Source organism: Pelobates fuscus, chromosome 7, assembly GCF_036172605.1.
Source record: "Pelobates fuscus isolate aPelFus1 chromosome 7, aPelFus1.pri, whole genome shotgun sequence".
NCBI lineage: Eukaryota > Metazoa > Chordata > Amphibia > Anura > Pelobatidae > Pelobates > Pelobates fuscus.
In genome coordinates, this window is record NC_086323.1 from 141,129,322 (window position 1) to 141,417,679 (window position 288,358).

At 42.2% G+C, this 288,358-nt stretch overlaps 2 protein-coding genes across 2 annotated transcripts; one reads left to right on the forward strand and one right to left on the reverse strand.

The window, feature by feature from the left end:
• Positions 1-2,895: 2,895 nt before the first annotated feature.
• KLHDC8B (kelch domain containing 8B) lies at positions 2,896-176,702 on the forward strand. The gene is made up of 6 exons (XM_063426719.1): positions 2,896-3,118; positions 62,494-63,210; positions 108,329-108,493; positions 111,207-111,431; positions 149,166-149,267; positions 175,279-176,702. Exons 2-6 carry the CDS (start codon positions 62,820-62,822, stop codon positions 175,473-175,475), a joined length of 1,080 nt encoding a protein of 359 aa, XP_063282789.1. The 5' UTR covers positions 2,896-3,118; positions 62,494-62,819; the 3' UTR covers positions 175,476-176,702.
• Positions 176,703-206,465: 29,763 nt separating this feature from the next.
• Positions 206,466-255,703, reverse strand: C7H3orf84 (chromosome 7 C3orf84 homolog). Its single transcript, XM_063427527.1, has 4 exons — positions 255,613-255,703; positions 249,383-249,496; positions 219,445-219,522; positions 206,466-207,170 (listed from the first exon to the last, which is right to left on the reverse strand). Exons 1-4 carry the CDS (start codon positions 255,637-255,639, stop codon positions 206,715-206,717), a joined length of 675 nt encoding a protein of 224 aa, XP_063283597.1. The 5' UTR covers positions 255,640-255,703; the 3' UTR covers positions 206,466-206,714.
• Between the last annotated feature and the right edge of the window lie 32,655 nt (positions 255,704-288,358).

Below are 288,358 nucleotides of genomic sequence, written 5' to 3' on the forward strand. Positions count from 1 at the left end.
CAAGAAGTGTACCCATGTGCAAAATCAGGCCAGTATTCTAAAAAACACCAAATCTGCTTTCTTACATCATATTAACCATGTTGATGTCATGTTGCTTCTTCACTGTAGCAATTGGCCTTAAGATATTGGAGGTATTATTCCTAAATCTGCATTTTAATTACTAGACATTGGATTCGCTCAAATTCCTCTCAATAATCTGTCCGCTCAGTCAACAACTTTCTTGAGTTACTTCTGAGCTGCCACTTCCATCATCTTCACTCAAATGGACAAAATCCTCTTATGCCATAAATATCTGAGCCACATGTATGTAAGTGTATTCTTCCATTAAACCAAATGGGTATGGTATAGAGTAAAGGAGGTCTCATTTAAATCAATGTAGTGGGACTGTAATGAACTGTGGATGTGTATCTGGGTAGAACCAAGTTTAATAACTGAAGTGCATACCCAGACCAGTCAGAAAGTAAGCAGTCCAGGAGACAGATTGTTAAAGTGTCTATGCTACATCAAGTTCGCTAGTTCTTGAATTCAGGTATACAAGTCATTAAATAAATGTTCAGATATAGCAGCAATTATATATATATATATATATATATATATATATATATATATATATATATATATATATATATATATATATATATATATAGTATATATAACCTGAAACAAGGCAAGACACTCCATGGAATTCCAATCATGAGTCAATTGGTCATAAGAGTTACTGTTGAATAACAAAACAATTGTGCATTGGAGGACTCCATGGACAAGAGAATGAGGAGATTCAATTGGTACAAGTCCCTTTGTGGCAGGTGCACTGATCCCAATCCCAAGGAAATGTGATACAAAGGGTTTCAGGAAATAAAAGGTCAGATAGGCAAATTAGATATTGTGGTTCTGATGGCAGTGATGAGTCTTCTCAATGAATAGGTGAAAGAAAGGTAGCTCCAGGTAAATTTAGCTTCTCTCCTGAGAAGGTGGGTTGGATGCAACGTTAAAAGGCATTGGATGACTCAAGAGGATACCTAGTGAGATATGGATCCCTTCCTTGATGGAGTTTCAGAGCTAGATATAAAATCATACTCAGAATTCCAAGCATAGATCTTAGTGGCAACATTTTAGTGAAGTCACGGAATACAAGGGGGAGGTATTCATTTTGAGTAGAGAGCCACAAGTGGTGGATTTCTGAAAAAAAATAAATCTTTTCAAGTGTGATTTTCTTAAATCCATTAGCAGTCCATGAGAAACATCGCCATAATGGGAAAAAAGGTGAGCCGGGAAAAGCGATGCTCTAATGGCTTATGGAGCAAGGTCTGGTAAATTCAGATTCTCAGATGTAGGTTCAACTCCTGCTTGTGGGGTTAAATTTTAATATACATATTTTTTGCACTAATTTATGAATCTTTAGGAGCAATATCCTAACAAGGACTATGAAATTGTTGCTGATTCACACCACATATTATGTGATCACTTTTAATGCTTTCAGCCTCTTTAGAATAAATAAATGGATTTGAAGTGAACATGTCTTTTAGCTAGTGATCTCCAAAATATTAGGCTCTTCTCTGGGTCTCTGTGTACTGGACAGAGAGTAAAAAAAACAAAAACTTTGATAATAACATAGGAACCAATTAGCTTATAGCGGTTGGCAAAAAAAAACACCTATTTTTTGTCTTGTTCCAAGAAACACTATAAGCACAAAAACTATATTGGGCTGTGGTGGTTATGGTGCTACGAGTGTTCTAGTGCCGCCCCAATAAAAGTACTCAAATGGTTTTAGAATGTTTTCACTTCTTACTTGGGGTACGCTATTTGCCACCCTACCTCCGCTGCAGGCTACATTACAGCCAGGAGCTCTGTCTGTGCTGAGCTCATTGGCTGAGAGTGATCAGCTGATGCTCTTAAGCAATAGCACTTGAGAGCTCCTTCCTAGCTGAGAGGAGTGAGGGAGTAGCACCCGGCAGTCCATAGGTAAGAAGCCATACTGTTACTTACAAAGGGAGACGCCAGGGCACTCTCCAGGAACCATAAGCACTACAGCACACTGCAATGGTTATGGAGTTTGGAGTGTTTAATTTCTCAGTACTCACGCCTAGGGGTCCTCACTAACCTCCTTTTATCCACCACCCTTTCCACAAGTTATAATAGGGTGAGTATCAAAATAACACAATTTAATATTAAACTCTGAATTTGAAATGGTGTAAGGATTAAGGATTCGGAGTTACCAAGAGGATTTTTTTTTTTACAGAAGTCAGTCTTACAGGGTTATTTACTAAACCCACATTTTTTTGCTAATTAAATCCAAATGGAAAAACTGAGAGACAAATAGTTGATCTGGGAGAAATTCTCCAACTCAATAATAGTCACAACGTGGCTATTTTTGTCTCAGTTTTGCCGTATAGACTTAATTCATGAAAATTCCGAATTTAGTGGAAAAACCCTGTTTGTTTTAGATTTAGTCTGACTTCACTAAATGCCATCTCTTCTATTGATGTGGTGACACTTGAATTTTGCTGTTGTCATGAGCACCAAATAAATGAGACACAATAGTTAGAAAGTCATCATCATTAACTATTTTCAGCGTTCTATTGAAATCGTTTAAGTAAGGGATGAAGTTACTACGTAGCACTAGAGTCCACTGTCAATCACTGCTTAAAAAATAAGTATTGCAAATATGTCATAGCAAATTCCAAGGAAGTATACACTATTAACCTGGGTATATAAAAAAAAAATAATTGGGGAAAAAAATGTTTTTTTTATCATGGAGTTTTATACTTCTTCCCCCCCCCCCCCCCTCTTCATAATTCAGAGCTTTGGAGGAAACGAAGCAGGGACTGGAGAGAAAAATCAAGAGGAAAGGAAGGGAGGGGGAGGAGGAGGAGGGACAGAAAGCCAGATAAAACGGTAAGCAAAAACCTTACATGCACGAGTCTCCTAGCTTCTCCAACCTTCATTGGATTTGTTCATGGGATTGGAACAGCCCGTATTCCAAAAGAGCTTATTGTTTGAAAATTAAACTGCAATATTAGGACATTGCTTAGAGCTTACTCTTAATGGTACAAGTTCTCCATTTCTTCCAACTGAAGACCAAACGTCCAATGGATGCTGAATTTGGACACTCCTCAAGGTGATTATGTATTTTACTTTAAAGATGCTTATTTGATGATAACTGACATCTCGCGCTCCTGGTAGGATTGTGAAAGCCATATGTGGTTCTTTATAAAGTTAGCTAATAGAAGCCAGAGGAAATGTTGTTATGTAATTCAGAAGCAGATGTGCCAGGCGTAAAAATAAAAAGTGGGCAGTCTGAAATCCTCGGAATAGTTTATAATCAGGGCTTATTATTTACATCTAGACTTGGAATATATAAAAATAGAATAAAGTGTGATTTCACAGAATATGCAATGTATTAATTCCAAGGTCACGGTACAGTTGAGACAAGGTTTTCAGTTTACTTCTTCTATTTAACCCCTTAAGGGCCAAACTCCTGGAATAAAAGGGAATCATGACATGTCACACATGTCATGTGTCCTTAAGGGGTTAAAGAGACCCTGCCAGGCAAAAAAAATGACAGACCCCTATTTTAATGTCCTTAAAATTGAATCTGTACAATGTGTAAGCCAAGTGGTGAGCATTTTTTCTTTAAAAACACAATTGAGAATTGACTACTTAGGGGCTTATTCACTAAGCACTGAATTGTATCGAACCACATTTTTTCAGATTAGCACTTGTTTTGTCTGTTTTGCAGTTCACTACAATGCAATGTTTAGTAAATAAACCCCTTAGTGTTAAAACCCACTCTAGGATGCTGGACTACTTGGCATCTGTGTCAGCCACTTTTGCGATCCCAAGTGTTTTACGTTCGATTATTGAGACGTTTAAATCCACCACTGTGACGATCAGAGAAAGCAGCAACAATTAATCTTGACAAATCAGTTTCGGCTAGGACGAACGAATCAAATGCCTTTTGATCTGTGCCCAAACTAACTGATCTGTCTGACTCCGCAAATAAATCCTGGACTGGTCGATTTGTTGAGGCACAAATTAAAAGGGCATTTGATCCGTTCGTACATGATGACACTGAAGTCTACTCAGCACTATACCGATCACATATTTTGTGCCTTCCCAAAGCTGACTTCCATTCACACACATGGTTTGTGCATGACTGTGTCCCTTTAAGAGGTCAAAAAGACAATTCGCCCTATCTTGGAGGGCAAGGGGTCTAGGAAGCATTGCTGCAGCAAACTGTGTAAACGATTTATCATTTATATAATATGCCTATTACATTGTTTGTGTACAGGAGTTGTAAACACAAGTTAATAATTCGGACAGACGGGGGAGTGGTTAATAATAATAATTTGATGGGATGGGTTAATAAGGTTATGGGGTACTATTATGGGGTACTATTATTAATGCATTGCTTTCTCTATTTACATTAAAAAGTTATTGGAGTAAAAGTCTTAGCTTCCTCTTTGACATATACGATTACACCAAAACTCCAAGTTGTATAATAAAATCTGTGTGTCTCATTTTTGCTCAAACTTGCTTATTTACTAATATATAACATAAAGGCAAAATGTCACATTGCAGGATTTTTAATATTATGTTACTTTTCACTATATTTAATAAATACGTATAAATAAAAAAAAAATACGTAAATTTGCTACAACTGGCCACCTCAATTTTAGCTGCCTGTCAATCATTGTTATAAACTCTGTCCTTTGCACCTGGCAGTCAGATTATGTAAAGCATACAGAAAAAAGGAAAAATATATATATATTTTTAAATGTATTCTCTTTATTTGCAATGTTTGCCCTGGCTTCACCTTGTCTTAATGAGATTATGGAATTAACAAATCGTATTATTATAAAAACACAAACATGAAAAAAAATTAAACAGGACTAAAACAAGTTATAGGGGTATTCAATGTTTACCGTATTGCTTCCAGGGAAGTGACCATGTCTCTTTAATACTGTCAAGCAGTGGTTTACTTTTCGACCATTTGTTAGTTGGTGAATATCACATTCTTTTCTCTATCGCGTTCTTCGTTTTGTTTATATTCACTTTTTATTTCAGAAATGATCATCTAATTTTATATAGTACTTTACTCCCCAAGGAGACTCAAAACCCTTAGTGCCCAGTTACGGATTTTCTTAAATGAGCCTGTGACTAATTCATGTTACTATTTCCCAACTTAATCATAGCCACTCTATAATTCCCAGTGAAGAACCTCTTCATGATCTCTACATGTTGCCAAATATATCTCTTTGATAGAGTGCGTTTGCTGGCAAACGTTTAGAACTGAAATGGTTACTAACGCCGGAACTGGGACATTAATACAATAAATTGATACACAGTATCAATTCTTTTTAATTCAAAAATCTTTGAACTGTGTCCTCAAAGGCCAGATTTAATAGCACAATGCAACTCAGCTTCAGGACAGAATGCACTTGAGACTACAAAGTTCACAGTATATTAGCTAATGCATTATAAATACAGCGTTCAGATACAAATGTGTGCATGGTGTTTTAAAAGGATTAATCTCCATTAATCAGCATCAGATGAATTGTTCAAAGATGTCATAAGCTTATTTTAACCAGTGTTTACAATTGTGAAGTTCTGTGTTCTATGTGGTAGTGCTATAAAATGTATCATAACATCAACTAGCAAATAAGCATATGTATATCTTATGAAATGTACACAAAAGCACATCACAGCTGAGATTCCTTTTGAAGCCATGCTACCAATTTCTAGGACAGCTTTATGTGTTCCCTAAGTAAATATGTATATGTATACCTTTAAAGGAACACTATAGTGTCAGGAATACAAACGTGTATTCCTGACACTATAGTTCTAAAACCGCTGTTTAGAGCTACGCCCCCTTCCACTGTTAAAAAGGTCAGTATTGTTGTGGCTGGCTCCGCCCCGCTCTGCCTCCTTTGCAGAGATCATCAAATTTGACAATCTCAGCCAATCCAATGCTTTTCTATAGGAAAGCATTGCAAGGCTTTTGCGCATGCGCAACTGCGCCATTGAGCATCTCCTCAAATAGATGCATTGAATCTCTGAAAAGGCGGTGTTTACATTAAAAAGCCTAAAGGAACAGGCTGTACACATCAGAACAACTACATTAAGCTGTAGTTGTTCTGGTGACTATAGTGTCCCTTTTAAGAAACAAGAAGCTGGTGGGTGCATTGTTGCAGTTAATGCACGATAAATGGCTTTCACCTCTACAGAATGGAATTTTATGAAACTGTCATATACATACCAATTTGTTAAAGTTGAGAAAGTGTGAAAATCTGGGGTCTTTGCTGCTCTCTCATCAATTTTAGAGATATAATAATGATGACAAATTTAAGAATTGTGAATTAGAAACCAAATGTAAGAGCTTATATATGTTGCAAACTGACCATTTAACCCATTAAGGACACATGACAGAAATATTCCATCATGATTCCCTTTTATTTCATAAATTGTGTCATTAAAGGACCACTATGTACCCAGACCCAGGGCCGTCACACACAGGCAGTCTCACACACACACACACACAGTCAAACACACACATAGTCAAACACACACACAGTCACACACAGGCAGACAGTCACACACACACACACACACAGACAGTCACACACACACAGTCACACACACACACACACACACACAGGCAGACAGTCACACACACACACACACAGTCACACACACACACAGTCACACACAGGCAGACAGTCACACACACAGGCAGACAGTCACACACACAGGCAGACAGTCACACACACACACACACACACACACAGGCAGACAGTCAAACACACAGGCAGACAGTCAAACACACAGACACACACAAGCAGACAATAACATAGACAGCTAATGGAAATTTCAGATGAAATTCAGTGTCAATTTGGAAAAGGACAGCAGTTCTATAATTGAGATCAGTCTAACTGAAAGGATAGGGAAGTTTTGAAATTTCTTGTGACCCCATAATTCTTTCTTAATCCACAATGCAAAATGTTGTATGTTTTGTCTGGATGATTTAATATACATGGGTGTGTTAAAAAGAGTTGGGCCCAGAAATGCATGGTAGAAGTTGCTGTGTAAAAGATATTTTTTCTTCAAAGGATGCACTTGTACATGCTAACTATTACATGTATGATGACCAACATTTAAGCTAAGAAAAGCATGTGGTTGTCAAAATTTACCCCAAAAAACCTACTCAATCGAAAAAAGGTTGCTGGAGTGCCTGATGTCAATTTTTTACTAAACGGGAACAGGCATTCCAACCTTTTCTAAACAGACAAACAAACTGTAGTCGCAAGGAAATCAATTAACCAAAGAGTATACTCTTGTACACTGTTGTATATTAACCCGCTTTCAAAATATTGGATTTGATGAGGTAAGGTCCTCTGGATCTTTAGCATCTCTTGAGCCTTTATTTCTATTATTCTTCACACTATAGCCAATTTGATGGTGGATGAAGAGTAGAGGTCCCTTGTTGGGCCTCTTGAATTTTTTTTGGGGGTGTGTCAGGGAACCCTAATTTTCTTTTTAATCGTTTATTTATATTTGTTTTAATATGAAGGGACACAATTTTTAAGTCTGAGGTATCTAATCATGTTTTCGTTATGATATGCTAGGGTTTCACAAACATTAGATAAGCAGTCTTTTTTTAAAATTTTCTCCTATCTAATGTCCTTGTGTAGCTAAACAGAAGTGTAGAAGGATTGGTAAAAGTATCATACTAGGGATTGTGTATGAGGATAATCTGTAATGTACATAATTATTCCACTCTTCCCATCTGGCAGTGTCTGTACTCCCTGAGAGAACCATTTTCAAAGACATTTTGTCATAGATCTGGTTATCTGGAGTGCTGTTAAAGGCATCCATCATAGTGACTTGACAGTTTTGTATTTCCTCACTCTACACATTTGTACGGCAATCAATATATTAATTAGAGCTCACAATTTGGCAATGGAGCAGTATTCTTTTGTTTTTTAAAACTTTTTTTAGGCTATGGGTCACAGGAATTTGTAGTGTTTACACCTGATTAAGTAATTAAAAACAACTCAGCTACATGAAAAACTGAACTCTGAATGTTTGGTGTTAATCTAGACAAGAACCATTACAGTTTTGCTCTAATAGATCTCTTTCACCATTCACTGGGATTTATATTATACTCTGTGTTCTTACCTTCTCACTTTCATTGTCCAATGCAGAAGTGGCTTCATCTAGAAGTAGAACTTTGGGTGAACGAATAAGTGCCCTGACTATTGCTATCACACACACACACACACACACACAGACACACAGACAGTCACACACACACAGGCAGACAGTCACACACACAGGCAGACAGTCAAACACACAGACACACACAAGCAGACAATCACATAGTTACCTCTGTTCCTTGTGGAGGCAGACAGGCAGTGCAGCTCCTGGATTCTGGTCGTGGGGGGAAGCAGGGACTCCTTCCTGCTTCCCCTGCAGCAATAAGACGGCATTTTAGCTCCGCCCCCGCCTCACGCTAAGCCCCGCCCCCGCCGCACGCTAAGCTCCGCCCCCGCCGCAAATTATTATTTTTTTAATTTTTTCTGCCATGTGTGAGCTGTGCGGCCACAGGGCGCCCCCTGCTCCATGGCGCCCTGTGCGGCCGCACAGCTCGCACACCCCTAAGGCCGGCCCTGCCCAGACCACTTCAGTTTAATGAAGTGGTCTGGGTGCCAGGTCCAGCTAGGTTTAACCCTTTTTTTTCTATAAACATAGCAGTTTCATAACAGAGAAACTGCTATGTTTACTTTAGGGTTAATCCAGCCTCTAGTGGCTGTCTCATTGACAGCCGCTAGAGGCGCTTCCGCGCTTCTCACTGTGATTTTCACAGTGAGAAGAAGCCAGCGTCCATAGGAAAGCATTGAGAATGCTTTCCTATGGACTGGCTGAATGCGCGCACGGCTCATGCCGCACATGCACATTCAGCCGAGGAGGATGAGAGGAGGAGGAGAGTCCCCCGCCCGGCGCTGGAGAAAGAGGTAAATTTAACCACTTCCACCCCCTAGAGCCCGGTGGGAGGGGGATCCTGAGGGTGGGGGCACCCTCAGGAAACTATAGTGCCAGGAAAACAACTATGTTTTCCTGGCACTATAGTGGTCCTTTAAGGGGTTAAAATAGTGTAGTGTATTCAAGATATATTATTTTATGACGTAGTAACACATTAAGCTGGAGACCTATAATAGATATATTATAAAAGCTAGATTAGATTTTTATTTTTGGTCCTGGTTAATGTTATGTACACTGACTCAGAGTTAAAGTTCTGGGGGAAAAAGTGAGGGAACTCACTAAAGAGTTCCACCATCCCAAGATAGGTGAAATCCCCTGTGTTTGTTTTGCACAGTGCAAGTGAATTTATTGACCGGCTCGCACTACGTTTGCTGGTGTCTTGTCTCTGGTGTCCCCATAAGTGGAATACCGAAGAACAAAACTGGTCAGGGCTGGTGTGTGCAAAAGTAGATGTTTGTGGTTAAGTGTGTGTGTCAAGGGGCCTGTTTATGGTGTACTATGTATAGTATGGGGATGTAGTATGAATGCGCGTGTACCTTTATAGGACCTGTTGAGTGTGTGCGTGTATGTTTAGTGGTGTTGCATTATGTGTGTGTATCAAGGAGCTGTGGTATGTATGTATATAGCGGTTGTAGTGTCAATGTATAGGGCTTAGGTGTATGTAATGGGGTGAGGTGTTGGTAAAGTGTATATGTGTGGGAGTTTACTGCATTTCTGTAGGGAGGTGTACTTTGTGGGGAGTAGGATTGTACTGTGTGCATACACCCATACACACACAGACCGACCCATACAAATGTCCCATACAGACAGACTGATCCATCCCTACACACACACACACACACACACATACATTAACCCATGCAAACACATTGACCTATACAACACACATTGACCTATACTCACACAGACTGACCCATACAAACACACACAGACTGAACAATCCACACATAGACTGACCCATACAAACACAAACTGTACTATACACAGACTGATCAATCCATACACACACACACAAAATGACCCATGTACACACATTGACCTATACAACACATACTGACCCATATACACAAACTGACCCATCCATACACAAACACACAATGTCCCATACACACAGATCGATCCATCCATGCACACACATTGACCTATACAATACACACTGACCCATACACACACACACTGACCCATACAAACACACACAGACTGTTACACACAATGACCCATCCATACACACGCAAACTGGCCCAAACACACACACTGACCCATACAAACGCACAGTGACACATACAAACACATTCTGGCCTATAAATCACAGACTGATCCATACATGTACACACACAGAGTGACCCATAAAAGCACACACTGATCTATCCATACACAGACTGACTCATTCATACACACAAACAGACCAATATAAACATACACAAACTTGTCCATACAAACACACACACTGACCCATACACAAACGTACTCCTACAGACACACACAGACCCATACAAACACAGAATGACCCATACAAACGCACACTGAACCAAATACACAGACTGACCCCTACACACACTTACTAACCAATACACACACAGATTTACCCATATACACAAAGACAGACCCATATACACACACCTATACAGACTCATACACACACCAATTGACCCATACAAACCGACAGATCTATACAAACACACAATGACCTATACACACACAAACTGACCCATACATACACACAGACTGACGCATACTCACACAGACTTAACCACACATGCTGACTCAAACAAACACAAACTGACCCAAACAGAATGTACACACTAACCCATACACACACATGGGAGGAAAGCCAGGGAGCCCAGCAGTAACATTATGGCCACCCCCTGCCTGACATAAAAGTTTGCTGGGCTAGTGAGATAGATGTTCGATCTCCACATCAGCCCATTACGTTACCCTCTGGCCCAGCATCCCTCATGTATATCAGAGAGTTAACCATTTACCTGATTCCAGTGCTGAAGTCCCTCGGCCTCCGACGTCAGCACGAGGGGTAACCTAAAGACTGAGGAATTCTATTGGAGGCAGTGACAATGGGCTGTCACCACACTCTAAGATTAGATTTCTAGATTTTCAATAGACTTGGCAAAGGATTTTATTAACAAATATATAGATAAAAAATATACACAGATCCACATTAGTGTTATTAGATCTCCTTTCATTAGGCATAGCGGTGTAGCTTTGTACCATGCAGGCAAGTACAATGTACCATTCACGTTTCCACAATGCATATGCCCACACATAGACGGGGAATTAACTTTAGATCAAAAAATATCTTTTGATGTGTACACCTTCTAGCAATTTAGATGGTATAATGAATAGATCTTTTTTTAACTCTCTCACCTCAGAGAAAACCTGATGTCTGGGTGACAGGTCCTCTTTAATGATTTCATCAAAAACATTTCCTTGCTCAAAGAGACAAAGATGTGGTAAAAGCATCAATCCAAGTCCAATTCCCTTTGGAATAGAGGTGTTCCTTTACTGTCCTGATCTTCAAGTTTACTTGGATAATAATAGATGGGTAGATAGTGGGAGTGGGCTTTAAAGACGAGCTGGTGGGGCAGTCACATTAAATAAACACTAAGGGGACAAGAATTTATCAAATATTTCTCCAGGACAGAATCAGGCAGTACAGGACGATTGGTGTTAGAGGCCAATAATGATCTGGTCAAATACAGGAGACATATATTGTTTCTTTGTTGGACAAGATAAGTAAAAACGTCTGCCAAGTACTTAAATACATTTGTATAACTGCTAAGATATAATATAAAACTTGCTGTTCTTTAAAATGTAAGATATACTTTATATTATAAATAGCAAATGAGCCGAGAGAGATAATTAAACTGGTAATTCTCACTTTTCTCCTATATTATTGATATGTTGCATTTCTGTATAATCGATTGCTTTTATAACTGATCTCATATGTTCATCATAGGATGGAGGGGAGAGACATCTACTAGTGAAAGATCCCTATTGGTTTTAGGCATATGATTGGCCCAGGGCCAGAAAATGAGCCTAGTGACATACTGACCTAGCCTTGCACCACGGGTCCTTACTACTCTCGTATTGGTTGCATTGTGTGGAACTCTAGAGACTTGAGATGCTTCCTGCAGAGGGCTCTGATAATTTAGTTCTGGTGTGAACCACATTATCAAAGACCATTCCAGGAAGCAGCATGGCTTTTTATAACCTAATCACATTTCAGCCAACAAGGGTCAGTAGGAGGGAGAGAAGGAAACTGCATCTTGACCAAATATAAGTCTCATAGAAACTGCCTTAACTGCGCAATTTGCATTAGTGTCCATTACCTTCTATTACCACCTTTGAACTTTTTGTACCATGCTTTTTATACAATGGAATAAGGTGCTTTTGAAAGTGCTGATTGAGACCCTTGTCTTTTTAAGTTTGGGAATCCATAAACATCAGATTTAAATTGTTGCTGCAGGAGAAGACGTTGCTAAGGACCAGGACATTCCGTTTGTTCCAGTAATGGACTATTTGTTTCAAACATTTCCGGTTATTACAAAAGATTAGCATGGAGGGCACACCATTAAACCTGCAAATAAGACTGCATGAATGAATCCAAACGGGAAATAGATGCTCACTAAAAAAATCTGATGCCTACAGAGTCTATTAATAGCATAATACAAAAAATAGGGAGGGGTGATATACATAAGTAATATAAGTAATCTTTATTCAATTTATACCATGACTTACAATACCAATATCCAGAAACACATATTATATCTAACAACATGCCAATATCCAAAAATATCACAAAAGTCAAAAAGAGAAATCGCAAAAAACTAAATGGCACAATGAGACACAACCATTCAAAATATATGGCAACAAAAAATGACAAAACACATGGATGGATAAAAAGAATTAGATTACATACCAGGAACTGATAAGCGTAACAATGGAAGTAGAGTAAGAGCATTCCAAAATAATGTCCTTCAATGATTTGACTGGAAGCCTTTGTCCTGTGATATTTATTTGTACTCCCAATCCATATAGAACCTGGTGGCCATTATGTTTTCTATTTCTCTGATTCACTAGGGCAGCTGGGGAGATCTCCTGACTTCCTCATTCAACTGTCGACATATGGCCATTGCCACACAATGGGCATATCATATGCCCAGTTTTTCCAAATGGCCAGTCAGGTCCTGGATACATTTCAGGTGACATATATCTCAGCTGGCTTGGACAGTGGTGTGTTGCTCTGTACACTCTCATCTTGCTCTTTTCCCCTCAAAAAATGTAACCCTTAGAACAAGTCTTTTTACTTAATAAAAGATAAAAGAGGTTTCTAGCACTTACAATGTCCAAATGTGAAAGGCAGCTATTACCCCCAAACCAGAGTCTCTCTTTTGGGGGTAATAGCAAAATTGGGAGAAGCGCCTTGGAGGGGTCTTCAAATTCCAAGTGACGTAGTGGAAAAAGAGAGGAGAAATATATAGTGCAGTATGTAAAATTTTCAAATTAAAAACAGAAGGAAATATACTTAGCTAAGAGATAACTCCCTACACTATAAGTGCATGTCCTTCTGTTTTAATTTAGAAATTTGACATACTGCACCATATTTAGCTAAGAGATAGCTCCCTACAATGTAAGTATATTCCCTTTTGTTTTTAATTTGGAAATTTGACATACTGCACCATATATTTCTCCTCTCTTTTTCGACTTCATGTCACTTGGAATTTGAAGACCCCTCCAAGGCACTTCTCCCAATTTTTCATCTCCTCTACTCCCAAGTCTTTTACTTCCCCTTATCCTTGGCCAGTTGATGGTGTGCATGCTCTAGGAATGAGCAACCCAAAAGGTAGATCCCCAGGTGTTGTAGAAACATAACTACCACAATGCTTTGCATGCCTTTAGAATGACAAAGCATCATGGAACAGTGGCGGATCCAGAAGCTAATCTCGGGAGGGGCACTGGCAGATTATTTTAATAAACAATCCAGGCACAATAACCACTACAGCTCTCTGTAGTGGTTTTGGTGCCAGGAGTTGCTGTGGCGCCCTCCCAGAGTAAGTAGTCAAACTGTTTAAAAAAATGTTGATAACTTACCCATGTCTGCCGGGATAGGGGTTGTAGTGTGTATGTGTGTGAGGGGTGCAGTGTGTGTGAGGGTCGCAGTATGTGTATGAAGGGGTAGTGCGTGTGTGAGAGGGGTGCAGTGTATGTATGGGGTAGCAATATGTATATTGGGAGCAGTGTGTTTGTGTGTAAATGGTGCAGTGTGTGTATTGGGAGCAGTGTGTTTGTGCGTGAGTGGCGCAGTGTGTTTTTGTGTGAGGGGTGCTGTGTGTGTATGGGGGGCAGTGAGTGTATTGGGGGCTATGTGTAAGGGGGGGCTGTGTGTGTGTGTAAGGGGGGCTGTGTGTGTAAGGGGGGGGGGGCTGTGTGTGTAAGGGGGAGCTGTGTGTGTAAGGGGGGGCTGTGTGTGTAAGGGGGGGCTGTGTGTGTAAGGGGGGGCTGTGTGTGTAAAGGGGGGCTGTGTGTGTAAGGGGGGCTGTGTGTGTAAGGGGGGGCTGTGTGTGTAAGGGGGGGCTGTGTGTGTAAGGGGGGGCTGTGTATGTAATAGGGGGGCTGTGTATGTAAGGGGGTGTGTGTAAGGGGGGGCTGTGTATGTAAGGGGGGGCTGTGTAGGTAAGGGGGGACTGTGTATGTAAGGGGGGGCTGTGTATGTAAGGGGGGGCTGTGTATGTAAGGGGGGGCTGTGTAGGTAAGGGACTGTGTATGTAAGGGGGGGCTGTGTATGTAAAGGGGGGGCTGTGTAGGTAAGGGGGGCTGTGTATGTAAGAGGGGGGCTGTGTATGTAAGAGGGGGGCTGTGTAGGTAAGGGGGACTATGTAGGTAAGGGGGGGCTGTGTAGGTAAGGGGGGACTGTGTATGTAAGGGGGGGGCTGTGTATGTAAGGGGGGGCTGTGTAGGTAAGGGGGACTGTGTATGTAAGGGGGGGGGCTGTGTAGGTAAGGGGGGCTGTGTAGGTTAGGGGGGCTGTGTGGTGCAGTGTGTGAGGGGATAGGGGGGCAGATAAAAGATAATTTTTTTTGTTTTCATTATTAAATAATAATTAAATAAATAAAGCTAATGTACCCCCTCCCTTCTTACCTTTGCTGAGGGAGGGGGAGACATTTCTTTCTCTTCCATTCCCTGGTGGTTCTAGTGGGGGAGTGAACTCTAACCTGCAGCTCAGGCTAGAGTTCACTCTCGCGAGAACGGAGCGTTGCCATGGTAACGCTCCGTGCTCGCGAGAGGAGAACCCGGCGGAGCTGCAGGTAAGAGCTCCCCCGGGTTCTCTCTCTCACTCCCTCCCCTGCCGGCCGCCCAGCAATCTGCCTGTGTGGGCCGGGGAGGGAGATCACTGATCTCCGGTCCGTGATGGCAATCAGCAGGGCTGGTGCTTGGATAGCACCAGCCCTGCATGGACCGGCAGGGGAGAGCCTCGGGCAGCAATATTTTCTCGGGGGGGGGGGCAATTGCCCCGTTGCCCCCCCCCTGGATCCGCCAATGTCATGGAAGCTGTAGTTTAAAAACATCTGGGGATCTACCTTTAGGGCACCCTTGCTCTAGCATATATAAGCCTTGAAAGTACGTAACTAACATTACCAACATGTATGTTATACCTCGCCACTTTTCACTGGACATAGAGGGGCAAAATGAGTTAACTCAATCTGTGCGTTTAGTACTTTCATTCAAAAAGATAATGACATGTTAAGTATTTGGCGAGATTTGTTCAGAAAGACTCTGAATGATATTATTAAACTATACTGATTTCAGCCCTAGGGAATTGCATTCTGCCATTAAATGCTCATTTATATAGAATGAATTTATATATAGTTTATTTTTAGCACACAGTGAACAGATATCTTTTTTATGGGGGTTGGGCATGTATGAAAATACATAAACCAAGCATATATTAATATTAATGGTAGGTAGGTGTGTGTGTCCTGGTGTCACATGAATAATATATTCAATCCTTAGAAAATATCAACAAGGTTTTAGGCAAGCAATAAATATGACGAAGCACTATTTATTTATATATGTGCCATTTCAGTGGAATAAGTGACTTTTATGCAATTGCAAATTATACAGTTCCTATTAGTGTCAAATGGAAGCTTTTTTCCGATTTGACATTTCAGACAGGAAGAGGAAGAGATATCCTTCAGAGTCCCTAATGCCAGTGACAGCAGGTACTTGCAGGTTTGGCAGCAGCCAATTACTTATATTGATTGTGTATGTTTACCAGCGAGCTTCTGTGTCTCTGTGTGTTAGTGTGTTTATCTGTAGTGAGCTTGTGAGAGTGTGTGTCAGAGAGCTTGTCTGTATGTTCCTGTGAGTTTGTCTGTAAAAAGTTTGTGTGTGTGTGTGTGTGTGTGTGTCATTGAACTTATCTGTAGTGAGCTTGTGAGTGTGTGTGTGTGTCAGTAAACTTGTATGTGTGTCAGTGAATTTGTCTCTAGTAAGCGTCTGTGCACATCACTAGCCTTGTCTGTAGTGAGCTTGTATATGTTTTCCAGAGTGTGTGTTTGTGTCAGATAGCTTGTGTTTGTCAGTGAGCTGGACTGTAGTGAGTTTGTGTGTATGTGTGTCATTGAACTTGTCTGTCGTCAGCTTGTGTGTGCTTGTGTCAGTGAGCTTTTCTGTAGTGATCTTGCATGTGTGTCAGAGAGCTTGTCTGTAGTGTGCTTGTGTATTTGTGTCAGTGAGCCTGGGTGTGTCTTTGGGCTTGTCTGTAGTGAGCATGGGTGTGTTTCAGTGTACTTGTGTGTGTCAGTGAGCTTGTCTCTAGTGAGCTTGCATATGTGTCACTGACCTTGTCTGTAGTAAGCTTCTGTGTGGTTTCCAGTGAGTTTGTCTGTATCAAGCTTGTTTGTGTATGTGTGTCAGAGAGCTTGTGTGTGTCAGTGAGTTTGTCTATAGTCAACTTGTGTGTCCGAGGGCTTGTCTGCAGTAAGTTTGTGTGTGAGTACCAGTGAGCTTGTCTGTTGTATGTGTCAGTGAGCTTGTGTGATTTATTTCTGAAGAATATGATTTTTAATTATATATAGGTAGATATTTAAAAGCATATCATTCAGAATGAAATCACACAAGCTCACTGACACACACAACAGACATATGTATGTAAGATAGATAGATTTGCCACAATGATGCCATTGATGCACGGATGCTGATATGTTGATGTTGGCATGAGCATGGAGGATTATCCTGCTTGGTGAAGTGTCCCTAAGCAGGGCTAATCATAACAGATGGGTGCAACGCAGAGGGTGGGTGTAACAGCACTGTTAACCACAGCACGCACACTGCATACACACACTAAAACCACAGCATACACACACTAAAACCACAGCATACACACACTAAAACCACAACACACACACACACTAAAACCACAGCACACACACACTGCATACACACACTAAAACCACAGCATACACACACTAAAACCACAACACTATCTATCTATCGCTATCTATATGTGCACAAATAGAATGTGGGGCCCGGGCCCCCAGGACCGCCGGGCCCATGACAACCGTTATGGTTGTCATACCCTGATGGCGGCCCTGCACACAGTATGTGACACGATGACTGGAATATTTTTTTCTTTAGGTCTACTTTGTGTTCCCAGTTGGGTCCTGGTGAGCACATACATAGACCAGGGCAAGAAATATGATACAGCAAATGATGCACAATATACATTCACCAAACGTGCTTCCCAGTAAAACGGTTTTATGCAAGCCCACTGAGCTGAGAAGTTTTATTTATTAACTGAAGAAAACCATAAACAAAGGAAAATGAAGACACAGAAGAGAAAGGACAGTAAGAAGAATACAAAACAGGGAAGCAAAACCAGGAAACAGAGCAGGGAAACATAGGAAGGGAAGGGTGGCAGTAGATATCTTTCTTGGTCATCTGGAAGATCTCATGGATGGTTTTAATAATAATCTTTCTAGATGTATTTGGTTTTGAGGTAGAAAGGTGGGGTGTTATGGACCATTGTTTGGACAGTTTGTTGGACAGTTTGTTCATCATCTAATGTTTGGTGGATTTGTACCGAAAAATGTCGGAATGTTTCTGTCACTATAAATATGTTGGCTTTCTGAACTCGAAATTTATGTAGCAAACCATCTTTTTTTTTAAACATCACTTTAATAAATATAATAAAAATAATGATTGAATTAAACTGTCACTTTAAATATCCCCAATTGTCCTGTAATTTACCAATGCCTAGAGGTTTAGAGGGGGTGACTTGTTTCTCCAATAAGAGGCCAAGGCTTGTCTAGCTATTCTTGATATTTTAGTCAGTAGCCTCTTTTTCCAGGCTAGGTAATGTGTCTATTGAACAGGGCAAGAGGCATGTACAGGAGCATAAATTGATTGGTATCTCAAGGACGTGGCCAGGCAGTTTCTTCGTAGTGGTGCAAAATGGAATTAATCAACAGCATTGATTTATGAAGAGCCCTTATGCAGTTTGTCAAACAAAGATAATCTATAGGAGAGTTTTATTCAGTTTATTGACAAGGAAATTACAGATTTTAGGTGAATATTATCCAAAGTGCGTAAATTCTCCAGCTCATCCAATGTTCCAGCTTATCTATCTTGGCCTAAAATTGGCAACAACTCAGTCATTTTTACAAAATACCTAGTTTGGTGACTTAACCCCATTGTCATTATAACTAACTATACAATGCTTTTTTTTTTACCCTTTAAGCAATGAGAATTCAGGATTCTCAATTGCAACACAGGTACGTGTTTGCTGGTTTGGCATAAAATCTCAGTGCAATTACAGCTTGGATACAAAAATGACCTTGTCCAAACCAATACTGGCATGATTTCAGCTTCTGTAAGCAGAAAGGGAATAGAATCCTAAATAGATTATCATAATTAACATTCAACCAGGTAAGCAACAATGCTGGGATTTATTGACTACAACCAAGTCTACTGGATTGCAATTGTCAATAACCACCATGAGCCCAGTAAAAACATAATGGGAGGGGAAGAGTAGAATTGAAAGAAATCTGTATTAGAGGGACTTAGAATAAAGGGTGTATTATATATAAGAAGAGGGAAAGGAGAGACATTAAAGTGGAATAGCATACTATTTATGTCCCTATTTAGAAATGACAGTACCTATTTTGAGCACAAATATCTCAGTCCCTCTTTTCTTTCTTAAAGCGGCACTGTCACCCCTCCTAAAACTAGTATTTCATTAAGATAGAATCTGAGATTCCAACCTAGTCAAGAGACATACAGTGACAAAGTAGGGAGTACTTTGACTTTGTATTACTCCTTCACCTGACTTTTGTAGACTCAGGGCAGAGTGGATCCAATCGCGACAGCCATCACTAGTGAGGGACAGGTTCAGGTAAGTAATCTCACCTTTAAATGCCTCCCCAGACCACCGGACCCCACCCCACGGCGATGTTACCATTGGGGATCTTTGTGAATTTGGCAAAGTCACCAGATGGTGACAGAGCTGCTGTAATGACCCTCTTTTCAAGGAGTTACATATTGTTGGTGTGTCTGAGAGTATAACAGAGCTCCTCTGCAATAACACTCACAGTGATGTGTTTTAAACTGCAATAAATGTGTTTAGAAATCTGTAAATAAGATATATTGTTCTTTTAATGAATGAAATTTTAGTTGAATAAATTATTAGTAAGTCACCTAGAAATATCCAGAACAACCCCCACCCCCTGCCCACAACCCCAATCAAACCCTTAAAGTTAAAGTGTCCCTCTTTGTCCATTTGAAATGGTGGGAGGTATGGAACAGGGAGAGAGATTGAGGAAGAGGGTTGGCATGGGCAAGCTGTAATACTGGGGAAACTAGGAGACATGGAATAAAGAAATAATTGAAATAAGTGGAGAAATAGGAGAGTTGTAGCTTATAGGGAAATAGGAGATACAATGAAAGAAAGAGGGAAAGACTATACACATGGGGGAGATATCAGATATTAAAGGAGGTGAGGATGAAAATAGGGAAAGAGAAAAGCACTGGGCATAAGGAGACACTGGGAGGAAATCTGTCAATAGAGCGTTATGGGAGATAGCATAAGCAGAAAGTGTTGGGAGAGAGCTGGGAGTAAGAGGGATCTGGGATTATGGGGGGTGGGATACGAGAACAGCTGGAATTGGGAGTGAGAGAGAGAAATCTGGAATTAAGACGAGCTGGCAGTTAGAAGGGAGTGCTATGATAAATGTTTCCCCTAAACCCTTTGCAGACCAATACATTTTCACTAAGTGAGCCAGCAGGCCTAATTTTTAATTTTAATTGAACAATTCACACGCAAATTGGAGATCGCATTGTGCATGCGCTTCGCGATATCCTGGTGAAACGCAACGCAACCTGTGCGTGCGTTTCACTGCCAGGACCTTCCAGCCTGTTCGCTCATGGCACGGAGGATCGGCCGTACTCTCCATTTCTATTTTCCAACATAGGACTGCAAAGAATTAAAATGGAGGAGATAGATAGGAACATGTCATTGACTGTTAACAGCTGAGGAAGTAGTGTGGTACAGCACAGATATACTGAATATCACAGGTGATTTATTTTAGGTTAAATGTGACATAACGTTATTCAATCAGAATATACACGGTGGACCAAAAGACTTTATGGGTACACATACACACTGACACAGAAGCAGTTACATTACAGGCTTTTAAATATCAGTGTGGCCATTGGAAAGAATAGTGGAGGGGAGATAAAAGAATTTAGAACTCATAAAGCAGTTACATATACTTTTGGGCCACCCTGTATCTCAATATATGGGATTCAGGTGGTGTAACAAGGTTAATTTATATAAAAGTTCCAAATTCTACTGAAATCTGCACTTTTTGTAAATGGAAAAAAGAAGAGGATACACTGTTCATAAATAAAACGCTTCAGCGAGCTGATGTGTTTTAGGGGTCTGGAGTGTCGCTTTAATGAGCTGTGTTGTTGAAGGCATTTTTCTATGACACAAGTGATGGCAATGTGTATGTATTAGTACGACTGTACACAAGAGGTTAAAGTAATAAATGTACCATCTCTCTACTGCTTTAGAAGTAAATGTCCCAGCAGATTATGGAATGGATCAATCATTTAACTTCAAACTATTTAAATTAGGGATAAAGAGATGTTTAGCGGTTTGTTTGTTTGTTTGTTTTTTGGATTTAGCTATTTGTAGTTTATTACTATATATTTTATAGTGTCAGCAAGGTCTAAACTAGTAGATACTGTGGGTATACCAGCAGCTGAAGAGAAATAGTTTTAATGTACACAAAAACATTTTTAAAGTACCCCAAATCAAACCTGTACATTAGTTTGCTGGTATTGAAATGCCAAGACTTGTTTCGAATCTCACTGTTGCCCTGGTTGTCCGAGAGTTATGAATACATCTTTCCCATGCACTATGAGCTGTAAAATTGTTAGCTACTAAGATACGTGAAAACAGATTATCAACACAGGAGGAAAGACGATAAATAATGAACCTTGCTATGTAGTAAAATGTTGTAGTATAAGACAGCCTCAGATCAGGCAGAACACATGCTCAGCGGGGAGTCTTAAAAGAAGTCGGACCTATCTGAGAGCATTTTTTTTTTTGTCTTGCAAAAATGCTGAAGGGGAGCAGTCATCCAATTCAGCTTTTTTTTCTCTTTCAGTAAATTTGACCTAAAATATGCCATACACATCATTTGCAGACAAGGGAATAAACTTAGTGTTCATGTGTTTAGAATCCTCCTTCTCTAGAGATGTATACATTCTAGAATCTACTCTTTGAGTAATGTTCTGAATAATTCCTACCACATTTTTGCTAGGATGACTATTTTAATCAGGGGAACAATAAAAAAAAAATCCTGATCCCAGGCGGTCAACAGGAGATGCTACTTGTCTGTACCCCCAGTGGGTGCAAAAAGCTTCCTCTGACTGGTAGTAGAAGTAGGGAGACCAGGTCCTTCCCCCTCTGCAAGGTGGATGGCCAGTGAGGAAGATCTTTGATCTCCCTAATAGCTATGTAGCCACTTCTTTGGGCAGGTGCTTGAGCACCTTGGAACCCTCCCAGATCAAGTAGTCAAACAGTTTAAGAATGGCTTTGCAACTTACCTGGGTCCCCCTGGGCACTGGCAGCTTAAGCCCTGCTTTAGGATTTTCCTGAGCTACAGCTGTGCTCAAACCTTTGCATACCCTTGGCGAATTAGTAATATATGTACCATTTTTAAAGGAAACATGAGTGAGCAGGCAAAACACAACTGTAGGTTATAACAGAAGGGAACAATCATAAAACAAAACATGGCAATAAAGAAAAAAATGAAATGACCCCGGTTCAAAAGTCCCCTCTAGCATTAATAACAGCTTGCAGTCTTTTCTAATAGTTGTCTATTGGGCCCCTAATTCTTGCAGATGGTATAGCTGCCCATTCGTCTTATCAAAATGCCAAGTCTTTGGTCGTCTTGCATGAACCGCACGTTTGAGATCTCCCCAAAGTGGCTCAATAATATTACAGTCAGGAGACTGTGATGGCCACTCCAGAACCTTCACCCTTTTCTGATGTAACCACTAAAGGGTCAACTTGGTCTTGTGCTTAGAGTCATTGTCATGCTGGAAAGTCCAAGAGTGTCCCATGCGCAGCCTTCGTGTAGAAGAATGCAAATTGTCTGCCAGTATTTTCTAATAACATGTTGCATTCATCTTGCCATCAATTTTCACAAGATTCCCTGTGACATTAGAGCTCACACCCCCAAACCATCAGTGAGCCACCACCATGCTTCACAATGAGGATGGTATTCTTTTCACTATAGGCCTTTCTTTTTGTGGCATTGGAGCAGTAAAGGCTTCTTTCTGGCAACTCAACCATGCAGCTCATTTTTGTTCAAGTATTGTCATATTGTGCTCCTTAAAATAACCACCCTGTCTTTTTCCAGAGCACCCTGTATTTCTCCTGAGGTTACCTGTGTTTTTTTTTTTGTATTTCGAACAATTCTTCTGGTAGTGGTGGCTTAACCCCTTAAGGACACATGACATGTGGGACATGTCATGATTCCCTTTTATTCCAGAAGTTTGGTCCTTAAGGGGTTAAATATGTCTTGATCTACATGACCTTGACTTGGTATCAAGAGATCCCTGAATTTTTCATTTCCTAATAAGTGATTGAACAGTACTGAAAGGCATTTATGAGGCGTTGGATATCTTTTATATCCTTTTCCATCATTATAAAGTTTCATTACCTTGTTACGTCAGTCTTTTGACAGTTCTTTTCTGCTCCCCATAGCTCAGTATCTAGCCTACCCAGTGCTTCCACATGAGAGCTAACAAACTCAATGACTATTTATACTCAGACACTAATTGCAATTTAAAAAGCCACAGGTGTGGGAAATTAACCTTTAATTACCATTTTAACCTATGTGTGTCTGTAACAATGCCAAACATTCAAGGGTATGTAAACTTTTGATCAGCGCCATCTTGGTTATTTCTGTTATCATTATAGAAACATAGAATGAGACGGCAAATAAGAACCATTTGGCCCATCTAGTCTGCCCAATATTTGAAATACTTTTAATTAGTCCCTTATCTTAAGTCCAGGATAGCCTTATGCCTATCCTACGCATGCTTAAACTCCCTCACTGTGTTAACCTCTACCACTTCAGCTGGAAGACTATTCCATGCGTCCACTACCCTCTCTGTAAAGTAATACTTCCTGATTTTTTTTTTAAACCTTTGCCCCTGTAATTTAAGACTATGTCCTCTTGTTGTGGTAGTTTTTCTTCTTTTAAATATAGTCTCCTCCTTTACTGTGTTGATTCCCTTTATGTATTTAAATGTTTCTATCATATCCCCCCTGTCTCGTCTTTCCTCCAAGCTATACGTGTTAAGATCCTTTAACCTTTCCTGGTGAGTTTTATCCTGCAATCCATGAACCAGTTTAGTAGCCCTTCTCTGAACTCTTTCCAAAGTATCAATATCCTTCTGGAGATACAGTCTCCAGTACTGCGTACAATAGTCCAAGTGAGGTCTCACCAGTGTACTGTACAATGGCATGAGCACTTCCCTCTTTCTACTGCTAATGCCTCTCCCTATACAACCAAGCATTGTGCTATCATTTTCTGCTGCTCTATTACATTGTCTGCCTACCTTAATTACCTTAAGTAATCTGAACCTTGATTACCTTAAGTAATCTGAAATAATTACTCCTAAACCCCTTTTAGCGGAATTGAAGCTTGTCAAACACTTTTTATTCCCTTTGTTCGGGTGTCCGTACCCCCCATTCGTTTACCGAACCCCCATCTGTGTGGTCAATGGGTTTGCATCTTTTAATAACCAACCACCTCTGGCTGTTAACTGCAAATTACTTATTAAGGAAAGTGTTTTCCCTGTGTGGCTGCCATTCGTATCGCAGAACGCACGTGTGCAAAAAAATGGCGGCCATTTTGTCTCTCGAACATGGGCTGAGGTAACTGGTCGTCGACGCCCTGGAACTAATTTTGGCTACACAACCCCGCGAACACCCGGTACACTGATACCGCTGCCCATCCAACTTCACGAACCATTAGGAGAATGGCTTTCCAGAGACCTAAACTACCGAACAGGGAAACATTCGTATGCTAGCAGCCAGGGGGAGCCTTTGTCATTTTTCATGTGAGAACTCCCAAAGAAGACCGGCCAAGCCTAACTTTCTCTGGAACTGCTTTGGGGCTTCACCTTGTGGCCAACCAGTGAAAACTTCAGTCAAATTGCGTTCCCAAACCACTGAATGGATCTGTGTGATATTTTGACAGTGTGTGCTCAGATCCCAGCTTTCCAGTGATGTGACAATCATGGAGTTCTGAAATATTAAAATATTTATGGTGTTTGCAAATATTGTATATGTTCTGTACCTGGGAGATAATTGAATTAGAGCTGTTCTTACTCAATTATCTCTCAGGCACAGAGGAGGAGTCTTTGAAATGTTTACTTGTCCCTAGTCCCCTCTCAGGTCCAGCGGGTAATGCCCCTGGAATATGATTTATGAAACCCCTTGCATGGGGAGTTGCATAAAAGCCAGCTGTGGCTGAATAAAAATCAGTTGACTCCCAGAACTGTATGTCGTCCAGTTACTGGATGGATTTGGTCTTGGATATTTTGCTACTTCCTCAGCTTCAAGGATTATACAGCAGAGACACTTATGCTGAGGTTAGTAGGGTATCAAGTATTCTGTACTCTGCCTTTAGGGTTTTACGTCCAAGATGCATTATCTTGCACTTATCCACATTAAATGTCAGTTGCCACAGCTCTGACCATTTTTATAATTTACCTAAATCATTTGCCATTTGGCTTATCCCTCCTGGAACATCAACCATGTTGCAAATTTTAGTATCATCAGCAAAAAGACACACCTTACCATCAAGACCTTCTGCAATATCACTAATAAAAATATTAAAGAGAATGGGTCCAAGTACAGATCCCTGAAGTAACTAGACCTTGCTTTGCATATACTCCGTTGACTACAACCCTCTGTTGCCTGTCATTCAGCCACTGCATAACCCATTCAACAATATTGGAATCCAAACTTAAAGATTGCAGTTTATTGATAAGCCTTCTATGTGCAACAGTGTCAAAAGCCTTACTGAAATCTAGGTAAGCAATGTCTACTGCACCACCCTGAGCTATTATTTTAGTTACCCAATAAAAAAAAAATCAATAAGATTAGTTTGGCATGATCTCCCTGAAGTAAGCCCATGTTGTCTCTGATCTTGAAATCCATGTGATTTTAGATGTTCAACAATTCTGTTCTTTAACATGGTTTCCCTACTACTGAAGTAAGGCTTACAATGCCAAAATCTCACAATTTCTGTAGTTGCCAGACTACTCCCCACTACCTTTCTTGTGAATGGGTACAACATTCGCTAATCTCCAATCTTCTGGAACTACTCCTGTTATCAATGATTGGTTAAATAAATCTGTTAATGGTTTTGCTAGTACACCTCTAAGTTATTTTAATAACTTTGGGTGTATCCCATCAGCTCCCATCATCTTATTTGTCTTTACTCTTGACAGATGAAATAGAACCTCTTCCTCTGTAAACTCACATGTAACAAATGACCCATTTGTCATTTTTCTTAACTGAAGTCCCTCTCCTTCATTTTCATCTGTAAATACTGAACAAAAATATTCATTAAGGCAGTCAGCTAGACCTTTATTCTCTTTTACATACCTTCCTTCTTTTGGACAAGTACATCCAATTCCCCTTCCTGCTTTGCTTGCTTCACAATATTAAAAGTACTTCTTCTGTCTCTTTAAGCAGTAGCTCAAAGAAGACATCTCACAAAGCCACTATTGTCCAACGCCACACCTTTTAAGATAGAATCCCCCAACAACAACTGCTTTCTATCAGGCCTCACCTTGTCCTTTTTGTCATTGGCTGCACTCTTGCTCACCTTACGAATTGAGGATGGTGGTTCCACAAACTCAGTGCCTTAGCCTGTCTCCGTAACACCACTAATATCTGAAAGTGCAGAGAATGAATTATGTTAAGACACAGACTGTGCAGTATGCATTTTGTCCACATCTCAAAGTCTACCAGTTCCTACAGTAATCCATTTGCCATTCCTTGGACGTCTCTGCGGCAGTGGATTTGCAACAGTCCCAGCCTGAGTTTGTTTAACAGATATTTTGCAAATCTCAGAATTCAAAAATACAATCTCCTGCTGCAATATAGAGAACTGTCTACAGATTAGACAGCATCCAAACCTCCAAAAAGTGGAACGTGAAACAAATGCACAACAACTATTACACTGAACGAAGTCTGCCATTTTAATGAGATGAAGAGTTTAAATCAAACACATCTGTCTTTTAAATTATTTTTTCCCCACCTTCTTTGTACCTCGAGCTAATATCTACAACCCTTATATACACTCCTAAAGGCACCACCCCCTAACAATGTAACACCTGAGTGGGTCTGTGCTTATGTGCAACAATAGCAAACACCTGACTAATTAAATCAAATGCCTTACCAATTATCAATAGAAATCAAACCTTTTTAAATCTAAAACCTTTTCCTAGATGACACTTACCTGTAAAAGTAAAAAGAGAGTTGAAGAATCAATAAAACTCTCCATAATATCTCCAAATACACTTTGTAGCAGCACTTAGAAGCCGCTGCCAAGAATTTGCTTTAAAAAAGGAGCCAAACAACTACGTGATAATAAATGGCCTCATATGATCACTATGCTTCAATAAAATACTTTTTTTGCATGATCAGTCATATTTTCAAAATCAATACCAAAATCTCACAATTTCTGCCAGGGTATTGAGCACAACTGTAAGCAGGGCCGTGCATGGTAGCACTTGTCTGAGATCATCATTTGAGAGCTCCCAGCCAATGAGCATGGCTCTGTATCGGTTTAGCTCAGGGGAAACTGGCGCTTGGGTGGTTACAGCTAAGTCATCAAATTATTCTTGAAAGGTTTGAAAACTTATACTGGGAATGACCACTACAGTGCACTATGGTTAAGGTACTTGGAGTATTTCTTTAAGTGTTTCCCATCGTGCTAATGGACCTGTCAACCAGAGTCTGATACTTCATGTTATTCTCCATAAATCAGGTTGCAGTTGTATTTAGTCCACTTTTTTAAATTTTATTATTTAAACATAAAAAAAAAAAAAACTCTTAAGGTTTTTAGTCTGGCTAAGCATCATTGATACAGTAGTTCACAACAGCTGGAGTACCACATGTCAGGCTGCAATACTCACAGCAAAACATCTGTGGATGAAAATCTTGAACAGGCTTCACGATGAGCCAAGGTTAGAACTGCCAGCAGCATCCTTGCAGTTGAAAGGTTTCCTTTATATTTTCATATTTATTCTCATAAGAAAAAAAGCAACCGCCTTTTCATTTTTTCGTTTTGTTTATAAATTAGCAGAGCCAAGAGCTTCTTCAAGCTCATGCAGACATTTGTAATTGGCAACGCTTCTTGTACATTCATTGTCCCCAGTGTAGCATTTGATGGATAATCTTGATGCTGTGCACTGTTACAGATTAACGTACTATACTCCAAATGATTGAGAAGCAAGGATTTTGTAGTTGTGGGTTATTTTAGGCACAGATTCTCAAGATTTCAATGGAACTAGCATCTCATTTATAAAGTTTTATATTTTTCAGAACTGTGTAGATGTTTTACATGTTTTGTCACTTATGGAAAATATACAGAATATCTAAAAAAAAAAAATATTGTGACCCTTTCTGATATGTTTCATATATCCACATTTAAAGAGGCTGTATGGTAACTGGTATGGGGACTGTTATCAACAAACCCTGTTAAACATGTTAAACTAAAAATGTAAACTAAAAAGTTAAGACTTCAGAATCTGATGTTCACGTCAGTTTCAGAATACTGAGAAAGGTTAATGAAAAAGGATTTCATCACTAAGCTTTACATTAGGTGGCACTAAGGTCCGGCAACATGATCCTGTGGTGCTAAGGCCCGGTGACCGGACACTTTAAGTTCACTACACTTTATATTTTTATTGTAAATATTTTAAGAAGTGACAGATCCCATGCCTTTTGAATATTTTTTGAAGCTTCTGATCAACTCAATAGCAACCCTCTTGGGATACAATACTTTTATAAGAAAATCTGACGTCTCCATGGGACATTCCTCTAAGGATTTAACTTCATCTAAAGATATGAAACCTTGTGATCTGGTGCTCTTTCCCGCAGTTGATATGTGCTTCATTATCAACAAAAATAGCCCTTACAGAGTCCTTGGCATTAAAACAGCAGATAAGATAAAATATATGAAAAGACAAAAAAGAACAAAATGATAGAGTAGATTGTTTGAGCCCTGCCTGCACATTTATAAGCAGGAGTAGTGATGACTAACCTTGAAAACCCAGTTATTTCAGACTTTTATCTTCCATGATAGCAAGGGACACAACAGAATATCATATATAAAGCAATACATATACACACGTTATTAGGTACAATTTTCTACCAGTACAGCCTCCCTTTGGACACAGACTAGTCTTCATTTTTTCATGTATTCAACAAAGTGGTAGAAACAATATTTGGCATGATAGCATTGCTGGGTTCTTGCAGATTTGACAGTTGCGAACTCATGCTGCAAATCCTCTGTTCCACTATATTCCAAACGTGCTCTAGTGGTTTGATGTCTGGTTACTAAAGCTGTCATTGAGGTAATATAACGTTATTCTGAGAAACCAGCTTCAGATGATATGTGCTTTTGTCACGCCACATAATCCTTTTGGAATTGTCCATTAGAAGAGCGGTACGCTGTGTCCGTAAAGGGATACACATGCTCAACAACAGTTTTAGTATGGTAGACTGTGGCACTGAAATGATGTTCAGTTGGACCAAATTTGTGTCAAGAAAATACTTCACACACCATTACATCTCTAGCCTGAATCTTTGTCACAAGACATTGTGGAAACATAGATTTATGTTGTTTACACCAAATAATGACCTTACCATCTGCATATCACAGAGAAGTTGGGATTCATCAGACAAGGCAACATTTATCCACTAATATGAGCAATCTGAGAACAGACAAAGCTTAGAGAAACTCAGTAGCTTGCCCTTCGGTTAGTCCCCACTCAGGTCTCAAAAATGTTTTTGCTCACTTGAGCCAATTCAAGGAGACTCTATATCATTTGCATATCAGACTGATGCCACCCTCCTACAAAGGAAGGCAATCCAGAACCGAAATGCCGGCAAATTATCTCTGCACGAGCAATTTCCCGGACAATCGTTTCGGCCCTCATTTTTCCAATCTTTATCTGTCAAGTTTAGTACGGCTATCAGTGGTGTATTTAGGATTTGGGTGTCACGTTTAAACATTTCATATGAAGGAACACAACTGCAGATTTCTTATAGTTCGAATATTTATTAGGAGTAATTGGTATTGACTTTAATTCCAATATACAGGTACTGTAGCATTAAGTATTAAACGATAAATGAAGTCCACAGTTATATGCACTGTAGCTTTAAGGAGTAAACGGAACTGAAGCAGCAAGAGTCCTTTAGTAGTATTAATTAATTAGATGATAAGAAGTTACAATAGCTGTTCCATAGACTTTAACTGAAGAAAGATAGATGCAGCTAACTGAGACAAGTATGTGTTGAAGTTAGCTGTAACGGTTGGCTTTAACGAAGGACTTTGGAGACAGGAAATAACAGCTTTAGATGCAACGTTTATCAGAGAAGTTTTACTTAGCTTCCGGCTTATAGAACACTGGTTCCCGAGATTCCTCAGAGGCAGATTATCCTGCATGGATAGAGTTCAGCTTTAGCCGTGGATGAGGAGAGGCGAAGGGAACTTGAAGTCTTCTATTCCGGTCCGGTAACAGCAGGTTTTCACAACTAAGTTGCAGCCGGTTCGTGAGTACAGAACGTAGTTCATTAATCCAGCCTCGATCAGCTGGTGCGGTCAGATTAAATAGGGAGACCGGGTCATGAAGGGGTGTGGCTAAGCTCCGTGGAACCAGGAAGTAAGGGGATATTATAGTTAAGGCATGACAGTATCCCCTCCTTAATGAGCAACCTCTGGGTGCTATTGACTTGGTTTAGAAGGGTAGCGTTTGTGAAACTGGGAAACTAATTTGTCAGCATGAACGTCAGAGGAGTTTTCCCATGTATCTTCATCAACTCCATATCCTTTCCATCTGATGAGATATTGTAAGGAGCCACGATGGAACCTTGAATCCAGTATACTTTGAATCTCGTATTCTTCTTCACCCTGGACCAGTATAGGGTCAGGAGAAGTAGTGACATTCCTTTGGAAAGGGTCAGGATGATGAGGCTTCAGCAATGACACATGAAAAACAGGATGTAGCTTTAAAGTAGGTGGAAGTTTCAATTTAACAACATTACGGTTGATAATCGATAGTATTGGAAAAGGACCAAGGAAAAGAGAACTTAACTTCTTTGATGGACGGTTTGTAGAAATGTTCTTTGAGGAAAGCCAGACAAGATCACCGATTTGATAAGAAGGTGAAGGTTGTCGTTTTGTATCAAAAAACTTCTTTTGAGTGGAGGAGGCCAATTCAAGATTGTCATGCAATTTTTTGAATAAAGAGGACATATGAGAGATTTGATTCGAATCGGAGAGATTAGATGAAGAACTTGTCTGAGCAGGAAATGAGGAAGGATGAAATCCATAATTGGATAGAAATGGAGTCATTTTACTGCTGGTATGAAAAGAGTTATTGTATGCGAATTCTGCCATAGGTAACCAAGTTATCCAATCGTCTTGTAAGTGAGAGCAATAACATCGTAGATATTGTTCTAAGCATTGGTTGACTCTTTCAGTTTGTCCATCTGTTTGAGGATGATATGCAGATGATAGTTTACGTTGGATATGAAGAGTGGCACATAAGGCAGTCCAGAATTTGGAGGTAAATTGAGTTCCTCGGTCTGAATAACTGTTATTTTATTTAAGGCTCTGTAGTCAATGATAGGACGTATAGTCTGGTCTTTGTTTCTTACAAAAAACATACTTGAGGCAGCAGGTGAACTAGACGAGTGCAGAGTAGTATGGGGAGTATGAGTTTGTAAATCTCTGACATAGGTGAAAAGTCTTTCGTGAGTAACTTGCAGTTCTTGCATACCTTGGACTAGTGTATCAACTCTTTGATGCAGCGTAGCTATAGTAGAATCGAAATCTGCTGGATCCATTACAATGGCTGGATTAATCTGTCACGTTTAAACATTTCATATGAAGGAACACAACTGCAGATTTCTTATAGTTCGAATATTTATTAGGAGTAATTGGTATTGACTTTAATTCCAATATACAGGTACTGTAGCATTAAGTATTAAACGATAAATGAAGTCCACAGTTATATGCACTGTAGCTTTAAGGAGTAAACGGAACTGAAGCAGCAAGAGTCCTTTAGTAGTATTAATTAATTAGATGATAAGAAGTTACAATAGCTGTTCCATAGACTTTAACTGAAGAAAGATAGATGCAGCTAACTGAGACAAGTATGTGTTGAAGTTAGCTGTAACGGTTGGCTTTAACGAAGGACTTTGGAGACAGGAAATAACAGCTTTAGATGCAACGTTTATCAGAGAAGTTTTACTTAGCTTCCGGCTTATAGAACACTGGTTCCCGAGATTCCTCAGAGGCAGATTATCCTGCATGGATAGAGTTCAGCTTTAGCCGTGGATGAGGAGAGGCGAAGGGAACTTGAAGTCTTCTATTCCGGTCCGGTAACAGCAGGTTTTCACAACTAAGTTGCAGCCGGTTCGTGAGTACAGAACGTAGTTCATTAATCCAGCCTCGATCAGCTGGTGCGGTCAGATTAAATAGGGAGACCGGGTCATGAAGGGGTGTGGCTAAGCTCCGTGGAACCAGGAAGTAAGGGGATATTATAGTTAAGGCATGACATTGGGCTGCCCCAGGCAGGACGGTGCTCGGACACCCCCCCCAACTTTAATTTTTCCCACCCCTTCCTGTCAAGGCCGCACTTTGACAGATGCTCACTCACTGACAGATGCACACTCACTGACAGACACATACTCATTGACAGACACACTCTCATATACACTGACAAACAATGACATACACACACACTATTACTTTAACACACACTGACAGATGCAAGCACTCACTGACCGACACATACACACTCACATTCACTCACAGACACATTCACTCACAGACATACACACACATACACACTGACAGCCAGACACACACAATCACTCACATACACACTGACATACATACATACATACACAATCACTCACATACACACTGACAGCCAGACATACACAATCACTCACATACACACTGACAGCCAGACATACACAATCACTCACATACACACTGACAGCCAGACACACACAATCACTCACATACACACTGACAGACATACAAACACAATCACTCACAAACACACTGACAGACATACAAACACAATCGCTCACATACACACTGACAGCCAGACACACAATCACTCACATACACACTGACAGACATACAAACACAATCACTCACATACACACTGACAGACATACATACACAATCACTCAGATACACACTGACAGATATACATACACACACTGACAGCCAGACACACACAATCACTCAGACATACACACACTGACAGCCCCCCTCCCCTCCCCAAACATTAACCGATTACTTTTATTATTTTTTTTCAGTTTAAATCCACCCAGCCTCCCTACCTTTGGGAGTGCTGGGTGGATTTTTTTTACCTGGGGTCCAGGAAAGGAGGCATGCAGGCAGTTGTTCGGCTAAAAATCCGGTCGGGCGGCGCTGGCGAGGGAGCACTGATTAGTGAGCTCTCTGCTCAGCTCCCTCGCGCACCGCAGAGTGATGTCGGGAGCTGGAATATAACGTCATAGGGAGGGAGGGAGCTGAGCAGAGAGCTCAGGGGAAAGTGCTCTCTTGCCAGCGCCGCCCGACCGGATTTAGCTGGACAACCGCCAGGCTAACAAGGCATTTGCCCAGGCATTTGGGGGCGGCGTTTTTTGCCGCCCCCTGGAAATTGCCGTCCAAGGCAAATGTCTTGTTTGCCTCGCGGCTAATACGTCCCTGACAGCTATGGGCACTGTAGTCTCAGTTTTCTGTTCTTAGCTGATGGGAGTAGAACCGTCTGGTATAAGTAAGGATTTCACAATCAAAGTCACATTTCTTATCGTAGCACATGTTTAATTTTGAACAACATTTGGACAATGGCTGCATGAAACATGCTGAGACATGATTGGCTGGCTAGATAATTGCATTAATGATCAGGTTATAGGTGTAACTAAAAAAGAGATGCCTATTGAATGTAGGCAGTAATATTAGAACACATACTATTATCTGAAAAGAAAAAGTGACAGAACTTTTATAACTTATATATCTCAGAGGAGACAAGAGAAAGGATGTTTGAAACCTTGAAACACATGAATGAATTAACGGAATACTCTAAAAGTCGTAAACACAACATCTTATTGTAGTGATTACAGTGCAAGGCGTCTTTGGGTACTCTACCCCTCTTTCATCAAACTATTTTTGAATGGTTTGACAAAAACAGGTGATCTTAAATGTTCTGCCTTTCAGTCTCCAACATAGAATGCAGAAGTGAACTGTGGCGAACAGAACCTCGCCACGGGCTCCTGGAGGAGCCTGCTTGCTAGCCTCCTGCCTCAGGACTATGGGCCCTGCAATATACCTTGCCCAATGCACTTTAAAAGGCTCCATTCATGGGATTTATGTACTTTTGTACTCCAGAAAGAGAGACCGACCGTTAGCCTTAATTCCCTGGAACTGTTTTGGGCATAGGACCGGTCAAAATTATGACTTCCATGGAAACCCCGAACACCTGAACCGATCTGGGTGATTTTTGGACATGTTGGTCCCCCAGATCGGGGCTATCAGGGGATGGGACTTTTGTGTGGTTTCCATATGTTTTGGTGGTATGTTCGGGATGTTGTTAAAATGCATGTTTTCTGTGCCTGGAGATAATTGAGTTTAGAACAGTTCCTGACTCAATTATCTCTCAGGCACAGGGGAGGGATTACCCTGTTTTGTGTGGAAGTGTCCTGGACCTGAGAGCCAATGTAATTATGTGTATGTTTTACTGTAGTCTCATCTCAGGTCCAGTGGGGAATGCAACTGGAATATGTATTAAGAATCCCTTTGCATGGGGAGCATATAAGGCTTCATGTGGCTCCTATTCAACCAGTTCTACTTCACCCTCAACACAGAGCCTCATCTTGTGCTTGTAGGGAACAGATATAACCACTATATCACAAGCTCTTGTAAGAGCTATCCTGCTATACTCTCTGGAGTAGGAGAGATCTACTCACTGGAAGCTGGATCCCTGACTTGGGTCCAGGGTGGGTGAAGGACAGCGAGACCCCAGCCAAGCTACGGCGGCTAAGGGTCTACAGTGCTGATGGTGTCTGGTGGAGTGCTTGGAAGTACTCAGTTACTAGGAATCAGTGATTGTCAGAGGTACCTAGTTGGAGTGCCAGGCGGTCCACCACATGAACTTCTATAGTACCTCTCCAAATATATCCATCCTTGCTTGGCAAAGACAGGTTGTAAAAGCGCTATGTGAGCTCAGCAATTAAGTTGGCTTTGGGGTACAGAGCCGGATGGACCCAAATACCATAACCATTACAATACACTGTATGGTTATTGGGCTTTGACAGCCTTTTAAAGGGACATTATAGGCGCCTAGATGACTATCTCGTTGAAGTGGTCTGGGTGCAGTATCTCTGTCCCCTTGGCCCTGCAATGCAAAACATTGCAGTTTTAGAGAAGCTGCAATGTTTGCATTGCGGGGTCAAGGCTGCCTCTATTGGTTATCTAGCAGATAGCCACTAGAGGCACTTCCTGCAGTTTTATTGAGTTTAACTTTAAATGACAATGTCCAGCGTTTTCATATCCCCCATAGGGGGACAGAGGGACACTATAGTGTTAGGAATGTAGTTTTGTATTCCTAACTCTATAGTGTTCCTTTAAATTCTTTCAGTATAAAGAGGAGTAATGAAAAAAGGACCATGGCTTAAACTTAAATGACGACCGGAGGTAATGTGTGAGGATAACAGTTCAGAAAGGGTAGTACAAACTGAGAATAAACTTTTGATGGAGGATGTAAATGAAAACACAGAGAAACAACTGAAGAATATTTTGGATGGCATGAGGCTATCCTGAATAATAAATACAAAAAATGAATTTGAGATTTTGTAATAATCTAAAGGGGCCCAGCTGGTTGTCTTCTGCAATAATAGATGTATTTCTTTGTTAAGAGTCCTCCGGTGCCATGCTAAGCCGAGATACCTTCATTCTTACCTCTCTGCAAGTGAGAAGACAAGACTGTAGGAGATAATACGGTAATGAAATAAAATAAAATCCACTTGATAAAATGTTCAGCCAGCTGGAAACAACCCAGGAGAGAACTGTCAGACTGTACTATAGGGCTCATTGAATCACTTCATGCAAACATTGGCTGGAGGTACATTGTATCATTCTGACAGCCCTGCTTATCTCTGCACCTTGTTCCAGGGACTTACCAGCCCTCCCATTCCTATTGTAGTCGTCAGTTTATATAACCAGCAGAGAGCTATTGGCAGAGCACAACTCATTGAAAACCAATAATCCTTCACTGCCGCCAGGCACGCGAGATGTTCCTATTAAAGAGTGTGGTTGCTGTATATTTAATATGCTGTGATTACTGATCTGAATGATTCCCATCAGAGATGGAATGCATCAGATTAACAGAGAAAGCTTTGGATAATCAATTCATGGCCGGTGATGACGAAGTATGGACATGACTGCTGTTACAGACACTATTGCAATAAAAGGGGTCATGGAGGTCCTGTTGTGACCAGTGATCCCTGCTACCCTGCTTTTACCTAGTGCTTTTTTTTTTTTTTTTTAATTCTTTATTTTTGAGTGCAGTGTTAAATGTACATTTCAACATTATCACATGGTTTTATAGAAAGAGTAACAATATGGCGGTTCGCATCATCATGGTATGCTGCACTTTTTTTTTTGTTTTTTTGAACACAAGTAATAGCAAATTATAAACCGGCATATTAACAAACAAAACAATCAAAATAATCACGTCCAGTCTGAACTGGGGTTGCGTGTCTAACTGTATAGACTTGCTAGGCATGTGAGTGAAATTGAAGGTGTAGCTTAGACTTTATATGCACAAGCTTTGCGTTTGTAATTCAATTTGAGTGAGTAGCGAGATGTTGGTGAGTAGCGTGCTGGTTTTCTGTTGACTTAGATATCCATATATTGTGTGATGGATAGAGCTATGCTGGGGTTTGGATATGTTGAGTGCAGAAGGGTTGTGTGTCTTCTAGTAGGCGGTTAAGTGTGTCTGTTTAGTGTCAGTCATGTGGTTAACCCCTGAGCTGCCTAAGTGTGTGGAGTGTAGTCACCTGAACGCATGCGTTCAGAAAAATGGACGTTAATTGCTTATGTGCATAATCTACCTCTGCTTTGTTTAAGATGGGGACATCAGGTTTGATATATGTTGTGGGTTATGTATACTATTGCGTAGGGTGGTGTATCGCCTCAGTCCCGGGAGATGACTCGAGCGAGTCTGTGTTTAGAGTGTCCGTCTGGGGATGCTCAGCCAATGCCTGTTAGCGGATGGTCAGTAGGTTTAAATGGCATAAGTCCACATTGGGATATGGGTTGGTTGGATAGGCCGGCCTCTGCTGCCCTCTGTGACATACTGGCGCTGGTGCTGGAGCCGCCGTTAGGCGTTGTGAAGGCTGTAGGTGGTCTTGATCTTTGGGCGATGAACCGGTCTTTTCCAGTCGCTGGTGCTTTTTGGCGGTGGGTGTAGGAAAGTCCCTTGTGGTTCTCTGGGGCTGGGGGGTTGCGGGGCCTCCCGGTGCAGCGCTGTCTCTCCGATGGGGCAGGATGCTTGAGGGGGGAGTATTGCAGGGGTAGCCTCTGGATGAGTCCCTTTGGAGGGTTTCTGCGACTTACCCGTGGTCGAGCGTGGAAGTGTCGTAGCTTGTTTCGGGCTTCCCGCCTCCTACTCCCTGCTGCCCAGGTCCCTCTCGGGTTTCGTTTTGGCGTTGTGTGCATCTGTTTGGGGTCTCTTGGGGCTGATGCCGCTGGCACTTCCTCCGGAGTGACCCCGCGGCTCGTGATCTTGGCCCAGAAGCTTGCGAATAGTCGGTTTAGCCTTTCCGACAGTGGGAGCAAGCAGGTCTCGGATGTTGAGGCCTGCATGGCTGCCACCATGTTGATTGTTGCTGGCTCTGCGGCGTTGGTAAGCCGAGGTTGGTGCCTTCGTCTAGAGTTACATGCTTTGGTTGCCGGGATATCCCTCACCGGCGGGGGGGGGGGGGGGGAGCGGTGTCCCAGGGAAACCTCCGGCAATGTGGGCTGCAGTTGGCTGGGAGATCGGCTGTTTCCCCTGTGCCTTCTGAGTAGGCCGCCATTAGGCCTCAGGTCTCTCTCCTGGTCACGGTTGCCTGTTTTGCCAGCGTCTTTTTTATCTTCGTCTCCATGTTGTACCCGTGTTGCTTGGGCTGAGTAGCAGTCTGTGTGGAGCTTTGTAGGGTTTTTTTTTGTTTTATTAACAGGTTTTGGGCCATTTTGCCCGGAGCTCATCCACAGTGCGGCCGCTCTGATCGGCTTTCAGGCTCCGCCCCCTACCTAGTGCTTTTAAGGGGAGCTTTTCCATACATTTTTACCAACCGAATATTCTCGGACCATCTCTGCTCCCAAAACCAGACATGGCTAATTTAAAAAGGGATCATGGTACAATTTTTTATTATAAAATTTAGCTCTTTGTATTGGAATTCCTACATTGAAAATAAGTCAACCCTGACTTGGAAACGGACAGGCTAGATTTGATAGCCATTTATTGAGAGCATCAATGTGTCGAGAGAAAACTAGAATTATGCCCCATGATTTTTTTTTTATAGACGTTTTCACACTTTTTATTACACATCAGAACCAGAGTTATGCTAGCACAGCCGCCGTAAGTGGTAGAATACACCAGCACTCCCCAGGAGGGAGCTTAGAGGATAGAGCAATGTTGCCGGAAGGTGATTATTTAGCAATGGTTGTGGCATGGGCCTTTGCCTCCTGGCTACTTGCATACAGGGGTTATGGGCTACAGTCTTGAACCATTCTTCTGCAAATTAAAAGAGCAGGAGGAGCTTTGTAAAATATGTTGACGTATTTCTGCAGGAGAAAAGCATAAGCCAGGTTTGTACAGGGCCTTTGCTAGCTCAGCACTGTATGACTGTATGCATGGGCCATTCTCATGCAATCTCAGTGTTATTCTGACCTAAACTGTCCCACAAAGACATTTCCCACAGAACTGCATTACTAGCGTTGACAAGGCTGCTAGACCATAAAGTGTGTGTATGATGTGTTTACATGTGTCTACGAGTGACCGCAGGGTGAGAAGTCAGTGCTCATGACATTCATAATACAAGACAGGTGTCATTGATGGCAATGAAGTGTGGGAATCATTCTGTCTAAACAGATCTCTGTGAATGCTGCTTATAACACGTCATACTAATGGCAGCTGCAGGATATATGATGCCACACCTGTGCCACACATCAGCAGCCTCTGTCTGTCAAATCCATATATTGTATGTTCTGCGTGAGCAGGATTATCCACATGTAGATTGGTGAGTTTTGTACTTCCCTCCCAGGCCAAAATGTTCCAGCCCTCCCCTGAGAGGTGAATTTCTAAAAAAATGTTGAGCATGGTTGCTCTCCCCACCTCAATTGATATTGTGTAGTATCTGCAATTTCTGTCAGGTAGCATTGCATGCTGCGAGGCCTGTGACTGCTGTTACAAAGATTCACAAATTGTTAGAGAGTTATGATTGTTGTTAAGTAAGTTAATTTGCTGCAATATCTGTAGTGCCATGGATCTATTAGATCATGATTTTTTTCATCTGCACCTCCCAATATCACGATATGAGTTTTTTTGCAGATTGAAGGAACACTGGTAGGAGAAACTCTTGGGAAATGAGGATACAGACTCACAAGATGTCATTGGTAGACCAAGGCCTAGAAGAACACAAGGTCAAAACTTACATGAGGGGCTGGGAGAGCTCGAACTGAGGTCAGAGAGTTGGAGAGTCAGATCCAGTTGTCACGGTTATTATAACCCAACGTGCAGTATATGAACCCACCAGAGAGGGACAGAGAAAAGAAGACAAGTTTATAACTCTAGAGTAGCTGGGTTGAACGAGCGTAATCTAATATCGGATAGGAAAGTCAAAAACAAGCCAAGGTCTAGGGGAGCCAGAAATCGTATATACAAGAAGATACGAAAGACAAAGCCAGGTCAAGGAAGCCAGATATACAGAATAGTCAGGTTAAAGCCGAGTCTGATACCAAAATAGACAATAGTAATATAAACCCACTCTTGGGACACAAAGAACCACAATCGGTCACTATGCACTTGACACACTACACTTATATAGGCTGGGGAATATAACTATGCCCCCAAAACATGAGAGAGCGTTGAATATGAAAGGAAACGGCTTCAGTAACGTCATGATACCGGCACACGTGTGCACAGCTGCCGGCGTTATAGAGACCAAAGAAGTGAGCAGAGAAGAAACAGCGGTCTGCCGGATTGGGGCATCACATGATTGGCAAGGTAAGTAACCTGCTGACACCAATGAGGGGTAATATTAATGTACTAGTCATCTCGATTTTGGCAGTCAGGGCACACGACAGAGAATTATACTCAAAAACAAGTGGAAAGACACCAGCAGGAGGAAGGACCAAACAGGGGTTTAGGAACTGAGCAAGACTATAAAGGACGATGGAGCAAAAAGTGGATTATTGCATGATAAATAGCAGAACCAAGTGCTGTCTGGAACTGATTAAAGTTGAATTTAACCTGAACTGCCAAAATTATGTTAAAATTATGGAATTTGAACTGAATTTACAACTCTCATACATTACCATTCTGTGTCTGCTGTAAAATCAGTAATTCTCACGTGCACATCCTATATAAAATACAGTATGTACATATTTATCAAACACTGAATTTCAACCGGATTCACTGTAAGCAAATCTAGTGGAAGATAAAAATCACCAAAATTAATTCACCTGCTTTTTGCAGGTTAACTTACAGAAACGTGTAGTATTTGCCCGGTGGCACAGCCAGCAAGCACAGAGTTAAGAATACATTAATAAAGTATTTTTAATGTAATAAAAAATATGAATAAATAATAGAAATGAAATAACCTAGATAAAAAATACATTCTATTCTATTCTATTATATTGGATCCCTCTGTGCCATTACAGTGCTCTACCATTGAGCTAGCTGTCAAAATAGTGGTAATGAGAGCTTTTTTATGTCCATTAGAATTTAAAGTATTTACCTACAAATTTGGTCCAGCTGAATTGTACAATACATTTTCACTGTATTTGAGCGTTCAGTTGGTATTTCCCTCATTTCATATCGGAGTTCAGCCATTCAGTTGCTGAAATTCTGTCTACATTCCATCTAATTCTGAGGCATTGATACATCTTGAGAACAATGTGTGTTTTGCAGTCCATACACCCCTAGTGGGCACCAGGTTAATTTTATCATCTTAACAGTATATTCGTAGTTTAGTGAATCAACCTGGAAGAGATAAGTCTTGAGTTATGGCGTGCAATGTGAACTAAGGTTTGCTAGCGTAATTTATACACACACAGGTGTATAATGAAGCCTGTTGCTAGATTGTGAAGTCTATTCTCATCATCAAAATGACAGCTAAAAATCTGCAAGTGCATATACATATCTTGCATGTCATATCCAAGAGATGCAAGTATACTTTAAGTTACTGTATACTACTTTGTTATCTATGCCATTTGGCACAGCATGCCTACTAGACATGTCCCTGCCGCTACTTCCTGTTTTGACCTAAATCATCCTCCCAACACTTTTTATTTGAAACAAATTGTCCAATGGAAAGGCATATGAAACCTGTTTAATAGAGCATGGGCTCTCGATGTTAAACTCAAACTGACCTGCTATATTATATTTTAATTGGCTCCATAAATCTATTCCTGGCACTCTGTCTACTGGGAATAGACTGGATTCCTCTCCGAAAACTCCAAATCTAGATGGATTTATGAACATGAAACAAGGAGTCCTAAAGGGCATAATAAAGTGAGATGTTGTGGATAATGTAGGAAATGCTTTTTTATATTGCTTTGTGATAACTGATTTATAGTCAGCCACTGTTATTACTATTATTAATCATGGTTTGGTGCTTTTATGTATTCGCTTAGTTTGACAAATGAGTGTACTGAAATATAATACTGTTTATGGTTCCAATATATAGTGTCACCATTTAGCTGTATTGCCTTTCTTGTCTGAATGTTTATGTTTTACAATGTATTATATCAGATAGACAGTTGGCATAAAGTGTACATCATTTTCTAATGCATTATGTTATCATTATAGTCAAGATTCTTCTTTTCCACACTTTAAACCCCTGGTATATAAACAGAAGGTGAGCATAGGTCAGCACCCCTTCAGTAATTAGTGCATATCATTCTGCTTCCCGTGTACTTTGCAGTTAGATAGACCAACTGCTGCCTGTGGAATACTCAGGGAACACAGCAGCTCTCACTGCAGAGAGGACAATCCGCAAGGTACATAAACCCTCAATATAATATAATCTAAAGTTCTATGTAATATAGCATAAATTGGTACATCTAACAACATATCAAAGTTAATGTTTATTAATAACCCACCTATATACCTTTTGAGACTCCTGCTCTTTCACACCATTTTTCAGAACATGACAGGATGATATATCTCCAACACTGTTTTCATACATAAACACTAATAATGAGGAATTACTGGGTGCAAAATGGCACTAAGCGTCGATTAAACCTGAGTTCTAAGTCCCCGCTATCCCCCTCTAATGTGTCAAAGGAAATCTCTTATAATCTCTATATAAGAGTTATTTTTCATTTCGCAATAAATAGTAATTTTTTCTAGCGTTCCTTTTATGTACGTTTTTAGTGTTTAGTCATCAACATAAAGATTTGCTGACCCTGTTACAGGAATTGGTTGAATTGGATCTCACAGACAGATTGAGATTGGTGATTTATATTAACAGATAAAAACCAAAAATATATTACTGATAACATGTGATCCCGACAGCCAATCTGCTCCTCGGATCTACAAAATGTTGAACAGATTAGCACTCGTCACTACCCTGCAAAGATCTAGAGCAGGGGTAGGCAACCTTCGTCACTCTAGATGTTGTGGACTACATCCCCCATAATGCTCTCACACCCATAATGCTGGCAAAGAATCATGGGTGGTGTAGCCCAAAACATCTGTCGTGCCGAAGGTTGCCTATGCCTGATCTATAGATTCAAACTGGATGCTTGACATCCGAACATGTGTATAGTGAGTGGTTCCGGGTGCTGAGCATTAGTTATTTTGCAGTAACCTGAGGAGACCCGCTCAGAGGGAACATGTACTCCAGGAAGTACGTTGCCATTTGAGAAGGACACAAGCCAGTGCTCCTATTACACACTGGCACGTGCCGTCCTTATGACACATTCCTGCAAGTCTGCATATCCAGCGTCAATCGTCAATTGAGCACCACAATAAGGCATCACTCTGCTGGCTTACTGGAGAATTCACAGGGCAGAAAGCCTATTCTACTGACAGCAAAAACATCAGCAGGAGAAAACCTTAAATCCGCCCGGAGGCTCTATCTAATCCTCTTTACAACTGAAAGCATCCTGTGCATTTTATCCTTCCTTAATTGATTACCTAAGCTTCTCTCCATTGATATACTGCCAGGAACATTTGGCAGACTAGTGACTCTTTTAAAAGATTCCTATGATATAAATGAAGTGGGTTCAGTTCACCGACAAAAGATCGTTTTTATTTTATATTTCATTTTTATGCCTAAATTTGCAATTTCTCCAAATTTACTTTTTTTTTTTACATTTTTATTTATATTGGGAATGTCAGAAGCATTTGTTTGACACTGAAATGGTTAAATTTAACTGCGATATTAAAAATAAAATAAAATAACCTGGGACAGAATAGCTCTGCTCATCGTCTAGCGAAAACATGAAACCACAGAGATAATTGGCAGCAATTCTTCTTCAAGACTAATATCATTGTGTTCTCTGTGCTTTAGAGCAGCCTCCGCAGGAGAATGATCTCCTTTCAATTTTCTGTGCAGAACATATCTTTGGATCTAGATGATAGAGTCTTGTACCTCGCGGGCAGTTTGCCTTGAGGTCAACTTTCCCACCAATGCACTATTGAAATGTTGTAATTAAGCCATGATAGAATCATAGTTGCTTCTCTGCATATTTTATGCATCATTTTGGCTGCAATGCTTCAGGGTAACACATATCTTCATCAAGTTTTCAGTCCTTTACTATGATGAAAAAATTAATGTCAAAATAACAGTTCGGTATTATCTTCTTTTTCGTATAATACTTGCCCGTTTTTTGTTTTTTTTTATTGCGTAGCAATGTGCGCACAATGTTTTGCTGTGAGCTGATAAAAATCTAATTTTAGAAAAAAATATATAATCTAACACCCCATCTGCAAAATTTAGAAAAAAAAAGTTGGAACAAGTTGGAAAAAAATATTATTCTGCTGAGTTTATTTTTTTCTGTGCTGTTATTTTGAGTTTATTCACGAACACAGAGTTGAAGTGAATTGAATATCGAATAGCACAACGGAGCTAAATATAGCTGTGACTGTAACTGAGTTGGACAATTGTTCCAAAAATAGCACTTTCTGTTTACATTTTGGCATTTGGTTTTTAATTTACAACAATTCACCGTTTAGTGAATAAACTCTGTATCTAAATTTTTGCATTCACTAAACTCCAATTTAAAATAATTGGCTTAATAGCAGAATTTGGAATCCCACGACCAAATGTTTAGCTGAGACCGGACATGTCATTTCTTGATTTTATTTTTACCCAGCTGAGCTATAGTAAGATTAAAGGTAATTGTCAACTGAGATCGATAGATAGTACAACAGCGGTGGAGGACCCACAGGTGATCACTCCACTGGAGTTGTAGGTGGTTGAAGGGAGTCAAGGGCATAACCCAGAAAAATACGAAAAGAAGAAGCTGAGTGGAGTACACTAGAGCAGTGCATCCATAATCGGCTTCTAAACCCTGAATGAAAAGTGCTCCGTCAGTGTATGGCAATACAATGCTGTGAGAGGGAGCTAAAGAACGAGCTTATTTACATTAATTACAAAGAATGGTAGAAAAATAATAAATCTTTATTAACCCTCTTAAGGGAAATACAAATGGAGTAAAAAGTAGATAAACTACTATATGAGCAATGCCGAGATAGATAGATGAGAGGGAGTAGGGCAATTAAACCCTACTGAGACATACTCGCAATATAGACACTGTGTTACAATGTAGCTGTACAGACTCTGTTAGGCAGCTACAAGGTGGATACAGTATGTATGAGTCATGCCCAGTGTAAATTACGATAACTCCCTGAGTACCACATAGAGGATAGTTAACAGCGTTTAGTGATAGTTGATTGGAGGACTCGTAAAAGAGTCTAGGGGGAACACTGTCATTTAGACTAGCACTATATTTTAAGTACTGACAGTGTTCCTAATGTAGGTACAGCCAGTGATTTAATAGAGTCCGAGGCAGGTATTTAGGTAGAAGGGAAAGATCGAGAGTGGATAGCAAATGATTGGTGCCTATCCACCTCTTGTCACCCTTAGAGATACCAAACAGGGAGTGGTATAGCGCTCCGTGGTTCACACTGGACCTATTTAGACCTGGTTAGCAGTCATTCTCCGCAATCCACTAAATACACCGCAAGTAACAGTGCAAAACCACAGCGGGAGTATGCTTAAGTTGAAATGCCCATGTGGTAACAAGTCATATCAGTGGGTTTGAACGATAGGTGCGAGGCCTGTCTACAGCCCGAGGTAGTGGTGATAGGAGTGAGGTGACCCCTTCAGTCCCAGTACCCAGAAGCTAGGCGTACTATCGGTGTGTTTAACGAGAGTAGGAGGCCTGTCTGTAGCCTGAGGTAATCGGGATCCGAGCGGGATAACCCCTTCAGTCCCAGTACCCAGAAACTGGACGTGCAGGCCTTAGAGGATTCCCCACAAAACACAATCCCCAGCTATACTAATCACAGCTAATCACAGCATCGCTCAAATAAGTAAAAATAACGTAGAGGTCCTATGTAGGACAGTCTGATTTAACTTTAACTCGATAGCATTGCGAGACCTAAGGATAGTCCTCAGTAGGACATTGTCATTACACTTAGACTTGCTATTGCTCGATATTTTAAATAAAAGTAGCGTGTGGGTCCTTAGTAGGACAGTTAAATCAAATTCAAACGAAATCGCTATACCCACTATACCTGTGAGCGATTTCGTTTGAATTTGATTTAACTGTCCTACTAAGGACCCACACGCTACTTTTATTTAAAATATCGAGCAATAGCAAGTCTAAGTGTAATGACAATGTCCTACTGAGGACTATCCTTAGGTCTCGCAATGCTATCGAGTTAAAGTTAAATCAGACTGTCCTACATAGGACCTCTACGTTATTTTTACTTATTTGAGCGATGCTGTGATTAGCTGTGATTAGTATAGCTGGGGATTGTGTTTTGTGGGGAATCCTCTAAGGCCTGCACGTCCAGTTTCTGGGTACTGGGACTGAAGGGGTTATCCCGCTCGGATCCCGATTACCTCAGGCTACAGACAGGCCTCCTACTCTCGTTAAACACACCGATAGTACGCCTAGCTTCTGGGTACTGGGACTGAAGGGGTCACCTCACTCCTATCACCACTACCTCGGGCTGTAGACAGGCCTCGCACCTATCGTTCAAACCCACTGATATGACTTGTTACCACATGGGCATTTCAACTTAAGCATACTCCCGCTGTGGTTTTGCACTGTTACTTGCGGGTGCATTTAGTGGATTGCGGAGAATGACTGCTAACCAGGTCTAAATAGGTCCAGTGTGAACCACGGAGCGCTATACCACTCCCTGTTTGGTATCTCTAAGGGTGACAAGAGGTGGATAGGCACCAATCATTTGCTATCCACTCTCGATCTTTCCCTTCTACCTAAATACCTGCCTCGGACTCTATTAAATCACTGGCTGTACCTACATTAGGAACACTGTCAGTACTTAAAATATAGTGCTAGTCTAAATGACAGTGTTCCCCCTAGACTCTTTTACGAGTCCTCCAATCTACTATCACTAAACGCTGTTAACTATCCTCTATGTGGTACTCAGGGAGTTATCGTAATTTACACTGGGCATGACTCATACATACTGTATCCACCTTGTAGCTGCCTAACAGAGTCTGTACAGCTACATTGTAACACAGTGTCTATATTGCGAGTATGTCTCAGTAGGGTTTAATTGCCCTACTCCCTCTCATCTATCTATCTCGGCATTGCTCATATAGTAGTTTATCTACTTTTTACTCCATTTGTATTTCCCTTAAGAGGGTTAATAAAGATTTATTATTTTTCTACCATTCTTTGTAATTAATGTAAATAAGCTCGTTCTTTAGCTCCCTCTCACAGCATTGTATTGCCATACACTGACGGAGCACTTTTCATTCAGGGTTTAGAAGCCGATTATGGATGCACTGCTCTAGTGTACTCCACTCAGCTTCTTCTTTTCGTCAACTGAGATCTGTCGGTTTTTCTTTCATCATATAAATTGTCAGGAATTAAAAGTGAATTTAAAATGTTAGTCCAAATGAGAATTTTGTTTGGAGTTTGGATATTTTAACTTGAAATTTTAAAATCTTACTTTGTAATAACCCTTCAAGTGACAGTTATTCAAAACACAACTAGGGTTATCTATAACAAATATTGTCTTCACGGTCCCTTTTTTCCATGTATTAAATGTTGTTTTTTTTCATCCTTTATACATTGGTACCTTTTTTACATCTTTTCTGTAGTGTGTGACAATAATTTTTTTTTATTTCTTATTTATGGTTTCCATTGATTCTGGGTAGTCTTGACTTTTCTGCCATTCTGTTTTACATAAAGCCTGACCACCTATAAGGACTGTTTACATGTCTAATTACTTAGGTTATAATCTGCGTCATTGGGTTATATATACTTATCCATGACATTATGTCATAAAAGAGCAATGTGCTGGTGAAAAGAGCTAAGGGGAAGTTGGAGTTTCGCAGGTGGGTTAAGCAGCAAATTGAAGACATTCGGAGCAGCCCAATCACGTTTAATAATACACTTACACCGTTCCTGGCTCTGGTGCCGTCAGAAATAGGATTCTAAAGAACCAACCTAGGACCACTAGACAGAGAACCAAAATAAGGTGTGTTTCCAAAATTCAGGATTGTTGACAGGTATGCAGTCTGCCAAGGTCAAACTGAGCCTCACTGCGGACTGATAAGTGAATATTCACAATCCCCCACTTTGAGAAGAATTGGATTGGATGTACAAGAAACTATCCCAAACAAGTCACAGTCAATTATTGGAACACTCCAAGCACTATAACCACTACGACTCTCTGTTATGGTTATAGTGCTAGGAGCTCCTTGATATTCGTTGCATGATAGTGAAGGTAGAAGAAGCAGCATCCAACAGATCCATTTAAGAAGTCGAACCATTTGAAAATAGTTTGACTTCTTAAAATGGGGGGAGGGGGGTTGGCAGGCCACTCCTGGTACCATAGCACTATAACCTGCTGTAGTGGTTATAGTACTTGGAGAATGCCTTGAAATTGAATAACTGAGTAAGTAGATGCTTTGTAAAATGTTTGGGAATGCATGTGGCAAACCTAACAAAATGACAAACAGATGTGATGCAGTTCTGAGTGCGTAAAAGCAAACTGGCATAAAAAAGAAAGAAAAGACTCCATAAGGCAATATAACGGAAAGTTTCATTAACAACAGGTTTTCAGAATAATGCATAGTAGGAAGCACTTTAGAAATGTTCATAATGGACTTAAAATTATCTTTTCCCAATATGTGTAGTTATATAGACTCATTTACCGTCGGCAGCATGTTTTCAAATGGCTGTTGAATACAATAGAACAGTGGGCTTCATCCTTGTCCTCACTGCTTCTCGAGACGAGCGTCTATCCAGCTGTTTACTGACGGCAAGCACTTGGTGGGGGCTCCATGATCTCTAATTCTTCATTTATATTTTATAGACTTCTCTTGTAAATAATATATCTCAGGGCTTTTAAGCTGTTAGAGCTTCTAATTTGGAGTTACTCAAAACAAATGAGATGGAAGATTCTTACAATGGCCAATTATCTATGATTTATATAGGTGCCCTATCACAGCAAAGTGCTGGGCCCAATCCTTCATGCAGGACTCCTATCAAAACCGACTCTTGACTACAGACGGTTGAGAGTGATGGGTGTTTTTGGCTAATTGTAACTCTATCACTGCACAAGTCAGCCAACACTGGTTCTTTATACTTTTGAAGTGAGACATTGCACGTATATGATCTAACTAAAACATTTTACTTTAAGGGACACTCAGGGCCGGAGCAAGGATTTCTGCCGCCCTAGGCAAAGATCCATTTTGCCGCCCCTCATGTCACTCACTCACTGACAGACACACACGCTGACACACATACACTCACTCACTGACACACACACAGAAACTCACTGACAGACACACACATACACTCACTCACTGACAGACAGACATGCACACACACACTCACTGACAGACACACACCCACACACACTCACTGACAGACACACACCCACACACTCCCTGACAGACATACACTCACTCAATGACACACACACACTCACTGACAGACATATACTCACTCACTGACACACACACACACACTCACTGACAGACATACACTCACTGACAGACACACACACAGACACTGACAGAAACTCACTCACTGACAGATATACACTCACTGACATACATACACTCACTGACATACATACACTCACTGACAGACACACAGACAGACACACACTCACAGACACTCACTCACTGTTTTGAATGCCTAGTTCGCCTAACGGTGACGCTGGCCCTGGGGACACTAATGTCACCAAAACAACTTGAGCTTAATGGAACAGTTTTGGTGTATAGATCATGTCTACTGCAGTCTCACTGCTCAATTCTCTGCCATTTAGGAGTTAATTTACTTTGTTTAAGCAGCCCTAGCCACACCTCTCTGCATGTGACTTACTTAACTTCCTAAACACTTTATGGAAAGAGTCATCTAATGTTTACATTACCCTTGTTGCAAATTCTGTTTCATTTAGAATTTCCCATCTCCTGCTCTGTTAATAGCTTGCTAGACCCTGCAAGAGCCGCCTGTATGCAATTAAAGTTCAATTTACAGAGTAGGAAACTTTTAAGGTACGTTTCATCTGACTGAAAGTGAAACCATTTTTTTTTTTTCATACAGGATGTGTTAGTCAAAGCTAGGGGATCTATGGCTAGTGCTGCGTACACAGAAATAAAGTGATTAAACTCCCAAATGACTGTGAATTTAGCAGTGAAACTTTAAAGGCATGATCTATACACAAAAACTGCTTCATTAAGATAAAGCTGTTTAGTTGCTAAGTGTCCCTTTAAAAGCAAACTATTGGTAAATTGGATCAATCATTCAAAAAGCAAAGAAAAAATAACTTTTCAATCAACATATTATATAAAATGAGAGGCAGCCCACAAGGCTAGGTAGACATTCCTGTATACCCAATGTTGTGAAAGACCTTCTAAATGAATGACTGTTGGTAAGTATGCATTTATTGTCCCATATATATTACCCAGCACATTTTTAAGTTGTCCCCACATATTGCCATACTAAATCTACCAGGTCTTGTCATGTTGCCCCTTAAAATGTTGTGATTGACACATAGTAACATACACACACAGATAAGGTACACTTAACAACTTTCCATTACTACTGAAAGTGCCCTGAGCCCACTCTTTTGTGATACTGACTTATAATAGCAGCAATTTGTACAAATCCCAAAACGGCTGTCAATCAGGCAGCCTAGCACAATAGATTCTAAGTTATACTTAATTTTTGTCCAAATTGTGAATACACTGCACACACAATAATACGATTCTCTCTCTTTCTTCCCTGAGTTGAGTCTCGGACTTTTCATACATTGTTCACACCCCTACCCACTCTCTCTTGAGCCGAGCTGTGAATAATCTGTTAGCAGCCACTGTTGATTGGAAGTGTGTATGGGGTTAAATAACCTATCCCATAAACATCTCTCAAAGACCAGAATAAGATGTTCTTTCACGCTGAGTATTTGTTTTATTTTTCATTTCTTTTTTTTTTTTGCATGTTTGAATGTCCTGTTATAATGAATATACATTAAAATACTAGGCCATTTTTGTGACACAAACTAAATACACCATTTGAATCAACCAAATCTATGTGAACCATATCATTATTTAGCATTTTGCTTAAAAGTGAACTGTTAAAATAATTATGTTTATGAGCTGAAAAATATTAGACAGAAGAGCATTAGAGGTTTCAGAGCATGTAAGAGCTAGTAATTGCCAAACTACATTTCAAGCGACAAGCTCTTGCAATAAGCTCCACACCGGGTTTTAAAGGACAAAATCATTTTAGCCTGACCTGAAAGTAGAACTGTCACCTCTAATATTTTTTCACAACATGGTAGCTAACTAAAAGTTATTACATTTTTTTACCAATGCTTTAATTTATTTTGTATGCCAGGCTGCAATGGCACAGGCTAAGGCATACAATGCAAATTAATTTAACCCCCATAATACCATACGGAAAAGTGAATGCTCTATAGAAGGGGTGTCTGAGTGTGCATATGTTCGTACAGCATTTCTCTGCAAATACCTGTGCTTGTATGACAACAACCTGATTATAGAAGCTCTGCTGAAGTTACTGTATATTTATTGTTATTTACTTACCTCCACTACAATACTCTCTCAGTAAAAATAACACTCTAACAGTGTTTTAGGCCTGAGTAAATGAGGAAGTGACATTTGCAGAGAAATCGTAACAAATAATTCGGAAGTGTTGACCCTCACAGATATTTGTGAAATCTGGGTCTCCTAGAAAAACCAAAACTAAATACTGGAGATGAAGACCACATACCACCATCAGCCCCGAGTGTCTCTCTGCATACTCCGAGTCTCAAAGAATAGATCGAAACTAAATACTGGGGGTGGAGACCACATACCACCACAAGCCCCGAGTGTCTCTCTGCATAATCCGAGTCTCAAAGAATAGCTCAAAACCAAATACTGGGGGTGGAAACCACTTACCAACACCAGCCCACTGCATACTTTGATTTGCTGCAGAAATTAAACTCTTTAAACGGAGAATTACAATTACAGGTCAATCAATTTCCTCAGATCCATTGGATCTTGCTATAGAAGATGACAAAAAAATAACAAAATAAAATCTCAAATTTGGCACCCTAAGGTTCATGAAATTCCTACTAACACTCCTCCCCCCCCCCCCCCACCCCCTTCCTAAAAACAATATTAAACAGAGATATAATAATGGCAAACAATGTACATGTAAGTAAAAAGAAAGGGGAAGGGAGAAGAAAAATAATAATAATGGGGTATGGGTTCATTCCTTAAATATATTAAATGACATTATCAAATTGTATATAACATAAAATGCAGAGTATAATAGAATCAAAATTAAACATAGTAGTCATCAGTATGTTGCAGGGCATGTGGGATTGTCTACAGGAGAAACTTTTTTGTAATACCTACATATGCTTTGCATCTGTTATATACACTTCTTTTATTTTGAATGATTCAGACAAACATATTCAATTTGATTTGAATATGAGTCATGTATTTTGGGTATTCCTGTAATAGCTTTGCAGTTCTGGTATTTTCACATGGCATACTATTTTAACGCCTTTCAGACCAAGAAGTAGGCAAAGACTTGACTTCACCGTGCCGACATATTATGGATCCAGAAATGGTTAATGCATACCAAAATCAATCATCCCTATTATCAGTTCTGTAGAACTTGGCAACAGATTTATGTTGTTTAAAGTACTTCATAGATAGATTCATTTAATCTTTCATTCTACATAAGGATTCCGTATTGTATAATAAGGAGAAGGCAAGCACATAAAAATATTGCCAATTTGAGTGTCTTTGTGGTATATGACACACGGTTCATGTTGAAATACCAGGAATGGAGGGGCGGGGCCTGACAGCCAAGATGGCCGGACGCACATTTTGAGAGCTCCTGCTACGAGGGGCAAAAGCGTGACAATATCGAGGAAACTAACGATGCAAGTGGCAAGCGGTACCAGGGAATGGACGCAGAACAACACTGCGAACACGACGGTACCAGCCCGGCGACGGAGCGCCGCAGACACACACAAGCTGCACTCGCGGCCTACTCCCGAGCGGGACCAGAGGCCAGAGAGAAACGGCCTCCACACTCACAGGCATAAGCAGAAGCCCGCTTCAGCCCTGCTGCCCCCCCCCCTGGACCGGCGGGGGTCATCCCGGTCCTCGCTGGGGACGACTACCCCCGCCTACTTTCCTGACCAAGCGGCGAAATCCCCAGGCACACGGGACCTACAAGGCCCAACTAAAATGGCGGCACGGACGAAGTCGATTACCAAGCATACACTTATAAAACCGCCCGAGCTCACGCTGGACTTTATCAACAAGATGAGTATGTACCTATGGGCGAAGCTCAAGCGACGGAGACAACCCTACAAGCAGGCAATGAGGGAGATGGTGGCATGGGTCCGCCCGACTACCCGGCGCGAAACGCACTGGAATCCTCCTAACACCTTCAGAGCACCCTCCAGATTAAAACGGAGTCTCAGCTCACAAAGGCGGGAAACAGCGCCGGGGTGCCCACACAACGACACTCAAGACTTCAAACGGTTAAGCGGGACCCGACCCACCTCACACTCACAGGTCCCAGAGACCAACAACCAGCGAAGCACAACCTGGCATGCAAATAAGCACCAAGCCAGCTGTGAAGCGGATCGAGCTGCACAGAAACTGAAAGCGGACAGAAGACACCGGCGAAGAGAGCCCTCAAGGCCCGCCAGGGAGAGATCCGGGATGGGGTACCCACTCAACCATAGAGGCAGAACCACCAGAACGGGCATTGGGTGAAGCAACCCGGACACGGACTCACTAAGGCCTGCGGCAAACTGCCCTGTTTGGACCGCAGAGACTGTCACGCCCCACAAGTTGGAGGCCCGAAGAACCACGGACTATAATGCAAGCCACACACCATGTTTTATAATACCAACCGTGAGCAATGTTTAATGTTTAGTCCATAGTAGACCCCTACTCGGGGAGCTCACTCACCTTACATAGCTCGCTACAAATAGGCACCACACACATACTTTCAATACTAACTCTGCCAACCGTTTAATGAATACAAACATACACCATTACATCCACACACTGACACACATACTTAGCCCGTAAAACAACCACTACACCAAATATGGATGGTACAATGTTTTCCTCAAATATTATTATTGTGACATAACATGTTCCTGTGCCACACCATGTATTTGTGATGCTTCCATTTACCAAGCATTGTATTGCTTTGCTCTCGCCTGCAATTGTGAACGTAACTTCTCTTCTAAAGAGGTTAACTCAGCCTATACCACACGTATAGTACATACTTATATATAACGACCTATATAAGCCAACACCACACAGATTGCATATTTCTTTTTCGGACGCCAAAATGTTTGAATTGTTATTATCCTATTAACCTCTTAATCCAGTAATTTTCAAGCCTGTTTAGTAAAACTCCTGCTTATAAACAACACATACATAGATCGCTTAGACAGGACCGCTAAATCTGTTTATGTTACAAAAAAAAATAATTGGTGCTGACCTTTCCTCATGCTGACCAACTGTTACTGAATGTCTGATTATATACTTGTCACTGCTGTTGGGGCATGACAAGCCCTCTTGTTATACCTTCATGCACTTCAAAAATAAAGAATTACAAAATGGGAAAAAAAAAAGAAATACCAGGAATGGTTGGGAAGAGATAAAGGAATTGCATGTAATAGGCCAAAATAGCTGAAATAGAAAAATTCACAGACTATATCAATTTCCAGCCCAGCTATATGAGCTTAAAACATGGAACAAAACCGGTTGCTTAGGGCCCTAAATTCAAGTGAGCTAATTTCTACACATTAATGTTGGATGGATAGAGATAGATAGAGAGAAAGAGAGAGAGATATAAACGCACATATTGTATATACTACATATTGTCCACTTTTGTATCACTTAACAAATTTAGGCCAAATGTATTTCTGTTCTGAAGGAAATGACCATGTGTAGTTTTATACAATTGGCTTCCAGACTCTTATAAACAGCAGCTATAAAATCTTAATCACAGGTATATGTTGAACACTCCGTATAAAAAGTATTTTAAACCTTTCAGGCCTCACAGTGTGTCAGACTAGTTATACTGACAAGAGATTTGCCTAACTTTGGTCCTGAATTAGTTAAATCAAACGGGATTTGTACAGAGGTAAAAAAAAATACAAAGAAAAAAGCCCAATATGAATTGTTTGAGCCTTAATCCATAACTATATCAAATAGGTTTCCCATGAAAATGTAATAAATTAGAGCTTATTGATAGTTTGTTCTCAAACTCCACTTACCGTCCCTTGCGTCGTGCAGACCGTAGCCAGACGATTTGCTTCAGTTCACGCACCTTGGATCCAATAATACCTTTTTCCGAGTCCCAAGGCAGACTGATAGCAGGTAGATCATAGGACGACAGTCGCTCAGAAGCAAGGCAGGTACTGAATTATTCATCAAGAAAACAGGACCAGAGACGCTCAGACATTTGTGTCATTTAAATTATGTACCATGAAAACAATTTAGACTAAACGTCTCAGCAACAAATATGAGAATCGTTAGCTCCCTTGTGCAAGTTACACGTGAAATTGAATTAGGCAATTATAGAGCATGGCATTTAATTTAATACAACTCCACCAAAAGGATTGAAGGAGATGGGCGGACAGTGACTGATGGTTTGGGGAGAAGAGGGTAATGCTGAGAGTTCGATAGCTTTCTAGTGGCAAGTGTCACATTGAGTGTAAATGGGGTATTCTATTTGTTTGAGAACCTTGAAGCGTCAGGATTGATTTACTCAATGGCCTGGAAATAATATACACAAAAAGGTTCAGCAGCTGTGTGGTGACATTAATTGAGATCATATTATACTTGACAGGGTAATTGTTTTAGTTATTTTTTTTAAAAAGGAAAAAGCATCTTCAATAAACAGATAACGCAGTAAGAGAAAGAAAAAACATTTTTAATAAAGAAATCACACTTTAATCTTTTATACATTGTGTAAACAAATGCACAGACAGTCATTGTTCAATACAGAAATAAAGTTTGAATTATTTTATTAAGGAGGGTCCAAGGACATGACACTGGTTGGTATTGATAGGAGGGGGCTGGGATACAGTAGGGGGGAGCCTCAGTGACCCATGATAGAATATGCATCTGAAAAGGCGCTGTAAAAGCCTACCTGACAGAAGCCCAACCAATCAGGACTGCCGACTGTGCAGAGACCTTGTTCAGCATAAGCACATTTAATAAGTACTTGCAAAGTTTTCATTTCTAGGACCTGAGACAAGGGTCCAATATCTGGACTTCACATTGGGTCCAGGCTATTTGGAAGTATGGAATTACTGTATTTCAATTTATCTTGCGCTACTGATAAACTTATTTCAATAGTACTAATTTTACCTATGTTGGAAGAATGGTAGACACGGTTGACTTTGACAAGTGTAGAATTAATGACCCATGTTCTAACTTTTAAATATAGCAGCATCAATATTTTTTTTTCTGTCAAACGTATATCCTTGGTGCACTCATTAAACTTTTTTAAAAGTCTTTGCTACATTCGTTTTAAATGTTTTATTAATTAAAATTATAGAAATAAAAAATAGATAAATAATAAGATACTCAATGAAAAGGGATCTTGAGCAGCCTGGAACTTTCTAGCATCAGTTTTGTTACCTTTCTTCATCTCTTTCATGGAAACACAGACCTTCTGTAACTTTTCACTGATGATAGGTTTGGCAGCAAGAAGATGTTGTACAACACAACAGGTCAACTAAGGTTACATTGACACCAAGTAGCATGGAATGTTCCTACTGACATGCTCCTTTAACCCCTTCAGGACCGCCGACGGTTCAGGACCGTCATCGGTAAAACGTGCGTTTGGACCGCTGACGGTCCTGAACCGTCATAGCAAAAAACGGGCTGCGGGAAGCGCTCAAAGATCGCTCCTGCCGGTATAACCCTGTAACTATCTGCCAGACATCCCAGGAAGATAGTAACAGTCAATTGCGGCGTGTGAGCGATCCACGATCGCTCACAATTGGCTGCTGTCAAAGTGGGTGTTGATTGCAACCTTTATGTGGATAATTTTTATAGTAGTGTCCGTCTGTTTAAAACACTTTATGGTTTACAGACACTGGCCTGCGGCACTGCCAGAAAAAATTCCAAAGACGTTCCACGATCTCTCATAGAGGCAAAATAAAAAAAAAAAGGTGAATGTAAAGCACTTCGCAAAGCTGAAGTGCTGCACTAAAATTTAGGGACAGGAAGGATGTCAACATGCTAACCACCATCCATGACGAACGCATGTCAGACGTCTCTGTCCGGGGCAGAGTAGAGTCCAAACCGGTTTGCATCAGGGCGTATAATAAGTACATGGGGGGTGTTGATTTGACTGATCAGCTGTTTTATGAAAAACCAAAGCATGGTATAAAAAGGTGGCTATCTATCTGATGCAAATAGCAACCCACAACTCATTTTTGCTTTTTTTTAAAAAAATAATCCAGGGAAAACCACCTTTCTCCAATTTCAGTTGAAACTAATTTCTTTAACAATTTCTGGAGATGGACAAGTTCCAACAACGGTGCAAGCTGAGTCCAGACATTTTATTTTTAAGTTACCGCCAACTGCTAGAAACCCCCCCCCCCCCCAGAATCTTTGCCGGGTTTGTTTTAAAAACGGGAAAAGGACAGACACCCCTTTTCACTGTCCTGATTGCCCTTCAAAACCAGGACTGTGTGTAGGAACATGTTGCAAGCTGTACCACACAGAACAGTTGTAAGAAGTGTTCCTGAATTTTTATTTTATTTTTTTGTTTCTTTGGAAAGCAGCCATTTTTTGTTAGTCACTTTCCTTCCCCCAAATCTCCATTCTATTTGCAGGAGTCAGTTTAAAGATTGCTGCTAAATGTACATTTGCTACCTGCACATTTGGAATAACAAGTTTTCTGGCAGTAACACATAACCAGCTGGCCAAAACCAGATGACGTGTGCATAAAAACCAGAATAAAAAAATTACCACTACACTTTCTCTGTTTTTTGGGGGGGCAAAATGGTTGGGGGAAAGAAGTCAAAACACCCCATCCTCTATAACCTTTGATGTCTACTTTATAAAAATATATACTATATATACTTTCATGATGGTAACATTAACTGGGGGGGTGCAAAAATATGTCAAACTGAAGATAGACCAAGCATACCTATACTCAATAAATGATGTTAAGTAATAATTAAACCTATGCTCAAATTCATAGTATTTATTGAAAAGCTTATAAGAATAATTCATAAAGTTAATGGTATTTCATCAAAGTAACACATAATTCATCTTATATACACCAACTATGTACAAATATCTATCTAGACACAGTATCCTCCTATGTGCAATGAATAGTTCAATAAGCGTAAAAAAATGGAAATAATGAAACGAATGAAAAAAAGAAAAAATGAAAAAATATATTTGAAAAAATGTAGAAAATATATATTGAAAAAAATGAGAAAAAGAGAAAAAAAGGAAAAATGAAAAAATGAAAAAATATGAAACAAAATACAAAAAATGAGAGAAATGGAAAAAATGAAAAAAATACAGAATGCTAAAGTCCTGATAAATAAAAGTCCAGTATATAGTGCACTATATGTTTGCCCACTATCTGTGGGTTGGTCTCACCAATGTCGTCTACTTCTTTATGTTGTATCCTGTAGGAAGATGCTGTAGTCTGTGAGAGATGGTCTGAATGGAAGGGATGGAACGAATTCCTGATAGTAGGAAAAGTGATCGCCACCCTGTGTCCGCTGGTGGCTGATCTAACCTGTTGTGATGAATGTAGTCAATCAGCAGTATAAGGCTCTGTTAGAAACTAATTGAAGTCACTCGTAGGGCTTTCCTTGTGAATGGGCACTGGGGCCATCGAAGGGACGCATATGTCCCGAGCGCGCAGCCCATGCCCATTCACAAGGAAAGCCCTACGAGTGACTTCAATTCGTTTCTAACAGAGCCTTATACTGCTGATTGACTACATTCATCACAACAGGTTAGATCAGCCACCAGCGGACACAGGGTGGCGATCACTTTTCCTACTATCAGGAATTCGTTCCATCCCTTCCATTCAGACCATCTCTCACAGACTACAGCATCTTCCTACAGGATACAACATAAAGAAGTAGACGACATTGGTGAGACCAACCCACAGATAGTGGGCAAACATATAGTGCACTATATACTGGACTTTTATTTATCAGGACTTTAGCATTCTGTATTTTTTTCATTTTTTCCATTTCTCTCATTTTTTGTATTTTGTTTCATATTTTTTCATTTTTTCATTTTTCCTTTTTTTCTTTTTTTCTCTTTTTCTCATTTTTTTCAATATATATTTTCTACATTTTTTCAAATATATTTTTTCATTTTTTCTTTTTTTCATTCGTTTCATTATTTCCATTTTTTTACGCTTATTGAACTATTCATTGCACATAGGAGGATACTGTGTCTAGATAGATATTTGTACATAGTTGGTGTATATAAGATGAATTATGTGTTACTTTGATGAAATACCATTAACTTTATGAATTATTCTTATAAGCTTTTCAATAAATACTATGAATTTGAGCATAGGTTTAATTATTACTTAACATCATTTATTGAGTGCGGTATTCATATTTTTGTATGATATTGATTGGAGGTTGTTTGTGGGGTTATACCTCGAATACCGGCACCTAACACTTAATTGAGTGCCAGCACACATTGTGTTTTTTCAAGCATACCTGTATATCAAGTTGAAAAACTGACATGTACAAGTTCTGATTGTTGCCTTTTGGCCCCCAAACAACCCAGCAACCCTATACATGGGGGAGGGGGGGTGTATCACTGTACTCGGGAGATGTTGCTGAACATATTGGGGTGTTGTTTGGCAGTGACACATAACTGGATCTGTTAATTCATGCCTAAAGTACAATGTGTGTGACAAAGAAACAAAAAAAGATTACTACCCAAAAGTTTGACAAAGGCTGGTGATAGAATTCAGTGCATGAAAAGTGTTAAAATACCACCATTTAAAATACCCTGGGTTGTCTACTTTTCAAAAATATATGGTTTGATGGGGGTAAAATACATTGGCTCAAATGGGACATGGGCGCAGGTTGATTACATGTCAAAATTCCAAGTTGGGAAACTGATAAGCGCACCTGCCAAATGTGGCCTTTTAGCCCCCAAACAACCTGACACACCTATACATGGGGGGTATCCCTGTACTCGAGAGATGTTGCTGAACACATAATGGGGTTTTGTTTGGCAGTGACACATAACATGATCTGTTAATTCATGCCTGAAGTACAATGTGTGTGAAAAAAACAGAAAATAATTTACTACCTCAATGTTTAACAAAGCCTGGTGGTAGAATTAGTGCAGGGAAAGTGTTAAAATACCACCATGTGAAATACCCTAGGGTGTCTACTTTTCAAAAATATATGGTTTGATGGGGGTAAAATACATTGGCCGGCTTAAAAAATGTCCCAAATAGGACATGCATGCAGGTTGACTACATGTCAAAATTCCAAGCAGGGAAACTGATATGCGCACCTGCCAAATGTGGCCTTTTAGCCCCCCAACAACCCGACACACCTATACATGGGGGTTATCCCTGTACTCGGGAGATGTTGCTGAACACATATCGGGGTGTTTGGCAGTGACACCTAACAGAATCTGTGAATTTATATCTGAATTGCAATGTATGTGAAAAAAAATAAAAAACACCTATGCAAAGTTTGGCAAAGGCTTGTGGTAAAATGGCTGCATAGAAAGTATCAAAATATTCTTAGATGAATACCCTGGGTTATCTAGTTTAAGAAAAATATATACATGTGGGGTGTTTTTTGGAGATGTGTGACATAACAGTGTTACAATGTCACTATTGATACATTTGAAAAATTTACATTTTGAAACAGCAATTTCCTACTTGTACTTATAGCCCTATAACTTGCAAATAAAAGCAAAAAAAAAATGTAAACATTGGGTGTTTTTAAACTCAGGACAACATTTTGAATCTATTTAGCAGTTTGTTTCATTCGATTTTGTAGATCAGTAAAAGATTTTTTTAAGTAGAAGTCAAAAAACATGTTTTTCTTTTTAATTTTTCACCATATTTTATTATTTTTTAAAAAAATTAAATTATATGACATGATAAAAATAATGGTATGTAAAGAAAGCCCTTTTTGTCCTGAAAAAAACAATATATAATTTGTATCGGAACAGTAAATGAGAGAGCGGAAAATTACAGCTAAACACAAACACCACAAAAGTGTTAAAATAGCTCTGGTCCTTAACGTACAAACATCGCAAAAACAGTCCGGTCCTGAAGGGGTTAAAAAAAAATCACAAAATTACTCTTCATACCTAGCTCCTTTATATCTGACACATAGATATCATAATAACTAAGAAAACAGAGTGGAACCAACAAAAGAACTTGCAAAAAATATATATTACGCAGCAAAACGCACCTGTATCTCAGTAAAGGCATGAAGGTTGTGTCTGAAATTAGCTGGATTGTTGGACTCCTCCTACATTCATCCCTGGTGAAGTGTCAGTAGGCATGAAACGTGTCAACGATGGTGCTTCTGCTGCCCCCTCCCCCCCTATGTCCTGGCCAAATGTCTACTCTATTTGAATAAAGGTAATTTAATCTTATGTTCGGAGCAAGGTATTTTATTCCTTCCAAATTGAGGAAATCCGGCAATCCAGCTAATTTCACGTAAAAACTCTGCAGTTTTATTTAATTTTTAACAACACTGAAGCCATTTTAAAAATGAATAGATGCTTAAGGAAGGCTGGCAAAATGCATTCTACTCATAAAGTTTTATTTTTTTTGTGTGTGTGTGTTTTTTTTTGTTTTGGTTTTTAATGTAGCTTGGTGCTCACCTTATTTCCTCTTGGTGACATCATCAGAATTGCTGATTTTTGTAAGAAGATGCCTGGCTGGTAGGACATACACCCAAGCAGTTTTAGAAAAAGTGCTGCACTTCTCAACGTATGAAATGGTTAAATAGTATTTTATGTTCTGACCTAATATAGAATTGTCACAAGCAAAAATGTGACATTTAATATCTTATTACTACTATTATGAATGATTTAATTCAAGACTAACAACAGATTTCTATCAAATTATATGAATGATGCCCCATGTGTTTGGCAATTTCTAAAGTAAATTCTTAAATTTATAGGTTTTCCTGCAAGCAGACAACTTGCCTTTTAGTAGACTGCAGTCTAGTGATGAGTCAGTTAGTGTTACTGGGAAATTGCATATATATCATTGTGTTCTCATAATAAAGACATCTCCTACAGTTTTGAAAGTTTATGCAGAAGCACTGTAAAATACAGCTGCCTTTTACAGTCTGCTAAAAAAGCAGAACTCATGCAAGTCGTCGTATTTACTATAATAAACAAGAAGGAATATTGTCCCTAGAATCAATGACTATTTGTAATAAGCCAGCAATTATTCCATAGTCTGTGCTAAAGACTGTACACTTGAGCTACGTTAATTGATGCCATCTGTGTCCTTTTTGTCTTCCTACGATGATAATTATGGCTCTGAATAAGTCTGATGGTCTTTACTTGTTGCACTATTCTCTATCTTGTGTCTCCAGAGAGAAGGTCAGCTGACTAGAGCAGATGTTTAGCCACCTGCGTGACATCTCGGCCAAGCTTGAATACCAATGAAGGCACGTGAAGCACAGGATGTATCCGTCACTGCACATTTGCAATTCTTTGAGATTGATGCTTCCTAAGGATTGAGAAGGACGCAGAAAATGGAGTATCATAATGTACCCGAGGTAACAGGGCATCCACATGCTCCATTGGGTTCTGGTTAAGTAAACCAGATGTTGAGGACCAGTCTTTTCTCATTTGGAACCACAACTGGTCATAAAAGGGTATTTTATCCTTTGGTGGAACTTCTTTTTTCCAATATACAATGCCGGTTTCTATCATGGCCTCCAGTGGCGTCACATCACTTTATTGGGAGATATTCCCTCCGATGCCCACCTGTCGTGTATATTGCACGCCAGCCTACCAGGATGATCACCTATTTGTGATTGGAGGGTGTAGCAAAATGGGTGTGCCGTTGGACACAGTGGAAATGTTGGATGTGGTTTCGCAGACATGGGCAGTTCTGCCATCCCTTCCCACGGCACGGGCGGGTACTGCTGCAGTCACTTTGGGGAAGCAGGTCCTGGTGTTCGGTGGCATGAATTCTGAGCAATGTCCATTGGCATCTGTGGAAATATACCATACAGATGAGGGAAAATGGGAGAAGAAGGCTCCACTGTGCCAGCCATCAATGGGCATTAGTGCCATTGAGAAAGGTAGGTTTCTTGCTATATTTGTGATTGTTACCGACCATTCTCCTTTACTCATAGCTAAATTAATTTACCATTTGTACTTTGCCTTGAATCCTGTGTAATGAATGCAGAACATTTTTAATCCCTTTATCAAAAGCTTGCTCTTTCATAACACATTTTATGCCAACACTCTTGAAAAAAAGGCACTGAGGACTGTACGAATTTACATATTTTGAATGCCATTCTGGGAGAGTTTTAGTGACGTCGTATTTCAGAATTGAAAAAATATTCAAATATATTAAAATATCTAGACTGAAATCTAGTTTGACCAGGGTCCTCATCAACCTATTGTACATGTAAAATTTTGTAATTGTCTTATATATTGTTAAATTTCCTCCCTTTTATAATATTGTAAAGCGCTACAGAATAAGTTGGTGATATATAAATGCCAAAACAAATTATAAATATATATGCCAGTCACTCCAGCATGTGTATGATAGCCGCCATAACACATATAGCAGCCACATTTAAAGCACCAACATATTCTGCTGTTCAGTAAATGGGGCATACACAATATGAGTAGATAGTAGAATTACAAGTTGAGACACATCAAAACTTAGGTAAGGATGGCTCACTGTCTTACAGAGCATATTTTCACACAGAGAAAAAATAATGAGAAGGGCAAGACTGCAGCAGTACGTTCAGAACTTTTTGTTCCTTCTTAGACATAGTGTAAAAATCCATATCGATACGTTATCATACAAGACACTCTTTTTTAGGTATGGTAAGATCTGGCACGCTATTGGCCAACATCTTCTTTGGGTAATTAATGTGTCATTTTACTCTGTCTATTCCGGATGACCTCAACATTTTTATTTCAGTGATGCCTTTAAGACACACTATGATAATAACCATAAGATAACAAAACATAATATCTTATAAATTGAAAGCTATGGCCCTAACAACTTTGTAAAGTATTATATATTATAGGGACACTGTAACCACTACAAGGTAAAGCAGGGGTTATGTTGTTAAAGGACCACTCCATATACATAAAGCACTTTTGCTTGCTTAAAGGGACACTATAGTCACCAGAACAACTACCGCTTAATGTAGTTGTTCTGGTGAGTATAATCATTGCCTTCAGGCATTTCTATGCAAATACTGCCTTTTCAGAGAAAAAGCAGTGTTTACATTGCCCCTAGGAACACCTCCTTAGATGGCCACTGGAGGTGCTTCCTGGCTCAGTGCTGCACAGTAGGCAGCAGTGCCATTCAGCGTCTCCACTCTCTGCATGGGGATGCTGACGTTTCCTCATAGAGATGCATTGATTCAATGCATCTCTATGAGGAGATGCTGATTGGCCAAAACTGTGTTTGGCCCCGCCCCCTTGCCGATTTCAGCCAATCCAATGCTTTCCCCAGGGGAAAGCATTGGATTGGCTAAAAATCTGCAATTCTATTGATGTTACCAAGGGGGCAGAGCTTGCACCCGCTGGAAATAACATTAGTTTTAACTCCTTAAGACCGGAGGGCGTACAATTACGTCCTTTTTTAAGCGGCTCTAAACGCCGCCGGGCGTAATTGTACGCCCTCCGTTTTTTTTTTTTACTTACCTGGTCGCCGGCGATCCCACGCCGGCGATCGCGGTTGGGGGGACTCCCAGCGGTTGGGGGGACTTCCGCCCTCTTCAGCCCCCCCCCCCCCCGGCCATGTGAGAGTGAGGTCCTTGCGAGGACCTCACAATCACATGGCCGGGATAGCTGGCTGCAGCAATGCCAGCAGGGGGACTAACTGTAATGTATGAAGAAGAAAAAATGCACACAAAAAAAATATATATATATACACAAGTACACCTAACCAACTCAATGGTAGGAATATGCAGAGGTACTTAACTGCGTATAAGATGAATACAGCTTCCCAAGAGGTTTGATCCATTTTTGTTCATACACACGGACTAACTGTAATGACAGTTAGTCCCCCTGCTGGCTGGAAATCAAATTAAAATAAATTAAATAAGTGTAAAAAAAAAATATATATATATATACTTAGATCATATATATATATATATATATTTATATATATATATATATGATCTAAGTATATATATACACATATACATACACACACATACACTGTCTAGATGTATTTTACTATTAATATATATATAATTATATATATATATATATATTAATATCAAATTACATGTAGACTGATACTGATTAAATATATATATAATTATTGTTATATATATATTTATATATAATATAAAAAAATATGTAAATACGTAAAAAAATTAAATAAAAAAAATAATAAAAAATAAATAATTAAAAAATATATAGATGTGTGTTATTTCGTTCTAACTGTATTGTGATATTAATATATATATATTTATATCAAAATACACGTAGAACGAAATAATATATATATCTATATACATAAATATATACGTATATATCACTATATATATACCTATATATAAATAAAAATATTAAAAAAAATTATATATATATATACACATATATTAATTCTACACATATATTTATGTAATATTTTTACATAATTAGGTATCCTAATTAATTACAATTAGCGGGACCTGCCTGACAACCCATGCCGAAAGTATAGGGAATTTAATTTGTTAGCACTATATTTAACCCTATAACTTTCCAAGACACCATAAAACCTGTACATAGGGGGTACTGTTTTACTCGGGAGACTTCGCTGAACACAAATATTAGTGTTTCAAAACAGTAAAATGTATTACAACGATGATATCGCCAGTAAAAGTGAAGTTTTTTGCATTTTTCACGCACAAACAGCACTTACACGGACGATATTATTGCTGCAATACTGTTTTACTGTTTTGAAACACAAATATTTGTGTTCAGCAAAGTCTCCCAAGTACAACAGTACCCCTCATGTACAGGTTTTATGACTTTTTCAAAAGTTACAGCGTCAAATATAAGGCTTGTGTTTCGTTTTTTTCACATTAAAATTCGCCAGATTGCTTACGTTGCCTTTGTGACCCTATGGTAGCCCAAGAATGAAAATTACCCCTATGATGGCATACCATTTGCAATAGTAGACAACCCAAGGTATTGCAAATGGGGTATGTCCAGTCTTTTTTAGTAGCCACTTAGTCACAAACACTGGGCAAAATTGGCGTTTTTTGCATTTTCACACACAAACAAATACCAACGCTAACTTTGGCCAGTGTTTGTGACCAAATGGCTACTAAAAAAGACTGGACATACCCCATTTGCAATACCTTGGGTTGTCTACTATTGCAAATAGTATGCCATTATGGGTGTAAATTTATTTCCTGGGCTACTATTCAGTCCCAAAGGCAACGTAACCAATCTGGCGGGGTAAGCCACATAGATGGTGGGTTAAACACTATAGGGTCAGGAATATATGTTTGTGTTCCTAACCCTATAGTGATCCTTTAATATGTTTGGAGTCTGACATATTTGTCACAATTTATAAAAGTTCTGATTTCAGTAGAAATCAACAATTTCTTTTTTTATAAATAAAGGTAAGAACACCTCACTAGCTGTCAATGCGACAGCTAGGCAGATTTTCTTCTGCATCGTTAGCTCCACACAGCTACCAGCAGCGGTAGGCACTCTGGGCTATCATGCACATTCTTTCCATCCTTCTCAATCAGCTGTACTACAGGTCATCGAAAAGCCCAGGAAGAGCACAGATGTCCTCACGTTCTCGATGAGACGCCTATGGTTGCAATATTCCCTGGCGCGCAAAGGCTGCAGACAGATATACCCCCAAAGGGCAAAAAGGCAAAAGTAAACGCATGCATGTTTTCATTGGGGATAGATTTACTAAATAGTGAAATTTATTTATCTATTTTATCCAATGGAGTTTTCCTTTAATAGTCTCTGGGTGTCCTCCCCTGGATTTTTGTCAAACCATTTAGGAGCAGCTTGACAAACACCAGGACACTTCCCTGTGCGCTCCTTCTCCTCAGCTGCATTGACAAAGCACAATGTACACATCATCATTAGAAATGTTATGTTTGATCAACCTGAATGGTACTGACATTGCATAAATAGTCTACATTATCACAATTCTAATTATGAATGAGACTAAGTTGGGGGTCAGTCTGTAGGTGATGGGGAGATCCCTGGCTTTTATCTGACTACTCCTAAAAAGTTTAGTAGAAATCTAAAATCCGGGGGACAGCGCACAGATATTTTTAGCAACACAATCACTTAATTGAGCTGTAGTAGTTATATGTCAGTTAAAGTGTCAATTTAACATAGACTACAACTTACCAAAAGTTAATAGAACACTCAAAGCACCATAACCACTACAGCATGCAGTTGGTTTTATGGTTCCAGGAGTGCCAGGGTGCCCCTTAAAGTATGTAGTCAAATCACTAGCTAATGGTTTGACAATTTACCTGTGGTCCACGGGGAGCTGTAGTGGTAATGGTGCTTGTAGTGTTCCATTAATGTAATATATTTAGTAATAAAGTTTATTATATTGATACTTTACATTTCAACACATATGAGATTAAAACCTATTTACACATGCACACATATACCCCCCAAATGTGTTCCACTTTTTCTGATGTTCTGTAATTTCTGTTTCTTTGATTAAACACCTTATTTAAAAAGTTTGTAGCTGCAGATTGCTAATTATAACATTCCAAAACTGTCATTCACTAGTGAATCAATCTGAAACAAAGTACACCAAAAGATTTGAAACTAATTTAAAAATAAAATCAAATAAACAAGCCTGGGTTGTCTCCTTGGTAACAGATTTGATGGTTACCATGGAGCCCTGAGCACATACATTATACTGACCCTGGTATAATTATTCTGGGTATACACATCTTATTAACCTCTCAACAAAACAGAATGGGACCGTATTTAAAGCTTTGATTGCTTAAAGTGACAGCAGACTCCATTTATTTTTCTTTACAAGTGAAGCAAGTGATAATTAACCACTCAAGATCTTGATCACCCTATATAGATAAATCTACATAATTGCTTATTCAATAATTGTTGCCCCCTTGCCACTGGTAACCGATCCTTTAAACATTTTAAGGAAGCCATCTTTAGTGCATTTCTACAGATCCAACACTTCCTAAAAGTGCATGTTTTCCAAATAGTATAAAAGAGACAGTGAAGCAATGAACATAGAGTAAATTAAACTCAAGGGGGTTATTTTCTGACTCAGTGGTGCGTTTTTACTTGGCATTGTTTAGTGGTCTTTCCATTTGATTGCAGTAAAAATATTCAAAGTCCGTTTTTGTTTTAAATGTATTCTATTTAGGAAAGGGATATTCAACTTGATATACAAACAATGATAATGAGAGTGTATTAGGCAATACAGTAGTTTGGAATACTTGTACGGAGACTACCAGACTACAAATATGCAAGCAGTAATTGCAGACATTTGGACCTCAGCCTAATGGACAGAAATCAAACTGATTGATCACTTCCATTAAGTTTCTGGTCCGGGGACGGAGTGTTAAATTAGTGAATAGAATGTTGGACTGGGCTTAGGGAATCGGCGCTGAGGTCATGGGATTAGCTAATGATAGGGTAAATAGTTAGGGTAAGTAGGAGTTGGAGGAGTTAATTTTAGGATGAATTGTTATGGTGAAAGTGTGAAGAGCAATGTTACTGTGAATTTTTAGGTTTGGGAGTGAGGATGAGAAGTTAAGGTCAGTTGTCAGGATGTGAGACTTATTTGAGCAGTTAATGTTGGGGTATGCTGTGAAGGTGGATGAGTATTGTAAGAAGCTCATTAGGATGACAGGTCAAAGTTACCGTCATTTGTTAGGGTTGGGAAATAGGATAGTGACTTACAGTTAGGGTAAGCTGCTAGTGTGGCCGAATAGGATAAAGAGTTACATTTATGGTGAGTTGTTACAAGTGGGTAATGGGGTGATGGTAAAAGTTACAGTGAATAGTTTTGGTAGGGGAATGGGATTATGGGTTAGATTTACAGTGAGTTGTTAGGGTATGGGGATGAGATAATGGTTAAAGTTACAGTTAATTTTTAGGGTAGGAGAATGTGATGATGGTTAAAGTTACAGTGAATTTTTAGGGTAGGAGAATGGGATGATGGTTAAAGTTACAGTGAATTGTTAGGGTAGGAGAATGGGATTATCCGTTAGATTTACAGTGAATTGTTAGGGTAGGAGAATGGGATTATGGGTTAGACTTACAGTGAATTGTTAGGGTATGGGGATGGGATAATGGTTAAAGTTACAGTTAATTGTTAGGATAGGAGAATGTGATGATGGTTAAAGTTATAGTGAATTGTTAGGGTACAGGACTAGGATGATGGGTTAAGGTTACAGTGAATTGTATGATAGGGGAATGGGATGATGTGTTATAGTGATGTTGGAAACGATTGATGAATGGTGTGGATAGAGTACTAGTATAAGGAGTTAATGGTAGGATAATAAGTTATTGCAGGGGGATACGATATTAGATATAAGATATAAGTGGCTAGGGTTGGGAATGAGGTTTAGAAGCTAAAGGTAGAGTGAATGGTTAGGGAATAATGTGAGCAGTCATCAAAAGGGAACCGATTAAGTGGTAAGAGAATAAGAGGAGGATTTAGAGTTAAGAAGGTGAGAAGTTTGGATTTGGTGAAAACGGTAAACCAATCCCTAACCCTAAATTGTATACTTCCCGGTACTCATTGGAGTAAGATTAGAATGAATCCAGCTTCCAAAGCAAAACAGCAATGGCCTATTGTGGGGAGAGGGGAACTATCTAATTACAGACACTGTATAATGATACGAAAGCAAAAAACCTATCAAACAAGAAGTTATTTTAAATATAACTAATTGATAACCCTGATAACATGTATTGTTCATTTTCACAAATGTAAACTTTATTAAGAAAGTGTGTCGCTACTAGAAGGGGTGTTGCCAAAAAACTCTGAATGTTTAGAACACTGTAAAAAGCATGCCTGTATTTATGTTCCTTAACATTTGCACATCAGCCACATGTTCATTTTTTTTTTGCTGGTTTGCCATTGTCCCAGAAAAGCAGGATTGTACAGTAGCTATTTCTGGATTACAAAACTTGAGCCCTTAATTGGGACAGTCCCACTGGATCCAAATCATTTTGTAGTTAGTCATGCAAAAATGCAACGTTTCACACAGCTTCTGCAAGGACACTTTCCCAGAATGCCTTACACGGTACACTCTGTTCATCAGCAAGGGTTAAGTGTATCCTCATCGTATGCAGTCCATTGAACCCTCAGATTAATATATCCTTACATTTTTATGTACTTACATGTATAACTTTCCAGCCACTGAGGCGTTTGGCCTTTTCCATGTCAGCAAAGATATAGGACACAAATGTTGAATTTTATCTCTCCAAGCAAAATGTCAAATTAAATTAGAACACGCTGGGTGAGCGGGCCAGCGGGTATGAGTAATCTGGCGCGCGCACTGAGGCAGTCGTACCTCTGCCTCTATATCTAGTGCTGTCTCATTTAATATCTGTCTGCAATTTACACGAAGATGGGACTTGGAAATGTACATTCTCATTGAAATGCCAATGCTGGCGAGATAATCAACATACTGTATGTTAAAAATGTTATCAAAACAAATGATTTGAGAAGGATCAAATAACCCGCAAGATATGGAGACAGACAGATGGTGCGAGCAAACGTTTGTGCTAATTATAATTTCTGCATTATTATCGTTGGTAACAGGCCATACACATCCCTGTTTAAGTGTGACAGTAGCAGAAAGAGTAACGGAGATTATATATATCAGATGCATTATTTCTCAACTGCTTGTTCTTGGCTGAAATGTATTGCTTCCCAAACATAAAAATGCAAAGTAAAATATTAGCATACTAAAACAAAAACAAAAAATATTACTAATCATTGTTTGTTAAGAATTTTAAATGTTTTCATTCTAAAAAGTAAAATCCTTACTTTAATTTTTTTTTTTTTTTTTTAATTCTTTATTTTTGTAGTGCAAGCGTAAAATACAAGTTGCTCAGGTATGCCACAACAGCATAAACAGGCTAAATTTGTTACAGGGTAATACATGGAAGTGGCATTGGTAAATCTGCACAATTTTTTGGTTGGTAGATGCTTTGTCAAACGCTGAAGAATAGGCTTAGTGAGGTTACTACAGGCTAGGTACAGAACGATGGGTTGGGTGCGTCTTTTGAGTAGTGCATATTTTGGCTATATTGATGCATAATGGAATCCGAAATGTCTGGTAACAACATGTCGCATATTATCTAGCAATAACAAACTATTTACAGATTAGATAAGGGTAGTACACTCATAGCGGTTGGTATTATTTTAACATGCTGCTACGGTTTGTGAAACTAGCATGGACGTAAAGTTACACCTCAATACATCCTGAGGGAACTGCACATTTCTCCTTAAGTGTAACAACTAGATATAGGCAAGAGAAACCCTTCAGTTTGTGTCTACGTGTTTAACCGATATGTTATGCTGGGGCTCATGTTGCATTGTCATGCTGTGGGTATGCTTTTAAACTGCACGGTAAGCTGGTTCGCTGCGTATCAAGGGCCAGCAATGGCCGCCTAAAGAGAAAGGAGAAACCTAAAACTGTGGGTACATATAACATTCTCAACTGAGTTTCGTGGGAGTTCGTGAGTGGTATGTGATGCAGAGTTATAGTGCCTGGTACTGTGCCTGGTGTTAAGTCCAAGTCTCTGCTGGATCAACCGATACCACGTTGGGGTTGCGAGTGTGCTCCCAGCGGTGGTCGATGTATTTGGTGCCAGCTCCCCGGAGTGCGAAGGCTTGCCGTCTCTGGGTCTCGTAGGAAGTCGCTGGGCGGTGAGTCATCTCTCCGTTTTGCGGCTATGCTGTGGAGGGGTGGATGTGACCCTTGCTGGGCGCCTGCTTTTGGAGCTGGTGAGTAGCTTGTGTGGGAGGCGATCTTAGCCGTCGTGGTCTCGAGTGTGGGGGCCATGGAATTTGCCTACGCGGTATGGCGTTGTTTCCCGCCCTTGAGCTTGTCGTCGTTCGCGGGGTCTAGTCGCTTGTTTAGGTGCTTGCGTAAAATGACTGTAATGGCGCCGCCTGGTCACTGGACGGACCCATTTGGACACCATTTTCACGGCCAGATGGTAGGCTATTCCGCGGTCGCACAGCAACACCCAGAAGTTCGCACACAGTCGGTCGAAATCCCCGAGGGGGTTCATGGTCGGTTGGGCTAGTGTGCTTCGCTGGGCAGCCATTATAGTTGCCTTTCCAACGTTTTGGCGAATACTTTTGCCGTATTGGCTCAGAAGGTCTGTCACCCTTGTGCTTCAATCGTCACTTTAGGTGCCGGGATATCCCTCTCCGGCGGGGGGGGGGAACGGATTCCGGGGAGACTTCCAGGTGAGAGGCTGCAGTTCCTCGCTTTATCTGGGTGGGCCTCTGGTAGGCCTCAGGTCTTTCCCCGGGTAGGAGCCTCCGATTACGGTCGGGATGCTTGCCTCTTAGCGCTGTAACGCTTGGTTTCCCTTCTCCGGGTCTCCCCACTTTTGCTGTGGTCAAATTTGCGCTGTATTTGGTGGTTTAAGAGCGAATTTGCACGGAGCTCATGTCCAGTGCGACCGCTCGGCATGGCCGCTTCTTAATTTTTTTTTAAATTGTTTCTGGTGACAAATATTTATCTTGAAATATAGAGAGGCACTGCTTTTAACCCCTTAAGGACCAAACTTGTGGAATAAAAGGGAATCATGACATGTCACACATGTCATGTGTCCTTAAGGGGTTAAAATAAAGGAACACTAAGCGTTAGGAATACATAGCTGTATTCGTAATGCTATATTGTCCCTCTGCAGTAAACTATAGATAAGTCCCTCCCAACCAGTGATGAATGGGTTAAAAACCCTCTCTTTTTTTCTTCTTACCTGATTCCAGAGCTGAGGTCCCTCTGCGCTGGCTCAGTCTCCACCTACTCCAACGTCATAGCGAGGGTGCAACCTAATGTGCATACGCGGCAGGTTCCATGCGGATATGAGGCCTTCCATATAGGAATGCATTGAATCAATGCTTACCTATAGGGATTTGGAAGACATTGGACATCGTCATGCAAAGCCAGGAAGCACCTCTAGTGACTACAGACAGTCTTAACCCTCTAATGTAAACATCACAGCATCTCTGAAAGGGGACAGGAAAACTTCCCCCAGACCACTTCAATGAGATAAAGTGGTATGGGTGCCTATAGTGTCCCTTTAATAATTCTAATCTAGATGGGCAAAAACTGCTGATGCATTTTATGACTAGTTGTCACATTGAATATTTAAAAATTCAGTTTTAATTTGAAACATGATTTCTTAAATTTCAATAGTACTGGATATCTTTGAAATTGCACATTATGTTTAATTAAGAATTTCTTATCTCCTGCTCTGTTAATAGCCTTCTAGACCTTTTAGGAGTCTCTTGTGTTTTATCAAAGTTCAATTTACAGAGCAGGACGTCCGTTTCTAAGGCGAGTTAACACCTGATTGAGAATGAAACAAACTACTTTTTCATTCAGTCTGTCACAGCAAGGAGAGGTGTGGCTAGGGCGGCATAAACTGGAACAGAAGTGATTTAACTCCTCAGAGTGAACACTTCCTGTCAGTCCGCTGGTGGCCGGGTACAGTAAACAGAAGGTCCTGTCTCGCGGTCCGTGCCGCTACATTGAGTCACTCAAATCTGGCGGCGGTCGCGTCCATCTCCGGCCGCCCTCCATACAGCAGTACTGTGCCGCCTGAGGCTTGCTATAGCGCTCAGGCAGCGCAGCATGAGGATCCGCTCCGGTGATTCCGGGTTCCAGGGCTCCGGTGCCCCCTGCCTAGGTCGCCTTACCGGTAGCGCCAGCCCTGCCACCACCTCCCTGCAAGGTAAGATGAGGGAAAGGGGAATATTCTTTTTTTTCTTTGTAAACAATTATTAAAGTAAAAAAAAAAAACCCACATACAGTACACTCTCAGTAACACAGAGTACACCTTTGCATACACACACACAGTGCACCCCTCACATACACACTTCTTCCCCACATACCTTCACCCCCCACACACACACATACATACATACATGCTCCACCCCATTACACACAAAATCTAATATATAAATATATATGTATAATACCTACAGCTCCTTGATAAGCACACAATGCAACCCCAGCACACATACACTCACAATGCAGCCCCTAGATGCACACGCACACACTTTACAGGCCCTTTCAGCACCCCCCCCCCCCCCCACACACACACATATTTTCTCACACACTCACAAATTGCCATTTTTATTTTAATTTAAATCCACAGAGCCTTTGGGAGAGCTGATCTTTCCCTGGCGTCCAGTGTGTCTCTTCCTGCAGTTTCTCTCTGCTCCTCTGCGCGCTCTCTGTAGTGATGCCGGGGCTGGAGTGATGTCATGGGAGCAAAGAGGAACTGCTACTCCCCACGGCGGCCGGCTTTAATGTTTCCTGCGAGGCTTAGCAAAGGGCTGACAAATGCCAGGCTCCTGGGCGAAATCTCTAGTCGCCATGGTGACCTGGCGCCTGGAATTTGTCGAGCCCTGTGTATGTATGTGTGTGTTTACTCCATATACGGCTATGTGCCCCTAACACAAATATATATATAATATATACACACGTTTTATAACTGCCCCCCTACTTTTGTCCCTGGCCCCTTATGTGCCTCCCCTAAGTAGGAATCCTGGAGACGCCACTGTCTGTAGTGTCCCTTTAATGCATTTCCAGTGATTGATTTGCTGATTTACCCAAGAAAACAAGGCTTGACAAATTTGTTTGGAATCTAGGAACCAGCTAAAGTTAGGAGACAGCGTCATTTTCGACGAGAAAAATGCAATTTTTAAAGAGACACTAACTAAAGGGCAGACAAATCCCAGGCACCAGGGCGAAATTTCTAGGCTCCATGGCGACCTGGCGCCTGGGATTTGTCGAGCCCTGCAAAAAGAGATGGGGTCGAGAACACCTAAGTGTGCATAATTCCTTAAAGATTTCACACAAAATTAATGCGGCTTCTAAATGGGGGGGGGAAGGGGCGGTGCCCCCTGGGTGCCACAAGGTAGGGGGGTGCCACCAGGGATGGCCAGGCTTGGGGTTGGGCGAGCTGTGTGGCTGCACAGGGCGCCATAGCAGCAGGGGCGCTGGGCAGCCACACAGCTCACACATGCAGGGGCCGGGAATACTGCAGGAGTACTGCACGGAGAGTTGGGGACGGAGCCAAATCGGCAGTGGGGACGGAGCCAATCAAGATGCGGGGCGGAGCAAAAGGCAGCCTCCACTCGCTGCTCTTACTGCAGCACACTGAGGGGAAGCAGGAAGGAGTCCCTGCTTCCCCAACTACAACACACCAGGGACTTCAGTGACTCCACTCCTCCACCAGTAAGTGAGAGAGAGAATGTGAATGAGTGTGTCTGTGTGTGTGTGTGTGTGTTTGTGTGTGTGTGTAAAACTGTGATTGTGACTGTATGTGTGACTCTCTGCTGTGACTGTGTGTGTGTGACTGTCTGCCTGTGATTGTCTGCCTGTGCCAGTTTGTGAATGTCTTTCTGTCACTGTTTACCCATGGCTGTGTCTGTGACTGTCTGCTTGTGACTGTTTGCCTGTACCTGTGTGTGTGAATGTGAATGTCTGCCTGTGACTGTCTGCCTGTGACTGTGTGTGTGAATGTCTGCCTGTGACTGTCTACCTAGGACTGTGGGTAACTGTCTGCCTGTTACTGTGTGTGTGACTGACTTTCTATGACTGTGTGTGTGACTGTCTGCTTGTGCTTGTGAATGTCTGCCTGTCACTGTCTACCTGGGACTGTGTGTGACTGTCTGTCTTTAACTGTATGTGTGACTGACTTTTTGTGACTGTGTGTCACTGTCTACCTGTGACTGTGTATGACTGTCTACCTGTAACTGTGTGTGTAACTGCCTGTGACTGTCTGCCTGTGGCTGTATGTGACTGTCTGCATTTCACTGAGTTTGTGTGACTGTGATACTGCCTGTAACTGTCTTACAGTCTGCCTGTAATTGTGTATGTGACTGCCAGTAGTTGTGTGCGTGTGACTGTCTGCCTGTAGTTGTGTGCGTGTGACTGTCTGTCTGTAACTGTTTGTGTGTGACTGTCTGCCTGTAACTGTATGTTTTTGTGCAAGTGACTGTGTGTCTGGGACTGTGTGCATGTCGCTCTATTTGACAGTATATGTGTATAACTGTGTGCATCTGACTGTGTCTGACTGTCTTTGCCCTTCAGTGAGCCTGAGGCATATAACATCATCCCGGCATCGGCATCATTACAGGGTGCGCAAGGGACCTGTGCGGGAAGAGCACAGAGATTCCAGCAGCAACCACTGACCACCAGGGACTGAGGATCCACTCCACACTACATAAAAATGCATGCCTGCATTCAAACGCCAACACCACATACAAACACACACCCTACATTCACTTACACATACTCCATACAAAAACATGCTTACATTCAAAAACATACACTGCTTAGTGCAAAATACATTAAAAAAATTGTGGTTGGTTTTTACATTTTAAAGTTGAGGGCGGGGAGGGAGTATAGGGGGGGCGGGTGCCAAAAATTGGACCCGTCCCGGATGCCAAATTCTCTAAGTACGCCCCTGGACATGTCATGACATAGTCAACATATCAGCAACATGGTAAATTGACCAAGAGGTGCAAAGTAAAAAAATAGACATTAAAGATCTAATAAAACCCATCAAAACCCCAAGAAAATTGAGCTGTCATTGGCTTCATGTTCTTGGCTTCTTATTTTTCTTGGATTACCAGATGGAGCGCTACACCCTTTAGTCTAGAGACTTTTCTACATGTCGGCTTTTAGTGCTATTAAATTATGCATTTTTTTTCAAAGCTTCTGAAGACATTTTTCCTTTAAAATGTATTCAAGGTCATGCGTAACTTTCCATATCTTACCTATTCTAGGGCATATGCTACGGATGGGTTTAAATAGGGAGTATAATTAAACCTTTGGACTCAGATGGACTTTTTAAATTCAGAATATTATGACATTGCCATTATCCAAAGCTAGGGGAGAAAATTATCTATGGCTTGACTAATTTCCATATAAAAGAGTACTGTTCGGGTCAGAGCTTACATAATTTTCACATATCTCTATAATTTTTAACTATTATGTCACCTGTCTGTAACTGACAATGAAACTAAACTAAGTTCAGGCATTTGCAGCCAGTGAGATAGCTTAGTGGGCTAATACATCATCAGTTGAAATCCGTTGGAGGCAGATAAAATGAGTACCATTAACCCCTTAAGGACACATGATGTGTGACATATCATGATTCCCTTTTATTCCAGAAGTTTGGTCCTTAAGGGGTTAAAGGGACACTGTAGTCACCAGAACAAGTACAGCGTATTGTTCTGGTGAGTAGAAACCTTCAGACTTTTTGCTGTAAACACTGTCTTTTCAGAGTAAATGCAGTGTTTACATTACAGCCTAGTGATAACTTCACTGGCCACTCCCTAGATGGCTGTTAGAGATCCTTCCTGGGTCTTGATTCAATTCATCTCTATGAGGAGATGCTGATTGGCCAGGGCTGTGTTTGAATTGTGCTGGCTCTGCCACTGCTCTACCTCCTTGTCAGTCTCAGCCAATCCTATGGAGAAGCACTGTGATTGGATCAGGCTACCACTTCTGATGATGGCAGCAGACAGCTTACTATTCTGAGGCAAACAGCATGCAGAGCTACAGGCTTGAATACAAGTAAGATTTTGCCACATTTAGGGAGACATGAGAGGCCCAGGGGGGCTAGATGGTGGTTTTAACACTATATAGTCAAGAATACATGTTTGTGTTCCTGACCCTATAGTGTTCCTTTAAATTGGGTAATAGTAACAGCCCCTGGACATACTTGAAAAACAGAGTAATCTGAATGTACCTTTCCTAATTAAATACTTTGTTATTATTAGGTCTTTCAGTCATCAATTTCCCCAATGTGGTCACTGACAGTACAACCATTCGGTCAGTGTCTCACATGCTGATAATTCTGACTAATGTCCTATTGTCACGCACCATTTAGGTGGTCTTTTGCTGGTTCTGTTAGAGGGGCCCTACCAAGGCATTTTCTATGGTTATTCACTAAAGTGTGAATCAATAGAATTAGAATTTTGTAACAAAATAGTAGAACTAGAAACATTTTGCTGTTTTCAGTCCAGTTATTTTGACTTAGAATTTGAAATTAACTTTGAATCCATGACAGTTCACACGGGTGTCTAAACCTACTAGTGTTGGTAAGTATGGTTTATGGAGGAGTCAGAAACCTATGACACGCGTGCCGTTCCAGGCACTCAAGATGCCAGACCCAAAGAGGCTGAGGAGATCGGAAGATCACCAAACGTTCCTCACTATCAATGATGGCAGCAGGTGGAGAGGGGCCTGCCCTCATTTTTACTCATTGCAGCACTCAGATCACTTCCTTCCTGTGCTTATGCAGGGGAATCTGCATTCGGGGAAACCAGCCTGAAGCAGGCACTGCAACCGCTGCTCTTGTACCTGGTCCCCACTGGATCAGGGAAGCCACCCACACAGCTAAGCATACACGCACGGCTGCAGATAAGGCCTTCCCTTCATGCAAATAATACACACAACTCCTGCAAACTCAACACCAGTAACAATCTAATCACACGGACACAACGGGAGTAGAGAGAGAGCAAACAATTATTTTGAAGAAATAACAAAAAGATTTAAACACAAGTAATCTAAAGGAAAGCTTTCAATACATTTGTTATAGAAGTACCTGGAGCGTCCCGGTGATGTCATTACTGAAATACAAATAACTTTGGATCCAGAACAAAATACTATTTCTATGTATTTTTTATTAACATATATAACATATTGCAGACCATGTACATCCCTTCATGACAATGGTTTTTCCTAATGGCAATGGCCTCTTTCAGCACGATAATGCACCCTGACACACTGCAAAAAATTGTTCAGGAATGGTTTGAGGCCATATTAGCTTGGCCTCTAAATTTCCAAGATCTCAATCCAACTAAGCATTTGTGGACTGTGCTGGAACAACTAACCAAATCCATGGAGGCCGGACTTCACAACTTGCAGGACTAATGTCTTGGTGCCAGATACCACAGGACATATCTAAAGGCCTTGTGGAATCCATGCCTATATGCATCAGAGCTGTTTTGGTTGCACGGGGGCAGATGGTTCTAATGTTGTATCTGGATGTTGTAGACTGCTCTACAGCACTTAGCTCATTGGCTGAGAGCGATCTTAGCTTAGCTCAAGAGACCCAACAGAAACTCCAGGCAGGAGCTTCTAACTCTCCTGGATTATGCAGAGTCATTGGAGAGTGGCGCATTGAATACCCCAGTTAAGAAGTCCATTCAATCTATAGTGATTTGACTACTTGACCCATAACCGCTACAGAGCGCAGCAGTTGTTATTGTGCTTGTATTGTTCCTTTATAAATCTCTGGAGAAAAATATACATATCTACGGCTAAGCTTTACTTTTTAGCTCAGCATTTATAATAAATGCATATTAGAACCAAAGTATAATATGGTACATTTATCAGTATCACAGAAAAATGTATAGCTTATAGAAAAGTATTTCTGTAATTAATTATTATTTCTGCCTTTTTCCCATTCTTCGCATCTGCATCTTTTTCCATTGTCGTTTTCTTTTTGTTACTTTTTGTTTAACATGCCTCTTTTTATTATTTGCACCTCCTTTTGCAAATGAACCCTATTCTATTATTTAGTATTCTTTTACACAACTTGTAACTTGCCATAGAATGTTAGGTACACTATTCTTAGAATATTGTCACTTTATTCTTAGCGGAACGTAATTGTAATCACTGAAAACACTGATGGAATACAAATAAAAATGCCAACATTTTTCAGATAATTTTTTTGAATTCTTTTATAAAATGGGACTTATTTTTTGAACCTCCAAGACGTCACTTTTCTGACTATTTTTAAAATGCTTCCACAAAATGGATTGCAATTTTGAACCCCCTAAAAAGTCACTTTTCATTCTACTTCTAAAACATTTTCATTCATTGATCCCCCTCCAATCCCCATACACAAAGACACTTTAAATGTAATTTAAGATTAATATATTTGGTCCACCCTTTGCATCAGAAACCAATAGGTGACTTTATAAAACATAGCTGGTACTGTGTATCTGCTGTAAGCTTACGAGAACGAGTGCTGTTTTAATCCATGGTCACGTTGCTATGGAGTCTCCAGGGAGACATGTGATTAAAATTAGACCCAGTCTTCTACTGTTTGTAGTATTTACATGGGGGTTGTGAGAGGGAATGAAGGCAAGGAAGAAGCACCATACGCCTGCACGGATTAGTTATATGAAGCGGTTTGACTCTGCATTCAATTTTCAAGTGCAGATTAGGTTTTAAAAAGTGTTATGACATGAAGGCGAAAGACTTGTTCTTATATGAATTGCCGAGACATTGTCTTGTAAGGCATTCAGTCTGCTTGGCTTTTACTTTCCATTAGATAAAAAATCATATGAACTCTGTACAGGCTGCAGATGTGTCCGAGTGGACTTTGACATTGCTTAAAAAGTATATAATGTAGGGATATTTAAAGGATCACCATAGGGTCAGGAAAACAAAGCGGTTTTCCTGACACTATAGTGCCCTGAAGGTGCCCCCACCCTCAGGGTCCCCTCCCGTGGCGATGAAGGGGTTAAAACCCCTTTAGCAGCTTACCTTAATCCCTCCCTCGGCGCTGGTGATCTCTGCTCCCACTCCGACGTCAGCTCCCTCGGCCGACGTCACAGGAGCCGAATGCGCATTACGTGGCAAATGCCGCGAGCGCAGTCAAAGTGTCCATAGGAAAGCATTTTTCAATGCTTTCCTATGGACGCTCTGCGCGATGGAGGCATAATATGCCTACAGTGTCATATATGCGCCTCTGGTGGCTGTCCTGAAGACAGCCACTAGAGGCTGGCTTAACCCCAAATGTAAACATAGCAGTTTCTCTAGGGTTAAAACCTAAGGGACCTGGCACCCAGACCACTTCATTGAGCTGAAGGGGTCTGGGTGACTATAGTGTCCCTTTAATATATATTCTAGAAAAACAAATGCTAAATACCGTAATTTATATTATGAACTGGTCTTTTTATACCAAAATTGGTAACTGTAATAATTTAGCTTCATTAAGATGACTCAGGCCCACTCTCAGCATTGCAAGCTAGTTCATAAATAATAATGTGACAGAATACTTGGCAAGAATTGTAACACACTTACTGATCTACAGTCTCCATTTTCACAATGTCGAAAAAGTGTTTATTCCATCAAATAAACAACACTGAGATTTTCATTCAGGCAAAAAAGGCCAGCTCGGATTTGACTGACCTACAAATGTATCTCCTCAGAAGTGCTGTCAGTAGTATGCCCAATAAATCCATAACAATTCTAGCTTTTTACTGCTCACTATATGCTGGGGGAGCTTTTCCCTCCTGCTGGTGTCGGTCGGTAAAGGCTGCAGGTACTGGGATATGATGTCACATTCCTTCACCCTCTTCCACTGAAATGTGTGATTATATAAGGGCTCAAATTTCCACTATCCATTGGTGAGTGAAACGATAGCCCTGGCAATTAGAGATTCACCCCTGAGTATGGACCCACAAGGCTTGCAGTGACAAGTTACTTTTATTATATACATTTTTGTGTATTAAGCATTCTCGCATCCTCTACCAGTCTGAGGGTTCTGCGCAGTATCTTAGCTGTTCCTAGAACTGCAATCTCCTAGACAGTAATCTCAGATGTCCCACATAGAATATATTTGCTAAAGCTACTCCCCCAACTTGGGGGTCACAGCACTCATATCACAAGTGGGATTACTACTGCCTTCACTTTCCACAACCTTGCTAGCTCCTCTTTAACATGCAAACCAATTTATAACTTTTTTACATGTGTTTTTCTGGGTTCTTTTTTTTTTATTATTCTTTCTCTCACTGGTAAAATACACCTACCATTAAAATTATAGACTGATCATTTCTTTGTCAGTGGGCAAACATTCAGCAGTGGATCAAATACTTCCCCCCCCCCCCCACTGTGTATATATATATATATATGTGTGTGTGTGTGTGTGTGTATATCTATACACACAAACACAAACATACACACACACATAAACACACATAAACACATGTATATACATACAACAAATCTGTCATGCATCTGTCCTGATTTAGGGTCTTTATGTTGTTCCACACACTGCAGGTGGGCTTTGGGTACAATGGTTTCACAAAACCAGAGTGGCTGCACCAATTGCTTATCTTCCCCCCTAAAACCACAATAATAATCCTAACCGCTAAGGCGCTTGGACTGTATGCTTTACATTTTGGAAAGATGGAAGGTTTCAATGGATAAACCAACTAGGTATGTCTCTGGTCCACTTTCTTTCCCAAGTGTTACACTTCATTCTATTCCTCTATCTCTGTATTTTCACTGCTATTATTGAGCAGTGTGTCCTATACATCCCATAGTAAGGGATAACATTTGTACATAACCAAGAGAAGAAACCTTGGGGCATTAATGAAGGAAACAGATCAGCAAGTAATAAGTATCTATCATTATAACAGTCATTTTATAAATGGCTTGCAGTTGTAAATGTATTTAAAAGGACTGCGCATTATTACAGTCATGCATTCAGTTTATCTCCTGGGCTGACACAGAAAAATCTATTTTAATTAAGAACTTCCCCTGTCTATTTCTTTCAATAAGAACTTCAAAAAGGTTTCCATAAAATCTGAATGGTGCATAAAGCTTCATTTGCTGTATATTTCCCTCAGGTAGAAATATCAACATAACTGACATCGAAATGATCGCTTTTTGCTTAATTTCTTTGAAGATGTGAGACACCTGTCAGAGCACCCAAAAATCAAGGTTACTGTTGGAATTCATGACAGACTATCAGAATTATTGCTAGGAATTATCCACTGTAATGTTACATACAATGTCAGTTGGGATTCCTTATTATAATGACAAAGGACAACATATGTGAACAATTAAAAAAAAATATTCTCTAGTCTAATGCAAGACTGTCTGTCTGTCTGTCTAGCATCTACCTTTTACAAATTTACTGGTATGGTTTATGAATGTTCAGAACCCCAAAGATTGCATTTTCTTTGTTCAATGCATCCTACGGCTTCATGTGTCTTTATAATTTGCATATATTTTTTTCTTTTTAAATGTTCCTTTACTCTTATTTAGACACTCTAAACACAACATTGTTTAGCTTAATGCAGTGGTTTGGTGTATAGACCATGTCCCTGCAGTCTCACCTCTCAGTTATCTGCTATGTAGGAATTTAATCACTTTGTTTATGTTGCCCTAGCCACACCTTCCTGTCTAAGCCTCAGACAGCCTCCCTCTGTTTAGGTAACCCCTCACAGTGCAATAAAAATGTATTTAAACTTTTCTTTTCTCCCTTACCACTTTGATATTACCACAGCTGTCCCCACCTCCATGGTGAATATCATCCTCCCTTGCACCCCCTCCAGCCCGCTGCACCCACTAAAGCCCCTATTCCTCACCTGCCCCCACTACAGCCCCATATCCCTCCTACAGCCTCTAACCCTTTCCTTGCTCCCCCCTTGCACACACTAAAGTCTCTATCACTCTGCATCCACTACAGCATGTATCCCCCTTCACCCTCTACAACCCATATGCCCCCTGCACCCAGTTCAGTCTCTATCCCCCTGCACCTACTACAGCCCATCAGAGGCGGCTCTCTAATTAGGCGATTTAGGCGGCCGCCTAAGGCCTCGCGCTTGCTGGGGCCTCGCGGCCGCCTAAATCACCTTAGGGCAGACGGAACTGCCGGGTCCTCGGTCCATGACCGAGACCGAGGATCCGACAGTGAGAGGGGGCCCGGCGGCTTGCCCAGTATGCCGCCGGGTGGCCCCTCCACATGGTCTGCCCACAGGGAGAGCCAGCCTCTGATCTGCAGCTCCGCCGAGTGCAGAGCTGCAGATCACATAATGTGGTTCTCGCGAGCACACAGAGCGTTGCCGCGGGTTACCACGGCAACGCTCTGACAGGCTCTCGCGAGAACGAGGTCTGCAGCTCTCGCGGAGCTGCAGACAGAACAGTCATCCCACCGGACCACCAGGGACTGCTGCCACCGGACCACCAGGGAATTTAATTATAAAACAAGGTATTTTAGTGTGTGGAGGCTTGTCACAGCCTCCACACACACTCTTCCCAACACTGCCCACCCAGCCTCACTGCCCCAACACTGCCCACCCAGCCTCACTGCCCCAACACTGCCCACCCAGCCTCACTGCCCCAGCACTGCCCACCCAGCCTCACTGCCCCAACACTGCCCACCCAGCCTCACTGCCCCAACACTGCCCACCCAGCCTCACTGCCCCAGCACTGCCCACCCAGCCTCACTGCCCCAACACTGCCCACCCAGCCTCACTGCCCCAACACTGCCCACCCAGCCTCACTGCCCCAACACTGCCCACCCAGCCTCACTGCCCCAGCACTGCCCACCCAGCCTCACTGCCCACCCAGCCTCACTGCCCCAGCACTGCCCACCCAGCCTCACTGCCCCAGCACTGCCCACCCACCCTCACTGCCCACCCAGCCTCACTGCCCCAGCACTGCCCACCCAGCCTCACTGCCCACCCAGCCTCACTGCCCCAGCACTGCCCACCCAGCCTCACTGCCCACCCAGCCTCACTGCCCCAGCACTGCCCACCCAGCCTCACTGCCCCAGCACTGCCCACCCAGCCTCACTGCCCACCCAGCCTCACTGCCCCAGCACTGCCCACCCACCCAGCCTCACTGCCCCAGCACTGCCCACCCACCCTCACTGCCCACCCAGCCTCACTGCCCCAGCACTGCCCACCCAGCCTCACTGCCCACCCAGCCTCACTGCCCCAGCACTGCCCACCCAGCCTCACTGTCCCAACACTGCCCATCCACCCTCACTGCCCCAAAACTGCCCACCCACCCTCACTGCCCACCCAGCCTCACTGTCTCAACACTGCCCCAAAACTGTCCACCTACATACACTGCCCTCCCACCCTCACTGCCCTCCCACCCACACTACCCCAACACTGCCCTCCCACCCCCACTGCCCACCCACATACACTGCCCTGCCCCAACACTGCCCTCCCACGCACACTGCCCTCTCACCCACTCTGCCCTGCCCCCCACATACCCTGTCTCAAACGTGCCCTGCCCCAACATACACTGCCCCGCCATCCACATACCCTGCCCACCACAGACACTGTCCCCCACACTAACCACCACAGACACTGTCCCCCACACTGACCACCACATACCCTGTCCCCCACAGTGACCACCACATACCCTGTCCCCCACAGTGACCACCACATACCCTGTCCCCCACAGTGACCACCACATACCCTGTCCCCCACAGTGACCACCACATACCCTGTCCCCCACAGTGACCACCACATACCCTGTCCCCCACAGTGACCACCACATACCCTGCCCCCCACAGTGACCACCACATACCCTGCCCCCCACAGTGACCACCACATACCCTGCCCCCCACACTGTCCGCCACACACTCTGCCCCCACACAATTTCTCACACAAAATGCCCTCCACTGTCACACACCCTGCTCTCCCACACTGTTTCCCACACACTCTGCCACCCACATGGTCACACACCCTGCCCCCCTACACTGTCATACACACTGCCCCCTCATGCTGTCACACACCCTGCCCTCACTAAACTGTGTCCCACACACCTTGCCCTCCCAAACTGTAACACACCCTGTGTCCCACACACTATCACACACTGCTCCCCACACTTTCACCATCCTCCACACTGCTACCCCACACTGTCATCTTCTTCCTCACTGTCACCCACTCACACCCTGCCCCCAAAACTGTCACATTCCTCCACACTGCTCTCTCACCCTGTTACCCTTTCACACACTTGCACCCCATATTGTCAGCCCCCAACACTGTCACCAATACATACAGTCACCCCTCCCACACACTGCCCCTGCACACACTGTCACCCTTTCCAACACTGCATCCCACACTCTCACCTACCCACCGTCACAATTCCACACACATACAGCCACCCCACACACTGTCACCCCCCACATGCTGTCATGCCCCCTTCACCCAGCTTCGCTCACATTAACCTCTCCTAATCTTGTTGCTTTCACCCCCTCCATCCATTCTACAATTACCGGCCCTCGCTCTTCTACACTCACCCTATCACATTAATCCCCCTAATCCTATCACACTCATCTTCTCTCATACTGTCACACTCACCCCCAACCCTGTCACACTCATCCTTTTTCACATTAACCCTTTTCTCGTGGGCCCAACCATGCCACACTCACCCTGTCACGTAATCCTGTCCGGCTCACTTTCCCTTTGCCTTGTCACACTCCCTCCTCCAGCCGTGCAACACGTAACCCATAACCCTGTCAAACTCATCCCCTCTTCACCCTATCACATTAACTTCTCCTATCCTGTCACTCATCCTGCCTAGACATGCCACACTCACCCTGTCACATAACCCTCCCTCATCCTGTCACTCTCACCTCCCCTCGCCCTGTCACCCTTTCTCCTTCAACCGTGCCACACTCACCCCAACAGTGAATACAGAGACTAGCTCTCTGTATCCAGCACTGCAAACCTGTCATACATTATAACTACAGCTCATTATACACACAATTCAACCCCTATATGTTTTTTTTACTATGAGTGTTAGTGGGGGGCCTCATGTTTGAGTTTCGCCTAAGGCCTCATAAAGTCTAGAGCCGCCACTGCAGCCCATGTAACCCCTTACACATATTACAGCCCTTAATCCCCCTGCACCCACTTCACCCCCTATTCCCCCTGCAGCCATTATATTTCCCCTGCACCCACTACAGCATCTAACACTCCCTACACCCGATAAAGTTCCTATTACCCCTTGCACCCACCACAGCCCTATAGCCTCTTTCCTTTCTTCACCCACTACAGCCCCTATCTGTCCCCTGCATCCACTACAGCCACATATCTTGCCTACACTCAATAAAGTCCCCAATACCCCCTCCACCCACTACAGCTGCTATCACCTCTGTGACCACTAGTAATATGATTTAGTAGTGGAAATTATTAGTGCTCCCCCAGTTTTGGCTGTGGTATCTTATGTGCGCCCCACCCCCCAATGTACTGTATCTAGAGTCACCACTGAAGACAAGTGAGGCTTACTAGAGCGAGAGAGACACGTGGGGGGATGGTAAAATAAAGAGACAACTGAGGGTTAATAAGGAGAGAGACAATATGGGGCTATTAATCAGAAAGAGAGAGAAAAGTGTGTATGTGAATTGTTGCAATAGGGAAACCTGAAGAGAAAAATCATGCAGTGATCTCCAGTAAAGACAGATTCAAACATTTTGTAGAGGTTGCGGAGTTTAGAGTAGCTCTCTAAAATAGCTTCCTGAATTCACACCTACTGTTTTACCTTACAAACACACCTCAGCATAAAGACACACACATCATGCTATTATATTCAAACACTCCACACTTACACACCCCTGTTTTCAGAAACTCAAACTCCCTAGTATGTTATAGACAACAAACTGTGCCACAATGTGCACTGTCAATCAGCATTTGCTGAGGCCAGTAAGGTTTTGTCATTTATAAAAACCGACATTAATTCTCTGGATGAAAATATCATTCTGCCTCTTTATAAATCACTGGTAAGCCCACACCTTGATTATACTTTCCAATTTTGGGCAACTGTTCTAAAGAAGGATATTACGCACTAGAAAAAGTGCAGAGGCGGGCTACAAAATTAATAAAATGATTTCAGTTATGAAAAAAGGTTAACAAATTTAAATCTGTTTAGTTTAGAAAAATAGCATCTCAGTGGGGATGTAATAGCATTATACAAATATATTCAGGGCCATATAAACAGATACACATAGGACACGAGGTCACACATTTAGACTGCAAGAAAGGAGATTTAGTCTAAGGCAAAGTAAAAGGCTGTGTATATTAAGAATAATGCAGATTTTTCTGCCTGAAAAGGTTGTTTTATCAGGGTCTGTACAGATGTTAACCCCTTAAGGACTGAAGCAATTGTACAAGTTCAGATAAAAACATAAACAAAACCTTGAATTTGCATTATACATCTGTTCAACTCTAATGCACCTCTTATCAAATGCACCTACACTTATTATATATAATTTTGTTCAGGAGAAACAGGGCTTTCATGTCACATTAAATATTTATATAAGAAACATAATTTAATATGAATAAAATATAAAAAAAACTTGAGAAATTAAGAAATGTTATTTTTTTAGTTCATTTTTCAATTTGTGTTTTTATTTCAATTTTAGATTTTGTGCATTACTTATCCATTGTATGGAGGTTAAATAGTTAGTGACATTGGCTGAGCATGGGTACACGTAAGAAAAAAATACAGTCAAACTCTCAATAAACAGAAGGTCAGAAAACAATACAACATAAGGAGAAGGCAGGTTCAGTCTATCAGGCTACTGTGGCTGGCGTTAATTGCCTTTGGGCAGTGCGTCCAGAGGGAGTATATGATGCTGGGGCTCCAGCTGATATGGAGGTAGTTGTCCTCCCAGTCGAGGATGACGCTTCCCCTTGTGGAATGGCCGGTAGACCTAGTTTCTGTAAGAAGGGTTCTGGATCCTGAGCCGAGGTGAGAGCGAGGTACCCGTCTCCGAGCACCGCTTGAAGGGATCCCTCCACTTCCCAGCGGTATTTCAGCGAGTGGTCCCGCAGTCTTCTTGCCACTGGGGCTTTTTTCCTTTTCTCCGCTAGGGCCATAAATGGGATGTCCCCATAGATCGCCAGTGTGGCGCCCTTGAACCGCATGGTCCCAAGTTCACTGCACCGACTCATTATCGCGGCTCTTACTGTGAAATCTCTGGTTGTTGCGATCGCGTCTCTGGGGGCTTCAGTGGGTGCCGCAGCGGATTTTCGCACCCAGAATGGGAAGGTTATCTATGTGGGGTCTGCACACCCCCTGACTCCCATAGAGGTAATCAGTCTCTGGGTATATTGCAGCAGTGTGTCTTTCCCCACTGATTCTGGGATGCCCCTTATACGGATATTGCGGCGTCTGTGCCGTGTCTCCAGTGAGATCACTATGCGGCTCAGTTGCTGTACCTGAGAGGTGAGTCCCTCGATTAGGCTCTTGGCTTCCTGTATTTGGCTGTCTCTGGCCACCTCTCTCTCTTCCACTGCTGTCACCCTCTGGTGAATCATGCCAATTTCATTTTGCATTTCTAGTAGGTTTGCCTTCCAGACCTTCCACAAGTCTATTAGGAGCTGCTTTATGTACCCATTTGTCGATGGGGACGAATCTTTGTCGGATTCGGAGGATTAGTACTCTGCTCCAGGTATTGGTGAGGTATGAGGTTCCTCTCCCTCCTGGGAGTTCTCTGAGGCTTCTGAGTCGTGGTAGGCCTCAGGCACAGGTGTCGGCCTCAAAAAGGATTTTTTGTCTTGTTGGCTCGTATTTTTTTGTGGCTTTTGACGTTTTGTGGGGCCTAAACGGAGCGCCACAGAAAGATGTCTGGTGTGGGGCGGGGCCTGGGCAGCATGGCGACTGGCAGCACTTGCGGGAAGCTCCGGCAACTAACCGTATTGTAAGTGCCCTGCAGGAGTTCCAGAGTGCCCTGTCGCCCTTAATGTGTGACATACCTGCGTCAGCGACCTACTGAAACAAGCGACAAGTTTCTGGAAGCGGCTCCCTCTGCACACACTGGAGAGGCGAGTGAGGCCTGGTGAGCCCGTCGGACAGGCAAGACGGCCGCTTGCCTGTACTGTGCGGCACTGGGCGTCCGCAGGGCAAGCTACAGCTCCGTTCCCCCCCTTTGGACCGGTGGGGGATATCCCGTCCACACTGGCTGGCCGACCGCACCAACGACCCGGTCCACTTCTTCTGAGAAGCAATCTAAACCAGCCAGGCCAGCGGGCTTAAGCCACGAGCACAAGCCAAGAGGGCCGAGGCCTATCTAAAATGGCGGAGGCCGCGAGGCTCCCAAGCCCCGACGACAGTGACATACTCACTCGGCTGAATAAGCACTTCCAAGACTTCTGGCTAAAACTCGAGCACAGGTTACACCAACCAGCCCCACCACTGACATGTACGTACCAAAAGTACTCAACTTCAGGGGCTCCCACACGGCGGCGGATCGGAAGGCGCACCCCCCTAAAGCACGGGAAAGCGCGACCACAACCCACGGAGGCACCTAACCTGTCAACCCCGCCGGGAAACTGTGCGGCACCCAACAACGGGAACTCACCCAACGCCTCCACGGAGCCAAAACTTGCCCGGGAGCCAGAACACCACAACAGCGGAAGGTTCTCATGCAAAGCCCAGGCCCTCAAGACGAACCGGCACGCACCAGCAAGCACCGACCACACTGCACCTGTCGCCCGACGGGCCACTGGCAGCCCTGCATGAACTGTCCTCACATGGAAACTTACAGCCCAGCCAGGGTATAGTTTAACTGACTGCTTGAATGTGCTGGCATGCCAGGCTTGCTGCCATGAAAGATCACTCCACCATTGCTAGTGATGAATGGCAGTGTTACCCATTTCTATTAGCCACCAGTTGATGTTTCAATGTTCTAGCTAGCTCAAGCTTTTTCCCTCTTTCCACGACTTATTCTCACATTTCTCTCACGCTAACTTAGCTGTGCTTTAGGTCTCCAATGCCATACATCGCTATAACTCATAAATGCAAATCCAGCAACGAGACTATACACATATGATGAGCCTCACAGCTATACACAATGTTTTTTTTTTTTTTTTTTTTTTTAAATCGAACCTGCTTTTAGTAAATACAATGCAGACCTCTCACCCACACACAACTAAGACTAACAGTGCTGTTGTGGTTAGCGTAGTTTCAAAGTTCATCTTAATGTCTTTAGGTTAAGCGTAAATAACGACTTCATCCTGTGTACCAGCGAAAATACACAGCTTAATCCTGCCAAGCTAATCAACAAATGTCAGAGCCAGATTTATGGGTACTCGGGACTGGCTATACAAAGGGGGGGAGGATTTACTTAGACCATCTCTCCACAATTAACTCCTTGGCAACGCATACCCCTCACTAATTATGCCATGTTTTGTTATGTTTTGTTTACTCATTAATCTATGCTTAATGCGCAAGATAGGCATATACTTTAATACATTAGATTGAAATGCGTCGCACAAAGCTACCCAAGATAGCCTATCAACTGATTACTTTCACCGCCATGCCTAAGTGGCGAGTATGGCACATTAAGCGCAAAATACATATGTTAAAACAGGAGCAGCACTGATACAATAAGCGACCCTATTCCAGCAGGTCTTAAAATTTAAGCGAACCGCTTCACATTCCATAGGGACCTGGGTATAAGCTAAAGGATACCCCCAGTGTCGCACTATAATACCATGCACTACACATACTGTTTCCACCACAGTAAACGCATGAACCAAACCCGTTTATATATTATAAATATTTTCATGTGGAATGAAGCTTTAATGCTATGTTGTCTAAGCTTGATATAATATAAAAATTGTGCTAGTTAAATGTATACCCCGCATGTTAAGCGTGGGACAAGCCGGAGGACTGCTTTCGGGGCACCTCAGGCCTACCTGTAATATACACGTGCACTACAAAAATAAAGATTTAAAATAAAAATAAAAAATGTCAGAGCCAGAGTCAGTGTGGTATGCAGTCGGCTACGCCCCCTTCTGCATTGCATTTTAACTGTGAACGTCATAATACTGGTAGCTGTTACTGCAGTAAAGTACACATATTTGTATTCAGTGATGTTTCACAAGTAAAACAGTACCCCCATGTACAGGTTTTATGGTGTTTTGGATAGTTACGGGGTTAAATATAGCATGTTTATACTCCTTGAAATTTACCAGACTGATTATGTTGCCTTTGAGACCAAATGGTCAGGGCCGGTGCAAGGAATTCTGCCGCCCTAGGCAAAGATCCATTTTGCCGCCCCCTGAGATAGTTCCACAAGATCATTCACTAAACTCCAAAAGGAAACATTTCACTGATTTCGTTTAACAATGTAGTAGATATACCCCCAAAGAAAATATGCTTTCTTTTCTGCAAGCGGTCCAATCAGAGGCTTCTCACTGAGAAGTCTTTGTTTTGGGGCTGCAGTTGTGCGCATGCACACTCAATCACAGCTTTCCTATGTTTCCCTAGTTCAGCTTATTGAGAAGGGAGAAGACAGGTGCATGGTAGTACAGCATGTCTGTCTCCTCTGTTAGCTCTGTGGAGAAGAAAATCTTCCTAGCTGTGTGACAGACAGGAAGCTGTTTTGACCCCAATTATAAAAGGTCCAATTTCTATTGAAATCAGACATTTTATAAACTGTCAGGAAAATGGCAAACTCCAGACATATAAAGCACTTCAGCAAGTTAAAAATACTTTGTGTGTGAGTATTCCTCTCTCTTAGCAAACTGCCTTATACATACACACACTCACAAATAATATACATATACACACACACAATGCCTAATACACACACACACACAAAGTGCCTTATACATACATGCAAACAAAATGCATAATACATACATACATACATACACCAACACTGACCCATACATAAACACACACACTGCCATTCACTAATACTGACCCACACACACTGCACACTGACACTAACACTGACCCATACAGTAACACAGTGCACTGCACACTGCCACTCACTAACACTGACCCATACATACACACACGGACACACGCTGCTCCCTCCCACTGCTCTGCTCTTCAAAGGACTTTTTTCTGGAGGTAGGACTTGGGAGGGGAGGGTGTTACAGGCAGGGGTGGGGCTAGAGTGTTTGAGGCGGGGAAAGGTGGTAGTTTGTAACGATATAGACGGAGTTAAGGGTTTGTGGGCGGGCAGAGGCGGGGTTACGATCGTAACCCTATGCTTTAATGAAATCATTTTATTTGGCTGTTTTACAAGGAAGAGGGCTGAAGCAGTGAGGGAAGGACGCCAGCGGCTCTATCACAGGCAGAGGTTGTTTCTCTGTGTTCTCGGTGATTGAACACTGCCAGCATACTGTCAAGGGGGATTCTGACAGTATTACAGCCCCTGTGGGTGCCCCCTCTCACAGAGCAACCTAGGCCACTGCCTAATCTCGCTATTGGAAGCGCCGGCCCTGCGTATGGTAGCACAGGAATTAGAATTACCCCCATGATGGCATACCATTTGCAAATGGAGACAACCCAAGGTATTACAAATGGGGTATGTCCAGTAATGTATGAGCTGTGTGTAGCCTGTATGTAATGTCTGTGTGGTGGGTGCTCCCTGTATGTAATCTGTGTGTGTGTGTAGTGTGTGCTGCCTGTATGTATTGTGTGTGTGTGTGTGTGCTGCTTGTATGTATTGTGTGTGTGGTGTGTGTACTCAGTGCTTGTATTGGCTGTATTTTTTAAGTAATGTGATTCAGATTTATTCTCTACAATTTGAGTGTTTTGTGCATATATAAGCAATTCTTATAATATAGAGGCCAACATTCCATCTGGACTTAAACCTCCCTCTATGTTCTACCCCCAGGTTGATAAAGGCCCATACATCCAAATGTTCTATGAATTGGTTCTGAAGGATCTGAGAGTTCTTTGTGATGTTTTTAAAAAGAAAAAAGATTGAGTTTGTAATAATTTGGATAAACCAGAATTAGCAGCTATCACCAGCTTGAAAGCCAATCTTAACCTTGTTATCAAAGGGGCGGACAAGGGAGGAGGTATTGTCCTGTTGAATAAAGTTGATTTTCTTAAGGAAGCTGAGCGGATTTTGGGGAATAGAGACTACTATGAGGTTTTAAGATTTGATCCTACCTCACGTTTCAGGAGTGAACTGAGAGACCTCATAGAATTGGCCTTTTTGAACGGTGCTATAGATAAAAAAGAAAGAAGTTTCTTTCTCTCAACACAGGGATAGATCCCCATTTTCTATTACCTTCCAAAGGTGCACAAATCCCTCACCAACCCTCCAGGCCGCCCTATAATATCGGGTTTAAGCTCATTGATTTCACCAATTTCTAAGTGGGTTGATTTTCACCTACAAAGATATGTCCCACATCTGCCTTCTTTTCTAAAAGATACAGGCCATATGCTGTCCATCATTAAGGAGATTGAATGGTCAGAACAATATTGTTGGCTAACGATTGATGTGGCAGCTCTTTATTCCAATATCGACCATACTTTAGGTCTAAAAGCCCTTTCCCTATACCTACGATCAGATCCCCTTCTTCCAGAACAACAGTCCGAGTTTATTATTATATTCACAGAATTTATGTTGAAACATAACTATTTTGAGTTTAATGGGAAGTTTTCTGTACAGACGAGGGGTAGTGCGATGGGGGCGAGTTTTGCTCCATCCTATGCTAACTTATTTATGGGACACTGGGAACAGACTATGATTTTTGCAGACCCTGATTGGATGGAGCGGCTCGCCCTCTATCGGAGATTTATTGACGACATCATAATCATTTGGAGAGGCGATTGGCACGAAATAGACAATTTTATGACCTATATTAACAACAACCAATGGGGCCTTTCTTTTACCTATAAGAAACATAGGTCGTCTATTGATTTTTTAGACCTTACTTTGACTGGTACTGAAGGAAGAATCATTACTAAGACCTTTCAAAAGAGTGTGGATGTGAATGGCTATTTACATGCTAAAAGTGGTCACCATCCCACATGGATACAGAATATTCCTTTAGGACAATTCACCAGAATCAGACGAAATTGTTAGTTTATGTCTGATTATGAGAAAGAGTCCCTCGTGTTATGCCAACGCTTTGTTGATATGTCTTATCCTCCAAATAAGGTATTGAATGCGTATCTGAAAGGGCACAACTATAATGTTATCGTTTCGCTTGAGAACCATACTATGGGCCCTTCCATTCCAATTAATTCCTCTAAAACTATGTATTCTGAATATGAGCCCAACACTAATGAGCATCATATGATTCTGGATCTACTAGATAAAACTCATGTCTTTAAGATGAAAAAAGCGAAATATAATATCCGCACGAGAGAGGTGGGTAGAGGTACAGCACCCATTTTTTCTACTACATTTAATATAGCGTTTGATTACATCATTGAGATTTTCTATAAGTATTGGCCTATTTTGACTAAAGACCCCTGGTTATCTTTTTGTGTTTCAAAATTCCCTAGAGTCACATTTAGGAAGGCTCCTAACCTGAAAAATATTTTAGCTCGATCCAAGTTACAGCACTCTAATGAGAGAATAATGATAGCGGTTAAAGAGGGTTCCATTAATAAGCGCTGCGGCCATACTAAATGCCTTACTTGTGGCTATATTTGCCATCTTACTTCGAGTTTCAGCCCTTACAATAGTCCAGAGATATTTTCAGTGCAATCTGAAATAACCTGTAACACTCCCTTTGTAGTGTATCTTCTAATTTGCCCGTGTGATCGGGAATATGTGGGCCAAACTACCAGGCCCTTAAAATGCAGGTTTCGGGAACACAGAACAGCTAAAATTCGCAATAATACCAAGTCTTCAGTAGCTCGACATTTTGCCATCTTCCATGATAAGAATCCATCAGGTATCAAGTTAATGGGGTTAACACATATTCCCCCGCATCCGGATGGGGCATTAAGGAAAAGGGAATTAATTAAGTCTGAGTCCATGTGGATCTTTAAGCTAAACACCATGACACCTAACGGCTTGAATGAAGAGCTAGACCTGTTTTAAGTAATCTAATATTTGCTTGCCCTGTGTTATAGTACACCCTGTAGTATGGTTTATATCTTCTTTATGCCATCCTTTAGGTCAATCTTGTACACGTTTTTGTGTTTGTATATATGCATTTATCTTGGTTACTTTAAATGGACTCCTTGATAGAATATACATTTCCACTCCAAGATTTGGTCTTTTCAAATATTCTCTGATAACCCCCTCCCCCCCCCCCCCCCTTTCATCTGCCCATTCAGACACACACCTTGTGTTTCTTTTTTATATTCAATTTTACTGGTGGCCTAATTGTAATATATGAAGTTTTGCTTTCCAAAAATATAATATACATTTATATACAATAAATAAATGGTTGAAGTGTTTATGTTTTAGTTTTCCTTCTATTTTCAACCAGACACTTAAAAGATTTTTTATAGATCCAGTCCAGGGTTTACCTTTTACATATATAACCCGGGTCATTCCTGGGCTATTTAAACCATGATCTGTGGCAATTACTTTGCCTTGAGAAAGTCCCGTGGGCGGGACGAAACGCGTCGATGAGCCACAGCTGATACGTGACGTCCGGTTCTGTTGCTGTGTGGAGTTTTAGTTTTCTACCTTATGAGATAGCCGGTTTCCAGTGATACCTGTCGGGAGTTGGTTTCCTGACACCGCGGTCTTTTTTGAAGACACCGACCGCGGTGCAACACGTCACATCCTACCTACGGGTGATTATTTGCTTTTTTGGGAGAGTGTATTCCATCACACCGCGGTCTTTTTAGAAGATCCCGACCACGGTGTAATATTCTATCCCCCCTGACGGATCCTATCTGGCCACTACTATATATCTCTCTCCATTATACCATTATGCCTTTTATTACGCATATATGTTTTTTATTTTATTTTCATTACACTGTAAGCATTTGTTGTACCTCTAGATACTTTGTTTCATACTTTGTATCTATAGTGTCTGTTAAGTGTCTATTCTGGCATTTATATTTGTCAGGATTTACTTATTTATTGATTTATTATTTATTTGTTTTTTATTATTGTGTACCTTTCAGCAACAGATCAACTTAGTCATGTTTTTATTTGTGATCCGATTGATTTATAGATTTATATGAGTTTTTTACTAATAAATATACATCTATATTTTAAGTGTCATTTTAATAATTTCAGGAGCGCACATACTTTTCTGTTTTTGAGCTTATACTCAATTTAGGACGCTTGTGGATGTATGTTGCTGCCCACTTAAAGGGAAACTCCAGTGCCAGGAAAACAATCCGTTTTCCTGGCACTGGAGTGTCCCTCTCCCTCCCACCCCCCAATCCTCGGTTACTGAAGGGGTAAAAACCCCTTCAGTCACTTACCTCAGGCAGCGACATGTCCCACGTCGCTGCCTGCTCCTCCCCCGCCGCTCCACCTTCTTCCTCCGTCGGCCGGTGGGCGAGACTGATCCCGCCCACCGGCTGAGGAGTTCCAATGCGCATGCGCGGCAATGCGCATTGGCGCACCCCATAGGAAAGCATTGAAAATGAATTTCAATGCTTCCCTATGGGGAATAGAGCGACGCTGGAGGTCCTCACACAGCGTGTGCTAGGGACCAGGAAGTTCCCTCTAGTGGCTGTCTAGTAGACAGCCACCAGGGGAGGACTTAACCCTGCAAGGTAATTATTGCAGTTTATAAAAAACTGCAATAATTACACTTGCAGGGTTAAGGGTAGTGGGAGTTGGCACCCAGACCACTCCAATGAGCAGAAGTGGTCTGGGTGCCTGGAGTGTCCCTTTAATTGTTCGTACTACACCTTTTCTATTAGTCTATTATTCTTATAATATATACCTATAAATATTAATATAATACACATCTATTAATATACATGTGTATAATGTGTCTATTTATAAATGCATAACTCTCGAAAATGAAATTATAAATTGATTAATTTAATCAAACCTGCTCACTAACCTACACACACACACACACACTCCAACACACAATGCCACACACACACATTGATACACACTGACATACACACATTGATACACATACCCACAAACACACACTTTTTGACCCATGCACACACTCCATTCTCACACACAGACAAACTAACACACACTGAGCCAATTAACACAAAAGCTACATCTGACCCACATACAATACATCCTCATTACATAATTCACATCACCAGCAGCCTTAATCCTGCAGTCGGTCTGCAGCTTGCCACCTTTCCTTCTATTTCCTCAATGCCCACCATGGCAGCCACTGGGATATGACTTCATGCTGTATCCCGGCGGCCAGTATCTCTGTGCAACGCGAGGAGCAACTGCTGCTCCTCGCACCTTCTCATACCTGGCGAACCTCTGTTAGCCCCATGACTGATCTATGCAAAGGAGGACAGTCCTTCCACCGCACTAAATTACCCGTCCCGGGCTTTGGGCAATGTAAATTCCACATCCCTGGACTATATACATACATTCTTAATTGCATGAATGTATTCATTGGGCGTTATATCTACTCAACATTGATTTTTTTTTTTTTACTTTTGTTTTGGAGTTTCCCTTTAATACATTATTTAGTAGTGCTGATGTTTTTTTTTTTTTTTTTTAGATGAAGGTTTTAATTAATACACACACACACAATGTTTTAACTTAGCACATTTAAAATGTGTCTGTCCTCTCATTATCACAATCATGACTTTAGGTATGAAACATATCATGTATGTTTCAGGGTTTTTTCCTTGTTATGATCTGCATCATTAACATATTATATAATTTTACCAGATCTACTTTTAGTGTTATAATTAATTGTTATTATCACTCAGTCCAACTTCGAAGTCCCCTGTTACATCTCCGCCATGAAGTCTGCACTGCTGCAAGATTGAGCATTGCTAAGCGCTAAAATTCCAAACTCAGCCATTTAGGGCATTTTCAAATAAAATTTGCTTTATTTGTGAAATGGAGGAAATGGTTGCTAGGCTTCACATTAACACATGAAAATATGGAGCTACTGCAAGTCTTTCCAGATTCTCAAACCTTACCCAAATTGCTTACTGAACTTTGACCCGGTTGTCAACCTTTTATATCTCATTTCTCATCCATATCTTTTCGCTTGTCCATCCCCCAATTAAAAAAAAAAAAAATGTCCTTAACCAAAATGGCAAGGTCCGTTCTAGTTTAAATTATTAATAGTTTAGTCTGGATTTTTGTTCTCTTTTATTTAAAGGGACATTATAGTCACCAGAACAGCTACAGATTTTTGTATTTGTTTTGGTGAGTAATCATTCCCTTCGGGCTTTTTTGATTAAACACTGTCTATTCAGAAAAAAGGCAGTGTTTGCATTACAGCCTAGGAATACCTCCATTGGCCACTTCTCAGATGTCTACTAGATGTGCTTCCCGGGGCAGTGCTGCACAGTGTTCAGCACTGCCATTCATTGCCTCCACCCTCTGCAGGGAGACACTGAACTTTCCTTGTAGAGATCCATTGATTCAGTGCATCTCTATAAGGAGATGCTGATTGGCAGGGGCTGTGTTTGGTTTGTGCTGGCTCTGCCCCCTGATCTGCCTCTTTGACAGTCTCAGCTAATACAATAATAATTTCCCAAATGAAAGCATTGTGATTGGCTGAGATCATCACTTCTGACGATGTCAGCCAAGCAGGCAGATCAGGGGCAGAGCCAAAAGCAGCAAACTGGAATAAAGGTAAGATTTTACTATATTTAGGTGGGGGGAGGCTAGATTGTGTTTTTAACACTATAGGGTCAGGAATACATGTTTGTGTTCCTGACCCTATGGTGTTCCTATAATGTATAATATATTTTACATGTTATTACTATTCGTTATCAGTTTAAGTGTGATTTCCATCTGTATTTATATTTCTGATGCATTGTATCTCTTTTTAATAGCAGTAGATTTCCTTGACTGAGGAGTGCTAGCTAATGTTTGAGATTTGCATATTTTGTCCTGAATTCTCGACCCCACACATTTTAACCTATTTTCTTAAATCAAATAGAAGTTTGAGATTGTGTGTCCACTAAAACAAAATGCCGCTTTTTTTCAGTAACAACTGTCTTTCTTTACAGCTACTATTCTCCTTAAAAATAATAATAAAAAAAAAAATCAAATGGTAAAAGCAAACAAATGAAATATTAAAGTAAGTGGAGTGTGAGAAAGTAAATGGCATTGGGTATTTTTGGCGATGTTGGATATAGACGTCTATCAGAGATCTCCTTATCTAGTCACGCGTTCTGGCAGATGATGTACGGATTGGCAGTGCAGAAAACATTAATTATATCTGCTTGCTTAGTTTTTCTAATTAAAGTTAAGGCTATAGTTCCAGCCACTCTGATTTAAGTATTGTTTTACATGCAGTTCGTCTTTGTATTAGCCCTCTCTACATCATTTTAAAGTAAAAATTCTGTTCTGTTATATTTTTTTTACAGTTTTCTATGGAGTTTGCGCATTTATGTACAATTCCTTAAACTTGTTCACAAACTGATTTAATTTTGGCAGGAAAAGTAGTTACAATTTTCTGAATAAATTAATAAGGCGAGGCAATCTCTTTTTGGGATCTTCTTTGTTTAGTGGTACATTGTTTAGTAATATCCAAAATTGCTTCTATATACTCTCTAAGAAGAGCTGCCACTATTTACTGATAATTAAAGGGACTGGTAACTGAGAGTAAATATACACACATTACCTTTATGAAATAGATATTCTTCAATATCCTGCCCATGATTCCTGAGCATGGATGCCAACCATGATGTTTTCAGAATTCCTTGTCCATATTCACTTGGCTTGTCATGGGATATTTAGTTTTTGTGGATGCTTTTTGCCTTTGCAAAAGGCACTTAAAATGCAGCTCAAGACATCTAAAGCATGTCGGCATGCTGATGTGCTTTATGTGTGATTTTGTGACCTCTTTTTTCATTTTTAAAAAAAGTGCAGATTTCCATAGAAATGTACACTTTTATGAATTAACCTTGTTTCACCCCCAGGCTGCCAATCTGATAACTGATCATTTGAGTTCCTGGTTTCTAAACTCAAGAGTCAGCAATTGCTCAGAGCACCTGCCTTGCAAAGACGTCTAATACAGCTGCATTGAGAGGTCTGTGATTGGACAGCCACAGAAAGTCTGGGCTGGGAAAGAAGGGGAGGGCTTGCAAAGTCTGTTTTTCGATCTAACCCAATGAAAAATACATAAATAAATGCATGCATGATTTTATTGGGGTATAAATAATAAACAGTGATTTAAATCTATATATTTAAATTATTATTAATATTATTTTGGATTTGGACAGTGGAATTTCCATTTAATGCAAATGTAAATAAAATAAAAAATTAGGGTCGAAACAAAACAGAATTAAATTAAGATATTTCCTAATCTGCTGTTTGGCAATACCTACTTAAATAGCACTTGCCACTTAAAGGACCACTATAGGCAACCAGACCACTTCAGCTCAATGACGTGGTCTGGGTGCCAGGTCCAGCTAGGTTTAACCCTTTTTTCTATAAACATAGCATGTTTATAATAGGGTTAATCCAGTCTCTAGTGGCTGTTTCACTGACAGCCGCTAGAGGCACTTCCGCGCTTCTCAATGTGATTTTCACAGTGAGAAGACGCCAGTGCCCATAGGAAAGCATTGAGAAATGCTTTCCTATGGAATGGCTGAATGCGCGCGCGGCTCCTGCCGCGCATGCACATTCAGTCAGACACGTGTTGTATCAAGTTGCAGATCACTTCAAAGTGATTACTAACTGTGAGATTTTGATCGCTTTACTGTTTTGAAGATATATTTACTCAAAGTGCATGCAGTTGAATGTCTTAGATGTCACCTTCTCCTTCACCTTATCCATTGCACGGTATATTTAAAATTGGTAATGACTGGTAAAACAGTATATATATATATATATTTTTTTTTCTTTATTGTTTTTCAAATTTTGATCAATCAGAAATAGGGATTACAAAATAAAGAGAGGGAAGTGGGTAGAAAACAGTAAAAGCATAGTTGCCAACTGTCCCGTTTTTGCTGGGACAGTCCCGGCAAGCTGGAGTCTGTCCCAGGCAGTTCACTCTCCCAGGACAGTCCTGGCAACTTGCTGGGCCATGTTCTTTTATTATTTTCCCTCGGACTGTAACAGGCAGGGGTCAAGTCCTGGGGAATAAAGTGTGGGAACTCTCCCAAGATTCCTCACCCCCCCCCCCCAAAAAATAATAATAATAATATTCACTCGTTTGTGTGTGTATATATATATATATATATATATATATATATATATATAAAAACACACATGCGTGCACATACAGGCACACATATACTCAGACACACACACACATACACTCACAGACACACACACATACAGACACTCACACACTCTCACACACACAAAAACACTCACAGACACACACATACTCAGATACACACACATACTCACATACATTCAGACACACACTCCCAGACACACACACACTCCCAGACACACACATACACTCAGACACACACATACACTCACACACACATACACTTACAGACACACACTCACATACACACACATACTCAGACACACACACATACAGTCACAGACACACACATACTCAGAAACACACATACATTCACAGACACACTCACAGACACACACATACATTCACAGACACACACACACACACACACATACATACACTAACAGACAGACAGACACACACACACACATACATACACTCACAGACAGACACACATACATTCATTCACAGACACACACACTCAGACACTCACACACAATTTTTTTTTTAACAAAAAAATATGCCCCCAGCCTCCCTACCTGGAGAGCTGGCGTGGACCTGTCCCAGGGGTTCAGTGGGTTGGGCGCCTGACTCCATATCACAAGCGGTGAGGGAGCTGTGTTCTCTCTGCTCCCTGTCGCCGCGCAGGCTGTCTGCTGTAGCCGGGAGCCGGAATATGACGTCATATTACGGCTCCCAGCATCAGCAAACGGCGCGCAGCGAGAGGGAGCAGAGAGAACACAGCAGGTGCCCGCCGGGGGTGGGGGGGGTGGTGGTCCATCAGGTGGCCATTAGGCCACCTCATGGGCCCCACCATGACAGGGGTAACATTGGGGCATTTGGGGGCGGCATAAAATGTCCTGCAGTCCTGCAGCAACAGCGGGAACGGCGTTCCTGCTCAAAAAAAAGTGCAGGAACACCGTTCCCATGCGTTCCTGCAGGACTCGAACCCTGAGTCCAAGGGAATTCAAGAGAGAGATGCTGGGGGCTGGAGAGAGATGCTGGGAGCTGCTGGGGGAAGGAGGGAGCACTGACAGACTCCCTTCCGATTTCCCAGCAGCTTCCCCGGCACACAAGCTCCTGCACTGCCTCGTGCGAGCAGGCTCTGCCCATACCATTAAGCAGCAGACCTTGCTGCAGGAGGAAGAGGCTATCTGACCTCCCAGCAACAGCCTCCAGTCAGTGCAAGGTAAGCTTGATATTCTGAGGTGTGTGTGTGTGTCTGTTACTGAGAAAGCTTGTCTGTAGTGAGCTTGTGTGTGTGTGTCAGTGAGCTTGTTTGTAGTGAACTTGCGTGTGTCAGTGCTCAGGCTGACAGAGGAGACCTGCTTTCTTGCTGTGGACCCTCTTGGGCCGGTGAGGAGTTCAAAGATCTCCTTTACTGTCCCAAAGGCCCTTCGTTAGTGACAGGGAGGGCTGGAAGACTTGGGAGGCAGAGCGCTCCTCCTGCGAGCATGCTGTTCAGAGCGTTGCTGCATGTTACCATGGCAATGCCCCAACACAGCAGTCTGCACGCGGGAGGAGTGAAGACAGCCTGCAGCCAGAGTAGCTGCAGGCTATAGACAACTCCCCACCACTGGACCACCATGGCACAGCATCCCTCACACACAGCACCCTGACACAAAGCACCGCTCACACACACAGCACCTCTGACTCACATACACAGCACCCCTCACACACACAGCACCTCTGACACACACTCAGCACCCCTCACACACTGCACCCCTTACACACACACACTGCACCCCTAACACACACACAGCACTTGACACATACAGCACCCCTCACACACACACAGCACCCCTAAAACACACATCACTCCTGACACAAAGCAGCTCTCATACACACAGCACCCCTCACACACACTCAGCACCCCTTATACACACTCAGCACCCCTCACACACACACAGCACCCCTCACACAAAGCACCCTTCACACACAAACACAGCACCCCTCACACACACAGACAGCACCCCTAACACACACTAACACACACAGCACTCCTGACTCAAAGTACCTCTCACACACACAGAACCCCTCACACAAACACACACACACACACAGCACCCTCCACACACTGCACCCCTCACACGTTTTTAAAGGCACAGCGCACGTTATTTCTTTTTGGTTTGAGATCTTATATTAGTGTTGTATAGAGCTGAATACACTGATAAGGTGCTGCTATTTTATTGAAAAGAGTAATATAATTTTTAGCGCCACGTACGCTTGTAATTTTTCTGTTTTTGTGTGTGTATAAAGCAGCCTGTGTGTATTCAGCAGTTTCTCTGTGTGTGTTCAGCAGTGTGTGTATATTCAGCAGGCTGTGTGTATTCAGCATTCTGTATGTATTCAGCAGTCTGTGTGTGTGTGTGTATTCAGCGGCCTGTGTGCATTCTGCAGTATGTGTATGTGTTCAGCATTCTGTGTGTATTCATTAGTCTGTGTGCGTTTTTTGTGTGTGTATTCAGTGTACTGTGTGTATGTACTCAGCAGTCTGTATGTGTGTAGTCAGCAGTCTGTATGTGTGTAGTCAGCAGTCTGTATGTGTGTAGTCAGCAGTCTGTATGTGTGTGTACTCAGCAGTCTGTGTGTGTGTGTGTGTACTCAGCAGTCTGTGTGTGTACTCAGCAGTCTGTGTGTGTACTCAGCAGTCTGTGTGTGTACTCAGCAGTCGGTGTGTGCGTGTATTCGGCAGCCGGTGTGCGTATATTCAGCAGTCTGTGTGTGAATCTGTTCAGCAGTCTGACTGTACTCAGCAGTCTGTGCATATGTATTGTATGTATGTATTGCATTTGTTGGAGGTACCAATAAATATAAGTTTAATTTTTATCGATAATTAAATTTTTTATCCCTGTGAGTTGTTGTGTAGGAACGGCCCCAGTGCATTGCTTTGCCCGGGGGCCCATGACGCTGTTAAGATAGCCCTGCTTGTGTGTGTCAGTGAGCTTGTCTGTATTGAGCTTGTGTGTGTCAGTAAGCTTGTCTGTAGTGAGCATGTGTATGTCAGTGAGCTTCTATTTAGTCAGCGTGTGTCAATGAGCTTGTCTATAGTGAGCCTTGTGTGTCTATACAAATGAGTTTGTCTGTAGTAAGCTTGTGTGTGTCAGGATTACAAGTCCAGTTGATCCAGCACGCAGAACTGTGTCACACCTAGGACTAAGACTAGTCAAAATACTTGCCGAGGTCAGGAACACAGAATCAGACACAACGATGAAGGAAAGCCAAAAGTCAAGGATACCAGAATTCAGGGAAGTCAAAACAAAGCCAAAGTCAAATACCAGAAAATCAAGATCAGTAATGCACTCTCGGATAATCTTAGGCATTATCCGAGAGTGAGAGTCAGACCCCAAAAGTAGTTACCAGGTTTCCATGTGCATGATTGCTGCTCAGCACAACTTTTCCTGTGAGGACGGTAATGTTGCTCAGCACATCTTTTCCTGTCAGGACAGTAAATGCCATGAACCACATTTTATGTGCGGATGAATACGTGACAGTGTGTGAGTCAGAGTTTTCTCTGTCAGTGAGCCTGTTTGTGTGCATTAGTGAGTTTGTGTTTTGTGTCAGTGAACTTGTCTGTCTTTAAGCCTGTGTATCAGTGAGCTTGTGTGCTTACTGTATACCTGTACACTGTATCAGTAAAGAGAGAATTGCAGGAAATTGAGATAGAAATTTCAAACTTTAGGTCGAAATAGTGCAGCTGAATGGAAAAAGTTTTCCAACTCGGCTACTTTGGCCTTAAGTTTGAAATTACCATCTCAATTCCCTGTAATTCTCTCTTTATTGAGTAGACCCTGTAATCTGCACTGATGATAAGTAGGCGGAGATTAATTATGTGGGTTGGACATAGTGGGCGGAGCTTTGCAGCAGTGGCTGTGGTTAGTGATGCCCCGAACAGTTCGCCGGGAACCGTTCACCGGCGAACATGACTGCGAACACACGCGATGTTCGGTCCGCCCCCTATTCGTCATGGAGGTGGGAGGGTCTGCTGCTGATTGGCTGGAATGTGTCTGCTGACTGTGAGGTACAGGGTCAAAGTTTACTCAATGATGACGAATAGGGGCGGACCGAACTTCGCGCAAGTTCGCGAACAAGAACGCGCAATGTTCAGTTCCCGGCGAACTGTTCGGGACATCACTAGCTGTGGTACATTTTCAAGGTACGGTAGTAATTGATAGCTGTGCTGCAAAGTGTCCCTGAATTTTTTTTTAACATGTTAACATGTTGGCAACTATGTTAAATTAAACTGCTTTGTATCAGAAAAGCCGTATCTCTTGATTGTACATCAAAGAACATAGGTGCAGGTCATATAAACATCATGATATAACTATATTACATATGGAATTGGGTAAGTACTTTGTGAGAAACCAGGGCTGTAGTAAGGTTATGATTCAAAGAAACAAAATAAACAAACAAACAAACAAAAAAAAATATATATATATATATATATATATATAGATAAGGGAAAGGAAGAGGAGTTATATTTTCTTGGGGAATACAAAAAGAAAAAAAAACAAGCACAGAGAGGTAGGGGTTACATCTGGAGTTAAACCCATTACGAAGTTGTGTTGAAGGGTTTTTGGTCCCCATGGTGGTGCCTCTTAAAAGGGTGTTTGAGCCAAAGGGGCCCTTTCCAATCTGGTGTGGTAAAACAGTTTTTTTTATGTACAGTAAGATCAGAAATTAATGGATATGCGTATTTAAAAAATATCTGGACTTTTTGTGTATATATGTTAGTTATCTTACTCTCCTCTTCTTGGTCTCTGGGCTGTGTTGAACACCATCCACTCCACCTCTTTTATTTCCCCTTCCCAATGGCGTTTCTTAGTTAAACAAATACCCAAGTGTTCGTAACAGTGAATAATTCAATGTCTGCCCTGTGTGTTCTATCCCCATCTCCAATACCATGTCACTCTCACCCCACATTATTTTCCTACATTTTTTAATCTCTAGTAATGTGTCATGGATGGGTTTTTCCCTTCTCTTACGTGTGTTCCCCCCTGTTTTACATAGCTCACTAAGCATCTCTCTATGTTCTCCTTTTCTGTATTGTTTTATGAACTCTTTCTTATTGCATATACTTTTTTTCAACCACCCTATCTCTTCCATGTTTATCTCTATCTTATTTTGCAATGTTTTCTATCATTCTCTTTAATTCCTCTCACATTTTTTTTCTATTCATTCCATATTTCCCTTATACTTCTCCTCATGTGCTCTCGCCACCTCTCTTGTTCCTATTCCCAACTGCTCTACACTCATCATTTTAATTCCACTGCCTTTTCCTCATCCTTCAGCTCTTTCTTCGTTTTTCACACTGTCAGGGTTTCCCGCCAAAAATCTCATTGCTCCCCTACCTTCTTACATGCTCTCTCCTCCCGCTATTTAATTTCCCTCTCACTTCTTTGCTGTCATCAAACCGCTTTATGTTTTTTTTTTATGTGTTTATGCACATAAAAGCTTTTTCTCACTTTGTCTCTTACACAAGTACACACACACACACTCTCTCTCCCTGCTCTTTAAAAATTAATATACTGTACATACATTAATTCTAACTCATGAATGCATGCAGCCCAAAAAGCAGTATTTGACTGTGTACTTGCATGCATAGTCAAAATGTGATGTTACCAGACTTTTATATATTTTCTATTACTTTGATGTACGCACATAGGCTTATAGTCGGGTCTCTACCAACACCCAGGCAGTCCCAACAGCATGGACTAAAGACCCGTATATATTGTAGTTTACCAAAACACTGTACTTCTATAATATGTCTTCCCCCTTTTGCTGTTTGTGCCTTGTCTACAGAATTGTTACAGCTTTGTGATGTTTAACTCACCAGTGCCTGTAGAATTGTAAGCTCTGACTCGAGCCTGTGAAATATGGTTCCAGTTTATCTAAAACTTTGCTGGAACCAAACTCTGGAGAAGTTGGCAACTTGGTCCTTCAACTGGTAGCTGGTTTGTCAAACTATGTTAACAGCTGGCTATAGTATAGAATACTTTCTAATAAAGGGATGGCCAAGTCCAAGCCTTCTCATTTTGTTGTCTGTAGTTATCTTATTCAAGGCTATGATGTTCTCTCTGGTATATTTGTTAGTTTGGGCAGTTGTGAAAACTAGTGGGAATAAAAGTTTATTTATATGTATATTTGTTCTCTTGCAGAAGGGACGATATATGCTCTCGGAGGGATGGGTGCAGACACATCACCCCAAGCTTTGGTTAGAATATATGAACCAGCGAAAGATAACTGGCAGCAGCTACCTTCCATGCCCACACCTCGTTATGGAGCATCCACTTTCCTACATGGAAATAAACTTTATGTCTTAGGTAAGGTTTCATACAGTCATTGATGTATAATGTAATTCTCTCGGATACACTGTGTTACCTTTGTTAGACATCTGGTTTGCTCTATAGAGGTTCTTGAGGGTTCAGTCATTTGGGATCCAAAGCTCTAGCGCAAGGAGGAACAGTGCAAAAACTTTTTTGTAAGTCTTTTTTTAAGTCAAAATTCGAAAATGTTCCTTACTAACACCCTGTATTTGAACATGTTTATGTATTTTTTCAGTTGTGCAATGTATGTAAAAAAAAAAAAAAAATTGTATTTCTGAATGAGAACTCTCTCTCAAATATTGAATGATAGGGGATACTATTAGACTTGGGTACCGCCAAAATTTTGCTCAACCACGCCACTCCTCCTCAACAGTCATATTGAGCTTAATAAGAACACTCCAAGCACTATAACCACTGCAGAGTGCTGTAGTAGCTATGGTGCCAGAAGTGAAGGTCCTGAGGATTGCCGGGCACCATTCATCATCTTCTTTATGAGAGCCAGAACTGTTTTGACAACTTACATTAGGGGGGTACCATGGTGCATTTGTGGCACTACAGCACACATTAGTGGTTATGTGTTGCTTGGAGTGTTCTAATGAACACTTTCAACTTTAAGGGAAAAAAGCTCCTACAGTAACCTAGTAACAGAAAAAAAAAAAAAAAACACCTTAGAAATCAGTAAAATAACATATACTCTGAATTCGAATATATTTATGCAAAAACAATTCAGCGGGGAGAAGCGGCACCTGCGGCTTTTGTGCCTGTTCGCATATCAAATGCTAATCTGGTGCCAGAGATGTGTGAAATTAAATCATATATTAGGGAGGCTACAGTCCTGTGTCGTGTGCTCTAAAGGATGAGAAAATACTGTCTGCATGCATTGGTTAAATATACAAATATATTTTACTGGACTATTATTATCTTATTTTTCAAGTCTTAAAAATATTTGCCTTTCTGGTTTGCTCACTGTAAGGCAAGGAATAATGTACAAAGGTACCTGTGGGATTAATTAATTCTCAACACCTATGTACTATGGTACTAGACGGTCTGTTACATGCATATATTTTTAAAAATAAATACATGTGTGTAGTTGATTTGATAGATGGATGGATGGATAGATATATAAATTCTTCTTCTGTCATTATGAAGAGCGCTGTGTTTCATTTTTCCATACATTCTTTATTTTCCTACCACATACTTCCGATTTCTCAACATGTTGCTGTAGACAATTCTCACCATGAGCCGCACAGCGAATTGAAGGCCACAAGGCAATAGCTCGATGCAATTAAAGTGTAAGGTTCAAGTCAAAATTAAAAAGTCTCCTGGGTGGCCATGTTAAGCCGTGAAAAGAGGAGGCGGTAAGATTGTCCTCAGAGAGAAAGGCCTGCATAAAAATCTGGAATTGGCACGTCCACTATGTTTAAAGTAGAGTAAATGATAAATGAACGATTTGTTTTCTGAAGCGTAAATACAGAGAGCAGGGAGTTTATAGGGGAAGAAAATATTTTAATATAGAAATGTGCAGCTGTTGATAAGTACATCACCTAAAATTAGTTCAAGATTATATGGTGCTTTTTGTTTACAACAGCTGGATGTTTTGCAAGGCTTATTTATAACGTAAAACTATCTCTAAATAATCTTTATACTTGTATTTGCATTTTATTTAAGGAGATTACTTTGTGAGTTAGGGAATATTCTGATTATTATGATGACATTGAAAGGTGCTTGTATGGCAACTTTGACCTTGAAACAATATGACTTTAAAATGTATTCTTTCCCAGCACCATAGACATCAATTTTACACCGATATATGGGGCTCAAACAATTGAAAGGGACACTGTAAAACATTGCAGTTTAATTGTAATTGTTTTGGATATGAGAGTCTACGTGTCGTCCTCACGTTTTTCTGTCTGGACCAATGTGACAAAAACAGGACTTTCCTCAGCAACCCAACTTCCTCTGCAGCTACACTGATACGATGAGATTACACTTCCACAATATTAAGCACAAATGCATTCACCCGTGGATGACAATAATAGACTGAGAGAGGTTAATCCAGTTCACATTTATATTAACCAAGTCATAGCAGTGGAGACACACAAACCTGTGTTTATTTATTTTACATTTTTTTTAATACTCAAAAATTATACTGTAAGTAAGTATTAAATTGGGGAACGGTATCAATTGTCCTTTGCACCATAACCACTGTAATGAGCTGTAGTGGAATTCAGAATGTTCCTTCAAAGGAACAATATAGGGTCAGGAACACAAACATATATTCCCAACCCTATAGTGTTAAAACCACCATTTAGCCCCCCTTGCCTCCCTAAATATAGTAAACTCTTACTTGAATTCAAGCTTCTGCCTCTGACCTGCCTGCTGACATCATCAGAAGTGGTGGTCTGAGCCAATCACAATGCTTCCCCATAGGATTGTCTGAGACTTTCAAGGATGCAGATCAGGGGCAGAGCCATCACAATTCAAACACAGCCCTGGCCAATCAGCATCTCATCATAGAGATGCACTGAATCAATGCATCTCTATGAGGAAAGTTAAGTGTCTGCATGCAGAGGGTGGAGACACTGAATGGCAGTTCTTCCTGGTTGACAATTCAAAGGTGGCTTCATTGGCAACTGTTATTTGTAGCATGATCATTTGAGTATAAAAAAACATTATACAAAATCTGATTTTTTTTCATTTTTTTTTGCAGGGGGACGACAGGGTAAACTTCCAGTAACAGCCTTTGAAGCCTTGGACTTAGAGGTAAATAGCTGGACTAGATATCCCAGCATCCCAAGCCGGCGTGCCTTTGCCAGTTGCACCATGACTGAGAATCTGTTCTTCAGTCTCGGAGGCCTACAGCAGCCAGGACCCCACAATTTTTATTCCCGGCCGCACTTTGTCAACACGGTGGAATTGTTTGATTCTGAACAGGGTAAGCTCCTTTAACTTTTGGCCAAAGCCATATTTGAACCGTGAAAACCAGGTCAGCCTTATTTCCTCAGTGACATTTATTTAAGATCAGAAGATACATTTTGATTACGCTGGGGAACAGACATTTCTCTATTCCTTTTTATGATTTTAAGAGCAGTGATTCACTTAATGTATGCAGTGATATTTCACATTTCTTTGGGTAAGTGGCCAATACATAAACAGGAAACATGTTAACCCCCTCTATAGATATAAACCTTGTCGGGTCCTCTACCATCTACCAGGGCCTCTGAGTCCGAAGATTCTGTGCAGCATTTTACCTCTTCTGCACTCTTATGGACAGAGATCTCTATTGTCCTACATGGAAAATGTTGTCTGACAAGTACAATTTCACCCCTGGTTAGTGTGCCATCGAGTCCCCAGGCTTGCAGTAATGGGTAACTTTCTAGGACTTTAAATATTGATTTTGTTACACTGTAACAGTGTGTTGTAACATTTGACACAATGTAACATTTATAGTCTAGGAAACCTGAATCTATGTAGCTACATTTTGGTTTTACCATTTTTATAGTTCCATTTTTAAAATACATGTTAAAGGGACATGACAATCACTGTATTGACCTATGGGTATTATCCAAGATACTCCACTGTTCCTGCCTCTGTCCCCCTGCACACTGTTGCCTATAAATGCATACAAAAGAAAATGGATACACCACTTCATAACAGATATGTCTGTGGTGGCTCAGATATCTCTACTCAGATTTGCTCTACTGAGTTAAGAGGAATAACTCAAACAAGGAGTGGTATGGTTGGAAGAAGTTCCCTAATCAGTTTTACCAGTTTAGACCTCTTGTCCATCTTTTTTTCAGTTCTTTCCAACCCCAGATAAATTAATTTTAATCTTTACTCTCCTTTGCACACTCTCTTTTTTTTTTACCATAACAGTCTAACCCGGCATTCTTTCTTTCATGGCTATATACATTTATTCTATTTCTCCACAGTTCTATTTACTCTCCTGGATCTTCCTCGGTTTTGCTTTTCCCACTACTCCAGAAAATAAAAGATTTGAGGACTCAACTGGCATTGCTAGTGATGCTATATGGGCTTAATTTCTGGATGTGACCATCAACAGGACCTTAAGGGCCTCCCCAAATACAAGGAACATCTAGGCATGTTGCTGTAATTTATGGTATAGTTTGCTCTTTTATAAACATTAAGTAATGGGAATAAGGTCTTTGAGCTGCACAGGACCATTTTTGTTGAAGTCTATGGAGCAGTGGGGGAGGCTGGATTGGGGCTATGCACCAGCTGGTAATGAGTAACAATGGAGAGGCGTTAGTAATGATATGGTAAGGAGGAACATAAATGGAGTGGAGTGCTGACTGCGTGGAGTGCTGGAATGGATGTCTTGGGGAGAGCAGGTGGAAGGGCTAGAATGATGCATAGAGTGTCAGCATGGATGCTGTGATTGGAGTGCTAATGACTGAAGGGGGCCAGAGGAACAAAAAATAGATGGAAGAAAAATAGACATAGAAAGAGAAAAACTGGCAGGAGAATGGATAGAGGGGGAACATAGCTGGCATTCAGAGGATGATAGTGATAGAAACTGACATAGAAAGAAGAAGGAACACAAGCTGCATAGAAAATGGATAATATTGATCTGAAGTTCAAAGAGGGTGGATGGCGTGATGGATTGGAAAAAGGTAAAGGAAGCGGATAAACTGGTATCTAAATGGATAGGAGAGATGCTGGTATAAAAACAGAGGGAAGATGGCATTGGAAGTGGCATGAAGAAGGCCTGGCATGAAAATGAGCTTGTATGAAGAGAATGAGTGAGAGACGTCTAAACGGGATGGGCAGAGGAAGAGATGTTTGAGACTTGTGCATGTACTGGCATCCACTTGTTTGCCCTGATCATCAGCCATGTCTGTGCACATACATGACTGAGGTCAATGCCCGGTCTACTGCGTTTTCACCATTCCAACAGTGGGTATATGTGAGCTCAAACTTAGATGTTCTCTTTCTGGGTTATTTACTAAAGTGAGAATTCAAAGTGAATTTTAAATGTAAGGCCAAAATAGCCAAAATGAACACAAAATTGATGTGGAGAATCTTTCTAAATCATCTATTTTAGGCAATTTTTTTTTTATTCACTTTGAATTCCCTGTGTTATTCACATTTGAATAATACTCTATATCTCATCAGAAGAAAATAAATCTATGCCTGAGTTAATATTTATTAAACAAAACATTATTCTCTGGACCTATTGGAGATTATATATTGTTCTAGATTGTGTGTTAGGCCAACATTTATTTTTCCTTTCAGCACTACAGTCATTTATTATAGTCACCTCATTGTCTGCTGACCTTTCCAAACGGATGGGAACGGTGGCTGTTCTTTGTGCTTGTTCAATAACTACCACTTTACTGTGCAAAGCCAAGTCATGTATAATAACACAGTCATAGACTTTACATTCAGACATAAAACTCCTGATGGGGACTTGGTTGTCCATTTTACTTTTTTAAAAGTCAGGACCATTATTTATTCATATTAAGGAGCCACGCTGGCTGTAGCACTGTACTAGGAAAAGATGATGTGAATAGTTCCGCTCAGCTAAATATTATGTAGCCCAGCTACAATATTCACCATGTAGAAAAAACAGGAACAGGGGGGTCACTTAAAGATCAGTCTTCCAGGTGTTGTCCACACCTGGATTGAGATGGACAGAAGCGTTACAGAACATTGAAGGGGAACTGGTTGTTAGACATACCACCCAAGTGCCCTTATTTAAGGAAAAATAATACAGTGAAAGCATTTGGGTGGCATGGATAGGTGTGGGGACTAAAAGGATGGGGGGGGGATTTTGCCTAAAGAAGACTGCATAGTTTAATGTATGCTACCTAAGTGGGGCTTGGATTTTTAGGAAAGGCTGCCCTCCCCCTGATATTAATGGTTTCCTACAATGATGGCGCTATGGACATGAGAATCACATGAAGTAGAATAAGTAGTATGGCTATACAGTAATATTAAGAATTAGATCATAAGTGTAAGCTAGGCTTGTGGAATTCATGTCATCAAATGGTAGGAGATAGGCAAGTTAGGAGATGTGGATGAAATGTGTTTTTCTCTTTTTTTTTAAAAATGTACGTTAATCAAAAACATTTGAGAGAAAAAAAGTATTGAAGCCTAGTCGAAGAATTACAAGGGTAGCCCACAAGAGGCTTTCTTAAAGGGAAACTATGGGGAATTATATAGAAAATGCATTACAAAATAACACAAAAAATAAATGTAAAATAATAATATAATAATAATATAGCTTTAAAGTTATATTGTTTAGCACTAATTAGGGGGTTTGTGTGCACAAAAAGTAAAACCTTTCCCTAACCAAGTAATGCCTTTATCCCATAAATTTCTGTCCAGCAGGGTTTATATGATAGATAGTTTATCCCAAAAGATCAGTTCCAGTTATCACTTGGGTTGAGTGGAATTACTATGTAATAATAGGAGATGTGGATATGGGATGATGAGAGATGCGTCTCTGTCCATGGTCTTTATCCGGAGGTTAATGATGATCTAATGATGCTCGAGTGCTTGTGCTATTTGGGAATACTTCCCTCCCTGGTGTCTCCAGATTTAGGACACCCAGGAACAAACCTAGGATGGTAAGATAAAACCCAAATCCAAACCCTACTAAATCCAGGACATTAGGGAGGCATATATCAGCCATACAGTTTAATGTACCTAGATATGAGAACTGACAGAGGAGAGAAAGAACAGTTCAATATTTGGGCATAGGAAAAGTTGGGCAAAATTGATATTGGGCAGCCTAGAAGTGAGCATTCCTAGCTAAGTCTGATATATAGTGCCCCCAACTACTCAGGTACGTGTTTGTCAAATGTTGTATTATCTCTTGATCTATTGTCTTTAGATCTATTGTAACTTTGTCTTTTACTTGTACCAATTTTTTCCTATGGACAGCGCAGTGGGATGTATTAGCACTTTATAAATATGCAGCATGTAATTCCATTTTATTATTATTATTGGTATTTATATAGCACCAACTAATTCCGCAGCGCTTTACAATTTTATAAAATGGGGCGGGGGGATTTACAATACATGAGACAATTACACAGTGACACAGGAACATTAGGTAGATGAGGACCCTACTCAAACGAGCTTACAGTCTAGATGAGGTGGGTTACAAATACACAACAGGGCAGCAAGGGTGACAGTCACCAAACAAGGTGGAAAAGTAGAATAACTGGAGGAGAGAGGGGAGTATGGCTCTTTAGGAGAGCAAGAGACAGACTTGGCTAAGTATAGATAAGTTACTCTGGGAGTCCATAAGCATTTCTGAACAGGGACTTCTTAAACAATTGAATACTAGGGGAGAGTCTGATGGGGGTAGGCAGGCTGTTCCAAAAGAAGGGAGCCGTCCGCGAGAAGTCCTGCAAGCGCAAGTTAGCAGTAAGGGTACGAGCAGCGGACAGGAGAAGGTCACCGGCAGAGCGGAGAGACCGAGAAGGGGCATATCTATAAATCAGGGAAGAATGGTAGTGGGGCTAGAGTTGGTTAGAGCTTTAAAGGTAAGGGTTAGTATTTTGAATTGAGACCTATACGATACAGGAAGCCAGTGTAAGGATCAACAGAGGGGCGAGGTATGGGAGGAACAACGGGTGAGAAAGAACAGTCTGGCGGCAGCATTAATAACCGATTGTAGCTGGGCAATTTGGCTTTTGGGGAGACCAACAAGGAGAAAATTACAGTAATCCACCCGAGAGATTACCAAAGCATGAACAAGTTCCTTGGCAGCATCTTGCGTGAGAAAGGGGCGGATGTGGGCGATATTTTTAAGGTTGAATCAACTGAGTTTCAGAAAGCTGGATGACATTGTCACGATTACTATATGACCCAACACGCAGAACTATGTAATACACAATGAACAAGGATAACGTATACAAGGCCTTAGAATGGCCATACTTAGCGTAAATAAAGAATGGTCAAAATACTAGCCAAGGTCAGGGACACAGAAAGAGACACAACGAGGAAACAAGTCAACAGTCAAGGATACCAGAAATTCGGGGAAGTCAAAATACAAGCCAAAGTCACATACCAATAAGAACTAGAATAGGAACGCACTCTCTGTTAACCAACTAGTGGAAACCACAACAGGGCACTGACCAAATACTATTTTGAGTTGGAATAACCCAGTTAAGGCTATGATTGGTTGTACATAGCCTTTGACCCCAAAACGTGCTGCGCGTCGTTTGCGTGACGTCACACGCACGTCGGTGCCATCTTTGTTGAGGACGGAGGTGAGGCTACATAGTTGCTTGGGACCGCAGCGCCCAGCGTTCATTAGAATGCCGCACCGTTCGGGGATCGCTCCACGAGGGTGCTGAATGGCAATCTGGTACGTTTTTAGGTAAGTTTTTATTATTTTTAACAGTGTGACTGCATCAATTCGATGCAGCCACGCTGTATGGAGGTGCAGGGGACGTGACAGACATCCGAAACAGATCAGAAACAGAAGAAAGGCAAGCAGTGACACATTGCAGGACCGCGGGGGAGAGATCAGGGAAGGAGAGATATATCTGGGCGTAGTCAACATACAGATGGTAGCGAAATGCAAAGGAATTAATGAGTTTGCCAAGCGAGGCAGTATAAAGAGAGAACAAAAGGGGACCAAGAACAGATCTTTGGGGGACCCCAACTGAGACAGGGCGAGAGGAGGAGGTGTCATTGCAAAAGGAGACACTGAACGAACGTTGGGAGAGATAGGAGGAGAACCTTGAGAGGACATTGTCAGGAAGTGAGTCATATGAGTAAAGACAAGTCTTTCTAGAAATTTTGAGGAAAAAAGAAGCAGGGATATGGGACACTAGTTGGAAGGGGAAGAGGTGTCCATTGTGTGAAAAATCTTCTCTATATCCGTCAAAACAAACCTTTAGTCATAGGACTCTAGCAGCCTGCCACTTGTGGAGTTATTAATAGCATCACTCTTTCGGAATCGTGTTCAGTCAACATAATAAATTGCTAGATCCAGCAATGGTTTAGACACTTGATTATGACAAATGCCTTCCATTCACTCGGCACTGGACAATCCATTTTCAAAACAGTTTGAAGTTGTAGTTGAAAAAGTAGCACACTACCCTAAGTCATAGTCCTTATCTTGGCCTAGAAGTGAATGTCGAGATTGATTGACAGTTCTGAGTGCTTAATAAGCAGTACACTTGGAGATTTGTTTTGTTACAAACTGCCGATGATGATCGTTCAAATTCCAGAACGCTGAGCAGAAATGTGGCCAGACAACACAACCAAACTAAATGTGCAACTAATTAGCATGTTTGTTTTGGCAACAAAAAAAGGAGATGATTTGTAATGTGTTATTACATATCATTACAAATTGGGCCAAAATTGAAAAAGTATTCAACTAAGCATTTTTTCCAGTTTGGTTATTATCGATTAAAATTTGCAAATCTCTCATCACCTCCCCAACATTATTCAGTAAAGAAACCGCAAAGTTTATTCCCTATACACAAAAAAAAATATTTAGTTAATTTAAAAAAATTGTATTCAAAACTGCTAACAAGTTTTAAATGCATCACTGAAATTTTTCAGCTTTCTCAAGAATGTGGTGTGGATAATAATAAGATTTGTGCATTCAGTATCAAACTAAGTGTAATTTGCCTGAATTTTGTGCGCAAAGTATAAAACACCATTAGGACAAATCACAAAACAAACAAAATGGACAATGGATGAGCTGTTTTATTTGATTCGTGATTCAAAGTTCCGTCCAAGGAACAGAAAAAAAAGATTGGTGGAAAAAAGATAACTGATGGCTATGGCACAGCCACAATATGTTGATTTTATTTACATATCAAGTGATCAAGAGACGTGAACAACAGAGGGAGAAAAGGGATGAACACTAAAAAAAAACATATAATATATAAATATAGATTTTTTTTTACTTTTACATTTTTTTCTCTTTATTGATGCTCTGTGACCCAAATGGCACAAAAATGCCCCTATCAATGTACTGCAAAATGTATTCATATGTGTATATATATATATTTTGCAGTACATTTATAGTATGACTAGGGCTGAATAAATGAAACAAAAGTGATTTAACTCCTAAATGGTAGAGAATTGAGCAGTGAAACTAACTTCGGGGCATGATCTATACACAATAACTGCTTCATTAAGCTAAACTTGTTTTGGTGACTAGTGTCCCTTTAACCCTATAGCCCCCTAAACCTATTGTAAGGATATTGACGTCTACATTTTCTATAGATGTCATTAAGTGGAAATAGAATTTACAAATTCAGACTAAAACAGCTGTTACTTAAGTTGAGTTAGATCATTTTTAGTAAATAAACAACAAGTGTAAATTAGGTATTGGCAAATCTGAGCCCACACAAAGATATATTTATATCTAAGGAATAAACATGTATATCCAGACTTTAATATCAAACTAGAAGTGTGGAGTTAAAGCTTTGTGTCTTCTTAGATTTGTTAAGACGTAGTATAGATAGTGAAATATAGTGTGGTAAAATTAAAACACCATAAATGCGCTGAATAAGATTGCACTCACAGGATTCAAATGAAATGTGGGCGTATAAATAATCTCTCAGGCTTGGCGGATAACTGCAAACTTCTTTTGGACCTTATTAGAAAAGGAGAGACACACAAACCATAGTGCACCAATCAAATATAAAGTTATGTAGTTTTATTAGATTGCACTCACACAAAATCGGTTGAAATCCAGCATATCAGTCACTCAGGGAATCACAGTGTCGACATCCTTCTTCCCAAAGTTTGATGTAAAAGAAAGCCGGATAAAAAAACCATAAAAAACTTTAAAATAACACAAAATAAAAAATATTAAATATACAATAAAGTTCAATAAAGTGCTGTTGTGGTCCCTCCGCCCTACGCGTTTCGTCCGAAACCGAACTTCCTCAGGGGAAAAAATAAAGGTCTATAGTTGCAGTGTTCAAATATAGTTGCAGTGTTCAAATCAAATATTGTAGTTCACGCTTTCTGGGTAGCCAATCGCCTCCGATCACATTACGTCATATCCTTTGTGTTCCATTAGTGAGTTTCAAGCCTCTTTTTCGTGTCCGTTATGTGTACAAACACTTCCGGTATTGTGTGGAACGCAAAAGTGCGTTCCACGATCGAAAACCCGGAAGTGTCCAGAGTTATAAACGGAACAAAAAAATAAAATAAAATAAGAAAAGAGGCAGTCAGTTCTTAGTAAAAGATGGATTTTTTAAATATAGAGTTCATTAAAAGTGGTCAATCACACAGATAGAATACAGATTCTCCTTATTAACATTAAAAAAAAATACATATATATTATTAAAAATCCGTTATAAATAATTAACAGTGAAGTACATATATATAATTCATAGATGGTACAAAATTTATTTATAGAAAAGAACAACAACCCCTTTGGCGCGAATTTGGTACTATGGCGGAGGTATATAGATGACATTTTAATTATATGGAAAGGGTCACCTAATTTATTACAAGAGTTTTTTAATCATATTAATGTCAATATCCTATCATTAGTTTTTACTCCTCACGTAGACTCCCTGAGCATCAACTTTTTAGATCTTACCTTATACATAGAAGATTCGACTATTAAAACAAAAACTTTTTTTTAAACCCACTGACTCAAATTCTTTTATAAACACTAAAAGTGCACATCACCCAAATTGGCTCAGAGGAGTCCCAAGAAGCCAATTCACTAGAATTAAAAGAAACTGTACAGAAGAAAGGTGTTTTTTAAATCAATCCAAATTATTGAAAAAGAAATTTATGGAAAAGGGATATTCCTCTAAATTTTTGGATGAAGAAATATTGAGATGTAAAAATACAGTCAGAAATGATCTTTTAATAGATAAAGTTAAAAACAAGAATCCTAATAATGATTTTACTTTGTCGTTTGTCACTCAATATAATGCCCAAGCTTTTAAAATTAAAAAGATTCTACAGAGACACTGGCCCCTTCTTCTAGAAGATGACCTCCTGAAGAAACAAATTCCACCAATACCTAAGATAATTTTTAAAAAAGGAAAAAATTTCAAAAACACACTAGCACCTAGCACTTTTAGGGCTAAAGAAATTGATAAAACAATTTCCAAAGGCTTTTATAAATGTGGGAGATGTAAAGGGTGTAAATTTCTCCCCCTAAAAACATTATCTTTTAGTAGTCATACAACAGGAGAATCTTTTCAAATAAAAGGACATATTGATTGTAATACCACCAATGTAATTTATCTCTTAACGTGTGGATGTGGTATGCAATATGTAGGAAGAACAAGTAGGGCCCTGAAGGTTAGATTCATGGAACATTGTAACAACATTAAGAAAAAATTGATCACCCACTCAGTACCGGTCCACTGTAACAACTGTCCTGATTTTAAATTAGAAACTTTTTTATGCACGGGTTTGGAAAAGGTGATTTTGGATGACAGGGGGAGGAGATTTGATCAAGAAATTAAGGCAAAGGGAAGGCTATTGGATTTTTAATTTAAAGACCCTCAGCCCAAAAGGATTGAATGTCGATTTTGACATGATATGCTTTTATGAATATAAAATTCACTTATTTATCCATCTAAATGCTTTTTATAATTATAATTATTTTAATGTATATTAATAGATATAAGTGGAAACACCCTCTTATGTCATCCAATTTGTCCCCTTTTCTATAAATAAATTTTGTACCATCTATGAATTATATATATGTACTTCACTGTTAATTATTTATAACGGATTTTTAATAATATATATGTATTTTTTTTTAATGTTAATAAGGAGAATCTGTATTCTATCTGTGTGATTGACCACTTTTTTTTTTTTTTTCAATTCTTTATTTTTGTTGTGCAGGTAGGTACATGGTTAGGTCAAGCGCCACAACAGCGCACACGTTGTATACATAGAAAACAGTGGCAGCGGTACATGCACATTTTTATGTTTAGGATTTTAACTATTCTATCTGAACCAATATAGTGTGCTTAATAATAAGTAGTATACATGGTAGGTAATGGTGAAAGGTTAAGGAGTTATGCCTGTGAAGGCTTGCTAGGTGTAACAAAGAACAAGTAACTTATACGGTTAACTTCGAGTATGAGCAGGTGCGTTGCCAGAGTGAGGTTACATATAGTATTACAAAATTTAACGTCGTATGACGTAGTAATGATGTTGGTTGCAGGGAACAGTAGTTTGGTCGGGGCCCTAGGGTGAAGGTGAATGGCTATGACGATAAAGTACTGTCCTGCAACCAACACAGTGAAAAAATAAAAAATTAAGTCTATATACATACATGCGGCTCTTATTAAATAACAGTCTTTCTACGAGAGACTAGATTCATATGTCTGAGTGCAACGTAAGGCTAGAAACAAATGCCTGTTTGGTTCTACTCTCTTAATGGAGAGGATAAAGAAGGTTTCCTAAAACGTAAAGCAGGTTCGCTTAACGTAAACTGCACATAAGGCAAACATAATTGTGACGTACAAGGTGGAAACAGTACAGGGTCATTCTAGGCTAGTTTGTCTAGTTTCTTGATGCTTTAGCTGTAGCTGGCTCTGACATTGACATTTAAATGGTTAGTACTATGTTTTAGGGAATAAATGTTAAAACCACCATGGAAGTGGAGCACAATACACGTTTGTGGGGCACGAGTATATAATAAGATACACAATATTGGGGGAAAAAAAAATAAATAAATAAAATACAATAAAATAAGAATGCTGGTGACGTGCGTGGTCTGCTTTTGTGATGATTAAGTGGCTGTGTGTATGTTAAGCTGTGTAGACTTACAACGTGTATATCTACTGTAGGCGTGCCTCCGTGGGCATTACTTCAACGTGATTATTCTGTTGGTGAGACTAGCTGATGTGCCTGCTGTGCCGGCACCTTAATGCAAACACGTGACACGTTTGTCCTAGGCTTCCCTTTCAAAGACCCTATGAGCTCATTGTTTCTTGAACTAGTATGCATGCATCTGAGACGAAACTGCCATGGTTTTAGTTAAGACTACACTCTTATGCATTATATATAAAATTAAAAGGACTCGGCTAATCATAAATGAAACAAAACATAACATTTAAAACTTCTTAAACTTGCTGTCATTTTTATGCTTGTGCCGCCGGGTTGATCGTAGCTTTGGTTAAGGACCCTGTCCAGAGACAGTTCGCGGTTAGCATCCAGCTCCCGTGGGTTAGCAGTCACCCGAATCCCTGGCTGGGATTCCACCCTCCTTGTGTGCCATTTCCAAGAAACAGCAGGAACTATTCACATCAGACAGTGTCCCGGTGTTGGGGCCGACAGGGTTGTAGACCACTTCGGGATCGAACAAGAGTCTATAGTAGCTTGTTGGCTGAGGTATGGGTGGCAGATTGGGTTATCACGATCACCCACAGAATTCCATCCCCTGTGTGAGAGTCCGTGGCTGGTTAACTGGAATGGATTATAGTCTTTTGAGAGCCGCATTGGGGCCCAGCTAAGAGTGGAGTAATAGTAATCCGGTAGATGCTCCATAAAGTCCCAGAGGTTCTAGGTTGCTCGGCAGAGGTGAGTGGCGGGGTCCGTTAGAGTCAGGTGGTGACGGCGTCGGAGTGTAGGTGAAGGCGCCTCAGTGCAGTTTAGGTGGTGACCGCGGCGTATGTGACTGGCGTGAGGTTTCGAGGTACGAATGGGGCACTGCCCGCCGGGTCCCAGCTGTGAGTCGGTGTGGTGGAGGCCTTGGGGTTCGCCTGGTGGAGTGAGTCCCATGTCAGGCCCAAGGCCTGCAGTAGTTCTGCTGCGCCTTGCGGGTCGTGGATTTTGTGGGTTGTATCACCGCGCTGCACATGGAGTGCGTTGGGGGTCCGCCAACTATACGGAATGTTGCGTTGCTGGAGTGTGGCGGTAAGGGGTCGGAGTGACCTACGCCACGCCAAGGTGCCCCCCGACAGATCGTCGTAAAAGGTCAGCTTTGTACCCTCAAATTGTAAGGGGGTTTTTCCCCTGAGGGCGTTAAGGACCACCGCTCTGTCCGCTCCGCTGCGGAAGGTAAGGATAGTGTCCCTTGTGGCCGAGTTAGGGGCTTTGGCAGGTTTTGGAATCCTGAAGATATCGGTGGGCACGATGGGTACAGTATTACCTGGAGGCAGTATGCCGGTCAGAAGGCGTTTGACCGTGTGCGGGACTTCTGTCTCCGGCAGATCTTCTGGAAGCCCCCTGACCTTGATATTGTGCCGTCTTCTCGCGTCCTCCTGGGCATCTAAGCGCCGTTCCAGCAGCGTATTTTTGCGGTGCAGTTCCTGCAGTTCATCCTGTAATGTGGCTATAGTGCTCTTGTGTTCGTGAGAGGAGGCCTCCAGCACAGTGATGCGGCCTGTCAGGCCCTGCAGTTCACCCCTTAAGGCCGTGACGTCCGTGAGAATATTGTGTTGCAGATCGGCCAGGAGGGCTTTCAGCACCCCAGTGGTCACTAGGTCGGCGTCAGGGTCTTTCCTCGTGTTGCTTGAGGTTTTTTTCGGTTTCGGGTCTGGAGTTGGGGGGTATTCCTCCTCTGCTTCCTCTGAATATTCGTCCGAGAAGTCCGTGCAGCCACCATGGAGCGCCGCCATATTGGCTTCACTCGGGCCGCATGCTCGCCTCCACATTTCCCCGATTGTAAGCCCCGGGGTGGCTACATCTGCCGCCTTCTTTTTATGCTTGCGTCCCATTTGGTTTGTGGGGTGTCCGCGTGCAGGCAGCGGTTAACGGTGGCGATATTGGAGGTAATTAGACGTTATTTCTCCGATTTTGGCACAGAGCTCCTGAGTAGTGCGTCTGTCTACCTCGATCCGTCGACCGGAAGCCTCAAGCATGCATATTTTTAAGAGCCTGTTACTCATTCACACTTTTGCTAGAAGGATATGAAGATAAGTAGCGATTTCCAGGAACACCTGATTTCTATAAACCGAATAGCTGAAACCAGACGTTTCAGCTCATCAGTGTCTGTAGAGCTGCAAGGACCTACTTCAGCACCCCACAGGCTGGTGGCAGTACTACATCCTCTGGGTACAGTTTATGGACAGTTCATCGTGATTGACCACTTTTAATGAACTCTATATTTAAAAAATCCATCTTTTACTAAGAACTGACTGCCTCTTTTCTTATTTTATTTTATTTCTTTGTTCCGTTTATAACTCTGGACACTTCCGGGTTTTCGATCGTGGAACGCACTTTTGCGTTCCACACAATACCGGAAGTGTTTGTACACATAACGGACACGAAAAAGAGGCTTGAAACTCACTAATGGAACACAAAGGATATGACGTAATGTGATCGGAGGCGATTGGCTACCCAGAAAGCGTGAACTACAATATTTGATTTAAAAGACGGACGGAGAACACTGCAACTATAGACCTTTATTTTTGCCCCTGAGGAAGTTCGGTTTCGGACGAAACGCGTAGGGCGGAGGGACCACAACAGCACTTTATTGAACTTTATTGTATATTTAATATTTTTTATTTTGTGTTATTTTAAAGTTTTTTATGGTTTTTTTATCCGGCTTTCTTTTACATCAAACTTTGGGAAGAAGGATGTCGACACTGTGATTCCCTGAGTGACTGATATGCTGGATTTCAACCGATTTTGTGTGAGTGCAATCTAATAAAACTACATAACTTTATATTTGATTGGTGCACTATGGTTTGTGTGTCTCTCCTTTTCTAATAAGGTCCAAAAGAAGTTTGCAGTTATCCGCCAAGCCTGAGAGATTATTTATACGCCCACATTTCATTTGAATCCTGTGAGTGCAATCTTATTCAGCGCATTTATGGTGTTTTAATTTTACCACACTATATTTCTCTATGTTCATTCCTTCCTGTAGATTGTATTTTGTATATTTGTATTAAGAAGATTGAAGGTTCTTCTTACAATCTAACATTTGGTAAATTTATTTTATATATTTTTTACCTACTGGGGAGCACGTGTGTTGTGTGTATACATATATTCTGTAGTATAGATAGTATTTCATTTTATATCCTAAATAGACTTAATCTGCGTATGACATTTCCAATTAAAATATCTCAGCAAAGGCTTTGTTAACAGTATGCCAGTAACCAGCATTTATACAGTGAAATGAAAAAAACAAATACTATTTAGGCATGTAATGATTACTTTGTGTTCCTTAAAGGGCCACTCCACTTTCTTCTATTGCTATGGGTAACTCCCCTTTCCCCACTTTTCTAACTGAATGAAAGTGACTTGACAAAAAGTGGAAATAACGTGGAGGGTGTATCTTGAGTGCAAATTCATCCTATTTCTCACATTCCACTCAACAAATAAGATGAAGGCTGGGTGGGAGGCACTGTGAGGAATACGATGGTGATTGGGTACCCACTGAGTTTCTCATTTCACTCATTGAATCCTATCCATCCTGCATCCTATTCCCCAGAGTGCCAATCCATCTCACCATCATCCTGTTATTTTGATTGTGGATGTTTTTTTTCTCTTTTTTTCTGGTGTTCTTTGATAGAGGAATGATGTGTGTTGATTTTTTATTTTTTTTTATCTGCCCTACTGTGTTTAAATAATCTTCCATTGACCATGATGGGTTTGGGTTGTGGATCCATCCCAGATTCCATCCATCCTGCTTGGCATTTATAGCCTGAGATTTCCACTTTTTAAAGTCTATCTTAAAGTGATACCAAAAAGGTCCAGGCACTCAAGATAAAGTGATACGCAGATTTGTTGAAGAGACCCAGCAGCGTTTTGACCCCAATTGAGGTCTTTTTTTAAGCTGCCACCATAATGCATAGATACAATTTAAATAGGGCGTACAATTAACTAAATTGATAACACTTAATAAAGTGCAGGTTTATTAATTAACTTCATTGGTAATAATAAACAAATTGTATTGATGCATTCCATCCTTTTTTGGTTACTATAAGTCTGAGGATTTGCCTACCTGAAGTCCAGTTTGGAGCACCTTGAATTAAAGGTGTATATGCAGTTTTCATTCACTTTTCTCAACTAATCTTAAAGTGATAGTTATAGTTCCCCTTTTTAGTCAGTACTGCATAAATAATGCATTGTCTTTTTCTCAAGATTTACCAATGTTGGAATGTTGCCATGCAGCCTCTGAATTAGAGAGAATGTCGATCAGATTCCAATCTTTCCTGATGCAACTGAACAGCGGAAATCCAGAACTCAATGATAGAAATATGCAGACAAATTCTTAAATACAGCGAGAATCTGGCATCTGTCTGCCTACAGATTTTATTTAACTGGGTTTACACAATTTAGTTAGACCAAATTTTCAGGCCAGAGATTTGCCTTTTTAATGCAAACTATCATTAAACAACGCATTAGCACCATGTTAATAGCTAACTCCATGGGAAAAAGGGTTAACTCATAGAGGGGATAAATATAACTCACTAATTAAAAAATATTTATTTTGGTTATCAAATGTTTATTATTTATTCAGATTAATGATATATGAATGCATTTATAACATTTGATTATTATTTTAACCATTTACCAACTGACTGCATTCAGTGGCAGTGACAATATATTGAACATTTCTATAGGTTAACCTGCAAAAAGCAAGAGAATCTATTTGCCAAATTCAACTGCTTTAGGATTTGTTCAGAGTGAATCCAGCAGAAATGTGTTTAATAAATATGCAAATCCTATACTTTATATAAGATTCTTGTGTGAGAACTACTGTTTTTAAAGCAGGCAGAGGATAGTAATGATTAAAATGTGGCCATATGGGTGAAATAACTATATTTCTACCAAATTTGCCAATAGTAAATATGAGGATTTTAAATTTGTTTTCAAATAGGTTATATTGGCTATAGATTGGCTATATCTGGGCTTTGGTTTTAAACCCCAGAATTATTTCTGAAAATAACCCCAGGACTGCTTTTAGTCGATATCCACTTTGCTATTATGGGGTGAATTTTCGCCAAATGTTACAATCTACGGAAACCGTTTTGATCTTCGATAAGATAATGGTACTCAGCTTCAGATTTTCTTTTCTCAAAAGCAGTAATGAGTTTATGATGTGATTTCGGTAAATTAGTCTTTTAAACTCAACAAGTTATGTAACTACAGAACAGATCATTTTGAGAGTCTTGACCTAAAAAACATATAGTTCGATATTTTTTCTTAAATTAGGTTAATCTAGTACAGCCCTATAATCAAACTCAAGTATGTCCTCTAACTAACCAAATTTAACACGGTTTTCTTAGGTGGAAGATGGCTGAAAAATACATCTCTTGATAAGACTAGGCATCTTGTATTTAAACTTTTTTTTATTCATATTTCAAAATTAAGAGACCCTACCTCATCTCAAGCCGTACCATAGAGGGCATTTAGGAAGAGTTTCAAAATGTATGAAAAGTGGAGCAATTCAGAATACAGTAGTCATTTGATACACTGTCAAAATTAGTTAAAGTGATACTCTAAGCATCACAGTCACTACAGTCTTCTGTAGTGGTTATGATGTTAGAAGTACCTTGTCCACGGTTATGGGGAAAACAGGTTTGCATTGCCTCTTACATGGGTCATGCCGTGTGCCAAGCCTCCCACGATAGCAGCCAAACTACATATGGCTAAATTAGGCAGATGCCGATCCTACTATTAATTCATTGGCTGAGTGCATCAGCTATGCAATGTCACCCAATGGATGAAACTCTTTTGATATTAGCCAGTCTGGAACTCTTATAGCCAACTTGGTTTGTTTTTAATATACTATTTTTTATTAGTAATACTTGTTTATTATTTTGTTATTGGAATAAAGTATATCTTTGTAAATGTAATTTACTTTGAATTTATTTGGAATTTACTTTGTACCTTTTGGCTTCCTGGTTCTCTCCCACACCTTGTTTCTACATATCCCAGGTGGGAATTATACTACCAATGCTCCATCATACCAGAGCAGGTTCGTGCTCTACCGCATGTGAGTAGAATACCTACCATTACTCTATTTTGAGCTTTACTGTACATATTACCCTATTGGATATTTCCATTTATGTCTCCACATACTGCACTTTATTGAAGAAGTACCATCACTACTGTTGAACATACATCCTGAGACGGGGATTATACCGTCCATGCTAATAACAGCAGAGCTCTTAGTAGCTCTCAAAAGTGTGAGTGTGCCTTTGTTAAAAACGTATTTCACTATTATCTGTTCTCTCCTTTTCTCTTTGAGATATCTACAAAAACTAAAACTAAACAAAAAGACCTTGTTGATATATGTATCTTTATACATTTGTGATTACACTTAAAGGTTTTAAGGCGTAGATTATCTATTGCTTGCCTTAGTCTGGCACTCTTGTTAAGCTACCGACAGGAACATGAAACATCTCTGCATTTGCACCTTGTCATATGGATGCAAGGAGACTGCACATACAGGCTCCTTGCATCATAACCACTTCAAACCCCTTTAACTAATATAGTTTGGCATTCCTCCTTGATTATTGACATGATTTCTCTTACTACAGCATTTTAATATTACTTGTTTATGGACTTCCCTACCGAAGGACCAATATTTGTTCAGGATAACATAGTAGATCTTTACCTGCCGCACCTGCTGCCTTCTTGTTGCAAGAACATCTCATAAGCATAACAGACATGTTAGAAGTTGGCACATTGCAGGGTTCATTCACTTAACTGACCACTATAGAGCATTTATAGAGGAATTACAATTTGTAGCCCAAAATAGTCCAGCTGGACAATTTGTTTTGTAATTGTGGCCTAAATTTTGCAATTCCTTTTCAATTTCTCATAATTTCCATTGTAGTGAATGACTTTTCTAATATTTCATGCAGGTGTGGTCATTTCATCTTTCCCATGTTGACTAAGTGAATATCAACACACTGGGAAATATTGATATCTTCTCATCATATGCCGGTTGCTGCTTATTTCTATTCATAGAGATTTTTTTCAGTGGGAGTAGAACATATAATGATCATTTTTTTTAACTTGGCCTTTCTTGTTCCTGGAGATGCTTAATTAAAGCACAATTTTTAATTGGTTCTTAGTCATTTTATGATTTTGTAGAATAGAAAAATAGTGCAATTCATTGACTGTGAATTATTCTTAGTAATTAAACTATTTTTTGAATGTGCTTTGTCACAAAACAGTGTGGAAGAGGACATTAATTAAACCTTCCTTATTTTTCAATGCATTCACTCAGCAGTGCACTGTATGATGTCATGGCTGTCGCGCCAGACTAAAACACAGGTCTCAGAATGTATTCTTTGATCCATATTGTCTTTTTTAATTGGCAAACCGAATAACCCATTTTTAAATATTATTCTCACTCACTTTTTTTTTCTTGTTAAAAAACAAAAACAAAATACCAGCTACCTTTGAATTTGGAATCTGGTAGTTGTCTATCTCACCTTTCTTGTCCCTCTGACTCTCCTGTTTCAGAGGGTCCGGCAGCCTGTTCATTTATTTATTAATTTATTTTTACTAATTATTATTTTTTAACGTCAATATGATAATTTATTTCAGGGATACTTTCAAAGTAAACCCAGGACATACTTGAAAACGAGAGAAATCTCAATGTATCTTTCCTGGTAAAATATTTGATAAATAAATAAATAAAGAATGGAGATCCCCATCCCCCAATGTGCTATTTTGTGTTTGCTTAAAGGACCACTCTAGGCACCCAGACCACTTCAGCTTAATGAAGTGGTCTGGGTGCCAGGTCCAGCTAGGGTTAACTAATTGTTTTATAAACATAGCAGTTTCAGAGAAACTGCTATGTTTATCAATTAGTTAAGCCTTCCCCTATTTCCTCTAGTGGCTGTCTCACTGACAGCCGCTAGAGGCGCTTGCGTGATTCTCACTGTGAAAATCACAGTGAGAGCACGCAAGTGTCCATAGGAAAGCATTATGAATGCTTTCCTATGTGACCGGCTGAATGCGCGCGCAGCTCTTGCCGCGCGTGCGCATTCAGCCGACGGGGAGGAGAAGAGGCGGATCGGAGGAGGAGAGCAGGAGGAGAGCTCTCCGCCCAGCGCTGGAAAAAGGTAAGATTTAACCCCTTTCCCCTTTCCAGAGCCGGGCGGGAGTGGGTCCCTGAGGGTGGGGGCACCCTCAGGGCACTCTAGTGCCAGGAAAACGAGTATGCTTTCCTGGCACTAGAGTGGTCCTTTAATGTCCGTTTTTCTATACTTTGCATAGAATTTGGAGATCTGACTGCATTTAAGTGAATTTAAACTGTCAGAGAAATTCTCCATAATTGCATACAAATTGGAATGCTGGATCCAATTTAGATATTACATGCCAGTCAATGTTGGGGGGTATGAAATTAGGACAGGTGGGCAGTTAGAGGGGACTGGATCAAGGATGGGTGCGTGTCACTAACGCAATGTGCACCACTGGCAATGTGCAGGGTCATGGCTTGATGGGCATTTCTGCCCATTCACGAAGCAGTGCTACAGCACAGATGCAATGCCAAAGATATCCTGCATTAGCTTTCTGTATAGCTAATAATAGTGTATTCCTATAAGACAAGTGTATTCCATGTTTTATGGAGATTATTCTTTGTAGCTTCAAAGAGATATAAAACAATAAACTGGGGCAGCGGGACAGTTGAGAGAGATGTATGGCGTCATTTCCTGCCTTTACGCTTCGGAATTAGTGTTTCGATAACCCCTTGTGTTAACTGGTATGCAATTATACTGTGATCTCAAACTAACGGATGATAATTACATTTTTTTTTTTTTTAAATCTGTTTCTTCACAATTTTCATCTCTTGCAACTACGCAGCAATTATAAACTTATTTTGGTCAGGTTAAGGCATTTGGCCTCAAGGATTTTAACTGCTACTGATTCAGTTTTCATGTTTGTTTTTCTTTATTTCGTCTTTTTCATTTATTTTTTCTCTATACAGCGCATTATCGGTTGTCTAACAAGATTCTTAGTTTCCAAGCCTTCTCTGTAATTCTGATGTTGTGTGACCCAGGGCTTGGTGAAAAGCAGTAATTATCTTGGATATGCCATTCCAGCCGCTGTGCGCAAATAAATTCTTGCCTGTTACCGAACACTATAACTACTCTGTGTTGATGAAGCTAGTTAAAAGAGAAAAAAAAACAACATAATGAGTGTATTAATTGCTTGTGTAGAATTTCTCACGACAGACATCAGCTGCAGTGTACTTGGTAGAGCTCATTTTTATCAGATTAATGCATTGAGGAATAGTCTGTCATATCTACCAAGTATCCCGAGTTCAGCAGAACAGTCCAAACTTTAGGGTCCTGTCCTGCCATCTCGGGAATTTCCCCAATAAGCTGGAATTGAGTGTATTATTAGATCTTCACTAACCTCAGGACACAAAGACTGTGGTCAGAGACACCCTATATCTAAGTATCCTGTTGTTGGAATATATGATATCAGGTTATATAGCACTCATTACCTATCCATAGACCCTACATGGAGATTAGACCGATACAGGGCAGTTTTTTTTATGGACTAGGACATTTTTTTTATGGATAGGAAAGGGTTTTCCTATTGGTCCGGTCCTGCGGCTCATTAAGAGCCTTGACCGGACCCCTGCAGTATCTGATGGCTGTGAGGAAGTGATAGACAGCATGTCACTTCCTCCCAGCGTTACACACAGAGATCACGCTGGAGGGAGAGAGGAGGAGACAGCCCAGTCAGCATGGGGTGAGAGGAGCGACCAAAGAGCTGCTCCACACCCAAGTCCCATTAACCTCAGCTGGACCACATACCACCCTCCTGGACATAAAAGGTAAGCTAACAGGAAGCTGGCTGCAAATATTACAATTACAACATGAATGTGTGTGTCAGATTGTGTGCGTGTGTGTGTATCTGTGTCAAGGTGTGTGTGCATATTTGTGTTAAAGTGTGTTTATGTCAGTGTTTGCATGTGTCAGTATGTGTGTGTGTGTATCTGTTTCAACGTGTGTGTGCATCTGTATTTCAAGGTGTATTTATGTCTGTGTTTGCATGTGTCACTATGTGTCTGTCTGTGTGTGTTTGTATCTGTTTGTCAGGCGGTGTGTATGTGTTTATGTGTGTGCATCTGTGTGTCAGGGTTAGCATCTATGTGTGTGTTTATGTCAGTGTGTGTATCTCTGTGTCAGTATGTCTGCATGTGTCAGTGTTTGCATGTGTCAATATGTGTTTGTGTCAAGGTGTGCATCTGTGTGTGTGCGTTTATATCAATGTGTGTCAGGATATGTGTCTGTGTATGTGCATTTGTCAGTATGCGTGTATGTGTGGGTGTGTCTCTGTGTGGCAAGGTGTGTGCATATGCCAGTGTGTGTATCTCTGTGTCAGTGTGTGTGAAATGTGTCAGTGTGTGTATCTTTGTGTTTATTTGTCAAGGTGTATATGAATTTTTGTGAATGTGTGTATCTGTGTGTTAATGTGTATGTATATATGTGGCGGTGTATGTGCATACATCCAAGCAATCAAGCACCAACACAACATGTATACACACCCCTGCAATCTAAGACAAATATTACATACAAACATACCCTTTCATTTGAACACTAATACTACACACAAATGTACATTCACATATAAAAGCCAACATCGCATCCAAACACACCCCTTCAATCAGATGCAAATATTACATACAAACATACCCCTGTATTAAAACACTAGAATTATATACAAACACCCCCCTTTAATCAAACAAAAACACTACACATAAAAGGACACCTGCATTTAAGAGCCAACACATCATACAAATACACCTCTGCATTCAAACGCAAACTCTACACACAAGTACACCACTACATTACAATGGCAACAGTACACCCCTACATGCAAACATATACTCTATACAAAAACATGCTTACATTCAAGCGCACAAACACTACTCACAAATACAACCCTGCAATGACAGGCAAATGGCAGATCCCCACTTGGCATAGCATAGTTGGAGTTGTATGCAGAAGCGAAACTAGAAACCTCAGGGTCCCGGTGCAAGAATCTGTTAAGGGCCCCCCCTATAACTATAAAGCAGAGGTAGACAATAGGTAAATCCTCAGCTGTTGTACAAAACCCATGATGCCTTGACAGCTGTGTATCTACTATTTTCCAATCCTTGCAGGATACTATCTGTATGCAGTACCTGTGAATGTAGGCGTATGGAGTATATGTGTGTGAATGTTTGTTTATTTGTATATAATGCTGATGTTTGAATGTAGGGGATCTGTTCATGTGTAGTGTTGATATTTAAATCAGGGGTGTGTAGTGTTTGTGTTTCAGTGCAAGGTAGTGTTAGTATATGACTGCAGTGGTGCGCTTGTCTGTAATTGTGATAGAACGCTGTCACAGAGTACCATGCCCACAGGTACCCAGAGAGACTCGAGCCCTAGCCGAACCTCTGGAGCTAGGGGGCAGCTTTACAGCCACATTGTCCCGCGGGCCACCTGGAAGTTCGTGCCGACCAATAGGAGAAGTTCAAACTGGGTTTGCACCCTTTCTCCTTATAGGCCTGCGCGAGTTAAAGGGCTCAGCTCGGAACGCCTCCCCCCCAAGCGCTGATTGGTCGCTGCTTGGTTTAGGCGCGAAGTTTGAATTTACCAGCCTAAACCAAGCAATTTCGTGGAACTAATTGCGGGGATGTACAGAGCCTCAAACCCAGACTTTATACAATGATGTCTCTGGCTCTGTACATCCGATAGCCCTGCTATTTGCAGGGATCCTAGCTGGGACCTGGGGCTATCCAGGGATGTATGTTTTATGTGTATGCCCAATTTGCTTCTCGGGGCGCGGAGCCAATGTATGTGATGTGTCCCAATGTATTTTCCCAATTTCCCATACATTTTCCCAATGTATGTGATGTGTCTTACTGTATGTAATTGTTGTACTGTTGGTACCTCCCAGAGCGGGAGATGACTATCTGTAAACCATTCCCCTCCAGCCTGAGACTGAGGGACTTGTGCTGAATAGAATGGAGACCCCCTGTGGGGGTCTGTGTATAAATTGGCTTTACCACTAAAGCATAGGCTAGAGTTCACTTACCACGAGGACCACCAGAGAATGAGATGGATGTCAGAAGCACGTGTATTATAAAAATAAATACATTCAAATTTGCAATAACCTGCCTTCGCCCCAACACAAAATCCTTACAAACACACACATCACCCTCACACAGCATCCTAACACACACACACACACATCACCCTCACACAGCACCCAAACACACACACATCACCCTCACACAGCATCCAAACACACACATCACCCTTACACAGCACCCTAACACACACACACACACACACATCACCCTCACACATCACCCTAACACACATCAACCTCACACAGCACCCTAACACATCACCCTCACACAGCACCCTAACACACACACACATCACCCTAACACACATAACCCTCACACAGCACACTAACACACACACACACAGCACCCTAACACATCACCCTCACACAGCACCCTAACACACACACACACACATCACCCTAACACACACAACCCTCACACAGCACACTAACACACACACACACATCACCCTCACACAGCACCGTAACATACATCACCCTCACACAGCACCCAAACACACACACACACAGCACCCTAACACACATCACTCTCACACAGCACCCTAACACACACACACCGCCCTTACACAGCACCCTAACACACACACATCACCCTTGCACAACACCCTAACACACACACACACCCTTGCACAGCACCCTAACACACACATACACAGCATCCTAACACTGCACCCTAACACACACAAACACACACATCACCATCACACAGTACCCTAACACACACACAGCACCCTCTCTCACACAGCACCCTCACTCACAGCACCCTAACACATCGCACCCTCACTTACATACTGCACCCCGCCCACACACAGCACCCTCACACAGCACACTATACTCCTCACAAATGCACACTACACCCTTCACACACACAGCAGCCCCCAAACACGCTGCGCCACACACACACACACACACACAATACTTCCAAACAAATATGTATATATACTACAGAACCCCTCATACACATACTGCACCCCTAAACTCATTAAATTCCAGACAAACACTAGATTCCTTACCCAACTCTGGATCATATACAGATATACACACACTAGATCTCTATATACACACTCCTGAGTCCTTCAAACACACACTATATCCTCTACACACAGACACTGCACCACCTACACACACACTACATTTCTGAAATACACACTCTGGATCCCCTACGCACACACTAGATTCCATTTAATCAAACACATAGTGTCTCCATAAATGGGATACAGTGAGTATCCCAATTATGGAAACCACTGAGACAAGTTTCAAGCAAACACAACGCAAGCATGTTATCTCACATAATTATTATCATTATTATAGCCAAATTTGCCACCCTACCTCCTCCCACAGAGGACAGTAATATACCGAAATGTTCAAAACTAGAGTGGGAGCTGGCAAAAGCTGAAAAATCAGGACATGATTTCTAAACTGCCACTACTCCCACCTACACAAATCTTATATCAAAACGTTCAGCTATCCCTGCTGCCACTAAACATGTCCACGGCTAAGCCATAGTCCTGATAGTTTTCACAATATGACCATTTGTTTGCAACTCACACCGTCCATTGACATTCATTGAAACTTCACTCTAGCCAGCTCAAATTTGAAGGGCAATTTCTAAACTGCGACTGTGCCTTCATTGTTATTATCTCAGAGACATACTATGCATCAAAATGTAGGTCTGGGTCTTGTGATTCTCACAATATAAAGCTCTTCGCTGTAGGATGTACAGTTTTTAAGATATGGCCGTTTGAAAATGGCAACCGCCAAAATACTCTGACCTGTGCCAGGCTGCAGCAGCAAGTGATGTCATAGACAGGGCCTTTTGTACACCTGCTAATGTTTTTATAAATGTATGTTTTAACCCCTTAAGGACTGGACTTTTTTTGCGATGTTGTACATTTGCGACCAGGCATCTTTTTACACTTTTGTGGTGTTTGTGTTTAGCTGTAATTTTCCGCTCTCTCATTTACTGTTCCTATACAAATTATATATTGGTTTTTTCAGGACAAAAGGGGCTTTCTTTACATACCATTATTTATATAATCTCATGTAATTTAATTTTTAAAAAATGAAAAAATATGATGAAAAATTGAAAAAAATACATGTTTTTTGACTTTTATGGGAAAAATCTTTTATTCATCTACAAAAGCGAATGAAAAAAACTGCTAAATAGATTCAAAATTTTGTCCTGAGTTTAAAAATACCAAGTGTTTACATGCTTTTTGCTATTTTTTTGCATGTTATAGGGCTATAAGTACAAGTAGGATATTGCGGTTTCAAAACATACATTTTTAAAATGTATCAATAGTGACATTGTAACACTATTATCTGTCATAAATCGCTGAATAACACCCCACATGTACATATTTTTTTTAAAGTAGACAACCCAGGGTATTCAATATGGGGTATGTCCAGACTTTTTTAGTAGCCACTTAGTCGCAAACACTGGCCAAAGTTAGCGTTCATATTTGTTTGTGTGTGAAAAAAGTAAAAAACTAAATTGAACGCTAATTTTGGCCAGTGTTTGTGACCAAGTGGTTACTAAAAAAGACTGGACATACCCCATTTGCAATACTTTGGGTTGTCTTCTTTCGCAAATGGTATGCCATCATGGGGGTAATTCTCATTCCTGGGCTACCATACGCTCTCAAAGGCAACGTAACCAACCTGGCCATTTTCAATGTAAAAATATTTGACCCATATATTTGACCCTGTAACTTTCAAAAACGCTATAAAACCTGTACATGGGGGGTACTGTTATACTCAGGAGACTTTGCTGAACACAAATATTAGTGTTTCAAAACTGGAAAATGTATCACAACAATTATATCATCAGTAAACGTGCTGTTTATGTGTGAAAAATGCAAAAAAAGTCACTTTGACTGACAATATCATCGCTGTGATATGTTTTACTGTTTTGAATCACTAATATTTGTGTTCAGCAAAGTCTCCTGAGTAAAACAGTACCCCCCATGTACAGGTTTTAGGGTGTCGTAGAACGTTACAGGGTAAAATACAGTGCTAGCAAATTAAATTCTCTGGACTTTCGGCCTGGGTTGGCAGGCAGGTCCCTTAAATTGCAATCAATAAAATAACTTAATTATGTAAAAATATTACATAAATACGCACGTAGAATTTAAATATATGTGCATATTTATATATTTGAAGTCTACGTGTATATTTATATAATTATTTATGTAATTTTGTATATGGACATATGAATAGTTCGTATACTTTTTATTTATTTATATATACATAGATATATATACAATTTCATTCTAAGTGTATTTTGATATAAATATATATATATTAATATCAAAATACAGTTAGAATAACATTTCGTATAGATATAATTTTTTTTAATTTTTATTATTATTTTTAATTTTTGTTAATTTAATTTAAATTATTTATTATTCGTATTTTATAATAATATATATACAATATATATATAGTTATTATATATATTATATATATACGTGTGTAAATTAATTATAAGTGCATTTTTATATTAATATATGTACATGACATTATATATATGATATATAGACATATATTATATGGATATAATATATGTCTATATATCATATATATATACACATATATAATAATACTTTTTTTTTATTAACTCTAACTTTAATTTTTTTTCTGATTTTACACATGCAGGGAGAGCACATGTCAGCACAGACAGTCCCCCTGCAGGCAGATACTTGGACACCTATTGTGACCATGTGGTCGCCCTGTTGGGCGATCACATGGCCCCAGGGGTCCTAATCCGCCATGGGGAGACTGTCTGGGCTGCAGGCAGTCTCCCCACAACGGGAGCACCGCCGATCGCCGCCGGGGGAACGACGGCGATCGGGTAAGTACATTTTAAATTTAGGACGGTTCAGGACCGTCGTCGGTCGGCAAGGGAAAAATGCCGATGACAGTCCTGAACCGTCTTGCGTCCTCAAGGGGTTAATGTAACTGTGAAGCACTTTGGGCAACAACGTTGCAATTAAATGTGCTATATAAATAAATAATAAGTTACTCTGCCCACTCCAGTTGTAAACTACTGGTGGAGGCTAGAACACTTCACACAATTTCCCCAGAAATTGTAGCTTTTTTAGTTAAATTTGCTTGCACTGTGCAGAACAAAATACAGGGCCCTTTTCTCATGCCCCGGAAGAGCATTGAACCAACATGCTCACTTTGAGATGGGGCGTGCATGTCATTGAGTATGACAAAACACACCCTATCTGGCCCCACCCCCTTTTCAGGCCGAATTTTTCCCCTAGTCTGGCCCTGCCTGCACACTATTACACTCAAACAACTCCACACACAATCACATTCATCCAACTCTAAACTCAATCACACTTTGCCAACTATACAATCACATTCAGCCAACTCCGCACTCCGCCAACTCCACACTCAGTCGCACTCAACAAAAACCCATGCACAATCACTCTTAGCCAACTCCATACACAATCACACTCAGCGAGCTCCACACTCATAATCACAATCAGACAAGTCAACACATACATATCACCAACAACCACAATCGCTCCACCATACACGTAATACATAGGTGAACTCCGTAGAAAGGAGTGATGAGGGTGGTTTCCAGTAGTTCCTATTTATGCCATTGTGCTGCCCCTTCTTGGTCATCAATTTTTTTTGAGGAATTGTCAGTGAACCCACCATATTACTAACACATCTCTCTATAGACCCACCTGTCCTGACCCGTCTTCATACCTTCCCAGTGGACTAGAGACCATTCGAAGGTGGGTCCAGCTGAGTCGCAGAGACCCAACAGTCATTCCTTAGACTTTCACTATATTGTCTCCATTCACATTGGCATCATTTGCTGTATGTTTACATCTACCTTCACACAATGCAGAGTATTTAAAAATAGTTTCATATAATACTATGGGCTTTAACACCTATCATTGCACAGTGCAGAGTACTCTCACCTAGCTTCACGTAGTCCTGAGCATTCTCACCTAGCTTCATGCAGTGTCTAGCTTCACACAGTGCTGAGAATTCTCACATAGCTTCAGGCAGTGCTAAACTTTTTTACCAAGCTTTACTCAGTGCTGAGCTCTTATCTACCTTCACACAATGCTGAGCCTTCTCACCTAGCTTCAGGCAGTGCTGAGCTTTCTCACCTAGCTTTACACAGTGCTGAATGCTCTCACCTAACTTTATGCAGTGCTGAGCCTTCTCACCTAGCGTCAGGCAGTGCTGAGCCTTCTCATCTAGCTGCAGGCAGTACTGAGCCTTCTCATCTAGCTTCACACAGTGCTGAGTAATCTCACCTAGCTTCATGCAGTGCTGAGCCTTATCACCTAGCTTCACGCAGTGCTGAGCCTTATCACCTAGCTTCATGCATTGCTGAACTTTTTCACCCAGCTTCACACTGTGCTGATCCCTCTCACCTAGCTTCATGCAGTGCTGAGCTTTCTCACCTACCTTCACGCAGTGCTGAGCTTTCTCACTTAGCTTAATGCAGTGCTGAGCTTTCTCACCTAGCTTCACGACGCGCTGGCTGCTCTCATCTAGCTTCACGCAGTGCTGAGCGCTGTCACCTAGCTTCACGCAGTGCTGAGCGCTGTCACCTAGCTTCACGCAGTGCTGAGCGCTGTCACCTAGCTGCACGCAGTGCTGAGCGCTGTCACCTAGCTTCACGCAGTGCTGAGCGCTGTCACCTAGCTTCACGCAGTGCTGAGCGCTGTCACTTAGCTTCACGCAGTGCTGAGCGCTGTCACCTAGCTTCACGCAGTGCTGAGCGCTGTCACCTGGCTTCACGCAGTGCTGAATGCTCTCACCTAGCTTCACGCAGTGCTGAACATTGTCACATGGTATTACGGAGTGCTGAGCCTTCTCACCTAGCTTCACACCGTGCTGAGCGCTCTCACCTATCTTCAGGCAGTGCTGAGCGCTCTCAACCATCTTCAGGCAGTGCTGAGCGCTCTTGCCTAGCTTCACGCAGTGCTGAACGCTCTCATCTAGCTTCACGCAGCACTGAACATTGTCACCTGGTATTACGGAGTGCTGAGCCTTCTCATGTAGCATCACACAGTGCTGAGCCTTCTCACCTAGTTTCGTGCAGATCTAAGCTTTCTCACTTTGTATTATGCAGCGCTGAGCTTTGTCACCTAATTTAAAGTAGTGCTAAGCATCCTTACCCAGTTTCACACAGTACTTAGAATCTTTACCTACAGTCATGCAGTGCTGATTGTTCACTTAGTTCTATCGTATTGTATTTAATTTTTGATTGAGTTTATAAGAATACTATAGAATGGTAATACGTACATAACACTTCTCCTAGCAGTATCTCTGACATGTACCAAGAACAAAGCATTCTGGGACAGATCCAAGATTATGCTGGGTGATTCGCAACCATGCTTGTAAGTTCAGTGCATTTACCTGTAGTAGTTAACATTATTAGAGTTCCTTTAACCCTGGAGTCTGATCCTGATTTATAACATCTAGAAACACATGAAATGGGGCATTTGAACAAGCATATTTTAATAGTTCTAGTTGGTGTGACACTCAGAAAATGACCTGACACATTATACAGAAAACAAAACGGAATCAGTGCAGTAGAAATCATCCTCTTTAAGATGCTTAGGTTTCATCTGCTTTCCTAGAAGAGTAATTACCTCCGCTTATCATCGAAATATCATATGGTAATGACACAAGATCATATCTCTGCATTCTAAGCCTGAGGGTACACATTCTCTGCATCTTCAGAACCATGGCATTTTTTTTTTATATATAAATCCGTGTGAAAGAGAATGTCATTCTTTTTATAAAATCTGAGCAATCTTTTTTTTTTTTGCAGAAGCTGAAGAAAAAAACACTTTTCTATAAAATTATTGCTTGTATAGTGCTGGAGGACATGTTGGTGCTTCATAAATAAATTATTATAAGTTATAGCAATAAATGCTTAGCACTCGGAAAAATAATACAAAAACAATATTAAAAAATTATTCCCAGACATAAAAATAGGATCTTATAGATGCAGCATGGCTCAAAGGGTAATGTCTCAAGCCACTAGCCAGACTTTAAGAGTTAACTGCACTGTAAGCCTAGATGACCCGTGGCACGCTCCCAATGGGGGAATTTATACTTGCCAGGGCTAACTTTTTACTCGCCAAAGACTAGTAGTGAGTGGGATTTTGAGCCTTGCTACAGAGGTAGTTGTGGGATGTAGGAAGGCATTGCTACTCGAGATTTGTCTCTACTAATGTGGGACACGATGGGATATAGTTGTAAGGGGGAACAAGTGGTGTATTAGTGACATTCACATACTCCCCAACATTCCAAATGAACAAAGAGGGACACTTTATACTTTAGGTGACTTAATAACAATTTATACAACTAAAATATAATCTAGAACACAAACAATGTGTCTTATTTACACAGACTGATTTCTAAACACATTTATTGTAGTTTAAAGGCCCATTACTGGGAGTATTATTGCTGTGTCGCTTTGCTATACACTCAGATACACCAACAATATGGAACTCCTAGAAAAGAGGGACAATAGGATAGAAATAGGGCCGAGGGATTTGGGCCTAAAATAGGGACTCTCCCTCCTAAATAATGACACTTGGGTGGTATGCATTCTGGTATTCCTACCATGAAATTGTGTTAATCAGTGTTCTTGAGCAGCAGACTGATACAAGCAAGTATCCAGCCAGCTATTCAGGTATCGAGACATATGTGACATATGTAAATATAAATTTGTGTTACAAAGTGCCCATGCATGTTGCAGGTGTACTCATGCAGCCACCATTATGCTCTTGTGTAGTGTTTTTGGGAGATTTACTTTAATGTCCCTGGTACGGCAGGACATTGGGACTGTCGTGCTAGTTGAGCATCTCTGGAAATATATTGACAAACATCTTTAGTGGAAAGGTTAGCTACACGTGCTGTTCTCGAACAGTCCATGTAATGAACACATATCAATGGGACAAATCTTACCCGACTTACTTAGCCAGTATTTTCATCCATTTCCAGCTTGGTATCTCTCCTGTAGCAAAATATGAAGATCTTTCTGTCTTAGATGTTTTATCCAATAGTGAATATGCTTTTGTAAACTGGTTTGTAATCCTGAACATAATTATAGCTTGAGTAAACTTTCGAATCATAGTATCTGTCCTACTTTGATAAACAAAAAGTGTCAGTGAAATCTGAAGCTAAAGTAACACATTGTGTTAATTAGTATCTTGGCAGTCATGTTCTGGCAAATGATCTTAGCTTCCTATCATTGTACAAAGAGCAACTTACAACTATCGAACTCTGTAGACATCCAATACAAACAGATATACAGCTTGAGTCAAAAACCAGAACCCACACATATTCCTTTTAAGATGCTTGGATAAATCTAATTTCATCATAATCATTATGTAATAGATCAATGGGTGTACCTATGACACATGCTAGCCTACCCATCTTGAAAACCGAGGTTTTGAATGTGTTAGCATCTTATGCGTCTTACCGGTATTTTGGCTGGTTTCTGAATTTGTTTTTGATTTTTAATCACGATCACCCACAACAATCAAACTACCTGCCTAATATTGTGTAGGTCTCCCTCGTGCTGCCAAAACAGCTTTGATGCGTCAAGGCATGGACTCCACAGGACCTCTAAATGTGTCCTGTGGTATCTGACACCAAGACATTTGCAGTAGATCCTTTAAGTCTTGCAGGTTGCGAGGTGGGGCCTCCATGGATCAGATTGTTGTTCCAGCACATCCCACAGATGCTCAATCAGATTGAGATCTGGGGAATTTGGAGGTCAAGGCAGCACCTTGAACTATTTTTCATGTTCAGAACAATTTCTACAGTGTGGCAGGGTGCATTATTCTGCTGAAAGAGGTCACTGCCATCAGGGGACAACATTGCCATGAAAGGGTGTATGCAGTAGGTGGTACGTGTCAAAGTAACATCCACTTCAATACTAGGACCATGGTTTCCCAGCAGGACATTGTGCAGAGCATAACACTGTCTCCTTCAGATAACCACCCTCCCATAGTGCTTTCTGCTGCCTTTTATTCCCCAGGTAAACAACTCACACAGACCTTGCCATTCACCTGTTCTAAAAGAACACATGACTCATCAGGCCAAGCAGCCTTCTTCCATTGCTCCATGGTCCAGTTCTGACGCTCACGACCCCATTAAAGGTACTTTTGGCAGTGGACATGGGCCATTGTGGGCACTCTAACCATTCCGGGCAACACATCCCCATATGCAGCAAACTGCGATGCACTATGTCTGCTGACACCTTTCTTTTTTTGTAAATATCTGTTTATTTTGACATGAGGTTTTCCCATCATACTTTTTTTTTTTTTTTTATCAAGCATAACATAGAACAGTAAAGTACAAGACATGCAGGTCTGTGGTGCTGACACTTTTCTATGCTGGCCAGCATTGTTATTTTTAGCTAGTTGAGCTACATTAGCTCTTCTGTGTGACAACCGGCCAGACGGACTAGCTTTTGCTCTCAATGTGCATCAATGAGCCTTGGGTGCACACAACCCTGATGCCAGCTCACTTGTTGCCCTTCCTTGGACCACTTTTGACCACTGCATACTGGGTACACCCGACAAGACTTGCCGTTTCGGAGATGCTCTTTCATAGTCATCTAGTCATCTCTATTTGGCCCTTGTCAAAGTCACTCAGATCTTTTTGCTTGCCTCTTTTTTCCTGCTTATGTGAAATGACATGAACTGACTGTTCGCTTGCTGCCTAATTTATCCCACCCCGTAACGTGCCATTGTAAAGATATAGTCAATGTTATTCACTTCACTTATCAGTGGTTTTAATGTTGTGGCTAATCAGTGTTTATCATCTACAAAAGCATTCCTGATGGGTGGCTTGATATAGTCAGTTGTATAAACCCATTAATTTTACTGGATCTAATTTCACTGGATCACAAAATTGTAAGACTATTACTGGTGGAAAATAGTATCTACGGCTGGCAAGATATGAATTCTAACACTGACAGCTTAGGCTGACAGGTAATTAATGATTTTCATACACTACGTGGCTCCAAGTTATTAGAATAAACTAAATGTGTGACAGCGTTTTGGACATCAAGAGGGAGGTTGGCCAAATGGCTACTGCTGCATTTCATTCTCTGCGTTCGCTGGCAACGACTGACAGGGGTTAGATCTCCAAACGCAAGGGCTGAAAAGAGGGAGGGAAATTAGCACAGCATTCACAGCTGGTATGAAGCGATTTCTTCAATTGCCATGACAACTGACGGTGAGATATCATGGTCCGAGCAACAAGACACATGAATGAATTGGACTCACTCTAGACAGAATCACAGCTGCCTTTGCACGGGTCGTCCCCAGGGGCCCAAAAGATAAGCACACGCTGTTCCCCGTGTTGATTCAATAGCTGTACTGTTGAATAGTTAGTCCTTTGTCAATCTCGAGCAGACTGATTCTTTAACTCTAAATGATTACAGAAAGAACTATCCTTCTATAAACGGCAGGGCATTCAACAGGGCGTAGAGTGCATGTCCCTCAGGACTGAGAGATGGATATAAAGCCCAACTGCAGGTAGAAGAGATGGATTAAAGTACCATAGTACATATGTTGTTTGAGTCAAAGGAAATATAGAGAGGCAAACAGCAAGAAAATAACATCAACTAAGAAAATACAAAACACATTTAAAAAATAATATATGAGAGATATAAAGGGACGCAATAGTAATGAAATTTTCTACAGATGTCATAAAATCCAAATATTTTTTTTAAATTTTTTTTAAATTAACGTTCTTATTATCTTTTCAGGGACAGATTTGCCTGAATTTGTCCTGTGAAAATGATCTTCTTGAATGATTAGCTGAAAATGTTAAGCGCCATTACTGTACTATTTATAATGCTTGCGTTAATACGGAGTGTAACAATACAATGTGCCGGACTTATTAAATACTTTGCACTGTACCTCCCATCAATCTCAACCTGGATGAAATGTGGTGAAATTAAAACCACATTTACAAAAAAACATCATGGTATAGCAGAGTTGGGATTTTCTGTCTCTGTTCTATCTTCAGTTTGGCTTTCTGGAAAAAAAATTGTTCACTGTTTAGTGAATTCATCCCCTGTTGTTAAAGCTTGTTTATTCGTTCCTTGGTGGAATTGCAGAATTGAGACTCCTCTGGTAGATAATACAATCTTTCACAAGTGACAATGACAGTTCCCTGACAAACACATAATTTCCTTGGTATCTGGCGGAGTGATAAAGAAATAACCATAACTATTATGTGTAGTCTGCTTTTTTAATACTTTATAACGTTCTACGTGCTTTACAAACGTTTCTGGAAAATAAATTGAAAGCAGAAAAAGTTACAGTATCAGTAAATGTTTGAATATCCCTACCATGGTACAGCGTGCTTCATCAATAAAGTGGAGCTGTCATATTTGTGATACAGAAAATAACACCAGCACCAGTTTTATATTATATTATTATTATTTTTATGGCGCCAACAAGTTCCGCAAGTATTTGTAACCAGACGAGTTGGACACACAGGAACAGAGGGATTGAGGGCCCTGCTCAATGAGCTTACATGCTAGAGGGAGTGGGGTAATGTGACACAAAAGGTAAGGGTAGAAAAGTAGGTTGTTAGGATAGTATTCACTGAGGGCTTAGTATTTTGTTTTGATGACAGTTGCAGGAGAAAAATCATGGTGCAGGCAGGGAAATCTGTTGACAGTTTTATAAATATGAATATATTTTTTTGAAGGAGTTTTTTTTTTTATATTTTTTTGAAGGAGTGGAGACTAGGTGAAAGTCTAACAGAGAGGGGAAGGGCTTTCCATAGGAACAGTGTAGCCCAAGAGAAGTCTTTAATGCGAGCATCAGAGGTTGGCGTACAAACAAAGAATAGACGTAGGTCTCCGGCAGAGATAGGGGCCTAGACTATATTTGTGTATCAGCAAAAATAGATAGGTTGGAGGGGCATTGTGTAGAGATTTGTAAGCAAGTACCAAAAATGTAGGGACTGACAGAAGGGGGAGGCGTGGGAGGTGTGAGCGGTCAGGAAAATGAGTCTTGCTGCTGATTTCATTATAGACTATAGTTGGGAACACTGAAGACCACTGAGAAGCAGATTGCATGACTCAAGACGGGAGAGGACAGCGGCATAGACAATCACCTTAGCCGCATCAGGCATTATATAGGGGCTGATCCGTGTTATGTCTTTAAATTGGAAGCGGCAGGATTTGGCGATTGACTGGACATGAGGGGTGAAGAAGAGGTTGGAGTCAAAGAGAACACCTAGGCAGCGAGTCTGTGATTTAAAGTTGATGGTAGCGCCATTGACTTGAAGGAAAACGGACAAGAGAGTAGCAACACTTGAGGGAGGGAAGACCAGAAGTTCTGTTTTGGACTGGTTAAGTTTAAGGAAATGAGCAGCCATCCAGTTGGAAATAGCAGAGAATCAGTCAGAAACATGAGTCAAGGGGGTGATAAGAGGAGAGGACAGGTAGATTTGCTTGTCATCCGCATAGAAATTATATTGGAAGCTGAAGGAGCTAATGAGTTTACCAAGGAAGGCAGTTTAGATTGAGAACAATAGGGGACCAAGGACGGACCCTTGGGGAACACCGACAGAGAGGGATTGGGGAGAAGAGGCAGAGCCAGAGAAAGAAAGAAACACAAGAGCGCTGGGAGAGGAATGAGAAGCACCAGGAGAGAGCGGTATCTGGTAGACCGAGATTATGGAGGATAAGAAGAAACTGTTGATGATCAACAGTGCCAAAAACAGCAGAAAGGTCAAGGAGAATTAGGATAGAGTAATGACCACAGGATTTTGCAGTGATAAGATCGTTGGATACTTTGGTCAAAGCTGTTTCAACAGAGTGACAAGCGTAGAATCCAGATTAAAGCGGGTCAAGCAGAGAGTTGGATTCGAGGAAGTCTGTCAATCTCGCATACACAACTCTCTCAAGGATCTTGGAGGCAAACGGCAGTAGCGAGATAGAGCAGCTCTTGGACGGGGAATTAGTGTCAAGGTTGGACTTTTTCAGAATTCGAAGTTATGGTTGCATGTTTGAAGGGTAGAGGAAATATGCCAGAGGAGAGGGAGAGATTGAACATTTTAGTGAGAGGCAGAGCAAGAGAGGGAGACAAAGTGCGGAAAAGACATGAGGTAATATATTTAGATGAATAATATTTTATCCTGATGTCACAAAGATTTTCAGAACAGGCATAGTCAGATTAATTACAGGGTTATCACTAAAGTAAAAATTCTAAATAAATGTCAAATATATGGCCAAAATATCCATACTATAATAATTCTCCAAGGCATCTATTCTTCCAGTTGGGTTAATTAGGCCTTAAAAGGGACACTATAACTAATTGTAGTGGTCTGGGTGCACTGTCCTAGCACCCATTAACCTGCAAAGCTAAATATTGCAGTTTTTTTTTTTTATAAACTGCAATAATTAGCTTTGTGGGGTAACTCCAACTCTAGTGGCTAACAGCCACTAGAGGGACAACCACTAGAAGGACTTCCGGGTCGTTAGGCAAATTTTGGTCACCTAACTGATGCTGGACATCCTTTAGCTATGTAGAAGGACATCCAGAGTCACTGGAATCCCCTGTCGAAAGCATTGTGTAATGCTTTCCAATAGGGAAATCCTAATGCAATGGGGAAATCCTAATGGCATTTGATCTCCCCGAGCAAGCGCCAAGGGACATCAGCGCAGGACTCGGGTAAGTGACAGAGGGAGTTTTTAAGAGGTGGGCACTATAGGGAGCTATAGTGCCAGGAGAACAACTATGTTTTTCTGGCACTATAGTTTCTCTTTAAATTTGAAATTCACTTTGAATACTCACTTAACTTGACTTTACTCTATAGTCACCAGAACAACTATGGCTTATTGTTTTTGATCTGGTGAGTATAATCATTCCCTTCAGGCTTTATGCAGTAAATACCGTTTATTTTTTAGAGAAAAGGCAGTGTTTACATTACAGCCTAGGGATACCTCCAGGTGGCTACTAGAAGTGCTTCCTGGGGCAGTGCAACACTGACATTCAGTGTCTCCACCCTCTGCATGGAGACACTGAACTTTTCTCATAGAGATGTATTGGTTCAATGCATGTCTATGAGGAGATGCTGATTGGCCCCTGACCTGCCTCCTTGACATGCTCTGCCAATCCAATACTTTCCTCTAGCAAAGCATTGTGATTGGATCAGATCATAACTACTTATGATGTCAGCCATGCAGGCAGACCAGCGGCAGAACAAGCAGCAGCAGTCCAGAATAATTTTACTATATTTACAGAGACCAATAGGGGCTAGGGGGTGTTTTTAACACTATAGGGTCCGGAATACATGTGTTCCTGACCCTATAGTGTTCCAATAAGTGAAAAACACTATGTATGTATGTATCTTAATTTATGTTTCCTAATATTCCTCTTTTAATTTATCTTCTCTAAGATTCCTTGAATAAGGTCCTAGACATTATGCAAGAAAACTTTCAAAAGTGAGATGGGAATTGCAAGTTTTAGGCTAAAATTGTTGAACTGGAAACAATTTACATCTCCAACAGTTATTTCTTTTGCAGCTATTTTCCCTAAAAAAAATACAGTTTCCTGGTCACTTTCTGGATTACTGAATAACTGTGAGACAAAGTATTATAGATCATGATTTAATATAATAATTCTTTTTTCAGGTGTTTGGAGTAAGCCAGGTCGCTCTACTCGAATGAGGGAGAAAAGAGCAGACTTTGTGACGGGGTACCTTGGAGGAAGAGTGATAGCCGCAGGAGGACTAGGTATCATCATTATTATCGTTTTTATTTTCTTACGTCTCAGATACCAACATATTTCATGGTTCTGTACATCTAAACAACTACTCTTGGAAATTGCCATTTAAAAAGTGTGTAACATTAAGTAAATCATGTTACTTTGCATACATTGATTATGTAGTAATATTTAAGGTGTTGCTTATCTACATTAGCAGGTGGGGTAATACCTTCTTGGAATCTAATTAACAAAAATAAGTTAACAGATAAATTTGCTGGCAGGAGTCGATTTGGCGTAAAGGGACACTCTAGTCACGAGAACCTCTATAGCTTAACATAATGGTTCTGAGGCATGTTGCCTGTCCTCGCAGGCTCATCAGTAAATGCTGCCTTTTCTGAGTGTTCGATTGACATTGGGTGGAGGATCAAGGCCAGGGATGAAGAGGTGTGGAACATGCAGATGCATCAAGAAGATAAGCTGCAGATCTGTTCCAGTAAAGAGTCTGAGTGGCTTTTAGGAAGGAATTGAAGATCTTATATTGGAATGCTTAGTGTGTGTATGTGTAGGTTTTAGTGGTGTTATGCATATGTGAGTTTGCTACTGAGTATGTGTATTTGTCAGTAAGTGTGTTTGCGTCAAGTGAGTATGTCAACATGTGTCATTGAGAGTGTGTGTACAGATAATGTGTATGTGTACCTGAGTATGTCTGTGTCAGTGTGTGTGTGTGTCATTGATTGAGTGTATTTATGTGTGAGTGAGCATGTTTTAATACTTGTATATATGTCAGTAAGCGTGTGTGTATGTATGTCATTGAGTGTGTCTGTCAATGAGTGTCTGTAAGTCTATGTGTGTGTCAGTGAATGTGTTTTAATATTTGTGTGTCAGTGAGGGTGTGTATGCATGTGTCATTGAGTGTGTTTGTCAATGAGTGTACGTATGTGTCTGTACGTCTATGCATCTGTCAGTGTGAGTGTTGTAGCGGATGGCATTGGGCTGTCCTCAAAGGTTATGTTAAAAATGCAATTCAGTGTTTATTCTCATGTATAACTAAAATTGTATGTAGCATCCGTATGATTGTTCAGTAGTTTCCAGCTGTATTACATACGAATGAAAACTACCGAACCATTAGACCACCCCAGAGAGAAGTGTGTACCTTATTAGGCTTTCACACTTCTCTAAATGCAAGTTAATTGGTGCAATCGGTACTTTGTATCTGTATCTGGGTGGCCGCCGTTCGGCATACGAACACGTGGCGGCGGCCATCTTACGCACGAAAACCTCAGCGGTGTTTGGTCGTCGAGTGTCTGGAACTCAAATCGGACACTCAATTACCCGAACACCGCTGAGACCTCCAGAGCTCCGTAACTCCCGAACGGAGGGGCTAACCAGCCCCTTGTTCGGTGAATTAAAAGTACCGAACATGGGTATTCATACGAATACCGAGTTAATAGTGGATGGCAAGGATTTGTGTGTATCCAGAAACTGGGTAAAACTGTATCATGTATAAGTGAAATATGTGTCACACTGAGGGGAGGAGATGTATGGGAGGTAACTATTGTACAATTGGCTACTGTACCAATTACTGTAAATCCCTCCCTTGCATGGGAGAAACCTTTATAAGGAATCTGTGTGATTAAAAGTTCAGTTCTGCTCCTGATGCTGTGTGTCGTCCAGTCATTGGGATTGATGTTGGGATGTTATTGGATTGTCTTGCCTGCTGGAATTATTGCCTTATGGATTTATAATACATGTTCCTGAGCCTTACTGGGATCTTAAGTGGAGATAACCTGTGTAATAGCAGCTCTCCGCTACAAGTGTGAATACATTTATCAATTAATTTGTGTGAGTTTGTAAATGTTGATTCTTTAAGATTCATAAATTGGTTTCCTGTAGAAACTCGGGCACTCAGTGGTCATGAAATTATGACAAATGGAAACTTTTCTGTGCTCTTAAGGTTGCCTAAAATGAAAAAGTGTAGTCCACATAATTCAGATTTGTGCTTGCCTCATTTTTATAAGAACAACTTGCGAGTAGCAGCGAACCTAACAGCAACAGGCAAGTTCCAATTGCAGATTGCTGAAGTGGTTTTTGATATAAATGTCCTGTGGGTGGCCAGCTTATGTACGGCACTACTATTTCCAATATGGAACCAGTGTAATATTTATCAAAAATAGGAACATTAAGTCCTGCACTGTAACAATCTATCTGGATCAAGAAAACTATTCTCTGTCAACCCATCCTCAGGCAGAATATCCTCTATAACTCCAAATGAAAGCCACGATATGAAAGCAACAAATATAGTTTACCATTTATTTAATGTCGACTGAAATGAATGTCATAGTTTCTTATAGCTCTTTTGATAATGTCCTAAAATTTCAGATTCTCTCTGGATTGCTGGTATTTTTGAATACCATATATATCATGGGTAGTCAACCTGGTCCCTACCGCCCACTAATGGGCGGTTTGGGATTTTAGGTTGCGGTGGTGGGTTCTGCAGAAAACTCCCGGTGGGCCTCAAAGGCCGTGGACCAAGGCCGGCAGGGGAGATCCTTTCATCTCCCCTGCCGGCCCATGCAAAGCCATCCTAGCTGTAAACGTTCTCATAAACCTTGTTGTAATCCCTGGCACTTAGAGTCAGCCTGCAGTCAGAGGAGCTCCAGGCTAAAGTGAACATGCCACCACTGGACCACCAACGCTTGCAACATTTTGCCCCCCCTCCCTGGTAAAAGCTAAGAAGAAGGGAGGGGAAGACATTAAGATAGATTTCTTACATCTCACCTACCTACACACAGCATAGACCCTATGCACCCTTCACACACTACACCCCTCACACACAGACTGCCTCCTCACACACACAGACTGCCTCCTCACACAAACACACAGACCTCCCCCTCCCACACATAGTCCTCCCCCTTACACACACAGACTGGCCCCTTACACACACTGCACCCCTCACACGCACTGCACCCTCACACAAACACACACACACAACAGCACCTCACAAACACACCTAAAAAAAAGTGGAATAGAATACAGAAAAAAAAGAAACTTTAATATTAGTTACTGTGGCACTGGTGGGCAGTGAGGAAATTTTAACATCAACAAAGATACAAAAGTGGGTGGTAGGTATTAAAACGTTGGCTACCCCTGATATATATGGAAATAAAGTGATCATTTTCTTAATATTAATGCAGCCACATTTCACACAATAGTGCATGTAAATTCCTATCCTATTTTTATTCACGTACTCTAAATGCGTGCTGAAACTCCGCATTTCATTTAGCAATGATGCATCGACTAGGAGACAGAAAGTTCTGTGCCTACTAAAAGGCATAATGAATCTTTGTCTTGCATATAAAAATAAAAGCCTATGAAATTTAATTTACAAGATTATCTTCTAATTTATCATGGGATCCGCGATTCCATTTTTAACTAGCTTGCTGCATCTAATGACGTTTATTAACTACATCCGTTTGTCTAGGTTTTTCATCTTAATCAAAACTGCGCCTTTATTTCATCTATCTTGAGAGAGTCACACTTGCAAACATATTGCTACTGAGCCTACAGATATAATTTCTGCATTTATTATGGAGGAAAAATGCACACAAAAACACAATTGTGCTCCAAGGCTTAATTGGGGTTTCATGATGTAATAAAAGTATTGGCCCATAAGGTCATGTGCTTAAAGGAATAGTAATAATCAGAAAATCTTTTCCAAAGATAGGTCTTTTTTAACGTTTGCATTATTATTGTGATTGCTTCACTCAGGGATATAGTTGGTTAGCTTTATAAACCAAGCACCACTGAAATGAATTAAAAACTTTCACTAAATACCGAATGGGGCAAAACCATCTGGCTGCGTACACCGTTCGGACTACAAAAATACGGACATTGTTAAAGGACCACTATAGGCACCCAGACCACTTCAGCTCAATGAAGTGGGCTGGGTGCCAGGTCCCTCTAGTTTTAAGCCTGCAACTGAAAACTTAGCAGTTTCAGAGAAACTGCTATGTTTACACTGAGGGTTAATCCAGCCTCTAGTGTCTGTCTCACTGACAGCCGCTAGAGGCGCTTCCGCGATTCTCACTGTGAAAATAACAGTGAGAAGACACTGGACGTCCATAGGAAAGGGTTGAGTAATGGTTTCCTATGCCGCGCAAGCGCATTCGGATCTGACGTCGGCAGGGGGTGAAAAGCTCCCCAGCATAGAGGGTGCCCTGCGCTGGAGAAAGGTAAGTGGCTGAAGGGATTTTAACCCCTTCAGCCCAGCGGGAGGGGGGCCTTAAGGTTGGGGGGGACCTAATGACACCATAGTGCCAGGAAAACGAGTTTGTTTTCTTGGCACTATAGTGCTCCTTTAATGCAATTTAACAATGTCCAGGCATTGCAATTGAAGCACAAAATGTGTCTGAATTCGGTCTGGATTTCAGCCGTATCAAGCTCAGCCAGACGAAATCCAAACCAAATAAAATAAATCCGGGCCTGGAGGCTTCAAATCTGAGCACGGATTTAAATAACTTTCAAAAAATGTGCCTGCTGGTACCGTTAACAGACAGTAGGCTAATAGTTAAAAACCTATGGTGGTGCAAGTGTTCATTATGTGACTGCTGGCCGGCACTTGCTAGCCAGTGGCCACATTAAAAAAGTTAAAAAAACTATTCAAAATAAAAACCCAATGGAGGTCAAAAAGACCTCAATGTTTAAGATTGAAATCCTCCCTGTGCCCCCACCAGTCATGCGACAGGTGAGTGCACGTCTACTAAAATGTTAAAACTATAACTGAGCACTAAAATAAAGGGGGGTCAGCGGGTGGAGGATAATTTAATATTCAGGGTGGAAGATTTAGTGTCCCTCCTGCACCCACACTTTGACAGCCGGTGGAGTCCCTACTTGTAATTATATGGGGGAATACCAAATGTCCCCCTTCCACCCGCTCCCATGTGTGGCAGGGGGCACTAATTATAATATTCAGGGGACCTAATGTCCCTTCCGGCTCCCTTAGTTCCCATTTTCCAACATGTTTTATGTTAACTTTTGTTTTGCATTGTGAAATAATACAAAATGCAATTTAGCATATAAAGCCACACTTACCATCCCCTATGCTCTAGCACCAGTTGTTACCTTGCACACATATGAATTTCTCAACCAAGTCTCTTGTGGGCCAGGCTTCTAGCTTTCTTGCTGCAAGGTAGTTGTTTCTAGCAACCCGGAAAAAGAAGTGGATAGGAAGTGTTTTGATCTCACGGCGTACATTGCAGGGATTTTTTGAAGACACCGAAAAACAAACAGCTAAGGTGTTGCCACCTTCCCAACACTTAGTATGAGTGTAGCACTATAAAAAAAAACAAAAAAACCCTTACATTTTCATAGAAACGTAGGTTCATTTTGAAAAGTACAGTGTAAAAAAAAAAAAACAGTATTCCCCTCTACCGAACTCCAGCCCCCACCCCTACTAAACCCCGGCCCTTGTTAAAAAAAAAAAAAAAAAAAAACAATATTAGCCAACAAGCAGACTCCACTCACATTGCCGCTGCCAGTATGCGACTCTAGAGTCCAGCCTCTGGTATACCCCCAATGGCTCTGTCTGCACCCTCTGCCAAAGCGGTTCCTAACGCTACTCCTTGAAAACCTGTGAAGGTGGAGAATGCTGATGTCACGTCACCTCCGTGCACCTCCGGGTCCTCCGCTGTCCAGCCGCAGCCATTGCAAAACTGACCAACAGACACACTGACAGAAACACACACACCCACTCTCTGACAGACACACACACACATTCTCTGACATACAGACACACACACACATTCTCTGACAGACAGACACACATTCTCTGACAGACAGACACACATTCTCTGACAGACAGACACACACACACACACTCTCTGACAGACTCACACACACATTGACAGATACACACACACACACACATTTCCACATTCTTGCACACACCAACATCATTTGATTTATTGCTCCCTACCTTTGGGAGCTGGTGTGGGGCCTCTTCTCTCGGGAGCTCAGTCTACCTGCTCCCTCACACGCGCAGTTTAGTGATGCCGGGTGCCGGAATAACGTCATATTCCAGCACCTGGCATCACTACAGACGGCTCGAGGGAGGAGCAGGTAAACGGAGTTCCCTCGCTGCCGCCAGGAACCTCTCCTCCGGCCGGTACAGGGTAAATTTGAGCAGAGTAGGCACCTGCAATGTGGGGCGAGCAGGTGCCTACTCTGCCTTAGTAAAACTCGCAGCTCACCGGGCCACAAAGATATCCATTGTGGGCCGCAAGTTTAACATGCTTGCTGTAAGATAAAGGTTAACACATAGTCTGTAAACCTTTCTTATCCTCCCAATATTTCCATAAAAAATTTATGAAAACTCACATTTGTGCTACGTCCACACAACATTTTTTTATCCTATGTTCATCCCTAACTTTCAAATAAATATTTAACCTTTTTTAAACAAACTAAACCTTAAAATGAAAGAGTTAAACACAGGTTTCAGAGTGACCTTCTTACATAGCTTTTAGCTTGTCAATGCTGAGCTTTCTGCCTTTCTGTTGCTTAAAGATATTATCATCAAAGTATTGCTTATCCTAGCAAGACAGCTGTTTGGGTCCTGGGTTTGTCAATTACTGTGTTTTTCTGCAGTCGATTTGTTCAAGATAGATCTTGGAGTTCAGAGTTTTTTTGGTCTGTGCAGTAAAAAAAAAATCTATAGCACATTGTCGTTTAAATGATAGATGTTTTAAAACTGATTGCTCTGTAAGACTCGGTGAATAGATTTTGTCAAGTAAATAAACCAAATGTTTTAATTGATTTTAATACTGTTATACTTTTTCCATAACTGTTCCCGAGAGAAAAAATGGCAGACTAACATTTATATTGTGACTGTACCCTCGTGTTAGCACACACGCTGATTATTTACATGTTATATGGTAACTGGGAACAGTGTAGAATTGACAAGGGAATCTGAGATTTTAGAAAATGGGAAAATTTGCCACTTGTTTATTTTTACATAAAATATGCAAATCTCTTGGCAATTCACAAAAATCCCACCATAAAGAATTAACTTTAAGAGATACTCACTAAATAAGACATTTTTGGGCATTGGCCATTATTGTACAAAACCTGGCTATATGGAAGATCCTGAAAGGCAGCAGGTTGCTCCATAGATCTTCTCGTTAGAGATGTGCATGGAGAAAATCATTTGTACCAATTTAGGGAATTACCTGCTAAACTTCTAAATGACTTTTTTCTTAATTTTTAGATGTGTGTTTCCATCAACTGTTGCAAGTGACAGGTCATGAAAAATGTCAATATGTGGCACGAAAGCTGCTTCAACTTCAGCTATTTTCCACATTTTAGTGATAACGGCACCTTCATAAAGCAGAATGGTCTCATTTTATGGGAGCATCTGATTGTAGTTTAAGCTGTGTAAAGGGTTCTATCTATCATAAAAATATTCAAAATATTTTTGCTGCTTTATAGGACCACTCTAGGCACCCAGACCACTTCAGCTTAATGAAGTGGTCTGGGTGCCAGGTCCAGCTAGGGTTAAACCATTTTTTTTATAAACATAGCAGTTTCAGAGAAACTGCTATGTTTATTAATGGGTTAAGCCTTCCCCCTAATCCTCTAGTGGCTGTCTCACTGAAAATCACAGTGAGAGCACGCAAGCGTCCATAGGAAAGCATTGTAAATGCTTTCCTATGCGACCGGCTGAATGCGCGCAGCTCTTGCCGCTCATGCGCATTCAGCCGACGGGGCGGAGAGGAGGCGGAGAGCTCCCCGCCCAGCGCTGTAAAAAGGTACGTTTACCCCTTTTCCCCTTTCCAGAGCCGGGCGGGAGGGGGACCCTGAGGGTGGGGGCACCCTCAGGGCACTCTAGTGCCAGGAAAACGAGTATGTTTTCCTGGCACTAGAGTGGTCCTTTAAAGGGACACTATAGCATTAGGAATACAGATTTAGGTGAATGGGCCAAACTGCCAAGGTTAAAAGTTTAATTCTTGAGAGTTAACTAACCTTGCATCCCACGCCACGCTGCTCTGGTCCCACCTCCTTGGCTGAGATCATTGAGATCGATGATCTCAGCCAATCCAATGCTTTCCCATAGAAAGGAATTGGGAGGCTAGTGCACATGCACGGCAAAATGCTGCACTCTCTGAGATTTCGCAATCTCGCAAAAGCGCCTCTAGTAGCTGTAAGTATGACAGCAACTAGGGGTAGGTTAGCACTGAAAATAAAGCATTGCCTTTCAGGTAGAACAGCAATGATTTCTGTTGCAGCATTAAAACTAAGGGGGGGAGGGACAGGGTGGAGGTGACATGGCACCATGGTCACTTTATTGAGATGAATTGGTCTGGGTGCCTATAGAGTCCCTTTATGTGACAAAATTATTTATTTTATCATTGCCTGTTTTTTATTCCTCTCCTGTACGCAAGGGTGTATTATAACAAACTTTCCTGTGTTGAGCCAACACTGATCTCTGTTCTTAATTGCACGCTTCAAGTTTTGCTTTAACAGCTTCTTTCTGCTGTTGAAAGAGCGTCTCAACGAAATTAGAAACTCACATCATTTATCAAACCCCACTGCAAACATCATGTACAAAGCCGGTCAAATCTCTACTGGAGTAATATTTCCTGTTCCAATTGATTGAATCCCATCCTCTTGCATTATAGTTTAATTCCTAATTGGAGCCGATAGATTTATCGAGGCAGTTTTTCCCAATTTGTTGCAAAAAGCCATGCTCTGATACGCAGACATCCAATTTCTGTAAAATGGGGAATAGAAGAAGAATAATTTTAAAAATTTTTTTTTTTTTAAATCTGTTTTTATTTTATTTTGTTAAGATATTATGTAAGGGAATAGCAAAGGCGTTTTAATGGATCCAAGAATAAAATAAACTGAATGTCTACTATGTTTCTGGGACTACATGAACTGGTGGATTAATTTTGTTGGGTGTTTGGCAGAGATAGCCACAAAACAGCAGACACTTCAGAGGGGCAGCTGGTCATGCTGGATTATGTAAGAGTAGAATTATCTGGCTAAAGGATGCAGATTCTTTGGAGTATTACTCGGGTCTCTTTCAACCTCCTTCAAGACATCACTTCACTCTCTCTCTGCTGGGGCAGAAATGAAGCCTCTGAATTCTTAGGAAGGAAAGTCTATGTTAGTTGAGTCACTGCTTCAGTAATTCTTTCTTCAAAGAGCAACAATGATCCAGAAATTATTGATAATCCCTGAATCTATTGGTGGACTAGTTAGTGCATTGATGTTCTAGCCTGGTTTGACTGTCACGCACATATAAGGAATGCAAATACCAGTTTTTTGTTTCTGGTTTTTTTTTGTTGTCATATTTTAGTTTTAATTGAGAGTCAAATGCGATATTACAACGATATGACGACAGTGGTGTACAGTACATTTAGTGAAAACATTGGAAGGTTAAGATAAACGTACAAACATTGCAGCATAAACCACAAGTAAAAACCAGACAGCATGAAATTCACTTTGGATTCACTTCTCTTTTTGAATTCTCACTTTAGTAAATAAACCTGTGTGTGTAACTGAATGACATTCAGCTATTACTCTTAACTCAAGGTCAAATAAACAGAATAGCACCAGATCTTAAATGGATGTCAGCATAAATTAGTCTGGATTCAAGTTTCTGACACAAGTCGTCACTGCCATTCATCAGTGTAAGGGTTAAACCAGAAAAAGAATGTAGAAACAAAATATTAATGTATTGCAGGATCTTTTAATACTTTTTTTAATTATTATTTTTAACCAAAAATTGTAGTGAGAGATTTAGGGAGTTCCACTCTTTCTCAAGTATAATACTATATGCCATCGCTACAGGCGGCAATTGTACCCCCCTAGATAATTTATTGCCCCCGCCTAAAGTGCCAATGCTGGGTGGTGGGGGATGCTGTACTTGGCAAAGTAAGAGCCTGCCTACCCACATGGCTGGTGCCTATTCTGCTCAGTTTTATCCTTGTCCAGTCTGGTCGTAGTTGTGGTGTCAACTACGACCTTACTGTGCTCACTTACTTTGCTCTTTCTGCAGAACTTGCAGCACAGTGTTCCCATCCCAGCGGCAGCAATTAACCCCCCAATTATCAGTGTGTATCTGCCAATTGTTGTCTGTCAAAAAATAAAACCATGTGTGTGTATTAATGTGTCTGTGATTATATGTGTATGCCTGTGATTGTATTGCTGTGTGTCTGTGGTTATGTGTGTAAGTGTGTGTGTCTTTGTGTGTGTATGTATATGATTATGTGTGTGATTGTGTATGTGTGTGTGTATGTCTGTGATTATATCTGTGGTTGTTTGTGTATGTCTGTAATTATGTGTGTGTATGTTATTACATTAAATGGCTTTTCTTAATGTTGATCTTTCAGCTGTTTAGTAGACAAGTCCCTAAATTGTTTATTTAGCTCCCTCAAAGATAAAGAGTTGTCGATATCTTGCCCAGAATAAGAATTCCGGGGGCGGAGCCTGACCGGGGAGCCGACTAGATCAAAATCTGTGAGCTCCCGAGCCCGGTCCTGATTTACAGCGGAAAACGGGGGGAAAATCCCAGACCCTGAACCCCAACTTACCTTACTCGACGACACCAAAGCTGGGGAGCAGAATGATATCCCACACACCCGGAAAGACCGCTGGATCGGTAGATCAGAGGCTTGGGGCCTACACGACGCAGTGCAGGGGAGAGGCGGCCGCTCTCCCAGCTCATCAAAGCGTGCGGCACCTGAAGTATCGGGCCTCTCCTCCCCCCTCAGGACCGGTGGGGGTTAACCCGGTCCAATCACCCGCAACCTGTGAACCCACACAGCTAACTGGCGACCTAGAAACCCGCTTGCAGGAGGCACTGGACGGGGACGAAGCCAAGATGGCCGCCCATCGTAGGCCCACGAGGCGGAGCACACGTGCCCGACATGCAACAGACCCTTTACTGACACTCGATCGGCTCTGCGCGAGCCTCTGGGCAATGCTGCACGATCGCGGAATGGCTCACAGATTGGCTGCCAAGCTGGTGGCCACATGGCTCCGTCCGAAAACCCGTCGCCTCCACTACAGGTACCCACCGCAGGCACCCAGAAAGGCCGCCACGATCCGCAACGGCAAGCGACCCCACAGACCTGAAAAGACGTCTGGCTATCCGGGCAAACGCACGGACCCACATATGCACGAGAGATACCACGCCAAACACGGCCCCCACACAAGTCACTCACCTGATCCGGGAACCGGGAACCCATACTATCCCCTTAACGCCACTACCACTAAGCGAGGAGCCGCAGAGGTGCACACCCTATGGAATGCTGAGGGAGGCAGCCCCAGGCCCAGAGGCCCCAGGCCCCTGAAATAAGGATGAGCCACCGAATCCGTGGAGCGGAGATGCGAACGCTCGTCGGGGCCTGGGGCTGGAGGGACACTGATCATTGCACCTACTTCCCACCGCACCACAACAGTTGCAACAGGCCCCCGAGCGCCGGCATCGGTTGACGCTAGACTCGCGCTGCAGGACTGGTCCCCAGCCACCCTAGGCTGTTTTCCATGTGGCCACCATCAACCACCTGCATCACTGTGCCACTAACCCGTGGGTATAAATGGTGCAAGACCTACTTCAAGCGGCAACCTCAGTTACACATGGATACGAGGGGACTCAGTGACTTATATGCCCTCTGACTTTATGGGTTTGTCCCTCTAAGTGAGGCATTTATTTTTACAGCGCTCACCATACATATTGGACAGTAACTAACATCGGCACCTTGGATAGTAAGATAAACTTGTCCCTTATAATATATGTCTTATCTCCTCACTGTCTGTTTCTCCTGTTACGATAAACTAAAAGGTGCAGTGTCCGTTTATATGCGATATCACGCTTATTATGTCTGCTAGTGTAGTTCAGCATGTTTACCCTACTATATGTTCTCCGTGCAAAGCTCAGATTGAGGATACACTACCTACTCTCACACAAAAGTTAAACCTAGCATGTTTTACTCAGCGCTAAAGCTATTTCACAATACTTGCATGTACCTAACCGAGTTGCTGAGTCTGAGGGACACTGTTGTCATCGAGGATGCGACCTAAGCCCACATGGGCCTGTTCAATGTATATTTTATTTTATTTACTTTTAAATGTATAAGTAAACATTCTTAGCGCGAGACTGTGCACCACCTAACTTACCTACTTGCCCGCGCATGTATAGCTACTAGCGATATGGGGCAGGGGAGCCTCAGTGGAATATGCATAGCAGAAGCTAGCTATTAGAATTCAGCCTGTTTACATTCATCCTAATGTACCACAGTTTACCTTGCATTTAAATAATAGTTACTCTATAATACTCGACTGAACGAGATGTTATCGTTAACCAACACATAAAAACAAAAATTAGGCATTGTTTAGCAGGAAATGTAATTAACGCTGTACAAACCCTAACCTGTATACCTCTATTGCATTTCCCCTCTCTTTGTTCTGTACCCCATTGCACATGCCTTAATAAAAGAAAGATTGATAAAAAAAAAAAAAAAAAAAGAATAAGAATTCCAGTTGGCTCATGTGAATTCTGTTCAAATTTGGTGTTTGATGCAAGCATACACAGCATTCTGGCACCAGATAGCCCATGGAGATATTACACAGCAAATGGAAATTATTAGTATCCCCCAGTTTTGTGTCCCCCTTGTATATTGTTCCAAGAGTCACCACTGCTATTACTTTAGCCTTGATAAAGGTTTGTCACTACACATTTCACAGTAATCTACTGTGTGCAGTGCTATTTAGACAGACGTCCCCGTCATGGGGGGGCCCAAGAACTGGCCTGCTGGCCACCTTATGGATCCCACGGCGGGCGGCTGTGTACGCATCAGAGGCAGGGAGGGAGCAGAGCAGGGAGATTACAGCTCCTTCGCCGCCTCTGATGTGAACACAGCCGCCAACCTCCCAGCAGCCCCACTGGACCTCCCAACAACAGACCAACGCCAGCTCTCCAGGTAGGAAGGCTGAGTGGAAAATTATAATATTATTAATAATTTGTGAGTGTGTGTGTATGTCTGTCTGAGTGTATGTGTGAGTGTGTGTGTATGTCTGTCTGTGAGTGTATGTGTGAGTATGTCTGTCTGTGAGTGTATGTGAGTGTCTGTGAGTGCATGTTTGTGTGTGTGTGTGTGTGTGTCTGTGAGTGGATGTCTTTGAGTGTGTGTGTTTGTGTCTGTGAGTGCATGCTTGTGTGTGTGTCTGTGAGTGCATGTGTGGATGTCTGAGTGTGTGTGTCTTTGAGTGTGTTTGTGTGTCTGTGAGTGTGTGTATGTAGCTGTGTGTGTAGCTGTTAGTATGTGTGTGTGTGTGTGTGTGTGTGTCTATCAGTGTGTATCTGCCAATTGGTGTCTGTCAGTATGTGTCTGTTAGTGTGCATGTGTGTGTCTGTCAATTATTGAGTGTGTGTCAGTGAATGTGTGTGTGTCAAATCAGTGAATCTGTGTCTGTCAGTGACGTCTGCGTGTTTGTCATTGAGTGTGTGTGTGTGACAGTGTGTATTTGCCATTGTGTGTCTGTCGGTGAATGTGTGTGGGTGAAATCAGTGAGTCTGTGTCTGTCAGTGACGTCTGTGTGTTTGTCATTGAGTGTGTGTGACTGTCAGTGTGTTTCTGCCAGTGTGTGTCTGTTAGTAAATGTGTGTGTGTCTTTCAGAATGTGTGCTTAGGGACACTATATGCACACATACCACTTCAGCTCATTGAAGTGGTCTGGGTGCAGTGTCCCAGTCCCCTTAACCCTGCAAGTTTAATTATTGCAGTTTCTCAAAAATTGCAATAATTACCTTGAGGGGTTAACTCCACCTCTAGACAGCCACTACTAGAGGGACTTCCGGGTGGTTAGGCGAACTGATGCTCGACGTCCTCACAGTGTGCATGAGGACATCCAGCGTCTGCTAAATCCCCATAGGAAAGAATGGATACAATGCTTTCGTATGGGGACGCCTAATTCAAGCACGGAGGAGGAGCCTGACCCATAGCTGAGGGACATCGGCGCTGGATTCAGGTAAGTGACTGAAACCCTTCAGTGCCAAGTGAAGGAGGAGGACACAAGGGAGGGGGGCACTGTAGGGAACTATAGTGCCAGGAAAAGAGCATTGTTTTCCTTGCGCTATATTATCCCTTTAAAAGGAGTAGGAAAAGGTGTATTCTAAAGAGGAAGGGGTGGTTTCTTAATCAAGAAGAGGCGTGGTCTTGACAGGAAGGGGTGGGGAAATGTAGATTAGGGGGGTGCCCAGGTTTAGTCATGCCTAGGGCAGCACAAAACCAAAATACACCACTAGCTGTGTGTATGAATGCATCACAAAGTTCCACAACAATAAAACTCACAGTGATATGGAGAGTGTATGAGTGTATCACAGAGCTCCACAGCAATAAGACAGACTCACAGTAATCTGCAGAGTGTATGAAAGCTAACAGCACTAAATGCAATGTTATGGGTAAAATATTGTATCACAAAGTTAGAGGAATAAAACCCACAGTGTGCTGTATGAGTTTGTATATATCACTGAGCTTCAAAGCAATACACTAATGGGCATTGGGAGAAGAGACCAAACTACTACATGCCTGACTATTCTGTTAACAATGTGGAATTAACAGAAGCAGAAAAAAACCCTCCGTGGCTGTCTGAATGACAGCAAGGGAGATGTTTCTGGCCCCAATTATAAAAGTATTGGTTTCTATTGAAATCTGCACTTTTATAAAATTTATAACATTTCACAAATATGAGACTCCAGATAAATGTACTTCACTGTGTTTATTTAAAATGCCATATATATATATATATATATATATATATATATATATAAACCAGTGTATCTTGGCACTCACCCGTTTGATTTCAAATGCATAAAGCTTGCCTAGGTGCTCCCTTAGCGTAATGATACAATCCAGTAGAGAGAAGGTGCACTCAAAGGTCTTTTTTCTTTCAAACGAAAATTTATTTAACACATCAAATTTGTCCCAATGACGTTTCGACCCACACAATGGTCTTTTTCAAGATCAAAATATGAGTGTAACAAGTGTGAATATATACAAAATATGGAATATCAACTTACCAATGTGAAGTGAGGAGCAATCCCACACTTGACCGAACCTGGAAGTGCACAGGAGGGACTCGTGACCGGACTTAATGACGTCAGACGTGCGTAGGCGTTTCTAAGCAAAGAGTATATACAAAGAGTATCGTGTTTCCCCATGCTCTATCCACAACTATGAAGTGCTGTGAACAAGTGCCGAATCACTAATATTAAAATATAAATCAAGGAGGATGAATATAGAACTACTTAATTATTAATAGCACCCAGATTGACATGTTATATGTAAATTATTCCAAGGTAGAATATAGAGGCTTTGAAGTGCAAAACAAAGTGAAAAAATGTGACGTGATGAATAAGTGTAAAAGTGCAAAATATGTGACACTTAAAATAAGTGTCACATATTTTGCACTTTTACACTATTCATCACTTCACAGTTTTTCACTTTGTTTTGCACTTCAGAGCCTCTATATTCTACCTTGGAATAATTTACATATAACATGTCAATCTGGGTGCTATTAATAATAGTACAGAGCTAGATAATTGCCTGAGAATGTCATCTGATTGCTCTCAGCCAATGAACTCAGCCCTGCACCTCGGTGCTTAGGTCATTCAGATAGCTCCCAGCTTTCTGGGGGAGTGTTTATTGCAAAAGGTGGCACCATAACCACTATGGCACACTGTAGTGTATATGGTGTTTGGAGCCTTGGTTTAATGTATAATGTGTAACTTCACAACCAAAAATAAATAAAAACCATTACTATCTCTGTATACAGCTAGCTAACAGTAGAGCGAAAAGAATTGTATTAGTATTTTTTTAAGTTTAGATTATTATGCTGCACATGCTAATGCTATTCAGTCAGCAGATTTCTATCAATTTAAACACATTTCTAGGCTGCCACTGACAGGGAAGGGAATCAAGGCTATAATTTTATTTGACCCAAACCATCATATTTTGTAGCTGAATGATTGCCTGAACTTAGCTGTTGAAGTTAGCATCTTGCATTTTACACAGAAATAACACCACCTGATCAGCTTTAAATAAGATGGTTAGTTATTCAAAACTATGAGAAATCTCTTTGGCTGCAGTTTATTCTGCATATTTGTAAAAACAAAAAAAAATAATAATAATAATAACCCACCTGGCTACATAATCAAGCTCTGGGATAAAAAATGTCCAAGAAAATGAGATGTATATATTCAGTATCTCTTACAACCTCCAGATGTTACTTTCTTGATTTCCAGAAAGCTTGCTGTAGCTGTGTGCAGGTGCTCCAAACAGGTCGGGTATTACTCATTATCAGAGAAAAGAGAAAAGAGAAAATTTCAGGGTCAAGAGATAACAATGGAAAATAGAAACAGTTTCATTTCTAGAAAAATAAATTACCCTTTAAATTTGGTGTACAGATGAAAAGGTTTAGAAAAAGGTCCACATAAATGTTATGAGCTATGATTGATGATATAATCCAAAATTAACCTTAAAAACTACCACTTATTTCACATTTTTTTAAGAAATAATTTTTTTTTTTACATTTCAGTTTAATTAAAGTAAAATTGCATTTAACTTATTACTCCCATGATCCTCTATTAGAATGTGGCAGGAAGGTTCCGATTATAGAACTCCAGCAGCATCAGCATCTCCTTTTGTAATCGTACTCCCGTGACAGCTAGTGACATCGCTGAGACCCATCTGACATCCTGGAGCAGCTGAATGATAGATGAATTCTAGCTAAAATCTGTACTATAAAAAAGTATCCACATACTCTCCGTCACCGTGTTATGGCTTCTGATAGCCCCAGTTTAGATGACATTTGCTTGTATAAGTGATTGATTTTTTTTTTCGAGGTTTTGACCTTACTCTCTGACTTGCTAAATATTTTTTCCATCATCAAAGATGATGATCTCAGCCAATCCACAGAGAAGCATTGCAGGGTCCTACTGCGCACGCGTACCAATCTCTGTACTGCAACAATCGGCATCTCCTCACTGTATTATCCCAATGCTTCTCTATTGATAGATAATGCAGCTATTTTTTATTTCTCTCTTTCTCTCTGTCTTTCTCTTTCTTCCCTTTCCTCTCCTTCTTTCTCTTTCTCTCTCTATATTTATTTATCTCTGTCTACCACTCTTTTTCTTTTGTTTCCCCTCTATTTCTTTCTTTCATAAAAAAAATAAATTAAATAAAGAATATAAATAAAACATTTCTCAATATGTATAATATCTTAAAAGGGAGCCCGCGGAGCTCCACACATCTCTCCAAAGCTGAGTCTGATGATCCCTGTGGCCAATAACCCCCTCATGGGAGGTGGATTGCCACCGAGTGGGACTTCCTTGGATATGAGGATGTTACCCCACTACAAAAGGTCCTAAGGAACACAGGCTTGAGGCCTCTCGCAGAACTCATAGAGGGCACCCCACCAACTCAACCACAAACATTCCGATACTGGCAGTTACGAAACTTCTGCCACACGCTACCAGACAAAATAGCTGTACATTCTGAACTCACCTGGTTCAAAAGCTTATGTAACGACAAAACTAAACTTGATGGAGCGATCTCCTCGCTCTACTAACATCTACTCGTTGGGCATTTTAAGAGTAAACACACCTGCAAAATCTCATGGGAAACCATCCTGTGTAAAACTATCACAGACGCACAGTGGGAGAAGATCCTAATATTATACCATAAAAGCTTGGTAAGCACCAGATACTGGGAAATCAACTACAAACTGCTCTCCTCTTGGTACAGGACACCTGTATACCTGCACAGGGTGTTCCCTGCAGTACCAAACACATGCTGGAGATGCAGAGAGGCAGAAGGGACAGTCAGACACTTATGGTGGGATTGTCCCTGAATAAAACCATTCTGGGAATTAGTCAACTCCAAGGACTTGGAAATAGAAATAGAATATGTTCTCCTGCATGCTACCCCATCCCCATTAGGGGCATACAAAAATCTATCTACCGTCACCTCCTAAATGCAGCCAAATCTCTGATACCTGCCCTCTGGAAACAAGACAAGATCCCCACAATGGAGCAGTGGTTGGATAGGGTATGGGAAATCCAGTCAGCAGAAGCAAAGCAGGCGTACCTTGTAGGGAATGACATAAAACACAAGGACCTGTGGTGGCCCTGGTTTGGGTATGTGGCGCGGGTAGGTGCTGACTCACAGGGTCTTGAATAAAGGGTCTATCCCGCAACTCGCCACTATGTTCCCCCCTTACCGCACTGCTCACCTGTCTTATACTATCCTACTACCTACTGCTTCATTATCTATTTCCATCTTTCTAACTAATGCCTACCCTGAAGGCGATGACTTGAACGGGCCCAGACAACGTAGCGGGAATCATGGGAGCAAACCACTAATATTGGTACTGACATAGTCATAGACCAACTCCGAGAGTCCTTTCCTATGGCAACATAGGACTTATGAGAGATATGGGGACGCATATGTACGCAACCATCCTGATCCTGGCCACAACCTGGATCTCCTGCCTCAAATTGTTTGCCCGACTCCCCAAATTTCCGGCACGCAGTCTTCCCAAAAGCACATGCATAAGACCAATAGCCCAGACACAACAATTACAATTCAGATGCCCCCAGTGTAACTGAACCCGCGCTAGCAAAAACGGAAACAAGTATGATAATAATGACGCGGACCCCGCACATAGCCCATCACTGAAGGGTATGTCTGCTAGTGCATTATATTATGTGATGTCCTTTAGGCCTTGATACCTACACAATGGTATATGTTTATCCTCTTCATTCCTATTTAATACTGAAAACTGTATACCTATTTCTCAACAGCATCTTTGTTTATATGCATTGAGACCTGCGTGTCTCACACACATACCAGTTGCCCTATTGTACTTGTATAACTATGTTTGCTTCAATAAAGCCTTGTTAACAGAATAAAAAACAAATTCTTAAAAGGGCAATCTAAGCACCATACCAATATAGCCCACTGTAGTGTTTCCCGAGCCAGTCTGCTCAGCTAGCATCCCCCGGTTCCTTGTCAAACTCTGTTGAATTGGATTGTTATACTTCAGCTTTATCAATACTAATTTTGTATGTGTTTTGATGGCATTGAATGGCGAAGAGCGTAAACCAATCAAATGTAACTGCTGCCTCAGCAATGCGATGAGTGAGGGACTGATCCAGGGCCACATGGGGGAACTTTTCAGTATGTGTCAAAAATGGTTTGACACATAACCCAATAATTGTGGTAGTAGCTTAGACTGCCCTGAAATTAGAGGGATACGTACTTATGGAAGGTACTGTGCAACTAGAACCTCACCATTGTATTCTATAAATAAATTCTATTATAAAATAGTCCCTCCTGCCCTGTAAAGGCTATTGACGAAGTAGTATGCAACCTTTCAGGATCTCTATTCTTCATGCATTTTTGTTTTACTGTTGGTGAGTAATGAATGTGTCAGCAAATAGCTGTGTGTGAGTGTTTAATGAGGTATATGTGCCTGCCAGAATGGTCTCTAATTAGGAATATGGGAAAAGGGCTCTTAGTGTTTCCATCCACTCCGCAGTTGCTCCCCAAGGTCAGTCATTTGAAATTATGTTTCATGTAGGTGAAAGTTTCCTTTTAACCTGCAGGGTACATTGTGTTCACCTTGAGTATATTGTTTCATCATTGCTTCATGTAATATCTCAGTTCTAATGTAAACTGTGCCTGGCAAGGTTTTGTTTGGAAGTAAAATCTTTCATTTTCTTTATTACTTTCCTGTCCGTGTCTGAACTCTTTCCAGTTTCAGTGATTTTGTGAAGACTCTTGTGTGCCAACTAGAAGTATTACCACTGAGACAGAAAATGATTTCCACTGCAGGAAGGAATTTCATTTAATGTGCACCTGACATTCAAAGCTGACATGATACCTCTTTATAGATATTAAAATTATATATATATATATTATTTAATTTTTAAATAAATAATCAAACTCTCATTCAGTGTTTCTTTTTCTGTCTCTTGTTCTTCTCCCTAACCCCTCTCTGTCGGTGTTCCTCGAGGCTCTGTCCTTGGTCTCCTACTGTTCTCACTGTTTACTGCTTCCCTTGGTAAACCCATTAGCTCCTTTGGCTTCCAATGTCATTTCTATGTGGATGACATGCAGATCTATCTGTCTTCTCCTGATCTCTCACCATCCCTCCTAACTCATGTCTCAAACTGCCTCTCTGCTATTTACAACTGGATCGATGATCATTTTCTTAACCTGGCCAAAACAGAACGTCTGGTCTTCCCTCTCTCAAGTTTTGTTACTCCCGTGTGTGTCTGTCTGTCTCCAAGTTAATGGCACTACAATTAGCTATACCTCGCAGGCTTTCTACCTAGGTGTCCTCTTTGACTCTGACCTTTGTCTCTTTGGCGCCTGAAGTCCAGTCACTTGCCAAATCCTGCTATTTCCATCTCAGAAACATAGCTCACATCTGCCCATATCTAACTCCGGATGTGGCCATGGTGCTGGTCCATGCCGATATCATCTCTTGCCTTGACTACTGCAACTAGCTTCTCAGTGGTCTTATGCGTTCCCAGCTGTCCCCATTACAGTCTATAATAAGCTTTGAGGGTCATCTTTCTATCTACGCACACATCTTATGCCTGCCCCCTCAGTCAGTTCTTACACTGGTTTCCCGTAAGATATGAGGCTCAATTTAAAATTCTGACACTTGCTTGCAAATCATGACATAACTCTGCTCCTACCTATCTATACTCACTGATACACTGATACACAAGTATATCCTGTCCAGGGCCTTACGCTTTTCTGCCCATCTGCAACTATTACCTGTTCGTACTAATACCTCTGACCCCATCCTTCAAGACTTTTCTTGGGCTGCTTTATTCCTATTCAACGCCCTTCTCTGCTCGGCTAGACTCTCACCCAGTCTCAGTTCCGTCATTAAAACTCACTTCTTTAGGAAACCATATCAAATGTTAATGGCTTTCACTTCCCGCACCTTGGTTGCCTGCCCTGCTTCCTCTTCTGCAACTGGGTCATCCAAAAAACGAACCCTTCACTGTTCTAGCAACCTACTTTTCCCCGTACATGAAATACATCCTACCCTTACCTCTTGTGCCACTTTACCACTTTCCCTCTAGAATGTAAGCTTGTTTGAGCAGGGCCCCCCAACACCCTCTGTAGCTGTGTGTCCAGCTTGTCTTGTTGCAAATACATGTCTGTTAGTCCACCTTTTGTACAGCGCTACAGAATTTGTTGGCACTTTATAAATAAAAATAAATAGATTATTGATAAACAATTCTTGGGATCCTAACATTACATGGTTGTAGGGTGCAATGTTGTAGCACCATTCTTCTTCTATATAAAAGCGGTGGGATGTGTGTTGAGATGGATTATGACAGATCACTGCACCACTGTACCATTTTATTACATATAAAACTGTCTCCACCTTCATACTTTCCTGACATCTTTCCTCTTTTTCTACAATGTGCCAAAATAATACATTGTTCTGACACTTTTTATTCTTTTTATTCCTCTTTTGGATTTTTTTGCTTTTTTTTCCCTGAAGATTTTATCAATGATTAAATTCATAAAATAGGATAAATGAGTAATATTGTGAAGGGGGAAAAAAGACACATTCGGAATTTGAAGGATTTTTATTCCTTAAATATAAAGGAAGAACTGTTTAAGAAAATCTGCCACTTTGACAGTGATTACAGTGACACACTCTTACACCTCTTTCTTCATACATTGAAAGCAGCTCGAAGAACCAAATAGAACAGGAAAAAAAGGTGCAGAAGGGAATATTTTGGTGCAAATAAGGGAATAAATAGGTGCAAATAGGAAAACCTCAAGAAAAACAGCCTCAAATTATTCTTTTTGTACGTAACCCCAGTCTCTCATTATTCTCTCTCTCTCACCAATGTCTTCAAACAGGAATATCCAGAAAGATTTATATCAGTGATTCTGAGATTTACTCAATTGTCTGATTGTGCCCCTTTTTTTTAGCCTTCCTCACTGCGTGCACTGATCCCATTTCCTCTAAATCTCATGTTTTATCATTTCCCATCCTGTCTACTTTTTCTACCCATTTTGTTTAATTGCCAGGTCTAGGTGACACTTGGGTACTGACTTGCTAATCTCCCCTCCAATTTGCTAATTAAATTTACACTCCAGTGCCAATAGCAGTGATGTGGACCTCCTATGTATGTATGATTTTAGCTAGTTCTAGGAGCTGGCTATCTTTTAACTGTTGTCACGTTGCATTGCTCATATTCAGTAGCAATGGGGGAGTCTATTCTATTTGTAGGATACAGCAAAACATAGTGAAAGAATTTACTTAGACCATCTGGATACCAGATCCGGAGGTCTATAGTAAGTACTGGAATAGGAAAGATGGGATTACCAAATCAATTAGTTTTTCAATAATTCTACAGCAAAACATAGTAAATAATATGTAATGTTCTCTAGCAAACATTAAACCATGTTATTTGAATATACTGTATAATCCCCTGTTCTGCGCACATCACTGATCCATATGGTTCTACCAGCGCGAGGGGGCTGTACTGACTCATTTGTCTCCCTCCTTAGACTGATTCTATGGACTGATAGAAAGAAAAGGTTACTTCTGTCAGTCAAGCGGGTATGACGACCAAGACCGCAGGAGAAAACTAGTAGGATATAATTTAGTGATGTGTGCACCTGGAGATAGATATGTACTGAGAAAGAATCATGTATCGTTTGTCAGGTTATCCAATGATAAAGATGTGAACATTTAAAAAGCAGGATTTTTGTGATACAAATATGACATAAATAACTCGTACAGAAAGAAAAATTACAGCTAAACCTTGTTGATTGAACAATCAACCTTGTTGATTGAACAATGCAGAAAAATATGTGAAACAGGATTTTTGAATTATGACATCCCATTGAATGCATATCCATGGCAACGATGCTTGTCTCGAAAACTGCAGGGAGGTAGCACCAGCGGATAGCCAGAGGAAGGAAAAGGAAACATTTTTACACATCAGTCTTAAGAAACAAAGTGAAGGCTGGATGAGATGATGAGAGTCATTGTCTTACTTGTCTTTGCTTTTACAGATACTTAGGCTACAGGAATCCCTGTTGCTCCAGACACCCACTGTGCTCCGCATGCAGGCTTGCATGTGACATCTCCCACACAGTGGTGGAGTCTTTTTTTCAAAGAGCATGTACTGTGCGTACGGCACTGCAAGAGTTAATTCATTTACATCCTTTGCTATGATTTGCCTGAAAATAAAACACCCTATAAAAATGTATAGCGAAGTAACAGCTAACTTTTAGTTGGGTTTTATCTTGTGTTAAAAGTGAAAAGGCGGGGGCGGAGCTTAACCAGCAACCAGAGAAGACGTGCACTCCACGAGCTCCGGCAGAACAGGCACAAAAACGACCATTAAAACGGACAAAAATGCCACTAACCTCCTGCAAGGGGGCCCATCGGTCGGGGAAGACCATACCGAACCGACTGATACCAGACCCGATGCCCGGAACCACCGGTCACAGCAAAAGAAGCGTGGGGCCTACCGCGGGAGGCAGCAGGGAAAGGCGGCCGTCCTCCAGTAAGCTGCACATAGCCACCTGCGAGCATGGAACACTCCCTCCCCCCCCTATGGACCGGTGGGGGACATCCCGGTCCCCGCCAACAGTGGAGCCCTACGCCCGACACCACCCGACTATACCTGCGACCAACCCAAGCAAGGCGGGCGGTGGGGCCTCCAAAATGGCGGAAGCATATGGCGCAGCACCACAAGACTCCTACAAGCCTGCTAGGCAAACGACCCCAGTTGCACAATCAGCAGAGGCACGAGCCTGCAGGGGCTCATCCACAACGACCGCCCAGCAAGAACCACAGAGAGGGAAAAATAGCACCCATCTCCAATCACACTCCCTGGAAGCCCTAGACCTACTCTGCTCGAGTTTCCACACGGCACTGTGTGACAGGTTAATGTCCTACCTCCAAGCAGCCCAAACGGTGGCATCATGGCTACGACCGGTGACTCGCCGACGGCTTTACGGATCCCCACTGCAGACCTTCAGGGCGGTAATTCGTAAACACATGAATAGACAACCGCAAAGGCGGGAAACTTTGGGAGCCGGCACCCACGCTTCTGCACACCAGTGCGGGGCCCGCCAACGTGTACAACCTGCTCCACACACAGCGGCCTCGACAGCATCCGACCAGCAAAGTGTAACTCGGCAGTGGAGAAATGGAGGTGCCACAACACGGAGATCTACCCCTTTGCCCAGTGCTGGAGCTAGACCCCAGCCACGATACGCCATGGCAGAGGCGCGACTAAAAGCTTGGACGGAGAGCTGGAGGGGGAGCCTTGAGAAGCCTGGGCCAAATGACCGAGAGAAAGCCCCCATCGGAGTAAGCAGGGGTAACAGGAACTATCCCTCTATGGGCATCGGCTGAAGGACTGATGAACTATACTTGCTGTACCGCAGAGCCCACAGAGCAAGTAGCTTAATGTGTCATCCATTTTATGTTCATGGTTCCTAAATTGTTGTTCCCACATTGTTGCCTCACTGTTCTTTAGCACACACTGTAGCTCTACCTAGCTTGCCTACCCACAGTAACCATTGACTAACTTCTCTTTCATACTAATGTTGAAGCCGTCAAAGACAGCCTATTACCCATACACTTGTATGTTTACCTACTGTAACCGAGACGCATCCCTCTAATTTTACTTAAGAGGCTGACGACAAGCCTGTACTAACTCACCTAAAAGCGTCACCCTCACCTATATGCCCGCTAGTTTGCTAAATAACATACTCAAGTAGGTCTACCAATCTGTCTAACTAACGCTGAAAATGCTCTACACACACTATAGTCACGTTGGAAAACATGCAGCCATCCTACTTACCCTTTAAAATTACGTGCAACTGCGACACATAGTCTATAGGCAAGTACCTGAATATGTTGTACAATATCACTTCTACGCTTAACTTATAAGCACCTACTTGTTCCTGACAAGCATAGTAACGTCATAACTAGATAATAAAACGCTATAGCATCTTGTAGCAAGATTACCTAAGCACCCAAAGCGACGAACGCATATAATGTTCAACATCTACCATTTTCTTATATAAAAATGTGCTGGACTTAACATGTATCCTTATGTTCAACTGTTGATTATCAGCTGGAGGATTGCCTTTGGGGTACCTCTCATGCATCTGTTCAAAGCTTATGCACTACAAAAATAAAGAATTAAAAAAAAAAAAAAAAAGTGAAAAGGCGACAGTTTATTAATTATTATCATTATGATTTTTGGTATTTATATAGCACCAACATATTCTGTAGCGCTGTACCATATGACTGAGCGAGCTAGCGATATAGAAACATGAGAGGGGGACGTGATAATATATGCAAGGTTGGGATGCTGGAAATGTAGCTCGGGGGAGATGTGTGCACTCAAACTATGGCTGCTACATGCTGCATACACTGCTGGGGACTTTGTATGACTTAGTGGAGGTGACTATGGAGGGGGGATTATTGTAATGAGTAGACCAAAGGTATTAAAGGACAGAGTAGCTCTGCAGTGGGGGAGTATGACATGGAACTGTTTCCTGTACTAACCTATATTGATAAATTAAATACTAGCGCATTGATGTACTGTGAAGATAAAGCTAGTTTTAAATGTGTTTTATACTGTCCATGTGGAGTGATGATTGCCCTTAAAGCAACTATGTCTTTTGTCAGAGTTTATACGCTTTGTTGCTCTCCGTCTCAAAAATTAACCCTTGTTTTCTGAGAAAAGATTCCTGTTACACACTTTCTGGACTTGATTCATTAATAAAGATGCCAATGTCAGTTAATTAGAGAACAGGTGGAATAAAATATAATTTCATACTCTTATACAACAATGTGCGACGAGCTTAAAGTAATTTTAACATTTAACACCATTTACAAAAAATGTTCTTTTTCTTTCATTTCTCCGTATATATATAAAGCCATTCTATTCCTTTTTTACAGGCAATCAGTCTTCACCCTTGGCTTCCGTGGAAGGTTTTAACTTGACCAAGAAGAAGTGGGAGATTCTCCCATCCATGCCCACCGGTCGATGTTCCTGCTCAAGTCTACAGTCCAGCAACATGCTGTTTGTAATTGGCGGTATCGCCCAGGGACCTAGCAGTGCAGTTGAAGCCTTGTGTGTTCTAGAAGATGTTTGAGTAACATTTCTTTTTAAACAATCTGAATGAGAGATAGTATGTTGGAGTGGAACAAGTGCCTGTATCTTTTACTAAGCAGAAGACAAGCCCAACATTGATGGAGAGGATTTGCTCCCAAGTAGCAGTCTCACTACACCACGGCATATGTTTATTCCTTATGGGTAAGGAAACGTGGAGCAATACTACAGATGGAATTGGAATCCCAGGAATGTAGAACTCACAGCGATGGCCATGTCATTCTGGATATGTGACATTTGCAAGCCTTGATCTGTTGGTTAATACCAATATTAGATGTTATTGTGTAGAATCTAAGATGTACAGTATATTAAATACATAAATGGAAACATTTAATATATGAAAACAGACTTGCAGATGTTCAATGTGCAACTTATTGATTAGGGTTAATTAACGTTTTGACTTACCTGCTTTTGATTTCCATAATGGTAGTTACAAGTTTAACGAAGCACGTTTACACCCTTATTTCTCAACTGCTTTAAGGGTATCCTTGTAGCTGGAATAATTTACTCAGAAGAAATCTAGCTCACACTTCATGGGGTCTTATCAATAAAAAGTGAGTTACAGTACATTAACTCCTTTTAAGAGATTTGCCCAAAAATGTTTAGCAGAACCTTGTGGGTTTTACCATATATAGCATGGTACAACAGGAAAATATACATGTCACATATATGAGCAAGGAGAAGTGATGCCCTGTTCAAATGAGCTTAGAATATAAAGGTCAATGATAGTTACAATGATGCTTTAGTAATGTATCCAGGAGAACGAATATATGTAATCTGGTGCAGGACACTCAACGTCTCCTGTCCCTAAATTGGCTGGGGCTACTGCGGCTGAAGATAAATATTATAATAAAGAGAACACTTTTTTTTTTTATATCAGCAAAACTGGTTTTATTGCAGTATCAAAGCCATACACACACAGCAGCAAACAAGTGATCAACTTTCAGACCTCTTCCAGAGCTTTTTCAGAGATAAAGTGCAGACAATAATGTTCCGGATAGAGCTACTTAAAAATTGGAAAAAAAAACATCAGTAATGACGGCTCAAGGACCATTTAACAGCTTAGCTATCACCAGGGATTAAAGAAATGAAACCTCAGCCAAATGCCTAATAAAAAGTATAGCTACTGCTCAAAACCCAGAATTAACAATTACCGTATATACTCGAGTATAAGTCGACCCGAATATAAGTCAAGACCCCTAATTTTACCCCCCAAAAATGGGAAAACTTATTGACTTGAGTATAAGACTAGGGTGGGAAATGCAGCAGCTACTGGTAAATTTCTAAATAAAATTAGATCCTAAAAAAATTATATTAATTGAATATTTATTTACAGTGTGTGTATATAATGAATGCAGTGTGTGTGTGTGTGTGTGTGTATATAATGCAGTGTGTTTGTATGAATGCTGTGTGTGTATGAATGCAATGTGTGTGTATGAGTGCAATGTGTGTGTATGAGTGCAGTGTGTGTGTGTATGAATGCAGTGTGTGTGTGTGTATGAATGCAGTGTGTGTGTGTATGAATGCAGTGTGTGTGTGTATGAGTGCAGTGTGTTTATGAGTGCAGTGTGTGTGTGTATGAATGCAGTGTGTGTGTGTATGAATGCAATGTGTGTGTATGAATGCAGTGTGTGTGTGTATGAATGCAATGTGTGTGTATGAGTGCAGTGTGTGTGTGTATGAGTGCAGTGTGTTTGTGTATGTGATGCAGAGCCTTGGTGGGGGGTGAGCATTTGTATTATTATTATTTTTAATTATTATTTTAATATTATTTTAATTTTTTTATATTATTAATATTTGTATTTTGTATTGTTTAATTTTGTATTTTTTTTTCATCCCCCCTCCCTGCTTGATACATGGCCAGGGGGGCTCTCATTCCCTGGTGGACCAGTGGATGGGATGTGTAGGAGGGGGGCTGGCAGAGAACTGTTACTTCCCTTTCCTGCAGCTCCTGCAGCAGGGAGCTGACAGGAGCTGCAGGAAAGGTAAGTTACAGCTTGCTGCCAGCCCCCAACAGGACAGCCGGGCTTGTAATGAGCCCGGCGGTCTTGGTCTGTATTATGGCAATGTAAGTTGCCATAATACAGACATTGACTTGAGTATAAGACGAGTGGGGGGTTTTCAGCACAAAAATGTGCCGAAAAACTAATCTTATACTCGAGTATATACGGTAATAGGTGTATCAATAGAGACTATATAAAGTGCCTGTAGTCACAAAGTACATACAATGAAAAGTGCTAGATGAGTCAACATTCACGTGGGGTTTTTAATAAATTAAATAAAGTGATGTGCAGATAGATATTCCTAAGAAATGTTGCATGAAAAGTTTTCACCAAGGTAAAACAACAGTCTTTTTGACACAATATGCACCCAAGTTTGTCCTAACCAACAAAAAATCATAGGTCAAGAAAGTCTACATCCGAATTCTTCAAGACTCTACAAAGATATCATCCAGCCACATTAAAAAGGATTATTTTTTTTTTGGAAGAACACTCAAGGTGCCCAGTTTTTGTTACCACCAAGTAGATGAACATGTTGGCTAAAGGAAGTTTATTGTGAGTAAAATGGTTACACTATCGGGGTTATAAAAAAAAATTGAATTCTCACTGTAATAACCACATATATATTCGAAAGTGCCATACTACATTTGTAGATGTACCTGAAAGATCATTTGGATTTTATTTCACGTCTGCCATGGAAGAAACGAGCATATTATCACACAACATCATTTCGGACTTGAGGTTTACTGATGATTTTATTTGGGTTGGCCTATGGAGGAACTTTATGCTTTAAATATCTCAATTAAGTTTACATGCCGCTTTGATTGTGAGAGCATGACATTTCTTGACCTATGAATTTTTGTACATGGGAAAAATAATTAGGGAATACTTTCTGTCAAAATGACACAGATAGCAAAACACAGGACACAGTGTTATGCAAGTCAGACACTCTCCTGTGTTCATACTCTACCATAATCCCGGTATCTCCATGTCATCAGGGATCATTTGAACGAGGCCAATTGTAATCAGCAGCAGCTTTTAATGAGGGGATATAAAAAGACAATTCAAAATTAAGTCACAGGCTGCAGTTCAAGTTAAAAAAAAAATCTAGACAATCAAACGAAAGATTGGAGTTAAGTAAAGTAATTTATAACGTATTGAATCTCCTTTCTAAGACAGACCCACAACATTATTCTTCTAAACCATATATTAGTATTAAAGGGTTAAAGTTTCCCTTGCTAATATATTTCCCTCTCGAGTTAAAAGAAAGAAAGAAAGAAAGAAAAGCTTGCCTGCAATCCAACACCCATGTCAAGTTCTCCTGGCAGCCTGATCTTTCTGCGGTGACGGCACTTCCCCTCACTGTCGGGGGAAGGAGGTCCCGGAGGACAGACTAAAGAGAAGACTTGGGTGGAACGGAGGCACAGTGCAGAGCACATGCTATGCATGTTGATGATAGATGCCAAATATGCACAGAATTGATATTAACCAGACTAAAACTCTCGTTCCAGGCTGGCTAATAACACTGCTAGAGGTAGAGTTATACAACCATCAGCCAAGAGCTTCAACTTTTTATGTGCAGTGTTTCATTGAGAAGTGCTGCACTTTTAGACTCCAGAAATCACTGAAAGGAACACTGTAGACACCCAGATCACTTTAGCTCGTTGAAGTGGTCAGGGTGCATTGTTCCAGGCCACTTAACCCTGCAATGGTAATTATTGCAGTTTTTGATAAACTGCAATAATTACCTTTATGGGTTAACTCCACCTCTAGTGGTTGTCTACCAGATTGTCACTAGAGGGACATTTACTTTTTGTCTGGTAACTGACACGCTATGCATAAGGACATCAAGCGTCACCAGCGGCGTACATACCGCGGTCGCAGGGGTAGCAGCTGCGACTGGGCCCATCACTCCAGGGGGCCCAGCCGCCCTGCGGACCCCTGCGACCGGTTACCCGCCGCCATCTTTTGCGGCTCTGGGCGGCAAACCGCCGGGGCCACCGTCCATGGATTGTCAGGGGGCCCTGTCAGCGCTGGGCGCTTTAACAGTGCCCCCTGTGATGACATCACTGCTGGGAGGAAGTGACTTCCCCGGTCACTCCTCCCAGCATACAGAGAGCCAGTGCAGGAAGAAGCAGAGGGAGTCAGAGTGGGAACTCTGACTCCCATCAACCTGAGCCACCACTGGACCCCAGGGAATGTCACCCTCCTGCACCTAAAAGGTAGGAAACGAGGGTGACTTAAATATTTTGTGTGTGTGTTTGTTTGTTTGTTTGTTTGTATGTGTGTCTGTATGTATGTGTGTATGTGTCTTTGTATGTGTGTGTCTGTCTGTGCCTGTGTGTGTCTTTGTATGTATGTGTCTCGTGTGTGTGTGTGTCTGTCTGTCTATTTGTAGGTATGTGTCTTTGTATGTATGCGTGTACCTGTGTGCATGTCGGTCTGTATGTATGTATGTGTGATGTGTGTGTCGGTCTGTATGTATGTATGTGTCTGTGTGTCTGTCTGTATGTATGTATCTGTCTATGTGTGTGTATGTGTGTCTGTGTGTGTGTGTGTGTGTGTGTGTGTCTGTCGGTGGGGAAGGGCCCACGGATCAGTTTCGCACTGGGGCCCCAAGGGTTGTGAGTACGCCACTGAGCCTCACCCAAAACCCCATAAGAAAGCATTATACATGGTTTCCTACGGGGGAAGTCCTAATGTGAACACAGCATTTGACTCCCATGTGCATTAGGTCCCTCCCCCCACCCTGGCGCTGGAATCAGGTAAGTGACAGAAGTTTTTTTTTGTCACTATAGGAAGATGTAGTGCCAGGAAAACAACTTTGCTTTCCTGGCACTATATTTTCCTTTTAAGTGGCGATGGTGCTTGGAGTAAACCTTTAATGCTTTGTGCATTGGAGCTCTCTTTTTATTTCATGCTCTGTCTTTGTTTAAAATATACTTTTACTTTGGTCACAACGTTGCATGGAAAAAAACAAAACAAGAAAACATTTGCTCCATGCACCCCTAACACTCTGCAACACACAAGCACCACCCAACCGCACACAGCACCCCTGATACACCGCGCCTCTCACACACACAGAACCCCCCCCCCCACACACACACACACAGCGCCCCCAAACACCCAGGCGGATGCCTTGTTTGCCTTGTGTCCTGGCCACTTTTGAGCCCCCCCCGAGGCAGGCGACAGCTTCTATTGTGGCGGGCAGTGAGGGAGCATGCTCACCTGAGCTCTTCCTGCTCAGCTCCCTCGTGCGACACTTAATGAAGCCAGGAACCGGAATATGACATCACTCCGGCTCCCGGCTGAGCAGGAAGATTAGAGCTCCCTCGCTGCCTACTCTGCCTGTCTGCCCCCTACCTGCCGCACAGCAGCCCCACTGGACCGCAGGTAAGAATCCACTCCAGCTCTCCCAAGGAGGCTGGGTGGATTTAAAGTAACATTTAAAACCAATTTTATGTCAGGACAGGAGGCTTCATATTGCTTTACCTTCTTTACTGAAAACCTCCAGCAGCAAAGAAACAGTTAACAAAACTTTTCAAAACAACCAATCAGAACAAACAGGCATCAGTATAAAACCCCTGGAACAGACCCTCCCACTTCCTCTTTCTTTGCTGCTGCCTCCAGGTGAGCACTCACCAACTCAGAGTTGTCTCTGCTCTGGGTTGTACTCTCCTCATATATTTCCTGATTTGGTACTTTGCACTGTTTGATTTATTTGTGATTTCCTGCTGACTTGGGGCTCCTGATGTGGCCCCTGCTGCCCCACCTCGGGGTCCTGAGTGTGGGGGTTGTTGTTTATTCCTGCCTGCCCCTTGCTCTGGGTTTCCCCTGGGGCTCCCCTCAGACCATCCGCCTTGCGGTTCGGTCCGGCGTTACCCTCTCGGTTTTCCCCCTCTCACCACACCTGTCTGTGGTCTCCGACCGCGTTTCTCACCGCGACCTCCCTCGCGCAGCCGTCCGCGAGGTAGGCTGCACTCGTTTTGCGACCGCGGCGGCCATCTTGTTGGAGCCGTGGCGGCCATCTTGCCGGAGCCGCGTGGTCTCCGGGCGCCCTCTCTTTCACCGGACCTCGGTCCCCCTCAGCCCCCCTGCCCCTGGTCTGTTACCTCCACGGTCTCTGCACCCCTGGTGGTTGTAACTTCACAGCTGACCGGGGTGTGCAGACTGCTGCATGTTAAACGCTCCATGTTCTGTTTTTTCCTGTGCCTGCTCACTGTATACTGCAACTGTGGTTTTTCTTCCCCAGGTGCCCCTTATAACCTGCCATTAATAGGGGTGACCCCCCTTTCTATATTATTGGGACTCAGTCCCTACCTAATCTGCCCTATACTGGGCTATCCTACCGTGCTGTAGCACTGTTATGGGCTGGGTGACCCCCTCCCTAATGACCAGTTTGCCTGGAGCCTGAGCATAAACCGAGGGTGACCCCCTCCTATTGCATTATATATGCTAGTGCTTGCTGGGTGACCCCCTCTTGCACGCTGGGTGACCCCCAGCTGGCCATATTGAGGTACCACACTGATTGTGCCTTTCCTCTGTTTCAATGATATTAAACATGGCTGAAGAATCTGGCTCCCACGCCCCTGAAGCCCTCCAGGCATGGCTATACACCGCCTTGGCGGATTCTTTGCCCAAGGCTCTCGCGGCCTTCCATGGGGACACCTTGCCCACACCTACGGGTTCCACACCCGGTCCTGCTGGCGCACGGGACTCCGACTCTGGGGGTTCCCTGCGCTCCGCGGACGTATGCACCATACGGAAGAGGCCTTGGAAAGCCCCCGGCCCCCCCACAGACAAAGGCAAGATGCCCACCAAGCTGGCCAGACTGGGTGCCGAATCAGACGACCACCCTGACATAGGGGCGCTGGCTGGGGAACCAGACTTCGATACCCTGGATGAATACCGGGCCGGCGGATCGGGCCCCACGTCACCTGGCGAAGACGCCCCTGGCCACTCCTCCCGATATGTACGAGAGACGGTGCTGGGCTCTCCACGACCGGGCTCGCTGAAAGCCTCTACCGCCCATGCCGACGACCCCGGCAAAATCTTGGACCCCTCGGGCCTGCCGCTCTTCGACCCACGTCTCCTCAAGCATCCTCGCTCGGCAGAGTGGACTCCCCCGGACCACATCGCAGAATTCCTCCGCTACTGGCTACGTCGCCCATTGGATAAAGAGGTTAGGGCGAAACTCCGGGCCGAATGCCCGCGCCCAACGCTGCCAGACAAGGTAGCTAATACACCTGACTTTGATCCGGTTTTCGCAACCTTTTTGAATAGGTCGGGGAAGGACCCCCGCAAGGGCCTGGAACAGGGCTTGCGCTCTACCCAAGACAAGCTCCTCGACATCATCGGCCCGCTGACTCAGATTTTCCTCATGGCCGACGACACTCTACAAGGCGGACCAGCGGTTGACACATACCTCCTCCGCGAGTTGGCACAGAGAGCAATTTGCCTCCTGGGGAATGCCAATGTGGCGATGAACTCGGAACGCCGTAAAGCGGCACTGGACTGGATGGTAAATTGACCGACCTAGCCCCCAAAGAACTGGGCCCGGAGGCCAAAGGCCTACTGTTCGTTGACGCCTTCATGAAGGAACTGAACCGGCACGTGTCCATCTACACGTCTCTGAATAAGGCGCAACAATCCCTCCGCAGAGTTTTCCGTGCTGGGGATCGTTTTTCCTCAAGGGCTGGTCGGCAAAGGGGCCGCGCCACCAGCAGAGCTGCCTTCATGGGCAACAGGCCCCGCATCTCGGAGTCCTTCTCCTCCTCCTCCTCCCGGTACCAGTACCGCCCTTTGTTCTCCCGAGGATCAGCCAGAGGCCGGGGAGCCTCCTCCACACGGGCGAGATACGCCTCAGGTAAGAGTCTTACCTTATTTACCACACTTACCCATTGCAGGCAGACTGTCTCACTTTTCTCCTCAGTGGGGGGCCATCACGGGAGACCCGTGGGTTCTGCAAACCGTGTCCGGCTTCAGGATCGACTTCGTGTCAACCCCGGTCCAGACCTCTGCCCCACGGCCTATCCATATGGACAGAGAGAAGCGTCCGCTCTGGTCCATTCGGAGATTCACGCCCTGATGGGCAAGGGAGCGGTGGAGAGGGCGCCGGGCCTGCCTCGCTTCCTGAGCAATATCTTCCTGGTAAGGAAGAAATCAGGGGACTTCCGCCCTGTAATCAACTTACGCGCCCTCAATGGATATGTCGTCTACCGACATTTCAAGATGGAAGGCATCCATCTCCTCAGGGATCTGCTTCGCGAGAACGACTGGTTCACGCGCTTAGATCTGAAAGACGTGTACCTCACGGTCCCTGTCCACCAGGAGGACAGGTGCTTTCTCCAGTTCATGTGGCAGAAGTGCGTGTGGCAGTTCACGTGCCTCCCATTCGGCTCCCTGGTGTTTCACCAAGCTGCTGAAACCGGTCATGTCAACGTTGAGGGCCAGGGGGATCAGATCGATCGTCTATCTGGACGATATCCTGTTGATGGCACAAGATCCCGACATCCTACGCCAGCAGACGGCTTTCACTACCCGCCTGCTCCAGGACTTAGGTTTCGTCATCAATGTGGAGAAGTCGGAACTGACCCCCTCTCAATCGGTCCAGTTTCTCGGGTTCGTCGTGGACTCGGTTCAGACTCTTCTCCGCCTCCCAGTATCCAAGATGGCTGCCATCAGGAAGGACATCAGACGCCTACTTCGCAATCCGAGGATCACCCTGCGGGACCTGGCCAGGACAATAGGACTACTCTCGTCCTCCATTCAGGCCATCTTCCCGGGCCCCCTGCACTATCGGGCCCTCCAACGTCTGAAGACTCGTTACCTTCGGTCGTCCACCTCCTACGGCCAGATTGTGTCGCTGTCGGACGAAGCCCGCCTGGAACTGCACTGGTGGCTTCGACACATGGAGGCGTGGAACGGCAGGGCAATCTTCGGGACACAACCGGACTTCGTCCTGGAATCGGACGCCAGCTGCCTAGGCTGGGGCGCTACTTGCGATGGCGTGGCGACAGGTGGTCTCTGGACCCGGACGAAAAAGCTCTCCACATCAACTGCCTGGAGCTGATTGCGGGGATGTTCGCCATTCGCAGTTTCACCAAAGGGATGAGTCATTGCTCCCTACTTCTTCGCATGGACAACGTCTCAGCTGTCCGATACATAAATCGACTGGGAGGTTCCCGATCCAAACTGCTGTCAGACCTCACGAAGGATCTGTACCAATATTGTCTGGACAGAAAGCTGTCGATCGTCGCAGAATACCTTCCGGGACAGGACAACCTCGTTGCGGACTGGTTCTCCCGCCACTGGAGGGACTCCAGCAACTGGCGACTGCAACCTCGGGTGTTTCAGAAGTTGAACCTCGTGCGTGGTCCCCTCCATCTGGACCTATTCGCATCCAGGGCGAATCGACAGACGGAACTATTCTTCGGCTGGCTCCCGGATCCCCTCAGCATGGCGGTGGACGCATTCCTTCAATCATGGCCCCCTTCGGGGGCATATGCGTTTCCCCCCTTCTCCATGATCCTTCGGACGCTACATCGCCTCAAGCTTCTGAAGGTGTTGATCGTACTGGTGACGCCTCTCTGGAGAAGTCAACCATGGTTCCCTCTCCTACTAGCTCCCTCTCCTACTATCGTGCAGGGATCCGCTGGTGCTACCATCCTCCGGATTTCTCCTCGAAGACCCAATGGGGAACCCACACCCGTTGATGTTGGAAGATCTAACCCTGGTGGCCTGGACCGTTTCCGGGGATCTTGGGATGTGTCGGGACTATCGGCTACAGCTAGAAAATTACTCTGGGACTCTTGGGCTCCTGGCACCAGAAGATCATATTAACACGCCTGGCGCTCCTGGCATGGCTGGTGTTTGGAGAGACGTTTGGATCCCTTTACGGCCCCTGTTTTAGCCGTCTTGAATTTCCTGGCGGAACTGTTTTCGCAAGGTAAGTCTTATAGGACTATCAATGTTTTCCGCTCAGCTATCTCGGCGGCCCATGTCCCTTTCCAGGGCTCTGGTGTTGGTAGGGAACCCTCGGCCTGCAGACTACTCCGAGGTGTGAGGCTTTCGAGACCCCCTGCTTCTCGCTACTCCTCGTTCTGGGACATATCGCTCGTATTACGCTTCCTCGAGGAATGGCCTGATAACGGGGATCTCTCCTTACGCCAGCTTTCGGCCAAGCTGGCTCTACTGCTATGCCTCGTATCCTTTCGTCGGGTCTCGGATGTCCGGGCCTTTGACGTAGAATCCTTTTCGTTCTCCCCAGATGGTGTCTCTGTTTCTATTTCCCGCAGGACGAAATCCAATTCGTCTTCAGTGTCTTATCCCTACTTTCCCGATAGACCACGTCTCTGCGTGGCACACTGTTTACGGACATATATATCCGTGACCTCGTTGTGTCAGCCCTGCGTCTGTCAGTGTGCACGTCTGTCAGTGAGTGTGTGCGTCTGTCAGTGTGTGCGTCTGTCAGTGTGCGCATGTCTGTCAGTGTGTGTGTCTGTCAGTGTGTGCGCATCTGTCAGTGTGCGTGTCTGTCAGTGTGTGCGTCTGTCAGTTGGTGTGCTTCTGTTGTGTGTGCGCATCTGTCAGTGTGTGCGCCTGTCAGAGTGTGCGCGTCTGTTGTGGGTGCGCATCTGTCAGTGAGTGTGAGTCTCTATCAGTGTATGTCTGAGTAAAAGTATGTGTCTGTCAGAGTGTGTCAAATCAGTGAGTGTTTGTGTATGTCCTTGTTTGTCAGTCTATATGAGAGTGTGTGTCTGTCAATGAGTGTATGTGTCTGTCAATGAATGTATGCATCTGTCAGTGAGTGTGTGCGTCTCTCAGTGTGTGTCTGAGTATTAGTGTGTGTCTGTCAGGGTGTGTCAAATCAGTGAGTGTGTATGTCATTGTTTGTCAGTGTATATGAGAGTGCGTGTCTGTCAATGAGTGTGTGTGTCTGTCTGTCTGTCGGTAAAAGTGTATGTTGGTTAAACAGTATGTGTCCCAATGACTGTATATTTTAGTGAGTGTATGTCAGTGAATGCATCAGTAAGAAAGTTTCTGTCAGTCAAAGTGTGGCCTGGACAGGAAGGGGTGGGAAAATCTAAATATGGGGGGGATGCCCATCCTGCCTAGGGCAGCACAAATCCAAAATACACCACTGCTTGCACCTCTTTTTATAAATTGAGACTTACACATATACGAGACAAAAGAAAAAAGAACCAAAATGTAGCAAGAAGCACAGTAAGAAATGTGTTGGCACAAATCAGTGAATAAATAGGCACAAATAGGTATAGCACTAGAGAAACATGTAAAAAAGTGAACACTGAGCTTTTTATACATAATCCCCATTGTTTATCTTTCTCCTCATTTGCATTATGTGCCTTGGTTATGCCTTGACTGAACTGGATTGCAATGTAATCTTTAGTATAAATTTTAAATGAAAAAGAAGCATTGCATAAAAAAAGGTGAACACAGATTATAGGTGATTTTCAATTTGTTATTTAATGGTGTGAAAGGAGAAGCTTTCATTTTTTTTTGTGTAAATATTGTTTTTATTTGCAGTTCAAACAATAACAGGTAGCAGTGAGACTAGTAACAATGAGACTCGCAGGTCTCGGTCGGCATCTTAACTATCGCGACATTTGCACAAGATGTGCTAAGTATTATTTTATGCAATGCGTCAAGATAACTAGGCACACCGGCCTGCGACGATAGTGGACTCGCAGGTCCTTCATTTGGTCTTCTAGCAGTTGCTGTTTATTGAGTAAATTCTCGTTTTAGTGTCCACTTGCGGGGAGGGAGAGTTAAGGGTGCCTGATCACATCCGGCTGGGTAGTCTAATGTGATCTCGGTTTTATTTTCCAGTCGTCTTCAACTTCTGTCCCTTAATGGTCCCTAGGGGTGTTGTACGGGTAACTCATTCCGTCTCTGCGCGGTCATCCATAGTGCTATTGGTGTCTCGTAGCTTCAGCTGAGGGTCTTTACTACACTGGTGCGTGTTGATCATTATGTCCGTGCTTCTCCGTGTTAAGGTTACGTTTGGTCTTATGTGGTCCCTGTCTCAGCCTTAAGGGTCAGGTTCATGTAATCTTGCTCCAGATCGAAGTCAACCGTATCTGTCTACCATCTCCCTAGTGTCATCTAATCCCAAGTGGTTTACTCAGGCCTCTTCTGGGATTTCTACTATCGTGTGCTACATTTTTGTCCATTCATTGTTGATGAGACTGTCGTTATGCAGGAGGTTTTTCAGTGCGTTTATCTGTCGTGGTTGTCATGTTTCCTTGTTTAGTTAGGGTACCCGTCTCCTTATTATAATAGGTCCAAATAATGTGTTGTGAGTGTCGATCCCGTCTCGGACGGGGGTGGTGTGGTGTCCCATTGTCCATTTGTGTCTACCATCTTAGTGTTGTCATGTGGTTGCTCCTCTGTCTTGGTGTAACCTGCGTCATGGGGTCATCCCTTCTGTGTTGTGCAGTGTCGTATGGGTCCCTTGTTCCGTGTGGGAACGTGCATACCCTACAAGGTATTATTGTGCCGTGTCTGTAGGACATTGGGTGGCCCCCGGATTCACCCGGGGGGGTGGGGGAAAGGAAGGAGACTAAAAGGGGTGCGAGTTGTGGTGTCGTGTGAGTCTAGTGTGTCTCCCATATTAGTATCCTGGGGTAGGGGGGTGTATGTTGGAGTCTGCGTGGGAATCTTGTTGACTAGTGTCCCTGTTGCTCACCTCCCTGTGTCCTTGGTTGTGATACGTACATGTACCATGGTCTCCAAAGTTCGAGATGTTTGTCACTCAAAGTTTTCATTTTAGCCACGTTTCTCACTCTTTCTGTGATTAATTTCACAATTTACTAGTCGAGTCACCAGTTTATTCAACAAGCACTTATAATATCAAAAAATTCCTATCAAATACTAGATCTAATTTGAACTTATATATTTATATGATGTACTTAGTGTTGTAATAGTAGCTGGCATTGCAAAACTGCTATTTTTAAACTGCTACCAAAAATGCGTGGGAGAAAAGGTCCAGATCAGGTAAATAAAGAAGATATATTCTAGACTTTGTTCTAATGAAATCTCCATCAGGGGGCTGATCCAGGTGATCTATAGATAGGTGAAGTGTGCAGCTCTAGGCTCCACCCCATTAGGTAGATCCCACCCCTTTCGTTAAGCACAAGTGGCACTAGGTGGCAGAGAGGGTGGGGCCTAATGAGAAGGGGCAGGGTCTACCAGTGAATAACCCTGTAATTATAACAGTTACATCAAGGTTCGCTCAATGTTTCTTGTAGGGGAGCCATGTGCATTTATACCCAGGTCACCGTGGAGTACCTTGTTTTATATTTTGGGACTGCACAGCTACCAGCTGCCAGGCTTGTAGTTTTATTTTTATGTCAGAGGGACAAGCTGAAAGCATTCAGTTTAAATATATTTTTAATCAATGTATTTGCTAATAACTTTGGTAAACTGGGAGCCTTCTACTAGTATATCATAAATAATCACTTTTTATGTGTTTTTGTTGGGCAATAATAGTAACTTATTAAGCAAATAGCAAGTTGTTAGTACATCTTGCAACTGCTCGAAATATTTTAGCAAAATAGTTATTTTAGTAAAATAGTTATTTTCGTGTGCTGACTGATCTCACCTTAAAAATAGAAAGTGGATTCATCATTAACATAATATTTTAAAATAGTGATATTTTCCATATGTGTTTAAGTAGTTTAACAAAGCAATCCAGTTTGCTATTTTGAGTTTAGAATTTTCACAGTAGTGAGATTATATTAGTTATTGTGATATTTGGCACTTAAAGTAAAAATGAAAGAGAGTGATCATTATTTTGGCATTTTTCATGCCCAACTCAGTTTTACATTATTTCCACAAAGGTGCTGTTAGTACATGCCTCCAAATGTGTAGACAAAACTTAAAGTTTTATACCATACCTCCCAAGTGTCCCAAATATGGCAAGAAAGTCCCAATTGTCAGGCCCTGCCTGGCCATTAAGATAAAGCACCGTGCTTACAGCAGCAGTAGCTTAGTATCAAACAGCTCAAAATACATAGTAAAAACAAAGAGAACGTTACCTGCACTGTGGCCTAAATCCCCATGTACATTTAAACAAAATGGAGACTCTTTAGTTTTATTCCAATGGCCATTGGAATATAAGCTTACCTGCCACGTCAAGGCAAGACCCAAAAGGTGAGTCCTACACTAGCCATAAGATTTGCTGATATCAGCCAAGAATCTCTAGTGAGACATTTAACCCATTATAGTACTTCTACACATACAATAAACTTTCCTGTTACATGTTTATAAGTATGTAGGGGCAGGGGCGTATTAGCCGCGAGGCAAACAAGGCATTTGCCTTGGGCGGCATTTTCCAGGGGGCGGCAAAAAAAGCCGCCCCCAAATGCCCAGGCAAATGCCTTGTTAGCCTTGCGGCTAACAGACATGCCGGCGGGCTGCTGGGCGGTCGGGCGGCGCTGGTGGGCCCAGCAGCCACTGGACCACCAGGGAGGAAGAGACCCTCCCCCCCCAGCATTCCCAAAGGTAAGGAGGCTGGGGGGTGGGTGTTTAAATAAATTTAAAAAAATGTGTTAATGTGGGTGAGTGTGTGTGTGTCTGTTAGTGTGTGTGTCTGTTAGTGTGTGTGTCTGTGTCTGTTAGTGTGTCTGTGTCTGTTAGTGTGTGTCTGTTAGTGTCTGTGTCTGTTAGTGTGTGTGTCTGTTAGTGTGTGTGTCTGTTAGTGTGTGTCTGACTGTGTGTGTCTGTGAGTGTGTGTGTATGTTAGTGAGTGTGTGTGTCTGTCTGCTAGTTTGGTTTGTGTCTGCTAGTGAGTGAGTGTGTGTCTGTTAGTGAGTGTGAGTGTGTCTGTTAGTGTGTGTATGTTTCTGTTAGCGAGTGTATGCGTATCTGTCAGTGAATGTGTGTGTGTGTATTTAGAATGCGGGGCGGGGGGAAAGGTTGGGTGGGGGGGGGTGCAGGGGGGTGGGGCGCCTGAGTATTGTCCTGCCTATGGCAGCACAAAACCAGGATACACCACTGTGTAGGGGCAGCACCCTTTCCTGTCTCAACCGAGAAGTTTGCCTTTTAGCTGATACCGCCAAGGTGATTTGTATGTGTTGTATGTCCATTTTGTTTAACTCTACACAGGGATTTAGGCCAGAGCGCAGGTAACGTTCTCTTAGTTTTTACCTGTCTAGCCATTATCTCACGTAGACAGAAGTGAATGCCCCAGAAAGCACAGCTTTCATTTATTGTACTGCTTTCAGCTAACTCAGGGCATTTCCACCCATATGTGAGTGAATCAGTAGGGCTGTGCTCCGAGCATCCCAGAGGAGGTTGGCTGAAAGGGCTCAGTCTGTCTGGCACAGATACTTGCCAGATTGACACCCCCATTTTTGGCATGCGTATGCCATCTAAGCTTCCCGATCACATACCACTCAGTGTTGGAAGGAATGCTTCATAAGGTGTCACTGTATCATATCGATCAGACAATTACATTTTAAAAGCCACAGCTTGTTTTGTGAAGATTGCGACAAAGGCAGGAACTAGCATGTTACAGTAGCTTGCACAATTGGTACCATGGAAGCACTGAAAACACATCCAAACAAGATTATATTGCAGGATGAAAGGAAACGAATAAAAAGTAGCTCTGAAGCCAGGTAATTAAACCATCCTGCCATAGCATTGCAATTTTCATTGAGGTCTTGCTAGGAAAGGTCATTGAGGAACTCATTTATGTTGCCTTACTACACCTGATGCAAGATAGGAAATAGCAGTTAACCTGGAGAGGAGAGAGACTGATAGTAGGAAATGACATGTTCTCCATCTCATTGCCCAATTCTGGCCAAATCAATTGCAGACAACTAATAAGTATGATCCTTTGGGGGTAAATTCGCTTAACAGTGAATTGTGGTGAGCTGACAACTCGCGTGTAACATGTAGGCCAAAGTAGATGAGATAGAAAAGCTCTCCAGCGCAATCTAGTCGGAATTTTCCAAATCCATCATTTTCTCCTTAAGTGTTAAATGTGCACGTCATCTTATCCAAACTCACTGTTTAGGCAGTAGACCCCTTGGTGGTTTGCCAGTTAAAATCTGTGATGTTATCCTTGTCAAGTATAGGCAATCTTTTTAATGCACTCTTCATTTCTGTTTATTATTTTACTGAAAGGGATAGCCATGCCTCCTAATTAAATAAAACAAGATATATATTAAGGGAAGGACAGGCAACACTTGCTGTTGCAGAGGCTGCATAGCATACTAATAGAGTTATTCACAAAAGTTTTCAGTTTTCCGAATTCAGACTCCAAAATTCAAGTGAACAATAATTTGCAAATGTGCATCCTACCAGATGCATTTGTTTCTGAATGTTGTTTTTTGTTTTTTTTTAATCAGTGATTTTCGAATAGTACAACAAATCATATGCTTTGTGTATTTATCAATTTGGCTTAAAATGTGCTATGAAACCAATAGACGTAAAATGAGATGTAAACATAAATGTATTTGCAGGGACTGGAAAATGTATATTTATTCACTAAACAGTCAATTATAGTGACATGAAATTTTAATTGCAAAGTTTAGGCCAAAATAGATTAACCAAAACTTTAGAAAATATCCTCAAATGTAAAGCTGAAATGTAAAGAGATACCCTAAGTACCATAACCGGTTACACTGTTATGGTGCTAAGAGTCCTTTGTCACCATCTTACTGGTAAGAGGTAAAGCATTTGGCTGGGTAAGTGCCCATAGTCAAGGCACTCATCACTGATGCACCTTAAACGAAAATTCCCCTACCACATCAATTTTATACCGACTAGGACTTAATTCATTGGAAGAGCGTATTAGCACTCAGCCAGTGAATATGTTAATTTGAAAGGGGAACTTTAATTTTAGCAATGTCTGGGAAGAGAGCCAGACTGCAGATGCTTGGAGAACCCAGGTAAGTAATCTAATAACTCCGTGGTGCGTATGATACTTAACCCCTTAAGGGCACGTGACATGTGTGACATGTCATGATTCCCTTTTATTCCAGAAGTTTGGTCCTTAAGGGGTTAAAGAGTTCTCTATTTATTTCTTGCAGTTTGTCTTTATTCCAGTACTTTTAATATCCTAGTCTAGTGGCTAAATGAACACAGCCTTTACTCTATATAAATACCCATTTATTTGTACTGCACTTCTTTCAAAACAAATCACACAACTCTATTGCAGTTTAAATTTCCTTTTAGCGTATTTTTTTATTTTATTTTTTTAAACGCTTTAGCATCCAATACATGTATATATGTATAATAGATTTGTAGTGGCGTTACTACTCTCACTGGTGCTTAGATTCAAGCATCCCCTATAATACCACTCTGACTCGCTTGTGGTTTGAATGTTGAACTGCTCAAAATTCATTCCTAATTGGCAGCTCATTTTCTATCATTTTTAAAATGTTGGAACTGGATTAAAAGCTGCCAGAGAAATCAGTAAAAAAAAAAAAGGACTGGAGAAATTTATAGGGCATAATGAGTTCTATTATAGTACTGAATATATTTGAAATTGTTCTGGACCATTTTGAAAAAGCGTTCACACAAAATGTAGACAAAACTCAAACCCATCAAATTCAGCATTTTCCACCATCTATATTTGTATTTCTTCATGTAAAAATAAAAGAAGAAAAAAATAAACTCTTTATTCCCTTTGTATCCCAAAGACAATCAGATCTTTCTCTGGAATAACTTTGTTTAATTATTGTAAATTTTTAATTTCTAAAGTCCTTTATAAAATGATGTGTATCTTTGTAGCAAAGCTTTCTGTTGAGTTCCCACTACACAACCGCGAAGTCAAAGAATTACTTTATGTGCTTTTTCTGTCTAATGTACCAGCCGTTTCTTTTTTTCATTTCGTTCATTTTGTCTTTAGGAAATACATCGCTGAATAAACAGAACAGTAAACAGAATTATAAATAATAGAATTATTAAATGTATCCAAAAAATGCAGTGTTTTAGATATATTTCAGAATGAAAATGAGAAAGTAAATGTTGGAACAACATGATCACAGCAAAGACTATACATTTTAAAGGTAATATAATCCCTTTTAATTTAGTGATCTAATTTATAGGATATAATTGCAAACAAAAAGTGGAATTTCAGTTGGTGACAGATATAGCTGTTTAGGAAGACACACTGACCTAGTGTAGTTCACATTATTTATTTGGCATTATCAGCCTATGGAAGTGAAATTTAGTTATAAGTATATCTATAACAGGGCTTAAACTGTTTTGCAATCGTTTAACTCGGGCTCCAGGTGCCTGACACAACTGTCCCTTCTCTGCTATCCCAGCCTAACACTAATTTCATTATTCTGTCATAAGGAGGCCAGTGATATTGTGTGAACGCTAGTTGGCACTCTCAGCCTATCACTAGTTGCCTGGTTAAAAGATGTCCCACTGTGCTACACCAATCAACTTCTCCTCGTAGAGATGACTTGACTAAATTTTTGTAGGACTGAAATAGTTTCAAGGCCACAAAGAGGAAGCTCCACTAGTGGTTGCTGGAGTGACCACCAGTATAGGTGGCATAAGAAATCAAAATAAACATTGTCATTTCTCAGGAAAAGCAGTGTTTACACTGCAGAAACGGCCCTTATGCCCAGAACCGCTACATAAAGCTGTAATGGTTCTAGTGCATAGAGTGTCCCTTTAACTATGTTTGGGGTAGGTTTATAGAGCAAGAAAATATTTGAGGGAAAAGGGTTTTTAAAAAGTACAGCTCCTACCATGACACAACAGTCTGCAGTGCACATTAAGTATTTTTTATTCATGTTGTTAATTTACATAACATGCTGCTTATTGACGTAACAGAATAGAGTGATCTATTGGCAAATTCTTTATTTTTGTTTTGTTTTCTTGAGTTACATGTCTACTTCGCATTCTTATAACAGCCTGTTAGATAGGTAACAGTTTTGTTTTCAAGATAAATTGCATCGTAACTGTGGTATTCAGATGAAGATCGGGAGGAAAATTAGGTTTAATTGATGTGTCCTCATAAGGTTAATGTGTAAATTTGTCATCTTTCATGCAGTAGAATTGTGCGATATGAGGTCAGACTGGTAATTTGATTTCTAAACCCAATTAAAAGTTGGTCTTTGCTTAATCTGTCAAAGTTGTATGTATGGATCACATACATATGGTGCCTTTAAATATTAATAAATATATTGATTATGTGTGGAAACCCTTTCAGTTTGAAGGAGTAATATAGTCTTATTTTGTATGACTCTTACTGGGCAGGAATGATGATCTTAACATACCATGTGAAATATTTTGCATACCCTATTGGTCAATGCAGAGTTTTTATTATCTTGCATGTGACTCCTACGTGCCTTAAGTTTCTTCCGTCAGCTTTGAATAAAAAATAAAAAAGGATGACTGCACAGAAGAGCATAAAAAAGGGATCATCTAACAGAACGGGGATAATGGGTAGGTAACACAGTAGGAAATTCGAGGTTCTAAAGACATTGGAGAACAAAGAAAATACATGTTAAGTGTGGAGATCATCATCGGGTCTTGCTTTTCGCTGGTGAGTGGAGTGCCAGAACCAGGTTGCAAATTCTCGGGGCCACACAGGTGTTAGCACCAAATTCTAAAACCAGTAACTGAGACTAATGCAAAGTTGTCTGCTGTGAACAGATTTACACTCCCCTCTGCACTAGATACCTGGAACAAAATAAACAACCTTTAGAACATTAGAAAATTATTGAATCAAAATAGTTGCTACAACACCTTAGGAATCTCAGCTTTAGGAACACATTTGTATATATAATCCTATAACCCCTTCCTGACATTCGGACATTCCACATTGTCCTCCACAGAGTGGACTTTAACGCCATTAGGATGGCATGGAACATCTTAACATTTCGGTGTTAGCAGGTTTATATCCTTGCTTATACCAGGAGACTAAGGTATCAGTCAATACCTGGGGCTCCCCTCTCTCAGCTGGGGTCATATTTAGTGGCCCCAGCCTGACAGGTGAGCTGTACGCATGCAGGGCCGGTGCAAGGATTTTTGGCTACACAGGCGAAGATGAATTTTGCCGCCCCCCCCCCACACACAAATAAGATGTATCTTTAGCGGTGTCTCATATCCAGCCTTTTGAAATCCCCATGTAGTGTATTGTACCCCCCTTTAGTGTGTCTTACACCCCCTTGTATGTCTCTTACAACCCCCATGTGTATCTCCTTTCCCCCCCCCAGCCCCTTTGTGTGTCTTTCTTTCCCACAGCCCTTTTCTGTGGGTCTCTCCCCTCAGCCTGTTTTTTGTGTGTCCCTCTTCCCCTCAGGCTCCTTTGTGTAACTTTTCCCTCCCAAGCCATATAGACATAGATATATAGCTACACACACACACACATACAGGCACATAGTCACAGAAATATGCAGGCACACAATCAAACAAACACAGCCATACAGGCACACAGTCATACAATCAACACATACAGGTACACAGACATACAGTCATACAGACACACACACACACAGACATGCAGACACTGGCATATAGATAAATAAAAACACAGTTATACAAACACAGACATACAGAGACATGAAGATGCAGGCATACAGAGACATAACGAACAATGCATACAGAGACATATATACACAGACAGTCACACAAAGATATACAGAACAAGGCATACAGAGACATATGGATACAGTCATACAGCGACATACAGGCATACAGGGACATTCAGAAACACACGGACACAGTCATATAGAGACATACAGACACAGACAGACAGTCATACAGAGACATGCAGACAGGTATACAGAGCAGGGGCAGATCCAGAACCTAATCTTGGGTGGGGGGGGGAGGTGGTAGTGAGTTTTAGTGGGGTAATAGGGGCTCTAATTAAGGAGTTAAGGGCTGTAGTAGGGGGACAGGGGCTGTAGTTGAGAGTTAGGGGCTGTAATTGGGGGCTTAGGAAATGTAGTGGGGAATTGGGGCTGTAGTAGGGGGTTAGGGACTGAAGTAGGTTGATGGCTGCAAGTGGGAACAGGGGCTGTAGTGTGGGGAATATGGGCAGCAATTTGGGGGAGAGGGGCTGTAGTGGGGGTAAGGACTGTAGTAAGGGAATAGGGGCTGTACTGGAGCTATGGGGTAAAAGGGAGTGGAAGGGATGTGAAGTAAGGGAATTAGAGGCTGTAGAAGGGAGTATAGGGGCTGTGGTGGGAGCAAAGGGGCAATGTGGTTGGAAATGGGCAGTAGAGGGGGGACACAGGGGCAGTATGGTGTGGGCACAGGCTGTAACGAGGGACACTGAGGCAATAAAGTGGTGTCACAGGGACAGTATGGTAGGGGGTAAATGGGAAGTAGAGGGGGGACAGGGGCTGTTGAGGCGGGTAGAGGAAGTAGAGGGGGGAGACAGGGGCAGTAGAGGCGTGTGAAAGGGGGGCAGAGGCAGGGGGCAGGGGCTGTAGAGGGAAATAGAAGTGCTGTAGAGGGGCACATGGGGCAGTAGAGGGGGCAGGGGCTATTGAGGGGCTGTAAAGGGGGCAGGGGTAGTATGATGGGGCAGGGGCTATAGAGGTGGCAGGGGTAGTATGGTGGGGCAGGGGCTATAGAGGTGGCAGGGGTAGTATGGTGGGGGCAGGGGGGAGTATGGTGGGGGCAGGGGGGAGTATGGTGGGGGCAGGGGGGAGTATGGTGGGGGCAGGGGGGAGTATGGTGGGGCAGCGGGAGTATAGTGGGGGCAGGGGGAGTATAGTGGGGGCAGGGGGAGTATAGTGGGGGCAGGGGGAGTATAGTGGGGGCAGGGGGAGTATAGTGGGGCAGGGGCTGTAAAGGGGGCAGTATGGTGGGGGCAGGGTCTATAGAGGGAAATAGAAGTGCTGTAGAGGGGCACATGGGGCAGTAGAGGGGGCAGAGGCACTATGGTGGGGCAGGGGCTATAGAGGGGCTGTAAAGGGGGCAGGGGTAGTATGGTGGGGCAGTTTGGAGGGGTAGGGGCTGTAGAGGGGGCAGGGACTATAGAGGTGTCAGGGGTAGTATGGTGGGGCAGGGGCTATAGAGGTGGCAGGGGAGTATAGTGGGGGCAGGGGCTATAGAGGTGGCAGGGGAGTATAGTGGGGGCAGGGGGAGTATAGTGGGGCAGGGGGAGTATAGTGGGGGCAGGGGGTGTATGGTGGGGGCAAGGATAGTATGGTGGGGGCAGGGATAGTATGGTGGGGGCAGGGGGAGTATAGTGGGGGAAGGGGGAGTATAGTGGGGGCAGGGGGAGTGTAGTGGGGGCAGGGGCAGTATAGTGGGGGCAGGGGCAGTATAGTGGGGGCAGGGGCAGTATAGTGGGGCAGAGGCAGTATAGTGGGGCAGGGGCAGTATAGTGGGGGCAGGGGCAGTATAGTGGGGGCAGGGGCAGTATAGTGGGGGCAGGGATAGTATAGTGGGGGCAGGGGAAGTATAGTGGGGGCAGGGATAGTATAGTGGGGGCAGGGATAGTATAGTGGGGGCAGGGATAGTATAGTGGGGGCAGGGATAGTATAGTGGGGGCAGGGATAGTATAGTGGGGGCAGGGAGAGTATGGTGGGGGCAGGGGGAGTATGGTGGGGGCAGGGGGAGTATGGTGGGGGGCAGGGGGAGTATGGTGGGGGCAGAGGGGAGTATGGTGGGGGCAGGGGCTGAAGAAAGGGGCTGGAAAAAACGTTTTGATTAAAAAAAAAAAAAAATGCTACAAGTTCTTCCCCCACCCCCTCCCAGAGACTTACCTTGGTCCAGGAGGGAGAACCTTACCCCTGGTGGTCGGATGGGATGGGATGGGCTGCACTGGAGGCTGGAGGCTGGAGCTGCAGTCAGGACCGCTGGGGAGTCTGGGAGCAGTAGAAGTCCCGCCCCCTTCTGACATCATCAGAGGAGGACGGCTGACTTCACTGCCAGGCTCCTGTGTGCTGGCTGCAGGGAGAGAGGTGAGATTAAAAATCCGAGTCTCCAGCCAGAGGCAGGGGATTCGGATTTTTGCGCCCCCCTTCTCTGGCGCCCTAAGGCGGCCGCCTGTGCCGCCTTATGGACGCGCCGGCCCTGTACGCATGACAGTGTGCACTGCATGCGGTTCTTTAAATAGGGATTTAAATCCCTGTGTCTGCAACAGTAAATTCTTGTTCACACTATGGAAGCCTAGGTATCAATCGCTACCTGGGACTCACTTCTGTCAGCTTGGGCCACGTTTAATGGCTCCAGACTCATGGGTGAGCTGTATGCTGCACTCAATATAAGCACTGCATGCAACTCTTAAATCCCCTTTTTAACGTCCGATGTGAGTAGGGTTAAATCCCTGCTTGCATCAGACAGACCAAGCTATCAATCAATACCTGGGGTTCCCCTTTGTCAGCTGGGGCCATGTTTAGTGGCCCCAGACTGACAGATGAGCCATATGAGGCACTCAAAGTGAGCACTGCATACAGATTTTTAAATCAATTTATCAGTTGTGCTCAGCCACTGTGATTGCGAGCCTGCCAGCATGATTCTAAGTCTTAAAAGCAGGGTGAAAACATAGAACACATTTGCACGGTTAATGAAAAACATGTTTTAGAGAAATATTTTCACATTCGTGGAAAATCCTGTTCTGATCCCTACAAAGCCATAAACAAACTGCAAACAAATCCCTCTGTGATATAACTCTTGCAGTAGCTACAGACTGCTATCAGTTTAACCTGATTCTAAGTAAGGATTTCCCAAAATAAAAAATGCTCAGAAAAATCTTTGTTGATGAATCCAAAGAAGCAGAATGTTTGTCGGAACCTGAGTGTTTTAATAGAAACTGTTCAGTACTAGCTGAGTACACTGTAGGACAATGTAACAATCTGTTTTGTTTTTTCCAAAGTTATTACTAGCAGTCCGTCACTAAATATTGAATGCCTAAATATGTAGAGAATGGAGGCTTGTTTAGCCATAATTAAATATACACAGTGCTACAAAGGCTCAATAAATTACATAACTCAAATATTGAACTTTCCAGAGACACTATGTAAAGATCTATGGCTTTTATAGAAAACTATGTTATGGCCATTAAAAAAATGCCCTTGCAAGATGTAATTCTCTCTGGACAATAAAAAAATAAATAAAATAAAAACAGTGTGGTTTTGTTCAGGAATGGTGATAGAAAGCACTACACATATCCCCCCTCGTTCCCCACCTCATCCCCTCTAGTCCTACAATAACTCACCCCACCCACCCATCCCCCCTTCCCGCCCCCCTCCCATTCTCTCATGCTGTGCAAAGTAATTTCCTCTAAAACAATGTACGTGATAAAGCGTTGTGGGAGGTACAGAGGTGACAGGCGTGAGATCCCAATCGCCCCCCCGGGTGGCCGTACCACCCCACCCCAGGTGAGACTCTGTCTTAAGGATATCCCCCAGCAGTCTTCATCCCTTGCTGTTCGACCACAGCAACTGTAGACAGTATACCTCACTGTAAATAGTTAAGTTCGTTCATTTTTTTCCTATTAACACCCACCCACTTGCCCTGATTGGGGAGACTGGAGTGGGACCTATCTTTTACTGCTATATCCCAATAGCTACCATACGTATTGTTACACTCAATGTTAGGGGTCTAAACTCCCCCGAGAAATGTTCCCTGACACTTATTGAACTCCACAAACTAAAGGCTGTCATAGCCTTCCTACAGGAGACGCACTTTAACCCCTAAGGACCAAACTTTTGGAATAAAAGGGAATCATGACATGTCACACATGTCATGTGTCCTTAAGGGGTTAAAAAACACGCTGCCCCCACTTTCCGAAACCAGAGATACTTTAGCAACTTTACTGACACTATGGCATGAGGCGTGGTGAGTATGCTATCAGCTCAGGTTCCCTTCACGTACTCACCACACAAGACAGATGACGCTGGCAGGCTGCTCCTAGTCAAGGGCCAAATTGGCCAAACCACAGTCCCACTAGCTAACGTATCTCCCCAACAGACATCAATGCAAAAGACTCAGAAAACATCTTAAAGCCATAGAACACTTCACAGAGGGTATCCTAATCCTTGGAGGAGATTTTAACATCTCCCTTGACTCGCTACTGGACACAACGTCCCACAGAAAGATGTACCAAACATTTGCGCGCAAACAATTGGCAAGCACAATGGACCAGGCACACTTCTACGATTGTTGGTGCACCATCCATCCGTCCGCTAAGGACTTCTCTTTCTTTTCGCCTGCCACGCAAACATACTCTAGATTAGACATGATTTTCCATCCACACAGGTTCCTCCACATGATCCAATCCAGTGGTTATGGCTCAATCACGTGGTCAGGCCATGCACGCCTGCCTCTTGCCGTACAAATGCCCACACTCCTGCAGAGGTCATTCGAGTGGAAACTGAACGACCTTCTCCTTTATGACCCCAACGTAGTCTCCCAACTTAGAGAATCCTTACAAAACTACTTTGCCGACAACACAACCCCCTCCACACCTCCACCCATCACGTGGGAAGCACACAAATGTGTGCTAAGGGGCGAGATTTTTGCACTAGCATCAAGACACAAAAAAAAAATCAGCTAAAATCCACACTCTCACAACTGAAATTAGGGCCCTTGAAAAATCAGCAGGATACACGACTGAGCACATACACAGCCCTTGAGGCTAAACGCTCAGTTCTACGAGACTTCTGAATGCCAAAATCAAGCGCACTCTCCTGCTTTTACTACTCCCAAGGGGGAAAATGCAGCTGCCTGCTTGCAAACTCCTTAAAACAACAAAGACAAACGACCTTCATTTCTAAAATCAAGACCACTTTGCGCGACCTGTCCTATAAACTCCCTGACATCCTGACATCTTTTCAAACCTTCTATACAAACCTCTATAACTTCAGAGACACGCCTCCTCCTGACCAAGATATTAAAAAATTCCTCTCATCTCTGATCAACCAAACCATCCCCACAACCGTCCTACCGACCCTAGACACCCCAATCTCCACAGACGAAGTCCACTCAGTTATACGACACATCCAACTAGGTAAAAGCACAGGGTCTGATGGCTTCACAGCTAAATATTACAAGACATTCATAAATACACTGACAAAACCCTTTGTGAAAGCTTTTAACTCGATTGCACAGATGGCATCTCTCCCCAATTCATCTTTAGAAGCATACATAGGACTTATGCCTAAACCGGCAAGGATTTTACCAATTGTGGAAGCTACCGTCCGATCTACCTGATAAATCTAGACCTTTAAGAAAATTCAGGCCAATCGTCTACTACCCATGCTCCAAACCCTCATTCACTCAGACCAAGCCAGATTCATCCCCAGAAGGAAAGCCAAGCATAATACCACTAAACTCCTGAATCTGATTTACCTAGCATAACACCTCCTGACTGACAGCCTTATACTTTCAATCGATGCAGAAAAGGCGTTTGAAAGAGTGGATTGGACTCTGTTAATGGCGACCCTGAGGAGACTAGGTTTCGGACCCCATCTAGCCATCTATTCCTCACCTACTGCGAGGCTCCAGACTTACCGGCAGTTATCGGAACCAGTCCACATTAGAAACGGCACAAGGCAGGGTTGCCCCCTGTCCCCCCTCATTTTTATTCCCATCTTTGAACCCTTTCTAAATGGTATTAGGGACAACCCAGACATAAAAAGGCATCCAGACACAACAAACAGAATATAAAATCTCAGCATTTGCTGATATCCTCCTTCTTACTATAGAAGCCCCCGGCACCTCACTGGCCCCTCTCCTAGAAGACATGTCCCTATATAACAAACTCTCAAACTTCCAAGTCAACTTTTCAAAAAGCAAAATTCTACCACTACGAATCAAGCACCCCACACGCACACTCTTAAAATCGACATTCCCCTTCACATGGGCTGACAAAGCAATTATGTACCTAGGATTTCGCCTGTCTGTGGACTTAATGTCAGTCTTTGACTTAAACTTTGAACCACTCTTCCAATCCATTTCTAAGGACCTAACAGCATGGCACAAACCACACTTCAGTTGGCTCTGCAGAATAAACATCCTCAAAATAAACACTCTCCCTAAGATACTTTATCTATTTCAAGCTTGGCCCATAGCTATACCCAATTCCTTTTCCACCAAGCTCAGACAACTCTTCACCACCTTCATCTGGGCACAGACACAACCTAGAATCCTTTATGAGGTCCTGACTAGACACAAGCTCAGTGGTGGACTAAATATCCCCCATATGGAAAGATATTATAAAGCCACCATGCTATCCAGAATCTATGAATGGTCCATCTCCCCACCAGCTAGGCAATGGACATTGTTAGAAAGCTCCATGTTCCAAGTCCCCCTCCACACAATCCCATGGCAAAAAGCGAACCAATCAACACTGCTTGCCCGCCATACCACCCACCCCACTATCCTCCCCATGCTCCGGATCTGGGCTCGCATAAGAGAATCCAAGAACATCTCTCACCACCCTTCTCCCATGTACCCTAGCACCCATAACCCACTCTTCCCACGGGGCTACAAGCCAAAACCTACCTACAATTCCAACAAGCTCCTGATATGCTTTACCTCACACTAAGTTCCCTATTAGATGGCAATACCAGAAGATCCCTCACTAGCCTACCTATGCCAGACACCCCGAACACAATGCATTTGTTCCACTTCGTACAAGTGTCCCACTTCCTGGATGCCAATCCTATCTTAATGAAGGGTTCTGGCGCTCTCTCAGATTTTGAGATACACCGCAAGACCCACATGTTAAATCAAAACAACTCTCGACTTTCTACAAACTCCTCCAAGTAGACCACACCAACCCCCTATGCCCCTACACAGACATCTGGAAGACAGATCTTGATATCCAGCTACCCAATGGAAAACAGTTTTTACACAAATACATACGGCCTCAAATTGCAATAAGGTACAGGAAAGTGGCTACAAGAGAATCTCCAGGTAGCACTACTCTCCATCCAAATTACATAGCCTATTCCCAAACACACCAGGTGTTTGTTGGAAGTGCTCCCAACCTGGGGCATCACTGGCACACATCTGGTGGCACTGCCTGTCAGCCAAAGTGGACCAACATAATGACAATGACCAAAACGGTGACAGGACTCCAACTCTCATACATACGCCACATACACTAGTGTTCATGATCCCACCTTGCCCCCTCCCAAAGCCGCAACTTATTCTTCTTGCTCACCTCCTCACAGCCCCCAACTTACTTATTCCCGTAAATGGAAAAACGCCAATGTTCTATCCATCAGGGAATGGAACGCTAAAGTAGACGCAATTAAGACCTTGGAGGAGATCCACGCCTCTATCTCTCACAAATATCCGCTCTTCAAAGAGGTTTTGGAACTGTGGGTGAGATTTAGGACAGAATCATAATTTGCCTTCCAAGCCTACCATGCCCTTGTAGGCCAAACCCACACTCTGACGGGCCCTGAGCCATACAGGTACACATCCTTCCCCTTCACTCTCCCTCACTCAACAGGCCTATTCCTTTCGCCTGCTCTTTGGACTCTGGAGCCGGGTCTCTACTCTATACCTTTTGTTTACTGTCCCCTGTCCTATACATATGTTGTTCACCCACTGATTTATGTTGATATGACTATACTTTACAAATAAACCAACTGACCCCACCACAACAACACCAGCTGAATTCTACCCTAAAACAATACCCCTATTACACCTTCAGACATGTGCGCACCTCAAGCTATCCATGATGTCACATACGTTGTGATTCACACTCCAGACCATGTATAAACTTCAGGGGTATGAAAATTGGTTGAGCACCGGAGGTACCACCCTTGATCTGATATATTGCCTTACTGTGTATATGTAACAGATAACAAAAATGTATTACTCAACCATCTGTCGTGGTATTATTCTGTATATCCTTTTATTCAAATAAAATTCAAAAAAAGAAAGCAGTGCACAATTTTGAGAAAAATATTTGACATTTAATGACCCACTGGTGTCAACTGAATCACAGGACGAGGCAGGAGATGTTCGTCATGACCGTTTTCCTCACGGTATTCTTCTAGTGATTGGGGTCTAATTGGCAAGTCGAAGGGATGTTATCTCTCATTCGGCTACAAGCTCTGCTCACTAGAATAATACTGAACAGAGAGCAGTGTCACACAGACACATTTCCTGTCTCTTCTCATGCACCTACACCACCATTGATAGACAGTAATGTATTGTGTAAGGTCTTATGACTTTGGTTTAACTTACAACAACAAACAGTACAGACAGTGCCAGTCAAAACCAAAAACAAGCTCCCAGAAAAAGGGTCATTAGGAAAGAAACGGAGGACACTTTGGGGATACTTACATGTTACACACAAGCTCATTACACAGAAGGCTAAAATTATTGTCTGTCTTGTTATTTTTCAGACAGACTTGGACTAACCGAAGGGCAAGCTATTGAGGTTCTCAGACTGCTCATATTCTCTGTTTTTATTGCAGAGCGAATTTAACTTTTTAGTTTTTTCAATGTTTCAGTTATAATTTTAAACCCAAAACAAAAAGAGTGAGTGCAGCACTAAATTTTGACTTACCCCCTTTAGGGGGGTTAGTACCACACACACACATATATATATATATATATAACAGAAATAAAGAGATGCACACCAAGGACTTGGTAGATGAAAAAAGGGGTAGTTTATTCTAATAGGTATAGCATTAAAAAATAGCCGACGTTTCGACCCGTTCGGGTCTTTCTCAAGGTCGACCTTGAGAAAGACCCGAACGGGTTGAAACGTCGGCTATTTTTTAATGCTATACCTATTGGAATAAACTACCCCTTTTTTCATCTACCAAGTCCTTGGTGTGCATCTCTTTATTTCTGTTTATATATTTTCAACGTGGGATTGCCCCCAGTCTAAATTGAACTATACACATGAAATGGTGAGTGCCAAGAAACACTGTTTGAATATAAATATATATATATATAAAGAAAAAAAAGAAAACAATTGGTGATTGAATAAGCCAGTAATGTTACTGTCGAGAGTGGGCAGATTCTGAGGGCAAATTTGCAGATTCTGGTTTCTCAGGATGTATAGGCAATATGGCACATTCTCATGAATTAAAGTTGAAAGACTAGCTTCTGAGGGTGATGAGTTGAATGAGCAGAATTTAGGGTCCTAATAAATGGGTCGATTCTCAGGGAGAATGGAGCCATTCTACAGACCTTTGGGTTGAATTGTCAGATTTGAAGGCTTGTATTTTCTAGTATTCTAGATCCTTCCTCTTGTGCACCAGATGCATCAGAACAGAAGAGGTGCAAGAACACTCTAAAATACAAGCTTTAAGCAAGTCTATGAGTGTTTACTCCCTTCTATTGCTGTGGGACATTAAAATGCTCTATATGTAACCAATACATTTGTTGCTCTGAAGTAAGGTTTTTAGCTAGAATAATTTTAGCAGGAATTTTTTTTTACAGAGATTATCTGTATACTTTGTCCATTGCATTAAGTATATTTTGCGATTCATGTCTTTATTTATTTTAGATTTGGTTCACGTTTATGTGTGTAGTACAGAGCAGCAACTATTTGACCATACAGTTTAGCGCTATCAACTACTCTAGCAGCTAAAGATTTTGGCAAGCAATCTAAACCTACTCACACACATGACATGACTTCAGAGACTATAGTTAATCAAATGTGTTAGCACAATAAAAGCAATAGGCACACTAACAACTACGCATGTTGTGCGGCACAATAAATGGTTAAATGAAGAAAACGTGTAAATGCTTACTTCCATGGTAACGCACCGAAGAGATGCCTTTTAAATGGAGATAGATAGTCTATGTTAGAGAAGTAAGCAGAAAAGCATCAATGTGCTCAAACAGCCTAATGAAAAGAACATGGCTTCATAATGGACATTCAAGGTAACTAGAACAGGGATATAATGGAATAGAATGTGAATACCTGCCATGCTTTATTGTGGACTAACTGTATTAACAGAGAAATAATGCAAACCAAAGATTTTAAGGTAATTTTATACGGAAACAGACTGTTATAAATCAAAGATCAGTATTTTTTTCATTTTCATAATGCCATGATATAAACATTGACAGAAGACACTGAAGGCCACATGTTTTCTTTTTCATTTTTAAAAAACAAAAAAACGTAAAAACTCAGTTTCATCCTCTTTATAACTATGTACATAAATCAATAGAAATTACTTAATTAAAATAGTACAATAAAAAAAATTACATAAGTGTTCATTTGGTAAACATTATGTTTGGTCATAAAGAGCAAGCATTTTGGCATACATTTCAAGATAGGATATCTATTAGGCAGTCTCTGAGGTTTGGGACTTGGGCAAAGTCGTGTTTTTAGGGGTAGTCCAGACAAGGCAATCAGACACAGTTAATAGCTTTACAGGAGCAGAACGACCTCTATTTGTCATTTTTCCTTCTCCAGGGCAGCTGTTGTCAAAGGCGTAGGACCTGCTCTTTACTATAGACTGCTGAGTGTTTGGTTTATGCATTATTTCAAATGATACAAACTGGTGAGGCTGGACCATCTGCCTATACGTTGTGTTTTCAGTGTGCAAGGCTGATGAAAGCCTACGAAACCTGGGGACAAGTAGTTGAGGAAATTTCATCTCCGACCTTTCATTCACTCCCCAGAAATCAGTTCGATAAGTGCTGACCAGTGGCCTTTGCCTATTCTGTTCTTCTAGCGAAGTCCAGTAGATGGAACTGCTCGACTCTCCTGTTTTGCAAACCTTCTTCTTTCCCATTCCCTTAATAAAGAAACATTGTCATTATAGGAGTATTTAACATATTTTCTGTTTGCAGTAAATGAACCACCCATGTGTGTCAATATATTCTTTGTTAAACAAGAATGTCATCATCATAGTAATTATCAGCTCTGCTTGTAACTCGTTTCCATGGAACGACTATTCTTTATCTCCGCAAACCTAATTATTTCCAGGGCTAAATCATACATGGCATATTTTTGAAGCATATTTACTTTACCCAAACCTTGTATTTTCAATTCACTGTCAATAATAGATTTTTTTTACAAATCTATTGCAGTTTTTCACATGCACTGCATAGCAGTGAGGAGTGAATAATTACGGACAATAAAAGTAATTGGAACTAACGTGAAGTATCTGTATGGATATTTATGAATAGGCACACTCATTCTATTGCTGAAATAAAATAGTAAGGCTTTTCTATACCTTGGTGAAAAGAGGATTTTCAAGAATTAATATAGGCACCAACCCTATTTTTTTTTTTTTCTTCAATACTTTATTTTTGCGTGAACGTCCTGTTACAACAATACCTTACGACAAGTTCGTATACATAGAGACATTAACGTAGGTAATAACCGTAATTCTGTTACGTTACACATAGTCCCATCGTCGGTTAACCGTGTTAAGTCAGACATGCAACAGATACATTACACTTATTTTTTGTTTTTTGTGAATATTTGTGCGAACCAGCGGTGTGTAGCTAGTGTCCAGTTGTCTACGCTTGTGAAGTTATCGTGGTTTATTTAATCCCAACATTCGGTTGGGACAGGTGACTCCAATCCCTTTGAAGGTGGACCTGGTCCTGCCAGGAGTCATGTCGACCATATGCATGGAATTGGGCCTGTGCCCTGTGTCCGAAGTTGAAGAGTGTATAAAAAGAGGAGAAAGAGGCTAAGGAGCCTGAGAATTTATAGAGTGGAGATGGCAACCCTATTTTTTAAAAATAGATAAAAAGTACCTGAACTCCATTAACTGTCTTTTGCTTATAAAAGGAGGTGTTGAGAAATATAGCAGGAAATATACAGATGTATAATTACATATTCTTTCATGCATGCACAGTGATGTAACTAGAGGGCCCCTTACGTGCAAATATTTTTGGTCTCCCAAGAATACGTTCTGAGTGTAGTGGTAATGGTGCAAAGAGTCTATGGCTGCTGTCATAATGTTATTTGTCAAATATTTTAGGAGCAGTTTGGCATAAAAACTACAGCTCTCCTCATCATCCATATCAGTCCCCTTTCGCCGCATTGATAATGCGGAGGCAACAATTCAATTGAGCATTCCTTCCATAGTGCAGTATGCATAGAGCCACAGGTGTGTACCGAAGCAAAATGGTTAAATTAATTTGCTTTGTATGATCTGGCTATGCTTCATGAATCAGATATACAAAATAAATAAGCCTTTTTTTTAAAAGTTTCAGGATTTAAAAACAAAACAAAAAACACAACCCATGTCATTTAATGCTATCAGTCATGACAATTTTGCTTTAAATCAGTCCGTTAAGATAATCGGACATTCATTTGTAGTAGTCTGATCTCAAGTTAAGTAAAAAAAAAAACATCTTTAATAAAAAATCATTAGCAGCTATTGTTTTGGGTTTTGGGTTTTAAAAGATGGCCCAAGGTTTAAAAACACACTTTGATCATTTTCTCGGCAGAATTAAAAAGCCTGATTTTCTATTCAAGCGGCAAATCTCATTAGACTAAACAAGGGGCTATTTTTAAATATTCTACGCACAGATTTTGTAAGATTTTCTTGTAAAGGAAGAACGGGCATATTGTGTTCATTGTAGTCAAAACCCTTTTATCCTGGTTGCTGAGGATAAAGACTCCATGTTTAAAAGTATGCATGAGCAATTAATCAGATATATACAACTGTCCCTACTTTGGCAAATTAAATTGTACAGGGTTCAAAAGTAAAAGTCATGCATTCTATACAATGGCAATGATCATTTAAAAACATTTATGACATCTTAGTTGACATAGACCAGGGCATTTAAATCCTTTAATGGTACTGTTACACCTAGACTGAACTGAACTTAGTATTTGTCCACGTATAGCAAAGAAAATTACACAGACCTGTCAACCTATTATTTGCTTAGGTGTTTTAAACACATAGAAACAACATAGAAGAGTTTAGAAAGTGTTTTTTTCTTTTTGCTACCATGACAACACAGCCTTCCAAGCTATTGCTGCTTTTGTCAGAGGTTTATTAGCTAAACAGTGTATTTTGTTTTTAGCAAAACAATTTATATTTTATCTTCTATACTCCATGACACACTTGAAAACTAATTGCCTGGTTAAATATGTATTCCTTCTTAATAAAATCAAGTTCTCGAGTCACCTCATATCACTGTTTAGTAAATACACTCTCTCACGAACCACTCCTGTGCAGGCATGTTACTTGCTTTAGTGTGTGAAAAGGTTAAAAATCCCTATTTGTATGCACTAGACCCGAAATTATGATACACTGCCTGGCCCAACAAAAAAAGTCTCCACCAAAAAAAAAAAAAATGATCACACACACACTCATATTTTGTTGGACCGCCTTTAGCTTATGGCACGCATTCGCTGTGGCATTGTTTTGATAAGCTTCTTCAATGTCACAAGATTTATTTCCGTCCAGTGTTGCATTAACTTTTCACCAAGATCTTGTATTGATGATGGGAGAGTTGGACCACTGCGTAAAGCCTTCTCCAGCACATCCTTAAGATTCTCAGTGGGGTTAAGGTCTGGACTCTGTGGTGGCCAATCCATGTGTGAAAAATATGTCTCATGCTCCCTGAACCACTATTTCACAATTTGAGCTGATGAATCCTGGCATTGTCATCTTGGAATATTTCCGTGCCAGAAGAAATCCATTGATGGAATAACCTGGTCATTCAGTATATTCAGGTATTCAGCTGACCTCATTCTTTAGGCACATAATGTTGCTGCACATAGACCTGACCAACTGCAGCAACCCCAGATCATAGCAGTACCCCCACAGACTTGTACTGTAGGCACTAGGCATGATGGGTGCATCACTTCATCTGCCTCTCTTCTTACCCTGACATGCCCAATCGCAATGGTTCCCCACTATCCTTCCAGTTTTTAATAATGCGTTGGACAGTTCTTAATCCAATTTTAGTTGTTTTTGCAATCTCCTTAGATGTTTTCTCTGCTTGGTGCAAGCCAATGATTTGACCTCTCAAACAGACTAACATCTCTTTCACGACCACGGGATGTGTCTTTCGACATAATTGTTCAAGAAAGGAGAAGTTACTCATTGCATCAGTTGGGGTTAAATAACTTGTTGCCAGCTGAAAGATAATCGCCCATGCAGTAACTATCCAATAGGAGGTTCTATTTGCTTAGTTAAATCCAGGTGGCAACTTTTTTTTTTGGCCAGGCAGTGTATAAATCCCTTTTAACACCTCCTGAACCTATTCTAGTATAAAAGCTGCCACCACCAAGACAATTTGTAAATGGGGTGCCATAAATGAGTAAAACCAAATTAGATTAAAACTCCACGTAACACAATTTAGCAAAATAGCTGTGAAACCAGTGTCACAATATGTCTCTTCAATGACATGATTATTTCATCACACAAATGCAGAACTTTCTAAAGGAAAATTTATTATGAAAAATATAGTGCATACATGAAAAAAGATGGCAAACAAATTACATCAACAAACAGATAAAATTCAAAAGGAAAAATTTGAAAACCCTAACACTCACTGTAATAGCAAAGTATTGGTATGTTTTATGTCCAAAAGAGCTTTTCATAAGGAAATTAATATACCCTGTATTTATATACAATATATATTTTGAGAGCCAAATCGAAGTTCTTGGGTTTCAGACAATATTATATACACTTTTCTGCTCATCTCTGGGTTTACCCTGACTTTCCTGAGCAGGAGCAAGAGGGCTGTAGGAATTGCAGTTGTATGAAGGGCTAAAAACATATTCCAAAACCTGACTTAAAATGTACAATGCTGGGGGCGTGGCCGACTGCCGAGAGAAACAGACGTGAATGTGTGGAGCTCCGTACCGGCATAAACAAAAGTAAGCACTTACCCGACAACCGGCTCCCGAATTCGGCCACACACACACGCCACCCGCACAGAGACACAAATGGGGCGAAAAAATAAAAAAAATCGCCAGCCAGAGACACCCAAAATGTCCGACATTAGGCTATCGTTTTCAAGGCCTACTCCACAGGCAGCCGCCAAGATGGCGGCCGCAGTAAACAGCAGCGAGGAGGAGGATTCCCAGGATGAAAGGGAAAGCCTTACTTCACCCACAGCAGAGTCTGAACCCCCATGCCCTGACACAGAATCAGAGGCAGAATCATCCCCTGTCACAAAAAGAGACATTAGGGACCTCTTACAAGAAATGAGAGAGGTGTGGAAGGCTGATATACTAAGCACACAGAAAGAGGTGGGGGACATCCAGCAAAGGCTCACAGCACTGGAAACTAGAGAAAGCGCAAGGGACCAGCAGTCACAAAACTACCAAGACACAATGCTGACCCTCTCCTCACAGGTCCAGAAACTCACTCGGACTATTACTACAATGGAAACTCGACACAGAAGGCGGAATATACGCCTCAGGGGGATACCGGACAATATAGAAGGAGAGCAATTACTACCCTACATCCACCGCCTATTGACTACAATGGGCCTTAAAGGAGGCACTGATCCCACAGCCATAGTATCAGCATTTCGTATCCAGAAGGCTGCAACGGCTCCCGAAAACGCAACCAGAGACACCATAGTGGTCACAAAGGACATGGTGACCCGCTCCGCAATTATGTCCCGTTCAAGAGACCTGGGCACTGTGCAAATGGAAGGCAGCACGGTGGCCCTTTATGGGGACTTGCCATTCGCAGTACTTGCGGAAAGGAGGCAGCTAGCACCAGCGGCCAAACAGCTACGAGACGCTGGAGTCAGATACAGGTGGGGAGCAGATGGATCCCTGGAGGTACCACGGGGAAACCAGACGCTCACCCTGACATCTAAAGACGACCAAAAGGAATTCCTTTGCCAGCTGCACCTCCCAGATCCTGACGGGCCAGACTCCAAAGAAAGAGACACAGTGTCGCAGCGTACTCCCAATAGTAATCTGGGTCCGGTGAAACATATGTACATATCGAAACTGACCAAGAGACATTCTCAAACCTCACCACACAGTAGCTGCAAGCATGCCCTCGGACCCCGCATGGGATGACCAGCTGGGGCGCAAATAGCGCAAGAGCCGACACCGCCTGAACACTCACCTAATCTCCACTTAAACCTTTTCAAATGCATCCCCAACAGCTGTCTGTTATTATTACTATAATCTGACGTTAAATGTAGACTTAGTCATGTCGACACCCGATATATTATAGCACAGAAAATTTTGAGTTGTTGTTGTAATTTTACTGATGCTTAAATCTTACTATCACATGTATATTATGGCAAAGCTATACCATGAATATACAAACTCTAATAAAAACATAAATTGAAAAAAAAAAAGTACAATGCTATATATTTATGTACAGAGGTTTCTGATCTCTTTGTAACCAGAGCAGATCATCTCTGTGAAACCATACAATTAAATCCAAGACCAAATATAAGATATATATATGATATGTATTTCACACGTAATAGCCCAAAAATAAAATAGCATCTAAAATCACTTCCAAAACTTTAAGTGAGTGACCCTTCATTGAACTTGCAACACACATTATAAGTATTGTGTTGTCTCTCAATTATCTCTTGGAGCTTTTCTAATAAGACCCAAGTAATAGATATCACTGGACCTCAGCGAGAGAATAGTTGATAAATCCCTCTACAAGATTTGGTTTACAAACAGGAAAATAAAACATACTTAATTGCTTAGAAAAAAGGAAAAGTACCAGCGCTAATATGTAAATAAAAAGTATATACAATAAACCAGTGTGTAAGGTTCAGCTGCTATCTCACCCCAATCTTATCTTTTTATAAATTGTCGTAAAACCAGAATATGGGTGGGTGAGTGGGTGACCAAAGTAAATATCTGGTGATGGAGACTAGAAGTATAAAAACGATACCTTAGTATATAAATGCACAATAATTCTTTAAGGATTTCCTTAGTATGTAAATTCACAATAATTCTTTAAGAAGTATAAACAGAAAAACCCAAACATAGTGCAAACTGTAATACAGAAATAAGTAAAATAGGAAGTTGCAAAATTCCCACTCACACTTTCAGGAGCTATAGGGGTATAGCTCAATATAAGCGTTTTCAGAGTCAGTAGAGGCGACTCTTATCCCTTCTTTTAATATCTTCCTCTCTTGTATTCTGGAATGTATAAGGGAAAATACCTCTGGTGCAATAACGTACCGTATTTATCGGCGTATAACACGCACCGGCGTATAACACGCACCTCATTTTTAGAAAGAAATTCCAGGAAATTCCCCCCCCCCATAGTATTCCCCCCCCCCTCATCCCATAGTGTTCCCCCCCCTCCCATAGTATTCTCCCCCCCATCCCCTCCCCTCCCATAGTATTCTCCCCCCCTCCCCTCCCATAGTATTCTCCCCCTCCCCTCCCATAGTATTCTCCCCCCTCCCCTCCCATAGTATTCTCCCCCCCTCCCCTCCCATAGTATTCTCCCCCCCTCCCCTCCCATAGTATTCTCCCCCCCTCCCATAGTGTACTTCCCCCACTCCCCTCCCCTCCCCTCCCCTCCCATAGTGTACTTCCCCCCCTCCCCTCCCCTCCCCTCCCATAGTGTACTTCCCCCCCCCCTCCCCTCCCATAGTGTACTTCCCTCCCCTCCCCTCCCATAGTGTACTTCCCCTCCCATAATTACTTACCTGTCCTGAAGCGTGGGCCGGCTTCACAGCTTGCACCGCGGTACAGGAACTTTAATTTCATGTTCCGGTTTCCGGCGGGACTGAAAGGAAGTGTGCACAATAGTGTGCACACTTCCTTTCAGTCCCGCCGGAAACCGGAACATGAAATTAAAGTTCCTGTACCGCGGTGCAAGCTGTGAAGCCGGCCCACGCTTCAGGACAGGTAAGTAATTATGGGATATCGGCGTATAACACGCACCCACAATTTTCCCCCTATTTTCAGGGGAAAAAAGTGCGTGTTATACGCCGATAAATACGGTAAGTTTTATATTCAATAAAGAGTAAGGGAAATAGGGTACTTACAAACCCAGAGCCTTCCACATCGGCTCTGATCAAATCGCATATGTGGATTAAGGACCACACTCCTTTACAAGTAACAGGAAAATGCCAGTAGTGTATTAAAAAATACATAAACTTTATTATGCTATATGAAATAAGAATATAAATATAAAACTATATATAAATACAATAAAATACACTATTTAGGCATAAAAAGTCCAATGTTCCAAAAGTCTTTTTTTGCTCACAATGTTCACAATGTTCAGGGGCGGACTGAGAACCCTCAGGGCCCCCGGGCAAAATAAATCAAGGGCCCCCTTACAGGCCCCACCTATACTCCGCAGCAAGCGCCACCCATGTCCCGCCTCCATGCACCGCCTCCAGCCACACCCTACACAATCTTTAGACACAAGGAACAAAAGTACAATAATCCCTTCAAGGCCCCAGTAAAGACTACAATTGAGGGCTAATGGGCCATGGAGGGGGGTCTTTCTAGCAGAGGCTATCTCAGTGTCCTTTAGAGAGTGTGTTAGAAAGAATCCCCTCCAGGCCTTATTAGAGACTACAATGGAGTCTAATAGGCTTGGAAGGGGGTCTTTCTAACAGAAGCCATCTCAGTGTCCCTGCTGGAAACAGTCGCCTCCAGGCCCCAGTAGAGACTACAATTGAAGGCTAATGGGCCATGGAGGGGGGGGGAGCATTCTAGCAGAGGCTATCTCAGTGTCCTTTAGAGAGTGTGTTAGAAAGAATTTCCTCCAGGTCCCATTAGAGACTACAATGGAGTCTAATGGGGCCTGGAGGGGGGTCTCCAACACTCTGGTTCCTATTCACAATATAGCAACACAACATAGCTCGCTGATACCTAGGCCAAGTTGGCTCCTCTTACCTTAATTACTGTTGCTGGCTGGCAGTCTGTGGGCTTGCTGGAAGGCTGTGGGCTTACTGGCTGCGACTGGCAGGCTGTGGGCTTGCTAGCTGCGGCTGGCAGGCTGTGGCTTGCTGGCTGTGGCTTGCTGGCTGTCAGGCTGTGGCTTGCTGGCTGCGGTTGGCAGGCTGTGGGCTTGCTGGCTGTAAGCCTAACTGGTGGCCTGTGGGCTGGCTGGCTGGCTACTGGTCAGCCTGTGGGCTGGCTGGCTGGCTGGCCGGCCTGTGGGCTGGCTGGCTTGCTGGCTACTGGGGCACTTGTAGATTATTTAAAGAAATAATCCATGCACAATAACCACTACTGCTCTGTGTAGTAGTTATGGTGCCAGGAGGGCCGGGCCCCCCTCCCAGAGTAAGTAGTCAAACCGTTTAAGAACAGTTTGACAACTTACCTGGGGTCTGCTGGGATATGAGGCTGTAGTAGGGTATAGGAGCAGTGGTGCAATGTGTAAGGGGTGCAGTGTGTGTGAAAGGTTCAGTGTGTGTGAGTGGGTGTAGTGTGTGAATGTGTAGGGTGTGTGGGGCAATGTGTGTATGAGGGGGCTGTGTATGTGTGTGGCAATGTTAGTATGGGGGGCTGTGTGTGTATGGGTGGGCAGTGTATGTGTGTGTGAGGCAATGTGTGTAAATGTGTATGGTGTGTGTGGGGGCAGTGTGTGTGTGTATGGGGGGCAGTGTGTGAATGTGTATGGTGTGTGGGGGCAGTGTGTTTATGGGGCTAGAGTTCACTCTCACCACTGCGACCACCAGGAATCCCTGGTGGTCACAGTGTTGAGAGTGAACTCTAGCCCGTAGCTCCAGGGCTAGAGTTTACTCTTGCAAGAGCCGTAACGTTGCCGTGGTAACCGCGGCAACGATCTGTGCTCGTGCAAGAAGGACCCAGAGGAGCTGCAGGCTGAGCTCCCGGGTCCTCTCTTCCTCCCTCCCCTGCCGGCTGCCCGCACGGAGCCTGCGGACAGGGGAGGGGGCAATTGCCCTCCTCTTACTCCCCCCTCCCCCTCTTCTTACCCCCCTCCCCCTCTTCTTACTCCCACCCTCTTCTTACTCACTCTCTTCTTACCCCCCTTCTTACTCTCCCCCTCTTCTTACTCCCCCTCCCTCTCTTCTTACTCCCCCTCCCTCTCTTCTTACTCCCCCCCCTCTCTTCTTACCCACCCTCCCTCTCTTCTTACCCCTCCCTCTCTCTTCTTACCCCCTCCCTCTCTATTTTTACCCCCCCTCTTTACCCCCTTCCCTCTCTCTTTTTAACCCCCCTCCCACTCTCTTTTTATCCCCCCTCCCACTCTCTTTTTAATCCCCCCCCTCCCACTCTCTTTTTAACCCCCCCTCCCACTCTCTTTTTAATCCCCCCCACTCTCTTTTTAACCCCCCACCCCACTCTATTTTTAACCACCCGACCCCACTCTCTTTTTAAACCCCCCCACTCTCTTTTTAACACCCCCCACTCTCTTTTTAACCCCCCCCTCTCTGTTTAACCCCCCCTCCCACTCTCTTTTTAACCCCCCCACCCCACTCTCTTTTTAACCCCCCCACCCCACTCTTTTTTTAAACCCCCCCACCCCACTCTTTTTTTAAACCCCCCCCCCACCCCACTCTTTTTTTAAACCCCCCCCCCACTCTCTTTTTAACACCCCCCCCCTCCCACTCTCTTTTTACCCCCTGCGTGGCCGAGCTGCTGTGCGGTCCGCGGTGCCCGGCCGGAGTGATAGGAAGGTGCACACTGAGTGTGCACCTTCCTGTCAGTCCGGCCGGGTACAGGAAACAGAAACTCCTGTTCCGCGCGGAACAGAAGTTTCTGTTTCCTGTACCCGGCCGGACTGACAAGAAGGTGCACACTGAGCACCTTCCTATCACTCCGGCCGGGCACCGCGGACCGCACAGCTACAGGGGAGGGGAGGTGAGAAGCTGCAGCCGCCTGAGGCTCTTAAGAGAGCGCTCAGGCGGCTGCAGCATTTAAAGGGGCGGCCGGGCCCCCTGATGGCGGGCCCCCCTCCCGGCCGGGCCCTCGGACCATGTCCGAAGTGCCCGACCGGTCAGTCCGCCCCTGACAATGTTGTATTTATATATAGTTTTATATTTATATTCTTATTTCATATAGCATACTAAAGTTTATATATTTTTTAATACACTACTGGCATTTTCCTGCTACTTGTAAAGAAGGAGTGTGGTCCTTAATCCACATATGCAATTTGATCAGAGCCGATGTGGAAGGCTCTGGGTTTGTAAGTACCCTATTTCCCTTACTCTTTATTGAATATAAAACTTACGCTATTGCACCAGAGGTATTTTCCCTTATACATTCCAGAATACAAGAGAGGAAGATATTAAAAGAAGGGATAAGAGTCAATGCTCTCCATGTTATGTACTCTTTGTTTTGAAATATGCATGTGGATTGCCTTTGGGGTACCACGTGCCTGTATGTTACCCTCATATGCACTGCAAAAAAAAAAAAAGAATTAAAAATAAAAGGGATAAGAGTCGCCTCTACGGACTCTGAAAACGCTTATATTGAGCTATACCCCTATAGCTCCTGAAAGTGTGAGTGGGAATTTTGCAACTTCCTATTTTACTTACCGTATATACTCGAGTATAAGCCGACCCGAATATAAGCCGAGGCCCCTAATTTTACCCAAAAAAACTGGGAAAACGTATTGACTCGAGTATAAGACTAGGGTGGGAAATGCAGCAGCTACTGGTAAATTTCTAAATAAAATTAGATCCTAAAAAAATATATTGATTGAATATTTATTTACTGTGTGTATAATGAATGCAGTGTGAGTGTATGAATGCAGTGTGTGTATGAGTGCAGCGTGTGTGTATGAGTGCAGCGTGTGTGTATGAATGCAGCGTGTGTGTATAAATGCAGCGTGTGTGTATGAGTGCAGCGTGTATGAGTGCAGTGTGTGTGTATGAGTGCAGTGTGTGTGTGTGTGTGTGTGTGTTGCAGAGCCCTGGTGGGGGGTGGGCAATTTTTTTTTTCATTATTTTAATTTTTTTTTATTATTATTATTTATTATTATTATTTTATTTTATTTTATTATTATTATTTTTTATTATTATTATTTATTATTTAATTTAATTATTTTTTTAATTATTACTATATATTTTTTTCGTCCCTCCTCCTTGCTTGATACATACTCCTTTCCTGGTGGTCCAGCATTGGCAGTTCAGTGGGGGGGAGAGGGGGGCTGGCAGAGCTGTAACTTACCTGTCCTGCAGCTCCTGTCAGCTCTCTCCTCCTCCGCGCCGGTCCGTTCAGCTCTTCTGCCGCGGCTCTCGCGAGACTTACACTGGGAGCTGACCGAGGTGCTGAACGGACGGCGCGGAGGAGAAGGGAGCTGACAGGAGCTGCAGGACAGGTAAGTTACAGCTCTGCCAGCCCCCACAGCCCCCTGTCTGTATTATGGCAATGCAAATTGCCGTAATACAGACTATTGACTCGAGTATAAGCCGAGTTGGGGTTTTTCAGCACAAAAAATGTGCTGAAAAACTCGGCTTATACCCGAGTATATACGGTATTTCTGTATTACAGTTTGCACTATGTTTGGGTTTTTCTGTTTATACTTCTAGGAAACCCTTAAAGAATTATTGTGAATTTACATACTAAGGAAATCCTTAAAGAATTATTGTGCATTTATATACTAAGGTATCGTTTTTATACTTCTAGTCTCCATCACCAGATACTTAATTGCTTCACCATTTTCAGAGTATTTCACAGAAACCAACAAGGGTAACCATTGCATGCATCCAGTACATACATCACATTGATTGACAATATTACGGGCATGAATAAAGAATCATATGACATACACCATCCTTACTTACAGAATAAACAGCCAAAACAAGAGCAATTGGTCTGATTAATTCAGACCAATAAATGACGACTGCATAGACTCTGCAGAAGTCGGATGTTCATCACCTGGCAGGAGAGGAGACCAGGAGCATGGCAGAGTCCCAAGTAAGGGGCCAAACCGTTACTACTTGGTATGTCCCATTACCATGGAACTTGGACAGGGTTCTCCTTGCATCATACAATCAGTGGGCTGTACTGGTTATGACACTTTAGTAACCCTTTAAGGTAGGTGATGTCTGATGGTAAATTTATCACCACGTTAACAGAACTTGCCTGGAGACCCTAACAACAGACCTCACCTCCATGAAGGAACACTGATCAAAAATCTAAATATTACTTACATTTTCAAAACTAGAAACGGAGCTTGGGAATATATGACGATTATCATGTCTGGAAAATGTATGTTTCATTGAAGGTTCCTGAAATGAGCAAAAACAAGTTGAATTTGACATTTTTTTTTCTTTCAATTCTTTATTTAGGTCGTGCATGAGGATAACATTCAAGTGTGCATTACCACAACGGTTGTCACACACAGATCATAAAACATAGGATTGTAAACATATTGTTTTTTTTGCTAGGCACATTTCTTGTTTTATATAGAGAAGACTAAAAGATTAATTCTGGTCTAGGCATGCATTATCATACATTTTTCAGGAGAGTGACATGCTAGAAGGCTTGTAGGGAACGTTTGGGGTAATATTCTGTTCGTGGTTACGCTGATTTACGGAAGTGTACATATGCAAATTTTGTGATCGCTTTTATTTTTCCCTGGTGAACTAAAAATAAAATAAAATAACGAAGTACTAAGGCCCTACTGGGGATAGTCACACAATTTAGTGTTTCATCCTGGTTGGTATAGCTATCTTAGTGAGCGTTACTGGCGTTTATTTACCGTTGAAGTGCCACCAGGACTTTTCTTGTAGGGCGGGTTATGCCTATATCTGGTAATAATTACGCCCGGCTATGGCAGTGTTATGCTCGATAGGTATGCTAGGCTAGTGTCGGGCGGGGGAAGCAATGTGATTGATAGACCTTCCCGTTAAAGGAGTGTGGCCAACAGGCGATTAACTTTAGCAGCCTAATAACTTAACCGTGGCTGTGTAACAGGTAAGTATATTTAACGATTGAACAATTGAGTCCAGCATATCACAGTTCAGTGTCCGACATGTTTCAAGTAGTCACATTCCCGATCAGGGCAGCCGTGGGTCCACTTGGGACGAAGGGTGTCACTCTTTCGGGGTTCCACCTGTGTGCCGGCTTGGTTGTTCCCTGAGTCTCAGCTCCATTCAGAGAGTCCTGAGGGAATCCCAGTGTGGGCAGTAGTGCTTTGGCTTCCCGGAGGTCTTGCACTTCGTGTGTGGTATCTTCATGTAGGATCATCAATTTGCGGATCTGGTGCCATTTATATTTTAGCCCAAGTTTCTGCAGAAGTGTCGTAAGTGGTCTGAGCGACCTTCTCCATGCCAAAGTGCCCCCTGTGAGGTCTGTGTAAAAAGATAGTTCCATTGTTTCGAATTTGTAGGGGGAGCAGTTTCTGGTCGCTGCCAGGACAGCGGTTTTGGCTGAATATTGCTGGAACCGCACGATCAGGTCCCGTGGCGCTGCCGCTGGTGCTGAGGCCGGCTTTGGTGCCCGGAAGAAACCGTCCACAGTGAGTGCTTTTGCCTGTCGTGGTGATAGTAGGGCCACTAGTAGGCGCCTCAGGAGGTGCGGTATTTCGGCCTGTGGAGTATTCTCCGGGATGCCCCGTACTTTGATGTTATTAGCACGGCGTGCATCCTCCAATGCCGTGAAACGACGTTCATGTTCTTCGTTCTGTTTCTGCAATCCTTGGACCTCTTGTTGTAGTGAGGCAAGTTGGTCTGAGCAGATGTTGGAGGCAGTCTCCAGTGCTCCCATTCTGCCTGTCAGGCCGTGTATGTCGTTGCGGAGTGAGGCTACGTCTGCGTGGATGTTCTCTTTGAGGTTCACCGAGGAGCGCCTTCAGTACCTCCGTAGTTACCGGTAAAGCATCCGTCTTTTGGGTGGCTAGTGTAGGTCTTTGCATGGGTGTTAAGTCCGCTGCTTCGTCCCCTGAAGAGAAAACGTCTGATAAGTCGGAATAGGTTTATGGGTAGGCGGCCATCTTGGGCCTAGCGGTTCCGCGTGTCTGTTGCAGGAGATCCGCAATATTAGGTCCCTGCCTCGGTTATTTTCTTGGTCTTGCGCCCCATCCTGTTGTATTATCACCCTTGGACCCTGAGGGGAGCCCAAAGTGGGGTTAATTGTGTGCAAAAGATGAATTTGGGCACGAAAATGCCGGAGCTCTTTTGTCATGCGGCTGTTCAGCTCGGCTGCTTGGCTCCGCCCCCGAATTTGACATTTTTAAATGTAATTATTTTGCATCTTAAAACACAGAGTTTACATTTTGTGCAGATTATGTTATTAAGGGGGTTGTAAAGTAGTTACTCAAATTGAGAACACTCTAATAGCTTTAATAATATTTCTAGCACAGCACTCATTACACAAATTACATTACTGTGCTGTGTACACCAACTGTGATCTGTGAAAATTGGGAAGGTTACAGGGTAATATTGCTGTTATCAGCGGGATTAATTTGTGCCTTAGTGCATTAAAAAATTACATCAGTCTAGCAATCACTACATTTATGTTCTAAGTAGTTTCAGGAGCATTATAACCAGATATAGCAAGTGTGATTTATTTTGTGAGAATGTTCTCTGTCAGGCTGACAAGAAAAAAGAAGGGTCAATTGCATTAAAGGAACACTATAGTGTCAGGAATACAAACGTATTTCTGATATTATAGTGCTGAAGTGGCCGTTTAGGTGATCGCCCCCCTCTCATCTTTGTTCCCTCACAGCACTGTTCTTGCCGCTGCTGGCCTTATCTCTACCCTGAGATTATCAATCTTGATGATCTCTGCTTTACCATAGGAAAACATTGGGAGGCTATTGCACATGTGCGTCAAAACGCAGTGCTGCACCGATAAGCATCTCTTCATAAAGATGCATTGAATCAATGTATCTCAAAGGGGAACGTTTAGCATCTCCATGCAGAGCGTGGAGATGCTGAACGCCACTGCTGAATATTGTGCAGCACTGGACTAGAAAGCACCTCTAAGTGACTGCCACAAAAGACATTATTTAAAATCCTAACAATGCAGGGACAGGCTATATCGCTTCTGTCTTGAGGACCATTGTTCGAGCACAAGGGTAGACAACCATCGTCAATCCAGATTATGGGGGCTACCTCACCTCTAATGCATTTACAGCCAGTGGTGTATCCTGGTTTTGTGCTGCCCTAGGCAGGACAAAACTCAGGCGCCCCCCCTCCCCCCGCGCCACCCCTCCCCTTGCGCCACCCCCACCCAACCTTTCCCCCGCCCCGCATTCTAAATACACACACACACATTCACTGACAGATACGCATACACTAGCTAACAGAAACACACACACTCTAACAGACACACTCACTCAGTAACAGACAAACACACTCACTAACAGACACACACTAACAGACACACACTCACTCACTAGCAGACACAAACTAGCAGACACACACACTCACTAACATACACACTCACTAACATACACACTCACTAACATACACACACAGTCAGACACACACACACACACTAACAGACACACACACAAACAGACACACACACTAACAGACACAGACACACACTAACAGACACATACACAAACACTAACAGACACAAACACTAACAGACACACACTGACACACACACTAACAGACACACACAGAAACACTGACACACACAGAAACACTAACAGACACACACTAACAGACACACACACACACACACACTGACACACACACACTAACAGACAAAGACACACACTAACAGACACACACACTAACAGACACAGACACACACTCACCCACCCACATTAACAAATTTTTTTAAAATTTATTTTGAACACATTTTTTTAATTTATTTTTAACACTTTTTTTAAATTTATTTTTAACACATTTTTTTAATTTATTTTTAACACATTTTTTTAAATTTATTTTTAACACATTTTTTTTAAATTTATTTTTAACACATTTTTTTTTAAATTTATTTTTAACACTTTTTTTTTAAAATTTAACACCCCCCCCCCCAGCCTCCTTACCTTTGGGAATGCTGGGGAGGGGGGGTGTCTCTTCTTCCCTGGTGGTCCAGTGGCTGCTAACTGACATGCCGGCGGGCTGCTGGGCGATCGGGCGGCACTGCCTGGTGGGCGGGCGGCCGGCCGGCGAGGGAGCACTTCCCCTGAGCTGTCTGCTCAGCTCCCTCGCGCGCCTCAGAGTGAGGCTGGGAGCCAGAATATGACGTCATATTCCGGCTCCGCCTCCCAGCCTCACTCTGCGGCTAGCGAGGGAGCTGAGCAGACAGCTCAGGGGAAGTGCTCCCTCGCCGGCCGGCCGGCCGCCCGCCCGCCCGCCCGGCAGTGCCGCCCGATCGCCCAGCAGCCCGCCGGCATGTCAGTTAGCCGCAAGGCTAACAAGACATTTGCCTTGGGCATTTGGGGGGCGGCTTTTTTTGCCGCCCCCTGGAAAATGCCGCCCAAGGCAAATGCCTTCTTTGCCTCGCGGCTAATACGCCCCTGTAGCGGTACTTACCTTATCCGGGGGCCGGACGCGGTCCTCTCTTCAAGCCGCGCGCGGTCCTGCGGCTGCACGAGCCGCGCGCGGCTCGTCCGACTGTTCAGACAGGAAGGCGGGCAGTGACCGCGAGAAGCGGTCACGTGTCCCGCCTGCAGCTAAGAGCGCGCCGCGAATCTCGGGCGCGCTCTTAAAGAGACAGTGGGAGCCTAAATTGCAAAAAGGCTCCCATTGGCTCCTGTCATGCCAATCACCCCATACACTTACCTGTTGGGGGAGTGGAAGTGACAGGAGCCAATCACATTAGTTTGAAGGCTACTTATACTTACCCTTTTCCCTTAGTTCCTTGCCCTATCGTGGTTTCTGCTACAGTTCCCTTTAGTGCTTGTTGTGTTCAGTTGTGTTTCTCCGTATTTGACCTTGGCTTTGTATTCTGACTTCGTTTTCGCTTTATCCTATTCTGTACTGTTTGCCGGCTTGCTGATTCCTGTGTACCAGTCCCCGGCTAGTTTTCGTTTACGCTGTCTCTTTGTGCCCTTGACCTCGGATCGTTCCTGACTCTGTCTTATCCTATTACGTCGAGTCCGGCCACTCTAAGGTCCGGTAGACGTATCTCTCCTCTGTACTGTCTTCTGTTAGGCTGGATCCTGCGTGTAGGGGTATATACTCGTTACATTACGATAGGGCCATGGACCCCGCAGATTTAGCTCAACAGATGGCGACCCATGAGGCTAGATTTGTAGAGCAGGATCACCGTATGGATCAAATAGCTCAGGCTCTCCAGACGCTCTTAACTAGAACCATTCCAGCAACCGCACCTAACCCTCCTGCACCCCTGCTTCCTGAAGTATCGACTATGCCTAACGCTACAGCACATTTAACGCCTCCTCCTAGGTATGGAGGGGATTCTAAGACATGCAGAGGGTTCATTAACCAAATAGAGTTTCATTTTGAAATGTATCCGCCGAGGGTTTTCGGATGGATCCCCAGAAGCTCGCTGCAGTCATAGAATGGCCTCTGCCGCAAGGTCTGAAAGCCATCCAGCGTTTTCTGGGTTTCTCTAATTATTATAGACGTTTTATCAAAGGTTTTTCGTCTATAGTAGCGCCTATTACTCGTATGACTAAAAAGGATGGCAATACACGTGTCTGGTCTACTGAGGCACTTCAGGCTTTTGACTTTCTTAAAACTACGTTCGCCTCTGCCCCTATTTTACAGCATCCTGTCCCCTCATTGCCATATATACTTGAGGTTGATGCTTCCGATATAGGGGTAGGTGCTGTCTTATCCCAAAGAGAGTCTCCTGACAAGCCATTGCATCCTTGTGGCTTCTTTTCTAAACAAATGTCCAAGGCAGAGAGGAATTATGATGTGGGTAATCGCGAACTCCTTGCTATCATTTTAGCACTCAAAGAATGGAGACATTTGCTAGAAGGAACTAAGGATCCTTTTCTCATATTTACAGATCATAAGAACCTATCCTACCTTAGCGAAGCTAAAAGATTGTCTTCAAGGCAGGCTAGGTGGTCACTGTTCTTGTCTCATTTTAATTATATAATCACCTATAGGCCAGGTGACCGGAACACCAAAGCGGACGCTCTGTCCAGACAATTCGAGACTATTGACAAACAGGAGATTGATGTCACTCCTGTCATTCCCCCAGACAGGATAATAGCAACTACTATATTGTCTATTTCCTCGTCCCTCTTGCAGGCCATACAAGCGAAACAAGGCATGGCACCCAGCGAGAGGCCTAATGATAAATTGTTCGTTGACATTCCCGAGAGACGGGATATTCTGTCACTTTATCACGATACTAAGACTGCTGGACATCCTGGTATTTCCAAAACAGTGTCAGCCGTTTCTCGGTATTTCTGGTGGGATACCTTACGTAAGGATGTTACTGACTATATAAGTGCTTGTACTACTTGTGCATGTATGAAAACTTCTCGTAGAGTTCCTTGTGGGCTGTTGCATCCGTTGCCCGTTCCCGAGAGACCTTGGTCTAATCTATCAATGGATTTTATTGTTGAATTACCCCCTTCGAATGGTAACACAGTCATCCTAATGATAGTAGATCGGTTTTCCAAAATGGCTCACTTTGTGTCTCTTCGCAAGTTGCCCACTTCCAAGGAATTGGCTCTTATCTTCGCTAGAGAAGTGTTTCGATTACATGGTATTCCCTTATCTATTGTATCCGATAGGGGTAGCCAATTTGTTTCCAGGTTCTGGAAAGCCTTTTGTTCGGAGATGGGTATTTCCCTCTCATTTTCTTCCGCTTACCATCCCCAGTCTAATGGAGCTGCTGAACGTGCCAACCAGTCTCTTGAGCAGTACCTCCGTTGTTTTGTGTCTCACCATCAGGACAATTGGTCTGACCTGCTTCCTTGGGCTGAATTTGCTCGGAATAATGCCACTCATGATTCTTCCGGCAAAAGCCCTTTTTACGTTGTCTATGGCCAGCATCCCGTTGTTCTTCCGGCTGCATTCTCCTCACAGGGCATGCCAGTTCTGGATGAGCATTTGGCTGGTTTGCGTAATACTTGGGAGCAGGTTCAGCGTTCTTTGGTGGACTCTGCTGCCCGCCAGAAGGCTCAGGCTGACAAGCATCGCAGAGCGGCTCCTTCCTATGTTGTGGGGGACAGGGTTTTGCTTTCCACACGGAATATTCGCCTCCGGGTGCCTTCTATGAAATTGGCTCCCCGCTTCATTGGTCCTTATCGCATTATACATAAGGTTAATCCCGTTTCTTATGCCTTGGGTCTGCCTAAGAATCTGCGTATACCCAATGTATTTCACACCTCTTTGTTGAAGCCTTACGTACGCAACCGCTATACCCGGCATACTCCCCCTCCCCCTCCTGTCTCTGTGGAGGGTCATGAGGAGTTCGAAGTATCTGCTGTTATTGACTCTCGTTTTCTCAGGGGTCGGCTTCAGTACTTGGTACATTGGAAGGGTTATGGGCCTGAGGAGCGCAGTTGGATTTCTGCGGATGCTGTTCATGCTCCCCGCCTTGTACGTTCTTTCCATTCGCGTTTTCCTGCCAGGCCTGGTCCTGCCCGCCCGGAGGGCGTGTCCTCAGGGGGGGGTACTGTAGCGGTACTTACCTTATCCGGGGGCCGGACGCGGTCCTCTCTTCAAGCCGCGCGCGGTCCTGCGGCTGCACGAGCCGCGCGCGGCTCGTCCGACTGTTCAGACAGGAAGGCGGGCAGTGACCGCGAGAAGCGGTCACGTGTCCCGCCTGCAGCTAAGAGCGCGCCGCGAATCTCGGGCGCGCTCTTAAAGAGACAGTGGGAGCCTAAATTGCAAAAAGGCTCCCATTGGCTCCTGTCATGCCAATCACCCCATACACTTACCTGTTGGGGGAGTGGAAGTGACAGGAGCCAATCACATTAGTTTGAAGGCTACTTATACTTACCCTTTTCCCTTAGTTCCTTGCCCTATCGTGGTTTCTGCTACAGTTCCCTTTAGTGCTTGTTGTGTTCAGTTGTGTTTCTCCGTATTTGACCTTGGCTTTGTATTCTGACTTCGTTTTCGCTTTATCCTATTCTGTACTGTTTGCCGGCTTGCTGATTCCTGTGTACCAGTCCCCGGCTAGTTTTCGTTTACGCTGTCTCTTTGTGCCCTTGACCTCGGATCGTTCCTGACTCTGTCTTATCCTATTACGTCGAGTCCGGCCACTCTAAGGTCCGGTAGACGTATCTCTCCTCTGTACTGTCTTCTGTTAGGCTGGATCCTGCGTGTAGGGGTATATACTCGTTACAGCCCCTGCTTACAGTCATTATGCTGATTGCAGTTACTATTGATATATTAACTTATTTATAAAATGTTGTTAGAATTGATTTTGACTCCTTAAATAGTAATTACTTATTTCATTAGTGTCAGATATAAAAAAAAGTGAAAAAGTGCTTGTGAATAAGACTTTTCTGGAAATCACAACACTGAATAAAATATTGAACATCACATACAACTTGTATAAACCGTTTTTCATGTAATGCTCTATTTTAATTTTAACCGATTTAGCAATGGATATGCCAAGCCATTTAAGTCTAGGCATAGCCAAAGCAGAGCTTACGATAACTGACAGATGATTAAAAGAGAATTAAGATGGAGGCACTAAGTTCTACATTTATTATTTTTATTTTTTTGTAAATATGGTTTTTATTTTGTTTGACATATCATAGGTAATGTTGAGACTCGCAGGTCTCTGTATAGACACTGATTATAGTAACTTGTGCACAACACATGCGTGAAACGGTTCTGGTGAATACGAACAAACAGTTGGGCTCGCAGGCCCGCATTATTGATGGACGTGCAGGTCCCCCGTAGATTCATATTGCATGTATGTGTGTTATCTAGTCATCTTTTGTAATGCACTATATGGATGTTCACAAGTCTCGGTTAGATCTCAGGTAGTGAGGTAGCAGTGATGAGATAACAGTAGTAGATATGCAGATCTATGGTCACAATGATATCGAGAGGGGCTCGCAGGTCCCTAAGTTGTGGTGAGCGACAACAGTATTTATAAGATCTTTTGGTTGCAAGTCGGCCTTAGCAGTGGTCAGGATCCAGTTCTCGTTATATGTTGTGGGGATGTGTGTGGTGTTCATCGTTAGCTCCTCCACTGCCCTCAAGGCCTCCAGCTGCTGAAACCATGTCTTGAGGGGGGGAGGTGACCGGTTGTCTCCAGTACTGGGGGAGAACTTGCTTGGCTACGTTTAGTATACGGATGGACATGGATTTTTTGTACTTGGATCTAGGGACTGTTGTGTCATGGAGAAGCATTTCTGCCGGGTCTAGGAGGGGGGGGTCCATCAGAGAACTCCTCCAGCATTTTGTATCCCTTCCTAGTAAGGCCTAATCATTCCGCAGTCCCACCATGGGTGGATGATGGTGCCTACTTCCTTTTCGCATCTCCAGCATGCACTGGGGTGGCTGGGATCAATGGAGTGTAAGAGGCTCGGTGTGCGTTACCAGTTGGTCAGGAGTTTGTATGCGGTCTCTTGTGTCTTACTGTAAAAGGAACAGTGGTGTGTGAGGTGGCAGATCTTTTCCCATTCCGTGTCCGTGAATGTCCTGTGTAGGGCCGTCTCCCACTTACTCATGAACAGCGGGCATTCGGTGGGGGTCTCTCTTTGAAGCATGGAATATAAGAAAGAGATCCAGTGTGGCTGGGGGTCCGGGGATATGCAAGCCCTCTCGAATGTGGTGCGTTCGCGTGTGAGTGCGCTGCCTTTGGGGAGAGTGCGAACGAAATGGGTTAGCTGTGCGTATTTGAAGTGGTGTCCAAAGATTGGTGTGGTGTCGCCTAGTAGTTCTGGTAGTTGTTTGCATCCGTTAGTTGTCAGTATATGATGTAGCCGAGGGAGTGGTGCCGGTAGTAGGTCTCTGAACGCGTTTGGGTCTAGTCCTGGCTGGAAGTCCTCATTGTGTGTTAGCGGGAGCAGTGGGGATGGGTAGTTCTACATTTAATTTTATTTCTCAGAACTCACAACGCATATCAAGGGAAGTGACTGCTTTCCTTTAAAAAAACAACACTCCAAATATTCTCTTGGGACACAAACAAAACTGAGCTTTGCACCAGCTATCTCAAATAATTGCATACAGCATTAACCCCATTTTGTCTCATTATTACTTAATGTATTATGGCTTAGCATCGTAGGAACTGAAGTTAACACAGGCTACAAACGTTGCCATATAAGATAAGTCGTATATGACACTTTTTGGCACACACATAAAAATAAACTCTTAAAAGGCAGCAATAAGTAAAATATAGGTTGTAGTTTATATTTTAAATATAACCCAGTTCTACCTTCAAGTATTTATTTTTCTTTTATTGAGATAAATATAAAAAGGTTACAGCAGAATTTCTTACAGGGTGGGGATGTGCATGGGCAAAAAATGTGGTTTGATTCGGCACTTCCAAAATTCGGGACTTCGTCAATTCCTTAACCTTACCCCAAGCCCTACCCCTAACCCTACCCTAACCTAACCCTACCAATTTCCCTAACCCTACTAGAGTTAGGGGTAGGGTTAGGGTTTTATAAGCATCCTGATTAAATTTGAAAAGTAGTCATCCTAATCTGGCTCATCGAAGAATTGAGAATAGAGACTCAAGAAATATGACTTGAAATAACATTACATTGTTACACTAACTTAATCAATTTAAAAAATCCAAGTCAGTTCTCCACATTAGGCCAGTACCCCTAATCCTACCCTAACCTAACCCTACCAATTTCCCTAACCCTACTAGAGTTAGGGGTAGGGTTAGGGTTTTATAAGCATCCTGATTAAATATGAAAAGTAGTCATCCTAATCTGGCTCATAGAAGAATTGAGAATAGAGACTGAAGAAATATGACTTGAAATAACATTACATTGTTACACTAACTTAATCAATTTAAAAAATCCAAGTCAGTTCTCCACATTAGGCCAGTAATCGCAAACTCTAACCCACCGATGTTAATAGCCTACAACTCCCAGAATTCTTTGAATGTAATAGATGACTAGAGAATCGAAGGATTTGTAGATCAGCAACATGTGGGGAGCCTGGTGATGTTTTGTATTTTGCAAAAAATGAAATACATCATCTGTGTTAGCAGTTTATCTTAGATATTCCCATCCTAATGAGTGTTAATAACAAGGCAAAAGTCCCTGTTCTTACAGGGTTCGTAAAGAAAATTCTAATAATAAATCACAAATCATATGTAAAAGAAGTGCATACATATACATGTTCAATGTATTATTCATATATGTAAATTGAAGACAGATAAATCCATGATGATCATTTTACATCTAACGCCTAGCCCCTTCACATCTTTCCAAAAACATAGTAAAGCATAATATTAATTTGAAACAAGTAATACATAGATGCCAAAGAAAATAAGGCAAAATAGCAATTGGGTGCATTGCCTGCTGTTCTGGAATAATTAAAAATAAAATCAGATACATTTACATATATTTTCATTTATTTATTTCATGGAAATATGGAGGGTTTAAAGGGACACTGATAGGAATGCAAATGTGTAGTCCTAACGCTATAGTGCCATGGTGGCCGACATGTAGCTAACCACTCCCCCTATTGCAGTTTACTCGGTGGCATAACTCCTCCCAGGGGGTGTCCCTGGGTGAGGAGAGTTTCTCTCACTTCATGATTAACCACCCTGATCCCCTTAATATAGGTGAGGTTTACCAAGAGAATGTTTTCCCTGAACGTCGATCATGTCACTCAGATGATAGAATGCGAGAGACTAGTTGACGAATCACTCTCTGTAGTAGCTGAGAGGCAAGGAAGGGAGAAAAGGGAGATATCGACCCAATTCTTGAAAAGTAAAAACAATCTGCCTGCTCAAGTGGGACATAGTGACCAATGAATGAGGTGGGGCTCCTCTCATTGCTGACCACTCCCTCCCCTGGATGGAATCGGGAGGGATATGCTGACTGGCCACTCCCTCTGAGAGCGGGTTTATATGTCATAAAAATCATGTGCCAGAGAGGCAACTACTCATCCCAACTTGTTTGGAAACATTAGATTCCCACCACCGCTTACGTGGTGTGAGAGGATTGGGGTGTGAGCACCTGCTCCCAAATGGAAAAGGCTTTACATTTTCCATCAAGAATCGGCAGTCCCCATTTTACCCTGATTAAAGTGCGTGTCAGGCATGTTTTTTCACAGCATGTGTTGCGGGATAGAGGACCTAACTACACTTTTATTCCCTTTGTTTGGCTGTCCGTACCCTCCTCCTCCCCTTCCCCCCCCCCCCCGGTTTGTTTACCGAACCAACTTTGTGTGGTCCTCTTGTTCGCAAATCATGTTTGAACTTGATTAGAAGATGGTGCTTGTCCCAGTCTAAATATAATAGGAATGAGGCTTAATGATTAATCTGTAGGTAGGTATTAATGTTTCTTTTGGATATGATACTGGAACACAAGACTAATGGCCATTAACATATCAATGGACCCCCCCCATCTAAGAGAGAATCTAGACATATGGCAAGCTAGAGAGTTAGTTGATATTTAAACTAGACTTCCAGGCCACTTATGTGTGACGTCTCACACCTTACAGAGCAGCTCTATTGGGGTCCCAGCTTCAAAGAGGAATTAAGGCTACAAACCTGCAGACCTCCCATAAAACCAAATTAACCCCTTTTGAAAATGTATTTTTTTTGGGTGTTTTAGAATATTTAATATTTTTCTGTAGAGGGTCCTCGGAGGAAAAGCTCTGTAATTTTGTATGGGAGATCCCATGTAGGGGTCTGTGCATAAAAGCCGTGTGTGGCCAAAATAAAAAACAGTCAGAAGCACCTCTAGTGGCTGTCTGAGTTATAGCCACTAGAGACATTAAGCCCTGCAATACAAGCCCTGTCATTCTGCAGAACAGCAAATCTTTTACTTGCAGAGTTAAAACGAGGGGGGCATGGTACTTTGACTACTTAATTGAGATGAAGTGGTCTGGGTACCTATGGTGTCCATTTAAGTTATTAGAGATCATATTTATGACTTATATTTTGATACAGATTCACATTAAGTAGCTCAGAAGAAATATGATTATTAGAGATGATGTAAAATATGTTCAAGTACTCTATTCATGGGTAACTGTAAAGAATCTTCTTGCATATTTGGGAATGCAGAATTTCAAAATGTCCACAGAATACAAAAAGTATGCACAATTCCACATATAGAATATACAGTTTCCTGCCTAAAATTGGGCATTTATATTTCAAAAGATATTAGAGGCTGAAATTGAAATTGCTAAAACATGCCTAACATATATCTGAAGCTTCCTTACTTCCAATCATTAAGATGTATCTCAACAGGGCGAGAGATAGGCCATGATCAAAGCTCCAGTGATGAATGTTGGGAAACATACTAGAGAAGGGTGTTTGCCAGTCCGTCAACTTGGGCTCTTCATACACAGAGTGGTACAAGAGCAATCTGAAACTGGCTCACATATGAATCACTGCAGAGAACACGTTTCCACTGCTTCACAGTCCAATGGAAAAGAGCTACACAATACTTCAGCAATCATTTGGCATCGCATTTGATGATCATAGGATTATATGTCGCTGCTCAACCATAGAAACTCTGTTCCTAACAGACAGCTATTATGCAGACTTTTTTCCAGAGACATTATGAAACCTGAGCAACTAAGGACACTGAGTCATTATGCTATGGTGGTCATTATTTAGCTGCATGCTTGAATTTATACATTCGTTAGCAATGAGTGGGGTTAAAATAAATAAATATAATAATGCAAAATATGAATTTAAACGCTTGCAGTCAAAACAGTGTGTTAAATAGTAAACATTGTCAGAATAACTATAAAATGGAGCTTCAATCATAAGACCAAAGCATCATTATGCCTCTGGGTTTATGGTTGGAACGGTCCTCGTGTGATTTGGGGTTCTGAGTTTTCAAAGTTAGGGGGACTTTGGGTTAGGGATGCTTAGGGTTAGGATTAGCAGGAGCTTAGGATTCAGGGGGACTTGAAGTTTTTTGTTTTTTTTAATTCTTTATTTTTGTTGTGCACAAATTAACAAACAGCCTCAGTACGCCACAACAGCGGTATCGGGGTATATAAAAATTAAATATGCAATACAAGATGTGACATTTGATATTTAGGCACAAAATTTAGTTTAAAGGGTAAGCTATAGATAAGTCAGGCTAGTGAGTTCAGGAATAGTAGGCTAAGTTGAGTTGACAGTTTAGGTTATTTAGTTAGGACATAAGTAGTCAAACATGTGGTATAAAACTTGCACATTCACTATAAGAACAGCGAGCGGAGTTTAACACGTGCTAGGCAAGTATAGGTTAATATACCACATGCTCGTAGTGCCACGACAGCAGATACAAGCTCAACCACAACATATATGTTGAATTACAAGCATGGCAATAGAAAAGTCAGCACAATTTTTCAGAATGGGTAGTAGGAAAACCCTCTTGGTTTAGCTGGTTGCAACTGGTAGATGTTGTCAGACTAATGTACAGTGTGCAATCATATGCATGGAGATTGCTGGGTCACTGTTTGCGTATTCATGGTATGCTAGTGGCGTCAGATGCTAGTTAGTAGGCTGGTGAAAATGCAGGTGGAGACATTTGTCAGTACCTGAGTGACAGGGGACTTGTGTGAATAAGGGGTCAGGTGCTGTATGTTAATAAGAGACAGAGCAGGAAGCATATAACACAGAAACTGCTTATAACCCTTTGGTCCAGCTACTTAAATATCGTCTGCCCATCAAGCCCAACCAAGTTTACATACGTGTCTAAGTGGAAGTGAAAAACCTCCCTGGGGGACAAAAGTTTAAATAGAGACAGTCATTTGCTTTCCCCCCAACTTGCTGTGTTTACGGGTTTCCTGAGGGGCTAACCATGCCCATGGTTGCAGTCCACACTGAGTCTAGCCAATACCCCGCTGGGGCAACACAAAGTGCACCTGTGAGAGTCCCAGTGTTGGGTCCATCCGCCCATTGCAGTGGAGACCTGCGTTAGGGTTACAAGAAGATGATGCATCCATTGGGGTCTCTTGGGTTCTCCTCTGGTTATCAGGGTCCGGTACAGTGAGGGATGACGAACTCTCGACGGCTTCATAGCAGCTGTTGGTTTGAAGCTGGGTTTAGGGAGGACCTGTGGTATTTTGCGATAGGGCACAGCTATCTGATTTAGTCATGTTGGTTTCCGTGCAGGCGGGAAAGGTCTCTTTCTTCGGCGCCATCTCCGAGCTCCCTTCGGATGGAGAACTGCGTGTCTGTGGCCGGGGCGTGTGGACGTCTCTCTAAGTGAGTATGCATGTGCTCTAGTCTGTCTCTCTCTCTGCTTGCTAATTTCATCCAGAAGGCATTGAATATGGCATTAAGCCTTGTAATTTAGCTTTTGTGGGTGCACGTGGCATCAGCCATTGTGCAAGCCGCTGCTTTTAGAAGCTGCTTGTGTGGCTCCGCTGCCTGTGACCGTTGTAGCCTGGTTTCCCCAGTGGAGTGGACCAGGATTACCCCCACTGGTCCTAAGGGGGGGGAGGCAGGAAATTAATGGTTCTGAATCACCGGCGTAAGGGCGAGGAAACCAGCCGCCTCTTCCCGGCTCCATCCACCACAGGCCGCAGCGTGCCACCTCAGGTTCACGATCATGGAAAACTAGTTTCTAGTATTAGGCGATTCACCAGGGTGCCCCTGATTTGGGTAGCATTCCCCGGCATTTTATAAAGCTTTGTGTTGATGAGTATTTCAATAAAATCAGCATGTATAGTGGGAGCCCTAATAATATGCGACTGCTCAACTTGCAGGTCAGACTCCGCCCCAGGTGGGCTTCAAGTTATGCAGTTACTGCCTTTAAGATTATTGACTAATCCCCATGATTCTCAGGCAGCCTAAATTAGTCAGCTTTAGTGCTGTATAGAAGGCCATCTATTTTAGTCTAGTCTGTTCTAAGATGTAGGGCAGCAGAATACAGCATCTGTCTGACATCACTTGGTGAATAGGGGATCTAAATCCCTGCCTTCATCTGTTACCAAAATAAAGATAATAGTCATGTTCTATTATCTTGTCTTCAAGTAATTTAACTTCAGGGTGGAGGTGGAGTGACATTATCTAAGAGTCCATTGAGATTTATAATCCTTTAAGATTTTAAACAGCATCACCATTATTGGACAGTTAGATATTTAGAGAGGAAGAATAGTAAGAATGATCTCCCACTCTACTATACTAATATCTATATTATTCTTTTACTGTAGCTGGCTAATTTGTAATAATAATAATGTTAAATGAAGGCAACAATGGTTTACTGAACTCTTTTTTTCAGGCTAATCCATGGGTGTCCAAAAGTGCTACTACCCGCCCCCAATCATCGGCTGGACAACAATGCCCACAATAACTTCAGCTCTGGTCTTGAAGACAATAATATGAACTGTAGGGGGCACAGTCCACAAACCTGATCTGCCAAGTACTTAGCGGCGAATATCAACATGTATATTTTCACCAATGCCTTCTAAAAGACAGCTTTGAGCCTCGGAGTGAGCCATCTGTTGCAGGAGATACATGTATGATCAATGCAACTACTAATGTGCCCATTGCACATGAGGTACATTATATGAAAGTCCCTACATATTATGTGTTATAAAGTTATTGTGGATTTACAATATACAAAAAAATTGTACTCATGTTACACTATGGAAAACACATTCATAAGTATCCTCATGAGACATTAAAGCATGTGTGGATTCTATCTTTAGCCAAGCGCAGTTTTTTTCTTATTAGCATGGGAAATATTTTTATTGAAATGTATGGCAATTAATCAGTGTTGTTTAAAATTAGACGCTGATTTTCCATTCTCTTGCATGGCTAAAGCAACTCTTTTCAATTTTTTTTTTACTGTGCCTTTGAGTTTAAACTTATGACTTGCCTTATCATGTAAACTCCATGTCTACTAGCTTGGCTAACCTACATATGTGAGTTATTAACACTGCAGCGGAGGAAGCAACATTGAAAAACTATTTAGACTTCTTCAGACTCTCAGCCATGCCAAGTTAATCAAATAATTATTTGACATAGCACTTTACCAGGAAGCACGCTGACATCATACTGATATCCCAGACAACCCTGTGGCATTTTGACACTCTCCAAGGCTCCTCTCTGACATCATATCAGTTTCCAAGGAAACTCTCTGACATTGTGCCAATTTCCTATGTAATCCTCCGACATCATATCATTTTCACAGAGAACACTTTAACACCATACTACTTTCCCAGGCAATTCTGTGACATCATAAGACTTTCCCAGGCAACTCTCTAACACTACTGAATCTACTCTTATAGAATTATGTCTAACTTCAGTACAAAACGTCCCTTGCACAAAATATTAAGACCATAGGCAGGTACCATATGAGCCACCTTCCTTCATGAAGTCTTGCACAGAATGTGGGGAGCCAGCAAGTAAGTAAGCATTCTGCTAAAGGTTATACCTCTAGGACATAGGTAGACAACCTTTGGCATCGGGGGAGTGCCAAAGGTTGTCTAGCCTTGCTTGATATAACCTTTATAAGGATACACTTAGTCGCACTGACTAATGTCCTTCAAAGAGACAACCCATTACTATTAAAACAATAGCTCATCTGTTTTCAAAAAGCAGATAAACATGATTGGTTTTTTGTTTGTTTTCCTTTTCACATATTGTATAAATATATATTTTTTAAATTATATCACCAATGTTTTATCAGAGTCTGTACAGTTTAAACAGCAACAAGATGCATACCTGCAAAAACATAATATTCAATGATATAATTTTTCAACTGTAGGGTAATAACTTCTTTACCCAATGATAAATCTGACTGCCATTCTGGGGTCAATAAAGAATTGGTTTGCTAGTTTGTTGCAAAATTAAATGTGCTTCAAACTGTTTTTTTTTTTTTTTTTTTTTTTTTGCTTAAGGCAGAAATCGTTGGACACATTTCCTTTAAGCCTATGTAACTATGTAACCAATAATAGCCACATATTACAATGTATTCAAATATTCCCTGCTATTTTGCAACTAATATTGAAGTTTTGTTCTGTCTGGAAAAGACAGAGACTTTGCTGACTAAATTGTGACATTTGGCGTGTGTCTATTACAGCACTGATCATAAAAATAAAACAATGCTGCGCAGAGTGTCCCTGTCGATTTATCAATATAATAAAATTACGTAACCAGCAGGATTACATTCACAGAAAAAGTGTACATGATGTGAGTACAAATAATAATTATGTGTTTATTCCATCTCCCTAGAAAGACAATAGTTTGAATTCTTATACAAAACACTACATTCCAAAAGTCCCCGTGTGCAACCTTCTATTGCAATGTCATCTTACACGGTCAAGTTCGGTGAACTATTTATATAACAGGAGCCTGCGGACCCAAATAAATGTGCAAAAAGCATGAACAGACAGAAGCAGTTATTAATGTGCTGAACAAATGTTGCAATAAGACAGACGGTTACAATCCATGCAGCAAACCCTACAGAACCAAATCTCTGTAGAAAGGAAGCGATTGCCACTGAGATGTATTTATAAACATGCTTTCTGGGACATTGCTGGACTCATTCAAAGTTGACCTTTTTGGGCTATTGTACCTATTCTGCTTTCTTGGAAATGTACTTGCCGCTATTATATAACGTGTGAACAGTATTTTTTTTTTTCTGTCAACCTGGAAGAACGGGTAATTGCCTATCTTCTGAAGTGTGCAAGACATTGCAGTGTGCATACAAATTTTACTGAACAGACAGAAATTTGAATATAAAAAAAGAAGAGAGAAAGGGAGATGCCATGGCAAGTAGCTAGGCAGAAATAACACCACAATTATCTTTAAAATCTTTCGTTCAGTCATTGAACTACAAGCAAATGGAAAATGCAGCCATGAGTACATTTCCTACAATGAAATAATCACAGGTTTTCAAAATCAGAGGAACACAAAGAATTCCTACACGTGCCAAGATGCAACTTTTGATTTGAAGTTGATTAAGCTACTTTTGGTGCTGCCAAATTCTAATTGTGATGTGGAAAGGACATTAATTTAGTGACTTCTCAACATATTATTCCCAATTGCTACTGACTGTTGGGACAAGCCAATCAGTTCAAAGTTTTCTGCATATGTTTTGCTTTTTTATGGTCATCTCCAGTGATTGCCTAAATGATGTGTATGTCATGCATGTTGGATTCGTTGCTGTCATAATAAGTAATGAGTTAAAATACTAATGGTGGTAAATAGCATGCAACATGCTCTTAGCATTCTGTCTAAACAGCTGTGAATATATAGTAGGATCAAGAGTAAACATTTACAGAGTGTTTCAGATCATTGTAGAAAGATTAAAGTCCTCCTCTGAGGTATGGCCTGATCACAATTCCATGCACCCACCCTGGTAAGTGTCACAATTTAAATATGTAACTACCTATGCTTGTGTGAGGCTTGAAGCTATCAGGGTAGTGATATTCTTAAAGAAAGAATCTATTTCAATGGGTGCTAAACGCTGGGATCCAATTCTATTTGAACAGGCCCATACTCCTTCAGGTCCCAAGTAATATCCCACAACAAATTTGCAGTAGTAATCATGGCTCCCTGAAAAAAATGTGACTATATCAAATGCAACATTTTTCCATTTGACCATAAAACGTATCGAGCTATCATTTACAAGTCAAATCAGGACAAATGTTGGGGCACCTGCATCGTCTTGCCCAAAAAGTGTGCCACGCTTTGTACTCTTGTCGGCAGAACTAAATGGACCAGCTGGACTTCTTTATGGCACAAATGGTATTCAGCCTCATAAGGCAAGTCACATCTTCACTTCGGAAATACAAGACATAATTTTCAAGTTCAATTAGTTAGTATACTAGCTGTAGGTGGATACCAACTATGGAAAGACTACTAAGGAGATCAACTTCCATTCCAGAACATTCGTGAGAAGTCTGCATAGGTCCTAGAGAAGGCATATTACTGAACTTATATCACCAAACGATCATGCTGCTCTCCCGCCATTCCCCCACCTGACCTCTCCACCACCATGGTGGTGTGTGATAGTTTTTCAAAGTGCCATTTGATAATATGCAGAACATTTCTGGTAATGGGGCTTATTGTAACAAAAATGATTTAAACAAGAGCTTTGCAACAGAAGAATAAAACATACAACAGAATAGGAGAGCTGCGGAGTACGCTGGCGCTATATAAATGCCAATAATGACAATAATAACAGAGGGTAAAATAGCTTATAAAAAAAGAAAGAAAGAAAACTTACGTCTTCTTTGGTAAACTGGAATAATAAAACAGAAATGCATAATGCAATGTCCCTGTTACTTTATTTATGGACATGCTCCAAACATTGTAAAGTGCTTAAGCTTATTAAAAAGATCTTTTCCTTGTATATCCAAAACTCAAGGGTAGCCAAAATGAAGTGTGCACACACAGTATAATGTGTCCCTGAGAGGTTATTACTTCCACAAACAAGCTTGCCTTCTATGGGCTTTGAATTGAAAGAATGATGTAGGGATGTCTGTTTATGCAAACAGCCCCACAGAGAAGGTTTATAAAAAGAAAAATTCCTTTTACATGTGGTTTTAATTAGCAATAGCAACCGACCAGAACTGACAGAGCCTTGTTGAAGCTGACATATCCTTTCATGCCTTTATTTGTTCGTTACACAGGTGCTTATGTCGAAACCTAGTTTTGTACATTTATAATTTATCTTGACGTGCTGTAAAGGACATCATGGATTTCAGAATTTAGGCTTTTATGCTCCGGAGACAGGATCTGCATGCGTTTTGAAAACTCTATACTGCAGCATTAGAACATGGTGAAAAATTAAAGACAAGAGACTACAAGAGCATTATTTGTGAAGATGGCGTAATGTTGCAGGAGGTCACGTATGAATGAAAACTTCCACCCTTTTCCCGTATTGCATTCTTTCCTCTTGAGGAGCCCAGCCCCTCACTAGTTTTGGCCAGTTTGAGTGAATGCATCCATTAGCCTTCTATTGTGAGAGACGATGTTTTCTTACTTGGCATAATCAAAGACAAGTATTTTATGTATGTAAATATGTGCTATGGAAACAAAAATAGACTGAGGACAAAAAAGAAAATCATACTTGAGTTGTGTAATCATGTATAGAGTTGAAATCATGTATAGAGTTGAAAACCAAAACCCAGAGTCTAATTAGAACACTCTAGTGTAAAAATAAGGGTCCCTCAAAAAAGGGGGGGTGCCCATAAAAAGGGAGAACGGATATAAGAAAATATAACCTTCCATACCTCAGCACAGTGATGAAAACCACTAATACCTACCTAAATACTTGACCTATTAACTAAAAAAAATAATAGTAATAAAGCTACATATAAACAGGAAAGTGAAAAAGAAAAGGTGCTACCCATAAGTGTTAAGTGAAAAAATCAAGTAACCCGACTACTTTTCAGTGGTTTTAATGTTGTGGCTGATCAGTGTATATAAATTAATTTATTTTTAATGTTGGGGTGTTGGAAGGACTATTTGGATTACTGCCCTATTATAAAGAGGATATTTACTTTAATTTAGCAACTATGTGCTCCCCCTTGAGATTATCACTAGTGATGATCTCCTGGCAAATTCAATGATGGAAAAGAATTGGAAGGTGCGACACATGCGTAACAATTGCACACGAAAGTCTCAAAACATGCAAGGAGCTCTCAAATCATGAGGAAAAGCACTCTCTCAGTTCTTTGCTTGACAGCTGGGAGGAGGCAACCCATGAGCATTATAAGTGCCTAATTCTCTTTTATAAACAAAGCAAGCTTTAGTAGTTTGTAGTGTTCCTTTAATAATAACTTAGGCCAATGCCAGCACTTAAAACATTCTTATATTGCATTTCAGAATGTTTGTAAACAATAGGCACCAAGATACTTCCGGGTGGCAGAAAGTGAGCGGCTTGCTCTATATCAGGCTGAATGCTGCAATATGCCGATCAGTGAGTCACCCTGCGGAGGACTCGTATTTCAGCTGCCATAACCCATACTCCCCCCAAATTTGTTTTAAAATAGCCATGAATCGGTGTTTAGAAAAACACATTTCTCATTAGGCATGTTGCATCCACATTTGTGAACCAGGTTTCTGCTTATAGAGGGTACTTTTTTGCAAACTGATATTATTGAAAAGTTAGATCAAAGATGCAAATACATACTTAGAGACATCAGTTACATAAGTTGGACAAGGGTGGTTGTACAGTTCAATTACACCAGTAAAGGTTCTAAAATTAGAGAAGAAAAAAAAAAAGAATGAATAATGCCTGACACTCCTTCCCTTATGACAAAAAAACTGAACACTCAGCTGATTGAATGGGGAATACTGAGAATAAAGGTGACAGCACAGGGGAAGTGGAGAGAAAACTTACACTACCAAGGAAACAAGTTTAAATTGTAGAAGGGGATGGGAAGAGGGATTTTACAGAAAGAGCTGAGAAGAGTAGGGTTTGAAGGAACTGTTAACTGAAAGAAATGAAAAAGAAAGGGGAATAAAAGTATATATGCAGTATATACGCTGGAGGGGGGTCTTAATGGGAGGAAGGCTTGGCTCCGTTGGATCAGGCATGTCAACAGAATAAACAACAATAGAGGTCTAGTGAGCCCCTATGTAGCTGGACCAGTGAAAGGACCAGTGAAAGGATATATCACATACATTAAACATATAATTTACACACTTTTAGTCACCCTCCTGTTTCTGTATATTTGGGGTGCGACCGTGCGAGAGAGTGGCTTCCCTGGGGTCCAGTGGCAGAAGCTCCGGGAGTCTCCTGCAATTTAATAGTGGCTCCCTGACACCTGCAAATTATAAGTGCTTGATAGAGACACACAGTCGAAATGTTGCTATTTTGCCAATAAAAGGATATCATCTTCTTACAATAAAAACATTTTCTTTGTTTACTCTTTTATACTTATCTGGGAAGGCAGAGCCAGAGACATTGCGCCATTAAAGCGGCACTGTCATGCCGAATTCCGTTTTTTTTTTAACCCCCCTCCCGCCTCAACTACATCCAATCGACCCCCTAGTCATCCCCAAATGCCCCTATGCCCCCCACATTACCTATTTTTTATTCTTTATTTTCTGCCCCGATCTATATTCAGGGCGCCGCCATCTTTGTGTGGGTAGGTGAAGTCCCTGTGGGACACGTCATCTACCCACACTACACAGACTGTGAGATTCCCGCACATGCCCAGTGAAACACCTGGACATGCGAACGGGAATTTCACCTATTCATTCATTCATCAGACAGACGAATGAATGAATAGAAAAAATCAGACGAACAAACTAACACTGTGTATCAGTGTTCGTTTGTTTGTTCGGTTTATTACAAGGAGGGAGCTACCGGCGTGTCGCTCCCTCCTTGCAATATGTAAAGACAGAAGCGGCAGGGAGCAGTGCTCCCCACCACTTCATTAGCCCCCCAGGTCCTCCCCTCACTCTATGGGGGTCAATATGACCCCCATAATAGCACAAGGGAGATTCAAATCTCCCCAATGCCCCTACTCGCTATATCGCGAGTAGGGGCATGTCCACTAAACAGTGAGCAGCCTGTGGCTGCTCACTGTAAAAAAAAAAAAAAAAAAAAAAAAAAGGGTAATAAGGGGGGGACGGGGGACCTACTGTCCTCCCCCGCCGGCCCCCACCCCTGGACGGCGGGTGGGGGCCATAATGGGAATGAGGGGGGACCTACTGTCCTCCCCTCAGGCCCCCACCCCTGGGCGGCGGGTGGGGGCCATAATAGTAATAAGGGGGGGGGACCTACTGTCCTCCCCTCAGGCCCCCACCCCTGGGCGGCGGGTGGGGGCCATAATAGTAATAAGGGGGGGGGGGACCTACTGTCCTCCACCCCCCGGCCCCCACCCCTGGGCGGCGGGTGGGGGCCATAATAGTAATAGGGGGGGGGAGACCTACTGTCCCCCCCCCGGCCCCCACCCCTGGGTGGCGGGTGGGGGCCATAATAGTAATAAGGGGGGGGGGACCTACTGTCCTCCACCCCCCGGCCCCCACCCCTGGGCGGCGTGTGGGGGCCATAATAGTAATAGGGGGGGGGGACCTACTGTCCCCCCCCCCGGCCCCCACCCCTGGGCGGCGGGTGGGGGCCATAATAGTAATAGGGGGGGGACCTACTGTCCCCCCCCCCGGCCCCCACCCCTGGGCGGCGGGTGGGGGCCATAATAGTAATAAGGGGGGGGACGGGACCTACTGTCCTCCCCCCCCCGGCCCCCACCCCTGGGCGGCGGGTGGGGGCCATAACAGTAATAAGGGGGGGGGACCTACTGTCCTCCCCCCCGGCCCCCACCCCTGGGCGGCGGGTGGGGGCCATAATAGTAATAAGGGGGGGGGATCTACTGTCCTCCCCCCCCCCCGGCCCCCACCCCTGGGCGGCGGGTGGGGGCCATAACGATAATGGGGGGGGACCTACTGTCCTCCCCCCGCCCCCACCCCTGGGCGGCGGGTGGGGGCACTAAGTAAATTCCCCCCCCCCCCATCAAGGTGACTAGGGGTGCCCAAGCCCCTAGTCACCCACCCCCCACCCAAATAAAAAATGCCCCTACCTACCCCCCTCACCCTAAAAAATAGTGAGGGGGGAATAAAATTGCTAACCTGTAAAGTAAAATTAAACTTACCATTCGACGTCTTCTTTTTTCTAAAATCTTCATTTTTCAGCCCCAAAAAAGGCCAAATAAAAAACCATCATAGCCGTCGAACTAAAAATAAAATAAAAAACCCGAGCGCAAAAAAAAAACCAGACGAAAAAGAAAAAACCCGAGCGCACAAAAAAAATAATCCATCTTCACCCATGGAGGGCTCCGCGCAGACTGAGCTCCGCAGGGCGGGGCAAGGCTTATAAAGCCTTGCCCCGCCCTGCAATTAGCCTAAGAACACTCTGATTGGTGGGTTTAAGCCAATCAGAGTGCTCTTTGTCATTTTACAAGCGTGGGAAAGTTCTTTGGAATTTTCCCACGCTTGTAAAATGACACAGAGCACTGTGATTGGATGGCTTGAAATCCATCCAATCACAGTGCTCTGTGTCATTTTACAAGCGTGGGAAAGTTCTTTGGAACTTTCCCACGCTTGTAAAATGACACAGAGCACTGTGATTGGATGGCTTGAAATCCATCCAATCACAGTGCTCTGTGTCATTTTACAAGCGTGGGAAAATTCTTTGGAACTTTCCCACGCTTGTAAAATGACACAGAGCACTGTGATTGGATGGATTTCAAGCCATCCAATCACAGTGCTCTGTGTCATTTTACAAGCGTGGGAAAATTCCAAAGAACTTTCCCACGCTTGTAAAATGACACAGAGCACTGTGATTGGATGGATTTCAAGCCATCCAATCACAGTGCTCTGTGTTATTTTACAAGCGTGGGAAAGTTCCAAAGAATTTTCCCACGCTTGTAAAATGACACAGAGCACTGTGATTGGATGGATTTCAAGCCATCCAATCACAGTGCTCTGTGTCATTTTACAAGCGTGGGAAAATTCCAAAGAACTTTCCCACGCTTGTAAAATGACAAAGAGCACTCTGATTGGCTTAAACCCACCAATCAGAGTGTTCTTAGGCTAATTGCAGGGCGGGGCAAGGCTTTACAAGCCTTGCCCCGCCCTGCGGAGCTCAGTCTGCGCGGAGCCCTCCATGGGTGAAGATGGATTATTTTTTGTGCGCTCGGGTTTTTTCTTTTTCGTCGGGTTTTTTTTTTGCGCTCGGGTTTTTTATTTTATTTTTAGTTCGACGGCTATGATGGTTTTTTATTTGGCCTTTTTTGGGGCTGAAAAATTAAGATTTTAGAAAAAAGAAGACGTCGAATGGTAAGTTTAATTTTACTTTACAGGTTAGCAATTTTATTCCCCCTCACTAGGGTGAGGGGGGTAGGTAGGGGCATTTTTTATTTGGGTGGGTGACTAGGGGCTTGGGCACCCCTAGTCACCTTGATGGGGGGGGGGATTTACTTAGTGCCCCCACCCGCCGCCCAGGGGTGGGGGCCGGGGGGGGGGCAGTAGGTCCCCCCCCCTTATTACTATGATGGCCCCCACCCGCCGCCCAGGGGTGGGGGCCGGGGGGGGGAGGACAGTAGGTCCCCCCCCCTACTACTATTATGGCCCCCACCCGCCGCCCAGGGGTGGGGCCTGGGTGGGGGCCTGGGTGGGGGAGGACAGTAGGTCCCCCCCCCCTATTACTATTATGGCCCCCACCCACCGGCCAGGGGTGGGGGCCGGGGGGGGAGGACAGTAGGTCCCCCCCCCCCTACTACTATTATGGCCCCCACCCGCCGCCCAGGGGTGGGGGCCGGGGGGGAGGACAGTAGGTCCCCCCCCCTCTTATTACCATTATGGCCCCCACCCGCCGGCCAGGGGTGGGGGCCGGGGGGGAGGACAGTAGGTCCCCCCCCCTACTACTATTATGGCCGCCGCCCAGGGGTGGGGGCCGGGGGGGAGGACAGTAGGTCCCCCCCCCCTTTATTAACATTATGGCCCCCACCCGCCGCCCAGGGGTGGGGGCCGGGGGGGAGGACAGTAGGTCCCCCCCCCTCATTATCTTTATGGCCCCCACCCACCGCTCAGGGGTGGGGGCCGGGGGGGGGGGACAATAGGTCTCCCTCCCTTATTTTACTTAACGGCCCCCACCCGTCATTTAGGGGTGGGGGGCAATATTTTTTTATTTTTTTTTCTACAGTGAGCAGCCACAGGCTGCTCACTGCTTACTAGACATGCCCCTACTCGCGGTATAGAGAGTAGGGGCATATTATTTACTAATACTAAGTAGTCTTTACTTAGTATTAGTACATTTGGCTGAAAGACCAATTTAGGTCTTTCAGCCTTTTAGTAGATAGCTCCCTGATACCGTGGGAATTAGGGAGTTATCTACTAAGCGGCTGCAAGATGCAGCCACAGCAATGAATAGGATCGGAGTTTCATTCATTTGAATGAAATTCCGATCCGAACAAAGTACCGAATTGCATCCTAACACCAATGGAGAAACAGTGCTCATTCTGTTAGGATGCAATTCGGCAGTTTTGCCGGCGTTCTGTCTAAGTGACAGGACGTTCGGCAATACTGACAGGAAGCATTGTGGGAACAGGGAGGAAAGCTAGGGATCATGGGAAAATTGCTCTGACCAGCGGAAATGAAGCACACTTTGCTCCTCCGCTGGTCAGAGCTGGTCAAGCGGAGGAATCCTCCATAAGACAGAGTCCCTACTTTGTCTTATGATTTTAAAGAAAACTAAAGAAGAATGGAAGAAATGAATAACAGATCCCGAGAGAGGGTGAGAAGAGGAAGAGATTGAGGAAAGGTAAGTTCGGCATGACAGTGCCGCTTTAAGAAATATAAAAGTGAGTGCTGTCTTATCCCATCGCAAATTATATAAAACATCTCAGAAATTGATTTTTTTTTTTAAAGCAAGCAAGAGCTTAATGGTCATTTTTAATGGTAGACAGGCTCTGAAGAAACCGAGAGAGCGACAGCTGTGGTGAGTGCTAACTAACTTATCAGTTTCCTTATTAGGTGGGCTTTACTGTAGACCTCTCTCTCTCTCCAGTTTATCCATCAGTTCGGTTTAGATTATTGTCTGCAGCGGAGAGTGTCCAAATTAAAAAAAGAAGTACAAAACACACTTCATCCCAGACTACATTTAAGTGTATGATGCAATGATGCCAAAGCTGAAAACATATTCAACTGCATTGCATTAGCCACGCATGACAAAGGCCTTGAATGGTCAAATTGAGTAGGATTTAGCAGTGACAAAAACAATTGACAATAACAACTCTGTATTGTCTAGAGTGAAAGCACAGGTCCCTCATATTTAGTGTTGGCTGTTCTGCCTAGTCAACATTTATACCAAAACTACTGCTAAGGAGCTCTCAATGTCACCAGAAGAACTGCTCATTGATATCTACTACTACTTTGAGAAACGTTCCAAACAAAAAGAAGACCATAAACAGTTTCAAGAGTTCTGCACTGTTGCCCAGCAGAGACTACAAAAGCATTGCCCTACACGCTGGCTTCCTTTAGGAAAAGGTTTGGATCACCAATGGCCAGCTATTCTTCCATACTTTGAGTCAAAGAGTGAGAATCAGAAGTCATCTCATATTTAGAAAATGCTGAAAGACCCCCAAATGAAACTATATGCATGCTTTCTCCATAATGTCACACAATGATTTGACAAACTCAGTTTGATTTTTCAAAACAAGGTGCATGTCCACTTCATATTGGATCAGAGCGTACAAGAGATCCTGCATGACATGGCAAGCAGATTTATTAAGCCAAAGGTAATAATAGAATACAACATTCAGAAGACAGATGTGAACAACACTGAAATTCACCTCCCAGATGAATAGCTTTTTATTGGGTACCTGGCAAAGAAGCGGTTACTAAGTGAGGAAGGACAAAAGATGCCCTCTTACAAGACAAAGCAGTTCTTTAAAGATGCCTGAGCATTCTGAGGGGCTTTTAAAAAATCTTGGAGAAATTCCCAATGAGAGACCAAATCTTGAAGAATCTGCCACTAGTCAGTATGGAGAACCAAGATGAGGTGAATCCAGAGCAGATATTGATTTTGAGAGATTTCCAAATGTGATCAAGAGAATAGCTCCACTTGGAAGTCCTGGATTCTATCTCAACTAATCTTGAGGAACTGGTACCAAACTACAAAATGTTCGCCAGTCAATGAATTCTGGGGGAAATTGACCAAAGTAAAATCTGTGAGCACAGGGCAGTTGCGATTTAAATAGCTCTGACAGTTGATTAAGCTACTTTTGGTGCTGCCAAATTCTAATTGTGACGTGGAAAGGACATTCAGCATTGTGCGTCACGTTAAGATGGAATTCAGAAGTCAGCTGTGGCACAAAACTCTTGTAAATCAGATGTCTTGCAAAATTACCAAATTGATTGACACAGACTGCTATAAGATATTAGTACACTGAAAGTATGCAAATAAGTAGAAATGCTTTTAATAGTGTGTAAATAGTTGCAATATGTTGTTAAATAAATAGCTGTGTTCTGTCATAATGTTTTGTGGCTGTTTGTGTTGCTAGAAGGAGCGCCGTAACTGGTGAAGCCACCTCCCTGAATTAAGTTCTTGCATTTTAGGAAGTCTGCAGTGGAATATTTCTACAGCAGGGCTGCCTCCCTGGCTTCACACATTGGTGGCTGCACAATTTCTGAGAATGGCAGCCACTATACATGGTTCCCTCTGGCATACTTGAGGACCATGGGGGTGGTGATGGGTAGGACTTAGGACGGAGCAGGAACAGTAATGCTTCTCCCTGCATGCCTCCTGATGAGAGTGATTGCTGCTGGGCTGTGCCATATGCCCAAAACTGATTATTATGTTATCAACAGGGACAGCATGGAGGAACTGCAGCATGAGAGGGAGATCCACTCAGCAGAGGGAATCCCTCTGAGCAATACTGTTACTGTTAGGGTTAGCATTACAGTAAGTGTTAGGATAGGGGTATAAAAATGTGGGTTTCTTTCAATTTTTTTTCATTTTGAACATTTTATATATAGTTAATGTTCTGTTAGGTATACATATAGGATACTGAAGGAAAGCCATCTCTACCCTTAAAAAACAATATATATATATATATATATATATATATATATATATATATATTGCCCCACTCAAAGAGAAACCATTACATTATGGTAGAACAATCACATAGGACACATTCTAGGTTTTACTTTTTGGTTCTGAAGTTGGATGACTGTCTGCGTTCTTAAGGGGTTAAACAGGCAGGAATATAAGTAAACGTATCTCCCACACCACACATAGATGCCAGGAGTTCATGTAAAAAATAAATAAACGCGACCCCCATGATTTCATTATTAACCAGGAGCTCTGCCCAGCAAACCCCACAATTGTTCATTCTCCTCATTCCCTGCTTTACGATTTGAGCATTTTCATAGTTACAAGGAATACCTAGCTATACTTGTGCCATAAGCACCAAAACTGATTTCCTAAATTCGATATAGTACTGATTGTATTGTATATCAGAACAATGAAAGTTGACACAGAACAATGCTGTGTATCTGTGTATATAACAATGCTGTACATACACATAAGTAGCAGTATTTTCATATGCTGTTGATTATAAACTCATTTACCACTTTGCCGTTCTAATTATATTGCAATGTATTCTTTTATTATTTATTACTGATACTCACTTTCATCCGTTGAACGAACATGTGCGGTGGTTGGGGTGTTGCTTCCTTACGATACTCTTGATAAAAGTCATTTCGAAAATGGCCCCTAAAATTTCCATGGAAGCCACTTGGGAACTGGAAATTTAAATAGAACATTAGGCCAGGGAAAAATAATCCACAGAACAACTGTTCTAAACAGCACTAACGTATTCATTCTTTTCATCTTTTTTTACAATTACAATAATCATATCCCGATGTATATTTCCTCCATAAGACTCTTAAGCAGGCTTTAGTTCATAGTTGCATAAATCAGTAAAAGCTGAAGGCCTTTGAAATCATTAATCCATAAAACGCTTTAAGTCTTGTTTCATTTTTTGACCCTACTGCATAAAAAACAGAATGTGATCCACAATGACATCCAATGCATGTATTCCATCAGCATTTCTCCTAAACAACATATTTCTTAAAATACAGAACATGCCTTTTTTGGTAATCTCTTTGTACTGTTCATATCTAAGGCTGAGGCAAACAGCTTGAAGCCTCTGGGCAACAATTGTTCATTAATGCTTTACACAATTTTTATTAGAAATCTGTATCATGTAATTTCATTGACTTAAATCCCAAAGGAGATTACAATTTGTAATTCTAATGGCTAAAGGTTGACTGAACCTTAATACACATAGTGATTCAATCTCCTAATTCCCTATTGCTGAAATGTAACCCTGCAAGTACCAAATGAATTGTAATGCATTTCACCACTGTTACTCATTTTATTTAGCTACTGGGGTTTATTCACTAAACAGGTGATTTAAAAAACAAAGGACCTCAATTAAATCCGGCATCAGTAACCTATACATAATTATAGTTTTCATAATGATGAACAGCAGCAGGGCCGTCTTTAATAATGGTTGGACCCCGGGCAAGCATTTGCTTGGGCCCCCTGGACTCTGCCTCCCCCACTCCCTGACATGCAATCAGGCCCTCCACTGCAACGCAATGGCGGTACTAAAGAAGAAAGGGCCCTAGTCAGGTCCGGACTGGCCATCAGGCACAGCGGGCAAATGCCCGGTGGGCCGCGATGGCCATGGGCCGAGGCTTGAAGGGGAGGTCACAGGACCTCCCCAGCCGGTCCATGCAGGACCCGTGTTATCCGAGCGCCGGCCCTGCAGTATTCCATGACGGGCCGGTGGGAAGATCAAAGATATCCCTCACCGGCCCACTTGCAGAGACATGCGGCTAGATACATAGATACACACACTGACACATATACAGACACACAGATACACAACCTGACACACATGCAGGTACACAGATACACACACTGATATGCATGCAGATACACAGATACACACATTGACTTTATACAGAAGCACAGATATACACACTGACACCTACACACACAGATACACACACACTGAGAACATACAGATACACAGACACATACTGACATACTGACATATACCAACAGTCATACTGACATACACACTCAGATACACACTGACACACATACAACAGGCGCACTGACACACACACACTCAAACACACAGACAGACATACTGACAGACACACAGACAGACACATAGACACACATACTGATAGATACATACACTCAGACATACTAAACACACACAGACACATATACTGACAGACACATACGCATACACTGACAGACATACTGTAACACACACACACAAACACGTAAAGACATACTAACACACACACTTAGACACACAAACACAGACACATATACTGACAGACATACTGCATACACACAGACAGATACATATGCAGCAACAATTTATTTTAGGATCACTGTAGTAATCTGTAGTGTTCTTTTAACATTTTACTGGGTTGGCTAGCAAGTGCAGCACAAGGTGCAGCCCAAGGGTTAAAGGACATTACATAACCCCTTAAGGATGGAGGCAATTGTACATGTTCAGCAAGGGCAACACTGATTGGCTGAGAGTGTTAGCTTATGTTCTCAGCCAATCACTAGTTTCCAATTGAGAAAAGGAAGTTAAAAAGGTATGTATATTTTCACTCTCTTTTCTCAATGGGGAGCTACTAATGCTGATAGCGTGAGCTAACATTCTCAGCCTGATGCACCTGGTCCAAGGCTTCCTGATTGAGGATTCGAATGTAAGAAGCACTGATTTTAAAGTGGACACCCAATGCCAAATTGAGAGGATTTATTGAGTTCAGCAAATTTGAACCGTAATTGGATTTAGTAAATATGAGAGTAGACCAGTTGGAATTCAGTGATTTCAGCGATCTGTTTAGTGAATAAAAATTTTTGCGCTAATTTTTTCCTATCAACATAGTAAAATTCATTGTTTAGTGAATAGACCTCTAGGCCCCCTGCCTTTTTAAAGTATTTAACAATTTTTCAGGAATGGATTTAAAGCAACACTGTAGGCACCCAGACCACTTCAACTAATTGAAGTGGTCTGAGTGCAGTGTCCCTTTTGCACCTAGTGCTGCAATGTAAAAGTTTTTTTTTAACCCTTTCATCCCTGGGGGGCGTGAGGGAGGGAGCCTCCTTTTAAACCTATAGTGCCAGGAAAACCGCTTTGTCTTCCTGGCGCTATCAGATCCCTTTAAATTTATTAAAACTGTAATCCAATTGAAATATGTACACATAGTAGCTGACATTTTAATACATATTTATTTTCTGAAAATACAATGTACATGTTTTAATAATACCAATTTTTTGGAATCAACTAAAGGGAAAGATTTATACAAAATATTTTAAAGTGTACTTAGACAATAAAATAGTGAATGGTGGATGGGGGCGGAGCCGGCGCCCAAACGAGCTGGACGCGTCTCGGAGCTGCTCTGCTACTCAGCCCGAGAAAAGGTCAGCAAAGCCCGAGAATCCCTCGCAACCAGACCTACACTGGAAGCTGCCTGAACCCCGACAGTATGGGGGAAAAAAACAAGAAGCTGCGTCCGGACCCGGGCTCGGGTTCGCAAGATATCGGCTCTTACATGCGGAATGCAGCGAGGCTGACACACACCAAGATGGCGCCCGCGGAGGCTTACATCTGTCCTCGGACGAGGATAGCAGTACAGCCGACCTCTCTCCTCCACCGAGGCGACGAACAGAGCCACTCGGCCCCCGCAACGAGGGCAGATATTAAAGCCCTGGTAGCAGAGATTCAAGCCATGTTCAATGCTGATTTGGCGCCAATACGGGAGGAGGTATCCGCGCTCAATACCCGCATGCACACAATGGAGGAAGGTATGGCAGGCCACAAGCTCGCCCAGACAGCCACAGATACCGCCATAGGAGCGCTGCAGAAACAATGTGCAGATCACCAGGCTCAACTAGCTAACTTGGAAGACAAAGCCAGGGCACGCAACCTACGAATAAATGCATTCCGGATACTATAACAGACACAGAACTCCCCCACTACTGCAGGAGGATCCTTGCCACCCTTCTAATGCCCAAGCACTCCAAACAGATAGTGGTGGACTCCTGCTACAGGCTTAATAAAACAGCTACTTCAGCCCAGGAGACGCCTAAGGAAGTTCTGCTCAAACTGGTACGTGACACTGACCGTGGCATTATTATGGGGGCAGTAAGGGGTACTCCAACGGTGCCCTTTGAAGGTGATCAGCTTGCATTTTATCGAGACTTTTCCAGATATACCCTGTCCTGGCGGCGCTCTCTCAAGCCCATAACCCAAGTGCTTCAGGAGCAGTCCATTACCTACAAGTGGGGCCCCCGCAGACTACTCGCCAATAAGGCAGGGAAAACACACACTATCTCACACCCTGCTGAAGCCTCAACCTTCCTGCAAGCCCTCGGCCTACCGACAGCACAACCACAGATTACAGCCCACCCAGCCTGGAATGTAGCAGACATCACCCCGTTTGTGCCAAGAGGAAGCGCACCCACGACAGCGGCACAGCAACCCTGAACTTTGGGACTGAGTTTTGCCTGTGCACTGCCATATGCACGCACACAAACCCTATAACTGTTACCTTTTTCCTTTTTATTTTATTTAAAAGGGATCGAAAGTTGACCATGTTTATATGTTTCTATATTTTATTCTATTTCTATTATGTTATGTTGCCAACTCTGTAAGCCTTAGACCTAGCTCAGTACCAAAGCACCCCCCCAAGCGCTACCAAGCGACACGCCAGCGCAAAAATAGCAGCCCTCCGGGTGCCCAAAGCATAACCCCCGCCTTCAGTTACAGCATAACAAAACGGGAACTCACACCCGGCTTCGAGGGCACCCATACCCAACAATACGTGCCTCACTATAGCATAATTATCAGGGCGTACTTTACACTGGCCACAAGGCACATACGGCCCAAGTTTACCGCCCTACCCAGTCACAAGCTCGAGGACCACCGACAGGGAAACCTGGGTAAACCCGCATATACTAAAAATAAAATTGAGTAGACTAAGCTAGGTGGCGAAAGTATCCATGTACTGTAAAAATGTTTTACCTGCTGATCACGAATTCTGTTATATTGTTTGCCAATACTCGCAAAAATAAAGAATTTCAAAAAAAAAAATAGTGAATGGTGAAGGCAGGATAAGGAGACTTTTTTGTTAAATAAGATCTACAAGATTTTTCACTAAAGTAATAATTTAAGGTAACTTCAAAGTGAATTAGAAACATAGAAACATAGAATGTGACGGCAGATAAGAACCATTTGGCCCATCTAGTCTGCCCAATATTTCAAAATACTTTTAATTAGCCTAATCTTATAGTTAGGATGGCCTTAACAAATTTAAAGTCAAAATAGCCAAGTTGGAGAAAATTCTCTACATCACCAATGCCTTCAGTTCGGCTAGTCTGGTCTTCAAGTTTAAATTCCAATTAAATTCAATCTGAATGTTAGCTTTAGTAAATAACCCTGACACAGTAAGCATTTGATACTTTGAATTCATCTATGAAAAACATTAAAAAAGAAAAAAAGAAAAAGAAAACAGGGTACGGGGCCCAAATGCCATGGTAGAAAGATGTGTTTCAGTAGCGCTCCTGTCCTATACTGGATATAAATGCAATTCTTTACCCTATTAAGCATGATTTTGACAGAATCCAGCTACTTACCTATGTCTAGACCTAGCTGAGCTTCACCGAAGGGTTCAAAGAACTGACACGAGCTTAGATCCCACCAGGTGGGGGAGGCAGCTGATCCCACGGGCAGGTGGTGCCCATCAGCACTCAGACCGGCGGGGGTGATTCCGGTCCATCCCCAGGAGGCTGCTTTAACCTAGTGGAAACCGGGGTGAAACCACGAAGGTGAACAAAAAAGAGAGCGACTCACCTAAGATGGTGGACGCCGCGTGGACACCCAACAATACAGAGGAATCCCACAACATCTTGTCCAGGCTGGACTGCATTTTTGATGATTTCCGGCGCAAGATGGAAAGCAAGCTGCAGCAACCAGTCGTAACGCAGTCAAGTGGTCACTGAGTGGTTATACTCATTCCTTTTTCTACCTCCTGGATCCTGCATATCCTTGGTGGGGATTATACTACCCAAGCTGGTTATACTAGAGCACGTTGTATGCTCTAGCAATTGTAAGTACAATACCGATCATTATTTATTTTACTATTAGTACTTACTTCACCATTGGCTTCTATTTCCTTTTTACATATACCACGCATACTGTACCTTGGAAACATCTGTGTCAACCACAACAACATATCCTGAGACGGGGATTGTACCGTCCAAGCGCATCACAGCTGAGCTCTGTTATAGCTCATATAAATGTGAGTGGACTGTGTATAGCTATATTCACCACTTCAAGATATTAACATGCTGTATTGCACAATTATTTTTATTGTTTTGTTTTATTCCGAGGTTCTGATTTTCTGGATACACTTGAGAATATATGTATGTATATTTTGCATATATAAACTATTAGGCGCGGCATACACCCCCTCTCTTTCTCGTTAACTATTCACAAGGTTTGGGAATCCTTGTTTTGTATACTGCTGCCTGTTCACCATTCACTATAGTGAGCGCCTATCATCCCTTTCTATCTTCAATATATATATTTGAGAGCTATCTTGCACACCAAAAATAAAGAATTAAAAAAACAAACAAAGAAAACAAAAAAATATAAGTTTTCACCAGAAGCTACATGCTTGCCATCTAAAATACTGTATATGTCACTAACCATATTACAAGTGGCAATAAACAAGTTAAAATAATTCACTACTCCAGTAGATGTTTATACAAGACCAAGGTCATAATATAGGCAAAAATTACAAAATATCCTTACCCAAGATCCAGCAACAGCCCCAGGCATCCCCCTTATCACAAAATCCACAAGCAGTGATTTTTTTCGGGTGTGAATGATACAAAAATATGACCAGAAGGTTTTTGTAGTCGAACATTTGTATAAGGTTACTAGGGTGTTGTTGTCAGGGTTGCCAAGTGACCAGGATAGAAGGGTGTAATCATTGAGACAATTTAGCTGAGCACGGCTGCACAATAAGCTACTGTAGCCAGCACTATCAGTACTAAATTATTTTAAGACTGATAGAGAGAGACAGAGACTCATGTTTGTTTCTAAAGCAAAATAATTAAAAATCAGATAGCAAAATGTGTTCTAAGCTGTGTGTCAAATTGAAAAAAAAAATTAGCCAAGCTGTGATTATAGTTGAGCTGGAGAATTTTTGCTAATCAGTTATTTTAGCCTAAATTTTGAAATCTAATTTTCAATTTTCTTCAATTCACCATTTAACCCCTTAAGGACCAAACTTCTGGAATAAAAGGGAATCATGACATGTCACACATGTCATGTGTCCTTAAGGGGTTAATGTAACTCCTGAAACGAGGAGCGTGGCTTACTCGCTGAAAGAGATGGCTGCCATATTCTTTTCTTTTGAGTGCCTTGAGACACTTAACAGCGTTTTCCCAGCATTTTCGCAGTACTGGAGACCGTATCTCTACAAGGATATTAATACTTTAGAGAGGGTTCAGAGAAGGGCTACTAAACTGGTTCATGGATTGCAGGATAAAACTTACCAGGAAAGATTAAAGGATCTTAACATGTATAGCTTAGAGGAAAGACGAGACAGGGGGGGATATGATAGAAACATTTAAATACATAAAGGAAATCAACACAGTAAAGGAGGAGACTATATTTAAAAGAAGAAAAACTACCACAAGAGGACATAGTCTTAAGTTAGAGGGGCAAAGGTTTAAAAATAATATCAGAAAGCATTACTTTACTGAGAGGGTAGTGGATGCATGGAATAGCCTTCCAGCTGAAGTGGTAGAGGTTAACACAGTAAAGGAGTTCAAGCATGCGTGGGATAGGCATAAGGCTATGCTAACCATAAGATAAGGCCAGGGACTATTGAAAGTATTTTAAAAATTGGGCAGACTAGATGGGCCGAATGGTTCTTATCTCCCGTCACATTCTATGTTTCTATGTTCCCTGCTAAACTCAGCACAGTGGGGAAGACTTATGATTTGCATTGTCATCTCCCAAAGAAAAGGATAATTTTTGCCATTCCCCTGTACCAATATTTGGTGACCCCGATGGACCTGTCATCAGAGTCACCACGCTCTGAGGGCTCACATGCCTATGACACTTTGAGGCCAATCTCTCCTTGCTTAAACAGAGGCCCAGTAGCCCACCACAACGAGCTGCGTAACGTACAAATAAAAGCGGCTGCAATAGCTTCCCAGTAACTAGCCTTTTATTTCACAGAAAGAAGTCACTGATGAGAGGGATTATTCAAAGTGAATTTCAAATTCAAGGTTATAATAGCCGATCTGGAAACATTCTCTAAGTCAGCTGTGCTTCCAGTTCAGCTACTTTGGCCTTAAATTTTAATTTCACTTTTAATTCTCAATGTAGTAATTCCACACCCAACTTACGTTACACCCACATTGATTACTTTCTCATTATTATCTGACAATGCTTCATAAAAAGATATTGGAATGGCCACTTGGATAGACCATGCACCTCTAGCCATGACCCTGTGATTCTCGCTTCACCACTACACAGACTTAGAACTACTACCTAGTTACAAATTTGTATTCCTGACACTATTGTGCATTAGTCACCATTTGGGTAACCGGGCCACCCCAATGTGAGGGTTAAAATGTAACTCCTCGAGAGTTGCATCCCACACCATGCTACTCTGTCTGCAGGAAACCATTGGGAGGCTACTGCACATGCAGGGCAAAGCACAGCGATGTGTAATTTCAGACTTTTTCTTTGAGACCATCTGATAGAAATAGTAGTGTCTTCGATACGAGCAACTAAAGGGCTTTATCTCCAAAATACCCCAACAGCCGGACAACGTAGAGATCTTCTCTCTGTGACAAACCTAACCCGCTTTCACACCGTGTATCTTTCATGTACTCCACTGTCTAACAAAAAAACGAAATCCACCTCCTTTCCTGGTCAAATAGGAAACACAAATTGTGCTTTAGTCAGTAAATCATGGGACACTGCATATAAAATTATTACTATCTGGTATAAAATGCCACTGTTCCTAAAATAAATAGATCTTAAATCTTGATGGCCTGTGCTGGGGCTGTCACTTCTCTTTAGGCACATTCCTTCATTATGGTGGGGATGTTCACTGACTAAAGCATTTTGGGAGAAGATACATAGATAACCCCCTCCATTTAGTCCTCCACCATTCTACCACTCCTACCTCTAAATATAAGAAGTAACTTACCATATGTGGCCTTTACTATGGAAGCAAGGCATTTCACCTACACCTTGACAGAGTAAAATAGAAGAATTAATGTTTCTGGAATAGATTAATTTCTCTACTTAGGGTTTATTACAGGTTTACCATTGCGTTTGGGCTTAGTGGTTAAGCTTTACTTATCATTGACAGGCCACAAGTGGACATCCAACTGCAAGGAGCGACTGTCTTGTTATTTCTCCTTTACCCCTTTCCACAGTTCTGGGTCACCAGATCTTACATTTTTATTTATACTTGCCTAGTTTCGACAAGTACCATATTTGTACCCTGCCTATAACCTTTGTACTTCTCTTTATTTTTTAAAAATGTTATTGCAATCAGGGACGGACTGAGAACCCTCAGGGCCCCCGGGCAAAATAAATCAAGGCCCCACCCATACTCCGCAGCAAGCGCCACCCATGTCCCGCCTCCATGCACCGCCTCCAGCCACACCCTACACAATCTTTAGACACAAGGAACAAAAGTGCAATAATCCCTTCAAGGCCCCAGTAGAGACTACAATTGAGGGCTCATGGGCCATGGAGGGGGGTCTTTCTAGCAGAGGCTATCTCAGTGTCCTTTAGAGAGTGTGTTAGAAAGAATTTCCTCCAGGTCCCATTAGAGACTACAATGGAGTCTAATGGGGCCTGGAGGGGGGTCTCTCCAACAATCTGGTTCCTATTCACAATATAGCAACACAACATAGCTCGCTGATACCTAGTGTAGCGGTACTTACCCTCTCCAGGGGCCGGCCGGGGTCCTCTCTTCTCGCCGCGCGCGCTCCTGCACGAGCCGCGCGCGGCTCAGCCAACGATAGAATCAGTCAGGCGGGCAGTGACCGCGAGAAGCGGCCACGTGTCCCACCCGACACTAAGAGCGCGCCGCGCGTCTCGGGCGCGCTCTTAAAGGGACAGTGGGAGACTAAATTAGAATCAGTCTCCCATTGGCCCCTGTCATGCCACGTTCCCCATACACTCACGTTTTGGGGGCGTGGATATGACAAGGGCCAATCAAAGTGAACATTAGGGTATTTATACTCACCTGTTTCCTTTGCTCCTTGCCCTATCGTGGTTTCTGTCCAGTTCCCTTTAGTGCTTGTATCGTTCAGTTGGTTTTTTGGTGCTTGACCTTGGCTTTGTTCCTGACTCCGCTCTCTCCTTATCCTTGCTTGCTTATCCGCTGTTTTGTCCTCTGTGTACCAGTCCTCGGCTTGTTCTACGTTACGCTGTCTCTCAGTTCCCTTGACCTCGGCTTGTTCTAGACTCTGTCTTTCTTACTCGTCCTAGTCCGGCCACTCTAAGGTCTGGTAAGACGAACCCTGGTTTCTTGTCTCTTGACTATTGAACTATTCCTGCGTGTTGGGGTATATTACCGTGACATTACGATAGGGCCATGGACCCCGCAGGTTTAGGACAACAGATGGCCACTCATGAGGCTAGATTCGCAGAACAGGATCACCGTATGGATCAAATGGCTCAAGCCATCCAGACACTGTTATCCAGATCAGCTCCGGTACCTGTACCTGCGCCTCCTGTAAACCCTATACCAGACACAGCTAATATGCCTAATGCTTCAGCACATCTAACCCCGCCACCTAGGTATGGAGGGGACGCTAAGACATGTAGGGGATTCCTTAATCAAGTGGAATTCCACTTTGAAATGTACCCACGTTCATTTCCCACTGATAGATCTAAGGTGGGTTTTCTTATGCACCAGCTTACGGATAAGGCACTAGAATGGGCAAATCCTATTTGGGAGGCTAATGGGCCTATGGTACACGACTTCAATAGCTTCCTCACAGCGTTTCGTAGAACATTTGACACGACTAAAAGGTCAAAAAATGCCGCCAGGGCATTCATGAGAATAAAGCAAGGATCCAAATCTGTAGCCGATTATGCTATTCAGTTCCGTACCCTTGCCTCACAGGTAGATTGGACTAATAATGGGCTTACTACTGCGTTTATGGAAGGTCTGTCTGAAACTATGTTGGATGAGGTAGCAGCTAAGGACCTCCCTGTACCCCTGGAGGACCTGATTGACTATCTTATCGATATAGATAACAGGATCCGTGACAGGTTATATACCAGGTCCAGAAATAGACGTTTTGTTCCCGTTAACTCACCTAGAGCTGAGACCCCCGAGGGATCTAAAGGTTCTGAGGAGGAACCTATGCAGTTAGGGGTTGCCAAACTTACTGACGCTGAAAAGCTTTATAGGAGAAAGGAGGGACTTTGTCTTTATTGTGGTAGGAGGGGTCATATGAGACAAGAATGTCCCGTGCGTCCGGGAAACTATCGCACCTAAGACCGTATAGAGGACTGGCCTTGGGTGTGACATCACAGTCCTCACATTTGCCTCTTAATAAATTACTTCTCCCTGTTTCCCTGCACCTTGGTAGTAACTGCATAGCAGGGAATATACTAGCCCTAGTTGATTCCGGAGCGGCCGAAAACTTTATTGATTCCAGTTTTGTCAAGGAGAATAACATACCCACCAGAGAGAAGGAGACACCCTTGGCCGTTGAGGCCATAGATGGTAGACCATTATGCTCTCCAGTTATCACACATGAAACTGTTCCTCTTCATATGTCTACAGGGGTGTTACACTCTGAGACCATTCGGTTTCAGATCATTACTTCTCCTTCCTCTCACCTCGTGTTAGGGTATCCTTGGTTACGTACCCATAATCCCACCATTGATTGGGAGTCAGGACAAATAGTTTCTTGGAGTGATTCTTGCCAAGAGTCTTGTATTGTTAAAATCACCCCTTTGAATTCTACTAATATACCTCCCGTGCCTACGGTCATACCCCCTCAGTACCTGTCTCTTAAATCTGTTTTTGATAAAAGGGAGGCTGAAAAATTGCCACCTCACAGGCCTTACGACTGTGCTATTAATTTACTACCTGGTACGATGCCTCCCAAAGGGAGAATATATCCTTTATCTCCTCAGGAGAATCTGGTTATGGAGGAATATATTAAGGAATCTTTAGAGAAGGGATTTATAAGAAGATCCTCTTCCCCGGCAGGGGCGGGTTTCTTCTTTGTATCTAAGAAAGATGGCGAATTAAGGCCTTGTATTGACTATAGGGGCCTAAATAAAATCACAGTCAAAAATGCGTACCCCATACCTTTGATCACAGAACTATTTGATAGGCTTAAACAGGCCACAGTTTTTACTAAATTGGACCTTAGGGGTGCTTACAATCTCATACGTATCAAAAAGGATCACGAATGGAAGACCGCATTCAATACCAGGAGTGGCCACTACGAATATACTGTGATGCCCTTTGGCCTTTGTAACGCCCCAGCAGTTTTTCAAGAAGTTATTAATGATGTCCTACGTCAATATATACATACATTCGTTATAGTATACTTGGACGACATATTAATTTATTCTACTGAATTACAGACTCATCACATGCATGTTAAATTAGTGTTGAGAACTCTTCTGGTTAACGGTCTCTATTGCAAACTCGAAAAATGTTCATTTGATCAATCTGAAGTCCAATTCTTGGGTTATATAATCTCTGCCAAGGGTTTTCGTATGGATCCCAAGAAACTGTCTGCCATTATGGAATGGCCTCTACCTCAGGGTTTGAAAGCCATTCAGCGTTTTCTGGGGTTCTCAAATTATTATAGGCGTTTTATTAAAGGGTTTTCTGCCATTGTAGCACCTATAACCAGAATGACCAAGAAGGATGGTAATACTCATGTCTGGAAACCAGAAGCACTCGAGGCCTTTGAATTCCTGAAGGCTTCATTTGCCTCTGCTCCTATTTTACAGCATCCTGTCCCTTCACTGCCCTTTATTCTTGAAGTTGATGCTTCTGAGATAGGGGTAGGTGCTATCTTGTCGCAAAGAGATTCACCTGAAAAGCCGTTACACCCTTGTGGCTTCTTTTCCAGACAGATGTCCAAAGCAGAGAAGAATTATGATGTAGGCAATCGTGAACTCCTTGCCATCATTTTGGCGCTCAAGGAATGGAGACATCTGCTAGAGGGTACTAGGGATCCCATCCTCATTTTAACAGACCACAAAAACCTCTCCTATCTCAGTGAAGCAAAAAGATTGTCTTCTAGGCAGGCCAGGTGGTCTCTGTTTTTGTCTCGTTTTAATTACATAATCACATACAGACCAGGTGATCGTAATACTAAACTCGAGGTCGATGTTACCCCTGTCATTCCGCCTGACAGAATAATAGCTACTACTGTTCTTTCTATTTCGTCTTCCCTCTTACAGGCTATTCAGGCTAAACAAAACTTGGCTCCTGGGGAGAGGCCTGCTGATAAGCTATTCGTTGATATACCGGAGAGACGAGACATCTTGTCATTATATCATGACACTAGAACTGCTGGACACCCTGGTATTTCTAAGACATTCTCAGCAGTTTCTAGATATTTCTGGTGGGCTTCCTTGCGCAAGGACGTCACCAATTACGTTAATGCCTGTAGTACTTGTGCCAGTATGAAGTCCTCCCACAGAGTTCCTTGTGGGTTGTTGCATCCGTTGCCCATACCCGAGAGGCCGTGGTCCAATATATCCATGGATTTTATTGTTGAATTACCTCCCTCTAATGGTAAAACTGTCATCCTGATGATTGTGGATCGTTTTTCTAAGATGGCTCATTTTGTGTCTCTTGTCAAATTGCCATCATCCAAGGAACTTGCCTCTATCTTTGCCAGGGAGGTGTTTCGGTTGCATGGTATTCCCACTTCGATCGTGTCCGATAGGGGTAGCCAGTTTATCTCCAGATTCTGGAGAACGTTTTGTACAGAGATGGGTATCTCCCTCTCGTTTTCTTCCGCCTACCACCCCCAGTCTAATGGAGCTGCTGAACGTGCCAACCAATCTCTAGAGCAGTATCTTCGTTGTTTCGTGTCCCACCATCAGAACAATTGGGCTGACCTTCTTCCTTGGGCTGAGTTTGCTCGTAATAATGCTGCTCATGAATCCTCCGGTAACAGCCCTTTTTACGTTGTTTATGGCCGGCATCCCGTGGTTCTTCCAGCTGCATTCTCCTTACAGGGCATGCCAGCTCTGGACGAACATTTGGCTAGTCTACGTAATACTTGGGAGCAGGTTCAGTGTTCTTTGGTGGCTTCAGCTGCTCGCCAGAAGATTCAGGCAGACAAGCATCGCAGGGCGGCTCCATCCTATGCTGTGGGAGACCGGGTTTGGCTTTCTACTCGCAATATTCGTCTTCGTGTGCCTTCTATGAAGTTGGCCCCTCGTTTCATTGGTCCTTTTCGTATCTTGCATGTGGTTAATCCTGTCTCGTATGCATTGGATCTTCCTAGGAATCTACGCATTCCTAACGTGTTTCATACCTCCTTGTTAAAACCCCTCCTGTGCAACCGTTATACTCGGCATGTCCCTCCTCCTCCTCCGGTTTCTGTGGAGGGCCATGAGGAATTTGAAGTGGCGGCTATAATTGACTCTCGTTTTCTTCGGGGTCGCCTCCAATATCTGGTACATTGGAAGGGCTATGGGTCTGAGGAACGCAGTTGGATTTCCGCTGACGCTGTTCACGCTCCTCGCCTTGTGCGTTCTTTCCACGCTCGTTTTCCTGCCAGGCCTGCTCCTCCCCGCCCGGTGGGCGTGTCTTCAGGGGGGGGTACTGTAGCGGTACTTACCCTCTCCAGGGGCCGGCCGGGGTCCTCTCTTCTCGCCGCGCGCGCTCCTGCACGAGCCGCGCGCGGCTCAGCCAACGATAGAATCAGTCAGGCGGGCAGTGACCGCGAGAAGCGGCCACGTGTCCCGCCCGACACTAAGAGCGCGCCGCGCGTCTCGGGCGCGCTCTTAAAGGGACAGTGGGAGACTAAATTAGAATCAGTCTCCCATTGGCCCCTGTCATGCCACGTTCCCCATACACTCACGTTTTGGGGGCGTGGATATGACAAGGGCCAATCAAAGTGAACATTAGGGTATTTATACTCACCTGTTTCCTTTGCTCCTTGCCCTATCGTGGTTTCTGTCCAGTTCCCTTTAGTTCTTGTATCGTTCAGTTGGTTTTTTGGTGCTTGACCTTGGCTTTGTTCCTGACTCCGCTCTCTCCTTATCCTTGCTTGCTTATCCGCTGTTTTGTCCTCTGTGTACCAGTCCTCGGCTTGTTCTACGTTACGCTGTCTCTCAGTTCCCTTGACCTCGGCTTGTTCTAGACTCTGTCTTTCTTACTCGTCCTAGTCCGGCCACTCTAAGGTCCGGTAAGACGAACCCTGGTTTCTTGTCTCTTGGCTATTGAACTATTCCTGCGTGTTGGGGTATATTACCGTGACACCTAGGCCAAGTTGGCTCCTCTTACCTTAATTACTGTTGCTGGCTGGCAGTCTGTGGGCTTGCTGGAAGGCTGTGGGCTTACTGGCTGCGGCTGGCAGGCTGTGGGCTTGCTGGCAGGCTGTGGGCTTGCTGGCTACTGCCGGCAGGCTGTGGGCTTGCTGGCTGCGGCTGGCAGGCTGTGGGCTTGCTGGCTGCGGCTGGCAGGCTGTGGGCTTGCTGGCTGCGGCTGGCAGGCTGTTGGCTTGCTGGCTGTGGCTGGCAGGCTGTGGCTTGCTGGCTGCGGCTGGCAGGCTGTGGCTTGCTGGCTGGCAGGCTGTGGCTTGCTGGCTGTGGTTGGCAGACTGTGGGCTTGCTGGCTGTAAGCCTAACTGGTGGCCTGTGGGCCTGTTTAAGAACAGTTTGACAACTTACCTGGGGTCTGCTGGGATATGAGGCTGTAGTAGGGTATAGGAGGAGTGGTGCAATGTGTAAGGGGTGCAGTGTGTGTGAAAGGTTCAGTGTGTGTGAGGGGGTGTAGTGTGTGAATGTGTAGGGTGTGTGAGGCAATGTGTGTAAATGTGTATGGTGTGTGGGGGGGAAGTGTGTGTGTATGGGGGGCAGTGTGTGAATGTGTATGGTGTGTGGGGGCAGTGTGTTTATGGGGCTAGAGTTCACTCTCACCACTGCGACCACCAGGAATCCCTGGTGGTCACAGTGTTGAGAGTGAACTCTAGCCAGTAGCTCCAGGGCTAGAGTTTACTCTTGCAAGAGCCGTAACGTTGCCGTGGTAACCGCGGCAACGATCTGTGCTCGCGCAAGAAGGACCCAGAGGAGCTGCAGGCTGAGCTCCCGGGTCCTCTCTTCCTCCCTCCCCTGCCGGCTGCCCGCACAGTGCCTGCGGACAGGGGAGGGGGCAATTGCCCTCCTCTTACCCCCTTCTTACTCCCACCCTCTTCTTACTCCCCCCTCAATCTCTTCTTACCCCCTTTTTACTCCCCCTTCTTACTCTCCCCCTCCCCCTCTTCTTACTCCTCCCTTTTCTTACTCCCCCCTCCCCTTACCCCCCTCTTCCTCTTTTTACTCCCCCCTCCCCCTCTTCTTACCCCCTTCTTCTTACTCCCCCCTCCCCCTCTTCTTACTCCCCCTTCTTACTCTCCACCTCTTCTTACTCCCCCTCCCCCTCTTCTTACTCCCCCCTCCCCTTACCCCCTCTTCTTACTCCCCCCTTCCTCTTTTTACTCACCCTCCCCCTCTTCTTACCCTCTTCTTACTCCCCCTCTTCTTACTCCCCCTCCCTCTCTTCTTACTCCCCCCTTCCTCTCTTCTTACTCCCCCCTCCCACTCTTCTTACTCCCCCCTCCCCCTCTTCTTACCCCCCTCCCTTCTTACTCCCCCTCCTCTCTTCTTACCCCCCTCCCTCTCTCTTCTTACCCCCATCCCTCTCACTTCTTACCCCCCTCCCTCTCTCTTCTTACCCCCTCCCTCTCTCTTTTTAACCCCCCTCCCCTCCCCTCCCTCTCTCTTTTTAACCCCCCTCCCTCTCTCTTTTTAACCCCCCTCCCCTCCCTCTCTCTTTTTAACCCCCCTCCCCTCCCTCTCTCTTTTTAACCCCTCCCCTGTAGCGTGGCCGAGTTGCTCGCCGGTCCGCGGTGCCCGGCCGGAGTGATAGGAAGGTGCACACTTCTATATTTTTTCAATTCTTTATTTTGGTTGTGCGTGAGATTACAAGTAAGCTTACCAATTACCATGCCTTAACTGTGTAAGTAAGCATTTTAGATAACATGTATTAGTAAACAAGAACATGGCATTTGCAATATCTGCACATTTTAAAGCGTTAATGAGAAAGATAGAGAAACATAACAAGCTACAGCCTTAGGTTGCACACTCAGTTAGAGGAAAAATTGTCCACTGCCACTGGGAGTCTTGTCAAGGGAGCTCTCTAATCTGTAATCTTTAACAAAAATTATATAAGACAATAGACATGTGCAATGTGTTTCGGTCTGAATGTGAATTCGGACGAATTTCGGGCAATTCGGACATTCAGGTATTTCCGATTGTCCGAATTGCGAAAATCCCAAAAATTTTCCCCATGCACATGTCGAAAGGAAATAAAACACATTTGAGTGGGCACTAGAGACATAAGACAATATATTTGCATGAGTTTACATGATCCGATTCCCAATATTGGAAGGCTGCTGGAGCCTGTAGGTAGGTAACAGAAGGTTGCAGCAGGTCAGGCGTAAGGTAGGACATCCCTCCAGCCTCAAGCTGATGTATAGACCGGCATCTCTGGACCACGAACTCGGTAACTCCCTGAGCTGAGTTTTTCCCGATTGCGGTATGCGGACCTCCGCTGTTGTGGGTCTGGGTCAAGACCCTTGAGGCCTTTAGCCTGGTGTCGGTAGTGTCTCTGAGTGCTTCTGCTGCTCAATCCAGGTTGCCTGTGTGCGCTCTTGTATTCTCTCCCAGAATCTTTGGGAGATTACATCTAGGCACTGCAGGGTATTTTCACTGGTGTCGTTATAAGGCCTTAGGCATAGGCAGAGGCCTGACTCGTTTTGTGGAAGCGCAGCCGGTCCCCAGTAGGCCGCTTCAGAATAGTTTGAGTCCCACGGCTGGGTACATGCATGAAACAGGTGTCAGAATCACCCGGGTGCCCCTGAATTAGATAGACCCTTGCGGAGAGTGTTTTTGGTGAGTAGCTGGGGTTAGCTCCCCAAATTCTCTCTGAGTCTGAAGAGCTTGGTGTCATACCTTGGTATGCGCGCGGCACATGCAGCTTCCAGGATGTGCCGCGGGGCAGCCACAAAGTCTCCGATCCCACGCATTCCTAGCCACAGTGAAGGTCATGCGGTGTTTGGTTGCTCCTCGTGCAGAGCAGCCCCTGCATGATCTTTCTTCTGGCAAGACTTCCTGATCATTTTGGCAGCCTTGCACCACCGACAGGAGTCCTTGGAAATTACAGGACCCTGTAGGTGTAGGCTTTTTATAGCATTAAAATGACAGGTCATATGCTGTAAGTTTCTGGTTCCCTGACTTTGCCTTGTTATTTCGTATTTGAGTATCTCTGGTATCCTTGACCTTGGCTTTCTATTTTGACTCTTTTGATGCTTATCTAGGGCACACGTTAACCCGGCTGTTCTATGGTCTGGTATACGTAGCTTCTCTCTTTTTATTTATTCATTCTGGTTACTGTTTCCTTATACTCTGTGTGTGTGGGTTACCCAGTCTTGGCACTTGGTCTTAACACGTCTGCGCTGCATGAAGGCCTGGCTCTGCCCCCAAGTCTTATTTTATTTATTTATTTTTAAATTCTTTATTTTCGTGCGATCAAAAAATCATAGTGTATTACCACAACAGTAGACACACGCACTTTGGAATCATTACACAGTAAATGGCATTGTGATGGTACAATTCGCACATTTTTTAAAATGATTATGGGGCATTCCACTATATGGCCTCTTACATTAAAAATGACTTGTGCCGGGGGGCGGGGCCTAACCAGCATGGCCGACAGAGCTACTACTGTGGCCTATACACCTGACGGCTCCCACAGGGGGAGGAAACAACCGATCCTCTACTCTGGGGCCACCCGGAAACTACAGCTGCCCCCCTCCCCTCCCCCCCCCGGATCGGTTGGTCGAGGTAGGTGTGAGCTATGGTAGCTTTATACAGCCGAGCTGTACCGATAGGGCATGACTGTAGTAACGGCATAGTTGCCTTATTGTTTGGTGCTATTCAGGCGTAGGAATCTCTGTTGCTAATATTACCTGTTACCCCAGGGTGATGGGGGGCAGGGGGTGTGCCACTGAGCAGAGAAGTGTGGCCTTATAAGGCACATTTCGTGTCTTATGGACTGTTTGCTTGGTAATTTCAACCTAAAATTGAACCGTGAGATATAATATTGTAAAAATAAATTTGCATAATACGGTACTTTAACAAAACATATTAAATAGATAAAAGGCTGTAGGTAGTGAGAATTAAGTCAGGTCGTGGTGTGTCTGTTCTCTCTGGGCATGAAGACCGTTGCAGCATTCACATTCCAAAGTTGGGGGTATGACGATGTTGTTGAGGCATTATCGTTGTTAGGGAGTCCCAGTGCTGCCATCAATGCTGGGCATCATCAATGCTGGGCCTTCTTTAGGATCTGTGGCCTTGTAGTGCTTGCCTCCTTTGTCACCCAGAGGATCCCTGGGGTCGACCATTTGTAGGTAATGCCTGCTGCTTGAAGTGGTTTGGTGAGGGGATGCATATTTTTTCCACCACATTAGTGTAGCCCTACTTAAGTCCTGGAGTCGGCATGCCTCAAAATCATAGGGAGTCTTTTCATGGAGTGCAGCCAGCAATCCCAGTTTATCTGACATTGTTTGGCATCGCAGGATGATGTCTCGTGGAGCTGCATTGGGTGCTTGTAGAGATTTAGCTATTCTGTAGACTCCGTCAAATAAGAACGTTTTGGCTTGTCTCGCTGGTAGTACTGCAGCCACTAGGCGCCTGATGAAATGAGGTAGCTCCTCCAGCGGTACTGACTCCTGGATCCCTCTGATCTTACTATTCTTACGTCGTCCCCTGTCGTCCAGTAGGTTTACTTGTCTGGACAGGATAGCTTGTGTGAAGTGTAGGTGTTGTACCTTCTCCCACAGTGCATGAAGGCCCTGTTTCAGGCTGACAATTTCGCCTTTGGTCGCCTAGATGCGCGCTGTCACTGCTTGCACGGTTTTGAGCACCGCCAGATCTGCTTCCAACATCTGCCTGAGATTATGTTGCAGGCCTGTCAGCATTGCCTGTATGTCTTTCTTTGAGGCGGGGGTACAGTCCTCTGCTTCCGAACTGGGCTCAGGATGTCAGGGGCTTTCAAGTGGTTCCCCTTCCTCCAAGGGCAGTGGGGAGGCCTCAGGGGCGGTTAAGGCCTGCGCAAGGAGACTGCAGCATTTGGCTGATGTCGCTTTGTGGCTTCTAGGTGTGTAGGAGCGGTTTTTAAGACCTGCATCCCATCACACCTGTGCTTTGCAGGCTGGATTGCAAGTCTTCCAATCCGAGTGTGTTCCACAGCCAGATTCCTCTGGCTATGTCACACAGCTGTCCACCCACGTGGTAGGCCTTGCCTCCTCTGCGTCGATTTTTGGGGCCCAGGGTCATGAAAAAAGGCATTAGCAGTATTTGAGGAATGCTCTGGAGGTGATGGTAGTGTGTTGGTCTGGGATTACAGCGGGATGTCCCCGATTTTAGCAGATTTGAGTTAGTAGTTTAGGAGCTCAAATAAGGTACGTCTGCTCCAGTGCTGTGTCAAGCTCCGCCCCCAAGTCTTATTTTATTTTAAGAATTGATTTGTTTATTCTTGTTTTTGTATGTCCTTGTGTTTTATGTAATTTTATTTTAACTGGTATAATAATTTTTATTAAAGAATTTTTCAAAATTAACAAAAATGAATAAAAAAACAACAAACAAATTATTAACAGAACAAAACTTCTGTCCAATATTGAATTTTTGAACAATATTATCAATTTAAGCAATAATCAATTACAAATAAGGCATTTAATAATTAATAATTATGTAAATATATGTGCTGGTAACATGTAATATACATTATATCTCGGCTTGCCCACTTGAGGCTCTAGCACGGGTCAGCCCCCCAACTTAGGGGGTCAGCAGTTAATCAAATAATTTGTTACCCAACTTTTATATTTTACATTGATATACCTAGTATAGTACATTTTATTTGTCTTGAAACAAGGCTAGCAGTAACAACTGTTTGTGATTGCATTCTGTGTAGTTATCTTAAAGTGGACTTGAAAAGGTAGGGAGTTTTTCCACTACATATTTCCACTATATATTTTAAAATACCTATATTTGTACTAAAGGTAAGCCTTTAGTATATTTGTACAAAAGGTAAAACTAACATCCTTAGTTTTATTTTATTACAGGACCATACCATACCATCAGAGCAGCATATCTTCTAACATTGGGAAGTATGAATGTAGGGCAAGAGGTACATCGGGCAACTAGGAGGGGTGCAATGCAGATCACTGGTGATGCAACAAAAGGTCTGCTGGTATCAGGGCTGCCCATGTGTAAAGTGCTATTGAAGGGCCTGCCAAATCCAGGATGACTGGACTACCAGTTCTGGGACTGTTTTGAGTTATTCAGCTATTTTTGCTTTCATTTTTAGGGTGGCTGTCAATTCATCAAAACTTGCTATTTGGTGAATAAATTCCAAAAACTGTAGATTGCTTTGTCCACATTTTACCAGTTACATCCCTGAACTGAGCATTTTTATGTCCCCCATGATAAAATCAGCAATGTGTCACGCAAGACGTATTTTAGGTTGATATAGCCAAACTGAAAACAAAGTCAACTTGGATGTTTCCTCCAATTTGGCCATGTTAGCCTAAGATTTGAAATTCACTTTGAACTTCTGACGATCCACACTTTGTGAATAACCTTGTAGGATTCATATATAAAGAAGAAAGAGAATGTCCTAAAACTAGAGTACTCTAAATGTGCATTCCATTGGTTTCCATGGTGATTGTGCTACTTCAAGAATGTTTACCTATATTATAATTCTCTATTCTGACACCTTTAAAAACAAGACTTTCTGCAGCATTTGATGTAGTACAAATGTTCAGACTGAGCTCCAAAATCACTATAGTTTTCTGCAGCACTCTCCTGAAAAGATTAATTCCAGTTTCTATCTATTTATTTTACTACTTGCAGGGATTGTGGGCCATTCCCTCTGTTCAGAGGCCTGAAGCAGCTAATGCATTTGAGTCAGTATATTGTTAACTATAACAGTATTAATCACTAAAGTTTGACACCATAAAGAATAGGACAAATCCATTTGGCTACTTACGGGGCCATTCAGACTGCAAAATCCAGACATTATTCTCAATATTTAACAATGTCCGGATTTGCAGATTTCACCAGACCAAACGCCACCAGACAGCTGAGATCTGGACTTGAACGTATCAAATCCGGATGTTTCAAATAAGACCCCTGGCAATCAGGGCCGGACTGGGAACTAAAAGCAGCCCTGGAAAAAAATTCTATGCCAGCCCAATAATGCGTCACGCCAGCATAGTGTGCTGATATAGAGGGTAAAACAATACCGGTAACTTAAAAATGAAAACTATTACTCCAGCGAAAGAACGCATATAGGGCTTCAAAATAAACAAAAGAGCGCCTTTATTTTAAGCAGACATTCATTTGCATGTAATCAATGTTTCTGTACAACTAATTTGGCCTATTAAGGACATTTTAGTACTGGGATTGAAATGGTGAATGTATGCAGTTGCACAACTGAAAAGAAAAATTAAGTTATCTTGCTCATTTTGAAGTCCTATGGGTACGCTCTTCACTTTGAATATGTTATTGTGCATGAGTATGCAACTAGCAACAAGACTGGTATGTATATATTAATGACATTTACGTGTGTATTATGCATATATAAATGTATATTAATATATTATAGGCATAATTATATATGTTGCTAATACACACATCAATATACATGCATATAAATATATATATATATGTGTGTGTGTGTGTGTGTGTATTACTGTCAGGATCATATCAATTACGTCTATTACGTTTACCTCGTTTAGTGTATCGTCTCCAATTGTCTCCTTTTTGTCTCTTACAGCGACCCTTGTGTTTCTTTTACTTCATCCCAGTCCCTGTGTGTTTCTTTTTACCCTTCTCCAGCCTCTGTATGTCTCTTTCCCCCAGCCCCTTTGTCTCTTTCTCCCTTTCCAAATCTCATCTGTGTTTCTCTTTCTAACCCCAGACTCTGTGATCCTCTTTCTCTTCTCCCAGCCACTCTGTGTCTCTTTTTCCCCCAGCCCAGTGTTTCCTCCCACAAATCTTGTGTTACTTTGTTCCCCTTCCCTTCTGTATGTCTTTGTTCCCCCAACAAACCGTCTTTGTCTTTCTCCCCTCTCCTCCATGTGTCTGTCTTCCCCCTCTCCTCCCTGTGTCTCTCTTCCCCATCTCCACCCGTGTCTCTCTCTCTTACCCCTCTGTCTCCCCCCTTCCCCTGTGTCTCTCTATTACTCTTTCCCCCCCCATCTCCTGTGTCTCTCTATTACCCCTCTCTTTGTCCCCCCCCATATCCCGTGTCTCTCTATTACCCCTCTCTTTGTCCCCCATTCCCCTGTGTCTCTCCATTACCCCTCTCTTTGTCCACCCATCCCTGTGTCTCTCCATTACCCCTCTCTTTCCCCCCCATCCCCTGTGTCTCTCTATTACCCCTCTCTTTGTCCCCCCTTCCCTGTGTCTCACCATTACCCCTCTCTTTGTCCCCCCTTCCCCTGTGTCTCTCCATTACCCCTCTCTTTGTCCCCCTTCCCCTGTCTCTCCATTACCCCTCTCTGTGTCCCCCTTCCCCTGTCTCTCCATTACCCCCCTCTTTGTCCCCCTTCCCCTGTGTCTCTCCATTACCCCTCTCTTTGTCCCCCTTCCCCTGTCTCTCATTTACCCCTCTCTTTGTCCCCCTTCCCCTGTCTCTCCATTACCCCTCTCTTTGTCCCCCTTCCCCTGTCTCTCCATTACCCCTCTCTTTGTACTCCTTTCCCTGTCTCTCCATTACCTCTCCCCACATGCGGCCGGCGGCTGCGATATTCTTAAAAACGGCTGCAGGGCTCCCTCTCTATAGGGAGTAAGAGCTCTGCAGCCCCCAGGTGCCGCGGCCCACCGGGAAATTTCCCGGTATCCCGGTGGGCCAGTCCGGCCCTGCTGGCAATGCAAGAGATAAACATGTGGCAGGTGGCCAGCACTCACCACACTGAAGTAAAAAATAAGTAAATCAGCCTATTGACCCCATATTACTTTAAGAGAGACATTTAACCTCCCTATGCCCCCACCTGTCATGTGGCTGGTATTACTTTAAGAGAGACATTTAACCTCCCTATGCCCCCACCTGTCATGTGGCAGGTGGGAGCATATCTACTAAACTAGCGACTGGACAACCATTGTTTCCCAGTTGCTAGAAAGGCTCCATTCCATGCAGATAAGTGCTGTAAGTATCAGGTTGGGGACTTTAAATAAAATAATGGGGGTTGGACAGACCATCCCCTTCTCCCACCTGAGGACAGTGGTTTGGGCTACTTAATAACCTCATATCCCCACCTGTAGGTGTCAGGTGGAGGCCAATATTAAAGAGTGCCCTCCACAAATATTGGCACACTTGGTACATATGAGCAAAGAAGGCTGTGACTAATTGTCTTTATTGTTAAACCTTTTGATCGTTTGTTAAAAAAAAAAAAAAAAAAATATTTTGCTCTCATGGATATACAGGTGATACTCGAAAAATTTGAATATCGTGCAAAAGTTAATTCATTTCAGTAATGCAACGTAAAAAGGGAAACCAGGGCCGTCATCAGGGGGTGACAACAATGACGGTTGTCACGGGCCAGGCAGTAATGGGGGGCCCGGATTGCTCTGGCAGTCCCGGGCCCCACTTTTTTTCTCTGCACACATAGATAGCGAATATCGCTATCTATGTGTGCAGCAGCGGGCCCCCGGCTCCCTGTTACCGCAGAGGGGGCCCAGCACACTGCCTCTTCTCCTCTCTTCTAATAACTCTTGCGAGACCCGGTTACCATGGCAACGCTCCGCGGGTCTCGCAAGAGTTAATGGAAGAGAGGAGAAGAGTAGAAGCAGTGTGCTGGGCCCCCTCTGCGGTAACAGGGAGCCGGGGGCCCCCCATGCCACCGGACCACCAGGGATCATGGAATCTCCCCCCTCCCTGGACACAGGTAAGAAGCAGTAAGGGTGGAGTAATATAAAATTAAAACAATTAATGGGAAAATGCCCCCCCCCCCCCCAGTTTGCACATTTACACACACACACTCTGCATACACTAACACAACACACACTGCATACACTAATACAACACACACTGCATACACTAATACAACACACACACTGAATACACTAACACAACACACACTGCATTCACTAATACAACACACATACTGCATACACTAACACAACACACACTCTGCATACACTAACACAACACACACACTGCATACACTTACACAACACACTCTGCATACACTAATACAACACACACACACACACACACTGCATACACTAATACAGTACACACACTGCATACACTAATACAACATACACTCTGCATACACTACATACTAACACACTCACTGCATCCACTACACTGACACACACTCTGCATTCGCTACACATTAACACACTCTGCATTCACTACACTAACACACACTCTGCATACGCTACACACTAACACACTCTCTGCATTCACTACACATTACACTAACACACACTCTGCATCCGCTACACACTAACACACTCTCTGCATTCACTACACATTAACACATTCTGCATTCACTACACTATCCCACACTCTGCATCCTCTACACACTAACACACTCTCTGCATTCACTACACACTAACACACACTCTGCATTCATTACACACTAACACACATTCTGCATTCACTACACACTAACACACACTCTGCATTCATTACACACTAACACACACTCTGCATTCACTAAACTATGCACACACTCTGGATTCACTATACTGACACACACTCTGCATTCACTACACTAACATACAATCTGCTTTAACTGTACACACAGCATCCACTACACAAACATCCTGTATTCACAGTACACACACTACATCCACCACAAATTTAAACACTCTGCATTCACTATACACAGACACTGCGTCTTATACACACACTACATCCACTACAGACACTGTATCCACTAAACACATTTCATCTAGTACATACAAACACTACATCCACTACACAAACACACACTACATCACTGTACCCACACTACATCCACTACTCAAACACACTCTGCGTTCACTATACACACTGCATTCGCTACACAAACACACACTCTGCATTCACTGCACAAACAGTATCTAATACACACAAACACTACATCCATTACACACATTCTAATTCACTTCCACTATACACACCACATTCAGTCCTGCATCATTGTTAGCGGACTAGGTAGGGCTTGGGCGGGCGAGGGAGGGAGGGAGGGGGGGGGGGACAGACCTTGTGCTTTGTCAGGGGCCCCAAAATTTCTGATGGCGGCCCTGGGGGAAACTAATATATGAGATAGACGCATTACATGCAAAGCAAGATAGTTCAAGCCGTGATTTGTCATAAGTGCGATGATTATGGTTTACAGCTCATGAAAACCCAAAATCCACAATCTCAGTAAATTAGAATATTGTGAAAAGGTGCAATATTCTAGGCTCACAATGTCCCACTCTAATCAGTTAAGTAAGCCATAACACCTGCAAAGGGTTTCTGAGCCTTTAAATGGTCTCTCAGTCTCGTTCAGTAGGAATCACAATCATGGGGAAGACTGCTGACCTGACAGTTGTGCAGAAAACCATCATTGACATCCTCCATAAGGAGGGAAAGCCTCAAAAGGTAATTGCGAAGGAAGTTGGATGTTCCCAAAGTGCAGTATCAAGGCACATTAATAGAAAGTTATGTGGAAGGGAAAAGTGTGGAAGAAAAAGGTGCACACGTAGCAGGGATGACCGCAGCCTGGAGAGGATTGTCAGGAAAAGGCCATTCAATGTGTTGGTGACTTTCACAAGGAGTGGACTGAGGCTGGAATTAGTGCATCAAGAGCCACCACACACATGGATCCTGGACATGGGCTTCAGATGTAGTATTCCTCTTGTCAAGCTGCTCCTGAACAACAAACAACGTCAGAAGCGTCTTACCTGGGCTAAAGAAAAACAGACCTGGTCTTTTGCTCAGTGGTCCAAAGTCCTCTTTTCTGATGAGAGCAACTTTTGCATCTCATTTGGAAACCAAGGACCCAGAGTCTGGAGGAAGAATGGAGAGACACACACTGCAAGATGCTTGACGTCCAGTGTGAAGTTTCCACAGTCTGTGTTGATTTGGGGAGCCATGTCATCTGCTGGTGTTGGTCCACTGTGCTTCATTAAGTCCAGGGTCAACACAGCCGTCTACCAGGAGATTTTGGAGCACTTCATGCTTTCTTCCGCAGACGAGATCTAGGGGGATGCTGACTTCATTTTCCAGCAGGACTTGGCACCTGCCCACACTGCCAAAAGCACCAAAGCCTGGTTCAATGACCGTGGGATTACTGTGCTTGATTGGCCAGCAAACTCACCTGACCTGAACCCCATAGAGAATCTATGGGGCATTGCCAAGAGAAAGATGAGAGACATGAGACCGAAAAATGCAGAAGAGCATTCTAGTCTTCCATAACGCCTCAGCAGTGCCACAGGCTGATAGCTTCCATGCCACGTCGCATTGAGGTAGTAATTGCTGCAAAAGGGGCCCAAACCAAGTACTGAGTCCATATGCATGCTTATACTTTTCAGAAGTCCGATATTGTTCTATGTACACTCCTTGTTTTTTTGATTGCATGTAATATTCTAATTTACAGAGATTGTGGATTTGGGATTTTCATGAGCTGTAAGCCATAATCATCATCACACTTATGACTATCTTGCTTTGCATGTAATGTGTCTATCTCATATATCAGTTTGCCCTTTTACGTTGCATTACTGAAATAAATGAACTTTTGCACGATATTCTAATTTTTCGAGTATCACCTGTAATTTGTATCAAACAATGTCCTTAGTTCTGAGCAGCTTAAAAATGTTTATACAATTTTCAGGTTGACACACATTCAGATTCAGATACACACAGGTACATATACAAATATACACTGACACAGGTATTCACACACTCAGATACACACAGACAGATATACACATGCACAATTACACAGATACATGCACACACTGGCACAGATATGTACACACATTCAGATACAAACAGGTACACATACAAATACACACCGACACAGATATGCACACACTCAGATACACACAAACACAAGTAGACATATAAATTGGCACACATAGGTACACATACACACAGATACATACATATATGTAACAATCAACATATATTTAGCCAGCATCCTTCTGTTGCAAACATAAACCTGGGCAGAGTTCTGAAAATTGAGCCATTACCATGAAAAACAAAGGCCTATTCCTGTTGATAACTTTAATCTCTATAATCATAACTTCATTTTAAGAACTTTGCCCAATGTTATACATCACTTTCCATGACTGATTGTTTAGATTTGCACAATTAATTCTTCCGATTGTATGTATCACAACAAATGTTAAGAATAATACATACCTATCAATATTGGGAGGTGTGGGATTGGCCTGGTCAATAGAGGTGTGCCAGTGAAGCCACTTGCATTACTGGCATTGTTCAATTTCTGTGTTCCTGTCTGGAAAAGAGGTAGTGCCACCCAAAGAAGGGATGGGTCAGTTTTGTGTGAATGCAATGCCTCGCTGACTGTCTCCTTGGCATGCCCCACTCTGGCATTCTTTGCTTTGCCCAGTTGCCCTGACACCAGTCAGCACAGCAGATGTGTTTGCATTGTGCTTGCAGAGAACGGTTCCCTGGTGCCCTTAGCAGTGGAACACTAGGGAATCAAAATTTGATGGTGAGAGAGGACCTCAAAATCGGGACAGCCATGTTAATTCACAACTGTTGGGAGGTCTAGATACATTTATAAGAATGTAGTAAACAGAAAAATTTGCCAAAATGTTAAAAGTGGCACAATCACCATGGAAACTAATCTATGCTTATGTTTTCCACTGTTACAACTTCCTGTCTATTCCTAGTCTATTTTTCACAGTCACAAATCCTGTGAATAAATCAATTGATTTGTCTCAAGGGTTTAATTGCATTAAAGGGTTACTTCAAACACCAAAACCACTTCAGTGATTTGAAGTGGTAATAGTGCCCGAAGCATGCATTGGAAGCGTTTCACTTTGAAACGCTGCACATACCAAGTTTAACCCCTTTGCTGCCGCAGGTGTAACTCCACCTCCAGCAGCATCATTGGGGTGCTTTTGATGCACAGAATCTAATTCAATGGCTGAGAGTGGTCAGCAGATGCACTCAGTCAATGACCGGTTAACAGGGCAAACTGTTGTGAAATGTTTTGGTTCATTACTGGCAACAGCGCCAGGGTACTAAAGGGACACTATAGTCACCTGAACAACTTTAGCATAATGAAGCAGTTTTGGTGTATAGAACATGCCCCTGCAGCCTCACTGCTCAATCCTCTGCCATTTAGGAGTTAAATCCCTTTGTTTATGAACCCTAGTCACACCTCCCTACATGTGACTTGCACAGCCTTCCATAAACACTTCCTGTAAAGAGAGCCCTATTTAGGCTTTCTTTATTGCAAGTTCTGTTTAATTAAGATTTTCTTATCCCCTGCTATGTTAATAGTTTGCTAGGCCCTGCAAGAGCCTCCTGTATGCGATTAAAGTTCAATTTAGAGATTGAGATACAATTATTTAACCCCTTCAGGACCGCTGACGGTTCAGGACCGTCAGCGGTAAAACGTGCGTTTGGACCGCTGACGGTCCTGAACCGTCATAACGGTATGGGGCTACTTACCTGATCGCCGTCGGTCCCACGGCGGCGATCAGCTCTCCTCCCGGTCCAGGGGGACTGCCTGTCTGCCCGGGCAGTCCCCCCTCGGCAGATCAGGACCCCACGTCCATGTGATCACTCGATCACATGACCGCAATAGGGGTCCATGTGTCTGCCTGCAGGGGGACTGTCTGTGCTGACAGGCAGTCTCCCTGCAAGTGAAAAATCACAAATAAAGTTTTAAAATAAAGTAATAAGTGTGAAAAAAATAATAATATGTGTATATATATATGATATATATACATGTATTATATCTATATATACCTATATATAATATATGTATATATATCATATATATAATGTCATACTAAGTGTATTTTTATATTTATATATACGTATATTAATATAAAAATACACTTATATTTAAATTACACACGAATATATACAATATATATAATAACTATATATATGGTATATATATATTATTATAAAATACAAATAATATGTTAATAAAAATAAATAAAAAATAAAAATAATTTTTAATAATTAAAAAAAAAAAATATATATATATGCAATTTTATTCTAACAGTATTTTGATATTGATATATATATATGTATATCAAAATACACTTAGAATGTAATGATATCTATATCTATGTATAAATAAATAAATAAAAATAATACGAAATATACATATGTCCACATACATAATAACATAAATAATTTCATAAATATACACGTAGACGCCAAATATCTAAATATGTATATATATTAAAATTATACGTGCATATTTATGTAATATTTTTACCTAATAAAGTAATTTTAATGATTGCAATTTGAGGGACCTGCCTGCCAACCCAGGCCGAAAGTCCAGATAATTTAATTTGCTAGCACTGTGTTTAACCCTGTAACTTTCTATGACACCCTAAATCCTGTACATGGGGGTACTGTTTTACTCGGGAGACTTCGCTGAACACAAATATTAGTGTTTCAAAACAGTAAAACATATCACAGCAATGATATTGTCAGTGTAAGTGAAGTTTTTTGCATTTTTCACACACAAACAGCTCTTTCACTGAGGATATTATTGCTGTGATATATTTTACTGTTCTGATACACTAATATTTGTGTTCAGCGAAGTCTCCTGAGTATAACAGTACCCCACATGTAGAGGTTTTATAGTGTTTGTGAAAGTTACAGGGTCAAATATAAGGCTTGATTTTACTTTTTTTTTTTTATTGAAATTTGTCAGATTGGTTAGGTTGCCTTTGAGAGCGTATGGTAGCCAAGGAATGAGAATTAGCCCCATGATGGCATACCATTTGCAAAAGAAGACAACCCAAGGTATTGCAAATGGGGTATGTTCAGCCTTTTTTAGTAGCCACTTAGTCACAAACACCGGCCAAAGTTAGCGTTTTTTGCATTTTTAACACACAAACAAATATAAATGCTAACTTTGGCCAGTGTTTGTGACTAGGTGGCTACTAAAAAAGACTGGACATACCCCATTTTGAATAACCTGGGTTGTCTACTTTAAATAAATATGTACATGTTAGGTGTGTTTCGGGGATTTATGACAGATAACGGTGTTACAATGTCACTATTGATACATTTAAAATATATATATATATTGAAACAGCAATTTCCTACTTGTATTTATAGGCCTATAACTTGCAAAAAAAAGCAATAAAGCATGTAAACACTGGGTGTTTTTAAACTCGGGACAACATTTTGAATCTATTTAGCAGTTTTTTTCATTAGCTTTTGTAGATAAGTAAAAGATTTTTCAAGTAAAAGTCCAAAAACATGTTTTTTTTTTTAAATTTGTCACCATATTTTATTATTTTTTTTTAAATACAATATATGACATAATACAAATAATGGTATGTAAAGAAAGCCCTTCTTGTCGTGAAAAAAACAATATATAACTTGTATGGGAACCGTAAATGAGAGAGCGGAAAATTACAGCTAAACACAAACACCACAAAAGTGTTAAAACTGCTCTGGTCCTTAACGTACAAACATCGCAAAAACAGGCCGGTCCTTAAGGGGTTAAGGTAAATTACATCTGTTTGAAAGTGAAACCCGTTTTTTTTTTTTCATGCAGGCTCTGTCAATCATAGCCAGGGGAGGTGTGGCTAGGGCTGCATAAACAGAAACAAAGTGATTTAACTCCTAAATGACAGTGAATTGAGCAGTGAAATTGCAGGACAATGATCTTACACTAAAACTGCTTTATTTAGCTAAAGTAATTTAGGTGACTATAGTGTTCCTTTAACATCAGAACCAATACGTGTGCTGTAGCGGTTATAATGTGATGGTTAAAGTAACTCTTTAACCCCTTAACGCCGTTACGGCGTGCTATGCCGTCACGGGTTAAGTGGGCTTTAACGCCGTTATGACGGCATAGCACGCCGTAACGGCTTGCAGCCCCAGGAGGTAAGTTATACTTACCTCCGCCGCGATCCGCTTCGGGAGGACTGCCTCACAGCCCAGGCAGCCCTCCCACGGCAAATCAGGCCCCCGGGGGCCATGTGATCGCTCTCAAAGAGCGATCACATGGCCCCCTATAGCTGGCTGTGGATATGCCAGCAGGGGGACTGTTTGAAATATCAGACAGTCCCCCTGCTGGTGGGAAGTATAAAAAAAAAATAAAAGACAAGTGTAAAAATAAATTAAATATATTTTTATATATATATATTATATATAAATACGTATAATTAAAATAATAAATAAATAAAATAATAAAATAAATAAATAAAATATTGAAACAAAATTTAATATAAATTATATATGCATATGTAATTTCATTCTAACTGTATTTTGTTATTAATATATATATATCGGTAACAAAATACACTTAGAATGACATTCTATATATATCTATATATATATAAAATACAAATAACCGCAAATATATATATATAGATAAATACATATAATTACATAAAAGATTACATTAGTATACACGTAGAATTTAAATACCTATAAATGCATATATATTAAAATTCTACATGTATATTTAAATAATCTTTTAACGTAATTATGTGATTTGATTAATTAAAATTTGATTGACATGCCTGACAACACAGGGAGAAAGTGCAGAGAATTTAATTTGCAAGCACTATATTTGACCCTGTAACTCTCCAAGACACCATAAAACCTGTACATAGGGGGTACTGTTTTACTCGGGAGACTTCGCTGAACTCAAATATTCGTGTTTCAAACTGGTAAATTGTATTACAACGATGATATTTTAAGTAAAAGTGAAGTTTTTTGCATTTTTTACAAACGAACGGCACTTTTATGGACTATATTATTGTTGTAATATGTTTTACTGTTTTAAAACACTAATATTTGTGTTTAGTGAAGTCTCCCGAGAATAACAGTACCCCCCATATACAGGTTTTATGGTGTTTTGGAAAGTTAGAGAGTCACATATAAGGCTTGCATTTCATTTTTTTCACATTGAAATTTGCTAGATTGGTTATGTTGCCTTTGAGAGCGTATGGTAGCCCAGGAATGAGAATTACCCCCATGATGGCATACCATTTGCAAAAGTAGACAACCCTAGGTATTGCAAGTGGGGTATGTCCAGTCTTTCTTAGTAGCCACTTAGTCACAAACACTGGCCAAATATTCGTTTTTTGCTTTTTTCACACAAAAACAAATATGAACGCTAACTTTGGCCAGTGTTTGTGACTAAGTGGCTACTAAAAAAGACTAAACATACCCCACTTTCAATACCTTGGCTTGTCTACTTTTTCAAATGGTATGCCATTATGGGGGTAATTCTCATTCCTGGGCTACCACACCGTCTCAAAGGTAACATTACCAATCTGGCAAATTTCAATTTGAAAATGTAATGTTCTATATTTGACCCTGTAACTTTCCAAAACAACATAAAACCTGTTAATGGGGGGGTACTGTTGTACTCGTGAGACATCGCTGATTACAAATATGTGCATTTTTTTGCAGTAAAACCTAACAGTATTATGACATTTACAGTTAAAATGTCAGACGGAAATGCAAATTTAAAAAAAAATCTTATTTTCTCACATTTTTTTTACTTTTATTCATAATAAATGATGTTCCATATATGAATAGTTAATGATAGATTAAAGCCCTGTTTCTCCTGAACAAAATGATATATAATAAGTGTGGGTGCATATCATTTGAAAGAGGGGAACTACGGGTGAACAGACATATAGCGCAAATTCCAGTTTTTGTTTACGTTTTGTTTTGATCAGAACGTGCACTATTGACTCCGTCCTGAAGGGGTTAAGGGTCATGGGAGTCACTTTTTGCTTATGGAAACACATACCGCAGAGATATTTGACATACCTTCTAACATTTAAAATGGACAGAGGGATACTTTAGTTTTATGGCGTGTGAGTAGCGGTGTAGCTGTACTGATTTTATATAACTTACTAATAACTATTTATATAACTAAAATATGATTTAGAACAAGAACTATGTATGGAATTTACAGACTGACTTCTAAACACATTTATTGTATTATTGCTGTGGAGCTCTGTTATTCACATAAGATACATAAACAATTTCCAGCTCCTAGACTGAGAGACATAAGGAGAGAAAAAGGGACTTGGGTGCAACATAGGGACTGTCCCTTCTAAATAGGGGCACTTGGTTGGTATTATAATCACTGTATGGTTTAGACAGGCAGCATGGTCACCCACACTGCTAACATCTCATTTCACTCCACTACAAGGAAGTCATAGTCTCTTATCCCCAGGGAATCTAAGCCACCTCGCTTCACACCTCTAGTAACTGAAATTAATCTTGTGACAAGCAAAATGTATTCTCTCCCTGTAGGTACACGGACAGCCCGCGTGCCGACTACTGACGCGGTCCCCTCCCCTCGCGGTCTCTGGCGGCCAGCAAGCGGCACGTGACCTTCCGACGCATGGAAAGCGCGGGAAAACGAGCCGTCTCGCGCTTTAGAACAGCAGCCGCGCCCTTGCGTTTCGTGGGACAAACCGCTTCCCTCAGGTAACCGCAACCGACAATCCCGCCCTCACTGACACAACTACGACCCCGCCCTCACTGACACAACTACTACCCCGCCCTCACTGACTGACACAACTACTACCCGCCCTCACTGACACAACTACTACCCCGCCCTCACTGACTGACACAACTACTACCCCGCCCTCACTGACACTCTCCGTGCTGACATGGCCGCCTTATAGATACAGTCTACATACTGTGTGTGTTTATTTTCAGTTATTTTGTGTTATAGCCTCACACAGTTCATTTATTCACATTACTACACATCATCACACAGTGTGAGAGATCACTAAAGGCGATCAGTGCAGAGTACATTGCAGGACCTCTCTTCACTGACTCCCTGTCATATAGAAATATAGTACATACAATGATAGAAATATAGTGTATACTAATCCTGTCATATAATGATAGAAATATAGTGTATACTAATCCTGTCATACAATGATAGAAATATAGTGTATACTAATCCTGCCATACAATGATAGAAATATAGTGTATACTAATCCTGCCATACAATGATAGAAATATAGTGTATACTAATCCTGCCATACAATGATAGAAATATAGTGTATACTAATCCTGTCATACAATGATAAAAATATAGTGTATACTAATCCTGTCATATAATGATAGAAATATAGTGTATACTAATCCTGTCATACAATGATAGAAATATAGTGTATACTAATCCTGCCATACAATGATAGCAATACAGTGTATACTAATCCTGCCATACAATTATAGAAATATAGTGTATACTAATCCTGCCATACAATGATAGAAATATAGTGTATACTAATCCTGTCATACAATGATAGAAATATAGTGTATACTAATCCTGTCATACAGTGATAGGAAATATAGTGTATACTAATCCTGCCATACAATGATAGAAATATAGTGTATACTAATCCTGCCATACAATGATAGAAATATAGTGTATACTAATCCTGCCATACAATGATAGAAATATAGTGTATACTAATCCTGTCATATAATGATAGAAATATAGTCTATACTAATCCTGTCATGCAATGATAGAAATATAGTCTATACTAATCCTGTCATACAATGATAGAAATATAGTGTATACTAATCCTGTCATACAATGATAGAAATATAGTGTATACTAATCCTGTCATACAATGATAGAAATAAAGTGTATACTAATCCTGCCATACAATGATAGCAATATAGTGTATACTAATCCTGCCATACAATGATAGAAATATAGTGTATACTAATCCTGTCATATAATGATAGAAATATAGTCTATACTAATCCTGTCATGCAATGATAGAAATATAGTCTATACTAATCCTGTCATACAATGATAGAAATATAGTGTATACTAATCCTGTCATACAATGATAGAAAAATAGTGTATACTAATCCTGTCATACAATGATAGAAATAAAGTGTATACTAATCCTGCCATACAATGATAGCAATATAGTGTATACTAATCCTGCCATACAATGATAGAAATATAGTGTATACTAATCCTGCCATACAATGATAGAAATATAGTATATACTAATCCTGCCATACAATGATAGAAATATAGTGTATACTAATCCTGCCATACAATGATAGAAATATAGTGTATACTAATCCTGCCATACAATGATAGAAATATAGTGTATACTAATCCTGTCATATAATGATAGAAATATAGTCTATACTAATCCTGTCATGCAATGATAGAAATATAGTCTATACTAATCCTGTCATACAATGATAGAAATATAGTGTATACTAATCCTGTCATACAATGATAGAAATATAGTGTATACTAATCCTGTCATACAATGATAGAAATAAAGTGTATACTAATCCTGCCATACAATGATAGCAATATAGTGTATACTAATCCTGCCATACAATGATAGAAATATAGTGTATACTAATCCTGTCATATAATGATAGAAATATAGTCTATACTAATCCTGTCATGCAATGATAGAAATATAGTCTATACTAATCCTGTCATACAATGATAGAAATATAGTGTATACTAATCCTGTCATACAATGATAGAAATATAGTGTATACTAATCCTGTCATACAATGATAGAAATAAAGTGTATACTAATCCTGCCATACAATGATAGCAATATAGTGTATACTAATCCTGCCATACAATGATAGAAATATAGTGTATACTAATCCTGCCATACAATGATAGAAATATAGTATATACTAATCCTGCCATACAATGATAGAAATATAGTGTATACTAATCCTGCCATACAATGATAGAAATATAGTGTATACTAATCCTGTCATACAATGATAGAAATATAGTGTATACTAATCCTGTCATACAGTGATAGGAAATATAGTGTATACTAATCCTGCCATACAATGATAGAAATATAGTGTATACTAATCCTGCCATACAATGATAGAAATATAGTGTATACTAATCCTGCCATACAATGATAGAAATATAGTGTATACTAGTCCTGCCATACAGAAATATAGTGTATACTAATCCTGTCATACAGTGATAGGAAATATAGTGTATACTAATCCTGCCATACAATGATAGAAATATTGTGTATACTATATTTCCTATATATAGTTTAAATTCAGTCGCAATTTAAACTTCCCTGCCTCACATCACATACGGCGCACGAGGGAGCTGAGCAGGGAAAGCTCTCAATTTAACACTCCCTCTCCGCCCGCCTGGAACTCAGCTAGCTAAACGCCTGCCTCCCTCCCTGCCCAAACAGCCCGGCCAGGTAAAAAATCCAGCCAGTTCTCCCAAAGGTAGGGAGGCTTGGTGGATTTAAATGAAAATAAAAAATTATCTGTGAATGTTGGGAAATGTTTGTGTGTGCCTGTCAGTGAATGTGTGTATGTCTGTCAGTGTGTGTCTGTGAATGAGTGTCTGAGTGATTGTTTTGTCTCTGAGTGAGTGTGTGTGTATGTCTATTAGTTTGTGTATGTGTGTCTGTGAGTGTGTGTCTGAGTGATTGTGTTTGTCTGTCAGTGTGTGCCTGTCAGTGAATGTGTGTGTGTGCCTGAGCAATTGTGTATGCATTTCAATGTGTGTGTTTGTCAGTGAGTAGGTATGTGTGTCTGTCAGTGAGTGTGTGTGTCTGCATCATTGTGTGTGTATGTCTGTGAGTGTGTGCATGTCTGTCAGTGATTGTGTGTGTCTGTCAGATTGTGTCAAATCAGTGAATGTGTGTATGTCAGTGTATCTGAGAGTTTGTGTCTGTCAAAGTGTGTGTTAGTCTTTTAACAGGAATAGGTGTGGTATTGACAGGAAGGGTGGGGAAAATTTAAATTAGGGGGTGCCTAGGGCAGCACAGATCCAAAATACATCACTGGCACTCAGTCCACCTTCTGCTGATTCAGTTGCAATAAGCAAGGTAGTCTTCTGGACAACTTTTAATGCTGCACATTTAAATTGATTATATTTTACCTATCTGTGTATAATTCTATTTTAGGTTTCTTTAATCCCACTTACCTGTCATTGTAACACCTATTGCAATCTGGGTGTGTGTTCTGTGTGTATTTATGTGTATCCATATGTAATGTGTGTGTATGTGTATATATAGACAAACACCCCATGTATGTAGTATATATCGCTATATATATCTAAAAATACTTTCCTCTGTAATATCTGCCCCCCCCCCCTTATTTTATTGGTATATACCCAAATGTATGTTTGTTTTTATTTGAATAACTCTCATATCATCATGTATGTATTCCTGACCCTATACTGAAAACTCACCATCTAGGTGGCTTGCCCTCCCCCAACATTAGTCCCCTCAGAATGGGTTAAAACTCACCTTATTTTCAGCTGCAGATGCTGGCCCCACCCCCTTGGTGACATCAAAATTGGGGGGTTGGGGAAGCAGGGCCTGATTATCATGGCAGACAGACGTGTTTAGTGTGGGCTCCTCATACATCTTGTGAAAACCTCAATTATATAGTGTGGAAGCATCCTAAAAATACACCCAAGCGACTAGCCAGCTGAACCTGACCACTGAGGAGTTTATTTCAGCAATCTTAGAGCCACACTCCAAAGCCTGCAGCCCGAAATAATGATTGCGGCTTACACGACTGGCAAGCTCAACTATCGGGAGCTACAGGTGCCCGGGAAACTCGAAGTTGGCACCCCGTCTCCCCCCCCCCCCCCGGACCAGTTTGGAGATATCCTGGTCCCCACCAGGGAAAGAACACTTGAGACAACGCAGCAGTAGCTAAGCTATATTGGCGATACTCTGGCACTCTCACAAATCGAGGTCAGCCTGCAGCGACCAAAATAGTGGATGCCATGTGCAACTCAGCACCACAGGACATGCCACCCAGAGATTAGATAAGCTACTTGTCGACTTCTGGCTTAAGCTCACCTGTCGCCTGAGTGCAACTGCTTAGGTCCCGATGGAGTCTCCCTTGCATCAGAAAACTCCACAGTCGGTGGATGCCGGTCGAAGCTCTAGTGCTGCATCGCCAGTGAAGAAGCGGAGGCAGGCGCCCTGGAAGGCACTTCGGCACTGGAGACTCAGACCCACAGTGAACCGCCATCCTCGTGTT

What these genes read in the sequence shown, in the direction of transcription:
- C7H3orf84 (XM_063427527.1), bottom strand. Translation starts at nt 255,639, where the DNA reads ATGCCTGGGGCTGTTGCTGGATCTTGG. An exon ending in TGTTCGTTCAACGGATGAAA is followed by an intron (nt 219,523 to 249,382) that starts GTGAGTATCAGT and finishes TGCTCATTTCAG; the next exon opens with GAACCTTCAATGAAACATAC. An exon ending in CCGTTTCTAGTTTTGAAAAT is followed by an intron (nt 207,171 to 219,444) that starts GTAAGTAATATT and finishes TTCTTTATTAAG; the next exon opens with GGAATGGGAAAGAAGAAGGT.
- KLHDC8B (XM_063426719.1), top strand. Translation starts at nt 62,820, where the DNA reads ATGCCGGTTTCTATCATGGCCTCCAGTGGCGTCACATCACTTTATTGG. An exon ending in ATTGTTTGATTCTGAACAGG is followed by an intron (nt 111,432 to 149,165) that starts GTAAGCTCCTTT and finishes TTCTTTTTTCAG; the next exon opens with GTGTTTGGAGTAAGCCAGGT. An exon ending in GATAGCCGCAGGAGGACTAG is followed by an intron (nt 149,268 to 175,278) that starts GTATCATCATTA and finishes CCTTTTTTACAG; the next exon opens with GCAATCAGTCTTCACCCTTG.